Genomic DNA, 230,096 nt, shown 5'->3' with positions numbered 1-230,096 from the left:
TCTTTTGAAAAAGTGAATGACGTGAAATGTAAATGCCACATTTGTGTAGCCTGTCTATCAGCCACATACTGATACTCTCTTGTCAGGTTCTTGGAAGTGAACGGAATTACTTTTTCTGGATGTTTTCAGAAAGACTCCCAATCTTTTTGAGCTCCATCATGACATTCTGTGATATTGCTAATTCTTGGCAGTTTGACAGATGATTCTGTCATATATTGTTTGTAATTAGATGTACGGCAATCACATATGGGTGAAATGTTCGGTTGTCCACATACTTTTAGCCATGTTGTGTAGACAGGGATGCAGATGGAAGGAGAGAGGAGGAACGGAAAAAGAGATGGAGATGTGGGAGAAGTGAAGGATGTTATGGACAGTCAAGGGAGATGAGGACAGGGAGGGAGTCAGGAGAGTGGGAGGAAAGAATAGAAAAAATAGGTAGAGAGGAGGTCAAGAAGAGACAGGGGGAGTAAGATAATGAAAAAGAAGCAGTGCTGAAGATACAGGAAGGTGAAAATGAGTGAGGTAGACAGAAAAGTATGGAGGAATACAAGGAGAGAAAAAGAGATATAAAAGCTGGGGGAGAAAGGTAAAGAGGGATGCAGAGGAAAGAAGGGAGAGAGCTGAGAAATATGGGGAAGGATAAGAACAGAGCGAGGGAGGGGAGCGGCAGCAGCAGAGGAGTAAATCCAGCCAGTGTTTGGCCCGCCATAATCTATGCCAACATAATAACGTCACCCACAAGCCCGTCTGACAAACAGAGCGGCTGAGTGAGCAGAGAGAGGAGGAGAGAAAAAGAGATGGAGTGAGAGACAGAAGACGGGTGAGAGAGGTGATACAAGGCCACACAGAGGAGGAGGACACAGCACTGAGTGAAAAAGGGGAATTTAAGGGGAATAGAGCCGGTTTTTGGGAGAGCAGCACGTCAGTCAGCTTATGAACACAGTCACTGTTCAGACCTGCTATCTTGGATGATCTGATCACAGCCAAACGGCTAAAAATACAGGTGCAAATGCATCAAAGACGTACTGAGAAGCCAATCATCCAAACCACACTTTGAAGTGCTCAGAAATGCATCTGACCACTTTGTAGTGTTGCGTGTGAAGACATATGAGTTCCCTGAAACACTTGGACCATATGTCATTTGCACAAGTAGAAATGCATATGCATTCATGCAGCAAAGATAAAATGAAAAGATTCTTCAACACATTTAATAAACTTGGCTGTGGTAAAAAATAAGCATATTAAATGAATTTATGATAAGACTGAGGAAAGTTTACTTTTATAGCTTGCACTTGAATTATGATCACACTCTGAAGGGACGAGCTCACCTTGTGGAAGTGACGATAAAGTCAACCTAATGTTTTGAGATAGCCACGTAGGAATGTTCTGAAGTGTTTGTAACTGTTGATCCAATCACAAATGGTCACGGGAGATGGAGTTTGAGAGGCAAGCTGATGCCAGAAGAAAATGCACTCCACCTTAGACACAATCTTTACATTTTGATAGAAGTAGACGGGTCTAAATAGGCTCTGTAATCAAAGATTTTGATGACATTAAAAACCCTTATAGTAGCTTAAAGCTTTTAGGAATAGCAGCTACAGCTTTGTTTTAGCACTATTTCAGGTTTCAGGAGTGTATGTCTTCATCTCACCCCATTATCCTAACAATTATGTTCATATTGGTCTATTTCGCAGGACAACTTTCAACTTCACAAATAAAACTGTGTCTTCATTATGTTGATATAAAACTTAACTCTGGCAGCATTTTTTCCCCTTCAAAACGGATTAGCGGTTGCAAACCTGTAATAAATGTAACTTTTGGGACACAGGATTTCGTGTTGCATCCTACTTTCATGACAGTGATTAGAGGTCACGTTCTGCTTTTCAAAACCTTAACCACAACCTTTTCCACAACAAAGCTGGATGCACTGTAAGTGTTTTAGTTGCCTAATGTTAACCATACTGTCACTGCAGTTTATTTGTCATAACCATGAATTATCCCTAACCTTAACTATACCGTAGTTCCAGTGCATACATATTTTAGAAAAAATAATTTGAACAATGTTGGCATTAAACGTAATCCAGGTGTTTTGGAGAATTGTCCAAAACCAACGTTATGTCTAGCAATATGGTTGACTCATCTGTAGTATTTTTTCACTCACACCTTCAAAACAGTAATCTGACATCAGCAGCTATTTCTGCATTCATTTCTGCACATAATAGACCAAGGACACATGGAGGACTTTAATGTACAGTAAGTACTCTCATCACTCAAGTTGACCATCTGGGCAAAGTTCCTAAAATTTTACTGCATTTTACATACGATGGAAAAAAAATCATTATTTTTCTTTATGTAACAATGCTTAGTCTTCCACTATATACAAATCCATCAGTATACCAACCCCCCTTAATCATTCTCTTTCTTTAAAAATGAAATTTATCTTCTTTTTGCATATGTCTTATGATGCGCTATCCTTTATGAAATGTTGATCTGCTCAAAATTCCATAGTTTTACTTTTACCTGGGTTTGAAGTCTTAAGATTTCTGTCGGAATTTTAGGTACATGTGGATGTATTTGTGCATTGGGTTTATTATTCCTATGAGACAGGAATGACATTCCTGCTGCGACTGTTTCTGGAGATATGTGCGTATTCGCCCATATCCGCAATAATTGTCTTTTCTTTCCACAGCTTCATAATTGACCTTTTGTGTGTGTCTAGCCATCTGTGTGACTCCAGCCCTCCAGTTTGAACATTTGTGTCTTTTTGGTTAAACTGTGTGCTGCTCATTGTTCTCTCTCTCTCTGGTTCTGAACTTCTGGCTGTCATTCCATCACTTGTGTAAGAGAACGCTGGAATTCAAGTCACGTAGTTTGTACTTCCTTTGTTTTCCTCATGTTGCTAAGGTAGCACTTCCTGTCTCAGGAGCTGGAAAACACTGCTCCAATGCAAAACACATACGTGAGCCCAAACACACACACACACACACACAAGCACACACACACACACACACACACACACACACACACACACACAGATGCCCACTCTGTACAAACATACTGTAGCTATGCAGGTATTAATGTATTTTGGCAGTAAATTGAACTGGCATGCACATGCGAAAACATATTTCTTTCTCTCCTTCACACCATCTGTAGAAAATCATCTACAAATAAGCAAGATATTGTGTAATCTATAGAGAAATGTACCTGTGTATGTCTATATATATATGTATATATATATATATATATATATAAGATGCCACAAAAGTAATCTAAAAAAAGAATGGCATTGTCATTGTTTTACAAAAAAGACCACTGCCTTCACATGAAAGCACAGCAATACAGGACAGCAAAAAAGTATTTAATGTGGGTCAGCCAAGTCTGGCCGAAATGTGATCCACTTCATAAGGTCAGTATTCAGGCTGATGATGATCCAACAGATCTGATTGGTGCATCCCTTGTTATTGATCAATATTTTTATATTAACGATTAATCAAATGAGTGAAATGTGAAAGTGGTGTTCGTAGATATTTATCACCCAACTCTGCAGTTCCCCTATGCTTTATGGAGCATTTTAGTGTTTTTAAGGTCATTGTTTTGGTTTTCTGACCCACAAACTCAACTCTCATCAAATTTGTTTCCAGCGACGACCGGCATCTGCCAAGATTAAAAAGACAGTTCATATTGGACTTACATTCATCAAGTGGACAGAAACACACTCCAAAAATAATGCTGAAGTTGTTCTGTGTCTGTTGGATGTGTAAATAGGCAACTGTTTGCTAACACATTCATCATAACAACTTTAACAAAAAAATTTTACTTTAAAACTAAATTTAATCAGGGCTATAAAATAAGATATTATTAGACTTGAAGTGCTCTCTCTCACCCATTTTAGCCTTTAATTAGCCTTGCTTTGTTTCCTCTCTCTGACTCTCCCTCTCTCTCTCCTTCTCAACAGTCACACCAGGTTTATGACCCCAACTTAGTCACAATAGGAGACTGAAATACAGTCCTGCTGTCATTTTGTCAGACTCATCTCTCTCTCTCTCTCTCTCTCTGGCCCTGACAGCCTGTGACAGTACGGAGAGAGACACACAAAGTCACACACAGACTCACATTCTTTGAGTCTTAGTCACTTGCTCACAGAAAATGCCATTGTCAACATCCAGAGAAACAGACAGATGGGGGGAGCGGTGGTACTGTGGCAGGGTGGGGGGATGATAAAAGAAAGAGAGGATGTTGAGTGTTGACTTGTGACTTTTTGAAAGGCTGGCCTGCCTCGTATTTCTCAGCTGTCAGCGAAGGAGAGAGGCAGAGAGATACGACTGAAAGGGAGAAGGACTGATAAGTCTAGTGTTAAATGGCTGATGATCTGTTTGATTTGAGGCCTTTGATAGAATCTGAAATGTTCATCTTTTAGTTCATGTTTGGGATGGGAAATGGTTACATTCTGCACAGTAGATGGTGTTATCCTGAACAAAGAAATGAATCGGTGTGACCTGTTTAGACATTTAGTATAATTTCACTTTAATCCCACATGTTACACCCATCTGGTGAAGATTCCTAACGGCAGGTGAAAAGAAGGGGCTGACAACAACAAAATGGATCAAATTTAAAAAGACAGTACCATAGTAGCTTCTTCTGTTTAATAACATATTCAAATACATTTTTACACATTTTATCCTAATGTCTTGTAACATGTGCGTTGTCTGATTGTGATATTAGTTGGCAATTTGGGTTCTGTAGCCTTTGACACTTTGTGCAGCCACGTGATTTCCCACTCCAGTCAAGAAATCTGTTTCCAGGGCAACAGTCATTCATCAAATGTGAGAAGATATTTGTCGACCTTTGTCTTACATCACCCAGTGTGTGTTAATCCCATTAATGTTTATGTGTGGGTGTGTGTGGTTGTGCATTGGGCGTGTGTAATAAACAGATACACCTGGCTTCTTACATAAGCTAAAGCCTCCAAGGCTGTGGCACACCGCCACTGTCAGAGTTTCCACTGCACTGACCTCACACTGATATGCAGGCACATGCATATACATACACACACACACACACAGGCAAATACAGTATATACAATACAGTGCACAAACATTCATACGAACATGTACACAGACAGTGTACGCAGAGACGCACCACACATACACAAACACGTGCCCAAAATCAGGGGCAAAATTCTGCACCCTGTACATAGGCATTCTTTAGGGGCAGCTCCCTGCATCCACAGCTATTCATTCTAGTATCTTTGCCCTCCTCTCATGAGGGCCCTGCATACTCAGTCCTCTTTGTCCCCCAAGTCCTATGCCCCTGCGAAAAATGCACCAAAGTAGGCACAAAATTGTGCACAAATATAAACACACACACGCACAGTATACACACGGGGACACACAGGCACACACGCCCTAATTCAGACATCAAGTGCAGTTTGACTTTGTTCACTCAGATACAAAATGCAAATCACCAAAATCATCTATACATCTAACATCTATACAATATCTACATGTATATATTTTGTTTTTATACACACTGTGTGTACACACTCTTAGTATATCGTAAATGGAGCTGCAGTCTCGTGTTTTTTGGATCTCGGTTTAAATTCACATGTTTAATAGTGTGTGAATTGATCGTTGATGGTTTAACCAACTAGACATGCTGAATCAGCACTGAGCACTCTTTAATCAAAGAGAAAACACACACACACTCACACAGAAAATGGGACACCACATGCACACACACGTCCTATAAGGAAAGGGTATGACAGGGCAGCTGAGCTACAGAATAATAACCACTGGGCCAGTGCAGTGAGGACAACACCGGATTAGAGAGTGACAGAGTGTGAGAGAGGGAGATCAGGGTCATCACAGAGTGAGTGAGAGAGCTGAGTGTTAGATAGGACTGATAACAAAACCAAAGAGTGAGTGATGAGGAGGTGAGTGAGTAAAAAAGACAGGAAGAGACGAATGTGGCAGTCAAACTGAAAAATAAGGAACTCTGGTTCAGGCGCAAAGAAAAGATAAGAAAAGATTTTTGAATCCTTTACTGTTCTTGGCCCAATCTATTTGGCATCTGATCATCACTGATGAAGATAACATACAGTAATGTGGCCAGAAATATGTGGACATGCAATCATTACACCCATACGTGTTTGTTGAACATCTTTTTACAAAACCATGGGCACTAACATGCTTCGAAACAGCTCCACTCTTTTGGGAAGCTTTCCACCAGATTTTAGAACCTGGCTGCAGGGATTTGCTCCCAGCCAACTCAATGGTGAAATAGATTATTATGTGAATGTAAAATATGTACAGTGTTGATGTTTGGGGTCCAGGCTCCAACCTAATCACTCCCTACAAGGAAACACCAAGCTCACAGCAAGGAGTGATGATAATTTCCCCCCAAAATGTAAATGGCTACATTCATAAAGTGCTTTTATGGCAGAAAGCTACAACGCAGGGTGCTGGCCAAACATCGGGAGCATTTTGGGGTTCAAACCACCAACCCTGTGATCAGTGGACAACCCGCTCTACCTCCTGAGCCACAGCCACCCCCACAGTTTATGAAATGCTATATGAACAGCAGCAGTGGGATAGCAATAGCTGCAACTGTCTGCATAGCTTTCAGGTGAGTGATGTGGCAGCAGACACAGCAGTGAGCAAAGCACTGATGAATTAAATACACCGCCATGATCATAGATAGCAGGCTTTGAGTCCTTAGTGAGGTTGAGCACTGATGCTGGCCAATAAGGACTTGCGGTCTGTGTTCAAGTTAATCCCAAATGTGTTGGATATGGTTGAGGTCAGGCCTCTGTGCAGGCCAGTCAATGTCTTCTATACTAAACTCAGAAAACCATTTCTTTATGGCCCTGGCTTTGTGCACACGGACACCGTCATGTTGAAACAGGAAAAGGCCCTCCCCAAACTGTAGCGCAAAGTTGAAAACACACTATTGTCTAAAATATCATTGTATGTTGTAGCATTGAGATTTCCCTTCATTGGAACTGAGGGGTTTAGCCCAAACCATGAAAACCAGTCCCAGAACAAAAGTACATAAAAGTATGTGGAGAGTGGTGTCCACATACTTTTGGCCATATTGTGTATATGAGAACGTGAGAATATTCTGTACCTGGAATGTACAGAATAAGTTGTCAGTGGGCATAAATACTATTCAGTGCTGCAAATGGTAACATTTATGTATTTATTTATTGTTCAAGAGCCTCACATCCCAGTGGTTCAGTGGAGGAAAAAACTTCTAATTTATAATCAATAGATACAGCTTGAATCAAATTTGTGAATTCATGAATCCCACATTTCAGGGACATGAAAATTTCCCAGATACCCAGATTACTTTCTTTCATGTTATGTAACCATTGTGTGTTTCTTTTTACATTTTAGTATTTATTAATGCATGTTATTTTCAGATTTTCAAGTATTTAAAATGCACACACAAAACTAGACACAAAATTTCTATAGAACGAAAATTAACTAAATGACTAAGATAACCATGAATTGAGGTTATTTTTGGTCACAAAAATGTTTTCAATGATGAGACCATCAGGAAAAGTGTGTGTTTTGAGGATGTGAGTACATGCAAAATGTTGCAACACGGGGGCCACATTACACCACATCCCCCAAGAAACTAGAAGCAAATATAGTTCTGGTTTGAAAGAAAGAACAGTTCCTCTTTCTATGTTGCTTCCCTTCTGTTTTCATGTGAAGGACAAATGCAGAGCAGCGTGATGAGAAGTGCATGATGAAAAAAACAGGGATTACTGTATATGAGGGAAAAATATGATCTTAGCACTTCTTTATGAGCAAAAGGATGGGAGAAGAAATGGATGAGCATGCACTTCTCATTTCACTTCTGTAAACCTCACTGGATATCTGGAAATGAGCTAATGCCTAGCTACTGTAACCAAGAGCCTTGGGACAAATAAATTCGTTCTTAAAATACTTCGAGCTGTCCTGGGGATCTGCTGGCTCTTGTGCCACTCCAGCTTTTTTTTTTCCAAGGACTGAAATCAGGGTTAATGAACAACTGACTTAGGGTCCCAGAGCAAATAAACTCTCTTCAAGTATTTTCAGACCAAGCATGAGGGCATGGTCAAAACCCTGTTCAGACCCTGTGAACTGAGCTACCAGTGGAAGAAAGTTAATTTCCCTATGGACAAAGAACATATTCATTATGACACATTGTACAAATGTGGCAATTATATAGACAGGTAAAAAGAAAAGTCTTGAATGATTTTAATGCCACAGTATGATGGCATTCAACAATGCAGTGCAGAAATGTGTATGAAAAGTGTAACTTCCAATCATGGGAAAGAAAATTGATTCTGAGTGTGACAGATAGCTGCAAGAGAAAATAATCTTCCTCTCTATTGATTTTGTGTCTCACACACATACAGTCCAGTAATTATGACTTCAGCTTCCTGTAAGATAATAACAGGAAATAGCAGGATGATGTGTGGGAAGACTGAGTACCAAGCTATTGTGTGTGTGGAGCTAGAATGATGACAAATATGGAGCAAGAGCAACAGCTGAAGTGCTTTGTATGTGTGCTTTTGTACGTCTTTGTACAATCTTTGGGAGGACCTCACAATTTGAATTTAGACATTTTTGGAAAGTGAGGTCATTTTGGGTGGTCTTCACTTCTTCAAAGGAATGTTTGACGGGTTAAAACTTGGTTTTAGAATAAAGTTTGTAATTAAACTTGAGACTTGGACACATGCATTATTGACTTGAGACTTGAATTAGACTTGACCACTGTGAGACTTGACTTACTGTACCTGACCCCGTAAATACCTGGAATTTAATGACACTTTAAACAGCCATTTTTTTCTGAGCTGTTGCCAAAGCTGTCATAGTACAAAATTAGGCAGTAAGTAAATGTCAAGAGTTTCTCAGAGAACTGGACTTGACTTCTGTGAGACATGACTTACTTGGAACCTGACTCTCTAAAGAACTGAACTGAATTAAAAAGACAGTGCCCGACACGCCTTTCATGGCCACACATCTAACCTTAGGCCTTTGCATTGTAAAGACTTGCTCTCAGTAATGTATAAAACCATTTAATTTAATTGACTTGCAGTTTGCTTACAAAGACTTGTGACTGTACTTAAAACTTGACTTGAAACCTGCTTGCCCCCGAAATACGTAAAAACAGCTCAAGTCTAAGGTATGGGTTGGGGTTAGGTATGCATTTGCTTTGTCAGGGGGTAGTTTGACAAACTACAGATTTGAAATGAAGAACACATCAGCTCCCTACAGTCAAATCCAGCTTCTCAGCTAGTGCCCATAGCAAAGCCAGAATGTGTTTTCTAGTGGTCTTGATGTCTCTTGGTGTTTGAGAGTCAAGCTTGCAAATGTGTGTGCATGTGTGTGTCATGTGACAGGGCGGACTGAGGACAAAGCGTCCCCCACAGCAAACAACAGGCAGACCAAACTTCTAGCCCTGCCCATACAAACACACTCTCACCACATGAAAATACTATTGTGGCAGAGGGATACTGTGTCTGTGTGTTGCCAGTGGGGTGGGGTGGTTTTCTGGGTTTCCTCCAGAGAGTGAAACAAACGGAGTGAGGGAGATTCACTTCCCCATTGAGACAGACAGATAATATTGACACAGTCTGTCACAATAAGAGGTGGACAGAGCCAAAATTTTTAACCCGCCAGGATGAAGGGCTTACTGAATGTCTGTCCAACAAATGAACTAAATCTGAGTCCTTTAAGTGACTTTTCACCTACAAGATGTGTTTCATTTGAATTGAGAAATAGATGAGTAAACAATCAAAATTCAAATATGCATCAAATTAAACTTTTCAAGTGTTGTTCAGAGTCAACAAATGGTAGATGTCTCAAGCTTACAAAAACTGATTTTTGTCAGATTGCAGGTTGCAACAGTTTTTACGACTCTATGCTGATGACACCCACCTTTTCTTTCCCAAAAAAACCTGACAACCTTGCTACTGGCTGCTGAACTATGACTGCCTAGTGGATGTAGAAGAAACAACATACCAAAAAACCTTCTTCACGTGAATACTGACAAAACACTAATTTTTGTTACTGGTCCTTTGGGCCCACTAGTACTGCTAAATCCCAAAATGTAATTTCAATTCACTTGATTTTTGGAGGCTGTGTGAATTTGGGACGCTATTAGGCACAAAGACAAAACCAAATCAATTTTATACATCACAATATTTGGCTGGTTTAGTCTTGCATTCATTAACTCATTGAGGATCATTGCAATGATTTAACCTGAACTGAATCTGTTATTCATTATTTTTGGAATTGTGCAATGCACCTTTTACCTGTCTTATGCAAGAAGCTTTTAACAGTTAAAATTAAGAAATTTACTCCTGTTTTAACCTCATTACACTGGCTTTCTGTTTGTTTTAGAATCAATCATAGAGTACTTACTTTAACTTTATAAAATCGCAACACTGCATTATCGAAAACCAGGGGTAACCCAGCCCTTTGGTGTATAGGTGCTGATACTCTGAAACATTGTGTCTGAGGTAATCTGATTATTTGAGTCACTGGACTTTTATACCAAACATGCAAACAACATTGCACAGAGAAAGGCCATTGTTGTCAATTGGGAATATACCTTTGCTCACTTAAAAAGCTATGCAAGTGAAAGCTCTCTGCCTTTATTTGACTCTTAAACACAGTGACCTCTGCGAGCCATGTCCAGTGGTAGTGACTTTTATTGGTGCCAAATTTCACTGCGAAGAAAAATGGAGGATTTGATATACTCCAAAAGGGATGCAGACAGACAGCTGCACAGATGCGCATGCGATTCTTTTTATTCTACATTGGATGTCGGCATACATGGACACATTTTTCTGCAGTTGCCGCGCTTGTAGATGTGTACAGTCATAAATTTTGTGCAAGACAGTCGTCTGCACGGATGCTCGCAGACATGAGCAGTTGACAAAATTTACATCATGCTGACCCTCACGACTACATGGACACAGAATGTTTATTTTTCCTTCACGTAAACTTATATAATTGTACAATATGATCATATGATCAAATTAATTGTAAAAAGTCAAATATTCCTTAGGTTGTGGACAATTCCTATTGTTTGTTTATATTCTACATTCTGATTCAGATTAAACTAACCTGAGACCTGAGAATATTAACTTAGACAATAATTCATGTCACTATTAATCTAAATACTGTATATAAACAGGCTTTCTGATGTAGTGTACCTATTGGCCTTACCACATGTATTTAGTCATTTCTGGTGTGAAAACCTGGTCAAATTTCTATTTATTTTTTTAATGGAAAGCTTACCCTGATTTTTTTATTGCCTCTGCTCTGTGTTTTAATCATTTTGCTTTAAATCCTTGTCTTCTTGCCCTTGCTTTGGTCTTTTTTTACCCTGCTGTTCAAACTGTTCTTCAAACATCAGATAATTATGCTGATTTTACAGGAATATGTGAGATATATGAAAAAAACAATGCAAATAAGATGAGACAGAACAGGGTGTGTGTGTGTGTGTGTGTGTGTGTTTGTGTTGTAAGTGCATGTTCAGCTAGTCAGCTCATAGTGAGTCATTCCCAGGGGAATCATATTGTGTCTCCCCTCAGGTGAAAGGGATGACATCTCACACACATAAACATAAACACACAGTGGTGAGCAGGAAGGTATGTCTGTGTGTGTGTGTGAATGTATCTTGTCTGCATATATGCTTGTGAGTATCTGTGTGTGTTTATCTGCTAAAACTGTGCCCTAACCGCTGTGACCTCGTCCACTAAGTGTGTGTGTGCGTCTTGTCAGGTGTGCGTCAAATGTAGGCGGGCCGACCACACTGTTTACACACGACGCCATGGTGTGACCTCGGAGGTTGCCGGTGACCGTGATTGGCTGCCAGCTACCAGCTCATTAAGCCGCTCACATGGGGACGCCGTGCCAGAAGACACACTCTCCATTTGTTTCACAACACACGGACACAGTCACACACACTCGTCAGAGGGACACCGCAGGTATGGCAGGCAGCCACATGCACATGCCCACTCCTGCATGAGCACAGACACATCACAGTTCATCAGTAGCAGAGAGTCCGTCTGGCCTCTGTGACCTGGCTGAACTTTGGCTCACCCTCATTGGTTCATTACACCACACAACCTCACACCTAGATGCCTATTGGCTGGTGGACCAAACTGCAGGGTCATGACTTATAGGACAAGAGAAGAGAAGAGAAGGGAAAATTTGAAGGAAGATGGACATTTTTTGAAGAAAGAGGAGGAAAAAAGGAGACAGAAGAAGAACAGAGAAGGAGAGAACAAACAAAATGAAATGTAAGCAGCGATGAGCGGGCCCTCGCACCTTCGTGCACGTCGGGATGTGCTGCAGCTGCCATGACCATGACTGAAAATTGGCATGTAGCTATCTACAGGCCAGGACTCTTATCAAACATGTGAAGTTTGGGACAGAATTGATCATGTACAGTCCGTTACAAACTACTCCCTGTTTTATGGTAAAGCATGGGAATTCGACGACTTGCCATGGCAACGCCATTTGATGAAAAATTTAAAGCTTAACAACTTTACATCACAAAGGTCTTTAGATTGCACTGACCAAATTTGAAGTCGATCTGATTAGTTCTGTAGGAGGAGTTTGTTAAAGTACAGAGCCTGTAATTGGCACAAATGCCCTAAAATTACACAGTAAATTCAAAATGGCTGACTTTGAACCCTGTTGGGTTTAGGGTATGACTCCAAGAGGCTTTTGTAAATCTAGAGATGATACATCTGCCTCCCAAATATCATAGGTGAAACATACCACAAGGGCTTCTTCGTGGAAATTTTGCAGGGGGCGCTATCGAGCTGTTTTGCCACAACCATGCCCAAGATCCATAAAACATAAAAATTTTCACCACTTCTAACGCGTGTGGAAAGTTTCATGAGTTTTTGAGCACCTTTAGCCCTGCAAAAATGCGATTCATTTGGAACACGGAAAAATAATAATAATTCCTTGCATTACAATAGGGCCTTTGCACTGCTTGGTGCGCGGGCCCTAATAGTTACAAGGAAGATAACGGGATAAGTGAGAGGAAAGAAAAAAGATGCACACTGCTTTTTGGTGAAAATCTTAAAAAATGTCAACTTTTGAGGAACTAAAAAAACAGCCTTGATTTTATCTTGATGACAATGTATTTTTCACACAGTCCAGTGGGTGTCTGAAAGAGTTCTGTCAGCGAAACTGGTTAGAGAATTTTCTCAACCCACAAAAGGTCATTTCAGGACAGGAGAGAGGAGGAGCAGCCAATCAATGACTGTTAAAGGATAATTCGTGTTTATTGTAACATGGATATTAGTTTCATTCCTGTCAATAATAACATTATACTCACCAAGTAAATTGACAAACTCTGAGAACATAGCAACATTGTTGGTTTGTTTGCAACCTGCTTTATTGTCTGACTGCTCGTGTTTCTTGCACCAGTGGACTTTGTTGAAACAATGGTGCCGTGTTCCCAGAACAAAACAATTACTTTAGTGAGTACAACATCATCATAACTAATAGAAATGATGGCCAGAGCTACTAAAATGAATCCCAAGTTGTAACAAACTGGAATTATCCTTTAAGCAAAGAGTAAATCTATGTGTCCTCAGAGGCGATTTGACTGGTTTCTGAAAAAAAAGCCCCACACAATTTGTACAAACTCAGTGGAGGAGGAAGTATTCAGATCTTTTACTTAAGTAAAAGCAGCAATACCACAGTGTAGAAATACTAGCTTATTGATCCCCAAATTTTCCCTCAGGGATCAATAAAGTCTTATTTTTATCATGTCTTAACATATGATAATACATCAGAATTTATCTTTTGATTATATTTTGTATTATTAACCTAAATCTGCAAAGTAACTATTAACTTATCAACTTTATGTAGTGCAGTAAAATGAACAATATTTCCATACACTATAATAAAGTGAAGTAGAAGTATTAAGTAGCAGAGAATGGAAATACTAAATTAAAGTTTAAGTACCTCAAAATTGTACTTAAATACAGTACTTGAGTAAATGTACTTTCCATCACTGTATAAACTGTATGAATAGTCCTGTACCTCAGTACTGCATATTAGTTAACAACGTGTTATTTGATGAAATTGCACTTTTTATATGTCATTAGTTCACGCCATGCATTTATGTTTATGTTTTGTCATTTCCTTAAATGAACCTTGAATCGTTTGAAATTCATTTTTCATTTAATTAAATATCTAATACCAAGCTAATGATTCCTGGACTGTGTATTGTTTTTCTAATGGGATGGGTTGATTTTTGAACATTATGGATGGCTGGGAGAACACTTAATGACAGTGATGACTCATTTTGGAAGATCATCCAACCAGCTTGCACATATTCACTTCTTCATCCAAACTTGTGTTGCTCACAACAACAAATCTCTCCCTCCAGTTTCATTTGAGGAACAAACATTACCTCGTCTGAATCTTTATTGCTTTATAGCAATGGTAAATGGACATATATAGTGTTTTTCTAGTCGACTGAGCACTCAAAGCGCTTTACAACACATGCCAACATTCACCCATTTATACACTGATGGCAGAGGGTGCCATGCAATTTGCCAAAATGCTCATCAAGAGCGGTTAGGGGTTCAGTGTCAAGGACACTTCGACACTCTCTCTGGAGGAGCCAGGGATCAAACCAGGAACCTTTCGAATACTAGACTTACTAGATGGCCGCTGTATGTCATGAGCCATGCCCACCCCCAACAACAAGAACATCAAAAAGAACAACAACAACAACAACTTTAAAAACAGCATTGGGTGTACATCATCTTCCTCCTATTATCTCTTCCTACTCCTAATTAATAACTGTAACTTTAGTACAGATTGTGTTATCTTTGTGTTAGATTTCAGTTTCAATTAAGACTTTTACTGGTGCCATCTGTTTCACTGTGACTCATAACTACACCCTCTGGCATGACTTGTGATACTATAAAAATAGTTCCAGTACAATTACAGTATTGAAAACAGTGACATTTGTCATGTCTATCCCTTCAAATTGAATAACATGAATCTCACCCAAATCGCAGGTTTGAGTTTTTCAGGTGTCAACAGTGACTTGCATTTGCAGTCCATCTTCATGGTAAATTTTCCATATTCAAGCAGTCTCAAGTGTGTGTTTGTGTACCTCGAGGTCTGGTAAAGTACACGCTGCGTCATCATTCTTATTGAACAGACCAAAATTAGCTTTGAAGGGGAAACCCCGTTACACAACAGAATGACATTTAAACTGCCTCTCTTTCTTAAATGATCTTGCTGACTTGCTCTCTACTCCATTATATATTTTTATAGCCTGATTATTTTATTACCATTATTTCCATGTTTTTTTTCTATCCCTGCTGCCTTTCTCTTGCTCTGATTTTTCAGTTCACTCCACCCCCAACTGGGCCTTTACTCCTCTTTCTCCCTCTCCCTCTCTGTCGTTCATCTTCTGTCCATTCCTGGACTGACACCCCCCCCCCCCGTCTCTCTTTCACCATACGATACTTTTCTGTTGACGTGTCCGTCGGCGAGTTCCTATAGCAACCAGACATTTCTGCTGACCCCTGCCTTGCTTTGCGTGACAGAGCTGCAGGACGTTCAGTCATAGGGCAAAGACTAGCAGTGCACTGCCAAACACACATGCTCACACACTTTACATGCACATGCACTCATATGCATGCATTTACATGTCCATGTACCACTTAATCACACAGATATACACATGCGTGCACACTCAAACACCTACACAAAATCTGAAACACAAGTCGACAGCTATAAACAAACTGGAAATTCATTGAATATTTTTATTTTTTATTAAAAATAACATTCATAACAGTTACAGTTGTACAACCAATAATTATAATCTGAAACATGTCTGCAACAATAATTACACTTGAGAACTGGAGGACTTCATATCCTCCTTTTTTAAATAAGTTAAGAAATAAAGTTTTTCTTCCCCCCCCCCAGAAATCATTTTCTAAAAGCATTTATACATACAGTGTTGGCTATAACTGGCTCACAGCGATCTCTAAAAGCCAGGTCTTTAAGACTTGCTTTAAGGTGGATATTCATAGCATGTTATCTAAGCAGGCATTTGGTTGTTATTCCATTTTGATCTGGCAGTAGTACAAAATGAGCAGGTTATTGATATTCTCCAGTATATTAAGCTACAGTACACGATAGAGCACTTCTCTAGTCAATGTAGTATGATCAGTGTATGGCTACTCCAGTGTTAGATAAAGTTAGATTCAGACATTGTAGGATAACAATAATGTTTGGCATTGAGGCTTGAGCTGCACTCTCCAGTTTCCAGTTATCGTCCCAGTGTAGAAATCCAGTTCTCCACGTCTCCAGTTTCATCTTCATTCAATGCTCCACATTTAGCCCCCAATAATGACGTCTTAGTCAAAGTCATAGTCAAGTCCTCCATTTGTGGACCAATCAGTAGCTGAGCTAGAAGTCAAAAGTGTTTCAGCAGCCAATCAATGGCTGCCGACTGCAAGAGGAGACCACCAGTCCAGCTTTGGGCGTCTGATAAGCTTCCATCGATCCACGTTAATGGGATTTGTGGTTCATACATATGAAATCCAGTGTTTAGTGTGTCAAATATACTCCATTCCAAGGAGTTCATAAGATTGCACTTTTATTATATCCATGAAGCTGGACGCTCTGCGGCAGCTCCGGAGCAGGACAGGTGACTTTCTCTAAAGCTGTCCATTGAAAACAGCAGCAGCGTCCTTCACCTCTGTTGATTCCTCAGCACATTCAAGAATCCCATGTTTCTTGTCTCTCCATATTCATTTGGTGCAACGTGTCTGGCCAAAAGCTTTTGGTTAGCTTTACCATTTCCTGTCAGGTAAAGAGGAAATTATGAGATAAATATGTTCTTTTTCTATTTTTGTCTACACTGATAAACAAAATCATCTTACAACCTTTGTTACATATGACTGTTGTCACTGTAATACACTCCTTCCTCAGTCTCTGCTGACTTTTACCAGCTTTCCTTATTTTATCTGTCTAGTGTATTACCTATAATGTATACCAAATTCTGTATATTGCTATTGAATTTCACCTTCATGCTTTTGTACAGATGAGAATTGTTTTATTAAGCAAAGGCAAGAAACTTTTAAGGCAGTGGGTATGATGTTGATTCACAGAAATTAAGCCAAATACATGCCAGAAAAAAATCTGTAAGGTAAATATTTGCAAATTCACATACTCTTATTCTGGCATTCAGCCTCACAGAGTTTGACCTTGACCTCCAGGAAGGTCAGAGGTCAGGCTCTAGCTATAGCTATATCCCTTCAACTGGTAGGGATTCGAAGCATCAAAAATACTTTTGCACAAATGATTTTAACTATCATCCTCAGGTTAAAGGACATTCTTCCGTCTCATTATGCCCCCATGCTGCCTCAGGTTACTAGGTCAGGATTATCACCCCTCCCTCTTTCCCTCAGGCTCATTCACTCACCTGCAGCTCTACATGATCATGGCTCTGATGGCTGCTTTGCTGATGCGTTTGCGGTGTTTCCTCCTGCGGCGAGGCGAGGCTGGTCGGAACGGGGCACGACGGGCTGAGGGCGAGATGGGAGCCACAGTAGAGAGGGCTGAAAGAAACCCAGACAAGGTAGAGGACAAAGTAAATACACTCGACTTGACACTGGACGCTGAGGTTTGTGTCCCATTGCGTAGCGACAGTCAGTATTGACTTCTCTTTTTATCATGAAATCAATCTTTCCTTAACTAACTAAATAAATAAATACATTTAGTTGGCTAAACATGGGAAAACAAGAAATGCTGGTATGTCTTTCTCTACCAACTTGGGTACCAAATCAACAAAATGCTTATGTGGGTTATTTTGGAGAAACAACCTATTTTGTCATTTCGGTATGGGGACTCGATACTGTTACTGGTGGACCATAAGCAAACAACAAACACAGAGAAAAAAAACAAAACAGAAAAATAACATATAGAATAGAATAATAACATATGAACAAAGCAACCAAGTAACAAATGAATCACATGTACAACAGTTTAATCTTGGTTAGCAGTATATAGCACCAGTGAAGAATAAACACAGGGTGTGTAGCTCCTGTAGTGGCTCTAACTGCACTCTGAAGGGCAACGGATAACCTTGAAGTCTGCGTAACAAAGCCTGTGACTGCCTGCAGGTTTAAGTCAAACATGAAGCAGTGGGAAGTACAGCTCTCTAGCTGCAGAGCTCTTAGGGGGTTAAGGAAGAATAGCAGGACACATGTGGTCATGTTGTTCAGTCATACATGTACAGTGGGCTGCTTCCTGCATGGGAAACTCTCCCATTGATTCTCTAGAACTAGAAGCTAAAATTACACTACACGTTCTAACACAGCTACAATACACATGGCTGCTGGAGTGTTGCGGTAGTAGTAGTGGTTACCCCTTCCTCTGTTTTGCATTAAATTTGACAAGGGCAGCAATCGCAATATATATCCTCCACTGTGCATTGATGTATCCTGCATTCAGTGCCACACAAACTTTTACTCTTGGCTTGGAGCAACAGTAGTGCACTGTCAATGTAAACAAAGACATCTTCCTTCTACTACTTTTATTTTAAAGGGCCACTCCACCAATCACTCCACCAGTTTTACACATATAGATCAGTTTACTTGTCGTAAGGAATACTACTTAACCTGTGAAAATAGTTGTATAATGTCTTCTGTGGCTCTGAAGGGAGCTCTCTTAAATCAGAGGAAATAACCCTGATGATGTCATAGTTAATGTCGTCAGGGTTATCTCCAATTGGGCTTGAGACTTCATATTTGTATAGAAAGCCTGTGTTGCAAACGTGGGACGTGGAGTTTAAAACATGTGGTTTTCAAGTCAGGGAGGGTCTAACAAAAGCTCAGAATATGTCAGCCTCTGCCACTTCAATTTTGACTTATTACATTAAGTTTGGGGAAAGTGCAATGCTAAATCACTGGACTGCCCCTTTCACAACTTAAAGGCCCATAAAAATTGTAGGAATACTTGCATATATAATTTGTATGCATATATAATATGAGTTTGACTTAATGGTGAAAAGAAAGCATTTTGTTTGCTAACTAATTACAACTAAAACTATAGCAAATATTTTTTTATTGTTTTGTCTACAAACATCATGTAAAGAAACTTTTAACAGTCTCAGAAAACCTTAAAAACTTGGATTTAACTATTGACTATTATAAGTCTGTGATTTAAAAGGTCTGTCAATCAATTTCGGATTTACTACAAGAATTGGAACCTGATTGTGGTTTTAATGTGCTCTGCTGAAATATATTTTCACTGATTTTCAAAATCACAATTTAATCAAACTTTATTTTCATTTGTGCAGATAAAATACTCCTATTTGAAAAAAATAACTGATATAAAAATACATTTGGCAAAAGTAACCAGTGACCTTCTCTCAACCAACAACCAACTCTCATCCACACTAACACACATTCTCACACAGCTGAGCGGTACCTGTTTTAAATGTGGTCAGTTTTGGTCTTTGCTGAGGATGATGCGGATAAAGATGAGTCTCTCGATCCAATTCACTCTGTACCGTCTCCAGAGTTTTCTGTCTCCTCTCCTCCTCTGTTAAATGACCATCCCCACTGGTCAGTCTTGAGTCTTTTTCCTTCCCCTGATTGGCCAGCTCTGCCCCGGCCGTGTCCCCACTATTGTCCGACCTACTTTCCTTCCTCACGCTACCTTCTTTTTCAGTCTCAGTCTGTTTGTGATTTGTGACCTCTGTATTGTTTTGGCTGGTCACTGAGTCTTTCTGATTGGTAGTCATAGGAGGAGTGGGGTTTTGTTCTAATTTGGGCGGCTGGGTTGGGCTGCCAGGCAGAGAGGCGCTGTCTGATTGGGGAACGCTGAGCCGATATTGTGTCCTCAGCTCTTGGTCCTCCACTCCTCCATGGTTGTACTGCTGTGGATTATTTGGCTGATGATGATACTGATATTGCTGCTGAAGGTGTTGTCTTTGCTGATGCTGTAACAACTGTTGCTGCCTCTGTATGTGATCTGGATGATGCGCTCCCCCACCGCTGTTTGCAACATGCACGCCGCTTTCCTCCCTGCTCCCCTCATACCCGCTTCCATGGCCGACCTGCTGCGTACTTCCCATGATACTATGCTCCGCCCTCGCTTCAGATGGCCAGCTGCTGACTGGCCCGAGCGCCCCAACAATCGACTGGTGTACCCCTGGCTGCACTTGTGTCTGCCCCTGGTGCACCCTGGGCTGCGTCCAGTGCACCAGTTGAGTGTAACTGCCCTGCTGCCACTGCCTCGCCACCGGCTCACGCTCTTCAGGGTGGTGGTGCTGCTGGTTGTGCTTCAGGTCGTCGTGGCGATGCAGGTCGGCCTTTGAAGCGTGAGTCTTTGGTGGAGAGGGGTGGACGGGCCGGGGGAGGGCCAGGGGAATGTGGGAGGATGGGGGAGGCTGCTGCAGTGGCGGTGGGTTGGGATTGAGGTTGCTCTGAATGGAGGAGCGAGGGATGGGAACAGACGAGGAGGACGAGGAGGATGAGGAAGATGAGGGAAGTTGGCACCTGCAGCTTACGTGGTCTTCTACTGGGATGATGGCTTTGTCGTAGTGGGCTTTCCTGTTTATGTACTGGATCTTTATCACCTGGAAAAGAGGCAGAAAGAGCTAAAACATTAGCACACAAAATCTGACACACATAAGGTGTAAATCATTAATGAAATTTGGCATCCAGACATGATGGAAAATCCAACAGAAACTATGCAAACAGAACTCCTTCAAATCAAAGTGATTGTTTTGTTTCACTTAACTGAACATACTGTAGCTGTATGTGCAATAAGGCGTGTTGCTACAAGTAGCAAATCAATCTGATTGAAGCAAATAATTACATGAAATTTGGTGGCTTCATGCCAAGGCTTTTACTGTGTAATTTTCTGAAGAATGAAATACTGAATTACTTGTTCTCAAAGTTATATCATGTATAGAATGAGATTCTGCATGTTATGCTGCAGTGTCTACCCAAGCGTGTAAATCATCACTTTTGCAACCAGTGTAGTGAAGAGCTATTACAGATTTAGCCACCAAATGGAAGTTTTACCAGTATTTGGTACAGCAAAAGCACTCATTGTCATGGTGAGAAATTTTCCTACTGGAACCTATTTTAAATCATGTTTTTATGGCAGCTGTGTGTACCTGCAGGTATCTGCTGGAGGTGACGGTGGGGACACACTGGAGCAGCCTGGTGTTGCAGCAGCCCGAACATCGCTGCACCTCCACGCAGGGTGGCCATAACAGGAAGTTGGCGTTACGGCGGTCCAGCATTGACCTTGTCACCTCCATCACCTCCGTCCGAACTTTACACGCCGCTTGCTGGGCCGGCTGCGCCTCCACTGGTAGGGGAGGAGAGGGAGAAAGAAGAGAATAAGACATTTTTAGTAAGATTTGCTGAAGTGAAGAGGTGTTGAAAGACAAATGGCAGAAACAGACGGATAGAAAAAGACACAAAATACAGACAGGAACAGATACAAATAGATGTGGAAACCTACCAAGACTTCTAGTGTATCGTCCATGGGTGTGATTTGTGAGAATATCATGCTCGTCTTCTTCCTCTTCTACAGAAAATGACGCGGGAGGAGGGGAGATTGGAAGGGTGAGAGATAAGGGGAGAGAATGAGACAAACACATAAACAGAAAGTTAATAAAGTCAACTTAACATTTTCCAACTTTTATCTGAAAATCGGGCAACATTGAGCAAGCACTTTTACAAGAGATGACAGAAATCTGTAAAGCATGTGAGGCTGTTCGGGCAGTTTTTAGAAAAGCTCATTGTTCACTGCACACAGGAAGCCATTTTTTTCTCCTCCCGCTAAAACAATTAGGCTATTTTTTGCCGCAATTTGTCCCTGCGCTGTCAAGAATACTGTTGAGGAGAGATATGAGTTGTTAAATATAGCTCATGTGTGGATCTGTGAGTGTGTGTTTTGCACTCTCACATATGTTGTCATTTCATACTGTAGCCCCTTAGTCCTAATTATATCCCTGGTGTAGATTGCTTTTGGCCATTTTGTGTGTGTATGTGTGTGTGTGTGTGTGTGTGTGTGTGCACACATGAGCCCTAATTAACTGCCTGGTGCAGAAAGAGAACAGTTTCTTATTGTTCTCAGAAGCTACTTTCTAATTTTATCTGCGCATTTATTGGTGTCTAAATGTTTTGTAAGACTTATTCTTTTCTTCCTCTTTCATAACGTGACCAATTTGATTCTGTTGAAGCCAGATGGACAATAAGAATCAGCATACTGGTTCTGCTAATTCTGATGTAACTGCGATTTACAGAAGACCTAATCTTTTTCAAACTTGTGCTTGTTCTGGTGTTGTCATGTTTTTATTTGCATGGTGATAAAACACAAAAGTGATAAAATTAACTTTAATTGGTGCAGGGCAGATGAAAAATTGCTAAAAAATGTTATCTCAAAAGAAGAAACTACAAACTGAAGAAAGAGAAAAGCCAAAAGTTAAAGTAATAAGAGTCGACAGTCATGCTAGCGACACTGTGAGGCTGTACTTAGTCATAGGGGTGCTTTGAGCTGAATGCTAACATCAACATGCTCACAATGACAATGCTAGCAGGTATAATGTTTATCATGTTCACTGTCTTAATTTAGCGTTTTAATATGTTATATTTGCTAATTAGCACTTAACACAAAGTACAGCTGAGGCTGATGGAAATGTTATTAGTTCTGCAGGTATTTGGACTAAAGTATTGGGCAAATTTAAATTTTGACCTGATGATGGTACTAACTGAAAAGTTAAAGGAGCACCTGTGTGTGTACCAAATGTCATGGCAATCCATGGATAATTAGAGATAAAACCACAAATGTCAACCTCATGGTGACACTAGAGGAAAAGTCAGGGGATCCCCAATGTCATTAGAATTCATCCTCTGGGGACCATGAATATCTGTACCAAATTTCATGGCAATCCATCTCATAGTTGTTGAGATATTTCAGTCTGAACCAAAGTGGTTTATCAACCAACATGATGCTAGCATGGCTACAAACTTAACATTAATTTTAAAGAAAATTTAAGATGACAAGCAACAAAATCTGAGCACAAACAGAACATGGCATTGAATAAAACGAAATGATGACAACAAAACGATCCATAAAATTATTCATTCATCTACTGCCTCAATGCAGACCTTTTATAAACTTGCTAAAACTCTAAAACTCAAGAAGTTCATTCTTGATAAAAACATACACTTTGAGTCACTTCCTCGTGCCCTGTTTCTGAGCATCCTTCCCTCTGTTGGTTCCTCTCTGTGGTCGCTGTTATGTCACTGTGTTATTTATGCATTATGGAATGATCAAACGGCCGTCTATTAATATATGTATGTGTGACTTGGTTCCTCAGAAGGATAAGATTAATGATTTTTTTTAATCACCCGCTGAGCTGTGTGTGCATGTGTCTGATGGTGTGCACAAATTTGTTTGGACTCTGTTTGGGGGTGGAGGTGTAGAGGGGGGTGGTGGTCCTTTTCTGTCACACAAACATGCACATCCATATTTCAAAACCTGGAGAGGAATCCAGAGCAGGAGAAGAATGCAGTGACCTTGTGCTGGAAGTTTCTCTCTCTCTGTCTCAGTTTGGCCAACACACACCAAGGTCACAGCTATTCTCTCTCTCTCTCTCTCTCTCTCTCTCTCTCATCAAGCTGGTTCATCATTCTTGCTGCTGTCTCGGGTAAATATTGCCTTAACCTGGAGCTTGGCATGTACGCTGATGCTCTCTCTTACTGCATTCCTATCTCATCAGGCCTCTGTAGTCACACCCACATGCTTACCTCCTCCACGTTTGTGTTATTAGTGTGTGTGTGTGTGTGTGTGTGTGTGTGTGTGTGTGGCCATTAGTACCTATTGCATTGGTTTCCTGCTGCAGCAGCAGCTTCAGGTCATCCACAGAGGAGATGGGAGAGTTCCTCACCAGGTCGACCAGCGACGGAGGGAGCGGATCACCCTGTGGAGCCAGATAGACAGACAGTTGTAATGCATTTTTACCTTTACCTTGGAAACAGCTGTTATTGTAAGGTAAGTTTTGTGTGCTATTAGAGTGAACAGAATCAGTAGCCGTGTCCCGATTTAGGGGTTGACCCTGTTAAATCTGCATTTCAAGAACAAATACATCAAAACGGATCGACAAGGCCTAGACAGCCAAAAGAATGCAACCATTTCCTACTTGAATTTAGAGTATTTCCAATGTACAGTATCCTTTAAAGCCCTGAGTAATCTATTGTGCACAATCAGTTGTTTAATGGTGCATTCAGGTGGTCCCCATCAATTCATACAATCACATTGTCACATTGTTTTTACCAGGTATCAGGTGCATTCACTGATATATACTAAGGCAGTCACTGAGCATGTAGCTTATTAATATAAATATAATATAAACAGAAATAAATATAGAGTTCAAATAATGGAAGCCAAACACAAACTCTACTGTTTCTTCTTTTCCATTAGCAGTCTGGATATTTTTGTATTTCATAGAATAATGGAAGTTACATGTATTTTCCAAATAACTTGCATTCCATTAATACTGTAAAAATTTCCCGGTGATAAATTGGGAAATAGTTTCACTTAAAGTGTTGATGGGGAGAACTCATAATCAGTTTTGGTTTCTATGAGGCTAGCTGTCTGATTTGGGAAGGAAGTGCAGGTTCAGTCTGGGATTCAAGTCCCCTGAAGGTCTGATCCTTTGTTGGCTGGATCCTTAAGCAGATCCAGACCCTGAACGATAACACATTTATTATTTCACACAGAGACCAGGAGTGTCCTCGTTGTAGTGGAAAGAATGTATTTAGGCGGAAAAAAACATTGAAGTGCACATGATACTAACACACATAGGAATATAAAACATGGGTTTCCTGTGTTGTTTTGATAACTAGCATTATCAACTAATTTTGTAAATTATTTCATAATGATGCCAAAAAGTTAGTAGGATTTAACTGAAACAGAACAACAGAAGAAAAAAAATGCAAATATCTTCTATTTGAAAGATTTTTTTTTATAAATCTTTGCAAGACTTGTTTTTAAACTTTATCCAGTTTTTACCATTCTGAAAAATAAAAAGAGAATGTGAGAGGGAGAGAAAGAGAGAGACATACAGAGAAAGAGGGCTGATGTATAATATCTCATTCCTCCATCTCCAGTCAACACTTGCTCCAGTTTCACTTCCTCCTGCAGAGGAAATGATGGTTGTGATTGGTGTTTGTTGCTGCTGTTGTCACTCTCTCCCTGTCTGTTTACCCACAAACACTGCTGTTTCTCCTGGTGTAACACAGGAAATTAGCCTCTCTCTCTCTCTCAATGCAATTTCAGTTCAGTTTAACATGTTTTAGCACAAGACATCAAGAAATTATCTTGTTAAATTCCAGAGTTGGTCAAGATTGTTTCAAAGAAAGTTATAGAGCATTTATTGTTAAATCATCAACTTCTTCAAAGAACACAAAGCTTAACTGTAAAATCTGTTATTACTCAACAAAATTATGCAAGTAATTCCATTATCACTCAAGAAAAGAAGAGGAATGTGATATTTAGTGAACTTTTAAGGAAAGCCATTGTAGGAATTCATTATGGATTCAGTGTGGTTGTTTTTAAGGAAAGACTCATGTGGTTTCTTTGTCGAGATCAAAGGCAGATTACTCAGTGTTCTGTGTCACATTTTGCTTTGGTTGGCTGTAAGTTGATACCATCTCAGAACAGTTGGAACATCATTTGATACAGTCACAAGCCAGAAAGATGCCAAAACAAATTAAGGAGTGTAAAGAATGTGAGAAGAAAATATTTTGGATAACTCTCTGAGATGCCAGGAGAGAAAAGTAAAGACATTCATCTTCTCACTGCAATCATGATATAAAATGTATGATGGATATAACATGTTTACAGTATCTTATGAGTAAACATCTGGCTGCTCTATTGATGTAGGCAGGGCTCATTCCCCAAAGATGGGGATAAAACGAGTCTTAATCTTGCAAACGCGGCTAGTCAGATGATTTATACATTTAAATGCAGATTCATTTCCTTATAGTTTCATTTTGTGATGAGAGCGCTTCCATTCCCGAACCTTCATGAATGCACATGTCCCCACACTGTAGATGCTCACGTTGATTTGAATGGAATAACATTACTGATAAAGAGTGATGTGCCAACTAGAAACACTTCACTCTATTCAACACAAAATCTATAATGTTAACCCAAAAAGAAAAAAACAGTAACGCTACCAACTTTTACCCAACCTACTTTCTTCTGACATTCAAATCAGGTTTCTACTGCAATCACTCACCCCTGCTCTGATAAGACAAAACGTAGTTACTGTTTATCCAGAGTGGTTTGCACTGCAGGTTAACCTCACCTGAACTAGCGAGTAGCGAGTGACTATACTGGACATACATTACAAATACGGCTTTGTTAATGGTGCACAGTGATGACATGAAGGCGATGAGGATGAGATTAAAAGGATGGTCTGCAACACCTGCATTTAACCCTGTATCAACTTCCATTAACAACTCATGAATCTAAAAAGAAAACATCTTAGCACAATATTTATAGGACAGGTTAATGTCACATGGTGTTATTAGTCAAGTTTCCATCTAAATATAGAGCAAATTTTAACTGAATTTCCAGTAGAAAATTGGTCACATGCTTCATCTACGTCACAATTTATTTGCTAAGTCTGTTTCCATTGCACTTAATCGCATTTTGTTTTTATTATCAATACACCGACTTTTCCACCTCAGCTAAGCGTAAAGACTTTTTGCAATATTTCAACATTTTTTTTTTTTATTTCTGGCCTGCCCACTGAGATTTTTTTTTTAAGTGAAAAAGCATGGATGGAAATGCACATACTCTTTCAAATGATTTTGAAAAAAAAAACACTGATATAGCTGCATGTGTTTCACACGGAGGGGTTGGGCAATATGACTATATATACTATGAGATGATGTAAATTTGTTAATTGTTAGAAATTTTGCCATACCGTGTATACCAAGGTAGCTTTTCATGTAATATATCTGGTGGTATTAATTAGCAAATGCAATGATGGAAATCAATGAGTTGATTTACAAGAATTTTGTGTCTTGCAGTCTTTAAAGGAGTAAAATGGGAAAATATTGATATTTCTGAAGGTTTCATTTTATTTTTTACTTTCAGATCTAACATGATTTGAAAAATGGCTTTTATCATCATGTTATGTCCCTCTTTATATTCATTTTTCATCTAGCTTTCTCCTTCTCCCTTTTGTTCTCTCTCTGTCTGTCTGTCTGCTTTGTGGGTGGTGGTGGCTCAGGACACCTGGATGACTTTCACGAGCCATTGGCTGACCTAGTTAAGCAAACACACACACACACACACACACACACACACACACTGGCCCCCTCTTTTCCAGTTCACATACAGATGCTTAACCACTTAACTGTCCGCCCAGAGAGTCACACACACACACACACACACACACACACACACACACTCACATTGACACACATGCACACAGACAGTTTTCACTCTGTAACAAGCTATCATTACAGTGACAGTGTTAATCGCACATACACATACATAGAAATTAGAGAGTGGAACATACAGACAGGAAATAGTTCCACACATGCAAACAACAAACCGTTGGTTAAAAAAAGGCCAAGAATTGGACAACAAGATAATAATAGTGGTTTGGGCAGAGGAGCTAAATTACCAAGAATGGATCTGACACTAAGTTCCTTATTTGCTATCTAACACACACACATACACACAGAAATAGGCCCCTCACGTTGTTTTTAGTCTCTGTGTAGCCTGTAAATGCCTTTTCTGCTCGATGTTGTTATGGAAAGTTTGGAAAATGTTTCATATCTTACCGCTGCTTGAGTGTGTGTAGCTAATCTCTTGGGTCGAGAAGTATGGTAAGATGTCATAATCTACAAGCAGGTCATACACACACACACACACACACAGCATGGGGCCGTGGACGAAGCCTTGAAGGCAAAGAGATTGTATGGAATGTTTGAAGAGAAAGGTGAAGTGTAATGGAATGTAATTATGGGGCCAGCTGACTGCGTGCACACACACACACACAAACACACACACAAACACACGCATGCAATCAAAAAGAGAAAGACTCGAAAAAGTAAACACACAAAAACACCGAATCCAAGTGTGTGATGAGTGACTCACAATCACACCGTGTCAAAATACATGCCTTCTTTTACCAGAGAGATGGCAGATAGCCAACATACTGTCGCATAAACTTGATAGACTCGCACAGGTTGGTGGGTACTCTCTCTCTCTCTCACACACACACACACACACACACACACACACAAGCAGCAGAACAGATTCTTCTCTGGCTGTAGAGATGAGGGTACAGATGATGGATGGAAAGACGACAGAGGAGAGGAGCAGAAAGGATTGTAGAGGAGGAAACAAAAGAGGAGACGAGATGAAGATAATCAAGGAGGAGGAGGAAGAGGAGCAGTCTGAGGGCTGGGCAGTAAACCCCTCTGCCTGCTCAATTCTCTTTCCGCACAATGCGCCATAAGACTACCAAAAGGCTCAGAAAATCTATGGGAGTTCTTCTACAGGTATATGACGGTAATATGAATTTCCACAATAAGCACAAGACGCAGCTCCACAACACCAGAGCTGAAACGATTGGTCAATTGTTCTTTGATAATAGAATAATCCTTCAAGTCATTTTTCAAACATTTCCTAACTCTATCTTATGAATTGTGATGAGTTGTTGACTTTCTTTGTGATATATCATAGTAAAATTAATATCTTTGGATTTTCTGACATTTTATAGACCAAACCAATTAACTGATTAATCAGAAAATAATTAACTGATCATTTGTTGCAGCCCTACACAACACAAACAGTTGCGCTACAACAACAACAGTGAAAATTCAGAAAGTAGCTCAGGCATCCTCTTCATTCAATTAAAGTCCAGTCCGCCTGTACAATCTTTCAAACTGATTCAATATCCTAAAAGTGCCAAAAAAGCTACACTAACACCAGCCATTTTGAGTGAATAGCTAGCATTCCAGGCTAGCTTATACTGTTAGCTGCATGCCTGCAGCTGCTTCAAAGTAAAAGGCGTAACAACAATGGCGTGTAAGTAAGGCGTGTGTTGTCGCACTTACTTAAAGTTGGTCAAAATTTACTGTATATTTGCAATGTTTTCCATGCTTTCTTCCAGCAGAATATTATTATTGTTATCTTTCGTTACAGAAAGTTGAAAATAAGTCGGAACTTATATTGATCGCAGCAGTCATTTTAATTTTGGGTTTATTTGCAGCATGTTCAACCACAGACACAGTGAAATGCACACAGACAGTGCATAAATCTTTGATTTATCCTATCTCATGTCACCAATGCAATGTCGGGGCTTTCAAACAAATACTCTTATCTGCCACTGCGCTTTTCTATCTGACACACATGCATGCACAGAGGCACAACCCCTCCACCCCCACACCCAAAAACACCAGCACATATGTCCACTAACACATACGCAGCTACACCCGGCTATGCACCCAGATGTGTGCACACACACAAATACACACACTACTACACGGCACACAACATCCGTGAAATCCCTTGCAGATTAGTTGTTGTTCTTATGTAAAATGGATCAAGCCGGGCAGCAGCAAATCATTCAAGCTTGCCCGCAGAGACAATAGTCAGACAACAACCAGTTTAAAAGCCACCAATCAGCTGTGTGTCTGTCATTGGGAGTGTGTGTTAATGTAACAATTGTCATTTGAACAGCAGATGATGAAAGAATTGAGGTCTGACCTGATGTGTGAGTGCTTTTGTGTGTTTGTATCTGACTCCAGTTCTGTTTAAATGGATTTAAAAATGAACCGTAACAACCATCAGTGTGTGTGTGTGTGTGTGTGTGTGTGTGTGTGTGTGTGTGTGTGTGTGTATTTGTAAGCGTATAAGGAGTGAGGCTTGACTGGATTGCTCATGGACACAACAGCTGCACAGTAAATAGAAAATTATCCTTCCCTCGTAAATTATGTAAATGTTTTCTGGATGTTACATCAACCTTAGTGAACCTGTAGTGACTTTGCTGAATAATCTGTGTGTGAGAGTGTGTGAAGATTAGAGTGTCGCAGAGTCTTGGTTCGAGTCACCCATCAACTTGATGGGTCAGTCACATGGCAGGTTAGTGTTCATTTAAATATAAAAATGTCAGATGTCCAAAAGATGTCAGTGCTACATTAAACTGCAGTTTAACTCATCATGCACATGAAGTTGAGCAAGCTAATAGTTTCCGTGATTATCCTGCAAACTACAGGATCACAGGTTCATCTCCAACAACAGCCAGTTTCCACCCAATGATCACAGTTCCCTTGTGCAAGGCACTGAAATTCTGCCTGCTGCTCAATGGGCACCACAGACTGTTTGTAGCATCTGTGTGAACTGTAACCATCAAAATTTCAAGGAGTTCTGCAATCATTGGTTTAACCATTTTCAGGATGTGGTGTCTTTGAGGAAGAGATGCTGTGAAATTATGGTAAGAAACACAAGTACGACAAAGCTAAAGGAGACCTGTCCAAAAACTCAATGTCAGCACTACCCAACAAGCTATCACTGCTAGTCTTTGCAGAGGTCATCTGACAGCTCATCCACATGACCGACAAGTGTTGGAGATGGGACCAAATGAGGGCGTGAACGCCAGGACTTGAGAGACACTTTACAACCTTATGTCAAAAATTACATCTTTTAGTTTTTTTTTAAATTAATACTGTAGGTTACATAGGCTATGCGTGTCAAGATGAGGTGCTCAAGTGGATTAGCATCATTGGCACAGTAAGTAATTGCACATCCACTCATACACATAACAATGCTATTGGACAATTTGACCAATTTTAGCCATATAAAAGATGCTCAGTTGGATTTATGTGCAGAGTTCTTTTCTTTTATACCCAAATGTTTATAGGGTCACCTGAAAGTTTCTGTTTGCTGGCTAACAACTGAAGAAACAGGTGAAAGAATACATCCCAGAGAAAATCATTTCAGTGGTGGAGTAACAGGACTTCAGTGTGGTGTTGTGTTCTGGTGTGGCAGTGAAAACAGCAGCTGGGCTCACAGATGGATTTTGGCTCCAGCTTCATACTGTAGGTTATCACCCTTAGTAAGTGAAGTTTATTTAGTATTTAGTATAGCGCCTTTTACAGAGCAAGGTCACAAAGTGCTTCACAACAGTATAATTATTAAAAATACGACCATAAAAACAGTAAAAGAAACAACAATAAAACAGGCAATAGCACCATAAAAAACAAAAATAAAATATAAAAATAAAAACATAAGCAACAACAGACCTTAAAAACACACAAGATTACACGCACTAGATAACACGAGGCGAGACAAAGTTCCATTTGAATAGGAGAGTCTTCAGCTGCTTTTTAAAGGCATCAACAGAGACCGCAGAACATAAGTCTATAGGAAGAGCCACAGTGTCAGAGCCACCACTTCAAAGACACGATCACCTTTTGTTTTCAGGCGAGCACAAGGGACAACCAGTAAGCCCTGGTTGGAAGACCTTCTGGTTATATAAGGGTGGGGCAGATCAGAGATGTACTCAGGGGCCTGACCATGCAGGGCTCTATATGTGAAAACAAGAACCTTGAAATGAATCCTGAAATGATGGGAAGCCAATGTAAAGATAAGATGGGTGTGATGTGAGTCGACCTGCTAGACCTGGTCAACAGCCTTGCAGCAGCGTTCTGGACCAATTGTAGACGGTCCAGGGAGAAAAGGGAATTGCAAAAATCTAGCCGGGATGATATAAAAGCGCAAATGATCATTATTAGCTCAGGTTGTGATACAACAACTCTGAGTATAGCAGTATTTCTTAAACAGAAAAAAACATGCACAATTTGATGTGTTTGTCAAAGTACATAGCCTGATCAAATACAACACCGGGATTTCTGAGACTGGACTCCTGCTGCTGGACCACCAGGCCCCATCTCACCCTCTCTCTCCCTATGTATGACCCTTATTTGTAACACTTGAGGAAAATCACTGTCATGAAACATGAAAAGGAACCGCAGAGAGAAACAGATCTCTCATATGTTTCACACACACGCCCACACACACCCACACCCACCCACACACACACACACACACACACACACACACACACACACAATAGTGCATTGTTGTTTTGCTCTGCAGTTAAACTGTTACTAAAAAAATATCCACCCCACAGTTTGTAGAAAGACCTCAGGGGATGATCTATGTCAAATGCTCCTTATGAGTGAAGAAAATTCTCACCATATATCATGTCAGCTGTCACTGTCTATGTGACATATGTGAGCCAAAACATAAAATTACAACCTTTTTTCCTGTTATGTTCTTTGGAAATCAGAGCAGAGCTTTCTCAAAGCTACTCATCATTACCAGTCCAGTAAAAGATCAGTGAAGAGATCCAGGCAGAGAATATAAGACAGGGGGAGATCAACAATACTCCATTAAGAGTATTTGGGTGGTTACTTAATGGTCCAAAAATAATGATCTCTTCAATCTTTCTTGCTCAGTCTGTCTCACACGCACTGAAATCTTCTTTCCAACTTAGCCAGGTATGTGAAGGCTCAACCTTTATTATTATAGAGCTCTCAGAGACATAAATATTTGAGGCTGCAAATCAAAATTGACTAAATTTACCATCACATATGGTCTTAAGAGACGTAAAAGAGCATACACATGTTTTTTTCCGATACCGAACTATTAAGGTTGGCCTTATAAATTACATTTTTACTACATCATTGACGCTTTTATCCTAAAACCAACAGTTTATAGACTGTCATTTAGGAGCCTACAACTATGCATTTTTAATCCATGTCTGTTAGTTTACCCTCACCGACTAGAGGTCATATGTTTACATCCCCCCGGTCTTACCTCAGCGCTGCCGAGCCGCAGACGGGCCGCTGAGAACGCAGCCAGCAGCAGCAGCAGGACCCAGGACCTCATGTTGCCGCCCAGCCTGAGGAGCCGCAAGCGACCGGCTGGGCATTTAGCACCTCGGCGTCCAATCCCCCGGCTGCACCGAGCCTCGTCCCGGTGTCGTGTGCTGGTCGCTTGTACAAGGCACGCACTGTTAAATATCTCCAAATGTGTCCCTGCTTATAAGCGCCGCTTGTCCAAATGTTTGCTCACGGTGACTCACACGCAGGCTAGACGTCTGACTCTGTCCATACCGCTGTTTTGAAAACTCACAAGAGGAGACGTCAAGGGTACTGTGGGACAGGTGCGTAATGCAGGGTGTTATGATACACGAAGGCTACAGCCACACAATTTCTATTATGCCTGTAGTGTCAGAGAGAGTTTCAATAAGCCCCCGCTAAAACTCCAAGAATGTCTCCATTCTTTTTTTAAAATAAATTATTCGTCAACATGTGCCAAAGTGCCCCACTTCCCGGTCAAAACTATCAGATTACGAGCTCCCGTTCCAAAATCGCAGTTAAATGTAACAATGATGCAGCATTTTCCTCATAAGTGAAACCACGCATCTCCAAAGGTCCGTGCGTAAAAGTTGGTTCACCTTGGAATGGCGCGTTCCTGCGTAATTCTCTGGACGCTCTACTGTAAAAGTCAGATTATTCTCATCCCAGCGCGATTCACTTCACTGCAAATAGCACATCTGTTATATACAAGCGTCTCTCTTATCGATAGCACCTCCCTGCAAATATCTCACTCTGTCTCTCCCTGTCTCTCCTGGTGGTTTCTGCGGCTCAGGATCAGGTTGTTCTCACTCCCCGCGCGTCTCCTCTCTGGTTGCCTCTTGATCGGTGAGAAGCTTTTCCACATAGAGACACGGCCTCCCTCCTGAAGTTTTAACCATCAAGTCAGACAGAGAAAAGCCGAATCATACCGGAAACTGGATTTCAAAATGAAGAGAATCGTTTGGAATTTGCATGAATATTTCAAGATCTCTGTGCTGAAATTGGGTTGTCACACCAACAAACAAATTAAATGTGTATGACAAATTGAGACTACCGAGGATGAGAGAAACAAGTATGGTAATTTTTCCAGATTGGCATAATTTTGAGTGATTTGTAGAAATGAAAATAAGTAAAGGCAAACAAGTGAATTCATTGAACATATATGTTATATTAAAAAGAATTCCAAAGATAGTATAAAGTGGTGTATATCTTGAATGTGTCGTGACTGAGACTGACTTTTGGATAATTTAGCTGCCCTGTCATATGGCTCTGAATTTATGCTGTGAAAATATTATGGATGGAAATGAAACCAGAAAGAAAACGTACACTTATCACTTTCTGCTCCTCAGATGTAGTTATTATTATTTTCACTTTATATTTCTGTAATGATAACAATGTGGCGTAGTAGTAATTATATGTTTTACTTTGAAAGTTCCTTACTGGAAGTCTAACTTTCCATGTGGCTGACTTGACTCTGGTCCTCACATTTGCGCCAGGGGCCCCGTTCCTCTCCTCTTGAAGGCAGGGTTTACCACATCCTTATTAGGAGCAAGGAGACCTGAGCGCCCATGGGTGCTCTTAAAGGGAAAGTTTGAAACGATACGGATTGTTAATTAGAATAACTTAAATTGTCATGTTAAGAACCTAATGTGTTCTCTCTTTTTTCTGAGGAAAATAATATGTTGTTTTCTCAAATAATCATACAGTGAAATAAAGGTCTATTCTACTAAAGAATTTACAGACAGTGCTGAAGTAAACAAACCTTTTACAGCACAAAACATAAAAAAAAAATAGATTTAGTTGAGTTAGTCTGTGTGTTAAAAGACCATTTGATCAATGATTGCATCTTTAAAATATGATGAGGTCACCATAAATACACTGTTGACTATACCAAAAAGGCTAGAGCAATGTTTAATGGATTATAATATTAAAAGGAATATTAAGAACTTTCAAGACACAATGGATATTAGTTGTGAAAACGCTCTAATATGAAATGCAGAAAGTGCATTACATCACCAGTAATTCTAAGTAGGTTTTTTTTTTAAATTATGAGTCAGACCTGGGGCAAATGATTTTGCAAAAAAACACTAACTAGCGTTTGTTGTAATCTGCTTGGATTATTGTTTGGATTAAAGGGCGGGGTTGGCAAACAGAGCAAAACAAAGAGGACCAGAAAGTTTGGACAATCCCAGGACGGCATTTTAAAATCACTTTACTACGCTCAGTGACTACGCATGGTGTTTGAATTGTGCAGACGGGGTCAACTCACAACCGTCACATACGAAAATAATTTGTCTTTCAAACCTCAAACACATTAGGGTGCCATACAGAAACAATATCAAAAGAGTTTAGGACAGTACTGCATTGAATAATACTTGGTCAACATGACCTGTTCAACAAACAACAGCGCTCAAAAGCAGATCTCAAGCTTCACTGAGAATCTCAGAATATACAGTATGAATATGCAAATAGAGATGCCTCGAGCTGCAACCACCACCACTGCTGTTACACTCAGTTCTTAACATGATAACTAGCTACAGTACAGCACCACACACATCACATGATGCTTATTCATCATGTATATCATGTTTGTTTCATTTCATGAGTTCGGAAGTCATTTGGATTGCAAAGGGTATGACTGATGTTGGAAACAAATTATGGTCATCGTGCTGAGATGGCACAGAGATAGCAAGGAAATACTTTGAATTTCTAAAAGCATGAGGTATTATTAGAATTTCAAGAAGTACTTGGGGTGTTCAAATTGTTCTTTAGTACAACATTTTACCCACAGCAATGTTACAATGATGCAACATTACAACAAAGTATTTCTAACAAAATGAGCAAAGGAATGTGAAAACAACCCTCCTTCGAGTGACAAACTTTACATTATATGCCTGTACAAGTCTGTAGTGAAAGTGAAACGTGTCTTTTATTTTGCAGAGGTTAGAAAGATATGGACACACACACATCTGACCTCATGCATACAAAATCTTAAAATCTTTCATGTGTTTGCTGTCTCTTTAGTTTTTGTCTCTATTTATCTCCTTTGCTGGTCTAAAGTTCCGTCCCACTCTGCCACAAAGTGTCTCATAAATATGTTTTGTCTTGAAATGAGAAGATCACTGACCAGAGGACAAATCTGCTTGTATTTCCAAAGTAGACTGCAACTGTTTTCAAGTAAGCTCAGTGTTTCATTTCAGGGTCACGGCTGGATGGGTCGCCATGGAAGCTGGTAGAGTCTTCCTCCCTGCAGAGGGAAGACAGAGGAAGCAGGCATCCCTGTGTTGCTATTCCTGGAGTACACACACACACACACACACACATGCACGTAGTCACGTACCAATGTAAACACTGACCTTTTACCTTCCTGCACAGTGTACAGAGTGATTGACAGACTGAGGGGACACACTGCTGTCACTGACAGGATGAAGTGCGATCCCTAATTTCAATAATGACTGCAGTGTACATGTACAGTATGTGTGTGTCTGTGTGTGACAACTTTAAAGGGTATCAGGTTTACAGTGTTGCTTGCTGTCAGTCCTCAACATGGAATTCCCAATACGTCCGAGAGGAAGGAGATGTACTGTGCATGTGTGTGTGTGTGTGTGTGTGTGTGTGTGTGTGTGTGTGTGTGTGTGTGTGTGTGTGTGTGAGCAGGTGTAATAATGTAGAACAAATCTGCAGCTGTCTGTGACACTGGAAGTCACAGGTGTGTGATATTATAGACTCATTTTCATCAGGCACAAGTTTTGAGTTATCCTATTCAAAACAAAATATAACACAAAGAACAAGTCAGTAAATTGCAAATCCACTGTTTTGCACTTGCAACTGTGCTTGCATCCGGCATTAACAAAACAGAGACCTGTCACTGTGCAAGCCAACAGGTTCTCATACTGTAAACATCCGCGTAGGCGGGGGGTCAGCAATTAGGTTCAACCATGGGCCAGTTTTTTTCAGCATTGTTCAATATTTTACAAGCGTCGGTGAAAAGGCAGGCCAATATGTTCAGTATGTGTTGTTTGTTTATTTCTTCTAACTTAAGAATTTAAGAATATTTTAAGAATAACATAAATTTATAAAACTTTGTTCAGTAACTTAAGGCTATGGTTAATAGTCATTCGGCAAAACATGACTCATATGTCAATGTACGTATATTCTGTGTTGCACTTAGAGATGCAATTTACAGGTTATACACACAAGATAAACAGTGGGTCACTTAATTTGTGGTTGGATAAAGGCACTGTTGTTGACTCAGTTCTGTTCTGGTCAAATAGGCTAAATTATATTATTTATGTGTTATTCTATCAGACTTCATTTTAGCACCATGTACTGTTCAAATAGGCTGCCTCTCTTCACATTGGAAGAGTATTAGGTGTTATGAGGTCATATTTATTGGGATTTTCATGAGCATTGTATTTCCATTGTTATCTATTGTAGATTCATGAAAACTCATGTACAAGTTTTGATGTAACGATAAAAGGGAAGACTTCAGCTTTCAGCAGATGTGGCCCTGGGGCCACTATTTGCCTACCACTGAAGTAGGCTTTTTGTCAGTGCCTTCCAAAATGACGCATATGAAAGGAATGCATTTTGGATTGCCTGCATGTAAAACAAATAGCAGCAAGTTTGGTTTTATTCCAGAGGCCATAAGACCTTTGAACAGTTGCAGTACAAGATATGGTCAGATTGTGTATAGAGTGAAAAATGCACTTGCAATTTCTGCACTTTTGACATAATGTGGTGTTGGGTATTGTAAGGCAGCAACAGATTGGCCACTGCCATTAACCTTTGTGTATTTCAGCTATTTTCTTAACATACAATACATTTTGTATTTTTGAAATGTTTTTTGTGAATTGTTTGTCTGTATTTGTGTTTGCAAACTCGCTTCAAATTGCCCCAAATTGCGGAATAAAGTATTTTGAATTGAAATGAATGTTATATAAATTTCTTATATTGGTATTTTCTGATGTCCCCCTCGTTAAAGTAAAATAAAATAAAGGCTAGCTTTATCTTAGATTTTTATTTCTATCTACAAATCCCATGAAAAGGCCAAGTCAGCAATTAAGTTATTGTCATGACCTGACCCAGCATGGCCTGACAGCGGGCCTTGTTAGCACAGGCGTTGGAAATGGGGTGAGTGCTGCAGCACCCCCTAATGGTTTGTGGACGATATGAGTATTGGTGTTTTAAAAAAAACAACAACTCTCAATTCTTAACAATTTAATCACGCTCATTACATACCAAATCAAATAACATTTCTGTTCTGAACAACTATTTAATTAACAATAGTAAAATATCCTTTACTCAGACAACTTTTGCAGCAAATGAACATTGGAATAGAAGATTGAAATTTAAGTAGCAGTATAGGCCCTAGTCGGCAGCTGTAACCCTGGCCGCCCACAGTAAACAAATAAAGGAGAAGAAGAGAATCGGTGCATCCAATACGCTGGAGGAGGCTTAGCTTAGTTAGAGACGACCTAAGGTTGTCTTACTTTACTTGCACACAGCCCCAACCCTCACTGGACTGGCTTATGTCATTGTTTTGTAAAAACTGTCCACCCCTACTAAGCTGCCCTTTTAAGATTTACACACTCTGGAGCCCATTTTGGAAAAGCTCTGTTTTGGGCGGACAAAAACACTGTTTTTGTCTGGACTGAGAACAGAGAGAAAAAAAGACGCTTCTACAAATTTAACCCAGCCCAACGTGGACATGCTCTTAGTTAAGTGTATTAAGATGGGACATAGATAAATGTGGTTTTAATGTGTTTCAGACTCACCTAATTTCAGAAGTTATAATGAGTTTAGAGCAACAAAGACACATTTTCCCCCTGACCAGCCAACCAATACCGAAGTAATCAAAGGAGGTTTCACATTTAGTTAAAATAGGTAAGAGCGGCTTATATTGTGTTAGTTCAAGTCAGACTATCTGTCTGTTTTAGTTCCCGTGAAGGCTGCGTCTTTCCAATTATTTCATTCCACTTATTTGATTTTGTCTCCTCTCTTTTCCCTCTCCTCTAGCTCTCACTTCACTATTTCCCCGCTGATACCTCACTGGGCATGTGTGTGAGAGTGTTAATTAACTTCCTGTCCAATATCCTGATCTAATTAATAGAGAGAATTTCTTTCCTCCTCTCCTCTTGCCAACTTCCTCTATCACCGCAGCCAGTTGCAGGATGAGGCAAACAGCCACCGTGCTCCCACCAGAGTTCAAACTCAGGTCACAACCTCAACACATGACCTCTGCAACTCATTCTGCTGCTTCTGTCTGACCATTCTGACTAAATCAGGGCATATTAGATCTGTACTGGATCTTCTAGCAAAGATGATCACTGATGAATCAATAGTTTTAGCTTATTTACGTTCTACCAACCACTTTGGCAGGGAAACAGTTATTAGTTTAGTTTGTTTACACAGCCAAGTAGGGTAACATCTGAGGCCAGTAATGTCATGATAAACAAAAACATGGAGAAACTTTTCCCTGCAACAAGCGATCATGTCACAAACGACCACTAACTTGCAAAAAAAGCAATAATATTTTCAGAAAAGCATTATTATATGGAATGTGCAATGGCTAACAATTTACCTGCTCGTAGCATCGTCAGGTTTTTACAAACACGTTACAATGCCTGGCATCATGCTCCAGAAATGCAGGGAAGACGTTCTACACACATACAAGTGTCTCGCTCAAGGACACTTCGACATGCAGAGGTTGAACCAACCTTATACTTAATTGCCTACCTGCTCTAACTCCTGAGCTACAGTTCATACTCTACAAATTATTTCTAACTGTCAACCTGACCCTGAGCTTCAACTTAATCTTGACTACATTTTCAAACATACGTCCGACCATACAGTCCTTCAATTTTAATCAATATAACTGTCTACACAGACAAAGCTCACTAATAAACACATTATACCTCATTTGTTTAATCTGTACAAAAACTGAAATGTAAAAATAACCTGTGGCTAACCAGTGGGGGATTACTGTACTTTTGTTCAGAGCCAGGCTACCGTTATGTGGCTTGTGCGTAACGGTAAAATGCGACCGTAACAGCAACCTGAAAGCACAGCAGTACTGCTGCTGACTACCTTTCACACTAGTATCATCTCAAACTCAGTAGATTTCACAGACACAGTTGTCATGGTATAGTAAGAGTATAAGCCGTGGATTGTCCAAATTAAGTGTGACCAGAGAAATCCATTCATATACAGTACTGGATTTATCTTTCATTGCGTTGGCACTTCATTTTAGTTTGAAGGCTTTGAAGGCTGCTGCTGCTGATACATTTGTACTGCAGTGACATTTAGATGAGTTTTGTTGCCAAAATTAAACAGCATTCAAATAAAAAAAAAGCATTTAGACGATAACAAGACATTACACATTTCTCACTGAAAGTCAGACTGATGAAATTCTTTGACAATTGCCAGCTGCAAAATGCAGACACCCCCGCTGATTCAGTATTTGGAGACACAAACTCTGAATAGGCGGTGTCTGAGATACAGTTGGCCTTTACAGTGAAAGGGTAATAAATTCATGAAGAAAACGTAATTGTATGACGAAATGAATAGCTGGGCAAAGAAAATACAGTTTCTTTCTGCATTGTCTAGACTTGCAGCTGTAGTCAGGGAGGAACTTTGTAATCATCATATCAGCAAAGGACGACACTATCTGATTTATTTGAAGACTTCAATAATTACATATGTATCTATAAATAATGTATTCCATGAATTGATGTCACTAAGTTATGTAAGCGTAAGTTGGGTAAACTTGGATCAAAGAAGTTTTACTTCCACTAAATCCCCAGCAGGGGTCTGATCGGCCCCATATGGGTCACCCTGGAAAGGGTTTGTGATGTTGACAGATCCCAAAACTCACTGATCCAACATCAATCACTGATCTGAGCATGTGCATCAGCAAGTATATGAACCCTTTCAAAAATAAAGTGAGTAGTAAGCTTTGGATTCCACCACCTAACATGACCAGTGCAAACATCTGTTATTCTGTACCCTGAAGTAAACAATGGAATAGTTACAATGGAACCAAGAATAGTAAAGTACAAGCAAGAAACTTTGCCAAATTGTGAGTATGAGTAATATCTGGTGGTGTTTCCCTCCAAAGTCTTTATTTAGATTTTACATGCTCTTATTTCATTTTTGGTCTTCATATTGTATTTGAACTGGTGTTAATCAAATACTAAGTGTGATCTGGAAAAACATGGCTGGCCCATTGGCATTGTTGTGGCTCTGTGAATCACTTAACAGTTTCTTTCTCAAAGAACGCTTTGATAAGATGGAAAGCTAATGAGGGAGCACTGAGTCAAGGGAAGGCGTGAGGGAGAAAAAGGGTAGGAGGGGGAGGATGCTGAGAGGAGAGGAAAGGAGAGGGAGGGAGAGCAGAATCAGGGCTATATTGTTGTGTGTTTTCCCACCATCAACAGCAGAGGAAGTGGAACGGAGCAGCTAAATATACAAACAGCACAATGAGGCAGTGAGCGTGGAGCAGCTGTGGAACATGGCTGTCACCACGTTCAGGAGTGTGAAACACGGAGGACCGCCTTTTATTTATACAGGAAGAGCTGAGAGTACACGCTGCTTTTCAGATACACCCCCATATCCAGAAAGTCAAGACAGGCTCACATACAATCACACACCTCAGAACTTCACAGCACAACCAGTCTGTCAGGGTTAGGATGAACATATCAGCTTTACATGATTAAGTCCAAGTCACTACTGCCCACCAATTAGTTTTAGATTTCCAATCTTTCAAGCAGCCATTGGTTTCCTTTCATTTAAGTACACTAAACAGGTATAGTTACTTATCACTTCCTTGTCACAAAGTGAAACTAAAACTTACTAATCACTTTCAGTTTCAGTTTATTTCAGACATTAGAAAACATACATACACATCATGCATACACAATCTATTATCTATTTTCCAAGTCATTCATAATAATTAATTCTCAATTTCATTCATTGTTTAAGTTAGTGTTGAGAAAATTTCATTACGATTGTATGTTAATGCAGGCACAGTTACAAAAATGTGTTCATTAAGGGACATTAAATTGTGAGATGCAACAATTAGGAGACATCTGCTGAAAATGGTTTGCATACTTGTACATTGTGAAGAGAATAATGTGTACTTGATTTGTAGTCACGGTAATGGGTTAAAGAATATAAAAAGACCAGTATGGTCCTCGAAAGTGAAAGACTTAAAACAGCCTAAACCATAAAAACTTGAAAACAAAACATTCTAAATTAAACTCACTAGAAACAAAATTGCGTGCTGAAAACACAGTGATCAGTGAATTTGCTTGCACAGCATTCATATAGAGTACAACAGGCAAATTGCTGCTGTGGACTAATTGTGGCAGTGGCAACCTTAGAGACAACATAGAGCTGGTGAGTCCAGATAAGCTAAGCAAGCTGGTTTGTGAAAAGCCAGCTAGCTTTTGGCAAAGCCAGCTAGCTGCTGAAAGGCAGATAACTTGCTGGGCTTTTGTGGTTGGATAGCGCTAGCATGTTAGTGATCAGATCGCCTGCAACAGCAAGTAGTCCACTATGTCACCAAGCTTTCAGCACCATCTATTTCAAGAGGACACACACATTTTTTGTGCAACTTTTGGGTGAAACCACACACACACACACACACACAAACTAAAAACAAAACCGTACAAGGCTAAAACAAATTTGCAAACATGTACAATTACAAAGCTTTTCAGTTTGACGTCACTTTTGTAAACTGACACATGTAATATGACATGTGAAACCCCTTTTATATGTGATAAACATGTATGGCCACACAGATAACCACACAATACAGGCATGTGTTTTTTATAGAAGCCAATAGGCCTAATGGCCATAAAGATTTGAATCTTATAAGCATCTGAAAACCTAGTAAAAACATAATGTTGAAATGTAAATACCATTTAATTTAAAGCTCTAAAATATTTTACTTTGAAAACCAACTGTTTGAATTAATGTGGTCTGAATTGCAGATAAAAGATATAAGAAGATTTATGATTATTATTTGCTTCCATACATTTTCAGACACATATGAAAACTTTAATTTCATATTTGTCATAGACAAATATGCTCTATAGTTGCACCGGATGTTAATCACTTTAAAGAAGATACTCAGCAAAAACTGTTGGTGAAAGGATGCCATGCACCCTAGAATAGCAGGAAACGTCCAGACTTCATTTACAGTACCTAAGGTATTGACATTACGTAGCACTGGTATATTCTGTGTAGTATGTGTGTGTCTGTCTGTGTGTGTGTGTGTGTGTGTGTGTGTGTGTGTGTGTGTGTGTGTGTGTGTGTGTGTGTGTGTGTGTGTGTGTGTCTCCGGTTTCCCCTCTTGGACACGGGAAAAAACAGGAAGAAATGTCGCAGACTCATTACTGTGGCAACAGCGGATGCAGTTGTTATGTTGTTATGACTTTATATGGACCTGTGCAGTAGCATAGACTCGATTAGTGATAAACACATGACAGCATGACTGGACAACATCATCTTCATCTGTATTGACATATATGTGCCGTTTGAAGGACACTTTTAGCTACAGCACCTGACTGCATCATGAGTACTTACAATTTCCAGCACAGGAGTCTGAGCAGTACAGCCCCACATCAGCATCATCATCATTGCTATCATCATCCGTGTCGTCTCCATTTCATCCACATCCTCCTTCACCATCCTTTTATCATCTTCCTCTACTCTTCCTCCTTCTCCCTATCCAAATCTCTCTCCTTCTCTTGCTCTTCTGAGTCACAATCATTGCCACCATTAGTTTCCAGTCTATCCAGATTACATATATTCCACTTTGGTTGTCCTTCACATAACCATTGCCACTATCTTGACCTAATGTCTTCCATGAAATCATATGAGGTCAGCTGGCTCAAAACTACCAAGAGATGACAGGTTTTAACTGCAGTCTGGCCTAAAAAGTCCCGTTTTGATAACTTATCAGATGTGTTTTCCTTTTCTCTATCCCTGCTTGTTATGACAACACTAATGCTTTTTCTAAAGCCACCTGCCTGCTGACCAAACTGCTCTCAGCAGGATGATCAGTAGATGCCAGTGGCCACTTAATTTCTTTACTGCTGATGTTTCCATTGTGCTGGGCTAATGAAACACTGTGGTAATCCTCGTACACCAGTTGTGTCTGTTTCCATAATCATATATTTTCTTTGTTTTCTATCAGTGTATTTTTTCTTCCAGGCAGTTGTGGCATCACATAAAGCAGCAGTTTGTTTTTTATTTTACAATACAATTCACACACTCTTATGAAGCTATATGTGGTGTACTATTGTGCAGATAACAATGATGCAAGTACATAAATAGCCTAAGTAATCATAACAAATAACACTGATCCATACATAAAGATTTAAACAGAATATTAAATGATGATTAAAATCAACAGACAGTAATAATACTACTAATAATCAGTGATGTTAAACAAATTACGATGAATAAAGACTTCTTGTATATTTAAGACTTTAATAGACCTATAAGAGATTTTTATATCTATGTCTATCTATCTTCTCTGTTTATATCTTTCTATCTATCTATCTATCTATCTATGAAAGATACTGTAAGGTCTGTGGACATTCATACCATTCAGTTTGACAGGATGTCGCTTAAGACTAACGCTGTGGAACCAAGGATTTCTCATTTGGCAACTTCGGCTCCTCCGTCCTCATGTCTCTTCCTTGGAAAAGAAGCGAGTGAGGGAAGCGAGGAGACACATTAGCATAATGAAAAGCACTCAAAGACATCCAGTCCCAATGAGGCAATGAACTGTCCTGTAGAACTAGTTGAAGTGATCTATCCACAATCTATCTTTTGAGTATCAAACACGCAACCTCATATAGACTTTGCTGTAAATAGACTGCAGTGTCATTGCAGTGTCTTTCATCATATGCTTAGCATGTTACAAACACTATAGTATCTCAGTTAATTTAAGACCCATGCTTAAATGAATGAAAGGTGACACATCCTTACAAGAAGGAAGACATTTCTACTGGAGGCAGAATCCAGAGTTAAACTGAGGACATCTTGAGCTGTAGTCAGATACTCTACCACTGAACTGTACCCCAACAGCAGAGAGTTTGGTTTTCCACCAAATGGCTGTACAGGAAAAATCATAGCTCCTGCTAAAAGACAAAGACATCCAGTCCCAATGAGGCGATGGACTGTCCTTAGTTATATCCATAGTGTTCATACATATGTATAGCATGTTACAAACACTATAGTATCTCAGTTAGTTTAAGACCCATGTTTATATTAAAGGTGACACATTCTTACAAGTAGGAAGACATTTCAACTGTAGGGGGTACCCAGAGTTGAAGGACTGATCAGAAGGCAAATGCTCTACCACTGAGCTCTACCCCCAACAACAAAGAGGTTGTTTTTCCACCACATGGCTGTGCAGGAAAAGTTATAGCATACCATACAACCTAGGGCTTGAATTGGGATGATTAAAAAGGAATGTGTCTTTTGGCATAAGACTGACTGAAATATTGGATTCTAATCACAGAGCAGAAGTTTTGTTTTTTTTGTTTTTTTAAAGGAGGAACAAACACCTGTACATACATGTGACTCACTCTATTAGTTTGTATTGATGTCAATTCGTGGTTAAAATACTAGTGAAACAGTTTGTTAGGCTCTATAATAACAGAAGAACCAGTTGTGTGACGGGGTATAGCTCAGTGGTAGAGCATTTGACTGCAGATTAAGAGGTCCCCAGTTCAAACCTGGGTGCCCCCTAACTTGTCTACTCCCCAGTTGCTGTTGATCAACAAGCATCACAACCACTAGTTATGAGGGGTTCATCAAGAGGTCCTCAATTCAAATTTGGGTGCCCCCTGATAATGACTTAAAGGTTTGCTTTAAATAGACTGCCTTTGTAGCAGACATCAGTGTTTGTAATAAACTGGAATTCAATACAACTGATATCAATTTACTCCTTTTTTAAAGGAGTAAAAAAGACATGTTTCACCAGTTCACTCTATTAGTTTGTGTTGATATCAGTTGCTGCCTAAAATACTAGTGAAATTGTTTATCAGGCTTTATAATAAGCAGAATAATATGTAAAATGTTAGCACAAATGTGAGGGGGTATAGCTCAGTGGTAGAGCATTTGACTGCAGATCAAGAGGTCCCCAGTTCAAATCTGGGTGCCCCCTAAATCATCTAATGGCAGAGGTTGCTTTTTTTTCTTCATAAAATGCCACCTCTGATCCCAACAGTATATTCAAACATGGGTTGAACGTAGGATGGTTGTGCATCCTGTGCCAAATAATGGTCTAAATGATTAAGAAGGAATGTGTCTTTTGGCATAAGACTGACTGAAATATTGGATTCTAATCACAGAGCAGAAGTTGTTTTGTTGTTTTTTTAAAGGAGGAACAAACACCTGTATATCAGAATCAGAATCAGAAATACTTTATTGATCCCCGAAGGGAAACTCTTTGTTACAGCAGCTCGTCTTTACATCAGTGCACACAGGAGTACTAACAAAAAATATAATACAATAAACTATAAAACCACTATAAAAACAGGTCAGAAAATAAATTAAGTACCAGGTCGGTATAAGTATAAGATAAAATAAGTGTGAGGTACCAAGTGGGTTTACCGGTTGATGATGATAATACAGTCAAATAATACAATGTAATAATACAGGTAGTGGTGCAAGTACTGTCGAGTTAAGTGTAGCTTTTTGAGATTATTAAGATATTGCACAGCAGTAAAGGAGGTAATACACAGAATATTGCACAATTATTCAAGTATGGCAGAGATGTAATGATCAATGTCCAGTTTAGTGACCTAGGGCCATACCGACACACTGTGCTGCAGGCGCACGTGCTGTAGTCTGCCAGTCAGGTAGTCCACAATCCAGGACACAAGGGGGGCATCCACCTGCATCGCTTCGGGGCTGGTAGGCGAACTGAAGGGGGTCCAGGAGGGGTCTGACCATGGGCCACAGCTGTTCCAGCACTAGTCTCTCCAGGGTCTTCATTATGTGGGAGGTCAGTGCCACTGGTCTGTAGTCCTTGGAGGCACTATATACATGTGACTCACTCTATTAGGTGGTATCGATGTGGTTGTTATCCATTGGAATTCAGTGATAACTTTACTCCTTTTAAAGGAGTAAAAAACACATGTTTCACAAGTTCATCCAGTTCACTCTATTAGTTTGTGTTGATATCAGTTGCTGGCTAAAATACTAGTGAAATTGTTTATCAGGCTTTATAATAAGCAGAATAATATATAAAACGTTAACACCAATGTGAGGGGGTATAGCTCAGTGGTAGAGCATTTGACTGCAGATCAAGAGGTCCCCAGTTCAAATCTGGGTGCCCCCTAAATCATCTAATGGCAGTGATCACTTTTTTTCTTCTTCATAAAATGCCACCTCTGATCCCAACAGTATATTCAAACATGGGTTGAACTTAGGATGGTTGTGCATCCTGTGCCAAAAAATGGTCTGAAATCGTCTAATCCTAATTCTTTCATATCCCACTAATTTAATCACATACTGTAGTTGATGCTTCTGAGAAGCAGAAGGAGAAGAAGGAGAAGCAGATTTTTTTTTTCATATGACTGCTTACCTTTTCACTATGTGTTGATATCAATCTCTGAGTAAATGACTAGTAATATCATTTTAGACTTAGTGATCAATGCTGTAGATCAACAAGTATAATAGCCACTGGTTTTGAGGTGTGGGGGGGTATAGCTCAGTGGTAGAGCATTTAGCTGCAGATCAAGAGGTCCCCAGTTCAAGTCTGGGTGCCCCCTAAGCCAAAGGTGTCAAGATAGACTGCTTTAATTGAAATGTATATTTTCACAATAACACAACTGAAGTACTTCTGCTGAGACACAACCATTATCTATCTAACAACCAACTATCTTCTACCCACAACCTCCCTTTTAAGTATCAAACACTCAAACCTTCTATAGACATGTCGTCTGCCTCTAAAAGGCTTGTAGTTTCATTCTTTGCAGAAAACAGAAAGTGTTGTCAACTTGAATAAAATTACATTGAAATTCATTATAACCATTAATTCCAACCATTACTTTCACTATATGCTAAAGCAGGTAAATTCATGAATTTCATCTGAATCAAACCCAGTTCAAGACCCATGCTGAAATGTAGGGATTAGAGGTGACACTGGGTTGATGCATGTCTCTAAGCTTGTCTAAGCTTTGTGATGAGGGTATAACTCAGTGGTTTGTATTTTACTGCAGATCAAGAGGTCTCACATTCAAAGCTGGTTGTGTTTAGGTAAATCCCTGCACACAAAGATGACTTAAATTGGGCTGATTGGGAAGCGTTTGTGCATTATGATGAAATACAGTGCCGTACGATATAATATGACATGATACAGAACAACGAGGTACGATACAACACAATATAATGCAATATGATACAGGGAGGTATAATGTTATGCAATATAATAGGATGCATTACAATGCGATACTATAATATGATATGATGGAACAGCGTTACAACGGCAGTTTCCGATCTGAAATTTAAATTACAGCTCCATTTAAAACACAGCATAATAAAACTGTTCAAATTACCGTTACTGCACGGACACAGACTGAATTACAGCTTGCTGTAACAGGTGTATACAGTATGTGAGCATGTGTGCTATTACCATGAAAACAAACAGTGTTTGGGTCTGTTTGGTTATGCTGCAACATGACGGTGTCATATTTCCAAGCAGTTAGTACATTCCTCCCCACCTTTGAGCACCTCCTTTGAGCTGTCCTCGCCTCTTAAGGTGCGGGTGGCTCTGCTCACACTCACATGGACACACACACTTTGATCTGAGGGGTGGTTCATTCAATTGATGGGAATTTCCCCTTGTATTGCTGTAGGAGGGTCCCCTTCCTCTATCTTCCAAAAAGAAAGAAATATTCTGTTTCTTCTTCCATCTCGTCTTCTTAAGCTTCACGAGGGTTGCCCTTTGGGGTTGCCCTTTGGGGTTTGTAGCTTTGCGCACTCCTCCTCCTCTTCCTCACTCCCTTTTTTCTTCCTCTCCTCCTCCGCTTCCTCCTTCTCCTCCTCTTCCAGCCACACTCAATCCTCCCGTTGTTTGTCGCCCTGTGATCCTTTCACATCCAGGCCACCATGTGTTTTCCATAGTTGTGTCTCCTATAAGGTCTCAGTGTCATACATCAAACAGCCCCTTTCACTTTCATAACATGTTCACTGTGTTGCTGACAAGAGCTTATAAGAAGAAGGAGAGTTGCCAAGTTTGAATGAGGGTTCTTGTCTTTCTCCCCCATCTTTCAAGTGACCTTAAGAGTGAAAAGAGGGGGGAAAGAAGTCATGATTGAGACATTCATTGGACTGTGGAGCAATGTTGGTCAAACTTGTCTGCAAATTAGTGCAGTGAAGCTTTGACAGGATTTTCCGTTGCAAAAACAAATGATGGCCTTGAAACGGGGAAGCCCCTCCTTCACTCAGGCCCTCCACCTCTCTGCTACCCTCGGGGTGAAATTTTGAATTTTCTGACCTGATTTTTCACTTTCCTCACACCAACATGGGAATTGGAGGATGCACAAGGCAAAAAGAAAGTTAGATTTAGAAAAATAAATTCCCCTTTCAACTCCAGCTGCACTGGCTTCCCCTTTTTCAAGTTTATTAGATATAAGAAATGTAGGACTAGATCCCAGGTTTAAAAAGTACAGTTTAACTTTTAGATCATGTTAAACTTGGTGACTAGTTAACAGTGTCGATGCATTTAGGAAATTGAACTCCATATTTGGATTAAATTGATATCTTGTAGAACATCACACCAACCACTTAAGCAAGAATCAGGGTTAAGTTAAAGTGACAGAGATGTGGATAGAGAAACCTACTGTGTAACTGAAATGTGATGCAATCTCTGCAGCAGTCATGTAGAGCTAAACTGTCCTGAAGAAGACATTGTACTGTACATCCATCTGAAAATTGTTGCAGTTTATTTTCTTTCCTCTCCTTATTATTCACATAAACACAGTTGAAAAAAGAAAAAAGAAAAAGACTGCAAGCTCAGAGATCTGAAATAACTCAAAACTTTCCTGCACCTGTGTTTCCCACCTCTCGGATTCCAGCAGTTAACCTTTCGAGATGAACGACTTTCAGTGAGGCACGACCACAGCTCTTTCCAGACGAGGTTATTTTCCCAACACGAGGGCAAACAGACAAAAACGAACTCGGACTCAAGTTCTTAATTTTGGAACAAAGCGTCATAAGTGTCACAGAAATGTGTGTGTGAATGATGAACACATGCGTGTACGCACACAACCGGGGCTTGACAAGCACGTACACCAGACGCAAATACACATATCACACATGCTCAAAGGAAAGCCACTTCCCTAAACTTGCCATCAGGGGAAGTTTTGGTGGTTTTTCTGCGTAAATTTGCACAGTTGTGGTTTTTACAGAGCTGCTAAGAAAAGTCTGTACGGATTTGTGGAGCAGAGGAAATGCGTCAGCAGAGGAGGAATACTAACCTCTCAGGACAAACTCATCCATTGACACACAGACTACAGTATACTGAGTCTGGTAAGGGTGTGTATCATGACCCCGCATTTTCAGGGTTATTGTCTAACCATTTTGAATGTAGTTCAGACTGTGAAAACAGGTGAATACTGAAAAGCTGCTAAATTAAGTTGTCTTCCAAACATGCATTCTTTTTACACAGAAACATCTGAATGGTTTATGTCCAGACTTGACTCAGTTGAGACCTGACTCTCTTATGACTTGCTTTGAGACTTGAAAGCCAAGACATTCACATCTCAACTTCTGATCTGGTAAAATCCCAGAACAATAATATATGAATGTAGGACAGCAACAGGCCGGCCTTGCATATTATTATTAGTAGTATTATATCATTTGACCTTTGCACTGGTCTAAGTCACGTAACAGCACTCTTGCAGCTTTGAAAGAGAACTGTTCAAATATTATTTCAGATTTGAAAGACCTGCATCTTGACTTGCAATTTGCATATGAGCACTTGAGATTTGACTTGGAATTACCCCAGAAGACCTAAAAACAGCTCTGGTCTGTGTCCATTCTATAGGATACTGGATTAGGGCTAGGTGATAATTATTATCCATTACTGACATTCAATGAAATCATATGAAGTGTTATCCAAACTAATAGTTCAAAGCAAGATTATTAAAAACTTATGTAACAATATTATGTGTTTAGGTTTTTAGCCACATCTGTTGGGCTGTTGGTCGGTCCACCATTTTGGGCCAGACTGAAATATCTCAACAGCTATTGCATGGATTGCCAAAAACGTCCTCAGAGGATGAAGCCTTATAAATTTGGTGATACGTGTCTTTCGCTACAGCACCACCAAGAGGTCAAATTTTGACTGTCCAATACTTTAGTTAATGAACTGCAAAACTAATGACATTCCCATCAGCCACAACTGTACTTTGTGTTAATGCTAAAACATTCTAAACTAAGATGATGAACATGGTAAAGATTACCTGCTAAACATCAACATGTTCGCATTGTTATTGTGAGCATATTAGCATGCTGACGTTAGCATTTAGCTTAAAGCAAAGCCGTGCCTAAGTACAGTCTCACAGAACTGCTAGCATGGCTGTAGACTGTGTAGAAGCTGTCTTGTTGCTCAGCTGAATACTGAAGTTGGTTACAAATTGAATCACCAAACTTGGAGAGCTCTCGTGATTTGTGGAAATAAAGGGAAGAGAAAAAGTGGGTCAGAGGGGGTTAATAAAAGATGTGTAACTCTGTTTTCTTGGTTGGTAGCGTTCTCCAGTCCCTCTGGCCTGTGGGTGATAAGCGGGCTACGATTTCTCTTTAAATAATCTTCTTTAATCGACACCAACACTGTAAGTACACCCAGCTTCACTCTCTCTGGGTTCACAGCAGACTCCTCACTCTACTGTTGCACGTTACTCTCAGTCTATTAGACTCACAACTGTCCCTCGTAAAACAATGGCAGGTAGGAACTAACATTACTCTTAGGTTGGTCTGCAAGCCCAACATAATATTGTGGAATTATTCCTACTGATATACATATAACTTACCACTATAAGCTTAATAAGCAACATAAATTAATATGGTAACAAATTAAAATAACCCAAAACTGCAATGTGTACGGTAACTAAGGTTACAGATGTAAGAGAGACAGAGGGATGGAGGAAGGAAAGGGAGAAGGAACGAGAGAGAAAGACTGAAGGAGAAAATGAGGTAAAAATATTTCTGGAATGCACCTTCACTTAAAGTCTAACCAGGCAACACACACACACACACACACACACACACACACACACACAGTGACAACCTCACCAGTTTCTACAGTAGGCTATGTGATAACGGGCATAGGATTTCACTCTTTCCCCACAAACACTATCTGATTTAGGGAACTTCCTGCTTTCTCTCTTTTTCTTTGATATTAATACTTCATAGTGCGTGCTGCTTCATGTGTGTTTACTCATGCCAGAAACCATATACACCTTATGCAGCAGTGTGGCTGTGTGGTGCACAATTTATTTGACATTTTGTTACCTTAAGTATATATGATGTTATGTATAAGTGTTTAAGGAGGAAGCCTTGCTGTATTTTTGATGTTTTATATACAGTGGGAGTTTGTTTGTTTTTTGCTGTGATGGCACCCCTTACATTAGTGTTCTCCAGGGGGTGTGAATGTTTGGTTCCGACTAATAATATTAGTACTGTAATTTGTTTGGGCCAATATCTGTGTAGGCGGGCTAAAAATAGTTCATAGTTTCAACAGACACACAGGCGGTTAACCAGCTGGGGGACCAACATTGTCAGCCGTTGCTCTTGACTCCATGACTCCACATGGACAGGTTACAGGACTAACCACCACAACAGGATCCATGAAAGAGAGACAGCTAACATTACCCAGACCTCCTTTTTTCTATAGTGAAGGACAAAACACAACACTGAGTTTTTGAGAGCTGCCAATGACTCAGCAGATGTTGAAATAACATGAATGAAAAGTAAAATCTAGCGGGAATTAGTGCTAACGTTAGCATGGCTAACTAGCTTCCACTTTCCAAGTGAAATACAACATACAGAATGATGTCTCCTCCCAAATGTTGAATGCTGTGAAGGGACAGATGTCGTACACGGAACACAACGAATGGCTTGTTGAAAAATGAGAAAAAAATGTTTTATATTAACGTTTGTAGGCTAAATTACGTGCAAGTCAGTAGTGCATCACAGAAATTGACAGTTGTCAGTAAAACACTGCCAAGGGAAATGCCCGAAGCTTAACGATTTTATCCTCTTTTGAAAAATGGGAAATTATGTGCAATAGCTGCTGTATTATTTTTGTTTATATTTCTTCACACAACAAGCGTAGAGAATTCAAGCATCACTTCGACTTTAATGTTGTGTATTCTGTTTGTGTGTGTGTGAGTGTGTTTGATGTTGGATGTTGAATTGACTTCCACTCCCCCTGTTGCTGTCACATCCACTGTCCTCACTGTTTCCTGTTTACATGAGACAACTTCCTCTGAACATCAACAAGACTTCACACCAAGCGACCACAGACCTGTCCTCTCTCTCTCTCCAGATAAGTCCATAAACAATACCAGAGGAAGAATAAAGTATCGCTGGCCTCTTTTCTGCTCTTTTGTCCCTATGAAGTAATTGATCAATGGTGGAGTGTTATAGCAGGAAGCTGAAAGATGAAGAGGCTCAAATGGCCAAATTTTCTTTCATCTGTCTCCCTTTTAAGATAGTTTAGTGTGTAATACACATAAACACACACACACACATTCACAGAAACACAACATTCTAGTAGCTCTCTAATGTCCTGCCATGCAGGTGTGTGCTAATCTTCTAAATCCAATAATAATGGGAATCCTGATCTTCATACGATCCCATTGAGATCAATGGAGCAGCTGTAGTACGTGTGCACGGACAGACAGACAGTAGTATTAACAAACACATAAAGTAATACATCTATACCAGTTAGTCCAATAAGATATTTTTTGTCCCCTTTTTCAGGTAATTTGGTTTCTGTTCTGCAGCAATACAGTGAGTAAAACATTTGGATTATACAGACAATTCACTTACCTTTTACCATTAAGATGTTGCTGCTCATCTCTTGGGGTAGGTTTTGACAGGGTCATTTTCACTCAACCATAAACCAATGCATCTTCCGTTTTTTCAACTGTTTTTATGATGTTGTCATTATTGGCTTTTAGCCATGGTAGCGGCCATTTATACCATTTGTTACTATTTATACCATTTGCATTAATTCTCTCTTCCACGTAATTCTGGCTATACTGGAGGTTTGTTTAAAACCTGTGTGATCATCCAACTCCTTGGGTTTCTTGTCCTGTTGGACTTCTTTTTAGCAAGGTCATCACATTCCGAGATCTCAGCATTCAAAGGTACCCTATAGACATTTTGGCCAGGTTGCGTTGTTTTCTGATCAAAAACTCAAACTCAAACAGCTCAATTCCTCTCACCTGGATCTTAATGGAAAGAATGGAGTTCCTGTGGATCACTTCTGGTGGCCTCACGGGGAATTGTAATTGCATTTTAATGTGAATATTTCATGCCACAATTAAAACCATAACATTGAGCAAAGTGAAATTAATAAAACAGGTACTATAAATAATCTAAATTATTAGGGGTGGTTTTTTCAACAAAATTTTCAATGTCACAGGCATTTAACAACGTTATAAGGACATATTCCCCCCAGAGTCTCGATTACTATCTGACGAACATACACATACAGTACATCTTAAAATAGTATTTTCACACACACACATACAGACACTAGTGTTTGATGGCCCATTGTAGGTTATGGAAAAGACTATCCCAAAATAACATATTGGGTAATTTACAGCACTGAGACAATGTAAGGATTCAAAGGCATTGACATCACTGACTAAACCCCTGAGAAGTGTATGAACGTGCGAAAGGAGGAGTGGGAAAGTAATGCTGGGAAAGAGATGGTAACAAAGAATGACATCATAAGTCTAGCAGGATAATTTCATAATTCCTTTAACTGGATTGTAGTGGTTGAGGTTAAGAAACATGACTGGTTATGGAATTATAGAAAGAGGGAGGAGAGAGATGGAAGAATTAAGGAAAGAGGAGAAGGTGATGGAAAGGGACTGAGGGAAGAAAGGGAAAAGGGGCCAGGAGAAGGTAGGACTGGGTAAGAAAAGGATGGAAAAAGAAGAAGGTATGAAAAGGGACAGGAGAGGACTGATGCTAAAAAGAAGGGAGTGATCAAGAAAAGGGAATGCATAACTGGGAAAAGACGTGATACAGAGAATGATGGATGCAAAGAAAGAAGAAGCAAGTAAGTAAAAGGAAGAAGGGTGGGAGGACAGTCTGCAAAGGAACAAAGCAAAGAAGTAGCAAAGAAGGTAGGCTAGCGACAGCGGGATGGTTTAAAACAGGAAAATAAGTAAAGGGATGAAGGAGAGATAACACTAAGGAAGATGGCAAGGGAAGGAAAGAAGAAGAGGGGAGAAAGAGGGGAAAAAGAGGGCACAAAGAAGTGAAGGAGGAAAGAAAGGGGACAAGAAAAGAGGGAAGGAGAGAAAAGGGGAAAATCCAAGTTCCACATTAAACCACAGTTGAGAAAGTAACACCGTAGCTCTTTCATCAATGGTTTGGTGTGTGTTCCTGTGTGTAAGAGTGAGCATGAAGCTCTGTAGCTGCATGCCTGATGTGACGTGCGTGTGTGTCTGGTCGTAGCCCGAGGGCATGACTGAGTGAATGACTAATTGTGCCGTCTGCTTGCCATAACACACACGCACACACACCGAGATTATGCAATCACCATCAGGATAATCTCCTTGGCCTGGTATTTTTTTCCCCCTAGAGGATGAATATCGACATGTCTAGATTACTCTCTCGTCTGGAAATCCTTCACTCTGCTTACCTAATCCCTGACCCCTTCTTACATTACACCATCCATTCATGCATTCATCCCTCACTCCATTCACATGGTCACCCAGCACAGAATAACTAATCCCACACTTCTTGGAAAATTCCCATTTATGTCGCCATAAATTTGGTTTGAATCCAAATTACAATATAAAACAATTCGGTCATTTTTAACGTTTTTAACCTGTCCGCACTTACATGTTGTGTGCTGAAGTTGGATATTATGTAAAGGGTGGGCCACTCTTAAAACCTTGTCAAATCACAAGAGTGTTTATGACATCAAAAGTTTACACCATTGCACCAAATGCTTGTGGAGGAGAACTAGGCATAAATTCGTATAAACCTTTCATGTCTGGTTTGTTTTGGTTACTCTCACACAGTCTACTGCTGACCAATAGCAAACCTGTCTAAACAGTTGTTGACCTCCAACGTCAAATTGGAGGAAGCTTAACTGTTTCATTTACTACTTCTCTGAAATTAAAATTGCAATGCAAAAACCCAATGCTGTGGTTTGCAGTCACTTGATCGAGTAGCCTAAACTTGCGTAACTGTGTGTTTTTCAGTGTGCGTTGTCTTTGTAGTTGGCAAGGCAGCAAACTTGAAGAAAGAATGGCATAACAAAAGCAAGAAAGAGAGAAGAGGCTCATGATTGTTCCTTAATCTACAATAAACTAGTATATGTTGAAATGACCTTCTTTTGCTGTGGTATCACTGTTTACAGTATAATATTCTAATGTGCTTTGATGTGGCCTGTTTCTGTTTGCCGTTGCCACAGCCTAATTACTTTATGGGGATCATTAAAGTTTCATCTTAATTCCAATGTCGCGAATAAAGGATTTTTAAAAAAGTTCATGTAGTTTGCTGTGGTGGCCAAAGTCCCCACTGTTTGATGTTGAGCAAGACTCTATTATCATTCCTCACACAAACACAGATATGGGCAAAATAGCAATATCCGCTCGCTCTTCATTCCAAGGGCAACAACAGCATGATCTGTGACACACACACACACACACACACAGGCACACACACATCTGGACCATAGCCTTCAGATGAAGGGTTAACCCCTTCCTCCACACCTGCTTCCTCCCTCCTCCATGGCTGTTCATTCTTTACAAGCCCAGTGTGTTCGTCTTCTGTCTTTATTGTCTCCTTCAATAGCTAAGTGAGCGGAGCCCCGTGTAGGCATTTCTTCCTGTTAATTTGCATTTGAAAGTTTTCTTTTAATAATAACCTCATTGTTCCTCAACAAAGCATCATGGTTGTCTTCTAATGATATGATAGGTTCATGTTAATGTTTTGACCATCTGATTTAGATATTTCAATTTAGCATTTTTCCATACAAATGAGCATTTTCTGATCTGCCACCTCTATAAGTTAGGGCAACTAAAACAACTACTAAAACTAAGATCCTGATTCTAGTGCAGGGAACAGGATGTCACTACTCCTACTTTGCTACTTACTTTAACTGCTGCAAGAGGTCCTTGTCAGGAAAATGTAAACATAGGCTGTTTAAAGTGTTTGAACAACACTAATCAGAGTAGTAGAAAATTCAGAATGATATGTTGGAGCAAACATGGCCAAAAACACTGCAGTCAAGAAGCTGAATGTATCCAAAATGTACCCAGACTCCAATAAAGAACTGATTTAAACAACTGAATGTATTCACAGAGTTTTAAAAAGTGTAGTATCAGGCCAAGCTCACAGAGCTTTAAGTTTTGTGAATATATATATATAACTCCACCCTTTTCTCTACTCTATAAGATGACAAATTGTGTTAATAACAAGTAAATTATTAGAGAACAAAATATGCGCAAGTTACCCAATGATTTTAGAAATTCTCGTCACAATTTACAATATACAGTAGAATGTGGAAATTTCAAATTGGAAAGTCAATTTGGGGTAATAAACTTCTCAAGAACATTTTTTATCTGTTGGAGAATGAGAGCAAACGTAAACCTCTCTCTCTCTCTCTGTTATCTACACTATGAGGACACTTTCTATGAACACACACACTATGCAGATAGTTACTTGAGGACGCTTGCCATTAACTGTATTTCTAGATGTAGAGAAGATAAAACATGCTCAGACATATACAGAGAAGTCTCAACTGACATTTATCATATTGTCTTTTCTTTTATGTGACGTGTCAGCCATGTTTATGATCGCTGGCAGCATTTGCATTCCACATTTGTGTGTGTGTGTGTGTGTGTGTGTGTGTGTGTGTGTGTGTGTGTGTGTGTGTGTGTGTGTGTGCTAAGGTGTGCCGGATGAAAATGGAGTGTCAGCCACAGTTCAGGTAGCACTGAAACACAGAGCAACAAGTGAAAATCAAAACATGGACAGCTGGTCCCACACACAGAGTGGAGAGTTTACTGTGGAAGAGTTAGCACAAATAAATGCAAACTGAAAAGGAACACAGATGAGGTTGATATGAAGACGTGACAGACAAGGCAGAAACAACCAGGAAGGAGAAGAAGAGTTCATAGCTACTGTAAACCTGATGCATTTTCATTGATCGTGGGGGTGGAAGTAAAGCAGCTGTAAAATAACATGTTTGAATGGTCTTCAATGTGATTAACCACCAGCTTTTCATACAAATAAATGTATGTTTCACAACTGTCTATTCCTGATTCATACAAAAGTAACACAATGATTCAATCTATAGCCTTTCAGCCCAGTTGATCTATGTCACAAAAGTTAAAAGGTACAGTAAATCAGCTATTATAAACACTGTGTCAGGTCTGTCTTTCTTGGCATACAGGAAGTGATGCATGTTTATGCTTCTGGAAGCAATACAACTGTTAACATTATAATTTATCATTAAAGTAATGAGTCATTAAGTTGATGATAATTCTTGAGTACTGATGTGATAATATTCTTAGCATAGTAAATTCCCATTAATGCAATAAATGGTATCCACTATTAGTTTAATGTATTTCCCTTAGGAATTAATAAAGTATCTGCCTGCCTGTCTGTCTGTTTGTCTGTCTGTCTGTCTTACCTACCAACAGGCCCTCCAATAGCTCAAAAGGCAGAATCCCTTCATTTCCTGTTAGGTGTTTAATTTGATCTGCAGGAAAAGTTGAGTTATCAGGGACCAGCTTTTATTTTATGTGCCATGCAGCACAAACTATTATTTGAGAATGAATAGAATATTAGATGCCAGCTTTTATTTGAGTTTATATAATGAATGAGTGTGAGCTATGCTGTTGCATTTGAGTTGGTGGCTCATTTTCAAATATGACCTGAGTCGCAAATGAATCAATATAACACTTGCAACATGTCTTTACTGACTAGACAAGACTTGACTCTAAAGTGCTTCTCACAGTGAACAATAGTGTTTCAGAAACTGGTTAGAAGCTCTAAACTCTTCTGCCAAAGCAAAGTTTTTGCCGCTGTTTCTAATAGTCACATTTATCACAGTGTAAGCCTGCCAGTCTCAGGTGTGTGATGCAGAATCAAGACACAACAAGCTGTTTCCATGGGTTTCACTGTGATATTGGTCATTGCAAATGAGTATTCGAAGAGCCTAAAAGTTTGTTGTCCACTTGAGTAAAAAATAACTGAGTGACACTAGATAAAATGATGAAAGTTACAAGAGGGGTCAAGGAAAAGAAAGACAGTTAAGTGGTTTTTGCAGCAGGGAAACACGCGTCTAATGTCTGCCAGTCGTGGAAAAATCTAACTCTCTCAGAGGTCGTGACCTAGGCAAACATGAATGTCTAGAGTTTGCTTCGCACTCTACATCTGGAGGATTTGTTCTCGTAAATCTCTTCCCCTCACACACTCATACACACACTCACTATAACACACTCAGACACTCACGCGCTCTCACACATTCTCTCCATCCATCGCTGCCTTTCATGTATCAATGGCTCCATTGATACAGGGTTGCGTGAGTCTCTCTGGGTGGATCCTGCTTTTGGGGTTTAGCCCTCCATTAGACATCCTGACCCTAAGTTTCCACACACATACACATGTAGCCGTGCACGGATACAAAAATGTTCATAAATCAGTCATTGTAAATTAATTTTGCCTATATGGCCATTTTTAGTCATTTAGGTGATGTGAGGTTAATTTCTAGGCTAGACTATAATATTCCAGATGTTATGCAGAAATCAAGAAGTAACAAACAATGGAGAGATTAATTATGCTCCGAAAAGAAGTGACCAGTGTGTTATTTTTCTAAATCATATGGGTGGGAGGGGATTATTCTGCTAATATCAAGTGATGTCACTTGAGTCAATTTCGGTTGGGGCTGAAGAGGGCTGAAGTCTGAAGTTCCAACATGTAAGGAAGCTGTTGGCAATACCTCAAAATTTGGTTTTGAGCTGAGCCAATACCAAGTAATCCTACTGAGAATCAGTATCAACCATAATACCAGTATTAACAATAATACAATACCTTGCATTATTAAAAGTGGCTTATGTACTATCATGTAGAGGAGAGCCATGTGTCATGATTTAGTATCAGGTGCATCTTACAGTGATAGGCTACATCTGAATGCATTTTCATTACAAAAGTATTTGTAAAACATCTAGCATTTCTTTTTAGGATTCTCTGTTAATTACTTAGTTACATGTTAAAACACAGTACAGATTTGAATGGTCAATAATAAAAACTAACAATGTGATTGCTGCAGAGTGTATACACTAAGGTAAGTGTTCAGAACATGATCTGAAGTGACATGGAACATATTGGTGGTAGTGTCGATACTCAAACCAAGTAACAGAAGTATCAGTACTTTAGACAACAGTCTGCCTAGCTGTAGCTTAGCATGGCTACTTTCAACAGATGTTGAGTTTTGATTTTACAGTGGCATTGACTTGAAGTAAAAAGTTACATACCGAATGGCTATTTGTCAAGTCACAGCTAACGTGGCTGATGCTAACTCAAAAAACTGGGTACTTATGGTGCTGTATAGCATTCGTTGCTCTTTTACAGTTATATTATCACCGGCAACATCTAGGTAGAAACATTAGGAAGTACAGACGGACAGGCAGATGGACAGGTAGATGGAAAAGAAAACAAATGCAGTAAAATTACAATAAAATATTAATAATAAAGCATGGATTACAGAAATTATACCACTCCTGTTAATAGTAATAACAATGATCATCGCTATCATAATTAGTTTAATAATAATAAAATAAGATGTTGAGAAAAGACATTTTGTAAAAATAGGTTCTCAAATTACTTTAAATAGAGAAATATTTAAATAGAGACACGGCGTTCCCTGACCTGATGTTGCCTACATATAGATAAAAACAATGCTGTTGTATTATCCACGTTTCAGACAGGAGGCGGGCAGAGCTCCAGACATGAGCTCACAGGAGAATCCCTTTGGTGTGGTGGGGCGGGGGTGAGGGTGAAGATTTGTGGTGTCTGCAGCACCCAGGTGGGGATGCACGGTTTTGTAAATGTGCATCATACCTGTACACAAATGCTCACCCACCCACATTTATGCATGCACACACTTGTACATGTGCATTCATCCTTGAAAATACTTCATGTGCACACAAATAACTCACACGCACAAAGGAATATTATGTGATAGTTTGAGAGGCAGACATGTCACTGGAAGGCTGACAGTTCATTTCTCCCGAAAGCTTAAACAAGGAGCGGAGAAGCAAATGAAAAAAAGAGAAGAAATATCCACATTACATTTTCCAGGTTAGTTAGGTTGATGACTTTGCACAGTCAGTTTGCTCAAAGACTCAAGGCATGAAGCAAGGCACCAAATCCTGCAGCTGCCCAGTGGCTGACAGCAGAAGACTGTGGTTTTACCAGTATGAATGTAATTCATCTGCTCCCTCGGGTCATTACTGTAAAAAAAATAATCTTCTCTTAGTCAGCTTGTCTGGTTAAATTAAATACTCACACACACACATTCACACACGCAAACATCAGACATATCATGTCACATTTTCCCTTCGTATTGTCTAAACTCACATTTTTATGACCCACTGTTGCCCTTGACATGTCTAAACCACTGTCTGTGTGGACGTCTATTGATCTGGCAGTATCCATCGTTACACACTATACAGCCCTCTTACTATTTATAGACTAAAAGAGGCGTATTATGATGCATCCCTTGTTCACAGCATGTCATTATCTGCAGTGGTTTGCAGAGTTGCACCAATATAAATAATAAAATGAGATGATTTCTTGCTCATACTGTTGTCTATCTAACTTGATAATACAAATTTAATACATGTTATCTCTATTTGACCTCTTATCCAACAACCAAATTATTAGTACACAATTTGTCCTTTTTGGACTCCTTTTGTCTTAAGGCTGTTTTGGGTAAAGCACCACTCACATTAAATGATAAGGCTGGCAATATTCTATATTTTTGTTACTGTCAACAAATCTTGTGAAAAGACCAAAACACACTAACTAGTGTGTTAGTCTGTCTCTTAATATCTCCCAACTTCCCCAGCCTGCTTGTTACTCTGAGCCCCCATTTGTTCTTACTGAAGATGTAAATATTTAAAAACGGGTCATGAATATATATTTTTTATTAAAATGGCTCAGTAAAATACTAAACAGTTGGGCACTGAGTTTTTAGCAAACATTGCTAAACAAGAGTAAACAGTGCATCAGTTGAGGACTATTTTCAGCTGTGGATTAATACACATTTCGTGCACTGGTGAGTATTTACAGTAGTAAGGTGGTATATGTGGGATCAACACAAATTAAACTACAGTGCAACGCTGTGGCTCATTGATGCATTTTAATATTTTTTGGACAACAATGGAGCTCTATGCCACAGAGGAATGAGCTACAGCACACAGATATTATTTGTTTGTAGGTTCAATTCATTGTTAATGTTGGTCATGGGATTTGTTAACAATAACAAAAATACAGAATATCACCAGACTTATCCTTTAAGGTGGCGGTATATTCTTAGAACAAAGTCAAACTTGCATAAGAAATACAGTCAAAGAAAGAAACATGAAATGGCATTGACCAAATATCTCAGAAAACAACAGACAACAGAATGAAGTCAAAGAATTACAAAGATGGACGAGGGAGTATGGGACTTTATGTTTAATCATTCATAAAGATGGAGATAACAACCTCAATATGAAACAACCCTGTCTCCTAGAAATAAAATTTTTGGGGGTGGATGTTAGGCGTACTGGGGGTTACAACCTGAGTTCTGCTTGTAGTAGGTTTAGGCAACCAAAGCAGTTTGGTTAAAGATTGTGGTTTCGGTTAAATGTTAATAAAGGAAACACATCGTGTCTCGTCCTTAGTCACTTTTCAATATTTAACCAAGACCACCATTTTTCCCTAATCTTAACCAAGTGCTGTGAAAGCCTCAACATAACCATAAAAAGTGTTAATCATACTTTTGTTCTACAAGCAGATTTTGTTTTGCAAGAGCGGATATTGTAGGAAAAACAAATGAAATTGTTGTCAATTAACATTTTGCAGATACATTCAATGTTAACATTGTACTTGGCAAATTTGTTTGTTACTAACGTTTCCTAATTATAATGATAAAAAAAACTTCATTGGTGGCCTTACATTCTCTCAAAGTACATTTTCATTTTATATTAGTAATATAGAAATGTAATTTCTAGGAGGCAAGTTTCATGAGATGGCAAACTTTGTTTACATTACATTATTACAACTATACCACAGTGTTCACTCCGTTTCAAAGATCCTCCATCATTTAAACTCTGTTTAAACCTTCCATCCCTCCATCTAACACTTTTCTACCTACTCTTTTACATTTGCATTACTCCTCTGTCATTGTATTACTACTTCTAATTTAATAAAAATACTCCAGAAACCTGGGTTAGCCTTCCAACAGCCCACTTATCACTCAAGAAATAATGATTAACTGGGGTAACACATCACCTCATTTTAAAACAAGAAAAACAGGGACCTTATCAATTCAAATCAGATTAGAAAAAAGGTAATTTTGCTCAGTTAAACCAAAATAAGAGTTTCATTTTATCGCTATTACCATATTTAGTGACAAGGAGATATGATTGCCAAAAAAACCCAAGCTTCATTAGCTGTAAAATTATAATTCACTATGACATTGATGTTGCAGATAATTTTATGGTTAAGCTGTACTATTTGTGACAGTAAAGCTTGAGGATAAATGCATGTGGTGGCTTGTGAAAGAAGTCAAACTTGGACAGAAAACTTTGAAACCGACTCATTAAAAAAAATAAAAATACTGAGGTACATGTGGCTAATTCTTCTCACAGTCAGTGGATTTGGAATAACACTGAGGTGACCGGCACTCACCTACCGGCCTACTCATTCTCAGGACAATCTGAGGAAGTGGAGATGATGTTTGACGGCCGTGGACCGAAACGAAAAACAACACAGATCTCCTTTAATGGAGTCTTTCCGGTGGCTGCCTGTGCCTCTCCTCCTTCTCTCTCTCTCTCTCTCTCTCTCTCTCTCTCTGTCTGTCCACTACCTGTGATGTCACTGATAAAGAATTCCCTACTTCCCCACTGCAGGGAGGCTTTAGTTAATAAGTAACAATATGTGACAAGGACTTACTGGCCCCTGTACCACACACAAACACACACACAGACACTGTCTCATTTCTGTCTTTCTCTTCAGTCTGTCTAACACACACACACACACATGCACACACACACATACACACACAGACGGAGACATACAATCACATAATGTGTAATGTCTGATATTTTATGTCATGCTATGTTTGTCCCGTTGCCTAGTGTACTCATAATCATACACACAAACCCACACACACAGACACACACGTTTTTGTCATTACATAACCTTAAAACCAGCTCTAAATACAATGACATATTATCACTTCATAAAGTTATGGCGAACGTTTTTGCAAAGGATTGCGTATTTACATATCGAGCAGACAGAGAGCAACATCAGCATTCACCTGGAGTCGGGTTTCAGGCCACCTGATGAATTTAAGTTTAGTATTTACTCTTCTTTTAGCTCTTTGGTCTCCACCAACTCCTGAGGGAAATATCTGGCTCTTTAGCTGCTAAACACTCCACTTACTGTAGACATACTGTAGGTTTATCAGAGCTTTTCTGCTGAAAACAGCTGCTTGCAGCTGCTGGAAATGAGGTTGATGAGACTAAATCAGAGCAGTTAAGTTGCGTGCCGTAAAACCAAAATCATTAGCTAAAGGAAAACAGGGCTAAAATGCCCTGTAGAAGAAACTGAGGGGAACTGCAGTCCGGTGATAATTCTATGTGGTCACTACTAGCACACCTTTCACATACACTTACACTTTATATTGTTAACATAAAAATATTTACTAGTACAGTTTTACCAACAAAAAAAGAGTCTTAAACCTCAGTCACATGGTTTGTCTTTTGGTTCTGTCCCTAAATGGAAAGTAATTCCACTTAATGTGATTGTGTGAACAGATTTACTGTATGTCTCCACAGGATGATGATACAAGTATGCAGTCTCTGTGGCATTGCGACATGCCACAGGTGTATGTCTGTTACCATAAAACTCCTCCTCCCATCCCTCATTCATCTCTGACTCACCTTGATGACATCACTCCAGTGAGGTCAGTGTCCTGTTAGACTGGGAGCGGATTAAACCTGCGGTACACTGCTGTCACACTGGTCTCGGGGTAGCTTAAGCTTGACCACATGGGGCCACTCTGTGTGGCTCAGAAGATTAAAATGTGTGCCATGCTGCTGGTGATGTCATGAAGTTGAGCTCTGCTCATGACCCATATTGCGTATCATTCCTCTTTCTTTGCATTTCACGGAGACACTGTGGTTTTCTTCCTCAGTAATTGTGTGAAAATATATGTTAAACTGTCAATTCACAAATTTTGGAAAAACATATGTTTTATTAGACCTAATTTTGAGATATCCATCTTTGAAATTAATATAATGGAGATGAACGGAAGTTGGTTTGCAATGCACACACATTTAAAAACGATACTTACACTTTCACCCTTTCCAGAAACAGTGTCCCCATTACGCAACATGTTGTCAACACATTAATAAGGACAATTTCTTCAGCAGAATGTAGTTCCAATGAAAACAGATCACAGCAAAGTAAACAGTCATTTGGAGTGAGTAAGATTTTTATTTTTGTAATTCAGGTGAACCATCCCTTTGTGTTGCTGAAAATGCTTGTTGGCTGCAATGGAATGAAAATCCATCCTGTTTATGTACATTCCAAAATGTACCAAGGTCATACTGTGTCATCTTCCTTGCAGGAAAACTAATTTGAGGATGGAAATGCCCCTCAGTTTTCTCATGAAAGACCATACGTTCGGTTTTACTTTGGAAAAAAACAAAACCAAAACAAAAGCAGCTGCTAACATGGCAACTTTATCAACAAGTCTTTGTAAGTTTATTTATTTCCTCTATTAGGGAAACCCGACTGACGCGCTATGGTCATCATGGTGAGGAGGGGTCGCAACATAAGGGGTGTGGGGGAGTTTTTGTAAGTCATAAGATGGTTGATCGGATAGGAAAAAATACTGCTATCATACCAGTTTATCATCATGTCTGTTTGTTATTGTTTTCCTAGATTTACATTTCTTGTTAGTACTGACAAGTTTTCAGCCTCTTGCCTTCCTTTGACAATTAACCTAATAAGAAAGAAAAGAAAACTACTGTTTAGAAGGCACTCTTAACTCTTATTCTCTTATCCAGGTAGGTTAATTCTAGAGTGAGGGTTGCAGGTTCTTGCTCAAGTACACTTCAGCAGGCTACATGATTGTTGTGGGGATATTTTGTCTGCTGGTTACAGTGTAAACACACGTCAGGCGGTAACCAGATATGTCTGGACTCCATCCCAGATTTAACCATCTAAATTTAAGCTTCTCACTAGACTTGAGACATAAAATATTTAGTGAATATGACCTAGAATAAATGAAGCAAAGCCTGTGAGCCAGATCAAGCAGACAGTGAGCTTGAGTGCTACACTCACACGACATGCTGTATTTGCTGCAACATATATCCCACGCACCCTTTGCAAAAGGGTTGTCCATTTAATCTGTTAATGATCTGTCTGCTGTAATACTGCTGCAAATGTTTACCGCTACTGTACCGCTACTGCTGCTCATAAAGCATTTTATACGGCCCTCATGGTGGTCAGCCTCATGATGGCACTACAGGAAAAGTCAAGGGCTCACCAAAGTCAGTAGGATACATCATATGGGAACCATGAATGTCTGTATAAAACTTTGTGCCAATCCATTGAGGAGATGTTGAGATATTTCTCTGAATTAGCAAAGACTTTGACCTAATGGTTGCACGAGAGGAAAAGTCAGGGGATCACCACAGTCAGTTGGATTCATCCTCTGGAGAACTTGAATGTCCGTATAAAATGTCATGGCAGTGCATCCAATAGTAGAGATATTTCAGTCAGGAACAAAGTGGTGGACTGACCGACTGACCAACATTGCTGTCCCTAGAGCCATGCTGCTGGCGTGGCTAAAAATAACACAGTCTATACTTTAACAATGATAGAGTATGACAGTATGAGTATATACTATTATACTCAATATTATTATATTATATGATTCAATATAAGTATTGAATAGGGAAAGAGCTTAAGTTCCCCTCAGGGGGAAGTTTATTTTATCATTTATCGTCACTCCGAGCCTAGATGCCAAATATCAACTTTAAACATATTCAGTATTCACATTTAAAAATCTGTTAAAATCTGTACATGAGCTGGCTGAATGAACTTTCTTGCTCAAAACAAGCAAATATGGGTCTTGTCAGATTTGTCATAAGTAAATGAAAGTCATCCTGTGTAAATAATCAGCATTGCATAATGTTAAACTTACACAGTGTACACATCTGCAGTATAGTGTGGCAATTTAGTGTCCGACTGGTGGATTTACTATGTGCTGCCTATTAGGATAAGAGATCGCTGGTGATGACTCAAACTCAGTGTGTGTGTGCGTGCATGTGTGTCTGTGACTGTGGGCAGTGTGTGTCACCGTCTATAGGTGTGCCCCCATGTCTGTTTAAAGATTTCACTCTCTTACCCTCCTCGTCTCTCCCCCCGTGTGCCCCTGTTTTCCCTCCTACTCCGTGTCCCTTTTACCCACCCTCCCTCTGTCACACTCTTAGTCTCAAAAACAAACACCCACCACATAAACACATTGCACTCTTACTCTATTTTTGATCACATTCCAACTCAGTGACTTCAGGCCAGAAATGGGAAAGCTTGTCTGTGTGTGCCCATGACGTCGGCTGTTTGTTTGCGTTCTGTGGTTGTGTCTGGGGCACCAGCTTGGTAGATAAGCAGGGTGGAAGTCTGTGTGTGTGTATGTTGTGTGTGTTGGAGTGAAGACAGGAGGGAAATGCCAGACATGAAAGAGTGCATAAAAATTTCTGTTGAAAGTCAATGGAATTGGCCTCAGGAGTGATGAGCTTGTCAACTTTATAGACTCTTCATTGTTGAGCATCTGATGATTGAGCGTATTTCTATTTCTCTGTCTCTCCCTCTCCCCAGCCGGAGGAAACTGCTGCATAATGATAACAGACTCTGAGACAATGGGTTCAACGGGCGTAAATACACACGCACAAACACATACGTTCATGCACAATACATACACACACATTGTGCTCGTAGAGCTGAGGGGTCAGGGGCTCTGCCTGTGCTGCTGATAGTCTCCAGACCTTGTGAAATTATTTATCAAATATGGAACAATCCGGACATACCAGTCGCATTTCTGAGCTCTTTTTCTTTTCTTCCTAAAATGACCCGTTGGAATAAAGAATTATCCCTCTCCCTCCTACCCTCCCCCTGCCTGGACCTTGTCTGCCCAGTGATAAGGTCAGATTGGGTTTATTTTGGGCTGCTTGCAACACTGCAAAGAGTACCAAAGCCCTGAGGGTTTCCCTTAAAAGCATTTTGTTTTGGAGAGGTTTGGTCCCTTACATGTGGCGAACAGACTGAAGGAACGATTCTATTACCTGGTCTCTCTTTCTGAGAGGTTTGACCTTAACTGGTTGCATTACCTGCTACTGGTGTTGTTGTTTTCACTCTTCAGTCAATCATAAACATATAAAAGTATATATGTATGTATATATATATATATATTTAATATAACAAGATGAACATGTGAATAATCTGTGAGGAGGATTTCATCCCAAAAGGCTGTATTGCAAATATAATTCACCTCATGCCTATTTGACAACATGTGATGAAATGACGTAAAATGTCAATAAAGGTCATGAATAACTTAACTGATAAATGGTTTTGCTTTAATGCCAGTGTTACATTATTCCAAAGCTCAATATCTAATTTTTCAGTGAAACCTTTTTTTGTGTTCAATGCTACAGTACAAAGGAAAGAAACAATGTTTTATCCAGTGATGGTTTGGTGAGCACACAAACTTTATATAAGCATTGCTCTGCTTCATATCACACTGTTTGTTTCATTCACAGTCACTCCTGAGCGCTTCGGTTTACTGGTAGATGATGGTAGTGGCTTAATATCTCTCACCTACTGCCCTTGTTTTTTCCCTCTGAAATGAGGTGACTGTGATGTTAGACAGTTTAGTTTCCTTCTACATAGGCTACAATAAAACCCTGCAGCATCTTGTGGAGCTGCCTCGTGTTAAGGTTTCACAGAGAAAGGTTTTGGTCTTATTGAAGGCAACAGTATTTGCTGACTTGGTTGGGAGTTTGTGTTAGGTGCGTCATTCATTTATTTAGCACTCATTCTGCAATATAAATAATAAAATAATTTTGTGTTTCAAACATCATAGCGAATACGGTAATTTTTTCACACTATTGATTTGACTTTGGTCCTAAACATTAAATTGCCAATTTAATGGTGCTTGAGGAGCTTTTATACAGTGTAACAGGCCTTTTCGGCTGTTCAGGACATAGTTATTCACGGCAAGATGGCTCCACTGTGTGTCAGCAGGCCTGAATAGCAGCTGAAGGGAAGAGTTTCATGGAGGGCACATATATCACCACTAGAGGGCGCCCCGTGTTTTGTTATTGTAAAATGCACGGTGCCATCACAGTCTAGTGCCATGAACCGCTGGAACGAGACCGGAAACAGATTCAAAATGTACAACATCACATCTATGCTCGTGTACAAAGACAAAAATAAATTAATAATAAACAAAAAAATTTAAAGGGGACTCTCTGTTACGCACGGTTTCCTGGTGAAAATGTCTTTTTTACACTCTAATAAATAATATTTTACAATTTAAACAAGAAGACTATGCACCACTCAGCTACGTGAGAGGTCATTATATTTCGTTTATTTGTCATAATAATAAAATAGTATTATTATTATTATTATAACAATAATAATAATAACAATCATACACACAAAAAGTGAAATAGTTATACATCAAATAGAATAAAAATAATAAAAACATTTGTCCAACTGGCTCGGAATCGTGATGCAGAACTTTATTTTGTAAGTCATAACCGTAGGTCTTTGACTTTATTCTGGCTAGCTTGACTCTGACTGCTACTGTCAACATTACCAGCGGCGAAACCTCCAAACTGTCACAGCAAGCGTCTGTCTCGCTGCCTCAGCCCACAGAGCCATCCATTTCCATACTTTAACGTTACTTATTGAAATCCACAAGTAATTAAGTTTCTGTCTTGGGACTTTTGTCAGCGCTGAAGATGTTTGTGGAGATGCTTCTTTAAGCGGAGCTTGGTGGTCGTGAGGGCTGGAGAGAGGCTTATCGTTTCCTGACAGAGAGTTTGACAGTTAACCGCTTGGCTGTTGGTTGGCGTGGTGTTTTTGTTCAACAGCGACAGACCTCACAACATAACGAGGTAAGTTAAGGACACAGAGTAAAACAGTAGCCCAACAAATGTCTGATGTTGTACTCGCTTGGTAACTTTTGCTGCTAAAACAATTAGTTTTCGTGTCTCGGTGTGCATGTGTGCTGCTTCGGGATGCTTTTGTCCGTTGATTAGCGTTACGTTACTGATGCGGTGATGGACTAGTTTGTGTACTTTGCGTTAGCGTTAGCTGATAACATAAGCTAGTTACATTTCACAATTAGCTAGCTTATATTTAAAACACTGTGCTACAGAGTATATTAAATTTGTGGGCTGCTAAAAAAAAATATATGTTAAATTGCTTCAACTAGCAATTCATGTAACGTTAGGCATTAACTGTAGGTAAATTTTTTTGTATATTTTCAAAGCTGGGTTAGCCAAGTTAACGGCTGCTTTAAACTAATTTTACTAGCGTTAAAATAACCTAAGTAAGGATTATTAGCTAACAGTTGTGTTACACTTACCCGAGAACTGTACTTCAAGGTTTAAGGTACATTTATTAGTCATTCTGCAACACAGGGCTGCACAATGAAAGGTGGAGTTCCCCTTCAAGCTACACACAGAACATAAATACAAATATTTAAAATTAGAATAGAATAAAAACAATATACACAGTTACTTACTTAAGTACAATACGTCTGAGGTACTTTATTTGAGTATTTCCATTTTATATAACTTTATACCTACATTTATTTTGACAGCTTTGGTTATCTAGCTACTAGTTACTTTGTAGAGTCAGATTATTAATACAAAATATAATCAATACATTATGATGTATTCTTATGGATTAAGCCACCTGGCAGTAGTTTATATACAGTATTTAAAATTAGCCCCACCTTTACCAGCTGCAACACAATATAATATGTATTATTCTGAAATGGGCCATTCTGCATAATGAGTACTTTTGGTACTTTAAGTATATTTTAATGCTAATACTTTTGCTACTTTTACTTATGTAAAAGACCTGAGTACTTCTTCCACCACTGCTACCTGAACAGTAATTTAAGTATTTATTGTAAAAATACAGGTATAAAGTACCTTGATATTCCTACTGGGAATGGTACTCAATATGTTTAGTATATATGTATAATAGTTTTTTTTAGCTAATATCTCTCCAGTGCAGTATTTTTACTCCATGAACCTTGGTATGTCTGTCAAAAGCAAAACAAGACCATGTTGTGTCATTAGTATGCTCTAGTTACATATGATGCAACTGCCATGTGACCAACAAGGATGTATTTGTGTAATTTCTTAATTGCTGTAACTTCTGAAAGTAGGATAAAATAAACAAAAGACTATTCTCTCTCTATTTTAGCTATGTGGGTCAGGGGATCCCAAAGAGCACCCAGGGACCACCAGGGGTCTTTCAGGGGCTTAAGGGGGTGTCTTGAAATGAGAGGTGTAACTTAACTAAACTGATGATGAGGTTGAGTGTTTTGTTTCAAACTTTAAGGCCTCCCATTTTCAGTACAGCAAGTTTGTTAATATTCAACAGCAAAAGTTAATTTGGGACTGTGCTTTAAATCTTACCAGATGCATCTGATTGGTCTTTGGAGTTAGTGGCCTGAATATTTTTATTTATTTATGTCATTTCTTTGTAACGGACCATATACAATATTAAACATAAATGTTACCATTTGTACCAGAATGAGCTTAAAATAAATTTTCATTTGCAGTCCCTCGGCAGGTCTGAACTTGTTAACTTTGATGTGCTTCATTTTCTGTTTATTTCAAGGTAGGGCATTTTTGTTAATGCAGCAGCAATGCTCATTGTTTTCACTTGAACCATATTGTGCTTACATCATGAAATTGAGCTATTGAAAATGCAGGAGTTATTGTAATCAAGTTATTACAGAGATATACTGATATTCTGTTATGTTGTCTCATTTAAAGATTAAAAAGTAAATATTAGTTAGAAATTCTCAAAAAAAGGAGATCTGAAAGAAATTAGGAGTTTTATCATACTCTATACTTAAGTTGTGATGGGTAAAAAAAAGTTATCATCTTGTCATCATGTAAGCAGATACTGGTCCAGAATATTTAAAAAAATCCTTCTCTGATTATTACTATGTTATACATATTTATTTGAACTCATTTATAGTACTAAAACAAGGATACTGCAGTAACAAATGATTAAAAATTAATAAAATAAAAACTGTAAGAGATACAAAAACAACAGTTAGGAGAAGGCTGTGAGTTTTGAGGAGGGATAGAGGGCATTTTGCCTGCCTGAGATTCTCATGCAGGGATCCTCAGACAGCTGAAGGGCCCGGACAACCAAGGCTCCGCAGCTGTGGAACTTCTTTCCAGAGGATCTCAGGCTCGTCCGTACTCCTAGCCCTACTGTAAGCCCTACTGTAACTCAGCATATGCAGCATGGACGAGAGACAGAGAGAATGCAATGTAAGCATCTGGTTCACATTGATATAAACAGACCTTATTAAGTAGCTGCTTAGCTAAATGGCTGTTGCTTGTGTTTCCCCCTTCTACTTTACAAAGAGCTGGGGGTAATTTGTCTAAAGCCAGTGCACACAGATGACTCATCTGCTCTGTATGCCTGAGTCATATTTCACTGGCGCTGTCCTAAAGTTAGCCACAGTATTCAACCGTTTGCCAGTCCGTTTTGGATTGATGAGGAGTAATTCTCTGCATTCCTTTCTGTGCCCGCTCCTTCCCACTGTATTTACTTTATTTCTTTCCTCGGCCTTTCATTTCTGTGCTTTTTCTCTCCCTTTTTTCTGCATTTTTCAAACTCATTGACAAAACTCTAACTCCCTTGCTGGCCTTTAAACCCACAAGAGTGTTTTTTACACATTTTCCCCTCTGTGAATTCAAACTAAAATGTGTCACACACATTCCCCTGTTTCATGTTTTCTCCCCTTTGTCATTGTATCCCTTTGTCCACCATTCATCCTGTCATCTTTGTTGTGCTGCCCATCTTTCTCTCCACCCTCTCAGTGCCTTTGTCCCAATCTGCTCTAGCTATTTTTCTGTTTTTTCTCTCATTACCTCTCTGCTCTTGTCATTTTTTTCTTCTTTGTCTGTACCCTGCCAGTGTCAGTGGTCAGGATACTGGACCAGTCATAGTGCCCCGCCCTGCCCAGCCCTGAGCAAACACCACCACTGCATCCCGATCTCTGCTCCCTCAGATTTAGATCCAGTGTAGATGCCTGGTTGTGGCTTATTGGGCTCACACATGCTCGTACATGTGTGTTTGTATGTGTGTATTAGGTGTTTTGGCCAGTTTTGCATTTACACTGTTGTTGTCACTGGAGTGGATCCAACCTGCATTAAACAGTACTCATACACCCAGAAGACTTTCACTTTCATTTGTTTATACATGAATTAATTACCCATAAATCCTGTAGGGGAATGTGAGATAGCAAAGGGATGACTGTGGCAGCTCACTGGTGTTCAGGAGACAGTTTCACTCTCAAGTTTTGCTTCTAATTCACTTCCTGTGGGCAGAGCACTGACAATACCTGGCACACAGTTTCATGTAGACAAATTTATCTTAAGTTACTGCCAGATGTGATGTGCTTGCTGTCCTTCACGATTAAGGCTTGTTAATCCTTGCAAGAGAATCACTGTAAGTGTAGCTGTAATGTCACATGATTTAAATGCAGTTTTAGCAGCTTGTGCTCCTTACTGATGAACAGCACCTTTTGTGTCTTTCTGCACTTGATTCCCCCAGGAACTGAAACAGATTTCCCTCTGTCTATCAGGGAATGTCCCTGTCCCACTGACATTTGCCTATTCATGACTTTACAGACCACTAACATGGACATGGAGGGATCATACCTCAACGGTCACATAGAGTAGTGTAATGCAAGAGTGACCAAGGTAGCATGCTTTCTTTACAGCCCTTCAGTGGAAGAACAAGGCTCAAAGGCTCTTGAAATCTTAAAATGTCTTGCAACCCACTCCAGAACAACGTATGAATGGACAATTGTAGAATGTAATTTAGTTCATCAAAGGGATAGGATGATTAGCCAGAAACAAAGAGGACACAGCTACAGAAGAATGTAGGATGACATCAAACATTTCTGCCGTATTTTAGTGGGAAAATGTGTCAAGGATGAGGATGTGAAATGAGAGAAAGAAGAAGGGGACAAAGAAAAAGAGGAGAAATAGCTTTGTGCAGGGGTGTCCTCTGCTTTAATAAGGAGGGGGTTGGTATGTTCAGCAGGGGAAAAGTGCTGAGCTAGGCTGCTCTGAGATGCCACTTAAAGTGGAAGGAGGATTTGAGGGAATTATCGTACAAACTGCTCCTTTCTCTACACTCTTAGCTAAAGCTTTTTGACATGCTATGAAGAAAGAAATGCTAATTGTGTGAAAGAGAGGCATTTGTTTGCTCTCTACAGATACAGGCTGTTGCTGTGGAGTCAAAATATTTGTGTCCCTTGTTGCTGTTTGTTTGTTTTGTGTTTATGATGGGATCTGCAAAGTAGTTTTAAAGCATGTAATTTAAAAAAAAAACACATTTTGTTCTCAGTTTTTTAAAATAGACTAATATCTCACCCTCCACAGATCAGTAGCCACATCCTCTTTTTTTAATCCTTGTTTAATCTAACACACTAAGGCAAATTAAAGAGTTGAATTTGTTGTCAGTGACCTCTTTAATATTGGCTGCTGGTAATGTCTGTGATAAAGGAATTTCTGATAATTCTGCCATTGCCCTTGTTGAAAGATGTCAGGTTACGAGCATCAGAGGCTAATATGCAAAATGAAAATGCAAGAACTAATTTAGGCTACATAAACAGCCTGATAGTTTTATAGACACGAGAGAGAGATACACACATTTACAGCTGAGAAATGTCTGCTACTTCATGCTGTTATCGCTGTTCCAATGCAGCGTTTTTGTTCTTTAAAGTTTAACTGATAAACAGTTAAAATGAGACCTCACTTATGGATTGTTTGCAGCTGCTGCAGAAAAATTAGTTCCAGTATGACGGTGTGCTGTTCTTATTTACAGTAAACAGAGAATGCCTGTCTGCTGGCAGTGGAAACCACACCATAACTACTGTTAGGCCGGTTGTTCTCAAACCTTTTCTATCACGCCACCCTTCAGAAGCCGAAAAAAGTTCAGGTCCCCCACCCCAACAAAAGTGGATTTCATTTTTATCAATCACTAACAATTCTGGCGATTGAAGTAAACAAAACATTCAGGTCAGCAAGATAGCCTTGCTAGCATCAGAGCACATTTGTTTACGTCACGACGTGAATCATATTCAAGCAACTTTAGGTCCGCTTAGCATCCACGCCGCCCACTTGAGAACCACTGCGTTAGGCGTAATCATGTGTGATGTTGCTACTATTGCCTGTTTACAACATCGACACAATTTGGTGATGTTCTGACCTCTTTACTCTTTTCAGTCTGTCAGCCCAAATTTTTATGTGAGACTGAGAATCTTCCTCATTTACTCTGTTCAACAGTTGCATGCACAGAAACAGTGGAGGATGATAAAATTGAAGAAAAAGATGTGGATAATCAATGTAGTAATGTTGAGCATGTGTACTGAGAATGGCTTTAGTGGAAAAACACTAAACACCAAGTTGTGCATAAGTGTAATAGTCTCCACTGATCAAGATGATCAAATTTAGCTAAATTAAGCGTTAACGCCCTTTTGTGGGGTGGATGTTTCTGTGTGCGTGTGTGCTGACTTCCTGTGTCTATCTGTCTGGTACAAACAGCCACAGCTTCCCTTTCTGTCATCTTCTGCCGCTTTTTTTAGTAGCATTAGTTAGCTACTGCTCTGCTGCAGTCCTGTCCCCGGCTAATGATATCAGAAGGCTAATTCAAACCGTAACCAGGCTAGTTCAACTGAGACCACAAGTCTCTTTTAAAGGAGAGGAGGCACAGTAGGAGGCAGGATATACTTTAAAGTTACAAGACTGGATTACAAAGCAGATTCTAAAGGTTAGTTGATTTTTTTGATGTTGTGAAGTCAAATAAATGGAGACTAGCAGAAGTGGTTGTCACAGAGCTGAATAATGCCCGGTGGAGTGGATAGACTAACATTTATAACTTTTAAAGTCAGATTACTTTCTAATTTCTCAATTTTAATGGCCAGTTTGTCTCGCAACTTATGTTGCATAAATGCAGCTGAAGTCAGCCAGAAAATCCAAGATGATGTCTTCGTGATGATGAGTTTTTGTGTGTTCTCTGATGTCACAATGTCATAATATGCACCATACCAAGCCACCAAACTAGGATGTGATTCAAGCTACTGTGTGGACATATTCAGATGAATGACATTCAGCAGGAAAGACAGTTGATTCTCTTCTTATAGCACTCTTGAAATAGTAATATACTGTAAACATGAAATAGTTAAAAGCAGATATTCCAACCTGTTATGATGTGTTGGGGTTTTTTTCTATAATAAGAATACATTTAATTACCTGTTGTCTTTAGGCTGACAGCTGCTGCATTTTTGTGGGGAAAGAATGGGTATACATATTGGCAGTGATATACAAGAGGCCACTCTTTACTGTATTTGTAGGTACAACAAAGCTTAGCAGGCTTTTTAAGAATTATATGTGCAACTATAAGGAAAATACGTCTTACAGCAATAATACCAAAAGAGCAATATCTTTCATATTTGATAGTTGTTTTGGAAATGCTGATGTAATAGGTTAATAAATCTTTGGTTTTTCTATTTTCTTCAAATTTAAGGAAACTTTGCTTGCCACAGGAGTCGGCACAGCAAGCAGTAAAGCTTGTGAGCTGTGGTTTATGCTAATCATTTGCAGGATAAGAACACACTAACCAATCAGCTTGCTCCCTTTAAGATGCCTGTTACATAATGATTGTGATGGCAGCATTTCTGAAAGTTAACCTGGCAGATACTTTCTAACAAACATGACCACTTTGTAGTGCAGCTGAATTCAGGTCTCTGCTCTCGACATCAACATCAGCCGCTGTTAAACTGTAATACTTTTTGTCAAGATTTTTCTTTTAAGTATGGTGGGTCAGTTAAGGTATGCTGCATTTGTGTGTGGGTTTTTTTTCACTCTGCAGTATTGTTTTGTATGATATGTACTCTGAATGTGTCTAACAGTTTGTTAAGCTTGTGTGTTCAAATGCATTTGTTTTTGTGTTTTGCTGTTTTATTTATGCTCTGTGAGTCCCAGTGAGTGTTTGAGCAGCAGGATGACCCCTGTAGATTAGTTGGATTACAGAATGCCTAGATTAACCAAGAGAGCACCTGTCAGAGACTTTCTGCTAGTATTACTACTACCACTACTACATCAACTGCTACTGTACCACTACTATTTCTACTACTGTATCTTGTACTCTACTGGTAACCACTTTTAACTACTGCTACTATTACCACTGCTACTTAAACTAATATATGACTATTATAACTGCTGGTGTGAGTGTTAAATGTTGGAACTGTTATAACTACCACAACATTAAGTAGTACTGTAACCACTACTGCTATTACTGCAGCAGCTACTGTTTCTACAATTTCTGTTGCTGCTACTACTTCAGCACACTGTATTATAGTGGAGGCATGCCGCCTCGTCAGAAACAAACAGCAAACGGGGGGGACTTGTAACTTTTATGACAGGCATATTTATATTTTTAAGTACGTGGGTATGTTTGTGGATGTGTATTGATCATTATTATGCTTAACTTTAAGCCTTAATATAATTTAAACAGGTGAGTTATAAAAAAACTCACCCCCCTCACAGTTGTTATGAAGGGGGAAGTAAGCTATATAGACAAAACATGTTTATTTCTGCTGTAAAGTTGGGCATTTTAACATGGGGCTCTATGGGGATTAACCCGCTTTTGGAGCCAGCCTCAAGTGACCATTTGAGGAATTGCAGTTTTTGGCTTCATTTTTCAGCCCCGGAAGTTGCCGTTTGAAGCTAACAGATGAAGCTACTGGGACTGCTAGAGAAATCTGTTTAAACCACTTACAGCATGGGCCTGAATCTGAATTTTCTAAGTACAGTTGGGTTAAATAAAATAAATTTTAAAAATGGACTGAAAATAAATCAGTATTTAGCTAACTTCAGTTAGCAGTTGTGTGGAGTTATTTTTAAGGAAAGACTGATTCTGTGTGATACATTTTGTTAGTAATTGAGGAAAAAGATATTTTGCTCCATATGTTTTTAATGTTATAAACATGAATACACAATTCAAAACACAATGCTGTAGACATTGCCTGTAGACTTCACTCCATAATTATTTAAATCACAATGTGTATATGGCACTGTACTGACCACCTCCTGCCAGCATGCACTGGTCAGAGGCATTAAGCAATTTATGAGCTATTTAAAATATTGATAAATCATGTCTCGTTATTTTTGTCTCCGTGTCTTTCAGTCATGTCTCGTAGGAGTTCTCGCCTGGTGTCCGGTGGCTACTATAATTCAGATGAAGAATCTGATTCAAGTAGCGTAACAAACATATCCTACCGTGAAAACCCTGTCAAGTACGTAACTCTTACACTGTGTGTGTGTGTGTGTGTGTGTGTGTGTGTGTGTGTGTGTGTGTGTGTGTGTGTGTGTGTGTGTGTGTGTGTGTGCGCGCGCGTGTGTTGGAATTCTAGTCAGCAGCTCTCCTTTGCAAACTGTAATGTTAAGCAATCTTTGTCCTTTGTCCTATACCACCTCCCCCTTTTGTGTGTGTGTGCATGTTGTCTTGTTTATTATCATCAGGGTTTTCAAGAAGAAGGCAGGGACCCGCAAGGCCGGCCCCCGTACCCCCAGTAGAGCCAATAGCAATGCTAGTTCTGGCAGCCCCGAGCCACCCATCACTGCAGGCCAGTATGATGGTAAAAACAATACAACATCCTATCAGTGCAAGAGTAATGATAACCATATCCTGTCAATACAAAAGTAATAATAATAGCAGGAATGAAACAGGGTTTCCTGCATTCAAACAGGGAGACATTTCAAATCAGTGATGAAACAATTGGTTGATTAATTGCTTAGTTGATTAATCAACAAATATTTTGAGAGAAAAAATGCTAAACATTCACTGGTTCCAGCATCTCAAATCTGAGGATTTGCTGCTTTTTACTGTATTCAACTAAAGAGGGATTTTCTTTGAATCATTTTTAGAGGCCTGAAGAGGTAAAATTGTAGAAAAAAAAAGCTATGGTTAGAGGGAAATCTGGAAAAAAAAAACATGAAATCAATTCTTGCTACAAGAAAACAAATTATTAATTATTATATAATTATTCACAGCGGACTGCTCTCTATTTTTGTCTCTCCTCATCTCCCTTCTGCTTCTCAGGCCTGAGTCCTTCTCCCTCGAGCAGTCAGACACAGCCAACCATGAGGACTGTACCCTACATTCCCACCATGGCCACCCCTCGGCCGGCCCTGACCCCATCATCAGCCCGGAGTCAAACGCCCTCACGCTGCCCCTCAGTACCTCCAGAAAAGAGCCCCTACGCTGGGCTCTGCAGCTCCAGCAGACCAGGATTACACCTAAGACCCAACCACAAGGAGCCGAGTCAGAGCGCTGTGGACAGCTCAGGGTACTCGTCCTCTGAAGGCAATCACAGGAAGCCCACAGCTGCCGGCGCCACCACTGGCAGCACCAGTAGGATCTGCAGTGACAGTAGCGCTCCCAGTACTGGATTTAGAAGCAGAATCAGCAGTGCCTTCTTTAGTCTGATGGGTGAGTATGGAGTGTGTCTTTGTTTGTATGTGTGTGTCTGTGTACTACTATGTAATAATCTCATTGTTTCCTTTGTTTTGTTTAGACTCAATCTCATTGATGGCCATCACAGTACAGTCAAAAATAATGCATCTGACAGCTTTAGGTATGGTGTTGGTGTACATGTTTGTCTTTATATATATTTGCACACACTATGTATGTACACACTTGTTCTTGTGTTTCTACTTGTTCTTGTGTTTCTAGCTTTGTTAAGTGGATTTGTACAGTATGTGTCCACATTTCCACGTGTACATATATATACTGCTTTCACATGCCTGTAGGTTTGTGTTTTCACAATCGATGCATGTGATTTGCCTCCAGCTTATCAAAATCCCTGCAAATCAACTTTTCTTTTCGTGCCTGCAGCTAATACTTCGTTCAGCAGTCACATGAAGAAGGCTTGTGGTCTGTTTCTCCTCCTCCTCCTCATACTTCTATGTAAGTGACATACACATTTAACAGAAGTTTGCATGTCATCTGGCAAATTTTTCAATCAAAACTTGGAGATACCTCATCTTCCCCTGGGATACCTGGAGTGTTTAGTTATGCTTTGCCTTAATTCTTGTTTCCCATGTTTCCTTGTCTGCAAGAGACAATTTAAAGGAAATATAACTTTAGTATTTTATGATCACTTTGGAGAACTTACTGACCAGACTATGTTTGATGTGACTCAAAGTTGCTGAAAGAAAATCAAAGATTTCTCAAGCTTTGATGATTGCTCTCTACTTTTGTTTAGATTTGTGTATATTTTTAAAAAGTAGCACATGCCTTTTTGTAGCATGATAATTAAAATCCTACCAGACCTACTTTCCTGAAGACATCTTAGTCTTAGTTTAGTGGTACTGGGGGTTTCCCCCAGGAAATTAGTTAGCAGAGGTGGTAGGGTCTGCCCCAGAATGTGTGTGTTTGACTTGCACAGCAGCACTGCTTGATCTCCTCTGCTTGTGTGATGAGTTTTTCCTCACACATCCCCAACTCAGTCTGACTAAATGAGTCACAATAAATGTCAGTCATTACAAGTTTCACATGTGAGGGCCTCCAATCTTGGAAGCCACATGGAGTCAGGTGATGTTTACTACTTTTTACTTTCTAAGTGCTGTTCTTAAGGCAACATTCCTCCTGTTTTCTCCAGGTATTTGGTTCTTCCTTCCCTTGTTGGCCTCTCTCATCTCCCGCATGACGGTCACAAAAACCCCGTCACAGACAAAACCCAAGAGTCAACCTGTTATCCATGGCACTCCTTCTCCTCAACTCAACACAATGCATCCTACACCTGTAGTGGTAGGGTAGATCATCTCCATCTCACTGGTTTTGTGTGTGTGTGTGTGTGTGTGTGTGTGTGTGTGTGTGTGTGTGTGTGTGTGTGTGTGTGTGTGTGTGTGTGTGTGTGTCTGTGTGTGTTAGCTACTGAGGAATTCAGATCCTCAAACGTGTAATGTGTCAATTTCTTCATTTACGTTTTGCAAGCCTGTACATGAACAATGTATTCTTTATTTCCTAGTCCATATTTGGCAATTTAATAGGAGGACATTAACAAAGAAAAAGGCCAATATAATATTTTATGCAGGAATGTTATCTTACAAGAAAATTATGCTAGACTAACGTTACACGATGTAAAATCATGTTAGGGAGTTGCAAAATTTAGTAGAGTTACTGTGGACTACCTACTATAATTATAACATAAGCACACAAGGCAACTTATACTCATTGGTGGGCATGTACTGCCGACAATGGCACCAGATGTCGGAGGGACGGGAGGATGAAGGCCGGGGCGGGAGATAGTCGGTCCGGTTGGGAGGATGAAGGCAACTACCCGGTGTAAAATGTTCACTGCAGAGGTGGTTGTTGGTAGCGATCCTCAGCTCTCCATCATGGTGGCTCCTCACCAAATCAAATAATCTGTTCTTGATCTCATCATTCTTTGGAAATTTAAATAATGAGATTGAGCTGTTTTGTAAATTCTCATATCCAGGGAATATGCATTTGCCGGACGAAGGCATAGCTAGCTATCAACCTGTAGGCTGTAGTCACTAACGTCAATGACAGTAACTCTCAGTTGAGCGGGCGAACCACTAATGCTAATGCGCTCTAGTTATTATAGTGTTAGACCAGGGGCCCTGCTCAGTGGCTCCAGTGCGTCATCGAGCCATGATTTCAGGCCCGCCCAAAAACCCCTGAACACAAAAATGGTGAAAAACTGTTTAACAGTCTAAGTCCACAATTCAGTACTACATAGTTCACAGTCTTTGTAACGTGTTTTCAGCAATACATTTCTCTACAAATCTCTGAATTTCCTTTACACGGATTTTAAAAGCTGACAAACACATGAGGAACTGATTAATGTAGTTGTTATGAAGCCTACTTACCATATATAATGTAAGCATAATGACAGACTTACCATATATACTGTAAGCATAATGATAGAATATAAAAGGAAGACTACAGTAAAGCACAAAATCATAAATAACAATGTTGGAGTTCCTTATGACAAACACCTATTTATTTGTGGGTTGTTGGCATGAACATTTGGGGTCTTTTTTGTTACCTCAATGTATTAAGAGTAATTTTTTTCCCTCTAGGATCCAGCTGTTGTGTCTGCTGCTATAGAAGCAAAGATGCAGCGTCTTATGGTAAGAAACAAATCGTCTGCAAATTATTGACAAATATGAGAAAATACTAAGGTGTGATGTATTAGCTCCGCCAACTTCACTTTGTTTAAACCTGCTCAGTATAACAAAACAAAGACAGTGATGAAAGGAAAGGGCTAAGATAACTTTGAGGCCTCCTATTTAAATCTAAGTTAATGCTTTTGGAGTGTAACCTGTATCTGTTTGTTGTAGGAGGAGCTGCAGCTGAAGCAGTACGAGCTACAGCTGAAGCAGGAACGCCTTCCCTCCCAGGTAAGGGGATCTTGCTCTCTGTTCCTGCCTGTTTCTTTATCTTTCTCTGTTGTTCTCTGTGTCTTCTGCCATTCCTTCGATTGCTCTCTGTGGTGAAACGTCCTGCTTGGTAAGGCCAGGATGGAAGCCAGACTGGGAGTAATAACAGGTTCAAAACCCAGCTGTGCTAGAGTAACATCTTGTGGTGGTGATGGGGAACTGCAGAGAATTACAGGCAGAGTTTCTGATTTTGTGGATTTGTTATTTTGTGTTGTGTAACTTGCAAGTACTCTGGAAGTGCAAACCTCTGCCAATCCCAAACAATTCTCCAACTTGCTGTTGCAGACATCAAAAGCATCATTCCTGATTTATATGGATTTTGTTATCTTTAAATGTTTGAAATTTGAAACAGTTTTAGTTTTAGGGTAATATGAAAAAAGTATGTGATTTTGGTGGTGATCCTGATATTAAATCTATGAAATCAATGTGTCAAAACCTTCTTGGTCCAAGCTATATCTGTCCATGTATTTTAATAGAAAACCATTCATATGTTTTAGAGTTATTGCTGGAAATGCACTAACATGCCAATTAGCCTCAATGCAGGGATAACTTTGTTTTTCTTCAGGATGAAGAGCTACTCTATTTAGAAACCTGGCTTGAGAGTGTCAGAGAGAGAGTGTGTATGAGAGTGACATCCGTAGTATTTATTTCCTAGTCCAAATTTGACGGCAAAACTGTAAAATTGTGCAAGAACACACAGCAGAATTAATAGAGTATAGGGAACTGGCAACAAACATAATTCAATTAGAAGAGAAGGGACTGTACATCCATTTCCTTCAGAAAAGTGTCAGACTTGTTGGCCACTCCTCAAATGGGGTCTGGGAACCTTCAGCCATCTTTAAAGGATTTTAAATGCTCACAAACACATGAATGTTAATGTATTAATGTAACTGTTATAAGGCCTACTTAGCATACAGTATATATTCTAAACATAATGACACAATATAAAAGGAAGACTACAATAAAGCACAAAATTATAAATGACAATGTTTCTTACATGCAGTTCCTTATGACAAACACCTATTTATTTCGGGTTGTTGGCATGAACATTTGGGGTCTTTTTTGTTACCTCAATGTATTAAGAGTAATTTTTCCCCCTCTAGGATCCAGCTGTTGTGTCTGCTGCTGTAGAAGCAAAGATGCAGCGTCTTATGGTAAGAAACAAATCGTCTGCAAATTATTGACAAATATGAGAAAATACTAAGGTGTGATGTATTAGCTCCGCCAACTTCACTTTGTTTAAACCTGCTCAGTATAACAAAACAAAGACAGTGATGAAAGGAAAGGGCTAAGATAACTTTGAGGCCTCATATGTAAATCTAAGTTCATGTTTTTGGAGTGTAACCTGTATCTGTTTGTTGCAGGAGGAGCTGCAGCTGAAGCAAGATGAGCTACAGCTGAAGCAGGAACGCCTTCTCTCCCAGGTAAGGGGATCTCGCTATCTGTTTCTACCTGTGGTGAAACGTCCTGCCCGGTGAGGCCAGGATGGAAGCCAGACTGGGAGCAACAACAGGGTCGATACCCAGCTGTGCTAGAGTAACATCTAGTGGTGGTGATGGGGAACTGCAGAGAATTACAGGCAGAGTTTCTGCATGATTTTGCGGCTTTCTTATTTTGTATTGTTTATTGTGTTGCTGTTGCAGACATCAAAAGCATCATTTAACTTACCTTTAAACGTTTGAAATTTGAATCTTTTAGGGTAATATGAAAATATTATCTTGATTGTAAAATCTATGAAATCAATGTATGAATAGCTCCTTGGTCCAAGCTATATCTGTCCATTTATTTTAATAGAAAACCATTCATATGTTTTAGAGTACTTGCTGAAAAATGCGCTAACATGCTTATCAGTGTCAATGCAGGGGTAACTTTGTTTTTATTCAGGATGAACATCTACTCTGTTTAGAAACCTGGTTTGAGAGTGTGAGAGAGAGAGAGTGTGTATGAGATTGACATCTGAGCTAGCAAAAGTTCACTTCCCATCAGTTATGTAATGTTTAATTAGACCCATGACGCCTCTAGAAGCCTCAATAGTAACCTCTTACTCCTCAGAGCCTCAAGACTGATTTGAGCCATACTCACTTTCCCTGACACTGCCCAACACCTCACTCATCACTCAGAGTCTCACAATAAGTCCAGTAATGACTGACCCTGTCATATCTTTCTCTCTCAGATGAAGGAGAGACTACAGCTGGACATGCAGGATATGAAAGCCAAGCTTGAGGTTGTGAACTCGGACAGTCGGATGCATCTGGAGCAGGAGCTTGCTGGGTTAGGCATGCAGGTGGTGGATTACCAGACAGAGAGCCACTCTGCTGCTGCCAGCCTCAGCCTCAGGATCCAAGCTTTAGAGGCCCAGAATGCCAAGGTAACAGCGCTGGTAGAGATGTACACAACTGATATACACAAGATTTGTGTAAGGAAAGACAGAGCCATTCATTAATCCTGTGTTTTTGTTGTCTGACCTGACCTGTTTCCTTTAGATTATGTGGCTATAATGTATAATGTACACTGTTTCTTGTAGCTGTCCCAGGAGTGGTCGTCCATCCAGCTGATGCCTCCTCCAGCCCCCTGTCCTGATACCAGTGCCAACCCTGTCCAAAACCATCTCACCCCAGAGCTCCAACAGGCCATGGAGAAGTGGCTCACTGACCGCATCAAGGTGGCTGGAGAGATAGATACTATAGATAATTTCCAAGACCACTTACCAACTCTAAAACCCATATAAATATAATCACAGTACATTGCAAGGCTTATTTCCTCAATCTTGTGGTGGTATCCATTAGTTTTTGATTAGACTTCTGAAAAATACTGCTTATGATCTGATTTCAATATTAATGTGTGCTTGTCTGTATCTTGCCGTATGTTGATACATATGACTTGGTGCACACATACTTACAGTATGTACTGCATGTGAATCAGGAGCAGGATGCTATCAGGCTTGGTGACAAAGGAAGCTACTCAGACTGTGGACGTCCCATGGCTGACAAAATGGCCGACTTTGCACTGGAGACTCAAGGTCGGGAACATCTCCATGTCACTGACACTTGGTTTTATTTACCAATAATTAATTATCTCTGTAGTCATGCTTGCAAAAAGAGTGCTTTTGCATTTAAAATAATCAAATTTTACCATTTGGATATTTTTATGGCTGGGAAAACAAGTTTAAAAAATCATTTATTTGTCCATAGGTTTGTCTTCCACATTATGATTAACTTTTAATATGTTAATTCAAAATTGTAATAAATTCATCATAGCTTTTGTTTACAGAGGGGAATCGTCTTGTTTCATTGTGGATAAAAGATAATCGATGAAATATTTTTATGAGTCTGTGTGTGTGTGCAGGTGCCAGTGTGATCAGTACCAGGTGTTCAGAGACATATCGTATTCGTTCAGCCTGTGTGACCTTGTTTGGATTCCCTCTGTGGTATCCATCTGAAAGCCCACGCACTGTTATTCAGGTATTATGATGTTCTCTCTGTGTTTTATTTCTAACTTACCTGCTCCATCCTATCTATCACCTCAAATCTGTTTTATTTCCCCTAAACATTTTATCATCCATTAACTTCCACTCTCTTCTATCTTCTGAAGACATAGATCTTTCTGTCTTTTCTGCTGTGATCCCTTTTCCTTCTCTCTCTCTCTCTCTCTCTCTCTCTCTCTCTCTCTCTCTCTCTCTCTCTCTCTCTCTCAGTGTTTCTTAGTAAGAAAACAGTTATACACCGTTTTTACCACTTTGCTGGATACTAACAGCTGTGTCTCTTCCTTCCCTCCCAGGGCTTCCCGGTGCTGCTCCCAGGGAAATGTTGGGCATTTCACGGTGTCCAGGGGACTCTTGTGATCTCTCTGTCTCACCCCATCACGATAACTCATGTGACGCTGGACCACCTGCCGCGCTACAACTCCCCCACCGGCCGCATCGACTCCGCCCCCAAAGACTTTGAAGTCTATGTGAGTGCTCTAAGCCCAGAAATGCAGTATGGCAGCCGACGACTGCTGTTGTTTAAAAAGTGATTTGCTGGATTGAATGTCTTGCATGCTCTCTGCTCTAGAGTATTCTAACAAAACATTATTAGCAAACACAAACATACCTAAACTGCCTTAACCCTGTTTAATTAACAGATGTAATGAAAAGTTAAAATAATATTTTTATTAGATGATAGCAGCTTTAAAAAGTAATATTGTTAACCGTGATGGCTGACGAAGTTTGGATGATTATTACCTCATGATGAACATTTTGGTAAAGCTGTGTCTGTTTTGCACTTGCATTTGTAAAAAGACTTGCAAAACGTAAAAATGGAGCTGCATCTTGCAGTGGTTATTAAAACAAAATTGCATTTGGAGAGGTTTTCAGATAATGCTTTTTGTTTCAATCAAGATTATTCTGCTTGGAAGGTGTAAATCTGTTGGTCACCCTCCATTTTTCTTCATTTTACGAGGCATTTTAAAGCCCTGTCACTCTGTGATTAAACCTAAAAGTCTAAAAGTCACATATAGCGGCTTACCAATTCCAATTCTGAATAGTCGCCGCTCTGACATAGTTGTGATTTCTCTTTCTCAGGGAATGAAAGATGACACAGAAGAAGGAACACTGCTGGGGACATTCACTTATGATGAAAATGGAGAGTCAACACAGACGTTTAAGCTGCCTGTGAGTTGAAATATGACAAATATGAATAGGACTTGACCTAACTACTTCCTGTCCTGTTGAGTGTGAAAATGTCAACAATCTGACAACTTCTGATTTCTTCTCTTTTTTTAAAATCTTTATCTGTCCTGCACTGCCTTCCCCTACTCTCTTACATTTTCTCTTTCCCTTTTTATTCTTCTCTTTCTATTCTTTTCTTTTCTTCTGTGCCCCCACCCCCTCTCATGCAGAACCCCAGTGACGTGGTGTATCGATTTGTGGAGCTGCGTGTCCTCACTAACTGGGGTCATGTGGAATATACGTGTCTTTACCGCTTCCGTGTGCATGGACAGATCGCCTCTACATGAGACACAAGATTCACTGACCACGACGTGCTCATTCCAAAATATCAGAAAGTACATTTGCAATGTACGCTATTTAAAAAAAGTAAAATTCAGTGGTGGTCTGAGGTGCATTCAGGGCCAAATGCTACTGAAAAAGTGTTTAGTGTTGAGTAATGTCACTCCTGTGTGTCAGCTGGTTTTGCTGCATTTTGGATTGCTTAATGTTAAAGTACAGGCAGAAATCATAGGAGGGTTTTTGTGCACAATTTAAGGGGCACACTTGGCTTTGAATAAATGTACAGAATGAAGTGTTTCAAACCAAAAATCTACCTAGTAAAACCATTTCGGAGCATAAAGTTCTGGAAACTTTATGTTCTTGGTCATATGAAAGTGCCACATAATATTTTTTAACTTGTTATTATTAATTATTACTGCTATTTATCAGGTTGTTCCTACTTCACACAATCCTACCCAGGAGCTCCCCAGTAAAATGACATTTCTTTATGTTTTACCGCAGAGCAGCTGCAGTGGACCAGCTGAATGTTAAACACCTTGCTTAATGGTACTCTGACAAGTTAAAGGAAAGACAATGTTTTTAAATTAACTTTACTGACCCAGATTTCCACAGATGGTCCTGGCATTTGAACTAGCAACAACTTGCTTGCAAGCTTGCACCTCAAGGCTTCCTGCCATAACACATAAGTAATCAAGTGACATTAATGAGGTCAAAACAAAACTTATTTCTATCATGCTCTGTCCATTATTTTGGACGCTAAATTTGTTTCAATATTTAATATCTTTACAATACAAAGACCTAGTTTGTGAAGTTCTCAATCAGACTTGTTAGTTTCCTGTTATCTGAAATGGCTGAAACAGCTGTTAACGCCTTTTTTGACAGAACACTCTTCGATTTTTGGGTTTTGCTGACGTCACTTATGGGATGTACCATCCAATGAACAACCAGTAGAAATTAGGCAGCAGTGAATGTTCATCAGTATTGTTTGTTATTGTTACGTTAAATTTGATTTAATATTCCTGCAAAGGGTAAAATATGCAGCTTTGTACCATTCTTTTAGCAAGTTTGAGCTCATCAGTTTTGATTATTATTACCGGTACTTGAATACTTGAAAACTTCTTTTTCTAACCTCTTTGAAAGACGTCATGTTGACTTCATGACATCTGTGTTTAACACATAACACTTATTTTTTGTATGAGCTCCACAGCCAGGAAACAAATGTGTGTATTTATTACTTTCCAACATGCTAGACACGTCCATCAAGTTTATGATTCAATATTTCTGAAATACTACCTGTTCACACAAATATTGTTTGGACTGTGTACATCAGTGTCATTCAATCATTTCCCAGGTATTCTTTGTTTGTTGTACCGTACATTTAGACAGGAGATGGTGGAGAAAATATAGATACTTGTTCTTATTATGAAGTGCACTAGAGGTGAATCCAGGTAAGATTTCTTGCTAATTTCCCCTATTAAACATACTATAATAATATACTAGTCTTAAATGAGATGTAGAAAAAGAGAGGCAAATGAGATAGAGAAGCTATTTTACAAGACATACGTTGGTGAAGATGAACTCATCTTTGTAACCTTTTGTTACCCGCAGTGGTGTGGGGCTGATGTAAAATATTTTGATATAATTTGTGCAGGTTACATGAATTTATAATTTTAGTGTATTGCATTTTTTTTATTTAAATGGATGATACTTGTAGTTAATACAAGGACTTTTGTACAGTTCTGATATATTTAATTTTGCTTAATTCATTAAGTACTTTGATTATGCATAACCATTCATTCATATTTGTAGTGCTTAAGAATCTCTTGAACTTCCTCACGGTAGACGCACTTTTATTTAATATGTTGAATTCAAACTTGATTGGCTTTTGAGATGCAGATGAGGTCAAATGTGTTATTATACACTGTAGACAGTACAATGTATCTTCTATTACCTAAAAGTGGTGAAACATTTGTTTTCATATTTTAAAGCTGTTGAACAGCCTGTACAGGGCTAATGCTTGTATCGTTGTGTATACATGCTCTTTCCTGAACACACAATACAGATAGTGTAATTATCTTAGATTCTTGTTAGTGTAAAGCTGTACTAGCAACAAAGAGAACAATGCTTTAGTTTAATCAGAGTTAATTAGGTTCATCTTCTCCATACACAGCTGAAGATGTATGTTTAATTTTTCTCAATTTAAATAAAAGCCTGAAAGACAACTTGAACAATAAATCCAGACGTTAATTGCCATTGCTGACAATTGTTTTCTCTTTTAATTAATAATATTTATGTGTAAGACATTGCCTGAGGTGTTCTCCAGAGTATTTGACTATCAATGCCTATTTGCAAGCCAAATTAGGATGTTTGATTTATTGAATAAAACATTGTAATATATTTTTGTTGTTGCATTTATTGTTTTATAAAGTCCTACTTTCAACTGTTGCCTATAGACTTTTTGGGAGAAAACATACTTTTTATAGAGCATATTGGCAGGCACTATGACAATATAAAAAAAAAACTCACTACATTTCTAAACAAACAAGTCCATACTTTCTATTATAGTTACATGTTAGCGTTGATCACCAAAATCACTTTGACCATATTTAAGACTCAAAAAAAAGATACACAAAAAACGAATTTCATGTTTGCAATACAATCATTGAAAGAAACAATAACCACCACCAAAACTTTTCAGTTTTAAGTATCACCAGAGGTAATTCTGTAATTTCTTAAAAATATCTAAATAAATTAACAAGAATATAGCATTTTGTTTAATATATGAAATGTTGATTTACTGTCATCCCACCATCCAGGTTATAATCCAACTCTTCCCTTACATGTGGCTCTACATGTCATGAAGGTTGAGCTTCTCTAAACTGTTGCCACTGTTTTTGCCTCAGCAGCTGAGCCGCGGTGGCATCTCATCTTGGGCAGCTGTTTGGTCCGGATGAGATAACTCAGAGGCTGAACAAAACTGCTCATAGAGAGAGCTGCGTAGGATACACAGGTGACGACTGAGAAGGGCTTGAGATGACTGGGACCAAACTGCCTCAGCAGGTACTCGATGACTGGGGGGAGGTAGTGAATGTTGACCAGCACAAACACAGTCAGTACTATCTTGAATGCTCGCTTTTTCACTGGATGGACCTCCTTCCTGCTGGGCCCTGATTGGCGGAGGGACTTGAGAATCAAGATGCTGCAGGTTGATATGATCACTATGGCACTGCTCAGGAGCACCAATATTACATTCCACTTGAACGGTGAGGACAATTTCACCAGATAGCAACAAGCAGCAGTAATGGCACTCACCACCAAGCACAGCAACAGTCGCAGTTTAGGATCCTTGAGCCGGAGGAAGACCAGCGGATGGCAGACGGCCACGTAGCTGTCCAAACCCAAAATGCAGAGCAACATCGGCCCGCCTGCTTGATTCAAACCCCAAGCCAGGAAGTTAGCAGCCTCCATTGTTTGATTGCACAGGAAACGAATGTACTCGATGAGGACTATGAAGCAGAACAGCATGTCGAATAGTGCCAGGTTGAGTGTGAAGATCTCTGAGGTGGAGCAGATACCAGGTTTGCCCAGCAGGAGGTAAATGACCAGAGCGTTGGCTGGCAGCGCCAGTGGTGGCACTGTGACCACAGTGGGCAGGAAGTACCAGACAACATCACCAAGCCTTGTGTTGTTCTGATTGATGGTTCCGTTACCCTTAAAGTTTTCCATCACCGTGGCTGAGTTGAGGTTGAGGTGCTGTCAATATCTGAGTTAATTATCTGTCGAAAGAGAGGATACTTTGACAATGTGCAACTTTTCCCTTTAAAGCTCCACTACTCAATAATTTTATATTGAACCTGCAATAATTTTATTTTGGCCACATGGGGGCAGCACAACAAGTTGAGCATGACATTGATGACATATTAGCACCTCATAAAGATAAATATGGAGAACATGTTAGCACACATGGAGCAACATTAGCATTCATTTGGAGTCGTCACCTGATGAATGGAAATCCAATATTCATTCTCATTTAGCTCTGTTTTACTCTCCACCAAGTCCTGAGGGATATCTGTCTCTTTAGCTGCTAAATGCTCCACTATGTTTACCAGCTTGTCACTAACTTTGTCTGTCTGCCATTTGGTGCTAGGCAGGTAGTGTACAGTGAGTAAACTATAACCGATGCACCTTTAAATAAGAAAAAAAGGAGAGACTGATATATTAGTAAGCTAGTAGTTCCCTGTGATATTATTAAATATATTTAAATATAAGATAGGAACCAGTTATGCTGTTCACCGACAGCTACAGAAAAACGTGTAACTTGAGTTTTCAAACATATTGGAATCTGCATTGTAGTTGTCCACTGGAGTTACATACTTTTAACCTTGTGAGCTGTTCAGTACAACCAATAGGCCTTTTTTACAGCAGGGATTTTGAAACTGTGGGATGGTGTAACTAATAACATTAAGGATGGTTCAGGTCAGTTAATTGTCCCAGTAAGTCATTCCAGTGGCAGTTTCGCAGTGTTGCAGTTTAGCTACTGCATGTTCATGATGATCAAGAGCACAACAGTTGTTGTGTAAGAGGATAGTGATGTTTATTCACTTATCCTGTGCAGATATTTTTGTTTGTGTAAGGATTCAAGCAACCTTCAGGTCAGCTTTGCTCCTCAAACTGTCTCACTGGAGGTGAGGATGCCCCCTTCACATCCAAAAAACTCCACAAACAGCATTCTTTACTTTGCATATTATGTTTATCTTGTGCCAGGTGTTCTTTTGCGCAGTCTGTCTACTTTGTAAACATGATGCAAATCCACTCTATTGCCACGCATTCACATCATTATTGTTATCATAGTTATGGAAAAGTTTCTGCTGTTAAACATGCAGTTATGCAACAGAATGTTTTTATAATCTTTGAGCATTCATATTGAGAAGTCCAGTTTCTCATTTGCTCAGGTTACACAATCTCGTGTAAGCTGCCCAATGAAACCACAGTTTGTGTTGCCTTTTACTGGGTGTCTGCTGTGATAGATGAGAACTCTTTATGATCATCATCAACTTTGAAGTCATTGGCAATTCAACCCACCAACTTCATGCCAACAATCCCACTTCTCTGGCATTGAGGATGCTGCCATCTATCAATATTACTTCTAAACACTCACATTTTCAGTACCCCATATATACATTTTGGGAAGAATCAAGGACCTTTAATAGTCTTTCAAAACACCTTATATTGCTCAAATGTGTTGTAGGTCCTATTGATCACAGCTTCTTTACACAGCAAATTTGAGAAAAAGGCTTCAACTGTTTTTGACTTTTTAAAAAAAGTTTTCATATGACGTATGTTTTGTTGACAGGTTGCATTATACTGTAAATGTGCCTGTAAATTCCATTTTTAATGTATTTGTGCACGTATGTAAAACATCTGAAAGGCGATGAAAAATAGCCCTACACTAAACATTCCTTTCATTCTTGCATGATGCAACAAAGGGAAAAAAACACAACATAAATTATTTTTGTAATCCAAACAAAGTAGCTGTCATACATTTCATTTCTATTAATGAAGTCATTAGTGTATATTTTTAAATGGCATGCTAACCAACAGGAGGTACAGGCATTCAAAAATCAAAAACACATAGTTTTCATCTTACTTGTAGTGCTATTTATCCATGTAGATTGTTTTGGTGTTAGTTGCAGAGTTTTGGAGATATATGCCAAAGAGATGTCTGCATTTTTTGAATATAATGGAACTATATGGCACTCGGCTTGTGGTGCTCAAAGCGCCAAAAAAATCCACAGATTTGTTGTGAGTAGTTTCTTCTAGGAACTATCAGTAGAAAGAAAATAGTTCCTACATAGCACTCCAGGTAAGAGGAAGTATTTTTGACTGTCCCTTTAACCTTTATTTACCAGGAAGTCCCTTGAGATTCTTTTTTTTTTTTCCGAGGGAGACCTGGCCAAGATAGCACACTATTACAAGGTTACAAAAATTTTAAAATAGAGCATGTCAAAAACAGACAAGGGACAACAGATACATAATACAAAATACAGTTTAGGAATAGCAATTGCACTCTTCAGTTACACAGTTTTTTATCAGAGCTTTGAACTCTCCCTGGGAGACAAAATCATTAAGCTGTAGTGTGTTCTGAATGTTATTCCATGAACAGGACGCAAAATAGGAGAAAGCTGCTCTACCAAATTCTGAACAAATCCTGGGTACCTGGTAGAGCAGCAAAAATCATAATAGTCGTTGGTGAGTGATAGGAGATTACACAGATATGAAGGGAGTTTACCCAGTATGGCTTTGTAAATAAAAATATACCAATGCTGCTACTATCTCCTTAGGCAAAAAAAAAAAAAAAAAAAAAAACAGTTCCTTCAACATTTACAATCACTTTACCTTTTAGTATTCTTCATCAGAAGTCCCAGGATTCAGTCAGAAATCAGTGCTGTGTGGATGAACACAGACAACCTCCTGACAGAAACCAGGCTCTTCATGGAGATTTATTCCCTACATTTGAATAACCACAATCAGAACTGACAGATATTATCACAACTACCTCCATGTTGAATGTATTTGTGGATGATGTATGTAAATGCAATAATGTGTGTTTCATGGGTCACTGCAAGTGCACATCAGCCAGCAGGACAGCATCATCTGCGTATAGTGATGCCTCCCTCATATCACCAAATTGGACTCTTTTGGGTCTTAAGCTGTATCTTCACATCCTGTCCATTAGACAATGTGACCTACTGATGGACAACTTTGATTTGACTTATAAAAGAGAAATTCTGCTGAATCTTGGTCTGGCTTCGAGTGCACAGGTACCAAGTAGCTACTAGCAGCAATCCTTAATCACAAACTCAGATTGAAAGCAATAATATATATATTTAATAATTATTGGGACGTTCCTTTTAATGTATTTGCCTGTTACATTCTGTCTATAGCTTACAGTTAAGGTATCGTTATCATCTCCATCTGTAGTGTGGAGAGTTTGTGAAGCTGTTTTCTTGGGTCACAACTAGCTGTCTATGCCATGTAACTTAATCCCATCAGTAAATAATATATTAGAATTCACATCAGGTTGATGACCTCTTAACTGCACGCCAACATCAACTTCAAAAACACAACACTGGAACTGTGTCATCTTTACTGTTATTTGAACATGCAAAAGTTACATATTGCTGCTTTAGACTTCATATTTACCATTTTTCCTGCTCTTATCATGTTCTTACATAACTGATAACATGGCCTGACATAACTGTCTTATGGTATGTGTGTAAACCTGTGCACATTCTTGAGTCATCTAGTGCAACCACATTTACATCTAAATTAAAGGGGTTCTCAATGATTTTGTATTGCACTTACATAAAGTTGAGTGACTTGGGTGAGACAGATTTAAATGGTCATAATCGAAAAACCAGCAGCCGAGATATCCTGACTTTTAATGCCTAGTATTAGTTAGAAAATACTGGATCCTACATTTCTCATATTCCAACTTGATAGCATCCTTCCTCCTTCTAGACTGTATGCCTAGCAAATGACTTTCAGACTCCACACCCTCAGTTTGTTGGGCAGGCTTTCTGTTGGAAATTCAACATCTGAAGCCCCATCAGAGATAATCCTGATGACATAATCAGGGATTATTAGATAACTGTTTTCACAGGCTGACGATGAGTGAACTGATCATGTGTAAAACTGTTGGTTGTGTATTTAAAAATGTTATAAAACACAATTCAATTACATTTATTTATATAGCGCCAATTCATAACAGAAGTTATCTCATTGCACTCTTTATGTAAGTGGGTTATTTTTGTTGTGATTTTGCAAGCTCGTATTCCCAACAAGGTTCTTCTCAACACTTAACACAGTCTGGGCATATTAGTAACACCTTGCATTAGATTTCTCATTTATGCTTACCTTGCATCACCTGTTTACTGAACAGTGTGCAGTTACATCATTGAGATCAAATGTTCAGCTGCAGTGCTGCTGTAGATAAAAAATTACCCATAGGAACAGACCTGGCATCAGATTAACCTTTTACACCCAAATATGAGCCATAAATGAGAAAAATTTTAAAAAAAAAGCATCCACAGGCCAGCAGCTTGGGGAAACTATAAGACTGATGTCTTTATAATGCAACAACTGGGAACATGCAAATTAACTCAGACACCTTCTTGCCACACAAAAGGGCAATTTAAAGGATGGTACAGACAACAACACTACATTCCTCAGGCAGGTTGTTCAAGCCCTGAAGGCAAAGACAGAGTCTCCTTCACACATTAATTAGAGAATATGATAAGAAAGCCATTCATTTTTGCCCCTGCAGCATGTATAACTCTACTTCTACATGGACACAATGCAAACCCTATCTAACTCAACCTAAACACGCCCCTGTGTACGTATCCAAACCCTCCAATCACTGAAGATTTCTCAGCAACTCTATTTTGCATTACTGCCCAATCACAGCTTGGGTTGGACACCACATTGAGGAGAGATAGCCATTGTCCCTCAGACTGGCCCAATCCAACAATGGCATCAGTCCCTGTGGAGTGTGTTCATAAGCCCTCGGCCTCGGTGATCTGGTGCTACAGTACATTCAGGAAGGTTCGGCAGTAAGTGAAGAAGACTGGGACTACATGACACTGTGAACTCTGTTAAGGTAAGATTGGTTGATGTGATCTCCAGTTCCACTGTATAGTGCTATGTGAGGTTTTCTTTATGGAGCATTTATGCATGACTGTAGAATAAATAATAGGTTTTTGCATTTTGGTGCATTAAACTTGGGAAATTACTTTTAGATCACAAGCAAGGACATAATTGTTGCTATGAATTTGACTGTAAAGTTTAGACTTTAAAACATGTGACTGGCACTCTTTAGGGGTCAAAATGTACAAAAATGAAATGTAGATAGTCAAAACTAACCCTTTACTCTCCTTTCTTTCTCATAGCATCCCAGCCTGTCCTTCCAGCATCAGCACTTCTTCCCCACAATGTTCAACACCACTGAGAACCCCGCTACCAACCTCTACATGAACTCTACCACCCCTGGTGGCCCCCGTGTACCTCTACCATGGTACCAGTTCCCAGTATGCATCGTGGCCCCTTATGGCTTCATTTTCTACTTTGGGGTCAAGGTGTTTAACCTGGTAGCGGGGACACCCTGTAACATCCTGGTCATCTGGCAGATCGCCACCAAGAAAAGAGATGTGTCCACCTCTGACATCTTCATCTTCAACCTGACCATCTTGGATGCCTACTTCTGCCTAACGACGCCCATAGACATGGTCAACCGGCTGCTGCTGGATGACAGTCGCATTTGGTACTTTCAGAGGTTCGCATATGGGATCAAGGACGTAGCACCACTCTTTCTGGTGAGTGTTTGTATGTAATACCGTACACCAGCACAGTGATAAAGGGAGTGATAATTCTCTGCATCCTGAAAAGTATAAGAATTGCCACAGTGTATTTGATATTCAGGACTTCCATAAACCTACAGCTTAGTGGAAATGACAGTAAAAGCAGGCCTTTCTTAACCTGTTGCCTGTGATAATACAGAGTCCTCTGAAGCTCAATACATGTGGCAAGGCTCTAATAGCATAATGGTTTCAGATAGTTTGCATTTAATGCAGAAATGTCAGAAATACAGCTGCACTTGGGTGAAAGAAAAAGGGAATGCAAGTTTCCTGCTGTATTTTGGATGTTACACTGCTCATAATCCTGTCAACTCATATACATTAGGTTCATATACAGTAATAAATACCTTACTGTGGTTGCTGCAAATTGTACCATCATCCCATAACCTCATCCCCTTATTTGTCTCATAAAAGCATTTTGATGGATTGCTTCAAGGCAGAATTGGACATTTATATATTGCAATTTAAATTATTTAACACAATTTTTGGGTTCAGATCAACTTAGTTCCCTGTGTCATCTGAAGTGTCATTAGCACTTCCATGTGTTATTCAGTGGAAGAGGCATTCAAAAGTACAATGCCAAGCTTACTTTATTCCAATTTCCTGCCTATTTGTGTTCATTTTCAACACAGAAAGTACATATATGCCTATAAATATAAAAACAATCAGAGGGCTGAGTATGAGTACTTAAAATATGTGATATATATAATGTGAAGTATAATGTAACACTATATTCCTTCACTGATATATGCTGTTCCAGGTGTGTATCTGCCTAGACCGCTACATGGCTGTGGTCCACCCAATACTGTTCTCTGGTATCCGAGACAATAAGATCCGCATTGGCATTTCTGTAGTGGTCTGGGGCTTCATCCTGGCTTATGGCCTCACCAAGTGCATCCTGGGAGTCATGAGTGTCAACGAGGTCTTCAGTGGTGTCATCCTCTTTGCCTTTGCAGTCATGGTCTTCTGCAACATCTCCATCATCTGGGTCCTTAGACGTTCTGTGGCGGGAAAGGAGGAGATGCACCCGGTAAAGAAGAAGGCCTTCAAGATGGTACTGATCATCCTGGCCATCATCGTGGTCAACTACCTGCCTCCCGTGGCTCTCATGCCGTTCGTGTCGTACTACTCGTTTGTGGCGTTCCGCTGCCAGATCAGCATCAGTGTGTTCTCCATCATGGATCTGAGCTGCAGCATTGAGCCTCTCCTCTACATCATGAAGATGGATCGTATGGACGGCAGGTGCTGTGGACTGAGTTTCTGTGGGAAGCCGCATGATGTCAAGGTGTGATCGAGCCTCCAATCATAAACTAACATCTTAAATTTCTTCCTGTGGATATCACCATGGATAACTGGACAAATGGGCCCTACAAAGCCAAAACGTAGTAACTACATATGTGGTCCAAATTCAGTTAGACTGGCATCTGAATTTTTGGCATCTGTTTTATTCTATGAAAAAATATAACAAAAATATATCATTATATATATTTTATAATATATATAATTTCTGTGAAAGCAGCATGGTAAATTTGCAGTAAGAACAAATCAGAGCTAAAAAACCAAGCTAAACTGCACTCTGGCTGTGTAATCTGTGGACTTTTGCTGCACTTTCCGTCACTGAGAAACAACCAACTAGACAGCCAGCAGCAATAGAGGTCTATGTAAAGTGAACGCTAGCTGGTGAGACAGCTAAATCTTAGCCTTAGCTAAAGCTAAAACAAAATGTACTTGCTAATTTTTCCCTAATATTGATTTTGATGAACCTACAGCCTAGTAGCCTAATATAGTTTGTTATTCCAAATAAAACTGCAATCTTAGCCTTTGCCATCGTTAAGCTACTTTTAAATTACATATTTAAACGTATTAAATTGTCAATGAATTTCTATCAATTTTAGATATATACACACCAAAACACAGATACATTTAATTCATATAACTAGATTGTAAATAATCAAAATAAAGTTTATTTTCTAAAACAAACTAGTTAACTTGGACAAGAAAGCTGCATTTTCCCATCACATTCCTTGTAAATTATCCAAAAGCAGAGTGCAGTATCTGAGTATTTTTTGGGTAAATAGTCTGTTCGATGACAATGACATTTAAGGCAATCAGCGTAAAAATTCATAAAATTAAGGTATTAACCTTTCTATGTGTGTCAAAGTTCCCCCGCCTTGTTTAACTTTTGTAGTTACTGCTCACTGCCTTCGTAGGGCAAAAATGTCAAGATAATGAAATGTAGCTACAAAAGGTGTTTAAGAGGACACAGATTTCCAGTTAACAAACATCATCTGTGAACATCAGGTTTTGGTGCAAGTCTTTCTTTCTCAACTCACATTTTACACTTTATTTCAACAACCACATGAACAGGCATATACAGTATATATATATATATATAGATATAAAATATGTTCTTCAGTAGATCCAATGCCTTCACTAGACAAGTTAGATTAAGGAACAACTCTTTTTTTTCCCCTTGTTAAATAAAAAAATAGGTACCAAGAACCAAGGTAGATTATTCCTGTAAGAGTTTAGTTCGTTCTCCATCTTCTATAGCAACCGTTCTCATTAACACATACACCTCTTGTCCATTTTAATGACAGCCTGGGGCAGAAACTGGTTTACAGAGCACTGATGAAGCACTTAGCCGGTCATTAATTAAGCCTCATAATCAGAAACGCACTATGGGACCAATTAGCAACACCATAATGAGTGAGCAAGCAGATTATGTAAGTGGTTAACAAACTAAATATGTAACACACTGTAATTAATAAAGGAACACGAGTAGACAGTGTAATGACTGTATTACATGATTTAAGTAACAACTCCCCTAAAGAGTTGCTTGTTTGAGAGTTAAAAACTGACAAATATAATTTAAACTCTCAAAATGATAAATGATTTTTTTTTTTTTTAATTTAACCAGTTGAGGTAATTGTCAAACAATATAATATAACTAACTGTATGCCTGTAGTTGACATTATCTTTCTTAAGAATAGATATATAGCATTTTCAGTTTTAAACAGACTTTTGGAGTGCATAAAAATATCCATGTATGATGAATGACCTCTGACAGGTAAAGATAAACAAGTTTGTTTGTCATCTTACAGTACATGTGTGAAAGAACTTTAACTGCAGAATGATTTGTCTTTGCATTTCATATTTTTATTATAAAAACAGAATTTTACACAAATACTATCAATGTATAAAACCGACTTAATATTTAACTATTGTGTCTTATTTGGTATATATTAAATTCAAAATAAATGTATAAATGTGTAAGGAATCACTTATTTTTGATGGAATAGTATCTTATATTTTGAGCCAGACAGAAAGGAGATAGTCTCTTACAAAACATCAGCTGTACTTCATTTAATATATCATGTCATGTTGGCTATGAAAATTCCATTTTGCTGCTTACAGTTAATTTCTACCAGTTTCCAACTATTTTTACAACACCCCCAGTATTCAATGAAAATTCTTCCCCCACACCATTTCTGCCTGCAGCATTTGCAGCAGGAACTTAAGGTGCTTCTGTTATTTTACACACTCCTTGTTAATTCCTAAGGCAGAGAGCTCCTTTCACAGCTAAAAGTAACTATTAGGAGTTAAGCACACAAGTAGGAATCAAACTATAAGTAACAGCATTAAATCTGTGTAATTTTGATGTGTAGTTCCTTCAGACTTTCCAGGCTGGCTTCAGGTCCATCTTCTGAGGTCACATATCCAGGATAAGTGGGGTGAAACTGAGGAGGTGATGGTTTAGTGGTGTCATCTCCTGTCCATGATGATGAAGGTAGAGACAGCGGTATCAACTTGGCGTGAGCATAGTCAATCTCAAACCCCTCAAAAATAAGCCCCACCCCCCAGGCGCCCAACCCCTCCTCAAGAAGCCTCGACACTTTCCAGGCTGCCAGCACCAGGCCCTCATAGTCCCCTTTTTCTAGTCTGAATATATCCGAGGTCAAAGGTCGGCGTGGGACCAGCACAGAAAAGCCAGGGGAGTTGGGGAATGGCGTGAGAAAGGCCACATGACCCTCGTCCTCCCACACCCGCCACTGCTGCTCCTCCCCACGAACGATGCGCGAAAACAACCCAGGGTGAGCCGGATCGTCTCCGAGGAAAGTCGGATTGGGCGGGGCGTCAGGTAACGGGAGCTTGGCTCGAATCTTGGCTTGGATTTCAGTCAGGCTGCAGTCACTCCATCGGGGAGCGGTCTTGGAGGTGCAGTACCCCGGGTCGTGGGCATTGTGCTCCTCTTTTCCTGCTAGGTGAGGGTGCCACTCTGCATCCAGACCATGTAGAGGGAGGACACGGATCTGTGGAAATGAAAATAAATGTATATTTAGTTACTGAAACTCTGATTGACATGAACAAAAGAGTGATTCGATCTACAGCCAGTTAATCAAAGCTTTTAAATTTGCTGTTTTAAACACCTGTGGGCTGCTGACTAGCTTAGCTGTGGTACAAAGCGTTTAAAAAAACACACTTAGCTGCATGCTAAATTTACTGCTCTGTCAAAAGCAGTATGCTAAACTGCAAGAAAGACAAAAAAATGTAAAAGATGATCAAACAAAGCATTAAAAAGTTTTTTTCCACATAATTCTTTTTTAAATAAACTTTGTACAAACATTTTATGAATGGACAATTCATACGCTCATATTTGCATTTTTTATTCTCATGGAGGATGAATATATTTATTAACAGCTACACGTCCCATGAGGCTTTGAGAGTGCACCTATGTTCAAGACTCATGGGAGCTGTACAGTAGTTACAAATGCTAATGAAATAATTGTTTCTACCACCAGGGAAAAACTCACTTCTGAGGCTTTTTGCACCACGACAGGAGTAAAATTCAACAAATGCATGACCTCTTCGCATCAAAAACAAATACAATTCAATGTTGGCAACACTTTATTGGCAAGTAGCTTAAATCCTAAAATGTCACTTTCTATGCACTGGTTGTACTGTACCAGTATATCCACTAGACAAACGAACCCTCACCTGGGCAGGTCTGTCTCTGTGGGGTCTGCTCAGCAGCGCACACCTCCGAACTGCCAGCCTGTCACACAGCAGCTCTGCAACGGCTCTCGCCCCCAACAGCCAGGATAAGTACTCCTGCTTCTCCAGGTGGAAGATGCTGCCTCCCAGGCTGCCAGGGGTGCTGCGCTCCAGGATAACAGAGCCAGGGGTCCAGGGCCGGGGGTGAAGGTAGGCCACCAGCCCGTCTGACTCCCAGATGATGTGACGGTGAATAGTTGAGGACATTCTGTGGAGCCGGGAAGGAAAAGCATGAGGAAGAAAACAGTTTTTTACTCCTTACCATTTTTCCTTTAAAAGTAGTACAAATCATAGGATCGAGAATAACATTATGTTACACTCCTATTTAAATGAAAAGATTGACACTAATAATAACTAAATCGACAATAAAATTAAACACAATAGAAAAGAAAGCAGAAGTCATCAAATTATTTGGGGAAATAGTAACACATGGACCCTTTTGTTTTGAACATCTCTACATAATCACTTCATTGAGGAGACAAAAAAACTTAAAGTGAGGTCAAGTTGTAACAATTACTTCCTAGGCTGATCACACACATACAGAAATGTAATGGACTGTATCTATGGCAGTAACTCAGTACATTTACTCAAGTACTGTACTTGAGTACAATTTTTAGCTATTTGTACTTTAGGTGAGTAAACTTCTACTCCACTACATTACAGAGGAAGATATTGTATTTTGTACTGCACCACATTTATCCAACAGCTGGAGTCACTGATTACTTTTCAGATTGAAAATGTACACATTCACATAGAAAATATGTGCAACTACAACAGTAACATGATACTTACACATTAATATATAAGTAATAATAATCGTTAATATAATGTATGATAATTTAACACTAACAGGGGCCATTTTTCTGCACAATGTGTACTTTTACTTTTGATACTTTAAATAATTTTTTCTACAAATACATAAGTAAAATTATAAATACAGGACTTTTACTTGTAACAGTATTTTTACAGTGTGGTGTTTACTTATGTAGGGGATCGCAATACTTCTTTCAAGACTTTGTTTTGTATTATGGAGATGATAAAGAATGTAAATGATGCAGATAATTTCTAAAATGTTTAGGAAAGCATTATCAATTTTTAAGTCGACTCGTTCCCAAAAAGCAAAAACACTATGACTATTTCAAGTTTTAAGTGTTTGTTTTTATAATAATCCATTGTATAAAACCTCAGAATACTAAATTTAATCAAAGTTATTTGTTATATCAGCTCTAAAACTGTTTTGTCTTGTGACATATTACATCATCATCATGTGACGTTGGGTCGCGAGGGCTTGTGGAACATTTACCGTAATGTAGCTAGTCACAAAGATAAAGCTTATAACAGTTTGATAAAAAATCTCTCTCGAATTTATCATGGTTAGTTACAACATTGTGTCCTTAAGCTGGACAGTTACACGCCAGATGCTTTTAGTTCAGGTAAATCTGTAAAAATAAAAACCAATGACAGCATAATTTAACGTTACCGGTAACGTTAAGCTAGTTCACTAATTTTGCTCATATGATATCGACTTCAACAAAGGTCACATTGCACTGAAATACGGGCTACTGGGAAAATGGCATGTGTGCCGCTTGTACCTGTAGATCGAAATAACTCAGAAAAGAGTTTCAGTAATGGTGTAACTAAAGTTTTTACGGTGAAAAAATATGGCTCTACCATAAAACACATGCTTTTATAATGTAGTTTGGTTTAACGGTCTGTCCACTCGATGAACCGTCGGGAGCAGAGGGTATTTTAACGTTAATAATTCACATAAATTGAGCTGACCCACCTTCTAACAATGAACCTTGTGAACAGCATAAAGAAACGCAGGAAGTTGGGCTAAAACCGACCTGTTTTCTGCCTTTCTCGGCTCGTAGTAAAAGGACGCGTAATAACCACAGACAGCTATCAAAATAGAGACAGCGATTCAGCTTAACCACATCCGTCAGTGCTGAGAGAAACGAAAATGAGACATTTTAATCTTATTTCGAACTATAGGTTATCAGAAAACAGTGCATTGGCACATGAATCCCACTCTCACTGTTTTTTAATTTATGTTCTTCTTCTTCTTCTTCTTTTTTTGTTGTTGTTCTTCTTCTTCGTAAAGTTTTATGGCGGTTGACAATCAACGTTATGGTGCATTACCGCCACAAACTGGAACGGAGTGTGGATCGGGATTCTAACTATACATTCACTAATTATTAAATAAAAGAAAAGAAAATGAGAAAAATCTATTAAAAAACGTAGTTATATTGTCTTTATCAAATTTGTTCTCCTAAGATAACACTTCTCTCTAGAACTTCTTTGAAAAAGATCTCGTAAATCTAACCTCATCTTTATTTTTTTAAGGTTCAGTATCAGTTCTCTTCTCTCAGCATCATATTTTGGACAGTAAATCATAACATGTTCTAAAGTTTCTTCTTGATCACAGAATGTACATCTTCCCGTATTATGTTTTCCTATTTTACATAATGTACTGTTTAATCCTGTGTGACCAAAACGTAGCCTAGATATCATTGTGTCCTCTTTCCTGGTTCTCCCCGTTTTCCTCATCACACCTACTTTTCTTTGAATGTTATCTAACCACCTTCCTGTTCTCTCTTCTTCCCACTGCTTTTGCGACCTTTCTTTCAACTTATCCTTAACTGTGGTTTTCATTTCCGTTTTACTAAGGGATACTGTAATATCAATGTGATTCGTTTTTGTGGCTTGCTTTGCATACTTGTCAGCTATTTCATTTCCTTTGATTGCTATACGTGCTGGTATCCATACAAATGTCATATTTAGCCCCATCATTTGAATTGTGTTTACTGTATCTCTATTAAGACATCTGGTCTGCTGTCTGAATGGCTGTGCTTCAAGCTGATTAATGACGAGCTGGAATCAGAGCATATTACTGCTTTCAAAGATCTCACATCTTCAACCCATTGCAAAATCGCCAGCATCTCCCCAGTACACACCGATACCCCATCACTGATTCGTTTGCCAATTTTAATGTTGAAATCTGGAACCATGAATGAAATACCAATTTTGTTAGCTGTGTTCCTTGAAGCATCAGTATAAATTTTACCATAGCTGTAGTAGATACTTTCTATATAGGTCTGTATTATCTGTGGATGTAAAATAAGCTCCTTTTCCTTGTTCTTTTTGCCAAGCAATGTGAGATCTACAGTCGGGTCAGGGAGTATCCAAGGATGGGTTAGTGGGAGTGGGACTGTTGGACTAATGTTTATTTCAGTTATTCCAAGTTCGTTTGCTTTCTGCTCAATTGTCCATCCAAAACGTTTTGTTTCTCTCCTCTCCTCCCAACAGGGTTTTAATGCATCTAGCGTTGGATGATTTTCATTATGTCCTTTTAAATGAACCCAGCAGTTTAAAGATAGCTGTATTCTCCTCAATTCCAGTGGCAGTTCTCCCATCTCCACTTGTAATGCTGATGTTGGGGTTGTTCGGACGGCACCTGAACATAGTCTTAAAGCCTGATATTGAATGTTGTCTAACTTTCCGAGAGATGTACTTGCTGCAGATCCAAACTCTACACACCCATAATCTAATACTGATCTTATTAATCCTATGTAGATGGTTTTCAATGCTGAGCTCTCTGCCCCCCATTCACTTCCCGCCAGACATCTCATTACATTTAATACTTTTTTACACTTGTCAGTTCTGAATATGTACTGCCCACAACCCTAGAAATATAAATTGTTTCACTCTCTCCAATTCTTGATTATATAATTTAAATTACTGTCATTTCTTTTTCATGTAAAGAACATGAGCTTTGTTTTGTCTACTGGGAATTTAAATCCCCACTTAAATGAATACTCTTCTATTTTGACAATAGCCTGAAAAGATTCCCTGAATAACACTTCCCTATTTTTACTTGAATCGATCTTCCATATAAAAGTCTTTGATCCACCTATACATCAGGCCTTTAACGCCTAATTTACTTGTTAAATAATCTCTCCTTCCACATGATATCATAAGCCTTCTATATGTCAAAAAAGAAGGCCACCATGCTTTCCCTATTAATCTGCGCTTTCTTTATTTCATGTTCTAAACATAAATCAGGGTCCATACTATTTCTACCTCTTCTGAATCCACTTTGATATATTTTGATACACAGCCTTTGCTTTCTATATAATACGTCAATCTTACATTTATCATTCTCTCCATTATTTTACATACATTGGAGGTTAAGGCAATAGGCCTATAATTCCCTGGGTTTGTGCAATCTTTTCTGGGCTTGCGTATCAGAACTACAACAGCTTCTTCTCAGGCTTGTGGTAATGTTCCCTTCTCCCAAACCTCATTATATAGTTCCAGTAAAATGTCCTTAGATGATTCACTAAGATGATTGTTCATAGTGTAACATATCTGATCTTTCCCCGGTGTTGTCATCTTGGTTTTCCTGAGAGCATGATTCAGTTCTGCCTTTTGTCTCAGCTATTGTAGTTTCCCTTCCTTTTTGTCCCTCTTCACTATTATTATTAGAGCTGTGAATTTTAACAAAGGTTTGTGCCAACATCTCTGCTCCTCGTCTGTCACAGCTGTAGTTCCATGTTCCACTAAAACTGGGTATCCATCTTTTAATCCCATTCATTCTTTTTATCATTCCCCATATTTTAGCAATTTCTGTTTCTCTTCCTACCGAGTTACAGAACTTCCTCCAAAACTCTTTCTTTGCCTTTTTAATTGTTTTCATTACCTTAGCTTGCAAGCTTTTATATTCAATAAGATTCTGAAAATTGTGAGTTTTTTTTTTTACATTTTAAAAGCTTTATTTCGAGATTTTATTACATTTTCACATTCCTTTGTCCACCATGGTACGATTTTCTTTTTATGCGTACCTCCTTTCCTTTGAATCATTGGCTTTGCTGCCCCTAGAATGGCTTCACAATCAGAAATATTTAGTTCATCAACACCTTGATTAACATCAACTTTTTGCATTTCTTTATCACTAATCTTCTTAAATTTGCCGAAAACCCATCGATCTACTCCTCCAATACCATATTCTTCTGCACTCAGCCCTACTTCAGTTAATATGGGATAGTGGTCACTTCCTACTGTTGTTTCTCTTACAGTTTCCTACGTGCAAATACCTGCCACTGTTTCTGACACTAAAGTAAGATCTATGGCTGATTCGGTACCCTTTCTAACATCAATTCTGGCACCATTTCCATCATTGAGGTATATATGATTTCTGATTTCCATTAGCTCCTCAATCACCTCACCATTTCCATCATTATAGCTCCCCCATAATGTACTATGAGCATTCAAATCTCCACAACAAATAACTTTTCCTTCTAGATTTACAGCTAATTCCTCCAGTACTTCTAGTGAAAGCTTTTTGCAAGGATTGTATAAATGTACTATTTTAATAGTATCATCTTTTGTCCAAACTTCAATTACTATCAGTTCCCAATCTTTTCCTTTCTTCAGTACTCTGTAATGCATTTCTTGTTTCACAAATACTATACAGCCTCCTCCATTTCCCTTCACTCTATCTCTGCGTATACTATTGTATCCTTTAATTACAAAATCTAATGCTGGCTTAAGCCATGTTTCTTGAATACATATTATTTCTGGGTTATTTCTGAGACCTTAACCAAATCCTTTAAATTCCTGACCATTTGCTATTAAACTCCTTGCGTTCCATTGAAGAATAATCATTAGGTTCTTTCTCCCAAGACCTCCAATTTCCCTTCTGCCTCAAGTATTTTGTTGATTTGTTCCCAGGACAGATCTTTCATAGCCAAGCTCTTCTTCTTCTTCTTTATATTTATATTTATTGTCGTCCTCATTCTTCTTCTTTGCGGTTTAACGGCAGCTGACATCTCCTACAGTGTGACGTTCCCATCAGACCCTCTTTAGGAAGCTGACCAAACTGCATTACAAAAAACAACGGGACCAAACATCTTCTGCTCTCTCCACTTCCACCATATTGTAGTATGCTCATTAATCCTGCTCCTGTTAGCCCTGATCTTTTCATTTCTTCCATTATGTCCTTTCTCTCTGATATATTTTCTACAAGTTAGTTTCTGGTACCTGAAAATGTTCAGATTACTGTGTCCTATTCTTAATATATTCATTATTACCTCCTCTTTTCTATGTTCTTCCATATTTCTCACAACACCCACTCTATTTTAAATTGCATATAAATGTCTGCCCCTTATCTTCTGGTGCCAGTGCCATTTTTTTATTGATTTTCTTCCATACAATGACCTTTCCCTCTGATTTTTTAACACAGATGTTTCAACAGCTTGTTTGGCTAGTTTGTTCACTCTCTTGTTACCCAGAATGCCTATATGAGCAGGAATCCAAATGAACGTGACCTCAGTGCCTTGTTTTATTACTCTTGAATCTATTGCCATTATTTCGAATAGTTAATCCTGGCAATTACTGGATGCACCTGACTTAAGACTGGACAGAGCAGTGACTGAGTCACTACAGACAAAAATTTTGTTTTGATTTGTTCAACACTTTCTAAAACCATCAATATGGCTTACAACTCAACACGTCTGTTTGCATATTTCAACTCTGTGGCTGCAAGCTGCAACTGCAGAAACAGTATTATCTGTTAGTGGATTTTTTTGATCCATCGGCAAAAAGCTGCACATAGTCCTTATACTTATATTCTTTAACTTTATCGCTCACTCACTAAATCTGCACTTTCATTTCTTGCCTTAATTTGAAGTTATTCCAAATCTACCAATGTAGTTTCTAGTTACCACACAGGGATTAATTATCAGTTCAAAACTCCTTTTCATGTACTCCCAAGTCTCTTGATGCTGCATCTCCTGTCCAAAATTTGATTTTGGTGTTCCCTTTCCCAGCAGGCCTGTAGCACTTTTTTAGTTGGGTGACCATGACCTCTCAAATTCATCCAGTAGTTGACTAAGAGCTGTTTTCAATGTAACAGTGGCACATCTCCTGTCTCAACTTGTAGGGCACACAAAGGTGAAGTTCCTACTGCTCCTATATATAGTCTAACAGCCCAGGCCTGGACCACATCTAATCCTCCAAGTACAGTTTGTGATGTGGATCCTTAAACGTCTGAGTTATATATATACACCACTGCCACAGGCTGACCAAGCTGTCGTCAGACGAATATCGCTGTTCTATTTTCTTCTGCCTTTCCTCTATCTATCTATCTATCTATCTATCTATCTATCTATCTATCTATCTATCTATCTATCTATCTATCTATCTATCTATCTATCTATCTATCTATCTATATAGATAGATATATATATTTATTTCAATATCGTCTCCCCAGTCCAACCCGACAAGGCATCTCATCACATTTATAACTTTTTTACACTTATCCACAATATTTGTAATGTGTTCTCTCCATGATAATCAGGAGTAAAAATGTACTCCTGGGAACCAAAATGTCTCAACTGTCTCTATATTGTTTCCATACTGTTTTAAATGAGTATTTTCTCTAATCTTTTGTCAGTCATCTGCTATGGAACATAAAATCTTTGCTTGCAGTTTGAAGAAGCGACACCAGAGAGCACCCTTGAGCTGTATGCACTCTTTGGGGTTTTTTTCTGTTGACATTCTGCAGAAAAGGGAAGTGAGTATACTTTTGAGAACAAGCCACAGTTAAGAGGAATTCACAGTCTGTTGAAACAGATAAATTGGTGTAGATGCTATATGTGTTGGGAAAATAGTTATAAGTCAGAAGGTTTTATTGCAGAGATGATGTTTAATTTGTTTCCGAACCTTTTTATTCTACCAGTGAGTAATCCACACATGAGAGACGTTTGCCCTCAGGGCCATTTATAAACATGCTTCTCCTCTGCCTCCGCCCATTTCTCAGTTACTACGACCTGACATGACGCATTACACACATACGCATGCACACACACACTTTGTACTTTTATACTTGTGAGTACTACTTCTACTGAATACTACTTCATTGACAAAATGCATTCCACAGCTTCTAATCTTATACTTAACCATCCATAACCATCACACCTCCTGACCTACACTTAACCTAAACATACAGTAAATCTACCCTCAATCGTCAATATTATAGAGTGGGATTTGTCACATACTATGTATTTCAAACATATAGCAGATTACACCCTTTATTGCCCCTCCTCATATATTGCAGAAAGTGTGGGTCAGCCATATATTTTCTGTATAGTTACCGTACACACTGTGTGTAAGGAAATGATGTGATGTATGGTCATTTTATTTAATGATGCATTCTTAAAGAAACTGACAATTCATTGACATTTACTATAAAATATATGTGGGGATATGGTGTCTCTTTTTTTTTTAGTATATTACATCATTTCCAATAACTGTCAAAATTAATGTTAATTCCTCTGGTTTGCATGTAGTCTCACATGAAAGACAGTGAGCTACAGTGCAGAAATGTGTAGTCCCACTTCCTAGGAGTAAATCTGTCTTCTAATCTGCAGCCCATGACCTTAATAATGAGCTCAGCTGCTCAGAGATCCTCTGCAGACCATATCAGCTGAAGACCAGCACGATGATTCACTCAGCTAGAGTGGGCAGGGGGTCGCACCGGATGAAATTCAGGAGTGGATTGCAGAAATACCAAAATATCTTTCTCATGTTTCTGGTGTAAAAATCTGCTTAAGATCAACAAGCTAACCGCTCAACAGGAAAACCTTTAAGAAAAAAATGGTATTAGAGTTGCATAGTTGAAGGCAATCTGGTTACATCCCTGTTCATGTTAGACTGTAAAAGGATTCAGAAAATTATAAGTGGCTTTCAAGAGTTTATCAGAGGCAAGTTTATCAATGAATTCTGCTGCAATGCTTCCAGAGTTTATATTTATCTAAGAAATAGGATTTTAGAAGCAGCTAAAGTAAAAGTACTTTTTACAGATTACAAAAACAAAAACACAGTTGCATGAAAAGCTGAAACTGAACATGAAACTGCCTCACAGTTTCTTGTTTTACTAGAGTTTACTGGTGCAGGACAGAGGTCTATAGGAAACATTTACTGACACAGGATGTGATGTAACTATTGTGCCATAAACAAGCCCAGATATCTAAAGAATGACAAACTAACCCACAAACACTGACTGTAGGAGGAATTAGGATTATTTGATATGAATGAAACCGACAAAAAAACAAAGCCACATGCTCATTGCTCCACATATTGCTCCTGGGGTCATGTAAGGGTTAAAAAATGTATTTCCTTTATTTCCTTTCTCTGTTTGACTGTAACTAACTTATTGCAAAACTTGTACATTTACCTTGTTTAGTGTCTGTTTAATGCCTTAGCCACACATAGTTAATGAGTTTTTCTGGCTCTACTGGGTCATGTTGACAAATGTCAGGAGCTGTAGTAAAGTGTCATGTGTTCAAGCCTGCTGACGTGGCCTTCACCTGTTCTCCATCACAGACAGCATATACAGAGTATGATGGAGCTTTCTGATACACAGTTTCTATATCCCTTCGTTTTCCTTCCCATTTCCATTACTTTTTCTTGTTACCCAATATCCCCACAGGAATAAATTCAGTTATACCTTAAAACAGTTTGGGGCCCACCATGGTTTGGTTATGGTCATAGCCGATATGGTTATTGGTAGTCAATACCAATAGCGATTCTGATATTTTCAGAGTTTCATGACAATGTTCATTCAAATCTGCTCATTTGTTGGGAAAGAAATACATGAATGCAAAGTTTCCTACAGAATTTTACTGAAGTCATGAGTGGGAAAGCCTCTGAGTCATCAATTAGATCATCGTAAGAGTCTAAAACCCACCAAACGCCAGACAAACGATGTTCTTGGGAGAGTATGAGTAAGTATGAGGTATGAGTCAACGTTATAGAAAAAACAAAGGAGCTAAGGAGCATGACCATACCAATATACAGTATCTGTAAAGTGTAGTTCTTTTAGCTCTAAGCAGATAAAACCTCTGCCTATGTTATGCAATTTCGATCAGGGAACAACAGCACAAAATAATTTAGTCCAACTATGAACTATAGTGTGAAACAAGACTAATCTACAGCCATGCTAGCAGCTCTGTGAGGCTGTACTACACACAACGTGCTTTGAGCTAAATGCTAACATCAGCATGCTAACATGTTCACAATGACAATACTAGCCAACTGATGTTTAGCAAGTATAGCGTTTACCATGTTCACCATATTAGAATGTAGTCAATAAACCAATACAAAACCTGACATTGCCATCCCTAGAGAGCCACACAGCAAAGGTGGCTAAAAAATTATTTTTTTTTTTAATTCACATGTTTCATGTGTTGGTCTTGAGCCCTTTCTAAGGGAAGAAACGATTCAGGAGTTATTGGCTAAAATGTGAAATTGGCTATAGCAGTACAACCAGTTCTCATCCAGGTGCAAGGACATCGACAAGTGCTAAGTTAAAGGCAAGTGTATTTGTTGTTTTATTCTCAAATAAGTTTTATCACTCATCTAAGCTGCTTCATTAGTCCTCTTCACTTTCTCTTAGTAAGCATATTCTGAAATGTCTGCACCACTAGAGAGGACGTTATTTACTGTAAACTTCAGTGAACTGTATCCTCTTGCTGCAGGACAACAGAACAGCCTTTTGGTGTTTGGGCAGATCCAAATCCAGGTGAAAATCTATTTAAACTACTGCTTTTAAACCAGTCATGGGATGTATTTCTCAGTGAAAATCTGCTAGCATTAGTATGACACTAATGCTAGCAGATTTTCACTGAAAAATGTATCCTACAGAAATGAGAGTGGTATCAATCCTGTGATCTAACTCCCAACATAAAAGCTAATAAGTGTACTTCCCAATGTCGACCTATTCATTTTAAAGGTCAAAGACTATTACTAGGATTTACATTTTGTATCAAATAATACTGCTACCCATAGATGCTATGAATCAATGTTTAATAATACACTTTTATGGTCTTTGGCTTTGCAACAATAGCACATCTTCCCACCTTTCTGAGCTTTTCAGGGCTCAATTCATAACGAACTGTTTTGCCCTTTTAGAAATATGTGTGCAAAACAAAATCCAAGCATCACAGTGAGTCAAGAGTGTTAATTCAGCGATTCATGTATCACTCCCTCTGGCCTTTCCAATTATAGAAGTCTCTTCTTTGAAATTTCCCGACTACAAAGCAGCCTGTTGTGTGTCGTATGTAAAACAAGGCTTTAGTTATGAAAAAAAAAGTCATGAAAATCTCACGAACTCAGACACATGACTGCACACAAACGTGCACAGATTCTGGTCTGATGCCGTCTTTGTCAAATTGCAAGAGGAAACAACAAAATGACGCACCGTCACTGTGCTGTGAATAAAAAAACTTCATGAAACTGCCGTGATCCTGATTACTGCGAACCGCAGAGGAATGTGACAAGACAAGAATAGTCCGTGCTGCTTTGCTTGGAGCCTCCACACCCATCATGATCTGCCCATGTGGTTGAATTTTTTCTTTCTTTCTATCAATCAGCTTTCTGAAGAACAGAGGATCATTTTTACTAGAAACTCAAGTATCTAAAAAATAAAATAACCGATGAGGAAAAACAACATGGTTCATTTACAGTATGAATACGTGAAATGATAATGTACTGTGTGTTTTTAATACTTTATCTAATGGCACTAGAAAATTGTACTACTTCATTAAAATGACATAATATAATTTTTAATTAGTGGATGAAAACAAATGTGACCAAGACCTACTTTTTCTTTTTAAGTTTCACACAACTTGAATCAGTGATTAAAGAAAACAGAGATTAGAGAGCATTTACATGCAATTAATCATCAGCAATTACTTCAGATGCAACTGTTAATCTTCTGATCGACTCATTTGTAGCCTCCATATTAAAGTCATAACAATGCAGCCTTTATTATCTTTACCTCTCTGCCTACAGCTGGGTTGCTCTTCTTATCTGTGTCTTCTCAGGAGGGCAAGGCCTCACTACTGTGGAATCTGTCAGGGAGGAGTGTGTGTGTGTGTGTGTCTGTGTATGTGCTTAAGGGGTTTTACTGCCAAGGCTAAATTTACACAGCTGCTTGACAGTAGTCAGCACATTGAGCTGACTGTGAACCACACACACGTTAGTATCACTTTCAGAGATACTACACTGACTTATTTTCCATCCCAGGAGGCATACCTTTGGAACCATTTATGTAGGTTGCCCTCACTCAACTGTTTTAATGTCCAAAATGTCTCTAAAAATGTGACCACACATCTGTGACATTCAAGCTCTGGACTTTACAGAGACATCTGTGGCTCAACCCCCATGTTGTATTTCCTGCACCCCCCCTCTCTCGGACACCCACCTGCGAAATGTGTGAGACTGGTGAGTGTAGTCTGGTTTCAGGATTACAAGGCCCTTCCCATAAAACATTTGCCTAGATGATTCTCGCTTTCTTCCTCCGTGTCTCTCATTTCCTGCTGTAGTTTTGGATCCATTCAGTGACATGGGACTTCACTTTAGCTTTTTGCAGCTGTAGGTTGACCAGTTTGAACTTGTTTGCCAGGTTAAGTCAGGGGAAATTGTACACACACAAACACAAACACTGTGATTTTGTGTGAATTTTTACCCCTGCTTAAGACTGACATTTAATAATAAATAATGTATCTTATTTATTATTAAACGTTGGCCTTCATGAATAAACATTAATCGTCAAAATTTGTATATATTGATGGCTGCTGCCTTGTCTTGCTGCAGAATTTTAAGTATTTTGCAACTACCAGGTATGCTTTGGTTATTCTTGTACATGTAATTCTCAGTGTTCACGCCTTTTTTCCTGGCACCAGTGAACCAGCTTTATTTAATTGTTTGGTCACTTTGACACCAAACAAAGCTTGGAGACAGGAACTGTATGACTCATGCATGGTGCATGTAAATACTAGTACGGTACAACTGCTGAGCAGTGGAACCAGTATAGCAAGACTTCCCCAAGTTGCCTCCATACAGTTCATTCTTTCCTGTCTTAAAAGCCAGATAAATAATTCCTTTTATTACAAATGTACATATATGACTGACATCTTTAATTTCAACACATATCTATTGTTTCTTCTATTTGAGAATATTTGCCTGTTTCACAATATATATTAAACAAATTAGCATTAAAAAAACCCACTTTGCAATCTTTTGTCAAACTATGCAGGATAGCTATTTCCAAATACACATTCAAAATTTTGGTCATCACTCTACCCTTTTGGTTTATAGATTACACCTTTTAAATGATTAATTGCTTTATCCTTTGTTAGAAACTTCCACAAAGCTCAAACAAAAGTCAATTAACTACGGAAATCACTTTATCATTTCAGCCAGTTATCTGGCAAAACATTTGGTTCCATTTCGAATAAAACAAATTAAAAAGACATCACCATGGGTTCTGGGAAATCGTGAAGCATTCTCCATTTTCTGACATTAATTCAAGAAATAAATTGGTAAGATAAAGAATACATGAAAGGAATCACAAGTTGCAGCCCTTAAGTGTTTTCTAGTGTACAAATAATTAAGTTTAGTTAGTGCAGAAAAAAAAATAAAAAATCACTTTAATCATTGTTTTCTGCTATCAATAAAACACATCACACAAGTTGCTTGAGAACTGATAGATATTTATTAGAAAAAGAAATGAAAAGCATTTTACATGCCAAACAGCTGCACTAAGAGACTGAGCTACTCGAGAAATTATCAAGTTTTATCCAGCATTAAATAACAAAAGCCACAATCGGCAAGCAAAGGAAGAGAAAACTATATACACAAAAGAAGGGAGAGAGAAAAAAAAAAAAAAAAAAAAACTTGTTGACAGTGTAACATCAAGAATTCATTAATAGGTTGAGGCCCCTTTCTGGACTTGAAGCTGTTAAGAGGAAGGTCAAAGAGTGACACTAGGTTAAAAGGAGTGGGTAACAACAAGGTATAAGTGGTATCTCACTTTACTGACAAGGAGTTATTGTATTGAAGCGGAGCTGGGGTCTGGGTATTGACTGATGCTGGGAGTGTGAGGGAATATCTTGTCAAAGGGTTACAAGTCTACACAACCGGATCCTATGGTGACTCATGTTTTGCATGCCTAGTCTACAAAAATAAATATACACCCTGACCTGCCTGTTTGTACAAGTACTGGTAGTAAGACAGGGAGTACATTATGGGGATCTAACAGGGGACTGAGAGACAAGCATGTACAGATGCTTCACCTGACTACCTCCCAGCCCCCTGTCTACACTAATAATCTCATCTTTATCAACTTCCAGAGGCTTTCCCTTTTTCATCAAGCCATTCCCTCTTTTCTGTTCAGTGGCGAGTTTCATACATCCACCCTCACATGCTATTCTTCCTTCCATCTCTTAAAACATACTTCTAATAGTAAAGTGGATTTTGTCATGGCATGTGAGTAATGGAGCAGAAACAACGCCATTACTACTCTGCAACAGCAGACTGTGCCTCACACACACACAATCTGGTTACTAAGCCACTGAGCTGGTCTTTCCGCGGCGGTGCTTACGAACTTCCTCCATCAGGTCCTTGAGGTACTGAATCTCTCGGCTGATGGACTCTGCCTTCTCAGTCAACTCATGGTTCCTCACTTCCAGCTGTTCTAGCTCTGTGCTAAGCAGCTCCTGCTCGACCCTCTTCTTCTGTCTGTAGCGAGTGGCTGCCGTCTTGTTCTGCTCCATCTTCTTCAGTTTCTTCTCCACCACCTTTGGAGCACCAGACACCGATTTGACCCTGGAGGTCTTGGCAGAGGGGGAGGAAATGGCGGAGGGCTCTGGTTTAGAGTAGGGTTTGGTCCTAGAGGAACCAACTGTGGGAGAATGAGAGGGGAGGCGAGCAGGTGAGTCAGGAACGGACTCGATGCCAGAGTCACTGTCGCAGTCGCTTGAAGGAGGAGAGATTGTAATGGACTGGTCAGGGAGCGATACAAGGGAGGGCTCATCTTCGTTGGTGAGCACCACCACAATGTGGCCAGCGGTGGGAAGAGAGAGCACAATGGGGCTGGTGGTCTGAATGCTTCCACTGGGATCTGGAATGATGGTGGCTGTAAGGGATGTGGCCATTTTCTCTGCATCCAGGACATCCACTTCACTCCCCAGCTCCAATGTGTAGGCTGGGGAGGGGGGAGATGGAGAGGGAGCCAGGGAGGGAGGTTCAGACTTCATAACCTCCTGATCAAAAGCCACCTCTGTCTTCTTGGCTTCGGCTGCTCCAGGGAGAGGGAGCTCCAGAGGGAGAGCGGGGATGCTGGGCAGTGACAGACCCAGCTCCAGGGTGTCGTGTGGGGTGGGGATGGTTGTGTCAAATGAATCTAGATCCAGATCCATGTGGGAGTCAAGGGAGGCCAGGAGATCCTCGGGGGAGTTGGGAGACTCATCAGATGAGCAGGAGCCAATGAGGGAATCCAGGTCAAATTCACTCAGGTCGATTTTTTCTGACATCCAGTCCATACCCGCAAAAGCATCATCTGCTGACACAGGATTTATTAATTAATATTTATGAAACGATGATGACAAAGATAAATGACAACATAAATCACTTCAGGCATTTTGATGGTCCTCTTTGGTAACTGGGTTTTCAATACAATAGCAAAACAAAACCGCTGGAATTTATTTCACGTCATATTCAGTGTCTTGATACTAATTTAGTCAATGATTACCTCTTTTCAACTTCCACCCTGTATTGTTATGATTTTGTGACGCATATAAACAGGACGCTTGCACTTCTGCTTAGCCACAATGATTCACACAACTGACTGAAGATATCACAACAAAAAGGGACGCATGTCATTATGAAATAACACACTTAACAAAACCAGTTTGAGCCAGTCTCAACTACACATTTTGGAGCCACACCTGCTAACCAATAAATGTTCTTCATTGCCCATCACACCTACCAATTACTCATTCATCCCTTTACTTTTGTCTCAGAACGTAGTGTCTTGCAAGACTTTTTGCCCATTTTAACTACGTCCAATATTCACTAATATCATAATGTAGCACTGTCTTAAAAAAAAAAAAAGCGTGACTGACTTAGTACAATCTAATTATAACATGTAGAACACACTGCCTGCAGGGCAACCTTAAGTGCTTTACTAACACAAAGCCACCTATGTAAAATATTTACAGCTTGCCTGAAAGCAATTAACATTCCCAATATCACCTTCAAGAACAGTGGTGGAAACATTTAACCCCCCCCACACACACACACGAGAACTCATTGACACAAACAATGTGCTTCTACCATAACCTGTAAATTTTACTTTTTACATCAGCAACATTTTTGTTAATGATTTTCCTTCCTCCGTCCAACTCAACTGTGATTCCAATCTTTTGTTCCTTTTGGAGACATTTTTTTAGATTAATGTTGCTTAAATATATAATACATGAGAATTTCAATCCACTTTCACCTTTGCAATCGTCTGCTCCAACTTGGGTGTCGAGCAGGTCGCTGGCAACCAGCCAGTGGAGCGAGAGCGAGTTCGCACCGGCCTTGGTTCCCAGGAACGAGGAGGGTTGGGTCGGAGGAGGAGAAGGAGGCGGGGATGCAGAAGAGAGCGGGGAGGATGACAAGGTCTGGTAGGGAGACAGGGAAGACGCATAGGAGGAGAAAGAGAGGGGGGGCGAAGCTGGCGCCTTCCCCTCTAGAGAGGAGGACGGAGAAAGAGCTTCTTCTTCATCTTGGTCCAGAAGGGGCCCCATGGGGTCAGCCATCAGAAACGAGGGCCCTGTGAACAAGAACTTCCTCATTAAGTATCTTAATTTCTGCACTAAATACTTTAAAACATAGAAAATAATGTGTTCCAATTTATATCCCAGCTATCTGATGCCACACTAAAATAATCAGCCTTAATAATCAGACACATTAAAGGGTTCATATGATCTGTAGGTTAATGCCACAACGTGCTACCTTTTTGTTTTGAAACTGATATTTTTATTCTTGGTGTTAAGTACAAGTTAAGGAAGCTAAGCATTGCAATTTGCCATATGTTGCCTCTTGTTATCCATACTGAGTGCTCTGTATTCAGTAATGTTTGTAGTAGTGCTTTGGGAACGTTTGTCATCACAACACTAACCTAAGTACAGGGCCTCCACGTCCTCCAAAGCCAGCTGGGAGAGTGTCATGGCTGCAGCTTGTCAGTGGTAGCCGTGAATGGGTGAATAAAAACAAAGACGAGTCTGGTGACGTTAACAAGTCGAGGGGTTCGATACTGCTGTCGACGGCAGCAAAGCTGAGGGTGGTTGCCGAGAGAGACCTGGGTGAAGGAGACAGAGATGCAAGCCATGTCATGGGGAGAAAATGAGGAACATACACAGTTTGAGTGTTGATTTAATAGGTTAGATACGGGTAGAAACATTGAGAGTTGTCACTAAGCTAATGAATCAACAAATCTTTACAGCAGGAAAGAGTGTAAGGACCAAACAAATTTATTGAAGTTCTATGATTATATATATATATATATATATATATATATATATATATATATATATATATATATATATATATATGTGTGTGTATATATATCTATATAAATAAATAAAATAGATAAATAAGTGTCTGCACTTCCTGAAAGTACACATTTCCTCACTATAACAAATCTCATACAACTGTACTTTCTCTGTTAACGTCTCTCACATGGGGGAGGGGAGGCTAATTTTGGCTAATCCGTTCCATCTAACGTCAAAGCCGTGTTGATGTGAAACACTCCGCCCTCCACCGGGGGATAATATTTCCTAATTTGGTCATGCTTTGGCCGGTAACTCCGCCCTCCTCAGCGAGTCACCGCGGAGATGTGGGAGGGCAACCGCCATTTTCACAACAGAGCCATCTGTGCCAGGGGCTGAAAAGGACAGTGCGCGCCATTTTGGACACGCCACGTTGTCAGTGTTCAATACACACAAAACACTACAAATGTTGAAAAATACTCAACAGCCTTGTTGTCGCTCTGAAATACATAAGAACTTTATATGAAGGGCTTGAGAGGTTTTCCCTGTTAAGAGGGACAATCGTTAACATGCCTCGTTAATGCAACACAAAACGGCAACAACACAAGCTGTCGCGCCAGCTGAGACTAACGTTACTTCAACAGACAGTCTGTAATTTGATACTACCACCAACTCCAAACCAGGAAATCCAGCTATATATATTGGTGCTTATAACTTTATCAATAGTCTTCTGTAGTAAAGCATAATATCAAGTGCGCTTAACCGTACTCAACAAGTCAGTTAACTTTATCAACACTAGGCGGTGGAGTTGACATAAGACAGACAGGTCATTGAAAATGTAGATAAAAAAACTACTTACGCCATTTTGCCAGAAATAGCCAGTGCACTTAGCCGTTGCACTGCCGGGTTGTTGCCGCTGCGAGGATAGCCGCCGCACGCCTTTAAACTGCCATTTTAGCGCGGGAGAGCTTCCACCGAGCGTAGATAATTAGTTTTTCTGATATGGGGACAAAGTACGGGCGGAGAGCGCGACACTAGGTTATAAAGAGCCGAAGCACCACCGACTGCATTCCTCCGCGGTGTCACTCCGCGTGGGCGTTTGTTTTCAACAGCGCGGGTGTGGGCGGGACCGAAGGGGAAAACAATTCATCGCTCTGCTCTCCTCCTTGTCTCCTTAAAAGCTGCTGTGTGGTGGGATGCACTAACAACATGGTAAAGAACCCGTAACTAAGTTTTTATAAGATGCCGAACCGAATAACTGAGCTTTTAAGAAGACAAAAGTGGATAAAGGCAATAAGACGTGAGGCATCAGCAGGAAGATTGGGAAAACTGGGATCCTGATACTCAGTTACATGTGCAGCAAGCATTTTGTCACTGGTCAAATGTCCAAATGTCAGTTTTAGGCTACCTATATTTCTGTAAGTTAAGCTAAAGCATTTTGACAATATGCAACGTGTGTTATATTGGACTGTGGATAAATCAGAAAGCTATGCAGTAGCAAATGCCTAAATGAGCATTTCTCCAAGAAAAGCAAGGTAAGGAGAAGGGACACTGAGACAGACCAACAATATTGAGTTTGTCAATATACCTTTTCCTCTCTGGCAGACATAGGGTGCTAAAATAACCATTTGCCATGCTGAAATCTAATGCTTTTAGCTAGCTACAGGCACGTTGCTAGCGATTTAGCCCTTGGTGGGCGTGGTTTTCGGAGTATGACGCGTTGCGCTCTGTCTCTATAGCAACAAAGCTCCTTCCAGCTGGGCAGTAGTAGTAGTAGCTTTGACCCAAACACGCGTACCGCTGCGATTACTCCCCTCGATTCGTGTCTGCGATTGGTTAGATGCATACTGTGTATACGGCTGACAAAGTAGATCCATATGGCGCTTTAAACACAAGTGCCTCCCTGCGTCAAATGTAGGTCAAATGCAAAATGTAAACATTGAGGAAGATTGTGCGTGTCTTTTACAAATGTAAAGCGACGGATGAGGAGTACCAGACTACAACAAACATTACATAATACATACTTCAAGATCATTTTTCATTTGTTAAAAAATAATTTTCATTTAGATCAGTACTATGTTTTCTTCCTGGTGCCTAGAAGCATATCTTTAATTAAATATGATCAAAAACAGTTAAATTGACCCTGTTTTTACTTTTTTTTAAATCTTGCATCCAGAACAGATTTATTATGTAATGATTTATGATTTTCAACCGTGTTTATAGGCTATTTTAAAATCATGTTGTTGTTGATGAAATGTTCTTTATCTCAGAAATTGTCTTATGTTGTTTCTCAATGCTGTGTGGTGAAGCCAATGACAATTTTACACATTGTGGACAATACATTACTAACTAACTTTAATAGGAGGAAGAAACATCTGTTTATTCTCTGTCACTTTTCAGACATTTCCATCCTTTGCCATGTTTATGGGCAGTCCCTGCACCATAGCTATATATTGTATTCCTATATTATTTGTTGATATGTTTCTGCATCAGCAACTTGCAGTCTCTTGTGAATTCATTGCAGCTGTTGGTTAAATTTGATGAACCCGGCTAAGGTTCATTAGGGTGACAACTGGCCTAGATCATTAAGGCTAGTGTGATAGAGGATTATCATTTACTTTAGATGAGTTTAAATATTTATGTAAGAATACACAAAAAGTAACAAATAATACCAAATATTGAGCGGTAAAACTAAGCAAAGCAAGTTTAGTAGTGTAGCACATTTCATACACAAAGGCAATTCAAAGTCTTTACATAATGCGTTTAAAGCAAACATTTAACAGGAAATCCAACATAAAACACTAAAACACAAATTAAAAGGATATAAATAATTTTAAAAGAAATTAACACAAGTCCCAAATTATATTCATTCCAAGTAAACCCCAAGATCAGGTCCAGTCTGAAGCTGCAATAACAGGAGGTTATACAGTAGATAATGTATGTCTTTCAAAAAATGAAATTAAGTAAAATAGAATACAAAATGAATAAAATACAAAAAATATCAGCAGAGAAGCATCGGCACTAAATTTATAACCATTCAAGTTAGGATAATTCATAGGATTTGGGCTAATCAGTGTATAGACGTATAGATCTGTAATACCTTAAATTGTAGTTTTGGGGAGAAAAATAAGGAAATAAAAGTGGAGACTGACAAACATAACATACATACATAACTGATGCTTGTTGTGTTTTGTTTTAGTAAGTTAAAAACCATTTACTCCCCTGAACAATGCTTACTGAACAATTCCTTGATTTGCACAAGCTCATCCAAAGCCTCATTGAGATCCGCTGCTAGTTTGCGGATTTTCTTCGCAAACTTTGACTCAAGGCCCTTCTTCAGCTTCTGACCATCCTTTCCTTGGGTGAAGTACATATCCATGCCGAGGGCGAAGCCTTGCATCAGCCCAGATGCCTTACTGTTAGACTCTATGGCCCTGGCACTTGCTCCTCCTGTAGCAGCCAGCTGTACCATCCTGGCTACTCTCACCGAATCCATCCTGGCTTCGCTCAGAACAGACAGATCATGCTGCTTTAGCTGCTCCATGCCCTCATTGATGAACTTTAAGCAATGCTGAATATCCTCCATGAGGCTGTCATAGTCCAGGAAGATCTTTTCAATTTTCTTCTTGTCCTGACTGACGTTCACCTGGAAGAACAGATTTCATAATCTTTTAAACAGCAGCTTTAAGCACATTATGGTAAAATAAAAGAGTAAAAAAGTTAAAGCTACTATGTAGATTTTTTGTATGTTTATAACATCTGGTGATTATTCGGCATAAAATTGTGTTAATGAGAAATGAAACAATCTTGGTGGAAATTGGTGCAGTGTTGCTTTGAGCCCATTCATTCCGTGCATCGCTGTCTGCCGAAGCATGATTTTAATACTACCATTAGGGGGCGCCAAAGTAGAAATGTCGGCTTTAACTTAAATCATTTGTTAGCAAAATTACAACATTTAGACATTATTGTTTCATTATTCTTTGTGTTTTCTCTGAAGGAAGATTATAGATATATTTTTCTGAAATACATACAATTTTAGCCATCTTTGAAACACTTTAGTCAACAAATGTTTATTTTTATTTCTCTTTGTTTACCACATTCAGTATTGTCAGCTGAGGAACATCTGTCAAACCTTGAGCATGGTAATTCGATCTATATAGCACATTTCATTACATGTAAACTCAATGTGCTTTACTTTGACATGCATACAGCAACATTTGTACATGTGCAGAAGAATACATTATGTTACATTAAATACAAAAAAGTATAACATAAACAAAAGAAAAGAAAAATAGTCAAATGCAAGAAAACCATACCCTCCAAAAAACATCCACACCACAGACAAAATGAATAAATCGGTAAAGTTTGTTTCATGTCTGGTCACCTTGTTGGCGATGGCTGCTGACGCACCGGTGACGCCGCCTGCTGCAGCCACGCCGACCCCAACTGCAGTCAGGGCCAGCGAGGCTCCCAGTGTGAACGGGGACAGAATCACCCCGGCAGCTGCTGCCACACCTCCCGCTACAGTTGTAGCCCCTCCTGTGATGCCAGCAATCTTTGTACCCTTTGAAACCTTAAGATTAAAGGGAATTTATTTGATATAGTTTCTCAAAAATATTTGATTAGAGAGCAAGTTATGATGACTTTAATCATAAATATATTTCAAGCATCCAAAACAAATGAAACAGAGTGTAACAGCCAAATACAGACCAACCCAGAAAGCACTGTCACATGATTGGTGTGAATAAAATTATGACTGGAGAGCCTGTCTTAAGTTTTGATTTACATTCTTAGGATTAGATTGAGTGCAATATACATGACCTTCCATTATCATATGTGGTATTTTTACCTTGTCTAAGTTGTCAGCAATGCTGAGCAGCTCAGCAGTGTGTTTCTTCAGAGTGTCACGGTGTTCAGACAGCAGGAGGATGTAACGCTGGATAGCTTTATAGAGCTGTTCAGCTTTAACTTTGATGATGCTGGAATGTATTGTAAGAACATTTTATCAGATTATTATAATTCAGCTTTAGTTGGAGGAACCACCTGTCCAGTCTAGTCTACAAGAAGACTGCGTTTGATTAAAGACAGAGCCCAGATTAAATTGTACTCATCCTTTGGACCAGTCATTAACAAGATGCATCATCCACGAGGCTGCACCAAAACCAGTACAGTGGTGAGGCTTTTAAATGGCTTTTCAGGTATGACATTTTGACCTATGAACCCCAATCAGTCTAAGGTTTTTTCAGTCAAAGTAGAAAATTGGCTCCTATTGAAGATCAAGTGGTTTTAGCCACACATGGCTCTGGGGATGGCAACGTTGGCCAGTCAATCCACCACATTTGGTACAAATATACATGGTGCCCAGAGAATGAATCACAGTGATTTTGGTGTTGCTCTGACTTTTCCCCTACCGCCACCAGCAGCTCAAAGTTTTCATTTATCTTGTGAAATAACTCAACATCTACTTGAAGGATTGGTTACAAAATTATGTACAAACATTCATGGTTCCCAGAGGATGAATCCTACTGACTTTGGTGATCCCCTGACTTTTGCTCTATCGTCTCCATGAGGTTTACATTTGTGGGGTTTTTTCCGCTACTGTTGGATGGATTGCCATGAAAATTAGTACAGATGTTCATGTTCCCCTCAGGATGAATTGTTATCACTTTGGTGATCCCTTAATACCTGCAAGACTAAAGACATTCCCAATGGCCAATGTTAGCATGCTAAAATGCTAAACTAAGATGGTGCACATGGTAAACATTATACCTGCTAAACATCAGCATGGCCATTTTTCATGTTAGCATTCCGATGTTAGTATTTAGCTCAAAGCACCACTGTGCCTCAACTGTACAAATATAAAAGATGTAATAATGTACTTACTTTGTTTCCCTTTCCCCTCTAAGTTTGAGGTCTTTGCACAGAGAAGTCCAGGCTGTAAGTCAATAAAACTGTAGTTCAGCAACAATAAGCTACCAAACACACCAAGAACATCAAACATAAATCTTTTCAAGCTGGTTTTCTTACTCACATGCCACTTTCTTCCACCAATCCAACAAAGAGTTGGCATCCTGGTAGAAGATGAGAGGCAATTTACAATGCAGCTAAAAATACTATAATTGTACTCTCTTGATATTGTGTTAGCGAAATACCTTAATAGTTGTAAAACAGTTACCATGATTTCGTTTTTGTCGTCACGCTGTTCTTTTGGAGGTTTTGGGGGCAGTCGAAGAGGACGTGATTTACAGTTATCATTAACTGATTGTTCAGCCACAACCTGAGAAAATCCAGTCCAGTTTTATTAAATGAATGTACAAATAACATGTTTTTACAGTATCAGTTATCTTACATGATGGAGGCAGTCTGATGGCTTATTTGACTTCTTTTCATGCCTTAGCTGAGTTTTCTGCTAAGGCATTTTTTGCAATTCCACTTGATGATCCCTGATCCACTTTTCACAAAAGTTTTACTTTTGACACCTTTTTCTAAATCCAAATGAAAGGACTTTTCTTTTGAGTATAATTCCATTGTGTGATTAAGGATTTACCACATCTGAATAGATTTTGTCATATAGCGATATATTTTGGGTGAGTTTCATGGCATTTATTTACCAGTTTAAATAACAGTGTCAATCATTTAAACATACATACATTTTTAAAACATACATCAATGAGAATATCAGAACTATTTTGTTCATTCCATAAAAAATAGTTCTCCCCAAAATGAAAATTTACCACATTAATGAGAATATTTTGTGTTTCCAGTAGCTGTAACATATTACTGGGCACTCTGACAAAATCATATGGGAAGTTTTTTGTTTAACTTAAACTTATTTTAGTAGTAGAGTTTATCCCACAACATATTTGAAATAAAACATGAAATATTGTTACCTTTACTATTTCCAGACTGCCATTTACAGAGTCAAATCCTCCTGAACTCTTTTTAACTGTCCATTTCTTTGGAGACACTGGTGGAGGAGTTGAGCTGACCAAACCTCCCTGAGTTCGAATGGAAATAAACAAATTAAAAAGTCTTCTGACAGAGTGTCATAGTGTGAAAGATACAAAGACATATTCTGAGTCTTATTATAGCATTCATGTTACTGCTGCTCAACGTGTGTGAGACTTTATTAGATGTCTATTTGAATCTGTGATGTATTTTATGGTAAATTTGGAATTAAATATCATGAAGTTTGGATTGAATGATACATTTTTGTCAGGACCACAAAGGCATACAGCACACAGTTAATGATAAAATCATGTATGTATATTAGTCTGAATTTTAATTATGAATTCTTTGTCAAAAACACAGTCAACTTTAAAGGTATCAAAATACTGATACCAAGTATTGTATTATCAATCCAATTTGACCATGATGAAACCTGATTTAAGACAGTTTGAGTTGACATGCAGATTAGATCTCATTACAGAGTTAAACATTGCTGAATGTGGAGATTACTGAGCACCAACCTCTGGACATTTTGTGGGAGACTGAGGAGTGGAGATACATTTTAACGGCAAGTCATCCTCAGTTTTGTCTTGACGGGAAAACTGTCTCCTTGGCAAGGGAACTGGCTGCAGAAAGAAAGGGGGCGTCACTCAACCACTTACATAAATGTAAACATTGAATCTGCTTGGACTTTCTTAGGAAAATATTCATTCACGCTATATTTTCTAATATTTGAATTTTCTCATTTCTCTCACTTGTCGGACATTTATCCAGATTACAAAGTTGCAGTTTACAACTTTAATGCAGAGTGTTTTAAGAACTCTGAGCTTAACTACTTAATAGTGCATGAGTGCATGTACTGTATCTAATCAAACATGACTCTATCAGGGCTGTGATCTAGCATAAATATGATCAAGACAAAACATTGTTAATCTGCAATTCTAATCTGAAGAAAACTGTTAAGTGACCTTGCCAAGCAGGGCAGACTAGCCAAGCAGGATTGATTACATCTTTGTTGTTGGCACACTCAAATCTTGTTTGTTGGTTTCACTTTTGCTCTGAACAAAGACCTTGATTATGGTTTAATTTTTACCTTTGCAAACTGGATATTAGGTAGAAATAATGTGATTGCAATTGGCAACCTCCCACACACAGATGGAAATGAGATTGATTTTTCCCACCAGACATGTTTCAAGACATATAAAATAGAATACTTTGTATAATAATTTGTGTCTGATGTGTTATTTCACAGAAAAGTTCAATCACCTGGTTAAAAATGATTAAAATGACATCTGCTCCTTCATTAAAAAAAATCACAATCTGTAAATATTCAAAAAGTTTCATTTCAAAAGTTAAACTGCTGGACACAAAATGTCTCTTACTTCACTAAAAAAGTCCATTCTCGTGTTCAAGTTTCTACATCACACTTGTGTAAGTTGCATATTGGACCACGATTGACTTCCAAAATCTCAGCAATGTTAAAGACATTTAAAGCCCTACAAGTTTGAGAAATTAAGTAAAAAGGGTCAGACGACCCAAGTCACAATAAAATATATTTTCTCATCTGTTGCTATCTAGCAGTGCAGATCATTTTGGTTTTATGTGTTGTGAATTTGAGATATTTGTCTCAGAAACCTCTGCCTCCACCCCAATACTATGGAGGCAAATACAATTTATTAGTGGTAATCAAAGCATTGAAAAATGACATTTCAGTTACTGAACAGTAACCTATTTTCCGAAGCAACTGCCCAGTTAACTTGGAAAAATTGTCAAAACATCGGGGACCAGTATTTATTTGGTAGAAAGTACTTCCAAAGAAAACAGTTTACAGTACGTTCTGTGGATTCTTCAGAGTAACCAGGACACTGTTTCTGGAAAGATATGTTGCTGCAGAATTTTTAAAATTTCATTTAGCATCACTGATTGATTGCCATTTACCTGCACCATGCTGGGATGGCAGCAAACATCTGAAAATCTTAAAGAACAAATATGCACTACAGCTACATACCACAAAGCAGAAATAGGCAAAACTACTCTTTAAATGTGAATTCATTCAAATGAATTTGTTCAGCAGCATTTGGTTAAATAGTAATGCAACTTAATACTTAATAATATAAAATGAACAATGTAATTATTTCTTACCCGTGACATTGTGCAATGATCACTCTCTTTTGCTGCACTCACTGTGACTCACAATCAACTTATGAATGCTGATCTTAACAGATTAGATGTGAAAATGACATTACTGCACCTGCATTCTTCTTGTTTACACACCCATTAAAAGTTCTGCAACTGCTGGAATGTAAAATATTCTCTAAAGTCAGCTCCATGTCCTGCTGGTGGCCACATGGCACGCACACCATCACACAGTGAATGTGCAAGTGCTCATCCGTACATGATATGATGTACAGTGAGAGCATCAACTGATATGACAAATGAATGGGAATTTAAGTTAAAAAGCATCTGAGACTTTATCATTCACTATTTCTAAACTGTTAAAGCTGTGCGTTGCAACTTTGCGTTATTGCAATGCCAACAGCAGCTGTGTTCGTGTTGATTTAATAGTTAGACCTGTTTTCTTGAAAAGAGTCTAGTAAGCTGTGATCATGGCTAAACTCAAACAAAGCCATGCATTTTGAAATTATTTGTGCATGTAGATTTATTGCAGTTACAGCCTGAATGAAAATAACAAAGTCAACCTGTGAGTATTGATATTGAAAACTTTCTTAGAATTTCTGCTCAATAATTAAAAATGTCTTAATAAATTAAATTAATTTGAGTACAAACTGGACTATCCTGATTTGCTGTGACTGGAGGAGACCACCTGAACAATATAAACAAGAATCAGAACATCAGTTAACTCTAATTATGGAGAAGACGTTTAACAATTTCAATAAAAAAAATAATAAGAAAAAAAAACTTGTATGGTGTCTGAATCTTTACTTGACATGTGTAATATGTGTCATATGTAATATGACAGATATGAACGGCTTCACTACAATATTAGGTTTAGAGCATTTGAATAAGCTGCACTTTCCCTTGTAAACTGACAAGTGACTATTAGTTATGAGTCATCTTCAGATGGGAAGTTCTGAAACATTAATGAATGAATGAAGTAGAGAAGTTCAAGCTACAGTATTTTCAGAATGAACACATTCTGCAGTGAAACTCTTGTCTCACATGTTCTCTGTATGTGACAGTATGTGTCTGCAGTCATAACACCAGTACAGATTCAACTCATAAAAACATTTCTCCTCAAAGTTTTCTTGTGCCATTGTTGACACATGTAAAGTGGAACCAACTTCCAGAACATAATCTGGTCCAGAAATCCACTTTGATCCACAAAACGCAGCTCTGGTGTTTCCACTGTGGCTGCAGTGTCTTCGTGCTTCGGTGCGCTTTATTTCTTCTCTTCGACAGTCCTGCCAAAGTATTCCTTCTGGAACTGCTGGAACTCCTCTTCTGTGAACAAAGACTGCGGCTCCTTGGCCTTCTTGGCGGGTCGGTCTGGACGATTCCTGGACTGTCTCCCTGAATTGTGGCTCAGGATCTAAGTGAGACAGAGGGCAAGTCAACACTGTACGACAAACTCACTCAAATATGTAGACAGCAGAGAGAAGCAGAAGCAAATATAAAGTTAAAGTAAATCCAAATGATCAAATAATACAAACATGAATCAATGACGAATTATTTCTGTAGTTTAAGATCAGTAAAGTAAAAATTCTGATTTCTGTCAGACCTGGTGAGATCCTTCCTTAATTGTTGTACTTAACAACTTGACATAAAAATGACACTACTTTAAAAGCAATGAAATGGGTCATTAATATTGATAATAGCTGTAATGGGCGAGTGATCTTTGCCTTTCTTACCTTCAAAGTGTCCGAATCTGTTGCTTTGTAGCCAGTTTCCATAAAGTACTTGAGGTTGGCACTCATCTGGCTCTTCCTCTGCTTCTTCCTGAACTCCTCTGCAATTAACACCAAAGAAGAAGAGGAAGTTTAGAGCAAGAAAGTATAACAGATGTTGTAATACATCAGGGGGTTACTAGTACTGCAATTACATTAACTGTGGATACTGTTAAGATAAAGTGAGTGAAATTATGGGTTAACTGAATGAAAAGTTAACTATATAATAGAGCCACCTAGTGGTTCTGTTGTACACATAGAGAGGGCAAGAACAGACACAGAGCAGCCTCTATTCTACAATCTACATTATGACAGTTGTCAGTTTTAGGTTGTTTTAATACAGCCTGTGTTCCCCACTGAATGCAAAAATCCACCCTGAACACAAGTTACCACTGGTCTATTCCAGTGATTTTGGACAGTATGGTCAATATCTACATATACATTGACCTGGCTGACATATATATCAGAAATTAAATTCACAAAATAAAAGCTGTACATTGCTGAAATAACATATGTGAATTCTACATATGTAGAAGGATGTATTTCCCTCTGAACACTGATGCTGTGCGGGACTACGAGCAGACTGACCCACTGCAGACTTGATCCTCTTGTCTTTGACTGTGGCTTTGCTCTTGCCGGGACCTAGGCGACCCTGCAGCCGTTTGACCTGCTTGGTCACTCCCTGCCGCTTTGTGCTCACAAGCTCCATCACCGTGGCCGAGCTGAGTGTCTGCTGTTGCTTCTTCTTCTTCTTCACTTTACTGACATCTGGCAGGGTGCACAGAACATAGAGAAAGGTAGAAAACCAAATTTACGCTGCTAACAAGGCAATACATCCCTCTATGTGCGTGGGTAACCAATGCACTAAAACTTAAAAATTATTTTGATATACTATAGTGTAGCATATTATACTTTATAATAAAATGTAGAGTCAAATATATAACCATGTATTGTGGTGGTTTTAACTTCACAAATTGTGAGTTTGTTTCTCTCTGTTTCATAACGCTAAAAATTAATACTTTGGCTTTTTGTACAAGTAAAACATCTTTTTAAAGCCTCTATTGGAGCTCTTTAACGTGTAACGTTAGTGGGTCGTTTTTGAAAGACACGATAAATCATAATGAGATAATAATTACTGTCATAATAAAGCAAAATGTGAGTTAAGTCGCCTATTTCTCATTTCTGTAACGATGAACCAACACTCAAAATCACTAACACTGGTCAGGCCTGAAAGAGGACACTGATGTCCAATGCTAATGTTAGCCAACCGTAATTTAGCTAGTAAGCTAAAAGGCTAAACTGACCTTTAATATCATGGCTCAGCAGCTCCAATCCTCTCCTGATCAATGACGCCGACATTCTGATTTAATAATATGAGATTTTGTTGAAATGACTACAAGCTACATCGATAAGAATTTGCCTTCAATTCTCAACAGCAACGTGTGTCTATCTATCAACATCCGGTAAGTTAGTCTTGTGCACCATTTGAAAGCAACCGGCTGGAAAACAGTAGAAGATGCGCAATGTTCCTTCCTGGGAACTTCGTCTTCTTCTTCTTCTTCCGTTTAATGGCGGGTTGCAACATAGACTGTACAGTCTATAGGTGGCAACCAGCGTTAAGGTGCATTGCCGCCACCTACTATGTTGGAAAGTGGGCCAGAATTATGTATTCCCTTAACCAAACATATAAACAAACAAACATATATATATTTCACTGAACACAACATTAATCAGCCCAGTTTCTCCGTAACTCAATGGCAAATAGGCCTACATTTTTAGACTCATTTCTTCCACTCCAAGCTTCCTGATTTCTGTCTTTAATGTTTCTCATTCTCGAGTACTTTTGGCAGTGAAAAATTACACGCTCCACTGATTCCTCTATTTGACAGTGCTCACATAATCCTGAGGGATGTTTGTTTATTAAGTGCAGTGCGTTATTAAGTCTGGTATGTCCTACCCCCAGCCTTGTTAAGATGTTCTCCTCTTTGGCGCTCCTTTTAGCTGTCCTCACTGTGCCCACTTCTCACTGTACTGCATAAAGGTGTCGTCCTGTGTTTCCTGTATCCCAGCTGTGCTGCCACTCTTTAATGATGTTTCTTTTGATTATTCCTTTTGCTTCAGATTTACTGAGTGAAATGTCGATGATCTCCTCATGTTTCAGAGCCTGTTTTTCTAATGCATCCACAATTTCATTGCCCTTAATCCCTCTGTGAGCTGGTATCCACATAAATGTCATCAAAATATTTTTAAATATGTACAGTTTCATATATCTCATTAACTATATCCTGCCTACTGTGAGATGTAAATGGCTGCAATGATATTAATGCAGAACACAAATCTGTACAAAGAATAACCTTTTCATTTTTAAGTCTTCTATCCACTGTAGTGCTGTTGCAACTGCCATCATATCGACTATATATACAGATAAATTATCAGATGTTCTTCATAAACTGCAACAGAAACTTGTAAGGCTGGTATACGAAAAGCAAAACCTGTGCTCCCTGTATTGGGATCTTTGGATCCATCAGTATACTGGTACAAATGTTTGATATGATGTTTGTAACCTATCTTCAACCAAGACTGCAATATTTGCAAAACCTTTATGTACCTGCATTTTTTCCAGAATATAGAAATCAATTGACACTGAGGGAAACAGCCAGGGTGGTGCTACTGGTAACGGTACTGTGGGCATATAACTTTTCTGACTTAATGTCATGTCTCTAGCTGCTTTCTCACTGCTCCATGCAAAACACTCACTGACCCTTTCTCTCTCCCAACACGGGAGAAGTACCTTTGTTGTTGGAAGATTTGCCCAGTAGTTCATCATTAACTGTTTATGTCTAATATGCAGCGGCATTCAAACCCACCTCAACCTGAAGAGCAGACACAGGAGTCGTTTTGAAAGCACCACAACAAAGTCTCAAAGTTTGAGCTTGCACCACCTCCAACTTCTTTAATGAGGTTTTTGCTGCTGAACCATAAGCAATACACCTATAGTCTAACACTGATCTAATCAGTGCTACATAAAATGTTTTATTGTAGATCTGCTCGCTCCTCATTCTGACCCTGTTAAACATCTCATCACATTCATTATCTTTTTACACTTGGTGTTATGAATATGTTCATTCCATGTTATCAAACCACACACCCAAAAATCTGAAGACTTTCACTTGTTCTATCCTTTGCCCATACGTCTTTATCCGTGTATCACCACCTCTCTTTCTAGCGAACATGTACTGCTTTGTTTTTTTCTATTGAAAACTTAAATCCCCATAATTATGACCATTTTTCAACCACATTAACTGCCTCTTGTATTTTTCCATAATATCTAACATACTATGATTTAACTAGCCTACTGCTACTTTTACTATTAATCATAATAATCAATTAAATTTGATTAAATTAGGATAATTTAACAAAAGCAGCAAATTACAAACAGAGCAAATTTCATTGGGCCTACATAAATAAACAGCCTCCCCACTAGAAAATGTGTGTGCAAAATATCAGCAGCTGTAGCATACTAAGGAAGAAAGTGTTTAAGGTGCAGTAAGAATGAGTCAGACCGAGGTTAGGCCTATTTAAAAAAATATAGGCAGGGGCTGTGCACCAAATTAGAGAATAATAATATTGGCCTGAACAGTCAGTCCTAATGGTGCATGGCTGGGAATATTATATAGAGCAGATATAGCCATCTGCAAGAGGAGGGGACTGCAAAGCCTAAATAATTACACCTTGGAAATATCGAAGACTACATTACTTTTCTGTAACAAACTCAAATGTTGCTGTCTCCACCCATAGCAGCCTGTAACAATTTTATAGGATAACTTTTCTGCCAGTAATAATGTTGCTGCATCGGGTCACAAATGAATGCACAGAGAGTTCAGAGAGAGTAGGCCTGTCGGTTACTTTGGAATAGGGTTCACTGAAATAATATTTGGACGAATAATTCAGATTTCTGTTAGGCTACAATTAAATGTAGTATGTGATGATGCGGTAACCTGTAGTCTTATATGCATGGGTTTAAATGCCGACTACAGTTTACAGAATGGCCCAATAGTTGCTCGTTACAAAGTAATCGCATTACTGTAACGCGTCACCGCCTCCATTCACTTCCAGCTGCCTCCATTCACTTCCAGCTGTTGCACGGTGGACTGTGGGCGTGTTGGTTTTTGCGCGCTCTCTCTCTCTCTCTCTCTCTCTCTCTCTCTCCTTACCGTTAATGCCTTTGCTCTCTCTACCACTCTCAACCTTTGGCACAGGATAAGGTCGATCTAGTTTAAGTTCAGTACACTTTGTAGCCTGACTACCTCTCCCAAATCAACCATGGCACATCAAGCGAGAGCCGTGCTCACCTCTAAATGGCTTGCAGAGGCTCTGAAGGTTCAGGGGAAAATGCGCATCTTGGACACTTCTTGGTATTTGCCCAAACTGCGGCGCAACGCCAAGAGCGAGTTCAAGAAGAGGCACATCCCGGGTGCAGCTTTCTTTGACATAGACCAGTGTTGTGATAAAACCTCTCCTCTGGACCACATGCTGCCGTCAGAGAAGATTTTTGCAGATTATGTCGGAAATTTGGGAATAGAGCGCGACACGCACGTCGTGGTGTACGACGCCAGCGAGTTCGGCGCGTTCTCGGCGCCCCGTGTGTGGTGGATGTTCCGGGTGTTCGGGCACAGCGCGGTCTCTTTGCTCAACGGGGGGCTCAGGAACTGGGAGCTGGAGGGTCGATCAGTGAGTGACCAGTACGTCAGACCAACACCGACCGAGTTTAAGGCCTCACTGAACCGCTCCTGGATCAAGACCTATGAGGATATCCTGGATAACCTGGACACCAAAAAGTTCCAGGTGGTGGACGCCAGGCCCCCAGGCAGGTTCAAAGGACTGGACCCTGAACCCAGAGACAGTGAGTAGCCTGTTTGCAACCAAGTGACGACATGATGACGACACTGTTCTGTTTCGGTCTCTTGCAGCTTGGAGTTAAACGCGAAACAGCAACCAAACTGGAAGCAGTGGCGCAGCTATACATTATGGGTCCCATGCCAGTGGTGGAAAGTAACTAATTACTTACTTACTAATTTACTCAAGTAGGCTTTTGTACCTAAGTACAATTTTGAACTAGGCCTACTTGTACTTTACTTGAGTATTTCTATTTTATGCTACTTTATATACTTCTACTCCACTACATTTTGGAGGCCATTAATGTACTTTTTACTCCACTACATTTATTTGACAACATCAGTTACTCTGCAGATTCAGATTATTAACACAAAATATAAATCAACTAATAAATTCTGATGGCAGAAAGTAATTAAAAATAGCTCCACCTTTACCAGCTGCAACATTAGTAATGTTTACACATTAATGCATCACTATATAATGCAATGGTATAATATATATTAATCTGAAATGGGCCATTCTGTATGATGAGTACTTTTACTTTTCATACTTATAAATACAAATATTGCTAATATTACTTACATACTTTTACTTAAGTGTGATTTTGAATGCAGGACTTTTACTTGTAACAGCATATTTTTACACTGTGATATTACTACTTTTACTTAAGTAAAAGATCTGAGTACTTCTTCCACCGCTGTCCCATACACAGGAAGATTGTTTAGGTAGTAGATTAGACCTTTAGTTACCTTTGATCTCTTTCATTTCAGCAAAAATAACATGCTGTGTTGAATTTTTCAAAAAGCAGGATAAGTCATGCAGACCAAGCTGATTTGTTGAACAGCTTCCACTGTGTTCCCTGTGAGTGACATATTAGCTTAGTCAGAGTTTCTTGACATCCACAGCTGCCACCTCTGAGAAAATTAGTCACAATAAGTGCTTTGGGAAAAAGCTTTTACATTTTGTAATCCAATGTAGAGAGATGACTATGACAGAAACTTTTATATTATATTATTATATGGGAATAAAAGTTTATACCATATAAATTTATAATCTTAACTTGCCTATGTTTAACTAAAAATAACTTTAGTGGTTGCCCCAAGAAGAATTAATCCATAGCCACGTACTTTCAGAACATAGTATATACACTAATAAATACCCCGCAAAACACACACACACACACACACACACATATATATATATATATATATATATATATATATATGACCTCCCATATTCATAAATATGAACCTGATACACTGGGCTCCGACCACCTGTTCATCCTGTTGTCTGCATTAATTTGTATTTGTGACAGAAAATGAGGCAAAAAACAAAACAAAACGTTATTTCATGCTATTTATAATTGTAGCTCCTCATTCAGTGCCATTCTGAAAATGAAAAGCAGTGGTAAAATGCATTAAAATATTGATTCAAATGCAATCAGTGTTACACACATGAAAAACAGATGGATTATAGTAACTTAACAAATACAGATGTAACTATTGTACGCCCATAACAAAATCAAAACAAAAACATGCCTGTCACAGTCTGTGAGATATGGGTTCAGTATGGCTCAGTCATGCAGTGGAAAAACCATAATGGTCCAGTAAGTCTGCCACTTCCTTTTGCGTAGGCTTTTTGCAGAGTTTACTCTGGACAAACACAGGCAGGCAGGCAGCAGGCAGAGCCTAAATCACTGAACAACACAAACACACAAGGACATGCTCGCATAACCATGCATTTTTTCAACAGTCACTGACCCATATGCTCACTCACACACACACACACACACACACACACAGGACAGTGGCAGGTAGAGCAAATGGTCTAGATATTGTCCACCCTTAGTTATGTCAATCTTTACAGATAGCAGTCTGTGGTAAGACACCCATAGTACGTGCCTTATCTTATTCAATACACTTCTCACTCCCACACACGCACACACACACACACCCACACACACACACACACACACCTACACACACACCTACACACACACACACACACATACACACACACGTATCTGCATACATACCGTACATATACACACAATAAAACACACAGAAAAAAGCTTTGATGTGCTGTTAATAGTGCCCATCCACAATTTGTGAAAGCAGTCTCAGGAGTGAATTTTGACCTCAGGCAAAGTGACTGTTGCCGTTGAAAAGAGATGGTTTCTATGTAGTGTATAGTTTAGGGAAGAATGAGGATTTTTTGTCAAATTAAGTTAATGATCTTGCAGCATAAATCCCCTATACTTATCCCTTTGGAGTAGAACTGTCCATTTTTGTTATAGCTGTCTAGCACAGTGTCAGATTAAGGATAATCCTTACAACTAGGGCTTGGTATCAAACAAAATATACATATCAAACAAAATATAAGTTATTTACAAATTTAAAAAAATAATGTATGACTGTATTTTATTTAGATAAAGTTCTTGTATGGCTGGAAGTTTGCCTTCTTTTGTTAAATGAATAAAAAGGATTTTTGTAGAAAATATGTTCATATTTTTCAAAGTAAAGTACTGAAAAACTTATGTTTTGATATTGGTACTAAAACTCAGGTACCAAATATTGGTGATTGTATTTAAAATTTTCAAACAATGATTTGCCCTACTCACTACATGTACAGTATAGTCTCCAAAATGACAGAGTAATACGTTAACAACAATTGTTAAATGTGCCGTCTGTCCCAATAAGATTGTGTATCTCACCCGCCCAATAACTTTTGGGAATCGCTGTCTTGGTAATAAAAAGATTTTTGGAAAAAAAGTGAGGAAAATAAGGTGTAAACTTTGCTCTGTCCGCCTGCTGAAATAGTGAAATAGTGTCTGTCTATGTTGTCTTTGCGGTAACCCAGAGGTTACAGACCCTTCATCAGCAGACTTGTTTATCTGCTCCATTTTCTTGTTTATATTCACAATGATGATCTACTAACTATCTGGTTTGTTTTTATTTTAGTCTTTACACTGGTTAAATAATGCTGAGTAGTGGATAGCGAGGTGCAGCTGGAATGATGTAACACTCCTTGTGCCCTCTGACCTCTTACTCTGTCTGACACAGGCAGCGCTCACAGCTGCAAGTTGTGTTTACATCATGAGTTTGCTGTCAGATTGGAATGCGAAGTAAAATAATTATCTATCGTAAGAGGCAGTGCAAGAGAGAAACTACAGGGAGTGGAGAAAACAACAAACACAGGTCTAATCAGGCAACATAAGTCAAACGCCTGTGTGGGTCAACCATGGGTGTGAAGGGGTCTTTGATTACATAATGTATGTGGAAATATAATCTATGGCCAGGATATTAGAGATGGCACCAATGTAAAATGTGGACAATAGACCCTAAAATGACACTTAATAAGGTTATTTGTATAACGCTGGACATCAATCATTTTATATTAACAATACCTACATGTAATGTGTAAGTGGTTGCTCATAGTGACAAACCATGGAGCGAATTCTATCAGGTGCCCTTTAGCTTTACGATGCGTTTTAGTGTCTTTCAGCTTGTTTTGGTTTTCTGTCCCACATCTTTACTATTTTGGTTCACTGTCACTGCTCTCATCAGCGTGACCAGCCACAGCAGGCAGTGGTTTCAGAGAAAAGCTCTGATATGCCTGCTGTACACCATCTGCACAGCACCAAACACTTAGTGACTAGCTGGTGAACATTGTGGGGAATTTAGCAGCTAAAGAGACAAATATTTTTCTTAGGACTTGGTAAAGACCAAAAGATATTAAGATATAATATTTGACTTACATTTGTCAGGTGGGCACAAACACAAGTCCAAATGAATGCTAATGTTGCTCCGAGTCTGCTCAATGTGTAAATAAGACACTGTTTGCTAAAGGCTCTGACACTCCAAACTGATGTCAAAGAACACCGACTACAGCGAACGACCAACTAGCATGTAAATTCTGCGCGAGAGGTAATAACTCTCCATACCAGGTGGCTGGTTTTCTGGATGGATTCAAGACGCTAGTTATCTATCCATCTAATGTTAGCACAATAACAACAACACAATTGAAATTTAAATATATTTATCTTCTCGTGCACTGATTTGCTTAAGCTGAACAGCTAATCAGAGTCAAAATCTAAATCTAAATCTTAAGTGGTGCAGGGCTTTTTTAAAATTGTGCTAGATGTTTCTATTAATCTGTCCTTCTCCTGTAAACTGATAATTAATTGAGAGTACCAATAAGTGGCCTAAATCATAAAAAACTCCTCTACACATATCTCACTCCCATTCTGTTCTCTCTTTCTGATTGACAGACACAGAGCCAGGCCATATTCCCGGCTCCATCAGCGTACCCTTCTACTCCTTCATGTCCCCGTCGGGTCACTTCCTGCTCAAGGAGCAACTCCAGGCTCTGTTTACCCAGGCTGGCGTGGATCTTAGCCGCCCTATTTGTGTCTTGTGTGGCTCGGCCGTGACTGCGTGTCACGTGGCGCTGGCGGCCCACGAGTGCGGGCACCCAGGGGTGTCGGTGTACGACGGCGGATGGTCGGAGTGGTACACCCGCGCCGTGCCCGAGCATGTCATATCTGAAGGACGAGGGAAACATTTGTGATTGGTTCACAGGAGGTGTGGTTGATGGGTTAAGACTGGATCAGACTGGTAGTCGATGACAAGAAAAGAGAATGTTCTTTGCTTGCTTTTGGGTAAAGTGTGCTAAGGTTTAAAGGAATAATTTGACATTTTGGGAAACACTTCGTAGTTATACTGCTTATTTGCTTTCTTGGCGAGAGTTGAGAAGATTGATACCACTCTCATGGCTGTGTGCTAAATATGAAGCTACAGCTGGCAGCCGGTTAGCTTAGCATAAAGACTGGAAACAGGGGAAAACAGCTAGCCTGCCTCTGTCCAAAAGTATATATTTTACTAATTTATATCTTGTTTGTTTAATCTGTGCACTAAAGCAAATGCAAAAACGACAAGTTGTGGTTGTCAGAGCTGTCTTCCCCTGCCCTCAGTCTTTATACTATGCTAAGCTAACGACCTGCTTGCTGTAGCTTCATATTTAGCATACAGATATAGGAGTGGTATCGATCTTCTCATTTAAATTTAAAAAAGCCAACAAGTAAATTTCTCAAAATTTCTAAATATGCCTTTAACGTTAAAAAACAATGTTTAATCCAAATATACATCACTAAGGGACATTCCTTTCATTCCAAACACATTAATAGATGACTTGACTAAAGAGCCAGCAATATGTGAACACTAAACTTGAATTTTTAATCAGTTTTGAAACTGGAAAATGTTTGTTTACATCTGTAATGCTTATGTTGGAATAAAATAGAGCTGCACTTTGAATCACAATGAGTCGGGAGTTGTTGAAATCTCATGTACATCTACTCCTCATGAAATATATGTGAGTATATGTATTTGGAGGGGGCACAAAACTGACCTGAGAGCAGAGTCTAGTTTGGCAAGCTAGTAGAAAAGTGTGCTTTGAATTTGACCGTTGGACTTCAGACCTGTGAACTGAAAATTCAATATGCTGATTAGACAGTCTCTCTCTCTCTCTCTCTCTCTCTCTCTCTCTCTCTCTCTCTCTCACACACACACACACACACACACACACACATTCCCAGACAGTATTGGTGGTGACAAATAATATTACACTTTATATTACTAGTAACTCAGCATGTTTGTTTTACACCTCTTATAATTCACTTTACCTTCTTTCTCAAAACAGCGGTGAACAGTGTCACCATTAAAATCAGAAAAATAGTCTTGTATTGCATGAAAAACAATGAGCAACAACATACTTGGCACCTAAATTCATTTTGTTAAAACATTTCTTTAAGTGTTAACACATAAGTACTCTAACATGTTATGTATGAAAAGAAACCAACAAAGTCAGGTGAATGTAATTACTTGTTCAAATAACGCCTGACACTGGTCCAAACAAAGACTCATGGTTAACACAGTTAAAATAAAAGGGAAGTGAAGATTGTACAATCCTGTCTTCCTCTTTTTGTTTTAAATGACAACTTGTTAAGTTGAGGTTATTGTTGGGTAATAGAGACCAAATATTCTCGGACAACGGATGTTACAGATAACACAAAAAGGAGCCAAATTCTTCAACTCTGCTATTCCAGACTGAGGGAGTAGCCGTTTCATACTCGCCCTAACTGGTGAGTGTGATGATAAAGAATTATTTCAGTTATCTCGCTGTGAACATGGTGAGGTCCACTAGCACTGTGGTGGAGAAAGATCGACCTACAGGGGCAGTGCACTGTTTAAAATGTTGTTATTTTATCCAGTTTTGTAACTGAGTCCTAAATTTTTTTTTCTTAAATCAATTTTTAAAAAACCTAGAACCACATGTCATTTTTTATATACCATTGAAGTTTGCCACTGTCTTCAACATGATTTTTAGGCAATAAGTGTGTACTCTAATCAGAATTGTTTAAGTGTGACAAAATCATTTGAACTCATTGTCCTCTTGCTACCACTGCTACATAGGAGCTTTAGGACAAACCAGAGATACTACAATCAGAATCTTTTATTAACGACCCCTTGAACTGTAAATATTAGTATTCAGGCAAACATGTGCATAGAATAACTTTTGAAGAGGTAGAACAACATCATTTGTTGAACAAAGTGAAGTGCTTTCAATGGTCTCAAATGGTCTGCCAATGAAATATGACAATGACAGCTAAGTTCTGGCGTTTGGACAGGTAATAGAAGTCTTGGGTTGCAAGTATGTCATTGTGTAAACAAACTTTTTTAGCCAAATCTTAAAGAAGACAATTTAGAGGTTGTGATATAGTCATGCCTGTGAACCATCTAATTCTATGTTTTAAAAATACTGAAGGTATTTTTGCATAAAAGTCTTCACAAGGTGTCTGTTTCAAAGTAAGAGCCAGAGATATATAATGCTCAGATAAACTATGACATCCTGCCATATATACTACAAGTTTTATACAAAAAGACAGGTAATTAGACGTTAATTAGAGATAGAAAGAGAGAAGCAGGTATTTGTGGGAAAGAGTGTTTGATATGTGGGAAGGTGAGAGAAGGTGGAGAAAGCGATAGACAGAGGGAAAAGCAAATGCAGTGGGGGAGTGAGGAAAGAGTGCAAAAGAGAGAGAATGAAAGGGACTCAGATAACTCTTGGGGTGTTTAAAAAGCCATATCAGTAGTTTAACATGTTATTTTGCCTAATAAACAAGTCTACAGTCACACTAGGCAAGCTAGATGCTAATGTCAGCATGCTAACAATGACAATGCTAACATGCTAATGTTACCAACCAAAGAATTGGACAAATGGAAATTTTGACCTGATGCTGGCATTAGAAGAAAGGTCAATGGGACATCCAAGTTATTACATTTCATCCTGTGAGGAACATTAATGTTTGAGAAGAAAATCAGGGGTCAACAAATTTATTGGGATAAATCGTCTGAACCAAGAATGTCAACACATTTTGTGGCAATCTATCCTGTAAATTTTGAATAAATAACTTGACAAGCCCACACTCTTTTTCTGCTGATCAGTCATGTCACTGCTGCTGTTTCAGGTTATGCCGCTTACTCCTACATGCTTCATGCTGCTGTTGCAAGTCATGTTAATTTCTCCCACCATCACCCCACATGCTTATAACCAAAGCAACAATGGCTTTTTATGCCATGTGTGTTGTGTATATAATACTATAAATGTGTCTGCTGGGTTGCGGATTTGAATGTGCTCCTCTCAGCATCTTCCACAATCCGTAAGGAAATATGAAGCACCCACACTGCCCCTGCTCTGTTGTTAACCTGCCAAAAAGTAGTCACATGTATCCGCATGCAACCTCAGCTAACTCAACTGTCGACAGCTAAGTGGCTGGGTAATAAGTCCAGTTTGACTAACAGATCCTTGAGCTTATCAAAGACCAAGGCTTATCAGATGGCAAAACACTGCACAGAGGTTTACAATACTCTGACAGAGGATTTTACGACTCTAGAGAGTTATCACAGCTGCAATTATTTTATCTTTCATCACAAACAATCATGAAGTAAACAGAATAAATACAGCATTTATGTTACAAAGTGCTCTTGTATATATTATATATGTATTATTATGTATGTATAATTGGTCACCGCAGCGCACTGGTCATCTAGCTTTGCTAGATGATGTTGCGCTGCGTTGCAGCAGGAGTTGAGCCTAGTTCAACTTTTGCTGCATCGCCAGACTGCAGGCCTCATTCAAATGAATGGGGGGGCTGCCCTTTTCCACACAGGGCTAAAGTATGTTTGAATATGGCCTAAGTCTGGCAACCTGTTTAACAATCCTACCGACACTCCCAAGGCACTTAAAATCATCATTTATTTAATTATAAATATAATAAGTGGCTACTGCAAAGTCCTCCAAGTTAAACAACAAAATATGCTGTTTGTTCATATACTGTACAAAAATTCTATATACGAGTGCAAGAAAGGAAGAGCATACTTGGTGGATAGTAATCGAGGTTTTTTTTTTTCTTATTGGAAACAACAGTAGCTTTCTGGGAAGAAAAGGGGGTTAGGAAGTGGTTTTTGTGTTTTCTGTGCGTGTGTAGTTTGTGGTTGTTTCTGTGCTTGTGTTTCTGTCTGAAGGAGAAAGAGAGCAGAGTGTCAGCTTTTTCATGTCAGAGTTGGAGCAGGTTAGGGGAAGTCCAAATGTCAGAAGAAGACAGATATAAACGAAAACGCATCTCGGAAGAAGAGATTTGAAAGACGTAGACTGACAATCAGATAGTGGCTGACAAAGTAAGACTAGAAAGACTGCTTGATTTGTTAATGTGATTGAAAATGATCATGAGATGTGGCCAACTCCTATGGCAATTGAGTTTTGCACTTTCATAAAGCTGACATGTAAAATTGGTGCTGTACCCCTTTTGAATTGAAGTTATTATGATTTGTTTGTGGTACGAAACCCAAAGTTTCCGACTTTGGATATAAATGTGGACACTTGAGACTTACTTGTCACAAAACAATGACTTACAGTCTCACTGCTGTGTATTACATGACATCGTCCATTTTAGATACCAAATTACGTAAAAGTAGTTCAGTCAGGAACATAATTCAGTGGATAACTTGGGCTCTACGTTTCGATTAATTTGGTTCTGAAATCCAGAGATAGGCTATATTGTTTCAAATATAAAAATGATATCCTGAATCATCATCATCTTCTGTTGTTGGCACTATTTACCATCAGTTTTCACAGACACAGACAGACACAATTACATAGACAATTATTCCAAATCATGCCATTGCTGTGGAAAATACTCATTTCTGATTTTCAGGCAGGTATCAATTAAAACTGTACAGTTTATCCACTGCTGTACATCAGTTCATAAGTTATGTTAAACTATAGTTAATCATAGCAACATACTTCTGCTTGATGCTTTCTTATCAGATAATAACTCTCACTGAAACTGACCTAACTTTCAGTTAAACTGACAAACAGACTTTAAAAATGGATTATGATTAAAATTTAACCACCTTGTTTTCGCTCAGCTATGCAAAAACAAAGATTTCTGGGGTGTGCAAATTTTTACAGACAATTTACCAGAAACTACAGTTCTGTTGCTGCCCCTCTGCATGCCCTCACCTCCCCAGGCACCTGGTTCCTGTGAAACCCCAAAGTTAATGTGGCTTTCCGAACCCTCAAGGAACGGTTTACCTCCGCATCCATCCTTACTTTGCCAGACCCCAAGCTCCAGTTCATTGTTGAGGTCAACGCTTCGGATATGGAGGTGGGGGTGGTCCTCTTTCAGGGAAACAAGGTCCACCTGTGTGCTTTCTTTTCCAGGAAATTGTCGCTAGCAGAGAGGAACTATGAGGTAGGCAACTGGGAGCTGGTGGCTGGCAAGCTGGCGCTGGAGGAGTGGAGGCACTGGCTGGAGGGCAGCCATTATTGGTTTGGACAGATCACAGATCCTGTGTGGTTGGTGCTGTGACCTGGGGCATTGAGAGTGAGGTCAGACGAGCATTGGGTGGGACACAGGTTTCTGATGGGTGCCCTCCCAACCGCCTTTTCGTCCCGGCCACTCAGCGCTCTCAGGTCCTGCAATGGGTGCACACCTCCAAGCTGAGCTGCCATCCGGGGGTCCAGCAAACCGTCAGTTCAGTTCAGACAGCGCTTCTGGTGGCCCTCAATGGAGGTGGATGCAAGGGAGTTCATTGCTGCCTGTCCAGTTTGTGCCCAGAATAAGACCTCTCACCAGTGTCCGTCTGGATTATTATATCCCCTCCTGGTGCCACAGCAGCCTTGGTCCCACATCTCTTTGGACTTTGTCACTGGACTGCCCTAGTCTGAAGGTAACTCTGTGATATTCAACAGTTTTTTCAAGATAGCACATTTTGTTTCTCTGCCCAAACTCGCCTCTGCCAAGGAGATGGCAGACGTTATGATCTCCCATATTTTTCGTTTACATGGCCTTCCCCAGGATTTGGTATCCAACCGGGGGCCCCCAGTTTGCCTCTTGCTTCTGGAAGGAGTTCTGCAGGCTTTTCAGAGCCACAGCGAGCCTCTCTTCCCGGTTCTACCCCCAGTCCAACGGTCAGACTGAACATTATAACCAGGAGTTGGAGACAGGACATAACTCAATCTCATGGAGCCGGCAATTAGTTTGGGAAGAGTATGCTCATAACTCCCTCCCTGTCTCAGCCACAGGCCTCTCTCCGTTCCAGTGTGTGTACGAGTACCTGCCACCTTTGTTCCTGGATCTGGAAGAGGAGGTTGCGGCATGTCTGCTCAGGTGCTGGTGCATTGGTGCCACCTCACCTGGAGAAAGGCCTGCACTACTCCAGGTGTGCTGACCTCTTATACTGGAGACTGGAGTATCGCACGCCAGCTCCTCACTACCGGGTTGGACAGAGGGTCTGGTTTTCCACTCAGGACCTTCCTCTCCACATGGAATCCCGCAAGCTGGCACCCAGGTTTATTGGCCCGTTCCCCATCTCCAAGGTAGTCAATCCTGTGGCAGTCCAACCACGGCTCCCTAGGACCATGAGAGTTCATCCCACCTTCCACGTCTCCAAGGTCAAGCCTGTTAAGACGAGCACCTTGGGCCCCTTCTCCAGACCCACTCCACCCCCCGGATCACTGATGGTGAGCCTGTCTACACGGTAAAGCGTCTGTTGATGGTCCAGCCTCAGCAGTAGAGGCCGGGGTCACCTGGTCGACTGGGAGGGATACGGGCCGGAGGAGAGGTCTTGAATTTTTGAAGAACATTCTGGACCAGTCCCTCATCAGAGCCTTCCACCAGCGCCACCCAGACCAACCTGGAACATCTGGCGCCATTCTTAGAAGGGTAATGGAACATTTGGGTTCTCAGAAAAAACACCCTGACCTTTGTTAAACCGCATGAACAGGTGTCAGCAAGAACTTGTGCCTTCCCCTGTGCATGGAAATGGAAAAAGAAAAATATATTTATATATGTTGTGTGCACACTGCAAAAAAGAAAAACAAGTTTGCTTTAAGAAACATGACCAAAAATAGAATTGTTCAAAGGTCCTTAAAAAGGTACTGTTATTGTTATTGTGCAGAGTGAAAGTTATTTTTTGTATTTGGGGCTGTGAGTGTATGTGGGTCGGTTTGCAGTGGGCTGTAATAACCACATACCGCAAATCATACCTGAGACACACACACACATTTATTTTTCTTCCTGTTTTTGACAGGGTTTAAATGTCAGTGTCGTTCAGATGCAAAAGCAACAACAAGCAATTGATTGAATATTTGCCACAAAGGGCAAATGTGGAAAAACAAAGAAGAAACACAATTTTAGATATTGACTGGTTCTGATGGACTCCAAAATCTAATGCGAGTGTCAATCCGGGCCCTGCTTAGGAGCCTAGGCCACGGTCCAATGAAGTCCCATTCCCATTGTTTTAGTGCTATTTAACCGCTCACAAGTTCTGCCACGAGGCTTGAGTTACTAAGACTACTAAGCTACCTCCCTGCCTATCACCTAGGTTGTCAATTTGTTTGAGGATTTACACAGTAGCACACAGGCATTTTGAAAAGCAGTTATAACTGTTTTCAGGTTGAACATCTGTTCGTTTAGGAAAGAGGAAAGAGGAAGGGGCCCATATCCCTTTCACCTACACATGTAGCCATCTTACCCTTTTCTGCAGATGCTCAGGTATTGAGCAAGCTTAACTCTTCTGTCTCTCATTCTCAGTCCTTAAGTCAAGTCCTTTTTTTTCTTTCAATGGCTGGCTGGGTAGGGAGCACCAGCAGAATGCATCCATGACCTTTGCCCTCTCCCAACAATATTGAACATCATACTGTGGTTATGTGTGTGTATGTGTGCACAGTGTAAATACATAGAACATACTGGGGAAATGACAGGCTGCAGGGAAGTAAAGGAAGGTAAAAAATTAACTTATACAGGTGATAAAAACTGTAGCATCAACACTGAAGTAGCCAGTATCCACCTGTTTTAGGACCGTGTTGTGGATTTTTAGTTTTTTCCTACTGAAATCTTGTATCAACTTCTAGTTATAGAAACAGGTGCACAACAAGTATTGCCATTAGAATATGTCCTTATTTATTAGTCATAGGAAAATACAAGAGGAAACTGCTCTTAAGTGTTAACATACTTCACCACAAAAAGAGGTGAAGATGACTTCTCACACTCTGAAGTTTTAGTTGGGAGTGGGGGTGGTTACAAACCGAGAAAGGACATAAGATCTTGATATGTGATTACATTTCTTAGTAGTGACCTCAAAGAGTGCAAACGTTAGTTATCTTTCCTCTTTACGGAGGGGTGGTTTGCCATTTTACTGAGAGGAAAAACCTTATTTGTCTGATGTTCTTTCACAGGGCATCAAATGGAATGAAACCAGTGCTTTGAAGCAGATACTGAGCAGCATCACCAACAGGTAGGACACTAAAGTTCATATTTCATGCTTGTTTCTAAGATTTAGTCTGTTAATTTCTAACATATAAGAGGTGAAATATCACGCATACTGTTGTGTATTATCAGGTGATAAGAGAGGATGTGATACCTGAGCAGGAAGGTAGCTGCTCTGCTTAAATGTGGGGTATTTTCCTATTTTTTATGAGACACTGGTATAATGACTGTATATAAATAAAGCACATTATCATTAAAATGTTTTTCCCTTCAAGTCATTTGGTTCGTAGAGCTCTACACCCACATCTAATGAAACAGGCTGTGGTTTACTGACAGCATGATTATTCATGTTTCAACTGCTGTAACTGGCACTATTCTTGGTCCTCATTTTTTTTTCACTTAATGTGTCTAAAGAGCATTTCAAGTAGTATACAAGTTTGGTTTAGTTTATTTGACATTATGAGAAGAAGCACATTAAATCACACACAACTACAAAAATGTCAAGGATGACACAATAAAGTCCAAGTTACATTTGTAGTCTGATTGGTGCACTGTGCTTAATGGGAGGCCACATGATACATACACATTAAACAAAGGGTAGGAGGTGTGTCAGGTTGGGTGGTTAGTAAAGGACCAATCAGTGGTCCTGTCATTTGGCAATGAGTCAAAATCGCCATGCAATGTTTTAGGCCATGAAATGTAGTAGACAATGGGCTGTGAGATGTGGTTGAAAGCACAAACCTTTGACACAGCTAGTGAATGTAAGTGTACCTTGAGCTTTGATTATTTTGTTACACATGCAGCTCCTACAAGTCAAGAATAAACTTCCATGCTTAAAGAATAACTTAACACCTCCTGAAAATCTTGTTTTTGCTAACTTCAGTGGTTTAACTTATCACCTTGCAACAATCTTTGATGCTGGGTGTGGTCAGAAGTGAAAGAGGCATGAAACATTAAACCAGAGAGGGCAGCAAAACATTGCTTTTCAGACTGGTGTTAAATTACTCATAAATTTAAACAGTGGCTTTAAGTGCTGTTGAGCAGGACTCTGGATCCTAGCCAGCTAGGACGATGCTGTTTGCAATCTATCAGACAATGAAATGAAAGATTCGAATAAAAAAGGTAAAATTGCTGACCTTTGAAGCCTGCGTTAACAGGGAATGTCCTTACAAAGTATCACATTATCACTGTATCACACTGGGTATTTATCATATTTTTCAAAATAAATCTTGTACATTCTAACAGGTGTTTTATTAGTCTGTGTAAGTGGAACCAGAGCAGACTAACTGAGGCAGGATCTGAAATATTTCTATTCCTGTTTTTTTCGATCACCTGTTGGTGTCACAACTCTTTTTTGCTGTATTTCTGGTCAGAGGTATTTTGGTGTGTGTGTGCAGAAATAAACTGACAAATACCACAAAATATTGCAAAAATACGAGGATGCAGAAACTGTTGTACATGCTTTTATACAGTATGCTTTCTCTTGTGTCATCCCCACATCTGTTTTAGCCTTTTTACATTGGCTCCCTGTTGGTTTTAGGATTGATTTTAAGATCTTGTTGATTACACTTGTCCCTTATGAACAGCTGTATCTTTTCATCTACACAGGATGACAAAAAGGATGAAGCAATGAATTACGCACTGAAGCAAGAACAATCCATCAAATCCCCACATCTCCGAGTCATCCAGCTTTGGAAACCAACCATCCCGGTGGTTTGAGATCTCCCAAAATAGAAGATTGATGACATGATAAATGGAGAGAAATAAGAAAACCCTTCTGCTGTTTCTTCTTCTTGCTCTGCTTCATGTCTGCACCGTCAGAATGGAGGATTGTCCCAGCCTCCCAGATAAAAGTTAGTGATTTTTTGATAACTTGATTTATATTGTTATATTGTCTAGCATAATTGGTTTCAAGATCTTTTGTTACACGAGACTAATCTCAAAACAACATAAAACATAAAAGCTCTTGAAAGTGATCATTTTAATTTCATTTCATCTCTATTCATTCTCATAGATCTCACCTGCTACAATGACTTCAATCGTACCATCACTTGTGTGTGGAACAGCACATATGTGTCTGACCATGCAGACACTGTGTGCACAATACATGCCAAAAAAGACACGGGGTAAGGACAGCAGTCACAAAAAGAAAAACTGGACAAAAATGTACTTAGGGTAGATGCAAATATACAGTTACTCTGTACCCAAATAACATTATGAGTGCATGCAAATGAAATATACAATGAAATTATTTTTTCCAGTTCATATAAGTACAGCACTTCCTGTAACTTGGAGCCTGTTGATGTCTCCAGACCAACACTAAAGAACTGCTCCCTGGTCTTCAAAAAGACTGGACTGTGAGTCTGAGAAGTTCTGTAGAAACCAAACATTACTGTTACTAACCCCTGTTTCGAAAAATGTTTTTAATATCCATACATATCAATTTAGAGAAGAATGAATCGGTGGACATTGAAGGAACAGTTCAACACTTTAAGAAATGTGTATATTTGCTTTTTTGCTGAGAGTTAGATGAGAAGACTAATAATAGGTTTGATCACATCACCCTGGTTTTAGCCTCTTTACACTGGCTTCCGGTACATTTTAGAATTGATTTTAAGGTGGTAACAAGATACCTTCTAGTTACTCTAATGGTCTGACTCCTTATATCTTATTTCTGAGATCTTTTTCCCCATACAAAGACGACAATTTGCGGTTTTAGGGGTTAAGATCCTCTGGCAGGAGCCTTTTATGTGCTCCAGACTCTCCAGCATAAGACTACTGTAAAACAGAGCTTTTTTGAAAGCAAAACAAATGAGACTCTGAGTCAGTGGCTTCTTTTAGATCTAATAGTTTTACCTTTGGGCAGATCTAGCTGTTTCCCTGTTTTTATCTGATTCTAGTTTTTATTATTTATTGCTGGTTCATCTAATATTTTTGTTCTATTACTGCTGTGTTTTATTTGTTTTTATGTTATGTTTTATGTGTTCTTTGCTTGCTTTGTGAAGCACTTTGTAGCTTTGTTTTGATAAGTATATTATTATAAGAGCAATCATCTATTCTTATTTTTTTTTCTCAGTTTATGACCTCAGATGTGTTGTCCATTAATCTGAGCTGTAAACCTGTGAATGAAAGTTTGCACATTTACTACAAGCCAGCTTGTCACAGTGAGTACAATTTATAATGTATCGCCTCCTTGTGACTTACCTTGTGAGCTATTCATGATGACCTAAAACAAACTATGTGTGTGTGATACTACAGTAAAGCTGAATCCTCCGCCAAAACCAGATATCAACTTTACCACAATTTCCTGGTTCCCACAAGTTAGCAAGCATCAAAGAATCTCATGTTACAGCTCCCAACTGCAGTGGAAAGAAGAGGATCAGTCATGGAGTGTGTGTATATATTTTGTGTCTATGTTAGTATGTGTATGTATGTAAATGAACAGACATGAACATCCTTTGAAACATCCACAAATTTGTTTCTTCCTTGTCAGGATCCCTCTGTGCGGAAAAACCAGCGAGAACGGGATTGCAGCTACACAGTGGAGCTGAACGAAGATTTACTGATACAAGGGGAGAGGTACGAGGCACGTGTTCGAGTGCAGGCCAAGGTCAGTGGAGCTATGTCAACCTGGAGTGACTGGAGCCCCATTGCATCTTGGGAGTCCCCCGTAGGAAGAACAAAACCAACATTAGGTAAAGGTTGCCAAATATGAACAAAGCTAATTAGTTTAGTTTAACAAATGAAGTCAGTGGAAAGCAACATCTTACTGATGTCACGCCCGTTGAAGTCAAGTTCAGGGGTAAAATTTTGCCATTTGCAAATTTGTTTCATGGCTCTGCTTTGAATTCCTGTTAAGAAAACCAGTTGGATAAAGAAAAGAAGGGTTCATTTGCAAAAACATTCACTCCATTTTTATTTAATTTACTAAATCATGTTTTTCTTCACTCCAGGGAATATCAATCAAATTGGTGTTAGTTTATTTATTTTAAGAATGTTTTTTTTATCCATTTTTGCAAATGAACTCTTCTCACATGGGAAATACTCTTATTTGCTTTTTGTAATTACTCATCAGTCAATTTATTTTAAAATATGTATTTATCTAATCTTGGCAGCACAGGACTGGCCATACCTGATATCACAATATCATTTGGAAAAATGATAATGGATGCGACATTCTCTATTGCAGTGCCTCTACAGTATATGTTTAATGTTGATTAAACAGATGTACTCTAAGTCTTTACCTGCTCTAGATCTGGGTAACTACTTGCTTAAAATGTCATTGTGTATCAGGATAATTGCATAAAAATCATACATCCCAGATTTGTTCTTTACAGTGGGATAAATACAGTATGCTTTCCTCTTAACTAACATGACATGCTCTGTCCTGTGTTTGTCAGATGTTGCTGGGGTTGCTTTTGGCATTGTTGCATGTGTGGCAGTGTTTGCCTTGTTTCTGGCTGTCATTAGGACTGACAAAACTACCTGGTAAGTATTTTTCCAAGACATTTGTGTCACTTGTGATGCAAATATATTGTAAATGCTGATCTTCTTTGTTCAAAAGCAGTATATTTTTCCAGACAACTCTGCTTTAAGATTATGTCATTCTGTCTTTTAGGATTTACATGGTAAAGAGAATCAGAGGTCCACCACTGCCGAACCCAGCAAAGTCTTTCCTGCAGGATGTAAATTTCCAGGTAAGCTTATGAAATCTTTCTCATGAACTAATTTAAATCAGAGTTTGCTGCAGACTAATCTTGATAAAAACACAGACTTGATTTACAGTGGAAACATTTTTCAATTGTTTTAAGTTTTGCAAGATTTGCTTTCTCAAAAATAGTTTATAATGTACTGTAAAAACTTTTTTAGCCACTTGAGGGCAGCAGAACAAACTGTAAACAAAACATAAATGTATTATTATGGTGAACATGTTAGCAGACAATTGCCTATTTACACATTTAGAAGAGAGGGGGCATCATTAGTATTTATATAGATAGTCTCTAAGTCAACACATAAGTCCAATATTCACTCTTCTTTTAGCTCTGTTTTGGTGTCCACCAACTTCTTAGAAAAGTGTCTGGCTCTTCGGCTGATAGATGTTCATCTTTCTTTCAGCGATTTGTTTTTTCAGTCATTTGGTGCTGGGCAGTTAGCATACAGTGGGTTTATCAGAGATTCTTTTCCTGGGAAAACAGGAAATAAGACCATAAATTTTCAAGCCAGAAAATCCAAAACAATTAGCTGATATCAAAGTGATAAACCATAGTCATTTGACCCAGGGTAATATAAAATTATTGTTAAGTGCAGCTTTAAAGATAGCAACACATTTTTAAAAAGGCAGAGCACAACATGACACAAAACAGCAGGATGTACAGCCCACGGAGGCTGTGAAACCAAACAGAAGAAAATTACTCATTAGTCAAAAGACATATGACCTTTATGATCGAAAATGTTAAAACTGTGTCATTGTAGCAGCAGAGAATAGAGACAGAAACACTTTAAACACTGGGTATTTGCCTATTTACAGACAGACAGCTTTATGCAGCTTTACGACCTTATAGTCTAGTGCAGATTTCATTTCTTCTGTATTTTTAACCTTTCCAATTCCTCCTCTCGCTCCTCTGACTTTTTCTCCTCCAGAATTGGTTGAGCCCCCACTTCACCAGCGAATCCTTTCATTCCTTCTTGAAACCAGTGGAAATCGACTCTGTAGAGATAACCTCCATTGTGGATGCTGTTGTACCCTTCGGGCCAGAGGTGGAACTACTACAGAAGATCAGACGCGAAAGAAACCACGAGTCAACCAGTTCCAACTTCTTCAACCCCAGTTACTCCCAGCTGTGTCCTCCTCCTCCTGTCTCATCGCTCACTGCAGGGAATCTGAAGCCCTGCGCCTCCGATACACCTTATGGACCTGTTGGTAGTCAAGGTGAAGGTAAAAATGCAGAACAGGATAGGGATGAAGTGAGAGGGAAAAAAGAGGAGATCCTACAGTTGCTCGGCAAAGGCAACAACAACAGTGAGCCTATGCCGGTAATTTCAGACTATGAGAAGGTTGAGAAGCTCCAGGTTGAGCGCTTGAGGCTCCAGAGTCTAGATTCAGGCATGTGCAGTGGCGAGAAAGTCAGTCAAGAGAGCCTGGAGGCAGATAGCATCAGTGTGACTGATAGCCATGATGAGGGGCCTGAAGGCAAGGAGGAGAGGGAGGGAGATAATGGAAAAGAAGATTTTCAGAAGCTGTTTGGAGGCAGTGGAGGTATTTTTGGCAAAGGGTCCATTCAGGTTTGTTCTGATTATGAGCAAGTCCAGAAGCTGCAGGCTGACAGCCCCGAGCTCCCTAGCATGGATTCAGGCAATAGCAGTGGGGGCGAGGAGCAGGTAAGTCAGGAGGAGGGTCTGGGGGACCTCCATAAGTCCACTGAATCTACAAGCCTCCTGTTTCCTCCTCCTTCACCTCCTTCCAGTGCTTTACCATGCTCCTTGCCCTCTTTCACACCACTGCCTTTGAACTTCTCTGGGCTAGGTTTGAGTCCAGCTGTGCGACCTCTGCCAAGTCATATACTGGAGAGGATTGCTCTAATATCAACTAATAGGTTAGTGGAGGCCTCTGGTGATGGCTATATGCCAGTAAGACAGGAACAGAGCTAAAAATAGACAGAAATCTGTTCAGTAGGCCTAACAGTAAATGTTATACTATACAATATGTAGAATGTGCAGGATTCATTAGAGCTTGACAGCTAGAAAGTCAGTTAATGCATGCATGTTAAATCATATGGACATTTATTTAATGTTCAGTGTTCAACTCTCAAAGGTGGGTTGATTTTAATGAATGTATTTTTTTATGAATGTCTTATTATGCATATTTATCATACTTATTTCTCATATTTCACATGTAATATTTACCTGCACACTCTTTAAATGATGACAAAACATAAAAGTAAATAAAAACCAAAATTACTGACATGTTATTAAACAGAAAAAAATAAAGTAAGAGGTTTAAATCCAGTCTTAATGTTTCAAAGTATGCTTTGGTTGTTTTTTATCATTTAAACTTTAGAATAAAATGTGGAAAAAATATGTATATTTTGTTGCGCTCATTGTGACATTTTTCAGGGAGAAGGATACAGAATATGTCTACCTGTGTTTTGCTGAAAGGGTTTTTATATTGCAGTGTTGCCAGTGACAGTATGATGCTCAGCCATTTTAGTACAATAGCTCAAGACATTTTTACTTGTTTAATAAGGGTGTATACATGCAGATTATGTCAAACGCTGCCTTATTTAACAGATTTGTTTATTTAAATAAACAATATTTATGACAAAAATTTGGATGTACAAAGGCATAGTGTTCAGGTGTGTAGAAAATACATATAAACTTTACCGATTTATATTTCTATGGCAGCTATATTAAAACGACCATGAAGTTGAATATGCTATTGACCTCTGTAAAAATCTATGTTAGGATTTATCTGATCTTTTTATTTTTTTATTTGTAACCCTGTTATCTTTTATTGTTTTAATATTATTCATAAGTGAATAAACAACCAAAAACTGCACCACTATCGCCACTCACGTGTCACTGTCACAGGAATGTTGTTTTCTCTCTACGCTGTATGCAGTGTAATAGATAAAATATGATGTTTCCTAAGAAGTAAAAGTGGTGAAATTCTTAACAAAATAAATAAGAAATGTGAGTATTTTGTGGCACAAATAAAGTTATACTTGGATTTCTTTTGTCATAAGTGTTGAAGTTAATATTCTTACACCACTGAAAGAGCCAACTTTGTTTATTGTGACAGCCTGGGAATGATAGGTGAGGTTGAATTTAACAGACATGGAAATAAGCAATTTACCTGCTTACAGATTCAGTTTCGAAAAGAAGAAATCAGTATCTGAGGTAAAAATGTTGAATCTTTAGTGCATGAGGTAAACTCACAGTTTCCTTTAATACACACAGCCCTGCCTCAACCACAGGCTTTCTCTCTGTGCAGCAGACTCACTATATTGGGGATTCTTGTTTTCGTGGAAAGTGCAATGAACTCTGGGAAATTATTTGAGTACGTGAGTAGCCAGACCCTGATTAATTCCCATCAGATTTACTTGTGCAGGGAAATTGACTGGGAGCATCACTGTTGCTAGGTAATGACATCAGCATACCTGTACCCACCTGACTCACTGCTGCTCCTTTTAGATGAGCAAGTCCTCTACATGGATCATTAGTTATAATCAAGACATCAGTTATGACTTTGTGGATGTATTTTGGTTTTATTCCACTTTTATCCAAAGCATATATATAACTCAACTCATCTCTTAGCAATGGACAGATCGAGACAGCTTTGGGAAATATTGATTGACTTTTTTTTACCTTTGGACTTATAAACAGAAAGGGAGCCGTTCTTTGTCTGTCGGAGCAACATGTCTGGTTATGTGCTTACCAGAGATGCTAAATAAAAGCTGTTAAATTCAGACATCGATGAGCCCCCATGGAGAGTGAGATGATTTCTCAAGGAACAAGGGATGTGGAGTGATGCAATGGCACTTGGGCACGGCTCTAAGAAGTCAATTTCATGTGACCAAGGGGTCACACCTGCTTCTCTGAACAATGGGGTCAGTAATGCTAATACTAAAATAGCCACATTTGTAATCTAATATTTATCACTCAGTATGTTCAGATTAATGTATGTCAAAGCCTTGGAGTTGTCAGAGTAAACTAGTGTTTAACAGAATTCTATATATGTAGGCCAAAATGGAGGCAAATGGAGGTGCTTGTATTGGTTTTGAATGTTGTTTTCACTGGTTGTGACTGAAATTTCCACAAGATGAAGAAGTTGCATTCATATGGCTTTTTAATACAGATATTCATACATATAATAAAATAAAATAAAAACAAAGATACTGTATCTATTTGAAAGGTTTAGGCTTAGGTTTAGGTTTAGAATGTTAGGCTTAAGGTTTAGGTTTAGGCTCAAGGTTTATGGGTACAGCTGAAAAGTGACTGGTTTTCATTTGCCTGCACATAAAACCCCCTTCCTGATATTGTGGGTGGAGCGGAAAAACCCGGACTTCTTAGTCATTGTCCTAAGTGACTTTAACAAGGGAAATCTCCACCATGAACTCCCCAAATTCAGACAGTTTATTAAATGCCTGACCAGAGAGGAGAATATTGTGGATCACTGTTACACTACAGTCAGCAGTGCCTGTCACGCTGTCCCCCGCACTGCACTGGGACAGTCTGACCACACCATAGTCCACCTGATTTCTGCATACAGGCAGACATTAAAGCTCTGTAAACCTGTTGTGACGACATCAAAGTAGTGGACCAGTTAAGCTATGGAGGACCTTCGGGTGTGCTTGGACTGTACTGACTAGGATGTTTTCAGGACTGCTACCAACAGTCTGGATGAGTTCACAGAGGCTGTGATGTCATACATCAGATTCTGTAAGGACTGCTGTGTACCATCACGCACCTGGGTGAGTTACAACAATGACAAACCCTGGTTCACAGCTAAACTCAGACAGCTAAGGTTGGAAAAGGAAGAAGCGTTCAGGAGTGGAGATAGGGACAGGTTTAGGAAGTCAAAGTACAGGTTTAGCAAGGCGGTGAGAGAAGTTAAACGAGAGAGACTACAACACCAGTTCTCAGCCAACTGCTTCTGTCTGGAGGGGGCTCAGACACATCACCAACTGCAAACCTAAGCCCCCCACTTCATTAACGACTGTCGCTTTGAGAGACAATTGGACAGTCCTGACAGAGCCAACAGGCCTGTAGATGATGCAGTAAATATGGCCCTCCACTTCATCCTACAGCACCTGGACTCCTCAGGAACCTATGCCAGGATCCTGTTTGTGGATTTCAGCTCTGCTTTCAACACCATCATCCTGGCCCCGGTGGTGCTGGAGGCCAGGGCAATGCCATCTAGAGCAACTATGTCTTCAGTTTTGTCAGAGTTTAACATCAGAAAATTGCAGGTCATCCAGGTGTTTATGTCCTTATGGCACGCTTGAAGTTTAGCTAACTGTTTCATCTGGCTTGATTGATAGATATAATTGGGTATCATCCACATAACAATGAAAGTTTATGGAGTGTTTCCTAATAAAATTGCCTAAAGGAAGCATACATAAGGTGAATAGAATCGGTCCAAGCACAGAACCTTATGGAACTCCGTGATTAACTTTGGTGTGCACAGAGGACTCACCGTGAACATGTACAAACTGAGATCGATCTGATAGATAGGATTTACCTAGGATTAACCTGCTTAGTACAGTTCCTTTAATGCCAATTGAATGTTCCAGTCTCTGTAATAGGATGTGATGGTCAATGGTGTCAAATGCAGCACTAAGATCTAACAAGACAAGTACAGAGACAAGTCCATTGTCTGATGCAATTAAAAGGTAATTTGTAATTTTCACCAGTGCTGTCTGTGCTATGATGCACTCTAAATCCTGACTGAATATCCTCAAATAAACTATTGATATTTAGAAAGTCACACAACTGATTGCTGACTGCTTTCTCAAGGATCTTAGAGAGAAAAGGAAGGTTAGATATAGGTCTATAGTTGGCTAAAACCCCTGGATCAAAAGTGGGCTTTTTAAGAAGAGGTTTAATTACAGCTACTTTAAAGGACTGTGGTACATAGCCTGTTAATAAAGACAGATTGATCATATCCGGTAAAGAAGTGCTAACTAAGGGTAAAACTTCTTTAAGCAGCCTAGTTGGAATAAATAATATAGAACATAAAAAGGCCTCTGTAAAGACCTCTGTAAATCGTGTTGCATTGTTGGTAAAGTAGGTGCCAGATTTTGACGGGAAGAAGAATGCATGGAATAAAAAAGACTATAACTGGTTCTGCTGCACCTATTTTTATCCTTTTTTAATTGTTTATTGTGAGTCTGACAATGTTATAGGAGAGCAATGCTAAATCGGTGCTAAATCTTTTAAGTAAATTTTTAATGCTGGTAAACATAAAAAATGTCCTTTTAAATATATGCATATCTAAATTGTAAGACTTTTGTTGATTTTTATTCACATTATTTTAATTCATGATGGAGCTGGGTAACATTAAAAAAATGTGTTTCCACAAACTCACTTGCTTTGCAGGGAACAAATAGGATTAAAGTTCATTTATCCAAATATCCAAAATATGTTATTGTGCCAATGATTAATATATATAGTCATTATCACGCCTCTAAAACAGCATTCAGTCCAGGTTGGGACACTAAAAGTAGAGAAAGTGGATACATTAGACCTTTAAACTAAGCATGCATTTAAACTCACCTACCTTTTCCCACATCACAGTAAAAATACATTAGCATCATTCATTGAAAATTGTTGTAGTTCGACAGGAAAGCAAAAATAAATGCTTTCTTAAAAAATTACATACATTTTTCTTTTATACATGCTGTGGTTTTTGTTATTATGAAACTTGAATGATTCCTGGTTCATCACAGCAGCAACAATTCATCAGTAGTCATTTGTTAATAATATAGAAAATTAAAAGTAAAGAAATTCGAAATATATATAACTAATAACAATGTAACTAAATTATTAGTTGCTTAGTTGTGGGCGATGAGAAATGTAAAAACAAGGGAGAGAGAAACTGAAAAACCCTAACAACCCCGTAGCTAAACATAATCCACTGGGAAACCATCTCAGTGCCCCGTATTCCCTGATGTGCCCTCACTCAGGCACTGCATGAAAAGTCACTTCAGACTGGATTTTAGCAGATTTAAATGTTTAACCCAAAGAAAGTTAAAGTTTTGTCTGTTCCCCAAAGGTAGGAGCTGGTGCACAAGCTGTGGCTCCAGCCACCACTAAGACTCTGTTCTGCAAGTGTCTCCTGGCCTTCCTCATCATCATCCTCATAGCCGCAGGAGCCACACTGGCCTGGTACTTCCTGGGTAAGGACTTTTCTCTTTATTTATTAATTAATTTTCTGTAACTATTGGATGGATTTCTATGAAATTTTGTACAGATACTGTATTCATGGTCCACAGAGGATGACTTTGGTGATCCACTGACTTTCCCCTTGATCAGCAGGTCAAAGTTTTCATGTATGAAATATCTGATTGTTGGATTGACACAACATTTTGTACAGATATTCATGATTTCTAGACGATGGCTTTTCTTGTAGCGTCACCATGAGGTTGACATTTGTGGCTCTGAGTGACATGTCTCAACAACTATTGTATGGATTGCCATGATATTTGGCTCATGGTACATGTCCCCCTTGGGATGAAATGTAATAACTTTGGTGACCCCTTAATGTACTCATCTGGTCACAATTTTAATTTGTCCAATATTTTGGTTTGTGACTAAATAGCATAAAAAACTAATGACATTCCCATCAGCTATTTTGTGGTTACTTCTGATTAGCAAATGTTAGCATGCTAACACACTAAACTAAGATGATGACTATAGTCAGCATTGTCATTGTAAACATGTTAGCATGCCGACATTAGCTAAGTACTGTTGTGCCTCAGTCTCACAGAGCTGCTAGCCTGGCTGTAGACTCTTAAGTTGCGTTTATTTATGCTGTGTTGATCTTCATACAGTACCTTCCTCTGTAACAGAATACAGGGTTTGGGTGTTGGAGCCTCGTGTCCAGCAGCAGTACACGGCTTATCTGTCCATCCTCAACAGGAACTTCTCTGCTGATCTGTCCTCCCACAACAGCCCTGCATTCAAGAAAGAGGCCAAGGGGGTACAGAACATGGTGAGCAGGGACCATGAATTCCTCTGATACTGATGTCCACTAAAATAGCTTGGTTCACATCCTAAGGGACCCATACTGCTTCTGTTTTTATATTTTTCCATTTAATTTCTTTTTTACAATGCAATTAAACTACCTACCAAAAAAAAAACCCCAGCAGTACTGTGGTTGGAAACCACTCAATGAGACTATATAGGTAGATATATTGATTCAGATCAATTCCAATGAATACATGTTATTATTGCAGTAGCTTACACAAGTGGTACAACAAAAATCTTAAAAAGTGTGTCTAAAGAAGCCCTAGACGAGGACTAGCGTAAACTAAAATGGACTAAACTACCATTTAATAGGTCACTACATCAGATCAGGCAAGACTAGAAATAACAGACAAAACAATTCTCAATTAGCATTCGGGAGAGAATCTGAGGGAATAACTGACATGCTGGATTATGCCCACTAAATCTTCAGTGTTGAATACCACACATGTGAACAGGTGATATTGTCTCTCTCTGTCTTTCAGGTAGAGAAGATAATGAAGGGCTCGAGTCTTTCTCGATACTTCAACTGCACCACTGTGTTCGCCTTTGGGTACGTGGATCAAACTTTTTCATATACAGTACAGTGATAATAAATGGGGAGAATAGTAGAAAGACGAGAGTGACAGAATTTACATACAGTAAATACGCAAGTCTGCTAACATCTTGGCTTATAGTGGATGCTTTTGCCTAGAGGGAGAAGCGCAAGAAACAACTGTTTAAACATAAGACAGCTCACTCTGTTACCACATGTTGATGCTGGTTAATATTCACTTCATTCATTCATTCATTCATTCATTCATTCATTCATTCATTCATTCAATTGATCAGGATCTATAATCAATAATTTGCTGATTGATAAGGACCATGACCACCTTCAGTGAGGGGGTATGGCTCAGTGGTAGAGCATGTGACTGCAAATCAAGATGTCTCCAGTTCAAATCTGGGTCCCCCTATGTTTGTGCAGTTATACTCACTTTCTCTGTAAGCACCAGTTTGGATACCAAATTGGAGCAGAGGGTTGAACTGAATTATGGAATATTGTATTATTCAAAAAGGTGTGCTTGAAAATTTAGTTTTCTGCCTGTAAACTGCATTGAAATCTTGTATATTCAGCTCTGTGCTTGTAGGCTTGATCCATTTTCAAGTAAAATGTGAGTCTGCAGCAATCTTAACTTTGTGGTGCTTCAACCAGACCATAGGCATATATGTGGAGCATATACCTTCAGTAAAGTTGGCTGGGTGAAAAGCCATTTAAAGCCATTTTCACATACTTGTGTACATAATAGTCCTGTCTATTCTTTTACCTTTATTTGTTCAGCTTTGTTGTCCTTGTTATTAGTTGTTACTGTATGTCTATTTCTGTGTAAGTACATTAAGAGCAATGAAAAAAAAGTCAAATTCCTTGTATGTGTACACATATTTGGCCAATAAAGCAAATTCTGATTCTGATTTCACTGTATTTTATAGTCTAGTCAAGACCATGTTTCAAACTATACCAAATATGTCAGGCTTAATCATATAAAATGTTCTATTAAGGCTGCACAATGCATCCAGAATTTAAAGAGCAATCTAACATCAGCAGAAAATATTGTTTTGCTGACCTCTAGTGGTTTGATTTCTCACCTTGCTGAAGTGTACTCCATGGTGTGTCTGTACACTGTGACATCACCCATTAGTGATGATGGTCAGAGGTGCAACACACTTGAAATGTACAACCAGAGAGCACTGCTTTGTAATACCGCTTTTCAGCCTGATAAATGTTAATAATCTTGTGTATCATTTATTGTTTGTCTCTTGTCATTTCAATACATCTTTAACTTCTGTGTATTTTGGTCTCTACTTTGTTTCTGCAGGGAGGGGAGTGTTGTGGTTCACTTCTGGATACTGATGTCTGTGCCAGGCAGCCATGTTGGGAGGGTCACACTGGATCAGGTCACTGGGAGCCTAGAGAAGGGCCTGAGGTGGTACAGAGGGTCAGAGGAGACGGCTAGCTTTGATGGATACCTCCTCCTCCTCCCCTCGCTGTCTGTCAGTGGTGAGAGCAAGAAAGTAGCAGAGGCACAATGTGTGTGTGTGTGTGTGTGTGTGTGTGTGAGAAAGATGAAAAAGTGAGAAAGATGGAAATGAAAAGTGTTTGAATTGCTTTACTTTAATATTTTCTGTCTTTTTGTTCTGCTCCCAACAGAAACTGACTCCAAAGTTATAGAGCTTTTGAAAGCCTCATTTGGTATCACACTTTATTTTCATTTGCTTGTTCATAATTTCTTATTTTGTATTCATTTATTCATTTTGATTGAATTGTAATTAGCATGCAGCCCAAAATATATTTCCTTGAACAAACATTTAAGGCATAGAAGCAACTGCAGAAAATAATTTGGGCTTTTTCCATGTAATATCATACATTTATGGTTGTTCCATTATGAGATGGAAATGAGAAACTCTAACTCCCACAATGATAAAATAAAAAATTAAAATAAAAGTCACAATAGACAGTATCAACATCTAGTATGAGACATGTCAAACAAATTCTGGACATATTTATATTTTCAAGAAAAGTATCATCTAGAAATTAATTTAAAAAGATTTATTTCAGTAATTGATCAGTTGAGCATCATGTTGAGACAGATATTTGTTTGAGTAACCCATAGATTCATCTATGATTTTAAAATACTGATTTGTGACAGTTAGGAAGCAGATGTTTTCCAAAAAGACTTAATTGATTATTTGAAATGAACTTAACCCTAACATAACCCCATTTGGATGCTTACTATAAGAAAACATACTTGGACAAGCAACACAGAGGTTGTTGGTATTTTCAAACAGCATATTTACAAGAGAAAAAGTTTTGAGGATGAGGACTAACCAATGTTTTGGCAAACGTAACACTATCTTGGGTAACATTGGCGTGGGTCGCTGAAGTTTAAGCTTCCCAAATCAAATAGCAGGACAGAGCCGCTATTGTTAGCTTAAACTATTCACTCATAGCATTGGCTCCCACAGAGTGGACGTGTCGGTCCTGAACGGGAGTCTTTCTAATACCACACAAAACAATGTAGTTAACTAGATAATGATATGCTAACTCTTTGTCTTGGAAGCAAAGCTAGGTTGCTACTTTAGGTAGTAAGCTAGTAAGGGGGTATGCTAACACTCCTAGTTTACGTTAGAGCAAACAAAAACACGGTTTAATCAATTCCTCACACTTTTGCTCTTGTGTTTGGTTTTGGAAATGTGATTAAAAAAGACATCAACTTCCAAACTCTTTGTTTAAACTGCTTCAACATATAAAGAAATCCAAAGACTTTTTACAGACCTGCCGTGATTAGTTACTGATGCTAAGTTATGATTGGACGATCGCTGTTCAAAGGATGGGTTGAGCAAAAGGTTGTTTTTCATTCAATACAGTAGCTCCAAACATAAAATCAAGGCAAAACATGCCACTACAACATGATGCAAACATTCATGTCCTACTAGCTGTGACAGATAAATCAATAAACTACTATAATGACTCAGCAAAATATACTTTAACACAAATCCCAAAGACCAGCTCAATTCTAACAAAAATGTTTTGACATATTTTCCACAAGACTGCTACCGCTACCAGAAGGTGGTGTCCAGCAGCCCTGTAGCTCTCCGTGGCCCCGACACGCAGCGCTCCTCCTGCCTGTGGCACCTCCAGGCCACCCCCGGCTGCCAGCTGGAGCTCCACATGGAGTGGCTGCTGCCAGAGTGTCGGGACAGGCTGGTGGTGTACAACTCCCTCACCCCCACCGATACTCACCTCATCACCTCGTGAGTTTCATCCACAGAGTTAGACAGATATATGTATTAGCTTTTTTCTCACCACTGTCAGTCATTGCATCATTTGTAAGGGATTAAATATTTACTCTTTTTATTCATTAAAGTCTTGAATTTTTCACTTAAGAGGAGTTACACTATATCTTTCCCACTGTCTCCCTCTGTCCTCCTAGTGTGTATGGCTGCAGCAGACATGAGCGTGTGGTGCGTGTCCTGTCTTCAGGTGAGTGGATGACGGTGGTTTGGAAACAGGGCCTGTACAACTATAAGGACCCCTTCTCTCTGTCTGCACAGGCCTGGGACCGCCAGGGTAAGCCCACCTTAAAGTCCAAGCCTTTTTTTACTAGTTCAGAAATGTTAATACAATGTTACATACACAAACTGAGAGGAGATAGAAGATGTAGAAGATGAGTTAAACTCAGCCTCAGTGAGCAGAATCAAATAACCACAGCTTTTTTTAATTGATAGACTGAAGCCAAGTGATAAAGTGCAATTGTTAAGATTACTAAGCAAGACTAAGAGTCTACAGCTATGCTAGCTGCTCTTTGATGCTGTAGCCTACTTAGACATGTACTCGGTACAAGGGATCACCAAGTTATTGCAACTCCTCCTGAGGGGAACTTGAAAGTCTGTACCAAATTTCATGGTAATTCATCCAATAGTTGTGAAGACATTTCACTGAAAACCACAAGTGTCAACCTCATAGTCGTGCTAGAGGAAAAGCTGGGTGATCACCAACGTCATTAGGATACGTTGTCTGGGAAACATGAATGTCTTTATCAAATTTCATCCTGCAGATGTTGAGATATTTCAAAGAACATAACTTTGACCTGCTGATTCCACAAGAACAAAAGTCAGGGGATTGCCAAAGTCAGTAATCTTCATTCTCTGGGGACCATAAATGTCTAAAAAATACAGTACATGACAATCCATCCAGTAGTTAAGATATTTCAGTCTTGACCAAAGTGGTGGATTAACCAATGCACTGACCAACAGAAAGACCGACATTGCCACTATGCCGCTAGCACGGCTAAAAATATTACCAAGCAATAGGCTACCAATTAGTTTGCCCAGCTAACCTTCCATATTTTGTGTTAGTTAATTAGCCTGCTGACCTGAGTTTTAACCACCATGAATTCCACTGTCACTGATAGAGGGTTTTTTTCTACAGTATTTTGACATGCAGCAAAGCTGTAAACCTCTCCACTTAGTCATGCACTCTAAACGTTTGTGTTTATTCAGCAGCTACACCCACTTAAGTTTAACTAGCCTTAGTTGATTTTCTGCCAAAATTACAGTCTAGTAAAGCATCCCCAACATGGCCTATTTATTACCGCTTTGGACCTGGTCATGCCAGGTTGTATCAACACCTGCAGGCTCTGTTTTTTGTGCTAGGTGGAAATCTCTCAGGCCCTGAATGCCACAGTATTTATGATGATCTTTTATTTTCTGAGTTTCTGTCCTATGTTTTCTAGTTGAAATGAATGATGCCACAAAGAAGAATGGATTTGTATTGTGGATTGAAATACGTCTCTCTCTCTCTCTCTGTCTTTCTCAGACTGTAACTCCACTATAGAGCTGAAGGCAGTATCAGGGGTCCAGGGGACACTGAGGACACCTTTCTTCCCCAGCTACTACCCCCCCGACACCAACTGTACCTGGAGCTTTACTGTGAGACCCTCCTTCATCCATGTCTTCTACTTCTTGATTGATTGAATGATTGATTCATTAAGTCCTGTTAACCTGTTAACCATATACAGCCCCTCATATTAATGATAAATGTATGTTTGTGTGTGTTTGCACTTTATTCTATTTTTGTGTTTATTGCCATGTGATATCAGATGCCCAGTGTCGGGATAGGCTTGTCTCTGGAATTTGAGGGCTACGAGCTGAGCAGAGCCAGCTACAACCAGGCCTGTACCCAGGGACAGTGGATCATCCAGAACCGCAGGTAAGCTGTGAGTTTAGCTGGTCTATAAGAACTGAAGGTGACTCGGCCTCGATGGTCAGATTAACCTGCAGTGTGAATGGATCTAATACAACAGAGCCCAACAAGATTTTATGAGCAGCAGTCCAAGCCTCATTGAGACTGAAATCTAAGTGGATCTAATGAAAGTTTAGCTGAAGGGGCAGGAAATAAAAGCAAAGCAGATGAGAAGTCAATATCTATACAGGTTATGTTGTGCAGACTTTTCAATTGGTTTTGTAATAAATAAAAAACACTAAAAGACCAAATTACAAAGTAAAAATGTTATGTTCATATCACCTTATTCTATTCTGTACTAAACAACAGGGGGCAGTAGCATCCCATAACTTTTTATGTGAGGCTATTTTTTATTTAAATTTAGAGGTGTTTTACATTTATATTTATTTTTAATCTTACAAATCTAACCAGTATTTAGCCAGGATAGGTTTGTCATTAGTGCCTTGGACAAACTGAGCGTCGAGTACCTTGTGTAAGGGCACTCCATAGTTATTTAAACAACACTTCTCAAACCTGTGGGCTTCCACGAAAGCCTTTTGTTGTCTCTGCATGGAAACATAACTGGAGTTTTCATTGAATTTCAACACCTCTGTCCTTTTCTCAGACTGTGTGGTACCAGGGGCCTGCAGCCATACAACGAACGCCTCCTCCTGCTCTCCACCATGACCACTGTTGTCATGACATCAGAAGTGTCACTCACAGGGCCGGGCCTTCAGCTGCTCTACAGAGTCTTCAACCTATCAGATCGTAAGTTGTGAATGCAGGAGACACAGACAAGAAATTTGGATAAATTAACTGCTAAGTAATATTTCTATTGTGCTTCACTTATGTTTATGAACAGATTTTTGAATTGTGTGTGTGCATGTGTTTGTGTGTGTTTTATAGCTTGCCCAGGCCAGTTTCTGTGCACTATTAATGGCCTGTGTGTTCCTGCCTGTGATGGAATCAAGGACTGTCCCAATGGACTTGATGAGAGGAATTGTGGTATTTATTTAGGTTTTAAATTAATTTCACACATAATTTGTTGTACATATATGTATGTATATATACATATTTTCTGTTGACACATGGTGCAGAAGAAAAACGTAAATGGGTCGGACCATCACAGAAAGCCAGTGAAGCCCAGTGCATTTAGATGTTGATACTGTCTGGCATCCAAATGGATTCAGAAGATTTCGAAAGAACAGGCCCATCAGATCAGATCAGCATCACCTTCAGACTTTTAGACCAGCCAGCTTTCGTGAACAGCATGCTGACGAGGTTCATGTTACAGATGTTTGAACAATCCTGCCATTAGCAGTTTTTATCACATAAAACTAGCAACTTCTTAAGGGACATGTGTGGTGACATGGTGTGGCGGTGGATGTTTGGGTCAACCCTGACGACAAACATTCAAGTTTCAAAGTTCAAAATTTAAACTGTAAATGAAAAAGCACAGCAGACTACCTCTGTTTGCTGCACCATAATGCTGAAGTTCTGTTACAATGTCTTTCTGATTTTGTACCTTAGTTCAAAAGACTGAATGTTATTGAGTACATATGGACACACATGCAACCTGGTACATTTCCCTGTGTGTTTCAGTGTGTGTGGCACAGTTCCAGTGTCCAGAGGATAGTCAGTGTGTGGACTACTACAAGGTGTGTGACCGACACCCAGACTGCCCTGAAGCAACGGACGAGATGAACTGTACTGATGGTAACACATTATCACATATACAAATACACACCATCGCAAGCACATCACACACCCACAACATTTCATGTAGATTTTTGCAAGATCTAGTACCTTAATTTTAATCTTTGCACTTTATTTGTGTCATTATTTTACCTCTGTAAAACCAATTTTCTGACCTCAGAAATCATGTATTCTCAATAAAACTTGCTGTGTACAGTATAATCAGATCATCAAATTAAATCATGCAACATTAACTACAAAAATCAACCAACTCTCAGTCCTGAAATGTATTGTGTGGAGGCTGTAACAGCAGCTAAGCAAAGCATTGTAGTTCAGTGTTATTGAGTAGCCTAAATGGACACACATGTAAGCTGGTACATTTCCTTGTGTGTGTGTGTCCAGGTGTGCAGTGTACAGATATGACCTATCGGTGCGCTGATGGAACGTGTCTGAAGAAGCCGAACCCAGAGTGTGACTTTGTCACCGACTGCCCCGACGCCTCCGATGAGAAACAGTGTGGTGAGAAGATAAACACACCCAGTTTTTATGTTTTTTATTTCACTTGAATTCAGTTTAGGCTGTATTTTGACTTTATACTTTAAAATTTTGTGATGTCTTCATGTTCTCTTTGACAGGTTTCTCAACATTTTCTCAAGCTTAATGTCAACCTGTTTTTTAATAAAAATTAAATAAATCAATAAAATCTGATTTGATTAGTATGTAGGAAGAATTAGACATACTGGATGTGAAAAAAAAGCAAAATAAGAATACACAGAGTACAACACACAATAGTTTTACTTTTTTTGCAAAAACTCTCTCAATGATTGAGGTCTTTTTTTTTTTCAATACAACTATGCCGATTCTATTTACAGTCCATAAATTAAGCATATATGCTGTCCGTATTTGCAACTGTGTGTTTTAATATTCTGTGTGTGTATTCAGACTGTGGCCTGAGGCAATTCTCCAGCCGAATTGTCGGAGGGACCAATGCCACGGAGGGGGAGTGGCCATGGCAGGTCAGCCTGCAGGTGCGGGGTACCCACATCTGTGGGGGCGCGCTAATCTCCATCCAGTGGGTGGTGTCCGCTGCCCACTGTTTTTATGACGACCGGTAAGTGCAGGAAGAGACAGTAGGAAGTGGTGTGTTGATTGCCATTGTGTTTATGTATTTATGTACACTCTTGTCTTTGAAAGCCAGAATCAGCTAGCTGGACCATGACCAAAACGATAGCTGCAACATCATGCAGAGGATTAACAATCCTCTCTTAATGTTCCTTGTATGGTGATTAAAAGCTTCAGCATTCAGTGAGTGTTGAAATTTCAGTGGACAGGGAAAATTTTGTTCTAAAATAGAAAGTAAGTTTGTTGGCAGTCAACAACTATACTAAGTAACAACTATAAAAATCAAGATATTATATGTTATTTGTGCTACTGAAAGAAAAAAAATGTCTTACTTATTGACCCTGTAACACATAGCAACTTTTTTCCCCTCCTCCTACAGTCTCTACTCCCCTTCAGCATGGACTGTCTACCTGGGTAAACTCCTGCTCAACCGCAGCAGCCCTACTGAAGAAGTGGCCAGAGTTCAGCGGATCCACCTTCACCAATACTACGACGATGATTCCCACGACTATGACCTGGCCCTGCTGAAGCTGGACCGGCCCGCCTCTATGCTGCTGGCTGGACATGCTCGACCCGCTTGCCTGCCTCCGCCCACCCACCAGCTGGAGCCGGACCTGCTCTGCTGGGTCACCGGCTGGGGGGCTCTCCGTGAGGGGGGTGAGGATGGAAAGAGGGAAGGGCTTGGGGGAGATTTGGAGAGAGGATAGAGGGTGAAATGAAAGTTGTGGAAGTAGTGTAATTGGTAGACAACGGGATATATTTTGGGTGATCACTTTAACTTTCCATGTGGCCTCTAAGAGTGGTTCCCAATTTTTATGGCTTGTGACCTCTTTAAATAAAGCAATATCCGCTACTTCTCATCACAGGTTGCATGTTTATAAATTGTGAAAAGTAGAGTAATTTTCCTATCAAAACCTCAGAGATTGTTAAATTTTAATTGTTGAAGTCTTGTTAAAGTAAACATGGAGTGAAGTAAAGAACAGGATTGGGATGCACTGGCTATTCCTATATCTGTTAAGTTCTTTGTATCTACTGGCTAGTTTCAAACTAGTGATTTACTAAATTAGGTTGCACCATTACGACTATGGTATGATATGGTTCTGTAGTGCTATCCATCAAAAGCAATCAGCTATGTAATAGAAACTCATTGTAGCATCACAATCTCTAAAATAACTGCCAAAAATACAGTAACAGTTTTAGAGTTCAAGCAATATATTAGACTTAACAGCCAGTTACAGTTTTATTTATATTGGCAAACATGAAGAAATATGTTTCAGAGTTAGCAGTATCCATGCAGTTTAGCATGAGAGCGAGATATCAGATTATGCTAACCTAATCAATGCTATTTAGTCATTAATTCTGACATTATTAGCATAATGTTTTTGTAAGGAAAAAGTTTAATTTAAAATCTTATTGGTTCATTAAGCAGCATTTTGTTCAAGTGTCTGGTCAGATATGTCAACAAAATTTTATATTACCTCTTTTACTCTTATATTACTCTATATTAGCAAGCTAATGTTAGTTTTGTTAGTTCATTTAGCTACACACAGTTAAGACTACCAGTTAGTGGGTGTAAATATTTACACATGTAACAACTCTGTTACACTACACCAAACCACAATGGGTGGGATTAAACATTCAACGCTGAATCCCGCCCCTTTCTGCAGGCTGCAGCCAGGTACACCTCATAGCCTTACCGCCTAGACATACACGTGTATATATCAATGGCCTTAGAGGGTGCATCTACTGTATACTAATAGAATCTGGAGTTACAGTACTTAACATTCTATCTTGTATAGGCTTTGCCCTCTAAGGCTATCACTAGTGGGATAAGGGGCGAAGCAGGATGTGGTCCATGACTTACTGGGTCCGTCCAGTACCCACAAACGACTGTGGGTTAGTGGTAGAGCGGGTCCATCAATCGGAAGGTTGGCGGTTCGATCCCGGCTTCCCCCAGCCCACATGTCAAAGTGTCCTTGGGCAAGACACTGAACCCCTAATTTCCCGAGGGCTGTGCCTTGGCATGATTAGTTACTTTGCAGTTCTGCCATCAGTGTATGAATGTGTATGAATGGGGTGAATGCGATATGTTACAGCTTTGAGTAGTCAGAAAGACTACAAAAGCGCAATATAAGTACAGTCCATTTACCATTCAAACACACACGAGAAATCAATAACCACCTCACTAGTGTGTCACATCACACTATCATATATGCACAGATGGCACAGAGACAGTACAGTACAATACTTGATATTCACCATGAGGGAATGAAACTGGAAAACAACATAAAGCCTACTACTGTGGAAGTGGAGACCATTGTTACGCACACTTTTAAATTAAACTATGCAGTTTTATAAACATGAATCATTTTAAGATGGACTTTTATTTGGTGCTTTTGACTTGTTTATTTTATAAAGGCTGATGTCTAAGTGCAGTATTTGCTTTGTTACAGAGTTGTTTTATTTGTGTTACAGGATGAGCAGTAAACTTTTTTCCTCTGGCACTGCATAATGCAGTGTTTTCACAGGATGTGATTTTATATGACTTGTGCAGCCTTTAAAAACCCCATTTTATCAGTGGCACTTTGAAATAACAGGCAAGATGTGGAGAGTCTTTGTGGGGATGGTAATGTGGAGGGAAGTGGATATGCTATTATGACAAGAGACCAAAAACACATGAAATTAAAGATGCAGGAGGAGATAGAGTGATGTGGATGGAACTGTGTGAGTTGTGGTTTCTGATGAATTATCTACCTGTTTGAAGGCTGTTTGAAACAGAAGGTGTTGGAAACCACAGTTTCGGCACAGTTTCATAAAAATTCACAAGATATACATGGCTTTGTAACTTTTGAGAGAAAAAAGCTTAGGTAGATTTGTGTATATTAAAGTGCAGTTATGCCACTATATTTTCCTCTTCAGGCAGTGCCAGTAATGTGCTTCAGAAGGTTGATGTTCGCCTGGTCAGCGAAGAAGCCTGTGTTCGCTCCTACGGCCACCTGGTCACTCCCAGAATGCTTTGCGCCGGTTACCGGAGTGGAGAGAAAGATGCCTGTCAGGTACAGAGAAACACATACATACAAAACCAGAATATATAATGCTCTTTTTTCATTTAATTTCACAATCCAGTTTGAATTTAAAGCTGCACTATAATCAATATTTTTACATCAACAATAGATTAAATTACTATGTGAAATATATGGTGACATAAGTGACCCACAGTGACCAACCCACAGAGAATTATCAACTGACTCTGCACTTCCCTGCATCTTTTCGGAGGTTTTTAGCATCTTTAAACTCATACTTTTATATTTTTACAGCCTGCACCTTTACTCTTTTGGTTCGCACCCACAGCTCTTATCAACCTAGTTTATAGCTGCAGCAGCCAGCTGTTTTCAGTGAAAAAAAACACTGTAGTGGAGCATTTAGCAGCTAAAGAAGTCAGTGGAGAGCAAAATAGAGCTAAAAGGAGAGTGAATATTGGACTTATATCGGAATTGACAGAAACACAGTTCCAAATGCTAATTTTGCTTTGTGTCTGCCAGATGTGTAAAAAAGCCACTGTTTGCTGACACATTCACCATGACAACTTCATAAGGTGTCAATGTTGTGTTTAGAGCTAGAGTCGCGCTGCACCCAAGTGGCAAAGCACATATTCAGAGGCTTTATATTTGGCACTACATACAGTTATCCAATACACATATTTTATAGTTGATTGGTGTGGTTTGGGTAGAATCATCCAGTCATGTTATATGTAGTCTCTCTCTTTCTGACTGGATGTATATCTGCCAGAAGGAACAAAGTGGAACAGATTCAATGAAAAAAATGTCTCATGTCTGCAAAACATAGCCCTGCTAGCTAATGCATCTCAATGTAAATACATATATGTTGGGTGCATCCTGAAATGTCCTCAAAGTCCTCAGGGTGGGGAATTTGTGTTCCCCATAAAAAGCCCATTGTACAGGCCATTAAATTAGTTTTAAAAGCCAGACATTCAAGCACAGAGTGATGTCATAGTTGAGTCACCAGTATTGATCAACAGCCTTGTCAGTTATTATGGTCATTTTGTGCTGTAGAGACACTGAAATCTTACCCCCTGCCCTTTTAACATTGCCTGTCAGGGAGACTCTGGTGGTCCCTTGGTTTGCCAGGAGCCGACGGGTCGCTGGTTCCTGGCCGGAGTGGTGAGCTGGGGCAAAGGCTGCGGGCGTCCAGACTACTATGGCGTCTACACCCGCATCACCAGGCTCAGTGACTGGATCAAGCAGGTCATCAGCAGCCCCTGAGACAATGAGGATCTTTATCATCCTTACATCAATATCCTCATAACCTAAAGCTGGGTGCAAATGAAAACATTATCCACAGGATGAGATGCTTCTCATCCAAACAGGTGGTAAAGTGTGATTCCATTCTAAGTCATTATATAATAAAGCTAATTATAATCCACCTTATTTATGTGGCACCTTTCAGAACTGATATAATATAATGTTTATCAAGAATGCAGTAAAAAGAAACATGCCAAAATAAAATAAAATAAAATTTTAGTAAGAATGGTAATAGGACTCAAATAAAATAAGGATTTTTTTAGAAGTGACAAGCTCAGGTTTAAGAAGTGATTGAAATGTAATGATAGAGTACAATGAAAGCAATTTCACTTGACTGTAATCCCTTGTTTGATCATTTACTCTCCTGCAGAAGAAATCATCTATATTTTAAAGATATTGAACTTAAAGCAATTTTTCCCCATAAGTCATCCTCAAGTTTTTATAATCAAGTTTGCAATATATTGTGTTTATTTGCATGTTATATACAACAATACAAGCCATGCTAGTGGCTGTCTCGGGCTGTACATAGGAACAGCTTTATGACCAAACACCTGCAAAGCTCATGACATTCCCAACAGCCTCAGTTGTACTTTGCGTTTAGTGCTAATTTGCAAATGTTAGCATGCTAAACTAAGATGGTAAACATTATACCTGCTAAACATCAGCATGCTGACATTGTCATTTTGAACATGTTAGCATTGGATTGGGCAAGTATTGGCAGTATTGGACAAATTGAAATTTGTACCTGATGGTGATGCTAGATGAAAAGTCAGGAAATCACCAGAGTTATTACAATTCATTCTGTGGGGGACATGATTGTGTGTACCAAATTTCATGGCTATACGTCCAACAATTGTTGAGACATTTCACTAAACCACAAATGTGAACCTCTTGGTGGCGCTGGAGAAAAAGTCAGGGCATCACCAAAGTTATTAAGATTCATCCTCCAGTGAACATAAATGTCACGGCAATCCATCTAAAAGTTGTTGAGATATTTCAATCTGGACCACAGAGGTGAATCGACCGACCAACCAATTGACAGACTGATATTGCCATTCCCAGATCCCTACCACAGGTTAAAAACTACTCCATGTACACAGAGTATGGGGCTGTGACTGACACCTCCCTCTTGTGGAACTACATGCAACTGCAGCCAAGGCAAAACTTAATCCTTTGGCATCTAATTTCATGAGATACTGTTAACAGGTGTTAGTTTAATGTTCTCTTTCACAAGCTGCTTTTGAGAATGTAAGGTGTTAATTTCAGGGTCTATGAATCACTGTGTCCAAAGAGAGGCAATTTTTCTTTTCAGCTGATTTTATTATCAACAGCAACAATATTCTCAAAGGGATTGGCAGCAAGTGCCAGAGCCTGGCATCCCACCCTGTGGCTGGATGCTGATGAGTCATTGTGATTTGTAAACAAAACTAGAATGGAGAGCGTTTGTCCTCAGAAATTGGATTTGATTCTGCTGAATGACAGACAAGCAAGGTCCTCAGGAGACAAAGAAACACATACATACATATCTACCCATCTATCTATCTATCATTACTATCTCTCCATCTCTCTCCCCTCCCAATTCCACTCTGTGTCTCATTAACTTCCCCCCTTTCTCTTTTTCACTCTGGAAATGAGCCCTAAACCTCGGGGGATGTTTCAATATTTGGAAGTTTCAGTGTAATTGGTATTTTATTAGGCTGTAAACAATAATGACAGTTCTGCTCTATGAGGCATAAGTGCTCAAAAACCATGCATCATGGCAGCTGCCTATACAGTAATGTTCAATGCTTATAAATGACCTTCACCATTTTCAATGGAACATGTTTTATAGGATATTTTGACTCAATAGCAGTTACATTTCTTACACATTCAAGAGGATTTCTTCAATGTAATTTGTAAATGACATCACATTACAGGATTTCTGGGTCTTTAAGCTCAAATAGTTTTCAAGCTCTTCCCTTTGGTCACCATTAGGGGGGGCTATGAACACAAAGATTCAACTCAAGTGATCACCATTAACAAATTGGCATTTGCTGCTTGTGATTAACATGAATGGCATAGTTTAACTCAATGCTTAACAACAAAGGTAGGACTTGATCCACAACTCCGGAGGTTGAAGCCCTATCCATTAGGCCACCAGACCACAGAATACATGGATAAAAATAATGAAATACACATATAACATTCAGTCAGACAAGCGATTCAAACTGCCACAGGATTGTCCAATGTTATGTCTGAAAATGTATTCCAGTCCACTGAGATATATAAAGAAGAAAGCTGTTTTATGTGGTTAATATGATTCAGTGTCAGTTGTTGGTGCTTTCTTTTAGAGATGCCAAGTCTACCAAAATGGGCCACTGAGCTAAAGTTGTAGCATGTATAAACCCCCCCCCCAAAAATTCCAGACTTTCTCTGCCTCCCAGACAACCTCACACACATATCCCCAGAGGTCTTAAATTCAAGGTTCTGGTGTCTGTTTACCCACAAAAAATATGATACCTTACTTAAAATGTGTCACTATCAACTATGCAAGATCCTAAACGTTATTTCCCTGGGAGGTAAAATAAACTGGTGTCTCGGTTTGTTTTCCTGCATAATGAGCTGTTTCCCACTCAGCCTCGGACGAGTCGAGGGTTTTCAGGCCACTGATCGACAACAGCGAGGAGGAGCGTGCCAGACAGAAGATGCATGTATGACTGAGTTAAGGAGGTGGCCTGCAGCTCCCTTAACCTTTTACTCTTCAGTCAGTTAATCAATCATGTGGTCAAACAATTCAGGAATCCATCCATATATACTGTAGAGCCAAACAATCGATCTGTATGTTTATCAGGGAAGTAGAAGCATATAAATGAGCACGGTCCAGAGGACTGGTTACCAAAATCGTTCAGAGGAGAGAGCCAGAAGAAAAAGGCTGGCAGACTTGACGTGGGATGTTGATTAAATTATGGACATCGGCCATCTTGCTGCTCTTGTGTTTTGCTTTGCCTATGAAAACAGTTAGGAGGACAGATGGAGTTGATTTCATTCCAGCCAAATGGAACACCATAATGTATGCCCTGTCTTTACTCAAGTCTTGTTAGACACTGACCACAATATTTACATTAGGTATGACTGAACATACGACACTGAAACATCATCCACATGAAAACTGGGAAATACATTTTTAGGAATCTATAGCCTTCCAAGTCTAACTTAGAAAATCCTAAAAAACAACATTAGAGCCTTCAATAGATGCCAGCAATGGACAAAACCAATCTCCATGCATTGTTTTTGAGCTGTTCATTACTCTGGACCAAAATAAGTTGAAGAATACTTGGAAGCTTTGAATGGCTGGAATCAACTCCTCTTCCATTTTGAACTGGCAAACCGTTGCTTGTGACCAAAAAATCCTATCAGTAGGAACACAAGGGAGAGCGGAGAAGCGATTGCCAGCTGAAGCTGAAACCCAGATGTTTCTCTGGTCACTCAGCTGTGTGGGAAATTAATAGACATGAGGTGACTTACTTGTTGAAGGGTGTAAAACTCATTTTCTCTCTTTAGTCATGAGAGACCTATCAAACAGTGTGAGGGCCATGATCACTTATCACTTGATTGATCCCAAGGGGTTTTGCCCTTCACCGCTTTGTAAATTAACACAAACATATCACATTTACAGGATGCTATACTGCTATGCTACAACGACCCAAGTGGGACTTCGACCCACAAACCACAGCTCCGGAGGCTGATTCCTTAGCAATTAGGCCGCTAAGCAACAGTAAATCCTTGTAGCCGAAATATCTTGCAAATTGTTGCTTGTTCCTGTCATGTAGAGAGAAGCGCTGAGAGAAAGAACCTGAATAAAACACAAGGTGCTCTGTAAGAAGTACCAAAATCAGCTAACCTACAGGGGTCAGTATTCTCCATCAGTAGTGCTTGTCGGATGGCCAAACAGCTATGAATGCCTTCCAGGAGAGACTGTCTATAAATGTGCCCAGTTATCCTAATATTTAAATGACACTGCGTCCTGCCTCTCTCTATGACGGTCGACTTTTCACCCCGCCTTCAAGTGTGGGCATGCGGAACAGCTATAAACACTTTTGCTATCTGACGTGGTCAGACAACACATCGGACTGTGCTGTGTTCAATAAGCATCTAAGGCTCTCTACACATTATCAGTGGCAGAATCACTTTGCATGTGAGCCATGCAAAAGCCGCTTGATTGTTTGTCTCCTGCTTGGATTTGAAGGTGCCCTGTGGACAAACAAAACGTATATTTACATTCAGTGTTACTCACCAAAATGCATTCTGTGTATGCTTGAGGTCTAACAAATGTGTTGAATGCATTTTCTTCCTCATAAAACATTTTTTACCAACCAATTTTTTTAACATTCTGAAGCCTTCATTGTTTACATCCATGTTTTCCTTGCTAGTGGTCTTCACTGCCTTCACTAACGTGTTGCGTTTCTCAGAGCATCACTGCCACCTGTAGATTAGTTTAATAGTGTGAAACTGTTGGCTGGACTGTGTATCACTTCATCTGCGTGCATGTGTATCCTCTTGCGTGGGCACGAGAAACTGTTCCATGGCAATACCAAAGGTCAAAAACTCCACAGGGACCTTTAACGCCTCACCACTGCACTCAAAGTTAAATCAGCTTCAGCTTTGAGTTTTCTTGTTAGAACCAAAAACTTTCTTGAATTGGTCTTTTATGTTAAAGTTAAACACACAATATAACAGCCTATGTTAGGCTTGTCCTGACTTTCAAATTTCCTAATACCTGGTGCATTTCATAGCGCTCCAGAGCAACACTTCCCCCCCCCCAAACGCAGTGGGTTCAGCATGTAACAATGGGCTGCTGTAGGGAGCACGCAGATTTGAACAGGGGGCCTCTTGCTCTACAGTCAAATGCTTGACCACTGAGCTATACCCCCTGGTGAAGAATCCATGTACTTCTGGCCGATCTTCACTTTGATGAATAAAAGAATAGCTTGTGTAGTATGATTGTTCTAATGTGTCACATACTGTATCACTATGTTTAGTATGAATCATAGCAGGATGGCAGGGGATGACTGGATGTTAACTTCAAATTCGAAGTGAGAACAAACCTCTCATAATGATCCCCTCCTCCAAAGAAGTGATCCTGGGTCAAGATTGAAGTATTGAAGCCAAGTATGAAAACGCCCTAAGACGGTATTAAAGTATTCAGCAATTCCAAACAGCCTCTCTGACCTCAAAACATCGACCGAGTAGGTCTCATTCACTGATTCACATTTTTAATCAGAACAGCCATTTCTTACCCTTAACAGCTGGCCAAAGTACACAAACACACTTAAGTGCTTCAGGGGAAATTCAAATCTGACATTTTAATAATATGTTTAAATAAAAGAACAGTCACACAAATTATTGATTTTTCTCAATGAAATGTCCAGTGCATGAACAGTGTGCTGGCCTTGACTGGATCAATATGTGTGTGTGTGTGTGTGTGTGTATCTGGCAACCTTGGACATGTTCAGAAACGTACTGTTGGAGGTGAACACATCACATGCTCATTCATCTTCATGAATAGATTGTGCTTAGTCTTTGCAATAATACTGTAGGTATAGCTAAGGCTTGTGTGGGTGTGTGAGTGTGTGTGTGGTAATAACTTTGTCCACAGCAACATGAAATCCACTTAATCTCCATCCAGTAGTTTACTTGCTGTCCTCAGGGCTCCTAGATTAAAACATCTTCACTGCACTCACTGAACCATGAACACTGGCCTTGCAGTAGTGTAAGCAGTGTCCTCACGCACAACAGGATTTACAAACCAATTTTTCACAGTTATGGAACAACATGAGTACATGCCATGGATGCAGACTAAGATGCACTGCATTTATCATCTTAACTCAAAGACAAAAACAGGAGTGTGAGGGGAAGCTGCTGTTTTTCTTGACAAAGACCACAGGCTAGTGAGAAAGAGGCAGTCACTGCTAAATTAGTTGGGAATCTTGTTTTTATTATCAAGTAACTTATTACCTTTACTGACTTCTACTGAAAGAAATAGGAATTACAACAGCGGGATCCTGGATGTCAAGAATCTGGGCCAAGTGTGGCTTGACACAAAAATTGAGGTACATTTTTTACAAGGATTTTTTTAGGAACGGAGCAGAGACATTTTTTATCATCTTCTTCGAAACCAAAACTATTATTTCTGGTCTTGTTGTTGATGTGATTATTTCCCTGAGCACAGCTTATCTAGAGATGAATGATAAATAAATATGATGATGATGGTAAGTAGTTGTCTGAGATATTACTACTGTCTGATGTACAGTAAGAACAACCATAATGCACTGTAAAGATCCAAAGCCCTTCTCCAACCTCCAACTTGTAAAAAAAGAGATATCTCATAACGGGCCCTTTTATAACTTTAAGGCTTTCCAAATAAAGTTTATCATACATCATGTTAAGCAAATTCATTGTAAACTCATATTACTATGCTTGGGGAAGTTAGTTCAGTGAAGGGCAGACACTGAGTTCAAACATCATCTCCTTAGTCATTTTGATCAGGGCAGATTTTATTTCCAGTTCTATTTTTCCATTCAACACTGAAGCAATTCTGTGATCGTTTCTCTACTGGAAAGTCTGCTGGAAAATGTGCAGATATTTGCATACTGGAGCAGTACTGTGAGAGAGGTTACAGTGTGATCTTATCTTTATTACAGTTAGCATTGGTTTCATTTCTATCAGAGAAAAGAAGTTAATTAATCTAAGATACTAATACGAAAAGACATTTTACAAATCTCCATCATTTAACTCAAATGACATGAAAGACAGGGTTTGTGGAGTTTTCTGGAGAGTAACCCCAAATACATTGCATGCTGGGAAGTATGCTAATAAGCTAACATTAAATAAAGAAATGCTTAAGTTAAAATAAACATTGTGAACACTCACGCTTTATAAGGAAAATAAAGTGATATGACTTACAATCAGACAACTAAATATTACACATTTTAAAGTTATTAAAGATATTTTAAAACTAGTTAACGATCCAGAGTCAATACCCTTTTTTACACATTTCTAGTTGGAGAAATTCACTGGAACAAGACATGCGTACGTGTTGTATATTAAATTAGTGAGTATGATCTGCATTTTCTGATGACATGTAAAAACAATTTGTCTAATACAGAATGGTGTCAACAACTGGTCTCTGTTTGCTTATTTAATCGTTATCAAATGATGTATACAAGTTGTTCAAGAATTCAGGGCTCCTGATTGCATATTCCTGTGGAATAGTTGTTGTATAACCTCTTCACCTGCTTTGAGGTAGGAAACGTGGATTAGCTAGTAAGCCAACATATTGTTATTGTAACTTTTAGCTATTGCTGTTGGCTAATAAATGCTTCAAGGTAGCCTTTAATTTGAGCTACATGCTATACAAAGCGAAGCACCAGAAATAGCTTACTACTGCTTCTTATTCTAAGTGGCACATTTTCAGTCTCCCCTGGAAGACATTCTTAGTTTTGGACTTGGGTGTTCACATGAAAAGTGACAGAAATAATTGTGCCAAGAATGAAAAAAAGTGAACAAGAGAGAGAAGTTTAATCCCTGGCTCCTTTCTCACTTCCCGCACAGTTGGCCAATCACGCTGTGAAGTGGGTGTGAATGTCGTATGGTCGGTTTCGGAAAGTTACCGAAATTGTCGGACATGGACCACCCTAATCCGACATTGGAAAGGAGTGGGGGGTGAGGGTTTACTTGCCCCTTAACACTGTTGAAAAATACTACTGTTATTGCATTGCTTTTCTTCTGGCTTATGTCGTAGATGTGTGGTGTAAAGTGCACTTTACAAGCAGCTTTCAATTGGCTGCAGTATTCTAAAGCAGTGAGTTTGTATCTCTCTCTTCGTCTCGCTCACTCATTATCTCTGGCATACATTTCAAACTGCTGAATCTTTAAATTTGTGCTGTACTTGTGACTCTATGTGATGCTGTTGGTGGTTGTCTTGGAACTTTCAATTTGCTCTTAATAGTCATAGCATAATAGCTCTTATAGTTTTGTTCATGAGAAAGTCATAGTTTTGTGTGAATGTTATTGTCAATGCCTTTAGCCCAGTAATAGACTCGCGTACTGTCCAGGGTTTACCCAGCCCTAAGGCAAAAATGAGCTGTTGGCCCCTGTTCCTTTCACTCTCTGTTCATGCTAATGTTTAACTTGTCATGCTATGTCAGCATTAATCCAGCATCCAGTGCATCTGAGGTTGACATTAGTTTGAGAGATATCCTGAAGTGTTGAACAAGTGGAAATGAGGATATAACACTTGGGACAAAAGTGTTGGACAAACAGTGACGGACTGACATTGCCATCCACAATGCCAAACCGTTGGGGTGGATAAAAACAGTTGCCAGTACACTTACCTTCCTTACCTGATGAAGGTTAATAGCCCTCTCCAAAACTGACAGCTGTGAAACCCCAGTAGTGGGATATTGTTCTACCTTAATGCGTTTTTTTTATTAAACCCCAACAACTAAGTCAGGGATACTCAGAGATCTCTGACTGACGGTCAAATGGAAACCATTGTTCAAGATCGATCCTGCACACAAGCAGTTCAATTAATGGAACAAAAACAACCTAATGGGTCAAATCTGACGGTGATGAAAAGATAAACACCAGCATACAGGGATCGATCTGGACAGCCTTCGTTCAGCCTTTTTACTTCAAATTCTGAAATTTAAGTACTTTATCTTAATCATTAAAAAAATCTTTAAAAATACTGAGCTACCCCGGTAGAGCATGTACCATTAAGGCTGAGTTCTTACCGCAGCGACTCGGGATCGATTCCAACCCAGGGCCCTTTGCTGCATGTCATCCCCTCTCTCCAGCCTTTACTGTCTCTCTCCGCAGCTGTCACTATACAATAAAGGCAAAACTGCCCGAAAAAAATCTTTAAAAAAAAATAAAAATACTGATGAAACTTTGAGAAAATGAAGAACTCTGTTTGAAGTAAGACATAAAGTGTTGAATCTTATAAATTTACAATTATTTTAAATCAAACTTTAAAACAGCTACAACATTCATATCATAATTAAGTTTACTTGATTTAACATTATCTCACACTGCTTTTGACTCACAACTGTGTCTGTTGTGCTGGCATGATGAAAAAGCTTGTTCTATTTAAAAAAAAAAAAGACTGTTTCGTTTTTTTTCTGCTTTCTCCATTTTACCATTGCTCCCCTGGGCTCCTCTCCCTCTCATTCCTTGCAATGATGGGTTAAACAGCTGAAGGCTGTGTGTGTTTTCATTGTGGTTTAGATTTATCTTGGGAGTAGTGGTTAGACTGGGAGAGAAGGAGGACGTGGGAGGAGGGTGTTGAGAGTATGCAGAGGTCCAGCAGGAAATACAGAGAGAGAAGGAGAGACAAAAGAATAACAGAAGACAGACAGATGGATAAGGAAAGAGGCAGGACTTTGAAGCACACTTATTTCCACCAGGTTATGCATAATTTCTATGCTAATAAAGAGCTGAAGTCCTGCCCCCTGTCCTTGCTAGCCCCCAACAAGTTTCTGCAACTCACTAGAATGTTTATAGAAGGTTTCTTGTATCAATCTTTCTGAAAAGCTAAAACATGATACTAAATTTGAAATTATTTAAATAAAATTTGAACACCTAGTCATTTTAACAAAGATAAAACAATAATTTTGCTGGAATTCAATAACTGCAATTCCCATGAGGCTTGACAGTGTGCCAAAGGCTAAAGGGGAATTTATAATTTTGCATCAAGGAAATATGTCATAGCTACACAGTTTATGCCGTAGCTTACGTGCACCCTATCAAAAAATACATCTGACTATAACTACATGTCAGGGTTACGGAGATACCACATGGAGAACAGGGATTGGTCAGCTTTGACTGCTTGTTTTTTCCCCCAAAAGTTTCTGGTGCTTGTGTAGATTGTTGAGAGTAAAGACAACACATCTTCTCCTTTTCAGTAACAAATGGCAAAGCCATTTCAAACATATGCCATAGAAACCTTCGGCAGGACTGTTGTTAACCTCTTGTGTCAAGATTTATGGGATATATTGTTTTCTTTGTTAAAATGACATGGTGTTCAAATTTTAATAGCAAGTAAATTATAAAGATACCCATTTATATTTCTAGAAAACCTCAGAAACATGTTTTAGCTCTTCAGAAAGACTGATGTAAGAAACCCTGAATGATAAAACCCATTGAGTTACTGAAGATAGAGGCCACCTACAAAGGGGCCTTTATTTCTAGACTTTATATGTAAAAAGCAGGAAATCTTAAGTAAAACTTAATCAGCAACTGGGGAAGAATGACGCTTAAGATGGTTAATCTGTCTTCTAGAAATTCCCTTTATATACAACTAATAGACAACAGTAAATACATTTTAAAGGAAACATAATGCTGCCCGGATTCTGTTTTCTATTACCATAATGAGGAAACCTTAATTAACCTATCTGGCAAAGAGCACAAAAAAAAACCATTGCCTGTGGACATAATCCAGACAGCGATAATGCTTGCCACCACAACATGATTGGGAAAACAATTTAGTAATATATAAAAATAATTTCTAGGAGACAGCGTACTGAGAGTCATGAAATACAATCAAGGAAGTCCATAAGTTCAAAGGCTTATCAGATGAGAAAAACACTAAACAGCGGTTTAAAATACTCTGAGACAGGATTTTATAACTCAGTAAAGTTATAATGGTGGCAGTTGTTATATTTTTCATAGCATCACAATGATCACCAGGTAAACAGAAGAAATACAGTGTTCTCGTTACAAAGTAATCAACAGGAATTTGCCAACTTAGGGGGGGTTGTGGGTTTTTTTTCCCCACGCAGAGCTTTTGTTGGTCTGAATGCGGCTTAACCCTTGGAAAGTAAAATAACACCATGACCCTACAGCCATTAGAGCTCTTTTTATCAGGCTTCAGCACTCCGAGCCTTTTCGGGAATGGTGTCCTGATGAGCTTCTTTGGTTCAGTCTTTCAGCATTTTTCTCATGTTTTCAATAACCTCTAACTGCTATGTGACACTTTAGCTGTGTCCAGTTTCAGGGCTGGTAGGTTAAATCTATACTTCTTCCAGTTGCATCCTACAAATTCAAAACAAGGCTGTATTTCTCTGAAGTATTTGGAGGAGCCTTTGGGGTGGAAAAACCTTGTCAAACCATTCTGACAGTTTCAACCTTGAAATGCAGCGTAACCCCTGAAATGGGACACAGCTTGTGTACATACATCCAGGTTAATGGGGATCAGATGTATCTCGTTTTCCAGCTGGGACGCTCATGGCTCTCTCCGCCTATACTGACTGGTACAGGATCCCCATGTTGCGCGTCATGATGCCACATTTGGATTTTGGAACAATGGGACACAATCATTTGGATCAATAGGAAAGTGAAGTTTAGAAACATGAGACCAACATATTAAAAATTAGACTATGCAGTACGTAGTGGAATACAGAAAAGATAAGTATGTCTACTAGTAAGTAAGTAAGTATGAAAATCTCACACTAAAATCGCTTGCTTTAAAAAAAAATTCTATTATTTTGTTGATGTTGTACTGATGGACACTGTTGTCCCACAATCCAATGCACAATGAAAGAAAAGGAGCTTCCCATAGCAAAGCGTGATTAAAAATTGTCTACAATTGTAGACAGTGGTGAGACAGCTACAACATTTTGAAAAAACAAGCAAGACTAAAAGCTTAGCCACACAAGTAGTCCATTAATTAGCATGCTAACATTTAGCATGTTAACATGTGTACAGTTAGCATGGTAATCTCCTATGGAAATTGGAAAGTGGATATTCTGACCTGTTGGTCCCTGCAACAACTCTGAACCAAAGTGTTCAGCAAATGCAATACATGTGACCCATGCATGAGCATAGGAGAACCCTGTAAGACTTGCAAATGTATCTGCAATTGTGAGTCACAGTCATTTATGAACTGTGATACTGCCATTATTTGAAATCAAATTTTAACTTTTGTAAAACGAGCTCCTGACTGACTGACCAGCTGATATTGCTATCCCCTCATTACAAAGAGTTTCAGTTTCAGTTTGGCAGTAGGTCACAGTTTGACAGTTTGACTTCAGTTAGTATAAAATGCTTATGTATATTAATCTCTTGCATATTAAATGCCAAAAGACTATACTATGAATGAGTATAATGACTTACCTATAGTATGTAGTATGGAATTTTGTCATAGGAGAGAATACGAGCGGGAGGTTGAGGAATAGAAGTACAGGCAAAAGCAAAAAAGGAGGAAAGTATAGGAGCTGAGGAAACAGTAATATGAGTCAGAATAAGACAAGAAAGAGAGGGGACAGCACAGCGAAAGGGAGCAGGTAGGGCAAAAAAAAATGAATAGAAGGAAATCTGAGAGAAAGAGGAGACAGAGGGTGAACTAGAAGGAAATAATCAGTTACTTTGAAAAAGGGATAAGAAATGAGGAATATAGGAGGAGGACATGGGAATGAAACAGAACAGACAGAAAATGACCCCAAAGCCAGAGGATGGAAAACTCCACGTAGATGAGCTCCAATCAAATAGACAGCATGATGGGGAGATGAAAAGAAATAAATGATGTGAGGGAGTGTGGGTGAAGAGCAAGGAGGACAGGAGATGACAGAAGGAAGGAAGAGGAGAAAATTGGATTGAAAGAGTGAGGAAGATATTAGAGTGAAAAAGCAATGGAAAAAGGAAAATGGTGGGCGTATATATTTCTTCTTCACTTTGCTAAAGTCAGTCAGTTGTCTAAAGGTCCTTTGGTATTAGTCTTTTATGGTGTGACTAATTGTCTGTGCCTTTAAAATGTTACAGAGTGTTTGGGTAAGGGTAAGATTTCTTTGTCTTAATTAATTGGTTTGTTCACTTTCAGCACTGTTGGTTAGCCACTGCTGATGTTAATATAAAACACACCTATCAGCTAAATTAGCACAATAATTGTTATAGTCTCTGTGTTTCTATTATGTTCTAAAACTGTCTACATCCATATTAATCTATTACTTTTGATTGTCGTCTATATTGTATTGTAATGTTAAAGTTTAAACATCTGTAGTCCACTGCAACAAGTTTTTAATCCAAGCACTTTGTAATACCCGCTAATTTCTTGAAATTAGCTTCTATTACACTTACAGTGTTTGCGTGTGCTCATGCAGTTTCGTAATGGAAAATCATAATGAAACATGTATATGAATCTTATTAAAATAGGATGTTCAATGATGTAATTCTCTAACATAAACATAAGAGGTACATGTAATAGAAACTTAAATATTGAAAATACTGTAGGTCTAGTGACTACAGCAATTTGAAATGATCTCACCATTACTCATCAAAGGCAGACTGCTCTGTTTTACATTCCCACTGCAATGCATATTCTTACATAACATGCAGTTTAATTAAAGGTAAAGTGAAAAAGTAAAAGTGAAGTATATCTAGCTGTAAAGTTCATGTGCATCCAAATTTGCCTTGATATAGTTGATTTTAAGCAGAGCGATCCGAAGAAAGTTGTTCCAAGGTTTATTTATGTCTCATAAACGCAGAGTTATTGGAGACAGGGGGGCTACAAGATATTTCCCTCTGCTCAGAGCATGTTAGATGAAATAGAAACTAGTTGTAGAAAGTGAAGGGTTATGGAAAAGACATGGAAACAGAAATTTTAGACAAATGGTGACTAAATGAGAAGCACAATCTGATGCAAAGTGTGTTGCAAAGGCAAAAATCACCCAAATTAACAAGATTCACTGTTGGCAATGTTATTCTGTTATTATGTTATTCTCATTAGCATGGGGATGATGGCTGTGAATTCTGGCATACCGTAGGATTTTAGATTAATGAATGCATTTCTACTATCCCAAAAGCTGCTGAGGATAAACAGATTTTATGAAGGAAGATACAAAAAATGCACAACAGAAAAATCATGAATATCTCCAATATTGATTTTTTTTGGGGTAAGGAGTTATACTTGGTGTATGGTAATATTGTCCATACGTTATGCTTTGATCCAATGCAACAGGTTGTTCATGCAGTCCTACAAGACTTGTACATGGGAAAGATGGGTTGGGCATACCTGACTTGTCATAAGGGGCAGATCTCAGAACACCCAAAACCAATTTTTTCACAGGGTTGATCATGCAGAACCATACTGTAAATTAAAAAAAACCTATAGAGAGACTATTTGCAGAAAACTACAGGTATGAGAGCTTATAATGCAGCCGAGTTTACAGAAACAGACAGGAAACAAAGTGGAACTCAGAGTCACAGAGACGAGTAAACTAAACTAAATAAAGCTTAGTGTATACATTTGGGGCCAGACCTGCATCTGTCGCAGTAAATCAGAGTTATTCAGTGTCATGGTCGCTGACTGAAGCTCTGCTGTAGATGTGAAAGTTTTTGTTCAAGGGAGGAATTCAGGGATGGAGCAAGACATATATTGAAAGGGCTGGAACCATGTTTCCCAATAAAATTTTGACCAAAGCATGGCATCTACAGTAAGATTAAGGTTAAGGAATAGGAATTGTTATAGTAAATGAACATTGGCATTATAAATGTAAGTTGTACGCTGCAATATTGTCCCATATGAATGCAATTCTTACTGCCTGGGGAAGTGAGATGAATAGAAAAAGTGAAACAGAGAAAGGCATAATGACAATAAGGGAGAATCATAAACATAAAGATGTTTGAAAGATGCACATCTTTATGCATTACAAATCCTCAAAATGGCTTTATGTATATAGCTGTACTCATTTCTATACTGTATATTAAAATCTTCCTCCTAAAAGCCTTCCATCCACTCGTGTTTTTACAAGAGCTTAAGATCAGGCTCTCAAAATGAATATAGATTTTAGTCTTTGCGTAACACACACAAACCATTTTAGTGGGAGTCGGCCTAACATCAAGTGGAATTAAAAATAGGAATGAAGTGTGTTTGTGTGTGTTAAACCTATAACTACACTTTCACATGTGCTGCTCCTCTGTAATTAGCTTTCTAGTTCACAGAGGTAGCTCTTAGCTTTTAACAAATTTATTACTCTCAACCATGCACACACTCTCTCCCACACGCAAATACACACAGAAAAAGAGCAAAAGAGACAAAGTCAGAGAGAGAGAGAGACAGAGAGAGAGAGAGAGAGAGAGAGAGAGAGAGAGAGAGAGAGAGAGAGAGAGAGAGAGAGACACTGCAGAAACAAACAGTAGGCTACACACTCCGGCCCCTAAATTGTATCATTACACATACACACACACACACACACACACACTGCTAACTCCCCCCAGTCTCTCCCACCATCTGTCTCATCTTCTTCTATGTTGCGTTCCCACAGATGGGACCCAAAGGTGTCACGCAGAGCTGGGAGATGATACAACACTACAATAAAAAAAAAAAGCTGGTAAAGATGTCGAGAGACAAAGAGGAACAGAGAGACAGCGACACACTCAGAACAAAAGACGATGTGACAGAGAGACAGGCAGTATTATAAAAGTTTTATATTCATACAGCAAGGTACCAGATGGATTGGGAACACTTTGACATGTGGAGTCGCTTGGAGGAACACAAATTCAGCCTCACTTAAATCACTCTGAAATTTATTATTACAATACCTACAGTGAATATTTCTCCACAATGAGTTTTACTACTGTAGCTCACAGCTGCACTAGGCAAGATGTGAAAGGAAGAATACACCTGTTTTTATCAACCTACACACACAGGTTTCACCAATTCAAATTAACATTAAACCTGGATTAAATCATAATTTATCCTGGTTTATCGTTTTGCTGCACCAAACTCCAAATATAGTTTTAAAGTAAACACGATAAAATCAAATCTTTTTCTAATTCTCATTTCTTCAGTGTAGTACAGTAAATGGTTTCACCTTCAAAAACATTTGTATTATTGATGTAAGTGAAGGAGTATAGGCGAACTCCTGAGAGAAAAGTAAGGAAAGACAACCCAATTAAGTTTTATAATCTTGGGTTTTGAAAGTCAGAATAAATATAAAAATAAGAATTTGAGCATCTCATTCTGTGAAGTTTTAGCAATGCAGCAAGTTCTTTTTTTACATCCATTGTTCTCACTTTTTAAGAAGTAAAAAAAAAAAATGTAAAGTTTGTTTTAAGCAAACATGTTTAAATGTTGTTGGACCAAGTCTGGATTTCGTTCAAATCAAGTAAAATTTCTGTTTTTATAATTTTCAACCCAGTTAAAATAAACTGAGACTGACTCAGTTTTTTGTTTTTTGTACCCTTTTTTTGTTTTGTTTTTTACGCTCTGTAGAAGTGAGGATAAAACAGCAGAGCTGGATAATTTTCTGTGGGTTTTTTAGTACAAGCAATTACTTTTCACATTTATTTGTCGTCATTTGATCCATTGTTAATATAAACATATGGATCATAGCAGCTTTAAATTCATCCAATGGCGACGAATATGACAAATAATATTTTTGCAATATAACTATTACATCTATTTCGCTAATGAGACACCATTTTTTTCACCCGATTCGCCCAACTGGTGTCAGTATGTACGCTTCTCCTCCTACAGGAAATGCCAAATCTCAACTTAAGACTTGAAAGACAGCAAACTCCAGATCATGAACAAGACAGGGAAAGTCACATCTGCAGCCAAGTCATGCAGTGCTCTGATCCTGCCTGGCCTGCTGTTAATGATAAATATGCATACATACACGGTATAGCTGGAAGCTCATGAGTAGAAGGGGAACTTAGAGGAAATGTGGACTAACTCGGAACATATGGAGAACAAAAAGCACTAAAGAACAATGATTGCAGATTCAGATGAAATGAAGATTTCGTGCCAAACAGGCATACTCTGTTAAGAAAATGTACAGTTACACCGGCTTTGAAAATAGGAAGATTGCTGGTTCAGTTTACAAGCCAGCTGGCTAAATCAGGACTGCAGGAGTGAGTGAGTGAGTGAGTGAGTGAGTGAGTGAGTGATACCAGCCTCTCCTTCCTCAATAATCAGGTGCTTTTTAAGCAATGCACTCAACACTACTGGGTAATGATTTTTCTGATTGTTTGAGTATCTCTTGTCATCTTGAATCACCCTCAATAAAGTCATAACACACAACAGTCCTAGTGCTAGCAAATGTTAGCATACTAAACTAAGATTGTAAACATAATAAACATTAGCTGCTAAATATCAGCGTGTTAGAAATGTTATTGTGAGCATGTTAGCATGCTGATGTTAGCATTTAGTATAGCCTCACAAAGCTGCTAGCATGGCTGTAGACTCTTGTTCCATATAACCTTTTTTATTTGTTTCCAGTTTGTCTCCCCTAAACCATTTATCTGAGTTCCCTTTTGCCATTTTAAGCTATTTTGATGTGTCATTCACAACAGAAAATAAAAATTCAATGTATCCTGTTTGCCAGTGGGGCTAAAGATCCACAAGAGCACTGAATTGTCACTGTCTGCTAATACATGTTCCACTGTAATGTGTGTCTTTCTTTCTGTCAAACCCAGATGATGTAAATGGTGCAAAAGCCCCAACAGCACCAGTACAGCTCAGTGGCCAGCAGCTGAAGACTGTGGTTGTAAAGTGTGAATGTGGGTAACTAAGAAGATGAATCATAGCTGAAAAAGAGAGTGTTTATATGTGAAAGAGCACTGCCGAAACCCAGAGTGTCTCCTCGGTCATCTCTTGTGGGGAGAGCATGATCGAGCCACTCTCTTGAACAACCACAAAGTAAAACAAATAGCGTTAAAATCACATTTACAAGCCCTGCAAACCTGACAAGCTCTTCACCTCGTGCCCTGGCTTTTTTTAGGTTGTTTTCTGCACTTTATATTGTTCATTGGTCTAAATTTAATGTGATGGATTTTAAGTTTTCTTTATGTGAATATGTGTGAGGTTGTATGCCATTCTGCACCAGAGTTTCCAGTTTGGCACAAATCAAGTACTGACCTCTTGAACTTGTGTGCTCAGCAAAGTTGCCAAAATAAAGATGTTTAAATAAAGAATAGTTTTGCAATGGAATTTTACTGATGTTGCAACTACTGCTTTGCATGCAGTGATTGGTTGTGTTAAATTTTGCAAACTAATACTATGACAGGGTATTTATTTTATTTTACACAACAGATTTTGGTAGAGAATGCAACTTTCACATATATTGGCCACTCAGGGTCATAGAGCAACACAAACACACAGTCCCACAAAGTCAATATAATCATTGCATGGGTCAGTCATATTGTGTTATTAAGTTTAGTTGAAGGGTAACTTGTGTTTACAAGGTCTCCTCCAATGTCTACATCTCACAGAAAGAAATACAGGTCTGGTCAATCAATATTATACTCTACGTGTGTTTATACCACTCGTCGGTGTGTGCATGTTCATCATTATGTGTGTATATAATTTAAACCAGCTGTTTTCATCCATTGCAGTTGAACTGATTTGTGTAGAGCTACTAGAACACTACACAAGACATTTACCCCTTTACTCTTAACATCACATGCTTGTCCTTGAATATAACACCAGCCTAAACTTAATCCTGGTTTTAATCTTTACCCTTGACCCCAGTCCAACTCTTAAACATAGCCCAATTAACACACTATTGGCTCCCACTGAAATTGAAGCTCGATCTTACTTGAAATGGCATGGATTTTAAATTGTGACCAGACCTGAGTCTCAAGTGCTGCAGCTTTCAGTGAACCCCAACCAAAACCTAGTTTCATCACAAGCCTGGTAAAAAATTCCTAAATCAACCTAACCTGGGGGGAAAATACCATATATAATTAATAAATCAAAACCTGACCAATTTAAGCCCCCAGGGTGTCAAGAGAAGTATGAACTGGAACCCAAACCCATTAGGTGAGACCAAATCGTGTTTGCACCAAGGAATAAAGCCCTTCCTTGCACCAGCAATTAGCACCCTATTATATGGTTTAGGCACTGTAATAATACATATTACTCAAAACTCCAATAATACTGTATCATTGTAAAAATACTGCATAAATGTAGGCCCTTATGTCTAAAAGTTGGTAATAGCATAGCTAATTTGTGCCAATATGTATCCTTGGATGGTTCCCCTTATCTTTCAAGCTTTGTTAGGACATTTTGTCTTCACTACAGAAATACAAGATGCTACCACACAGAGATTTCACTCTCTTTTTTCATGTGTTTGCTGTATTTTGTCTTTTCACCTCTGTGGCGTCTGGTTGGCTGACAGCTCACCAAGCTGAGCGGGCCAACAGGAAACAGAACAAGCAGAACGCAGCCAAAACCTCGAGTGAAAGGAGGAAAGTCTCGGTGATGGATAACTAGACAGAGGAGAGGGAGGGCTGTGAAAGTGGCGTAAAGATAGAGCATTGGAAATTTGGGAGAATAGCAGTGAAGAGAGATATACTAAGATATGAAAAAATTACAAATACACTGTTGTGCAAGGGGGGGAAAGCCTGTTGTTCTCTTGTTGCCATTTCTAGACATAGAAAGAGAGATGATGGCAGAATTTTGGTTAGTGCCTTCCCCCAGCAACCTATGACATCATCCATAAGTCTGTTATGTGGGTGGGCTTAGAGTCTGTGTTTCCCAGTTGTTGACCCTGTACTGAAACATGCTACAGGAATTCACAGAGGCAGTGAGTTGGTTAAATGTAGCTGGTAACAAGTGGTCTTTATGAGGCAGCGCAGGGTGTGCTTGACATATAATTAGCTGTTTTTACCATCACAGCCATCCTTCTATATGGATTTCAACCAATAAGAGTGCTAAGAACAAGTGGGCTCCAGGCCAAGACCACTTAAAAGGAGTGAGCAACTTGTTCCAGTTTGACTTCACACAAGTCTGCTTTTCAGACCCCCAGGGCCATATTATCAAGAAACCAATCATAGTGGTCTTTTTGTCAACGTTGTTTGGTTTTTATTTTGTATACCAATAAAAATGTTAATGTTAAATATTTCAGAATTTTTTCTGTGCACATGTATAGGCCCACTGGCTGACTGGGGGTCCTCTGGGCACCCAGGACACCCAGAAGCTAGATCCGGCAATGTCTGCTGGATTCATTGCAAGTACATCTGGAAAAGAGCGCAATGTTTTTCAGAGTGGTTTGTTCCTCAAACTTATCAGGACCTACAGATGGGATATTAAATACAGTGAGTGAAACATTAACTTATTACATTATAACTGTATAACTGATCTGTTTAACTTTATCTGTATTACTCTACAGGCAATTTTTTCTTATTATTTTCTTATCTTCTTAGCCGAATTATCTTGACACTACAACAGAGTATTTTACACAGACAGATCGAGAATCAGAAGAGAGTAAAGAAAAGATGACAGGTTTATGTAAATGACAGCAATATAAAAGAAGCAGCATGATTTAAGAACCACAGAATTTATGAGAGGTGATATAATGTAGTTATTTTTGGCATGCAGAATTGCAGAATTGGAAGGCATGGGACAAATTAAAGGAAAAGCAGTTGTTACTGTCCAGAATCTGAGTCATGGACACAGTAAAGTAAAATGTTGACCTAAGAGAGAGAGAAAGAGAGAGATGGGGGGGCAGTTGACCTGAATTTCTGTTTGGGTGGTGACAGTTCCTTCATGTTGCATTTAGCTCTCTGTTGTAAAACGTCTGGATAGAAATACAGCGGTCTTGAATCTCTTAAGTAAGAGTGATGGATGTGGAGTTTAAGGAGGGGTGGAGGGGGAAGTACAGGAGATTATCACAGGAGGAAAAAGCAAGAAGAGACGGGGGAAGAGGGGAAACATAATGGGGGAGAAAGACTGACGCTTGATGCTCTTTGATGAGGAACGGAGTAAAGGTGTGTGTGTGTGTGTGTGTGTGTGTGTGTGTAGGGAGAGAGAAAGGGAGGGAGACAGTGTGTATGGGAGAGAGAGAGAGAGAGAGAGAGAGGTTGCTCTCCTCTGTAGTTCCTCCTCTCAGTCTGACACCAGCAGTCTGTCTTTTTCCTCCTCCGCTGTGGTGAAACTCCATCAGGTAAGAAAAGCGACCACACACTCTGACACGATGTGACAACGACTTTATGACAATCCGTCTCACGGCCGACACGACTCTGCATAATAATCCTCCGGAGCTTTAAAGAAGAAGAAACACCCGGCGGCGCGTTTACGTGCTTGCAGAGACGTGTAGGATTGAAGAAGTTATTCACAAGTCGCCAACTCAGCAGCTGTTTTTAAAAAGTTACCCCTAACATCGCCGTGCACGATCTCACGCGCCGACTCACTGACACGTTTCTTAAAGTGCATGGCGTTTGTGTGTGTGTGTGTGTGTGTATGTGTGTGTTAGCCTGCGTTCTGCGTTTTGAGTTGTGTGTGTGGTTTATCCGGACTGCAGTTGCATGCCAAACTGATGCTCTGGCGTTGTAGACGTGGCTTCTTAAACGAATTCATTATGACTGTTGCATGTGTGTTGTGGCTGGGTTAGTGTCAGGCAGTGTGTGTTCACTTCATTAGCGGCGTGTTGTCATAATGATCATGGTGCAAATTGTGCATACATAGCTTTAGGGGGGTCCTCATGATCTGCGGGTGAGGAGGGGTGAGGGTTGATGAAGTAACATGAGGTCATGATAAAATACAGAGGTAAAATCATGTTACCTGAAGGTTCCCAAACACCCACGCACACTTTATGAAATCTGTTAAATCTGTTTTCAGGATAGGATCTTTTTTTAAGAATGGCCCAAAACTATTTTAATGTTTGTTGTTACATTGAATTCTATAGTTGGAAGCTTTTTCACCGCTGTATCCTAACTCACAATGGACCTTCATTTAGTCAGTTTAGAGACAGCAGGTATTGTTCATGCATGGAGAGTGATGGATGGTGTGGAAAGTAAACAAACTAACCATTAGGTTAATGTGTCATAAATTATTGTCAACATAAAACAGCATATGGTGGGCTTAATCAGTAGAGAGGTCCGATTTAAAAGAAATTAGTGTGTGGGATCATTTTACCTTATCAGGTTATAAGAAAAACACTTACTCACTTCACAAAGTCTGGGCAAATTTGAGTAAGCATCCCTGTGAATTCCCTACACATTTACTTTAATTTTTGAGAACAAAGTCTTGATGCATGACTACCATATGTGGACAGTTCTGGATGGCTATTTGAGTGAAGCAACCTTTTCTGTTGTGAATCGATTCTGTACACTGGACATCTATTGCATGCCTGTCCGTCCTGGGAGAGGGATCCCTCCTCTGTTGGGTGGTTCCTCATTCGAATCGATGGTCTAAGGACAGGGGGTGTTGTATGCTATACAGATTGTAAAGCCCCTTGAGGCAAACTGGGATTTGCGATACTGGGCCATATAAATAAAACTGACTTGACTTGACTTGACTTTTCTGGTCAGGAAATTCCAAAATGCTAACCATTCCTATGGGAGTTCAGGAGACTGATGTAGTATGTAAAGTAACAAAAACATGACTTATACTGAGTACAGGTGAATTCCATTTGAAGTCCATGACACGGATGTATTCTTTGAACTGGATACCCGACTCCAAGATCCTCCCTTTGCTGCTGCCGTAGTTTTACAGGCATCTTTTTTGTAATGGTGGTCTGGTATAGGCAAAAAAAAAAAGAAAACCTCTGTGGTTTTTTTGTATTTTTGCAGTACCATGGTTGGCCACTGGGACAAAATGGCAGCAAGGCTAAGTTGGTCAAAGTATACCAGCTTTCTTAGTACAGCTATGGTGTATATAAAATGCATAAAGTATATAATTTATTCACCAACTGCAGTGCTCCTCAGTAGTGCTGACCGATTGTATTTTCATTGTCATCGCAATATAAACATGCGCGATAAACACATCGTAAAAGACTGCCTGAAATGCAATGAAAGACCGTAGTATTTATTATCACACTGCAGCCTCTGCCCTGCTCTCTGTGTTGGAGGTGAGCTCCTCCACATACACACATGTGCACACACAGCAGCCAGCAGAGCCTCGGTGGAGACAGTGAAGTGAAGACAACTTGAAGATTACTCAAGTTGAGGACAACTATGCTTGTTACTGTAAGTGCAATAAAACCTTAGCGATAAAAAGCCAATCCACCTGTTCAACAACCATAAACATGTAAATATGTAACGTTAGAAAGTGATATTTTAATCTGCTTTGTCTGTAGTCTCTCCTATGTTTTACACAACCACAGCGCGCTAGCTCGGCTAATAGCGAATTGTTACAAACAAGCTAAAACGAAGTATGTATGTAGTCTAACTTTTTAGCGTTTACCACATACCATAAAATTTGCTAAATTCTTATAAACTTACAGCTGGCTGAGACAAATCAGCCCCTCCTCCCTCTACCAGCGGTAACTTACCTGCAGTGAATCACATCAGCAGCAGAGGGAGGAGGACAGAGGACAGACAGGAGGAAGGACTGATACTGACTGATGTCCGAGTTCTGCATTCTTTCTAAACTTCACTCAGTATTTTGATGTATATGTTTTAGTGTATATGGTGTTTTGGTGTATATGATTTATTTTATTAACATTTTAAATTTGTTTCCAGTGAGTTATTATTGATTAGTGGCTTTGCTGTTGTACACTTTACTGTTGCAGCTCTAGAAACAATATTTAGTTATATTTAAAATATTAAATTCTAGTCCTGACAGAGGAATTTTATAGTTAATATGCACACTTCAATATTTGTTTGTTTATCGCAAGTCACATTGTCATTGCAATATTGAACAAAGTTATCGCACATCAGAGATTTCCCTCATGTCGTGCAGGCCTATTCCTCAGAAATATTACACTGTAAGTTGTTTTGCAGCAGTCTTAGCTCATACATCTGTATTGTTGAAATAAAGCTTTCTGCCAAACTCCAAGTAATCAGTTATATTTTCCACGCCGGTGCAATTATTGTTCCAATGTGAGCACATCCAGTTCTTCAAACTTTTTCCTTTATGACACAAATGCTGCAGTTTAGTTTGTGTAGTTTTGATGAAATTGAAGCCATTCTGTTGTTGCAGTCATTGCAAATAATCAGGGGTATGTAGATCAAGTAATAGAAAAAAATATTAACTAAAATGATGAATCTGAACTAATTTTCCAAACATATTGCGTGAGTAGAAATGTATCCTCTGACATCTGGCTGGCTGTGATAGTGAAGCTGATTCAGATAATAACTGTTATGATTATATTTTACTATCAGTAGTCAGATAAAAATATTGTGGCAGAGCTCCAGTCATTTCTTTTTCTTATAGTCATGCTCCATTCATCATCTCAAATCCAGTTAACATTCATCTGTCACTGTAAAACCCCCTGGGAATCTTTTCGTTATCTCTCTCATCTTTCTCTCCCCTGTTTATTTTTCTCTCTCATCCGCCTTTTGTTTTTGTTTTCTCTTCTCCGGCTTGCTTTTCAGAGGATTTGTGTTACACATGTGTGGATTTCAGAGGCCAAATGTTAGGATGGATGGCAAGAAGACAGAAAAGTGGGAGGAAGAGAGATAAAGTGGAAAACTGAGATATACTGCTGACCGAAAAAGTCAAAAGAAGGGAATGATAGAAAAAGATGGAGAACACAGAATAGAAAGGCAGCTAGGATTCATCCAATGATTGTTTTAGCTTGTTGTTTTGGTCATATGGTCCTCAAATTCCACTCTCATCAACTTTGTTTCCCACAGCATCCGGCAGCTGTTTTCAGCAAATAAGCTCTGATAACCCAACTGTACACTACTGTACCTCCCCAGCACCAGCAGACAAACAAAGTTAGAAACCAGCTGGTACACAGAGTGGAGCATCTAGCATCTGAAGACTAGACATTTTCTCAGGAGTTAGTGAAAACAGAAACAGAGATAAAAGGGGAGAACATTTGATTTACATTTGTCAGATAACCAGAAATTCAACATCAAAATAATGCTAATGTTCCTCCAAACTAGGCTTAAATGTGTAAATAGGCAACCGTTTGCTAATGTCATTCATAAAAAACTTTACATAATATACAACATGATACAATAATATGTCATTTTCTTGGAGTTCTTCCGCCCAAACAATTAATAAATGCAGTTTCAATCATTTGATGTGGTTATTTTCTATTTTTAGTCTTTTGTTTAAAAGAGGGAGTTAAACATGCGTTAACTGATTTTTTTTCAGCAGAAACAAGCTGTGAACACAACACTGACATATCATCACCAAGTTGATACAGTGAACATGTTAGCAAACAGTTGGCTATTTACACATCCAGCAGATACAGAACAACATCAGCATTCATTTGTAGTAATGTTTCTGGCCACATGGCAAATGTAAGTCCAATAATTCAGTTTTCTGTCTCCTGTAACTCCTGAGGAATGCTCCTAAATGCTCCACTTTGTTCACCAGCTAGTTTCTAACTTTGTGTGTCTGCCGTTTGGAGGTAGGCAGGTAGCGTAAAGTGGGTTTTTAGAGCTGCCTGCTGCGACCAAAAACAAAACTAGCGAGAGGTTAGATGGAACAATGTTGATAATAGCCATTTTTATAAAACATTACAATTATAACATTATATGTAGCAAAGTCTATACATGTAGTATTGTGAGGAAGCTTAAAGAAATACTAAAACTTATTTAATACCTTTTGAACTAGGGGGTTTTATGACACATCATGGACTTGTGTGACTCAGTGGGTACAGTAACACTTCCAGGTTTGGAGATTCCAGCCCCCACTCCCAGGATTATCCATCCTAGAAACATATGTGCTCAGTTTACCATAAGGCATTCTGGGTAAAAACATCAACCGAGTGCCATATGTTTTGTATTATGTTATTTTACATAGTCACACAGAATTACTATAAATGTCTTTGTAACCTTAGATTTTTATTCAACAAAGTCTCATGATTGCTAAATACTGAAAGCTTTCAGGGTAGTCAAATAAATAAATCTAGTCTTTTGTTTTCCTTTCTTCTAGTTTGTGGTGTTGCAGAAATGTGTATTAGAGAGAAATGTGTGTGTGGATCTGGCTCAACAGAAGAGTTGTGCCAAGGGTGACAGGTTCAGCAGCACATATTGTCCTTGGAAATGTGTGTGTTTCTTGCTCTGAGTTCATGCAGAGAGAATCCAATCACTGCTGATGTTTTCACATGATCCAACCAAGTCCAGGTGTATGTGTGAACGTATGGAATGCCACATAATTCCCTCCTTATTTTTGAAATCTATAGGTTTTCCCGTAGGCTTATATTTCTTAAACCAGTACTCTGGATCCCATATGAGACCTCTAAGGTCACAAGACAATCTTTCATCTCTGGCTTTGACCTTCTTACCACAGTTTTTTTATGTCCTTGAAAGTTAAAGGAATGTTTAACGAAAAATACCCCCTCGGATATGTATATTGTGACGTGTCATCGGTCTGTGATGTTCAATGTATGTCAGGAGGTACTTAACGCTGAATTGTAATTTACTTTTTTGAGATAAACTTTCACTTACACTGTCTTGTCTAATTAGTGGTTTCCTACATTTCCCAGAAACATTTCAGCTGCCAGGGATTAGGTTTGGAGAACCTGAAGTGTTTGTTTATCAAATATGAAAATGTTGATAGCTTGCTAACTGGGTTGTGAACACTGGGACATATCCATGACTTTGGCTGCACTCCTTATTCAAAGGAGTTCAAAGGCATTCTGGTCTATGCTTGTCCAAAAATGTTGGTTTTGGGTCGATGAATCTTCAGTATTTAGCTTAAGTTTAGCTTGTCGGACTCTGGCGAAAGGAGTAAGCGTGAGCCTCAATATGAAAATTATGTATTATGTGATTAGTTTTAGAGTCTCATGGATCCATATTTGTCATACGTCTTCCTTTGCTATGACTTAATAACATTCAAATCCACCTACCTATAACTTTTCCACTCTCCTTCCTTTCTATTTCATTCCACTCAGGTTGTGACAGCCATGTTGGCGGTGTGTTTGAGGCTGCTTTTGCTCCTCCCCCTGGTTTGCTGCGTCCCCTCCCCCTCCAGACCTCCTCCCAGACTGTGCAGGCGGTGCTGCGACCAGCCGGAGCCGTCAGCAGCCACGGCCCAATATCAGATGCCTGAGGTCCGTACTGTCATCAACATGACCATCCTCAAAGGTACCAGAGCCTGGATTAGCTTCTGTCAGCTACTGAGTATTGCTGACTTGAGATTGGCTGGTACTTCCTGTCTGTTTTGCCGTTCCACTGTTTTTGGTCTCCCGTTTGTCTTCTGATTCTTGCAGGTTGTAACATAGAAAGTCAGCCTTTGTCATTTATTTGTATGTCTTTTACCGGTACCGTGCTTTTAGCAAAAATACAGTGTTTGTTGTTGCATGTTCGTTCACAGAAAACCATCCATCCTCGAATATCTGTGTTACTATCTCCCTGCTTCAAGCTACATTTCCTTAATCGGATCACAGCTTCTGCTTTTCCAGATGGCTGTGTGTCTGGCAAGGCTACTATTTAATCAGAAGAGTAATCATATATATTGTAGTGGAACAGTGCAGCTGAAGGTGATCGTTAAGTAGAAGTGAGAAAAAAATGAGACTGTCTTTGAAAAGGAAATTAGAAACAACCTTGAACCACTTACAAAATCAACCTGTGTTCAACATTTTTTGAAGGAACTAGACTGCCAAGTAACAGCAACTTTAACAGTTTTTGAAGTCTGTCATAGAAAATGCATATCAGCATATGAATTTATGTAAGCCATGAAGTGAAGAAACTGGAGTATGGAAGAATGACCAAGTAGAGTGTCTGCACACTGGATTATAACTGCCAAAAAGTTTTATTAGACTGAAAAAGGCAATGTTTCAACAGAAGACCTGGTAGGGTTGAAACATTGCCTTTTTCAGTCTAAAATCTATCTACAAACCATGTAAATCAGAATCAGAATCAGCTTTATTGCCAAGTAGGTTTACACATACAAGGAGTTTGCTTTGATATTAAATATTAAAAAAAGATGAAGCAAGTACTGCATGTCAAGAATCATAAATATAAAATATATAACTGACAATAACATGAGAAAATCTAAAAATATATATTATATACATGGGAAAGTGCAAAAGTTCAAAGTATGAAGTATACTATACTGTAAGGGGGGGCTTGTTGATGAGGCCAGCTGCAGACGGGAAGAAACTGTTCTTGTGGCGTGAGGTTTTGGTCTTGATGGACCACAGCCTCCTGCCGGGGGAGGGGAGTGTCTGAAACAGTTTGTGTCCAGGGTGGCAGGGCAGATTGTAGCCAGTCACTTTCTCTGCGGAGCGAATGATACGCTGCAGTCTGCCCTTGTCCTTGGCAGTAGCAGCAGCGTACCAGATGGTGATGGAGGTGGTGAGGATGGACTCAATGATGGCAGTGTAGAAGGGCACCACCATTGTCTTTGGAAGGTTGAACTTCTTCAGCTGCCGCAGGAAGTGCATCCTCTGCTGGGCTTTCTTGGTGAGGGAGCTGATGTTCAGCTCCCACTTGAGGTTCTGCATGATGATGGTGCACAGGAAGTGGAAGGACTCCACAGTGTCGACTGGGGAATCACACAGGGTGATGGGGGTGGGTAGGGCCGGGCTCTTCTTGAAATCCACAACCATCTTGAGCATTGAGCTTCAAGTTGTTCTGACTGCACCAGGTCACCAGATGGTCAATCTCCCACCTGTAGGTGGACTCATCCCCACCAGAGATGAGCCCAATGAGGGTGGTGCCACCCGTGAACTTCAGGAGCTTAACAGACTGATGACTGGAGATACACTTCATGTATGGCAGTGGAAAAATGCTGAACAAGCTTGTCTCCTAACTTCTTGTTACTAGATGTCTTCATGGGTCCAACATTTCGGACTTGATCTTGAATGGACCTGTGGAGAACTTACACAAACCTAACATGCATACATTAATTTTCAAAATAATTCAAGATAATCAGACCTGATCCAAATTGCAGTCAACTCAAACTGACCCAATGACCACCAATACTGGCAGCAGCATGACACGCCAGGATCATGACTGGATTATTAACCGGGCCAAGCAGTAGCTGCCCTGGGGCCCCAGACCCTCAGGGTACTTTAACAGCCCCAGGTTGTGTGTGTGGCAGTTACTGTTACTATTATCCAATTACGTTGTGGTAATTTGATTAATTGCACATTTGTTTTGTAAAACCCATTAAAATACAATATAAACTGAAATGTAAAGGGCCTTAAACTGGTGCCTAATCTTGAGGCCCTGTGTTTAAAATATAGTTTCTGGAGCTCTGAGGGGTTCTCAAAAAGAGCCCACAGCTCATTTTTCCCTGAGGCCTCATGAGCTAATCTGACCCTGGCCAGGACCAGAAAGCCAGGGTTGAGAAGAGCAGCAACATATGTAATTTTCACTTTCCATTTTGCCTCAATAAGACCTATTGATAGACAGACCCAAAACCTGCTTCAAAATTGGGACCTGACAAGCTTAAACAAAATATAATTTTTACTCGGCGTGACTCAAGGGACTGTGTGGACCCCTGTAGACCTCTACTTGTTACACATGACTGACTCACAGTGAGCCCTCTCACAGTCATATGTGTGCGTGCATTTGTGTGACCTTAAATGTATGTGCAAGTGTGTGTTTAGATCAGGAGGAAACAAAAAATTATGAAAATGTGAAAGAGAGAGAAAAAAATTTAAAGAACAAGGATTTTATAATATCCAAGAACCACACAATCACAGCTGGAGAGGGATTTGTGAGAACATGTGTGTCTGATATCAGAGCCTTAGCGGCCAACTCAACCAGAGCAGTCCAAACAATGTGTCATCACTCTGCTGTTTTATCTGCTGGTCCTTTGATAACTGGACATGCCAAGTCTGTTCTGACCCGCAATCAACCCCCAAACAGTCCAACTGCTGAACCACGAAAAAGAAAAATCTTTCTTTTTCTCTATTGCCTCACACACACACAAACACACACACACACACACACATACAGAAACAATGCATGGACACAAATCAATTTAGGCAATTAAGGCCCTTTTATACTGCAGAAGAACCCATAACTTTTCCACTGAAGAAATCCAGATTTAATTTTGATGTCTTGGACACAGTTTGTATCATGGAATGTCTTTGCCACTGAAGCAATACTTTCCATTGGGCCACATACTAACTGGACAGTATCAAAACTTGCAGATTGACCAATGTACACATTTATAGTATGTGGCTAAAATAAGGTTGAAGTAGAGACTGTACACCAAAACTGTATTCACGCCTTCTCTGAGCATCAAATGATTATATTCAGGCTTGGTCACAATGTTATTTGACATTCAGCTCAGATTTTTTTTTGGTGGGATGCCAGTGAGGGATCATGTTTTTGTTGCAAGCAAACTGAAAAAAATGCTTTTGGAACTCTTGCAGTTCTATTTGTTTGGATCATTTAAATGGAAAATGAAAGAGCCTTTAATGTGGAAACAAAAGGATGTAACAGATCCGTTTTTGACAGCAGTTAACCTCTGAGGCTGAGGACTTGCATTTATGTCTCAAATTGTTGCTCTTCTGTACGAATGAGGCAATGAAACAGTATACAGTGTTACCAAATTGCAGCTGTGCAATGAGGGAGGTCTCGTCAGGAGCTTTCACCCTGCACTGAACCTGCTTATGTGGCAGAAAACACACATACATACACAAATACACAGGAACATATGTGTAGTAACACACATAAAACATGCACATAGGCATACAATAAGCTTTGGGCAAATCTAGTTGTGCTCTTGCAGTACACACAAATACTACGCACAAACACACACTCCTCTTCTTTCTTTTGCACTGATTCACTGACTGCTCACTGGAAAACAATAAACAGAGCATTTAGTGTGTGTGTGTGTGTGTGTGTCTGTGTGCTTTGTATGTTTGCATGTTGTGTATGTGTGTGCACAAGTGTGTGCAGTTGGGTTTGCGCCCACAAGGCTGCGGTGACTGGATATGAACAGCGTGACCCACAATCAGTTAGTCAGCCAATCTCAATTTTAGAGAGCAGTCAGCCAAATTTCTCAAAAGAAACCAGAACCCTCAGTCATGGACAAAGGTGATTCTGCACCCACACATTTTTGACATCACATCTACAGCTATGGGATTAGATTGTATTTTACACAGCGTTAAAATATTCAGGTTCAACTTGATTTAAGTACAGTTGAAATACGAAATGCATATGCATCTTAAATTTTGTTTGAGATTTTACCTTTGCAGTTTGTAAGCTTAAAATGACAACATATGTTAATCAGCAGGGACCTCCGGCTCTCATATTATATAGATTCTTAAGATGTCAGTTCAATATGTCTTGCTATCCCTGGTCCAAAGAAAATTCCAAGTTGCTTTGGATAAAAGCTAAATAAATATAATGTAAAATATGTGATTTGATTTAATGCCTTTTTGTAATTTCTTGTCTCTTTTTAGTGCTAAACCTTGCAGAACAGTTAATTCTTTCAGTGATGTTCAATGACCAAAGTAAGATGTCAGTGTGTCTTCTAAGTCAGTGGTTCCCAACTGGTGGGTCACGGTCCACTTTTGGACCGCATGTCCATTCTGAGTGGGTCATGAGCAAGTGGGTCAACGCCATAGATACTCTTAACTTTGAAATTTCCAGATAAGCTATTTTATTTTGAAGCACTGTTTCCCGCTTTGTAGTAGCGTCACTACAACATGCTCATGCAATTAGCCTATTAATACCAGCCCTCTTGGTCATGTGACCCTCGCCTTGCGTGTCGGTTGACTGTAACAGATGATGACCAGTCATATTTAGTTTTGTGGATTCTTATTGGTTGGCAGGCCTTTCCCGGCATATAAATTCCAGCTGTGACATCAGCACTGTGACAAACGAGAGGATTGTGCCCATGGTAGGTTGTACGGAGCGCAGCATTTTATCAAATCTGTCTGAGACAGCTATCATGGTATTATGTTGGATTGGATGACAAAATGCGGTGATTGCATTGCACTTCCTCAAATGTGCTAAACTGGTTATAATTTGTCAAAGTATTTATAGCTAGCTTAGTTTTCTAGCAGTCTAACATTTGCAAATTGTTCTGTAGAGCTGTGTGTAGAGATTGCTATGCTTACGTGACTGACCAATGGGTTTCCCTGTTTGTTGACCAGGCAATAAAAGTCCACACAGAAATTGAAGTGAGTGTTGGTCCTTGACACACAACACAATGCAGACTGAAGAATTATAATGGTTACACGGAGTCTTTGCTGTAGTAATCTGAATTAGTTGTAACTGCTGTTGCAATGCTTTTAATGTTTTTCTAAATGTTGGTTTTTAAGCCCTGGAGTGGTAATGTCATACACAACTCCAGACTTCCTCTCTTTCTACCCCTATCTTACTCTAATTATTTATTTTTATATATATACACACACCAATATATATAGGCCTATATAGTATATGAACTGTACATAAATAGAGTCACACGCAGGAAGAATATTGAATACAGGGAAGAAGGGTGATGGAGTTAGCTGGGGTTCAGAAGCAGGCAGAATGGTAATGGCGGTGGAGATGGCGTGGCTGAGAGGAGCATGGCAGGCAGGCAGAAGCAAACGGAGAGCAGACAGGTGAGCAGTGATCCACGAGGGTTGAAACAATAATCTGGCGATGAGATGCCGGGGGTAGATATACTGCAGAGGATGCGCTGATTGGAGGCAGGTGTGTTGGCTGACCGGAGTGATTGGAGGATGAGCGTCAGGTGAGTGGGAGCATAGGTGTCAAGAGCCAGTGGAGGTAGATGGGAGGCACAGCCACACACACACACACATACACACATAATGGCTGCAAAGATTTAATGCAAATGCAAACAAACTGTCATGGCCATAAAACATATTTTCATTTAATTTACTTTTGGTAAAGAAAGAGGTTGTTGCTTTCTTCTTCCTCAGTGTTACATACATACATACATACATACATACATACATACATATGTGATGTATGAGTATGTATAAGTGGATATTTTTCTGTAATATTTAAAGAGAAAGAAAGGTCAGAATCTTATGTGGGCATAAGTGTGTTATTTGATTTCAGGAGAAAAGATCATTCCCATATATGTCCATTTAGTGTAGAGGTGCTGCTAAGCTGCTGTTTGTGGAAACTGCTGTAACTCTCTTCAGGGCTCTTTGTGCAGACACTGGTCACAGCTGGACAGATCACAGACAGAGCATTGAGCATCTGTCCAGGGGATCACTGGTGTGTACTTCAGGAAGTATTGGTCATGGTGAGTGAGGGCAGTGCTGTGGCTTCTTCCTATGTGGTTTACCCAACCCAGAGGTGTTTAACTCATGACCACATTAAGACCTGCCTAAAGGAACCTAAGTAAAACAATGTCCTAAACAGCAGCAGCATAGCAAGATTTCTTTAGAGCCTCATAGACCTAGATATATTTATATTTATCCAGGTTATATGAAAAAGTTTCTTTAGCCCAACCAGTAGAGGAGCATGTAATCCGTCAACTGAATATGAAAATCATTAAAACTGTCACTAACCTTTCCTCCAAATATTATAGGCTGTTTTGTTTTTCAGTTTATTCATCCTTGTTCATTGCTGAGGAAATCTTTGCTTAGCTTACGGGCATTTTTTTATTACAGCTGCTTCATAGTGATATGGTGATGAAGTCCTATAAGCAGTGTCGCTAGATTTTATAGCAAAGAGGTTTTTGTGTACTTGGAACAATAGCAACACTCAAAATGTTCACTTAACCAGTGACACTTCAGTCAGGAGCGCCGACAGATGGATGTACATAAGCTCATAAATCATATTCAGAGCTTGCTTCAAGTCATGTATAATTTGAGTGTGTTAGGTTGTTGTGACAGCAAAACAGGATACACCAAGGAAGCAGTATATAAACAAGGACAGAGCTTCTGAGGGCTAACACATCCAACTAACAATTTTAACATTAGCACATGAGAAGTAGAATATATGTGTATAAATGGAGAAACATAACAAATTCAGATGCTCCCATACAGGGCACGAAGGCTTACTAAATGGTTTGATGGTTTCATGTTTTGAAAATGATGTGAGTCATATGCTATGGCCTTCACAGTGACCAGATCTTAGCCCAATTGAACACCTTCAGTATGGGAGGTTTTGGATCAACGTGTGTGACTGTGCTCCTCACCACCATCATCAAAATAACAAGAAACAAGAATGCTGTTTCATCCCTCCAGTAGAGTTTCGGAAACTTGGAGAATGTGACAAGTAGCATTGAGGCTGTTTTGGTGGCCATGTTGTTTTTTCCTTTTGTACTACATCTGTATATATGGTTATATGTATGTAAGTGTGTATGCCATCTGATCACTCAATCCATGAACACCAACATCTCTTGTACACATCACTGTCCTGTTATAACTGTATATCTCCAAAACGTCAACTTTACATGAGCTAAGAAAAACAGCCCTGCTCCCGGCTGTGTGTGCATTTTTCAGATAATCCTGTCAGGTTTTTAAATGGTTTATTTATCCTAGGAATTAGGAGATTTTTTTTCTCAATCATTCAGTTTATTTGAAAAATTCAAAAAATGTACTTAATTTGGAGATACATTACATGGTTTTCACTGGACAGCGATGTTTCCAGTCTGTTGATCATGTATATCTTATATACGAACTACAGTAGTAGAACTAGCTGTTTCGTCTCTCATAGAGTTAATGTTATTTAATTTAAACCAAACTTAGTTGTCTCTTATCAGGATAAAGCGTTTGCTGAGGGAAAGCCTATTAATAGAGGCTGCATTTAAAACTTATATTTTCTTTTCCGTAGCCTTGTGCTGAGATTCCTGACTTTCAAAATTCACCTTTAACCCTTGCCTTTCTTTTTTGATGTCCTTTGGCATTACAAGATCTTCCCTGTAAAGAGTCTTGCAAAAATAAATTGTATCAATGTTATTGCAGTTCCTACTGGTCCTAAGTAGAGGTTAATAAATGTCATACATTACATAAAAAATGGGGTTTTACTCCTGAACACAGTTCACATTTTTCAGACAGACCCTCCTTACACATTTCTGTCAAAACATTTTGTCTCACAGTCCATGAGGAACACAACATTAATATAAGCACTGGTTTAACAAAATTGCTTCAGATTTATAAATATGATTTGGAATGTCAGATGTGAAAGCCTTGCTGCAATTTGTTCCCATTTCTGGATTTGTAACTATTATGAAAAACCTTAGAAAGCTTTATGGCATTGTATGCATGTCAAAATGAACGATCTGTTTTGTAGCAAGAGCTTGGACCTGTTTTTTACTCAGTAAGAGCTGCACTTTGGTAAATGACAAGATCACATCTATAAATCAAGAATATTCTACATGTTCTCAAAAACTTGTCTGGTACAGCTATTTGGGGATAAAATCATGTTGTCTGGACCTGCCTTCACTGTTAATGGGTTTCCATCTCAACTGACAAAAAGAGTGTTATCTCAATAAGCAACATCTGATGTTGTTTTATGGAAAATCTTAATCTGAAAAGTAACTAGTAACTACAGCTGTTGGTGTTTACTACAATCAAGGGTAGTGAAGTAAAATATTACCCTCTGAAATGCAGTGGAGTGGAAGTAGGAAGTAGCATAAAGTGGGAAGTACCTAAAAATTGTACTTTAGTACAGTACTTCAGTAAATGTACTTAGTTACTTTCCACCACTGAAGTTAAATAAAAAAAGAAAGACGTCCAGGTTATGCTCCTGATGTTTCTGTGTTTCTTCTTGTCCACCTAGGTGATAAAGGAGACAAAGGCGACAAGGGTACACCTGGCAAACCTGGCATAGAGGGACCTCCCGGCTTCCGAGGACCCATGGGCCCTAAAGGTAACAAAGGCCAGGCAGGTGCCCCTGGAGACGCCTGCAAGATCCCTCACTCTTCCTTCTCGGTGGGACGTCGCAAGTCCCTGCACAGCGTGGATTACTACCAGGCGCTGGTGTTCGACACAGTGTTCGTGAACCTCCACGAGCACTTCAACATGTTCAAGGGCAAGTTCTACTGCTACGTGCCGGGGATCTACTTCTTCAACATCAACATCCACACCTGGAACTTTAAGGAGACCTACCTCCACCTGATGCACAACGACAAGGAGCAAGTCATCCTATACGCTCAGCCCAGCGAGAGGTCCATCATGCAGAGCCAGAGTGTCATGCTGGATCTGGCTCTGAATGACGAGGTCTGGGTTCGACTTTACAAGAGGGAGAGGGAGAATGCCATTTACAGTGATGACGTGGATGTTTACATCACCTTCAGTGGATACCTGGTAGCACCTAGCATCCAGTGAAAATGGGACAGAGAATCTCTGGGTCAGATAATTTGGTCTTTTTGCCATGGATACTGCTTTGTGCCAAGAAAGGAGAACTAAACAGAGGACATTACAAGTTTGGTGCTTATTAAATATTCCTTTCAGCCTGGAGAGGAACTTTCTTGCTTTCTTAAATGAGGACTGCCCAAAAATACTAGAATCAAAAAGAACAATAAAAAAAGAGAAAGGTAGCAGAGCACGCGATTAGGAAGTAATGTTGAATTACTTCCTTTGCACTAAAAATACACTTTTGTACAAAGTAAATGATTTTTTCCTACTTCTGTGCTGTGCTAGTTTTCCTCTTGGATCACTCCTTTCAGGGACTCTGTGTGTAAACACAAGTTGTATCACATATCAGGAATCATAAATCTGTGCAATCAGTTCTGTATTTGTGCTATGATGCTTCTTAACAGGAGAGTTTCTGTGCTGTCATACCTTTTAACAAATGTTTCCTTTGTGCCTTTCAGAAGAACACTTCAAAGGGTTAATTCACCTAAATTACAAAAACACATTGCCCCACATTGCCCCCATGGTGTCTAGCCATGCAAATAGTTGTTAAGCTTTGAGATATCTATTTCTGAAAGCATATTTTGTCATTCTGATACAAAATTGTTACACGGTCAGTGGTGGAAAGTAACTAAGTACATTTACTCAAGTACTGTACTTAATTTTGAGGTACTTGTACTTTACGTGACTATTTCCATTTTATGCTACTTCATACTTCTAATCCACTACATTTTGGAAGCCAATATTGTACTACATTTATTTGACAACATTGGTCACTAGTTACTTTGCAGATTCAGATTATTATAATAGTATTATATATGCTATTCTGAAATGGGCCATTCTGCATAGTGAGTACTTTTACTTTTGGTAGGCCTACTTTAAGTATATTTTGATTCAAATACTTATGTACTTTTACTTAAGTAAGATTTTGAATGCAGGACTTTTACTAGTATTATTACACTGTGGTATTGCTACTTTTACTTAAGTAAAACATTTGGGGGGGAGTTATAAAAAAGTAAAAAATGTATATCCCGACATATCAAAATAAAAAAAGGTGCTTCATTACTAAATGCAGGAATGCATTAGGGTTTTGATGATTAAATGTCATGGATTCTTACAGAGACTTCAAACTGCAGAGCAGTTTATGTAAATAGCTGTATTATAGCTGCCTTTATAGCCTAAATCTGTGCTGCCACTCATGCTATTGGGGGTCTGTGTATGTGTTTGTTTGTATTTGTAAACTGTATTTCCTCCATCACTAGCCAAGCAGTGCTTTGTTCTGTATCACTGAGCAACAAAAAGACACTTGATTATGAAAAATTAAATGCTTTCAGAATTTCACATGAAATCAGAAGCTTGTATATTCCATTAAGATGTCAGAATTTTTTTTACCACAAAGCACATTTCTGCAATGACATTTTCCTCACCCTTCTAATTCTTTTACAAATGACACCATCCACTTCAGGACTTGGCTCTCAATCAAGCCACTCAATCCAATGTGGGAAATGGTATTTGAGATTTAACCCCCAAAATTGGCCAGCTCTCTAAAATAAACAAACAAACTAGCAAACAAAATCCCATCTCAAACTCTGAGACAGCGGATAGGTCTGCAGCATGCCATCTCCATCTGTTTGGCCATATCTCTCCCATTAGCTGTAATGCCATCCTCAGGGAGGCTTTGCTAGAGGAAAAGCAGACTGAAGCATTGTAAATACTTTAAGCCTTGGGTGGAGATCTGAAAAGCTCTATTGGGAAACAAAGCAGGACATCTGAACAGTTTCCTGGATCGTCAGCCTAAACTAGTGGATGCTGTTCCAACATGCACAGTAGACAAGCTGTTACCTAAATGAGCACGGGTTGATTTCGTTCACTTTAGGTATAATTTGGCCTAGTTTAGATTTGTCTAAATTAGTTTTGCTAATAAAGACAAAGTATTTACACACTAGTAAAATGAAGAAGTCAAGTGAGAAGGAACATAAATTGACAAAATGTAAATTTAAATGCAACAGTGGAGTCCAAAATGGTGGAAAACAACAACAGCAAAAATCTATTAAGGCCACATAAACAAAATTAATTAAAACTGAAAAAAATACCAAAAAAAAGTAAAAATTATAAATACTATAAAACAAGTGTGTGCCCAAATCCTTTAAAATATTTGTGCTCACTTTGTTGCCCATTAAAAATAATAAATAAATTTTTAACTAAGTACCTTCACAGTCATTTGCAGCAATCAGCCCAATTAACTCAACTTTTACAGTCCTGTTGAAAACACCTGGCCAGTTGAGGTGGTTTCACTTAATCCTATTAAACAATCATGTGGCGTAAATTCTCTTTCCATTATCCCTGCTGAGTGTAAAACACTAGCTAACAACATGAATGGTAGGATATGAGCACAGTCACGGTTTCTCACAAGCATTTCAATGCTCAGACTGTGCACAGGGATAATTGGGGATGCATAGGTATGAACTATATATGCATGTTGTCGCATGATTTAAGCAACTTGGCAGATGCCATTCCCCAAAGCAACGTACAGTAAGTGCATTCAAACTTGACAGGAACAAGAGCTAGATGTAGAAGATTGCATCCCTCCCAAACACTACAATTTAGTACAAGTGTGTAGTTGTTTTTTAGAAATTAGATGTAAGTGCTACCATTCTTGTAAGTGAATGGTATTTATCCTATTTTGACCAGTATGAGTTGCTTTCTACTGCCTGTCCTATTATTTTCTTTCTACCAATTGTTCCTACATGAAACTGCTGAAACTGAAACAAGGCCTGTGGATTGTCATGAGTAACCGGGTCATGGCTTCTGGAAAGAGACATTGCTGTTGTATTTGTTTTTTCTTCTTTCTTTTTCGGCGCTTTGAGCACCACAAACCAAGTGCCATCAAGTTTCATTATATTCGAGAGAAGGCAGACATCTCTACGGCAGATATCTCGGCAACTCACACCAAAACAATCTAGATGGAAAAAATTGTATTTTTGATTTTGGGGTGAACTGTCCCTTTAATGCTAAATCATGTAATTGAATTATCACATTTTTACATTACATTTATTTAGCTGATGCTTTTATCCAAAGCAACTTACAATAAGTGCATTCAACCATGTGGATACAAATTGCAAGAATCATGCAAGTACATCAACTTCATCAAATATGCTGAACTGCTTCAAGTGCTACATTTAGAAACAATAAGAGATAGAAAAAGAGCTTTTTTATGTGCCAAGATGCAGTCTGAATAGATGAGTTTTCAGTCTGCGACGAAAGAGTTTCTGCTGTCCTGATGTCAATGGGGAGCGCGTTCCACCATTGTGGAGCCAGGACCACAAACAGTCGTGGTTTTGTTGAGCAGTAGCTGGGCCCCCCTCATAGTGAGGGATTAGCATGCCAATTGGCAATAGTAGAGGATAGTGGACGGGCTGGGGTGTATGGTTTGACCATGTCCTGGATGTAAGATGGGCCTGAGCCATTCGCAGCATGGTAGGTAAGATCCAGTGCAGGGTGCAGAGGAGTGGTGTAGAGTGACATTTCTGACAATGTCACCAAAAACGGAACATTATAAGCTTTATAAAGATAGATGTTACGGCAGGGCTGATGTACTGGATTGCATTAGATTGTACAGGTGTACCTAATAAAGTGGTCACTGGGTGTAGGTGGCGTCTTATTCCCACATTCACCTGTGAGCAGTTCTGATGATGGAGCTTTTTTTTTGACACGTTGTAGGAAATGCTAGAGGCTTCAGCTGTGCGGCGGTCTCATGAGGATTTAACCAAATCATACATTTGAGTGCTTTGGTGCGAATATCATTTTGATGAGATCTCGTAGCCACCTTAGCTTGGAATTGGTCAATGGGTAACGTTCATTTGAATAACCATTGTTCCCACAAGGAAGCATGCAAAAAGTCTTTAATAAAAGTTGAGAATCTGTAATCAATTTCTCATTCATTTTGTACATGTTGTTTATGATATAAAATGTCAAGATTAAGGATTGGCCAACAAACATGAAAAAGGTTCAAACACGACTGACCTTTCTACTGTAAAATAATAATCTTGAACCTTGTTCCTCCAGTCCATAGTAAATAGACTTCTGCTGACTTATTTAAGGTGGTTCTCATAACGTTAACAAATGACTAAAGTGCAACAGTGTTTATACCGACAGACCTACTGGAAAAAAGGCTGAGAAGCGGAAGGCTGGAGAAAGACTAGACCTGGATAACAAGAGCCACCTGTAAAGCAGGTTAACAAACTAGATGATGTTTGACATAGTATAAAGGGGGGAAAGGAACAAAACCTCTTATCTTTTCTAATGATCCAAAACTGACAGACTAATAATATTCTTCTGAAAAAAAAAAGATAGATGGGATCACAAGTTTTCCAGCTCAGTAGATACTGTCAGTATCAGCAGTCAAAGTATCAATACTATGTAAGCACTGTGAGGCCTTTTGCATTCCAGCGTCCCTGTAGTTCTGCAGTTACGTAATTGATCAAGCAGAAGGGAAATTGGAGGGTGGAGCTGGCATGGTGGTTGGGAAGATTATGATAAATGTTATGAGATTATGAATACAGGTTGAAGACAGTTTTATTTAGGTTTGGCAGTTTGAAGGCTGAGCCCCGTTGCTAACAGCTGTTTTCAGGACTGACCGAATTGAAGTCTGTTTTCTCGTAGATTAGAAACAGGAAGCAGGGCAGAGTGCCCAGGCAACGCTCTCCTAATTACAACCACATGACCTCTGACCACACTCATCTGTCAGAGGGAGACAGGACTGAGGGGTGAATGGAGGAAAAAAAGAGCAAGGAGGATAGGGGAGGGAAATAGGTAGGAGCAAATGAGCAGCTGGGAGGTTTATGGAAAGAAAAAATGATGAAACTGGAAGTTGAATGAAAGTATGTATAACAGATCAAAAGACGCAACCCAGTTCTCAACAGTTACTTGAAATCACAAAATTACAGCAAAACCCTAAGACATAAAAAATCTAAAGTTTCTAGATCTACAATCTACCACTGCTGCATAAATAGAGCAGACAGGAAGGCATGCTGAGAGAGAGCCAACTAACCTTTCCCTCCAAAGTAAGCAACATAATTTCTGAGGGTTGGAGAGTTATACCCCTTTTAGATGGTGTGTACACAGCAGTGAGCTACAGTGTGTGTGTGTGTGCGTGTGTGTGTGCGTGTGTGTGTGTGTGTATGTGTGTTACCTAATGGAGACACATTGAGGTCATTCAGAGTTTTATGTTGGCAAAAGCCTGCAGCTTGTTTTTTTTCCCCTTCTTTGCTTCACAATTGACAGTAAGCAATGCTTTCTTGGAGAGTTGGATAGAAGTGAAGGATTTACCCAAGATTTGTATATACAGCAACCCAAGAAAATTATAAATAGCATGAAACACAGTCAAGATGCATTAAATTAAAGCATGACAGAATACAAATACAAAAAAGCTGATAACTGTTTGTTACTATTTACCTGTTAAATGGTGATACAGTGGTTTATTTGGTAACAGTTTATATGATTTCCATATGTCCATGCGTTATCATTATTATACTCTTTATTTAATCAGATAGTCTCATTGAGATCAATATCTGCACCACTCACCTGTGTTTCTTCTTGAGAACTGATACAGCAGAGGAAATAAGTACAGATATACACATAGTCACACACAAGCACACACATACAAGCAACAGAAATCTCTAAAATTGAAAGTTTAAACTCATCCAATGGGATGACATGTTCAAGTTTCATTATTCCATTTATATGGTGGAAAGTATTGGAAAACAATCTCCCTAAGTTCAGTATTTCCCCGTGGGGTATCAAGAGTTAGCCAGTCCTGGAGTCTTGTCTCATGAACAGTAGTTTGAGAAGAGCTGTGATATATTGAGGCAGCTTTAGTAGATGACATTTATAAACAGAAATGACAGTGTGTAGTTATCTGCAGAACTACAGGGACGCTGGAATGCAAAAGGCCTCACAGTGCTTACATAGTATTGATACTTTGACTGCTGATACTGACAGTATCTACTGAGCTGGAAAACTTGTGATCCCATCTATCTTTTTTTTTCAGAAGAATATTATTAGTCTGTTAGTTTTGGATCATTAGAAAAGATAAGAGGTTTTGTTCCTTTCCCCCCTTTATACTATGTCAAACATCATCTAGCAACAGAAATCTCTAAAATTGAAAGTTTAAACTCATCCAATGGGATGACATGTTCAAGTTTCATTATTCCATTTATATGGTGGAAAGTATTGGAAAACAATCTCCCTAAGTTCAGTATTTCCCCGTGGGGTATCAAGAGTTAGCCAGTCCTGGAGTCTTGTCTCATGAACAGTAGTTTGAGAAGAGCTGTGATATATTGAGGCAGCTTTAGTAGATGACATTTATAAACAGAAATGACAGTGTGTAGTTATCTTCTTGCTGCTAGTGAGAACTAGCTTACTTTTTCAGATAGTAACAGTGATGAGAACGATATTTATCTCCTGCAAAACAGGGTACAATGATAAACTGCATCAAGTTGTGCCTACGTAACCTACATTCAGTAACATCCAAACATGCATAATGCATTATGAGAGTTGCTTCAAACTTGTGTATTATGATGTCTTGCAACAATAGCAATGAGACATAAGTGTGATCGTAATACAAACAAGGGCAAGCATCACAAATGCTCATATTTACTTTACCTAATTAGCATTCAAATGCATACTTTAACAATGATAGCTAGAGAGTATTGTTATGGTCACAACACCTTCACAGTAAGAGTGTATTGATATATCGGAGACTCTGACAGAGGTAGGATACAGCGGTCATAGCGTTTGTTGATACTAACGCCAGAGTCCACATTCAGAACCTTAAAAGATCATAGCATTCAAACTGGAAGCTTGGCAGCTCAAGCGCCACAATATTGAAAACACCTCATAACCTCTTACGTAAAAGGAATAGAGCCATTTTGTTACAGTGATACTTGAGCTTAGAGTTTCAGAGTTCTATGATCATGATTGCTCATACTTGATTGTTATGAGACACCATAATGCATTATGAGGGCTTACAGAAACTCTAAATGTGAATTATACTGTATATGTATTATATTGCATGCATAATGCATTTGAAGTATCTATAATACATTCTAGACATAAAATATTTGTGTTAAAAAAGTAAAATTTTAACTTTAAGTTCAAGGTTAACAATGAATTTTAATCAAATCACTGTAATCAAAGTGTCTTAATCCCTTAAAAAAGAACAGTGAATAATGTGATCCAACTGCTGTCTCACTGTCCTTTTCACATTTTCCATTGCAGTGTCCGTCTGTCTATCCCTCATTACTCACTCTTCTGTTTCCCTTGTAAAAGCCTCACTGCCTAATAATCAGGTAATGGCTCTTAGGAGAGCACTGCCAGAGTGCTGATTTGTGAGTCAAATATGAGGAAGGGGAGGAGGTACATGGCACTGCTAGACACTGCTCCACGCTCTGTCGGCTTTATTTTATCTTGTGGTGAAGGTCACGAGTTGAGCAAAGACAAGCAAATTCAGGTCTGTGCAAATGAGGTAAAATGTTGTTGTGAGCCAGCAGAGCAGGGGACGGAGGCAGTGAGAGTCGCTCACAACATGATTTCAATTTTCAACAACAAAATCTAGAGTTTACTCATTGTTCAGTTCAACTCCTGCAAAGTTGGAGCTTTTTGGTCCAAATGTGAGAGATGGTAGTTCTATATTTCTGAGGAACACAATGATGGCATTTTTAGGCATAATAGGGTTCAATCAGTGTGTCACGCTTCTTCTTTTTTCTAGAACTTTCTGTTGATGATGTCTGGGTTTCTGTAAATTCCTTACCCTAATAGGCTATTCTTTATAATCTGTAAGATAATAAGGTTCTCATCATGAAACTGTAGTACCTAATTGGTTTAGCTTTTAGACATTTTTACAAGTAAATAAAGTTATAAATAACAAAACCTCAAACATCTCACCTTTGCTTGGCTGAGAAGGCAGAAATACTAAAGATTTTAGTGGTAGCCTGATTAATGTTAACAACCTGCAGCTACAATTTGAAAATGTGATGGGCAGCATAATATATGAAATGTCAATCAAACATAACAGCTGTAGCCTACTGTATTTAATGAGCTACTTCATGCACAAAAGTTGACAATCTTAAAATATTAATATGATAAAAGTTAGGAGACAGCTCGATAATTTTTCTAAGGAAGAGCTGCTACTCTTTTGATTTTGAACTATCTACTTCAGTCCACCTGTTATTGAAAAGTGGTGTAACAGAGTGATGATTCTATTCACTCAAAAGCAATCTTTGGCAGTACTGACACCAGTTTGCAGACAGCACATTTACCAGATAATACCCGAAAGTTTCATCAAAGCTGTTACAGAATTAATGTTAATTCAGACGGTTCAGCATCAGAGTATACCGTATCAGCTAAAAAATGGCACCATCCAACAGACATGAGGCTTCAAGAATGAAAATGACAACACGACAATTTACTGTTTTGTCCTGTTAGTGTCATAGTGGAAGACAACCAATTCTGTGTGTAGGAGACCTAAAATGCCCTGACGAAAAGACTTGCTTGTCGGAATGCTTTTGCCTTCTCTCACTGAGTTTGACAATATCTACGACATGCCTACAACGCCGTGTTTGTTGACATTCTGTCTGTCTTTGGCCCCTCCTTCCTGATTACTTTTGCATGTCATGCAGGTTGTGAAAGTCACTACAGTATTTCTGTAAATTCCCATTTTAAACTGCAGTGAAAACAAGGCCAAGGTTTTCTGGAGGACATAAGTTTCTCCCCGTGCAAATGTACGGCTAGAAAAAAAATGCCTCTTCGCTCTGACTTATCTCTCTATCAGAGGCTAATTTAGTTGTTTGGTTTTCTGAGGCAGAGGAGGCATCTGACAGGGCAATCCTCAAGGTTTTTCCTCTGATCCAGGCCCTGATCTGCCCCGATGCTCTCTCTGGGCTAAAGAACAAAATGCAGACTCCTAAACACACGCCCGAGGTCAGAGCTCTTATCTGCTCCCTGCACAGTGTTTGGTGTCGAGCTGGGAAAGAGTAAGCTGATTCTCTGGTCGATTCTTGAAGACATCTTCTGTGTCACAGTCTGTGTGGGTGGGGGGCTGTATGTGTGTGATGCCAAAGTGCTACAGTATCATATGAGGGCATGTATGACTGAACAAATTAGGAGTCTCATTTGGCAGACATCACTACTTTGCACAGGATGATCTTACATTGTGTCCTCCTGTCATTTGCATTAATTTCAAAGATCATTTATCTTCATGTGTGAACCTGCCATGTCTGTAATCTGTAAAGTGAAAGTACCACTGGAAATTACCTACCTGAGTGTGAATCTGCAGCTCAGTTATTCAGGGCATTTTGTTTTTGTGCAATGATTTCTTTTCTTCTTAATCTTTCGAATCGAAGATAATGTAAGCTGAAGTGGAAATACACAATGCTCATCCAGGTACTCGGCATGGAAACACATTCAGAGAAGGAACATTAAATCAGCCCATCCATTTTCCGTCCCCTTATCCAGCTCTGGGTCACAGCGGGAACAGGCTAAGCTATGTAGCCCTGAGGTCTTCTTTCTGGGGCATCCCAGGTCACAGGGGATATACCATTCCTCTAGCATGTTCTGGGTTTGCCCCAGGTCTCCTTCCAGTTGGACGTGGCCTGAATAGGTGAGGTGTCCAGAAGGCATTCCGATTAAATGCCTGAATCACCACAAATGGCTATTTTCATTGCGAAGAAGCAGCAGTTCTACTCTGAGTTCTCTAGATGCCTGAGCTCCTTACCTTAGCTTAAATCAATAAATTAGTAAATCTGAGTGAAAAACAAACTTTGTCCTGCGAATGTAATGTAGAATATGAAACACAGTTCAGTCAGAGACACGTCAGGGTGAGTTGAGATTCAGACCGCACTTATGATCAGCCAGAGATTGATAGTTGAAGAGTGGACATTGTCCCAACCTCCTTCTTTGTGTGCATGGCACCAGCATATAAGTAGATTTGCCTCTTATTAGAGAGTCACCTTCATGCTGATAAAGTTAACATCTACATAGAGAAATTGATTCTGATTTCTTTTTGACAAACATTTTCTATGTCGATAGCATACCATTCCTATGTTAATTAGCTTTTTTCCCCTTTATTGTTTGTGCAATTGCTCTCTTTTTATTTTTTATTTCTATCTGTCCTTTGTTGATCCATTGTCTTTATTTTTATTATTTTTATTAATTCAATTTTTCTATCATTCTTCTTTTTGTTGTCTTATATTGTATTGCTGACTGCTGTGCCACTCCTGGTATACATTTACATAGTGTGTGTAAAATGTAAAGATAAATTTGTTTCTAGGTATATGCATTGTTGGCAATGCTTAATTGCCTAATAAATTGTTATCAAGGACTTGCCTATTTATTCTTAATAGTTTAACAGTTAGACTTGGCAGAAAAGGCTCTGCTCTTGGTGGCAGCTTTCAAAGAATCCAAGCAGTGACAAGGATTCTGCAGGGAGAAGTAATCTCTTTTGATAAACACATACATGAACATTAAGTCTTAGTTAAATCAACAATATGGCACACAAGGAGGAGGCTGGAGGTTGTAAAGCGAAAATGAAACAGCTGATGCCAATCAGCTAATGCAGGAGTGACTACAGTGCTCTGCCTGAGCTAAGGCTATGCTCCATATGTGGAGGGGTCATTCCTACATCACATGAGGTCCCCAGGTAATTCTTGTACAGAGCAGCCAGGGATTATGAGATACTACTTTCTGTGGACTCATTAGGTCATAACTCATCCAGATGTTGTTACTTTTCTGTATCTATATTATAGGCAAGGCAAATTAAATCAAAACAGATTCATAGAGATGAATGCATTCATCCAAATACTGTATATGAAAAGCTACAAATAAAGCTTCACGTAAAGCTACAGTAAGCAGCTTTTCTCTGTCAGGCAACCCAGTGAGCTTCAGCTGGTGAAAAGCCATCTCGTTCTCTAGGCGACGAAGTTTGCTACATGTCATGGCCAGACAATTTACGACCATAACCATCTAGCAAACTGTCACCCTGTGCCGTTGCTTTACGGGTGAAAGGTGGTGATGAATATGAGGACACACAGCTGGAAAGGAATATTTTATTTAGAAAATGTGGCAAAGCAATAATCTCAGAACACCTAGAGTTCTTGTTCATACCTAGCACAATGTGTGGCTTGACTGTAGACACCTAGATGACTTTTCACTAGCTAATCATCACAAAAACACTCACTTGACAGGAGGTGCATGGTTATTCCCTCCCTAGTCCCCTTCTTTCTCAATCTCACACTTCTCACTCATCTTGATCAGCTGTCTCTTTGGAAATGGCATCTAGTCCGAATGTAACTGGTATCTGAAAAGCAACAGGCTCTGAAGAAGCAGAGAGTGAATCTGATGTAAAAGTAAAGCAACACTGACGTCAGTTGTGTGACCAAACTCAAACCCGTACAGATGAATAAATTACTCCTGGCACTTCATACTTGCTGTTTCAAACACTGCCTACCTGCCTCTTCCTGCATTAGTGGTTGGACTCAAATGAATTCAGCATGTGTGTCCATTTAATATGGGTTCAATCTGTTGTGTATCCCAGGCTCTGCAAGAGGGTTAATAAGAGGTCTGCGTCATATTTGTGCAATTTTGGTCTGGACAATCACATGAGCATGACCAGACACATACAGATACAGTAGAAATAAATAAAACCTTGATGGTTTCAGGTGCCTGGTATTGTGCATGCTGGCTCACTGTCATGGCTCACAGGGACACTAGATTTGAATGGAGCCATCATTACATACACCTGTGCTTTTGGACTGGGATGTCATAATATCTGGTGTAAAAATATATCTGAGAAGCAACACATTTTTACAAAATATTTGTAGTTTCTCCCATCAAAATCTTGCATAATTCTAGCAAATTCACAATTTGCAAGTTGGTACATTTTTAAAGTTTTGCTGCGACAGATTCAAACAAGATTACGAGTCTTAACATGTTCACAATGGTAATGCTTGTTGATGTTTACCAGGTGTAATGTATGCCACCTTAGTTTGGCTAATTGTTAATGCTAACAATTATTAATTAGCACTAAACACAAAGTACAGCTGAGGCTGATGGATTTGTCATTAGTTTTAGAGCCATGTCACTAACGTGTCAATAAAACAGCAGGCTACCACAACGATGATGATGGAACTTTAGAACATTTCAGTTACTTCTTGCTGCTACAGAGGTCAACAACTTGCAGAGAGTTACACATTTCAGTTTTAAATTACTAGATGTGGATGTTATAAGCGGTCAATATTAAGGACTGGTAGAGTTGAGGTCACTGTGCTCTCAGATGCATCATGGCTTTTTACATTGAAATTTTGGTTCAAATGAGGGACTTTTGAGCTCATCCAGATCAAATTTGCCTCAACAACCATTAGTCAGCCTGTCTGACCCCCAGTGCCTGCTCCATCTCCTGGGTTGGAGTAGCTCTGTCTGCTCTGTCTATAGTGCAGGACAACATGCAGACAGCCAACCACTGCCACTGCCACTACCCAAATGTCCTCCTGATGCTGTTACTAAGCTGAACTACCCACAACAATGACACACACACACACACACACACACACACACACAAAACCTGCAGGTACTCATTTAGTCATGCGCACCTACACACACTTACACACACACACAAAATGACGGGTTGTCTGGCTACATTTTTTTGGTTCCAAATTACAGAGTGGTTCGCCCTAGTTAGCCTGACCCCACCCCGTGCTTTTCTGAGAAGTGGCTTGACTCAAACACACACACACACATACACACAGAGCACCATGCAATACAGGAGCAATACCCATCCATTCAGCTTGAGGCATTCTATAATCTCTGCCATCCACCTTTGCAGCAGCTATCCAGAGTTTTCCATCTGTAGGAGGTTTATATGAGTTATTATTATTAACTCTGACACACATGGCCTCTGGCTCTCACCAACCTGATTTCTTTCATTTTTGCGGTAGTTCTGCTCAATTCCAAGGTAAACTGGGAATAAGTACAGGAAAGGTACTGTAGGAGAGAGGGGATCACCAATTAAATTACTTCAGAAACATACTATACAGTAAGTGTAATGGTAAAGATCCACTGAACGCCTTGTAGCATTTATTAGAACTTTGCCGCTATTCATTTTCTACGGGATGAGCGCATGGATGAGAGTGAATCCCTTCTCAAGGCATTGTGGGATTACAGGCAATATGGGATTGACCAGCAGTGTGAAAAATGAGAGGAGTTGAAAGTTGAAACATTGTAACTCTTTTCCAGCTGTGAGTAAACTTCGAGAAGATCATTTGTATTGCACCGAAACATTTTTTGTATTTGTATGACCCTTGCCTCCAAGATTACAAATACTACAAATATTGAGTGATGCCTGAACACAAATTATATTTGGGAAAAGGGGTAGGTTGCTTATTTACACAATGCTTGCTAACAAGCAATCTTCTTTCTTGGGTGTTGAGTATTGCTGACCCACAGCTGCAAGTGAGAAGTGGCTTAAATGGTGTAGCACAATCTGTTCATTTCCAGTGTGTTTTCAGTGTGAAGAGTGTAAATTATTTGTCTATTTTTTACTGCATCATAGAAATGGCTGTTTGCACTGAAGCTGCTGCAACCAAGTCGCGATTGTGTTCTCAGTGGACCAATACAGCAAGACACTCATCAAACTGGGCTGCCAAGACAAACATTTAAGACAGTTTCATCCTCTTGTTGCCTGCTATATCTCGACCGCACTGTGATTACTTCACATTACTTCATGTCGCGTCTTCTGTGGTCATCACAAAATAGAAAATAAGACGAACAAGCAGCCAGTCTACGTTGTATAAGTATTTGCTTACCATCAACAGTTAGCATAGCCCTGGTGACTCCACTTTCAAGGTCTCATGCTCACATTGAAGCTGCAGGGTTCACACACCAACTGTGAACAAAACCAGGTGATTCCTGACTGTAGGATTACCGGTGGCTAACATAAACTAGTAAGATATGAGGACATCACATGTAAACAAGACAACTTTGGTGTTACAAGAGAGAATATTACTCTTGGTGGAAGTTAGCTGTCTCCCCTCACCTCCAGCCCCTGTGCCAAGCAACAAATCCAAGTCTGGTCTGTCCATCGAACACACAGAGACAAAAGTGACTAACCGTCCCAGCAAACAGTCCAACTCCCCAAAATGTTGAGGTACCAGAATTTTACTGAGATTAGTAACTGCGATTACCAAATTTCTAATTTTAAGTCCTTACTCAAAACAAAAAAAGCAATCATTCTCACACATTACTAAGTAATGCATTACCACCCAACACTGTCAATGAAGCATAGAAATTACATAATTAAAGTATGTTTCAGCCCAAGCATTTTAGTGACATTTCAACTCATTTGATATTTGATCATTTCCATAAAGCTGATTTCTATGGACTCTGGTATCCAGGAAGCTAGACAGTTTGCAATCAGTTTTTTAAAATTCTATTCTAATACACATGAATAACTTAAAGCAAAAGTTTGGACTTATGACACTTTGCATTGTTAATTGTATTCTTACTTTGGAGACATTAATTTCTGTGATTATGGAGTATTTGGTGTTGCAGACAATATTCATACTCAATTGCATCACTGCAAATTATCACGTCCTCTCAGATATTGTGTTACTGTATTATAGCAAATAACAGATTTACAATGTACAATGCAACAATAATGCTACATGCTGTTCCTCTTTGATCTACTGTACCAGGCAGACCATTATCTTTCCTGCAGGGAAAATCATGTTTCTGTTTCTTTGCCGCTTTGGAACCATTTCCTCCTTTATAATTCAATTTTATATCACAGTACATTTCATTTTCTATATCTGTTCCCCATACATCACTTTGTTGCTGTAATTTTGGAGAAAAGCTTTTTAATTGAATGGTTATTAGCTGCTGAGATGGCAGTTTAAGTCATCAGCAATTAGGAAAAACACAAAGAAGATATTACAAGGGGATGAGATTAACTTATTGATTGCTGCTGCCGATGAAACCGGTGTAACAGATGTAAACTAGTGAATAAAGACAAGACAAAATGTATAAAAAAAGAGTGTGTAAATTATGTTGATGTACAGGATCTATTGTTTTCTTTCTGACTGACAAATCTTACAGATTTAAAAATGGATGTTCAAATGTGCATCAGTATATATTTACATTTTCACATGAATTGATGGAGAAAACAGAACAACAGGTGTGAAAATGTGCCTTGACTGTTTGACAGTCCTGTTCCTATGGCTACTGTAACAACCTCTGTAAATTATGACTTAAATATCAATTTAAATAATGCACACAGTTGCTTTCTGCTATTACTCACACGCTACCTGCGAAGGAACTTGCTGTCAGTTATCAAAGTTATATCCTGAAAGGAGCACTCTCAGCACACAAAGCAACCATGCTGAATACTGCATGATGGATTATAGCTTTGGACTGATGAGGATGTCTGTCAGCGGTGTGTTTGATGGAGCTCTGATGGAGCTTTTCATACTAAACAGGCTCCTACGATTTAAAGAAAGTAATGTGACTTTGATTCATACAGTACACCTCATGACACGTTGTACAAACAGGGATCTGTTAAGAAATGTGTTAAGTACAGAGATAACTTAACAGTGGTGCTGCTGTTTTCCTTGAAAGCACTGGAAACTTGCTGCAACAGGAGGTAAAAAGCATAAAGTATGTCTGCTGATTTGAGGAAGGACCCAACTACAGACCTCTTATCATATACCAAACCATAAATCAGAAGGATTCTGGGTCATATTCAGCACTGAACAGGAATCACTATTATTATACCTAAATGTTATGAAGGCTCCAGGAGTTGAGTCTATAATACAGCAGGACTGGATGAAAAATTGTTTCATCAGTAACTTGTAGAATTAGTACTCCAGTCTCCATTATTTAAATTGCTTTATCCATTCAGGATGTAACTCAGATGGATTACAGAGACAAAATAAAGAGGCTTCATAATTACATCATAACAAATACAGAGAAGAAGAAAAAAATATGCAATTTCAGTTTCTGTGTTAGAAACAAGCATTCTGCTGAGGGAAACATTATTAGAAGTACTGTAGAATTTCTACAAAGAGAGAAATGTTTCATTTGCAGGAACATTAGTTGATTTAGTTAACATTGAAAGTTCTGTATAATTTTCCAATGATTATTTAGAAGAACAAGTAAGTTGATATCGCTAACTTGTTAGAAAACATTTGTAGATTTACACATCCAGCAGTTAAGGAGCAACATTAGCATCCCTTTGGAGTCATGTTTCTGGCCACCTGATGAATGTAATTCCAACATTCACTCTCCTTTTAGCTCTGTTTTTGCTCTCTACTAAACATCTGGTCTTTAACTGCTAAATGCTCCACTCTGTTCACCAGATAACGTCAGTTGCCAATTCTGTCTGCTGTTTTATGCTCGGCAAGTAGTGTACAGTGGGTATTTGGAACTATTTTGCTGAAAAAAGCTGCCTGCTGCTGCTGGAAATGATACTGATGAAAGCGGTGTGAGCGAACCAAAACAGTAAAATCGCAGACCAAAACAATGAGCTGAAAGATGCTAAAATGCTTCGTAGAGCTAAAAAGAACTGCAGAGTCAGGTGATAATTCATATACATATTGTTGTTGTAATTGATGATGTTTCTCTGTCACTTGATATTGTATTAAAATCTAGAGACTTTATTAAATTTTGTCCATGATACAAAAATGATATAAAGAACAAACAACAATGCATACTGAAGATTTTGCTATTGGAAGACCTTATCAAGTAATCAGGCTATAGTTGTAAAGTTGTCCCCTGTGGCTGTAGAGAAAAGGTCTCGGGCAAGGCTGGATAACAATTGGGCAAAGCAAGTAACTGCCTCAGATTGTTGTCCGGGTGGCAATTACTTTGTGGTAATTTGATTAATTACATTTTGTTTGGTAATGCAGATCAAAAGCACAATAAAACTGAAATTGTAAGTTTTGAGGCCCTGAGTCAAAAGCTTTAATACTTTTAACCCTATTACAGTTGATATTATGTTTACATGGTGCATGTCCTTAAACCAATTTAGTTTAATCACATTATCCCAAACTCACTGTCATACAGCAAACCTGGGACATGGTAGTATTCCGACACAGAAATACTGGTTGGTTTCTGGGACAAAATGGGTTGGGGAACATGTGTGTGTCATCTTCTCAAGAACCTGAACGTGCATGAATTTAATTTAATATCTATTGTGCTAATGTTTCAGCCTGAGGGTGGTATAAAAGCAAAGCTCATTTTATTTTATTGTATTTGTCCAGTATTCATTTCAATTTCTGGGCAACAGGTGTCGCTGTCTGCTTACTTTTTTCAGTTTCTTTTCATTTTCGTAAGCCTGTGTGTATACTTCCTTGAGAACTCATCTTGGTATGAATAAAGTCTAAAAGGTTGTATGTCCAAAATCATCAGGTTTCATCCTTTAAAAAGCAACCTCTGGCAATCATGAATATCCACAACATATTTCATGACAACCTGCTGAGAAGTTGCTGCGATATTAACATCACAGTCATTGCCTCTATGGGCAAAAATACAACCAGTTTATCCATTAAATGGCACCTGTTATGGTTTTTCATGATCATCATGCAGCACTTACTGTATATTCACATCTGTTTCTGTCAGTGTGCATATTCATGCATCTCACTGCCTGCATGCATCTATGTATATTTTCTGTACGTTGCATGCAGCTGTTTGCATTTATTCGATATGAGTCTCTTCAGATATTTAAAGACCTTTTGTTGGTGCCTCATTGTCTCCACTTGCAGAAAAACAACAGCAGTGCATTCCTTGGTCTGTGTGACTGGGATGGGAGCTGTTACACCCTGGTCCACTGTGGCTGATCTGGCACTTAAACTGGACATTAACTGGATGTTTAGACATAAAGTTGCTCCCTCCTCCCCTCTGAATGTGTCATAGTGGTGTCATGGCCTCAAATTACACTGTTTTGTTCATTTTGTTTCCCAAAGATGGAAATATGGACTGCTGCAGTTGAACTTATTGACATTTGGGGGTACTATGTGTGTTATTTTATTATTTCTTTCACATTGCACTTGTTGTATTTTGGTTAATGGTCAAATCCACAGAAACAGTTATTACTTCCTGTTTTTTGGCACAAGTTAGTAATTCCTCACCATATGGTTTGACAAAGTTATAGTCTTGGTGCAGATGTGTCCCTGGAAGCCATTGCAGTTTTACAGTCACCTTAGCTCAGTTTTTACAACTTAATATCTGATTAGAAGCAAGGCTGGATTACCAACCAGGCAAGTTGGGCAACTGCCCTTAGGACCCCACACCCCCAGGGTCCGCAAAAAGCCCAGGTTCACTACATGCCAGTTGGTTTTGGTAATTTAATTGATTGCATAGTTGTAAGGGAACTAGTTTGCCATTTTGGGTAATACACTTCTTCACTTTTTTGCCTAGATGAAAAGATTGATACCACCCTCATGTTTGAATGCTAAATATGAAGCTACCGCAAGCAGACAGTTAGCATTGCTCAGCATAAAAACTGGAAACAGAGGGAAACAACTTGCGTGGCTCTGTCAAAAGTTTAAACAATACACTTCTAAAGCTCACAAATTAACACATATTTCACTTGATTAATTTGTACACAAACAGAAATGTAAAAATGACATGTTGTGGTTTCAGACAAATGTGAGATTGGAAGAGATCTTCTCATTTAACTCTCAGCAACAAACCAAAATGCTGTATGTACATTTCCCAAAATGTCAATCAATTGCTTTAAGAACAGTATCAAGTACAATGTCTTCTGTATTATTATCTTGTCTTATAGAGGGGCACTGAGTCAAAATCAAGTTTAAAGACATTATTTTAGTTTACATTTTGCTCACATGGCGCATATTTCTAAATTATGTTGTTTAATCAAATTGCCTCAGGGTGTGGGGGAGGGGGAACCACAATGCAAATTCCACCTAGAATTTTAAAATAATAATAATGTAATGGCAGTGGTAATATTAATCTTAATAAAGTAATAATAATAGGAATGATAGTGATAGGAATAATAATGATAATAATAGTAATAAGACTACTAATAAGAAATGTAGTAGCAGTTGTTGAGCAGGAACATTGGGGCAGCAGGTGGCCCACAATCACTGATCCAGACTCTGCAGCTCCGGAGGCAGAAATACCTGCTGAAAGCAACAGAAGGAGAGAGACGAGAAAGCACAAAACTACAGGAGAGAGAAGATGTCCCTCCAGGACCTGTACACCGCCAGGACCCTGAGGCGTGCAGGAAAGATTGTGGCTGACCCTTCCCACCCTGGACACAAACTGTTTCACACACTCCCCTCCAGCAGGAGGCTGCAGTCCATCAGGACCAAAACATCACGCCACAAAAACAGTTTCTTTCCGTCTGCAGCTGGCTTCGTCAACAAGGCCCGGGACCCCCACTGACACTGACTCTCATACCCACCCAATATTATTATATTCTTTAATATCTTATTGTCAATTTTATATTTATGATTCTTGACCTGCAGTACTTGCTTTATATTTCTACTGTTTATTGTATTGTACCAAAAGCAAATTCCTTGTATGTGTAAACCTACATGGCAATACA

General features: G+C 39.2%; 12 protein-coding genes and 4 non-coding genes across 31 annotated transcripts; 10 read left to right on the top strand and 6 right to left on the bottom strand.

Moving 5' to 3' along the window:
- Positions 1-15,803: 15,803 nt before the first annotated feature.
- On the bottom strand, positions 15,804-33,832 carry si:ch211-79m20.1 (serine/threonine-protein kinase Doa). The gene is made up of 7 exons (XM_044187075.1): positions 32,943-33,832; positions 23,910-24,012; positions 21,546-21,611; positions 21,193-21,389; positions 19,494-20,646; positions 17,485-17,620; positions 15,804-16,862 (listed from the first exon to the last, which is right to left on the bottom strand). The coding sequence occupies exons 1-6, from the start codon at positions 33,012-33,014 to the stop codon at positions 17,493-17,495; spliced, it is 1,719 nt and encodes a 572-aa protein (XP_044043010.1). The 5' UTR covers positions 33,015-33,832; the 3' UTR covers positions 15,804-16,862; positions 17,485-17,492.
- Positions 33,833-45,682: 11,850 nt separating this feature from the next.
- trnac-gca lies at positions 45,683-45,754 on the top strand. Its single transcript has one exon. It is a non-coding gene; the product is annotated as a tRNA-Cys (tRNA).
- A 346-nt stretch (positions 45,755-46,100) lies between these two features.
- Positions 46,101-46,172, top strand: trnac-gca. The gene has a single exon. It is a non-coding gene; the product is annotated as a tRNA-Cys (tRNA).
- Positions 46,173-47,279: 1,107 nt separating this feature from the next.
- trnac-gca lies at positions 47,280-47,351 on the top strand. The gene has a single exon. It is a non-coding gene; the product is annotated as a tRNA-Cys (tRNA).
- Positions 47,352-47,712: 361 nt separating this feature from the next.
- On the top strand, positions 47,713-47,784 carry trnac-gca. Its single transcript has one exon. It is a non-coding gene; the product is annotated as a tRNA-Cys (tRNA).
- Positions 47,785-70,349: 22,565 nt separating this feature from the next.
- LOC122871662 (SUN domain-containing protein 2-like) lies at positions 70,350-90,694 on the top strand. 6 transcript variants are annotated; one of them, XM_044187062.1, is made up of 18 exons: positions 70,350-70,680; positions 79,028-79,136; positions 79,363-79,466; positions 79,943-80,332; positions 80,418-80,477; positions 80,738-80,809; positions 81,504-81,652; positions 82,951-83,001; positions 83,212-83,271; positions 84,414-84,464; positions 84,675-84,734; positions 85,484-85,678; positions 85,835-85,972; positions 86,212-86,329; positions 86,656-86,771; positions 87,088-87,261; positions 87,872-87,961; positions 88,189-90,694. In XM_044187062.1, exons 2-18 carry the CDS (start codon positions 79,030-79,032, stop codon positions 88,303-88,305), a joined length of 2,052 nt encoding a protein of 683 aa, XP_044042997.1. In that variant the 5' UTR covers positions 70,350-70,680; positions 79,028-79,029; the 3' UTR covers positions 88,306-90,694. The 6 variants fall into 6 exon arrangements, with proteins under 6 accessions (XP_044042997.1, XP_044042998.1, XP_044042982.1 ...); XM_044187063.1 differs by having other exon boundaries at positions 70,351-70,680; positions 79,363-79,478; positions 86,233-86,329; XM_044187047.1 differs by having other exon boundaries at positions 70,351-70,680; positions 79,363-79,478.
- Positions 89,361-95,151, bottom strand: LOC122871711 (somatostatin-like receptor F_48D10.1). 4 transcript variants are annotated; one of them, XM_044187066.1, is made up of 2 exons: positions 94,694-95,151; positions 89,361-92,073 (listed from the first exon to the last, which is right to left on the bottom strand). In XM_044187066.1, exon 2 carries the CDS (start codon positions 92,021-92,023, stop codon positions 91,172-91,174), a length of 852 nt encoding a protein of 283 aa, XP_044043001.1. In that variant the 5' UTR covers positions 92,024-92,073; positions 94,694-95,151; the 3' UTR covers positions 89,361-91,171. The 4 variants fall into 4 exon arrangements, with proteins under 4 accessions (XP_044043001.1, XP_044043003.1, XP_044043004.1 ...); XM_044187068.1 differs by lacking the exon at positions 94,694-95,151 and adding an exon at positions 93,945-93,961; XM_044187069.1 differs by lacking the exon at positions 94,694-95,151 and having other exon boundaries at positions 89,361-91,464; positions 91,610-93,867.
- An 868-nt stretch (positions 95,152-96,019) lies between these two features.
- Positions 96,020-100,018, top strand: LOC122871657 (G-protein coupled receptor 4). Its single transcript, XM_044187036.1, has 3 exons — positions 96,020-96,956; positions 97,246-97,668; positions 98,471-100,018. The coding sequence occupies exons 2-3, from the start codon at positions 97,288-97,290 to the stop codon at positions 98,999-99,001; spliced, it is 912 nt and encodes a 303-aa protein (XP_044042971.1). The 5' UTR covers positions 96,020-96,956; positions 97,246-97,287; the 3' UTR covers positions 99,002-100,018.
- An 833-nt stretch (positions 100,019-100,851) lies between these two features.
- Positions 100,852-104,848, bottom strand: LOC122871646. 2 transcript variants are annotated; one of them, XM_044187015.1, is made up of 3 exons: positions 104,552-104,848; positions 102,709-102,973; positions 100,852-102,023 (listed from the first exon to the last, which is right to left on the bottom strand). In XM_044187015.1, the coding sequence occupies exons 1-3, from the start codon at positions 104,578-104,580 to the stop codon at positions 101,352-101,354; spliced, it is 966 nt and encodes a 321-aa protein (XP_044042950.1). In that variant the 5' UTR covers positions 104,581-104,848; the 3' UTR covers positions 100,852-101,351. The 2 variants fall into 2 exon arrangements, with proteins under 2 accessions (XP_044042950.1, XP_044042958.1); XM_044187023.1 differs by having other exon boundaries at positions 104,613-104,847.
- An 11,459-nt stretch (positions 104,849-116,307) lies between these two features.
- Positions 116,308-121,241, bottom strand: atf4a (activating transcription factor 4a). Of its 2 annotated transcripts, XM_044187002.1 has the most exons (5): positions 121,009-121,178; positions 120,340-120,544; positions 119,780-119,959; positions 119,114-119,431; positions 116,308-118,171 (listed from the first exon to the last, which is right to left on the bottom strand). In XM_044187002.1, exons 3-5 carry the CDS (start codon positions 119,826-119,828, stop codon positions 117,177-117,179), a joined length of 1,362 nt encoding a protein of 453 aa, XP_044042937.1. In that variant the 5' UTR covers positions 119,829-119,959; positions 120,340-120,544; positions 121,009-121,178; the 3' UTR covers positions 116,308-117,176. The 2 variants fall into 2 exon arrangements, with proteins under 2 accessions (XP_044042937.1, XP_044042928.1); XM_044186993.1 differs by lacking the exon at positions 120,340-120,544 and having other exon boundaries at positions 121,009-121,241.
- Positions 121,242-122,355: 1,114 nt separating this feature from the next.
- On the bottom strand, positions 122,356-128,724 carry LOC122871619 (apolipoprotein L3-like). The gene is made up of 8 exons (XM_044186968.1): positions 127,619-128,724; positions 127,040-127,147; positions 126,325-126,426; positions 126,181-126,220; positions 126,033-126,084; positions 124,999-125,128; positions 124,534-124,722; positions 122,356-123,795 (listed from the first exon to the last, which is right to left on the bottom strand). The coding sequence occupies exons 3-8, from the start codon at positions 126,325-126,327 to the stop codon at positions 123,364-123,366; spliced, it is 846 nt and encodes a 281-aa protein (XP_044042903.1). The 5' UTR covers positions 126,328-126,426; positions 127,040-127,147; positions 127,619-128,724; the 3' UTR covers positions 122,356-123,363.
- A 150-nt stretch (positions 128,725-128,874) lies between these two features.
- On the bottom strand, positions 128,875-132,519 carry rps19bp1 (ribosomal protein S19 binding protein 1). Its single transcript, XM_044186981.1, has 4 exons — positions 132,307-132,519; positions 131,591-131,770; positions 130,967-131,064; positions 128,875-130,647 (listed from the first exon to the last, which is right to left on the bottom strand). Exons 1-4 carry the CDS (start codon positions 132,359-132,361, stop codon positions 130,498-130,500), a joined length of 483 nt encoding a protein of 160 aa, XP_044042916.1. The 5' UTR covers positions 132,362-132,519; the 3' UTR covers positions 128,875-130,497.
- A 2,664-nt stretch (positions 132,520-135,183) lies between these two features.
- On the top strand, positions 135,184-141,210 carry mpst (mercaptopyruvate sulfurtransferase). The gene is made up of 2 exons (XM_044186955.1): positions 135,184-135,905; positions 140,169-141,210. The coding sequence occupies exons 1-2, from the start codon at positions 135,326-135,328 to the stop codon at positions 140,465-140,467; spliced, it is 879 nt and encodes a 292-aa protein (XP_044042890.1). The 5' UTR covers positions 135,184-135,325; the 3' UTR covers positions 140,468-141,210.
- A 137-nt stretch (positions 141,211-141,347) lies between these two features.
- LOC122871607 lies at positions 141,348-156,453 on the top strand. Of its 3 annotated transcripts, none has more exons than XM_044186926.1 (11): positions 141,348-142,037; positions 148,697-148,755; positions 150,336-150,580; positions 150,742-150,853; positions 150,989-151,084; positions 151,804-151,891; positions 151,986-152,119; positions 152,221-152,422; positions 153,128-153,215; positions 153,346-153,424; positions 154,368-156,453. In XM_044186926.1, exons 6-11 carry the CDS (start codon positions 151,807-151,809, stop codon positions 155,373-155,375), a joined length of 1,596 nt encoding a protein of 531 aa, XP_044042861.1. In that variant the 5' UTR covers positions 141,348-142,037; positions 148,697-148,755; positions 150,336-150,580; positions 150,742-150,853; positions 150,989-151,084; positions 151,804-151,806; the 3' UTR covers positions 155,376-156,453. The 3 variants fall into 3 exon arrangements, with proteins under 3 accessions (XP_044042861.1, XP_044042864.1, XP_044042875.1); XM_044186929.1 differs by lacking the exon at positions 141,348-142,037 and adding an exon at positions 145,499-147,182; XM_044186940.1 differs by lacking the exons at positions 141,348-142,037; positions 148,697-148,755; positions 150,336-150,580; ... (1 more) ...; positions 150,989-151,084; positions 151,804-151,891 and having other exon boundaries at positions 151,980-152,117.
- Positions 156,454-156,737: 284 nt separating this feature from the next.
- LOC122871594 (transmembrane protease serine 6) lies at positions 156,738-174,795 on the top strand. Of its 2 annotated transcripts, XM_044186907.1 has the most exons (18): positions 156,738-157,333; positions 160,501-160,624; positions 161,297-161,439; positions 161,957-162,024; positions 163,328-163,509; positions 163,660-163,701; positions 165,059-165,263; positions 165,443-165,579; positions 166,828-166,940; positions 167,111-167,220; positions 167,858-168,000; positions 168,139-168,237; positions 168,835-168,948; positions 169,330-169,446; positions 169,870-170,038; positions 170,429-170,706; positions 172,969-173,105; positions 174,168-174,795. In XM_044186907.1, exons 1-18 carry the CDS (start codon positions 157,244-157,246, stop codon positions 174,330-174,332), a joined length of 2,436 nt encoding a protein of 811 aa, XP_044042842.1. In that variant the 5' UTR covers positions 156,738-157,243; the 3' UTR covers positions 174,333-174,795. The 2 variants fall into 2 exon arrangements, with proteins under 2 accessions (XP_044042842.1, XP_044042851.1); XM_044186916.1 differs by lacking the exon at positions 163,660-163,701.
- A 19,520-nt stretch (positions 174,796-194,315) lies between these two features.
- Positions 194,316-211,849, top strand: c1qtnf6b (C1q and TNF related 6b). Of its 3 annotated transcripts, none has more exons than XM_044186883.1 (3): positions 194,316-194,447; positions 201,146-201,338; positions 209,907-211,849. In XM_044186883.1, exons 1-3 carry the CDS (start codon positions 194,385-194,387, stop codon positions 210,452-210,454), a joined length of 804 nt encoding a protein of 267 aa, XP_044042818.1. In that variant the 5' UTR covers positions 194,316-194,384; the 3' UTR covers positions 210,455-211,849. The 3 variants fall into 3 exon arrangements, with proteins under 3 accessions (XP_044042818.1, XP_044042809.1, XP_044042827.1); XM_044186874.1 differs by lacking the exon at positions 194,316-194,447 and adding an exon at positions 195,073-195,295; XM_044186892.1 differs by lacking the exon at positions 194,316-194,447 and adding an exon at positions 197,107-197,318.
- The last annotated feature ends 18,247 nt before the right edge of the window (positions 211,850-230,096 follow it).

Source organism: Siniperca chuatsi, linkage group LG3 (assembly GCF_020085105.1).
Source record: "Siniperca chuatsi isolate FFG_IHB_CAS linkage group LG3, ASM2008510v1, whole genome shotgun sequence".
In the NCBI taxonomy this organism is placed as follows: Eukaryota; Metazoa; Chordata; class Actinopteri; order Centrarchiformes; family Sinipercidae; genus Siniperca; species Siniperca chuatsi.
This window is presented reverse-complemented; position numbering and strand designations above follow the sequence as displayed.

Bases quoted from the DNA above. Each gene is read 5' to 3' on its own strand.
- LOC122871594 (XM_044186907.1), top strand. From the start codon at position 157,244: ATGTGGAGTGATGCAATGGCACTTGGGCACGGCTCTAAGAAGTCAATT. The intron at 161,440-161,956 runs GTGAGCAGGGAC...TCTGTCTTTCAG, and splicing joins CCAAGGGGGTACAGAACATG to GTAGAGAAGATAATGAAGGG. The intron at 170,707-172,968 runs GTGAGGATGGAA...TTTCCTCTTCAG, and splicing joins GGGGGCTCTCCGTGAGGGGG to GCAGTGCCAGTAATGTGCTT.
- LOC122871711 (XM_044187066.1), bottom strand. From the start codon at position 92,023: ATGGAAAACTTTAAGGGTAACGGAACCATCAATCAGAACAACACAAGG.
- LOC122871607 (XM_044186926.1), top strand. From the start codon at position 151,807: ATGACCTCAGATGTGTTGTCCATTAATCTGAGCTGTAAACCTGTGAAT. The intron at 153,216-153,345 runs GTAAGTATTTTT...TCTGTCTTTTAG, and splicing joins AGGACTGACAAAACTACCTG to GATTTACATGGTAAAGAGAA. The intron at 153,425-154,367 runs GTAAGCTTATGA...TTTCTCCTCCAG, and splicing joins TGCAGGATGTAAATTTCCAG to AATTGGTTGAGCCCCCACTT.
- LOC122871662 (XM_044187047.1), top strand. From the start codon at position 79,030: ATGTCTCGTAGGAGTTCTCGCCTGGTGTCCGGTGGCTACTATAATTCA. The intron at 80,333-80,417 runs GTGAGTATGGAG...TGTTTTGTTTAG, and splicing joins TGCCTTCTTTAGTCTGATGG to ACTCAATCTCATTGATGGCC. The intron at 80,810-81,503 runs GTAAGTGACATA...TGTTTTCTCCAG, and splicing joins CCTCCTCCTCATACTTCTAT to GTATTTGGTTCTTCCTTCCC.
- mpst (XM_044186955.1), top strand. From the start codon at position 135,326: ATGGCACATCAAGCGAGAGCCGTGCTCACCTCTAAATGGCTTGCAGAG. The intron at 135,906-140,168 runs GTGAGTAGCCTG...TCTGATTGACAG, and splicing joins GGACCCTGAACCCAGAGACA to ACACAGAGCCAGGCCATATT.
- rps19bp1 (XM_044186981.1), bottom strand. From the start codon at position 132,361: ATGTCGGCGTCATTGATCAGGAGAGGATTGGAGCTGCTGAGCCATGAT. The intron at 131,771-132,306 runs GTCAGTTTAGCC...GCACCCTGCCAG, and splicing joins GCTGAGCCATGATATTAAAG to ATGTCAGTAAAGTGAAGAAG. The intron at 130,648-130,966 runs GTAAGAAAGGCA...TGTCTCACTTAG, and splicing joins CAGATTCGGACACTTTGAAG to ATCCTGAGCCACAATTCAGG.
- atf4a (XM_044186993.1), bottom strand. From the start codon at position 119,828: ATGACACTCTCCCAGCTGGCTTTGGAGGACGTGGAGGCCCTGTACTTA. The intron at 119,432-119,779 runs GTTAGTGTTGTG...TCTTGTTCACAG, and splicing joins CGTGGAGGCCCTGTACTTAG to GGCCCTCGTTTCTGATGGCT. The intron at 118,172-119,113 runs GTGAAAGTGGAT...CTGTGTCAGCAG, and splicing joins TGGAGCAGACGATTGCAAAG to ATGATGCTTTTGCGGGTATG.
- c1qtnf6b (XM_044186874.1), top strand. From the start codon at position 195,092: ATGCTCTTTGATGAGGAACGGAGTAAAGGTGTGTGTGTGTGTGTGTGT. The intron at 195,296-201,145 runs GTAAGAAAAGCG...CATTCCACTCAG, and splicing joins CTGTGGTGAAACTCCATCAG to GTTGTGACAGCCATGTTGGC. The intron at 201,339-209,906 runs GTACCAGAGCCT...TTGTCCACCTAG, and splicing joins CAACATGACCATCCTCAAAG to GTGATAAAGGAGACAAAGGC.
- LOC122871646 (XM_044187015.1), bottom strand. From the start codon at position 104,580: ATGCTGTTCACAAGGTTCATTGTTAGAAG. The intron at 102,974-104,551 runs GTGGGTCAGCTC...CCGGCTCCACAG, and splicing joins ACAAGGTTCATTGTTAGAAG to AATGTCCTCAACTATTCACC. The intron at 102,024-102,708 runs GTGAGGGTTCGT...TCATTTCCACAG, and splicing joins ACAGAGACAGACCTGCCCAG to ATCCGTGTCCTCCCTCTACA.
- si:ch211-79m20.1 (XM_044187075.1), bottom strand. From the start codon at position 33,014: ATGAGGTCCTGGGTCCTGCTGCTGCTGCTGGCTGCGTTCTCAGCGGCC. The intron at 21,612-23,909 runs GTACTAATGGCC...CATTTTCTGTAG, and splicing joins GCAGGAAACCAATGCAATAG to AAGAGGAAGAAGACGAGCAT. The intron at 21,390-21,545 runs GTAGGTTTCCAC...CTCCCCTACCAG, and splicing joins ACGATACACTAGAAGTCTTG to TGGAGGCGCAGCCGGCCCAG.
- LOC122871619 (XM_044186968.1), bottom strand. The intron at 124,723-124,998 runs GTAAAAATACCA...TTTAATCTTAAG, and splicing joins TTGCTGACAACTTAGACAAG to GTTTCAAAGGGTACAAAGAT. The intron at 123,796-124,533 runs GTGACCAGACAT...CTGTTCTTCCAG, and splicing joins CAGCAGCCATCGCCAACAAG to GTGAACGTCAGTCAGGACAA.
- LOC122871657 (XM_044187036.1), top strand. From the start codon at position 97,288: ATGTTCAACACCACTGAGAACCCCGCTACCAACCTCTACATGAACTCT. The intron at 97,669-98,470 runs GTGAGTGTTTGT...ATGCTGTTCCAG, and splicing joins ACGTAGCACCACTCTTTCTG to GTGTGTATCTGCCTAGACCG.